Source organism: Vulpes vulpes, chromosome 15 (genome assembly GCF_048418805.1).
Source record: "Vulpes vulpes isolate BD-2025 chromosome 15, VulVul3, whole genome shotgun sequence".
Classification (NCBI taxonomy): Eukaryota; Metazoa; Chordata; class Mammalia; order Carnivora; family Canidae; genus Vulpes; species Vulpes vulpes.
The window spans coordinates 7688384-7976741 of NC_132794.1; the positions used below are offsets into that span (position 1 = coordinate 7688384).

The 288358-nt window shown below is 40.9% G+C and overlaps 2 protein-coding genes, 3 non-coding genes and 1 pseudogene across 22 annotated transcripts; 5 read left to right on the forward strand and 1 right to left on the reverse strand.

Moving 5' to 3' along the window:
- Nucleotides 1–283: 283 nt before the first annotated feature.
- DYRK1A (dual specificity tyrosine phosphorylation regulated kinase 1A) lies at nt 284–146673 on the reverse strand. 17 transcript variants are annotated; one of them, XM_072740575.1, is made up of 13 exons: nt 146168–146520; nt 92690–92775; nt 91240–91332; nt 39722–39918; nt 35277–35369; nt 33080–33268; nt 28607–28754; nt 23813–24099; nt 21152–21298; nt 19106–19246; nt 9567–9873; nt 8941–9065; nt 284–3561 (listed from the first exon to the last, which is right to left on the reverse strand). In XM_072740575.1, the coding sequence occupies exons 4-13, from the start codon at nt 39839–39841 to the stop codon at nt 2941–2943; spliced, it is 2178 nt and encodes a 725-aa protein (XP_072596676.1). In that variant the 5' UTR covers nt 39842–39918; nt 91240–91332; nt 92690–92775; nt 146168–146520; the 3' UTR covers nt 284–2940. The 17 variants fall into 17 exon arrangements, with proteins under 17 accessions (XP_072596676.1, XP_072596677.1, XP_072596679.1 ...); XM_072740576.1 differs by lacking the exon at nt 146168–146520 and adding an exon at nt 145535–145568; XM_072740578.1 differs by lacking the exon at nt 146168–146520 and adding an exon at nt 145393–145464.
- LOC112911379 (small ribosomal subunit protein eS24 pseudogene) lies at nt 13063–13472 on the forward strand (annotated as a pseudogene).
- A 2311-nt stretch (nt 146674–148984) lies between the features above and the next one.
- Nucleotides 148985–149088, forward strand: LOC112911384 (U6 spliceosomal RNA). Its single transcript, XR_003233366.2, has one exon. It is a non-coding gene; the product is annotated as a U6 spliceosomal RNA (small nuclear RNA).
- Nucleotides 149089–199749: 50661 nt separating this feature from the next.
- On the forward strand, nt 199750–199857 carry LOC112911385 (U6 spliceosomal RNA). The gene has a single exon (XR_003233367.1). It is a non-coding gene; the product is annotated as a U6 spliceosomal RNA (small nuclear RNA).
- A 3000-nt stretch (nt 199858–202857) lies between these two features.
- On the forward strand, nt 202858–203047 carry LOC112911382 (U2 spliceosomal RNA). The gene has a single exon (XR_003233364.2). It is a non-coding gene; the product is annotated as a U2 spliceosomal RNA (small nuclear RNA).
- A 23174-nt stretch (nt 203048–226221) lies between these two features.
- VPS26C (VPS26 endosomal protein sorting factor C) lies at nt 226222–272039 on the forward strand. 2 transcript variants are annotated; one of them, XM_072740556.1, is made up of 8 exons: nt 226222–226532; nt 252720–252863; nt 254489–254638; nt 261509–261589; nt 264547–264621; nt 268694–268844; nt 269049–269201; nt 270859–272039. In XM_072740556.1, exons 1-8 carry the CDS (start codon nt 226476–226478, stop codon nt 270939–270941), a joined length of 894 nt encoding a protein of 297 aa, XP_072596657.1. In that variant the 5' UTR covers nt 226222–226475; the 3' UTR covers nt 270942–272039. The 2 variants fall into 2 exon arrangements, with proteins under 2 accessions (XP_072596657.1, XP_072596658.1); XM_072740557.1 differs by lacking the exons at nt 252720–252863; nt 254489–254638 and having other exon boundaries at nt 226394–226532.
- The last annotated feature ends 16319 nt before the right edge of the window (nt 272040–288358 follow it).

Genomic DNA, 288358 nt, shown 5'->3' on the forward strand with positions numbered 1-288358 from the left:
TATTAGCCCCGAGTCTCAGAGGGAAACTGAATATAGTTAATCATTCATAAGAGAGACTCCGTCTTAAAAATCAAAGTAATCAAAACCAAAACCTCCAATTTTTCTATCCCGAGATCTGGGACGCTGCTGAGGTCAACGTCAATACCATTTTCCTTTTCACACGTTTGACCAAACTTACGCTCAATATACCTACCAGACCATTACCTGGACCAGGTTAATTGCATAGGAAGATTTTTACTATGTTTACATTTTTCTTAATTTTAAAAAAGCATAGTAAAGAGTCTGAGGACAAATTATTCAACTGTTTATCATACATAAGACCGCATGACTATGATACAAAGGGGGGTTCTTTTTCATTTAACGTTACAATATACACAGCAAGTCCGGACCAGATCTTACAATCTGCACACAGGTATTTAACCTTTTCCATGCTGTTTATGTTTTACAATGCACAGAAGTCCTGTAACCAAACCGTGTAGTAAAGCACACAAAACTGGACTGTAACCTCACACCGTATGCAGAAGCACTGGACTTTATGACTTCCTTTATGTAAATAGCGGTTCAGAAACTGCTTTTGTTTTTTTTTTGGTGCTTGCTAAGATGTGGCAACCAGCACAGAAAAAAATGACCTGACCCATATATCTTCCCCTTACATTCCTAAACAGCAGTAACTACTGATTTCTTTTGATATTGCTCTACTCAAGATGATATCCTTTTATTCACTGTAAACCTTTATGAACTACCAAGTTCAAAAATCATCCACAGGCTTGACATTTAATTACAAAATAAATATGGATTTCCTGATTAACAACAAAAAAAATTTTGTGGATTATAAAAACGGGTATTTCCAAGTTTCCATTCACATTCACATAGTTTTAAGCCTTTCTTTTGTCACTGTTTACATATAAAAACCTGCTTTTGTTCAGAAAAAATTGACCTAGTCAGCCACATGGAATTGACCAATAAAAAGTAATGTGGTGTTCTGCTGAGTTGTTTTGAACAGGGTTATCGGCAGAGGTAGATTACTGCTTCTTTCCTAGGCTTCTTTTGATCCTGGACAGATAAATTACTTATCTTCATTCTCCCAATTCAACCGCTCAAAAGTATAACACCCTAAAATTGGTCAATTTAAAATGGGAACACAAATTTAGCAACTGCCAGACTGTGTTACATTAAGGCAGCATAATCTCAAAACTAGGCACCTGCTAAACACCAGCCTGTTCGCTTCAGGTCATGCATGAGAGTTCTGCTTTACTCGTGCTTGTATTTTGGACCTGTTGGTGCAATCAAGGTCTTGCTTTCAAGTTTACAAGTAGGTTAATCAGGAATACAAGAATCAGCTGCTGGTTCCATAGCTTCTGGATCCAGTGTCCCTTGACCTTCAGAAGCCTGAACACACTTAGGATGTAACAGATGTTGTAATCTTGAATTAGATGTCAATCTATTATGCTCAGTACACAGATTGCTGTAGATGTATTGGCTATGGATTCAACAACAGTTCCAGTTTTGTTTAAGCAATAGTACAGCCATAATTTTCAACTGACATTTAAAAATGGTCTAGTTACACCTTGTGTCAAAGTGCAGAACTGCTACATTATTGGTTACAGACATCTATGTGCTATAAAAACAGCTTTGGTACAATAAATTATCAAAAAAGAAAATAAATTTTTGTAAAATTCACAGCATAATTGTGAGGCAAAAAAGCAGTCACATAAAATTCTGCATTTTTTTAAAAATGTTCAGGATGAACAGAAGACATCTTTGTGCAGAAGAAATGGTGGAGATACCACGTGCCGAGAAAAAAAAAAAAGCAAAAAAAAAAAAGTAAAAAGCAGGAAGGGACACAGCTGTAGCTATTTCCATCAAAGCAAACCACTACTTCTGTGACCTTCAACCAATAAGGAAGTCAACTTTATGACACACGCAAAGTGACCTTGCAATACCTTACAATTAGTGGGTCACAAAAGTCTATTTTAAAAGAAAGGCCTCTTGAATTACCCATTCTCTGTGTTTTCAGCATTAAGGACTGTCTGCAAAAGCATGTCCAAAAGTGATTGCATCTGAAATGGTAGGCTCTTCTAATTTCGAGTCCAAATCCATAAGGCCAAAGGTTATCCCAAAGACCACCACTCAGACCTCCCCAGGACTGGCCACGACTGACCCGTTGATTGCTTCTCAGTGCACCTTGGTTAGGAGACCGGTCATGTTCCATTACTATCTTACTGTGGCCTCTACAACAGGAGACCCACAGGATCCCATGTTAATTGCTGCTTTGCTCCTCAGTAGGTTCAGACAGGAGAGTTCTGATCCCCGCCACTTAGCATGCTTACTGTGCCTTACAAACTCCAATACAACCGTCCCTTCCACACAGCTGAAGGTGATTTTGTGTAAGCTGGAGGTCCCTCTTCCTTACAGTACTGCATTTCCGTGCCCAAGTGTGTTTAGAGGACTTAAAAACCCAAATTTCCCACCCCCCAACCCAAAACAAAACAAACGAGACGGGGGGGAAAAAAGAAAAAGGAAAAAACAAAAAGAAAAAAACACCCTCGTGGGGCCCTTTATGCAAATTATGTGCAGTGCCTTTTTATTTTAAAATTAGTTGGCAAATGACCAAGACCAACATCTGAACATTAACTTTTGTGGAACAGAAAGACAAAAAAACCCACTATGACTTGGGGTGTGGCAAGTTAAAATGGGGGAGGCAAAAAGAGGACACCTCTGCGCTATCCACGACGATGGGTTTGGACATGGCTCTTTTAAAAACTTCATTGTCCCTTTGCAATCTTTTCAAGTTAAAAAAAAAAAAAGTCAGCTTTGCCCTCTTGTAGCGGTTCAGTGTGTTAATCTCCTTCTGATGCAAGCAGCTTTGCACTTTGTTTTTTGGAAAAAAACACCACTTCTATAAAAACACACAAGAAACAAACTCAAGTTTCAATTTAGTCACGAGCTAGCTACAGAACTCTGTTGCACACAAACTCCTGTCATGGGGGACTCTTCTCTATCAGCCCCTTGCCTCATTGTCAGATGTCCTTCAGTCATGTAATGTGTAGGACCTGTATTAGCAGAAAATTGGTATGTTGGATGTCCAGCTATGCCAGTCTCTTGGCGGGGATTGGAGTAGACGGTTAAATTAACGTCCATAGCTCCATTCTGTCCAAAGTCCAAGGTATTAGCAGCCACTGGGCGATTCTGGTAGGCTTGATTGCCTTGATTACCAGTAGAGGAGGAAGATGTAGAGGAAGAAGTAGTTGAGGAAGACAGGGATGTCATGGAGTGGTGACTATGGCCAACCTCCATAGAATCCTGGGTAGAGGAGCTATTCGTTGGAGAATTGTAGACCCTTGGCCTGGTCCGGTTACCCAAGGCTTGTTGTCCATGGTGGTGGTGGTGGTGGTGGTGGTGGTGGTGGTGATGGGAACTGTTTCCATGGTGATGATGCAATGCATTCTGTTGAGGGGCTACATGAAAGGTGGTTTCTTGAACAGGATGAGTTTCAACAGTGACCTGTGTAGGAGCTTCCGTGCCTGACCAACCGAGGGGAGCAGGAAATTGCTGACGCACCTGTAAGAAGAGTTTTCAAGGATTTATTCCAAGCACTGTTTCCAAGCTTTTATTCATCCTCAATCAAAAGCTATGACACTAGCATTTATGGTAATTAGAGAGAGGGGATTTTGAAACTTTTAATGTGTTAGTTCTATAATGCAAAATTCCAAATATATTTGAGGAATAAAATACTTTACTGTGAAAGCTGCAATTTTTAGCAAGCTATACCCATAAATAGGCTCATATATTTCACTAACCACTTTCTTTCCTTGGGAGCTTTGTTTTATGTCAGGGATCGGCAAACTTTTTCTGGAAAGGGTCAGATAGTAAATATTCCTGACAGGTTCAAAATGAATTCTTTATTTTCCCTATAATGCCCCTCCTCTCTCCATCTTTCCTGTTTTAGTAAGAACACCCTTTCCACCAGCTGCTCAGCAATTCCTCTTTCCAAACCATCAGCAGCTACCACTGAGTCGGCCTTCAAAACAGAGCCCCAATTTGACCTCCTCCCTCCACATCCACCACCATCCCTCTTCTCCCAGGGCTCCTACCATCTATTTCTTGCCTGCATTGGTAGAGTAGCCCCCTAAATCAGCTCCCCAGCTTCCATCCTTGTGCCTTTTTCTAATCCATTCTCCATAGTGAAGAATAATCTTTTTAAAAACACAGATCCAATCACCTTCCTATTTAAAATCCTTTAATGATCTCTCCATGCTCTTTAGAAAAGCAAAATAATCCAAACTCCATACAGCGATATGCCTCATCTGGCCAGTGTTCATTTCGCCAAGCTTCTCCTCCTCTGTCCTTCCTCTTTCTACCTAGGTTCCAATCACACCAGCCTTTCCTTCTATTCCTCTACCTGGTAGTCAATATCTTTCAAATGTCTCAGGGCATTTGTGCCTACTGTTCCTTTCTGCCTAAAGTGCTTTGATTTTTAATTTCTGCTTGGATGCTTCCTTCTCATTTCAGTTCGAGTCTTCTCTGACAACTCTGGATAATGCTGTCCCAACTCCTATGGCAAAAGCTACTAGCTGCCTATGGCTGCACTATATTTCCTAGCCTCCCCTGTACTTAGGTATGACTACGTGACTAAATTTTAGTCAGTGGAACATGAATGAAAATTTCCATGTCATTGGCAGACCTGGACTCCAAATACCTCCCACATCCTGCCTGGTGGATGCAGCAGACAAGTAGGCCCTAAGGGATGGAGGAGCCCAGGGCATGGGAGAGAACCTCAACACCCACCCAGGACTGTTACATAAAAAACAAAGAGGGGGATCCTTGGGTGGCTCAGCGGTTCAGCGCCTGCCTTTGGCCCAGGGCATGAACCTGGAGTCCCGGGATCGAGTCCTGCGTTGGGCTCCCTGCATGGGGCCTGCTTCTCCCTCTGCCTGTGTCTCTGCCTCTCTCTCTCTCTCTCTGTCTATCATGAATAAATAAAATCTGGAAGGAAGGAAGGAAGGAAGGAAGGAAGGAAGGAAGGAAGGAAGGAAGGAAGGAAGGAAGGAAGGAAGGAAAAGAAAGAAAGAAAAAGAAAGAAAGAAAAAAGAAAGAGAGAAAGAGACTCTGTGCTCTTTAAGCTACCATATTTGGGGGATCTGTTACCCATTTGGCCTACTCAAATCATAATACATCCCACCCAAAAAACAGCCATTCCATATCACATTATCCTGTCTTGTGTTGTTTTGATTCATTTTTATTGTTTTGATTCATTGTGTTTATTTACTGTGGCATATAAGCTTAAAGAAGGCAAAGCCTATGTCGTTTTTACCAGGAGCTAACATAAATCATGAAGTATTTACTCAACAGGGGTAGTCTAAGAACCAAACTTCAGGAAACATCACTGCAAACAATCCAGTAGAAAAACAGGCAGAAAGTTCTCAGAAAATACTAATGGTTCTTAAACTATGAAGCTACTCAAATTCATGTATAAAAAGAAATAAGCAAAATAAAAATATCCTCTGCCCAATACCAGTTTTCATTTCAGACTGATCAAAGGGGATCACACCAACTGTTTCTCCAAAGTCTTGTTAGTGGAAGGCTTTGCTGGCAAAACTAAATGGAAAGCAATTTGGCAGCGGCTATAAAAATCACAGTTCACATCACTCTCCGACCCGTGATTTCACATCAAGGGGTTTCTATCACAGTTACACTGCCTGTGTGTGAGTGGTATGTGTGTGGCATTCCAGCAGCATCTGTAATAGTAAAAAAGACTTGAAATTAACTAACTGTCCATTAACAGGGGCCTGGGGAAATGACTTATGGAATATCTAAACAGTAGAGTACTGTATGACTGTAAAGAAGAAAGAAGAAGGGAGAAAAAGTTCCCCATGTACTGATATAGAAAGAGCTCCAAATATATATTAAAAATACATGAAAAATGTGTTAAAAAAAACAAAAACAAAATACTCAAGATGTGAACAGATACATGGCATGCTACTATTTGTATATAAAGATTAAGAATATATATCTATATGCGGATATACATAAAACAGCACAAAAAGGATACAAAAACCAGTAATATTAGAGAGTGGGTGGCCAGAGGATATGGAAGGGAAGTCTTGAATCCCCTTTTATATTTACTTATTTTTTTAACCACATATCATCTATTCAAAAATTAAATTAAAAAGGGCTTATAAGGCAATAAGGAAAAATAATGACTTCTGCTAAACACAGGTGGGAGGTACACAAGCGTCTCATGTCACTCCTGGCCCAGGCTTATGTTTTTGCAGTATTTCATGTATCTGGAGGGCAGAAGAAAGGTCATTCTAAAGAATCTGGTATTTAAGTGAAGATCTGAAGTATAAACGGTAGTGACTACAGCAAAGAGAAAAGTGCGCCCCGCTGAGCACAGCACGTGTGAGAAACATGGAAGAACATGGGGTCTTCCAAAAAAAGAAAGAAAAGAGAAAGAAAGAAAAGAAAGAAAAGAAAAGAAAAGAAAAGAAAAGAAAAGAAAAGAAAAGAAAAGAAAAGAAAAGAAAAGAAAAGAAAAGAAAAAAGAACCCAGTAAGACCAGAGCAAATCAGGAGGAGAAAGAACACCCTGAACAGAGGCCAGACCATGGTGGTCACAGAGACGCTTATAAGTTTAAGTACAAAGGAAAACCGAACATGGTTTAAAGCACAGAAAGGCCACATCAGACAGCTTCACTGTGTGTTCATGGGCCTGTAGAGGAGACACTGGCGTTGACTGCTGAATGGAATGAGGTGCCCAAGGACCAGTTAGAATATTCTTTACAGTAAGAGAGGCTGGAGACGGCTGCAGCAATGGGGCGAAGTGAAGAGATAAAAAGCATATTTAGGATATTTAGAATCCATACAATTTACTATTTGATTCAACTGTGGGACAAGGGAAAGACAAGTCAAAAGTTAGCTCCTAGCCCCCAGTGTACGGCTGGAACAAACAGATGAGTCTAGGGCCATCTCGATGAAGAACCCACAAGGGTGGCGAGGTGTGATGGGTACAAATATAGTTAACATGACACGTCTGCAGTGCCTTGCTGCAGAGACTTTAGAAGTGATGGTTAGAGTAAACAGAAATAAAGGTCCTGGGCTCAGGAGTGAGGTCTGGGTGAGAAACAAAGCTGCAAGAGTGACCTGCATCAGGATGGAACTGCAGTCAGGGCAGCTGGGTGTTTTCATCAGTCGAGTATCCGACTGTATCCGACTGTTGGTTTCCACTCTAGTCACAATCTTGGGGTCAAGGGATCAAGCCCTGTGTCAGGCTCCATGCTCCGGGCAGAGTCTGCTTGTCCCTCTCCCCATTGCTCTGCCCATCCCCTGCTCAGCACACACGTGTGTGCACTCTTTGGAATGAATAATGAATGAAGTTTAAGAAAAGAAAAAGATGGTACTGCAGTCATCAGTAAGGGTGGGCAGAAGAGAATCCAGAAGAGACAAGAAGGAAAGGCCAGAGAAGTGGGGGAAAGTCAGGAGATACCCTGTCAAAGCAAAAAGGAGGAGAGCACTTCAGAGGGCAAGGAGGAGCTAACACGGTAAATGTGGGGGAGGAATAAAAAAAGGCAAGCGTCTGGATGCCCACTGGCCTCCTCAGCAGCGATCACAGCTGACGCTGCAGGAATGGCAACCTGGGCTCGTAGGCAGCCTGGATGGAGCAGACCAAAGAGTTCCTCGGGGGTAGAACAGAGCCCCTACAACCCTGCCCCAACCGACTAGCAGAATGTAGGGCCAGACAGATATAGGCCAGGGAAAGGTTCGGCTCCAGGTGGGAGAGACTTGGGGAGGACCACATGCTGACAGGAAGAAAAATCAAGCAGAAGAAGAGAAGCTGTAAGCCGAAGGAGCCAGAGGCTGAGCAAGTAGGAGGAGCAAACAGGAGGGGGGAGGGGGGGGCTGGCCTTGGCCAGCCTCGGCCAGGAAGGAAGACTCTGCTTCTGAGGAGAGAAAAGCTCAGAGAGGTGAACAAGCACACACATAGGCTGGATGAGGTGCTTCTGACTGAAGACTCTCCTCATGCAGCAAGGAGCGAGGGCAGAGAAGAGGAGGTCAACGGTTTCTCCAAAGAGTAGAAGCAGCAACTGAAACAACGATTAAAGAGAACGAGAAAGACAAGAGGTGATGAGGAATGGGAAGCCTGCTGGGAGGGCGCAGGGGAATACTAATTAACAGTGGTACCAAGAGTGGTTTTCTCCTGCAGCATTCAGGAGCCCCAGCCACAAGAATGGGGGATGACAGTCAGCAACCTCAGTTTTACCTCATTCATCAAGTAATACACTGACTGGCCTCTCATTATAAAACACCATAATGTAATACCTAGTATCAACTCACTTATTACTTAACAGGGTATTTAATAAATATTTTTACGACCACCATCTGTTTCACCCCATTTAAAAAAAAAAAAAAACTTTACTCAATTACAGCCTCTTCTTTAACAAATTTAGAAAACAAAGGAACAAACAAAAAACCCTCAAAAACAAAAAGACAACAACAAAAACAACAATAAAAATCCCAAACCCAAACCAAACCAACATGGAGGTTAAACTCAAGCCACATACTGACTCTGAATCAAGGACCATTAGTGATGAAAGATCATGGAAGCAGCCAGAGCACAGTAATCAAGATCACAAGCCAGGAAAAGTGATTTAACCCATCAAGTGCAGTTCTCAATGTAAAAGAAAAACTCGAACAGTGTAAGGCTCAAAATGCTGCTGGGGAAAAACAACTGGAACAGTGGCTGGGACACACCCAAGAAATATTAGCTATTTCTAAATAACGAAGGAGAAAATTGCACAGATATGTTTCTTTAGTCACAAACAGGTGAGAATTCCCTGTGAGGAAGCTTCCATGAGCCTCTGGGGGAAATGGCACAACCAACCACCACTGTGCTGCCTGGCCACGGCAGGGGACGGATAACGGGAGCGGCGAGCAAGCTCACCTGGGGGCTGTGGGTCTCACAGTCCATGGCCTGGACGGCAGCTGTGAAGTGCCCGCCGCTGTGCCGATGTTGGTGCGTTGGATCCGACCTGGCTCTCCCGCTGTTGCTCGTCCCCGATGATCCACCTTCAGGATCATAACACAGTACAACTTGTAAGTTTGAAGTTAATTATGCTCAAGTATAGATTCTAGGACTGGAACACTAAAACTGAAAGTACATCACACACAAAAAGCTCTATTAACCTGAAAGTGTATCAGAAAATTATCCAATCCTCTAAGTTCTTTCACATCAGCCACTGAGCTGATACACGATCGTTTGGTTTTGGTTGAATTAGGGGAAAATTCAAGTGTGTGAACAAAGTATTTCTATTTACAAAGCAATTAAAATTTTGGGTTAATCAAGAGTTTTGGTTCCCACTGCCCAGCACAATTTATTACTCATAGTTAAGTATTGGGGCTTTGGGGCAGTGATTTTTTTACTAACTACAGAGAGCAGATTTAGGTAAAGTAATTCCTCCCTATCCCGATCAACGAATTTTTAGAAGACTTTACAATAACCGCCCCGCCCCCCTTCGTAAAGAAAACAGTCGAGACTTCCAAGTGGAACGTAGAGTTAGCAGAACTGACCTGAGCTTGAAGATGTACTCGAGGTGGTGCCCGAGGACTGTGACTGCTCCATCGCGGGGCTGGTGGACACACTATTACTTGTATTGGTGCCTTCGTCAGCTGTTTTCTTGAAAAAACTGTGCTGCAGGGCATAGTAAGGTTGAATTCGAGTTTTGGGGTCATAATCAAGCATCCTTAAAATGAGGTCTTTGAACTTCAAGTAGTCAGCTACAGTATGACCCGATTCCCCAGCACGACGCCCACCAGGTCCTCCTGTTTCTACTCCGAGAATATTATGAAGTTTACGGGTTCCTGGTGGTTTATACTCCTAAAGAGAAGAAAGATAAAAGGCTTCTCTAAATTTGATGGAATGTGTAAAGGCCAACATAACTTTAAATATGCTCAAATCTATTATATAGAGACCCTTATTTAAGAGACCGCTTTCTAGTTAGATCCTCTGTATTTTCACATATTACTACTGCAAGCGCACTTGTAGTTAGAGAAATTCAAAATAATTTTGAGACCAAAAATGACTTTAAAGATGTTGCCCAGGCCTCAGCAAACAATGGCTTGGCTTAGGGGTGTTTTGTACAGCCTCAGCCATAAATGGTTTTTATACTTTGGGAGGTTATAAAAACAAACAAAACCAAGTAAGATGCAATGGAAGCCTACAAAGCCTAAACCTTTTACTATCTGGTTCTTCAAATGGTTCTGAGCAGCTTTTCTGCCTGATGCACCAGTGACCGTGGGTGCACTTTCTTTCATAATGGTGGCTCTCCAAGATGGTGGTAATCACTCCAACTAGGCTCCAAGTTAAGATCCACTGATTTAACCCTGCCCACTCATTTTAAAAAATTTTATGTACTTAAGTAATCTCTACATCCAATGTGGGGCTTAAACTCACAATCCCAAGATCAAGAGTCGAGTGCTCCTCTAAGTCAGGGAGGTGCCCCCTGCCACTCATATTTAGATAAACTGAAAACAAATTATGCCTCCCTTTAGAATATGGAGATATAACATGTGTTGAGACTTTCAGAAAATTCATTTTTAAACAGATGATAGTATAACCCTTAAAATCCTTATTTAGTGACAAATGGAAACATTTTCAAGATACCATTGCTCTCACTATGAGCAAGAACAAGCCAGGCAGGTAGGCCACAAAATCATCTCATTTAAAAAACCCATTAAGAGTATCATGGACCAAATGAACCAGAACTAACTAAACCCTGAAAATGAGAAGCCCTTCTTGGGAAAGAAGAGATGTAAGGTGGGAGGAGAAACAAATGACAGAGGTCTGGGTAAGAAGAATCCAACCCAACTCTGAACCGATTTGTGGTGGTGTGCATGGACACAAGGCGGGGGGGGGGGGGGGGCGCGGCAGACAGACACAGCCCAGACGGGAGGCCCCACGGCCCTGCAAGACTGGAGACAGAGCACCGGATGGGGAGAGACAGCCTGAGGCACAGACAGGAACAGGCTATTAGCTGAGCAATAAGGCATCCAGAATGCTCAGGTCTCCACACACACTGCTTAAAACCTATGAAGACAGTGAAGAGCAGAATCTAAGTTGAGCAGACAAACAAAGCCAAGTCCAGATTCAGCTTAACTACAAAGGAGACTGACTCAGTCCCATACTACTGCCAGACAGAAGAAGAGGTGAGTCTCTTTCTGGAGGGAAGTAAGATTTACTTCCGTCTCAACTATTCTTAAATACAAAGTCTGGCATACACTTAAAAAAAATCCAGACTCAAGAAATTTTTAAAAGATGGGTCCATAATCAAGTAAAAAAATTAAAAGACTCATGTAAATAAATGACCCAGATGTTGAAACTGGCAGACAGGCATTATTAGTAACTAGGATAAATAGGTTAAAAAAGTTAGTTCAGAAAGGTGGACATGTTTGAATAGAAGGGGGATTTCAGGAGACAAAATGAAAACTATATTAAAAAAAGAGAGAGAGAGAAGAGGGGTTCCTAGGTGGAACAGCAGGTTGAGCACGTGAGTCTTGGTTATGGCTGAGGTCATGATCCCAAGGTCCTAAGACCTAGCCCATGTTGGGCTCTGCACCCAACGTGGAGCATGCTTAAGATTCTCCCTCCCTCTGCCCCTCTGCCTGCACCCCCACGTGTTTTCTCTATACATACATACATAAAGAAAAGTGGAAATGTTCGAACTAAAATACGCAATGTCGGAAATAAAGAATTCACTTAATAATTGTAACCTAAGACTGGGCTCAGCAGAAGAAAAAACTAAGTGAATCAAAAGTCAGAGTAAATAAACTATACGAACTGAAACACAAAAAGAAAACAGGATGAATAAACCAGAGACCTTGGAGATAATGTTGTGCACCGTAACATACATTTAAGTAGAGATTTATAGAAGATGACAGAAACAGAATATTTTAAAAGATAACGTCTGAGGATATTCAAAAACTGATGAAAGAGATCAACCCACTGACCCAAGAACTCAGCATATTCTAAGGAAAATACATATGAAGAAAACTAAACCCAGGGACACAAGAGTCGACTTATTGAAGAACTGAAAATAAAGAGAACATCAAAATCAGCTGGAGAGGGAAAAACATTACATACAGAATGCTTAGAAAAACTACTGGCTTCTCTGCAGAAACAACGGAATACCAAAAACAATGTCATTAACATCTTTAAACAATGTCATATTATCTTTTTTTCTTTTGCTCAAATATCAACCTAGAATTCTGTATCCATGGACATTTCCATATCTTCCTTAAGAAGGTAAAGATATTTTCAGATAAATAACTGCTGAAAGAAATCACCACCAAAAGTTATTCACTGTAAAATCAAAAAGTTAGAGGAAGTTGTGTTCTGAAGGAAAAATAATACCAGCTGGAAGGCAGGAACTGCAAAAAGGGATCAAGAACTTCAGAGGTGAACAGAAGAGATCATCTTATTATCTTTACTTTTTGTGTGTTTTAAAATGTCTTTAAAAGTCATTTTTTATTTAAAGCAGTCCAGTTGTTTGTTGTGAGGGCTGTAACACATGCAAAAGTGATATATGATGGCAAGTGCATAGGAGGTGTAGAGTTAGGCAAAAGCACACAGTTAATTACATGGTTTATCAAGTGATATTAGATGAATGCCAAGTGATCAGTTAAAGATGCATATAACACTAAAAATTACACACAGGGGTGCCAAGGTGGCTGAGTCAGTTAAGCATCTGCCTTTGGCTCAGGTTATGATCCTGGGGTCCTGGGATCAAGCCCCATGTCAGGCTCCCTGCTCAGTGGGGAGTCTGCTTTTCCCCTTTCTCCCTTGCTCGCTCATGCTCCCTCTCCCATTCAAATAAACAAACAAATCTTTTTTAAAAAATTAAAAAATAAAAATTATAGAGTAATAGCTAAAAAGTCAATAGAGGAAATAAAATATAGAAAGTATTCCATGAACCCAAAAGAAGACAGGAAAGAAGGAATGGGAGGAAAGGAGGTAAGACAGAGTACAAATAAGACAACAGTTTAAAACTTAAACTCTGCGGCTGCCATCATGAATGACACAGTAACTATCTGGACCAGGAAGTTCATGACCAACCAACTGCTTCAGCGGAAACAGATGGTCATTGATGTTCTTCACCCCGGGAAGGCAACAGTACCTAAGACAGAAATTCGGGAAAAACTAGCCAAAATGTACAAGACCACACCAGATGTCATATTTGTATTTGGATTCAGAACCCATTTTGGTGGTGGCAAGACAACTGGCTTTGGCATGATTTATGATTCCTTGGATTATGCAAAGAAAAATGAACCCGAACATAGATTTGCAAGACATGGCCTGTATGAGAAGAAAAAGACTTCAAGAAAACAGTGCAAAGAATTCAAAAACAGAATGAAGAAAGTCAGGGGGGGAGTGCAACAGCCAACGTTGGTGCTGGCAAAAAGTGAGCTGGAGATTGGACAACATAAGGAGTAAAGATTCTGCAGTGGCTTTATCTGTGGTGATTGTGCAGATTTTTCATGAGAGGATTAATAAACTAAGAACGCTAAAAAAATAAATAAATAAAACCTAAACTCTAGGCTTTTTAATGAATAATTAAATAGGTTCAAAATGCATCATGAAAGAAAGAGACTAACTGGATTAAAAGACATGACCAATTTATGTTGCACACAAGAGGCATACTTCATATGCAAAAGTATACGCAGACTTGAAGTTAAAGGGGAGGAAAAATATAGACTATGAGAATGTGAATAAGAAAGTCGATACAGATATAGTAATATTGGACAAATCAGACTTCAAGATAAAAATATTACCAGAGATAAAGAGGGACATTTCACCATAATAAAAAAGTGAGTTTATCACAAAGTCACAACAACACTTGGGTACACCGACCCAAGGGTACAACAATGAGTACACCTACAAAGAGAGCTTCAAAACACATAAAGCAACTAAAGGGAGAGTAAGAAAAATCCAGAATTATCACTAAAGATTAACATTCCTGTCACAGAGAGACAAAGGATGTAAAAGATATCAAAAAAAAAAAAAAAAAGAAAAGAAAAGGAAAGGAAAGGAAAGGAAAGGAAAGGAAAGGAAAGAAAAAAAAGAAAAGAAAAGAAAGAAAAGAAAAGAAAAGAAAACAAACAACCTGACCCATACTGACATTTGTAGACCCTACACCAGGATCCCTGGGTGGCACAGTGGTTTGGCGCCTGCCTTTGGCCCAGGGCGCGATCCTGGAGACCCGGGATCGAGTCCCATGTCGGGCTCCCGGTGCATGGAGCCTGCTTCTCCCTCTGCCTATGTCTCTGCCTCTCTCTCTCTCTCTCTCTCTCTCTATCATAAATAAATAAAAATTTTAAAAAAAATGTAGACCCTACACCAAATAAATGAATAAAATACAATTCCTTGCAGGTGCACACAGAACATTCACTGAGAGATTACCTGCTATATTATAAAATAAATGTGAATGAATTTAAAGGAGTGAAATAATTTTTTTTTTTTTTTTTTTACCATGATGCTACTGTATTAGAGATCAGTTAACAATAAGATTATCTGGAAAATCCTCAAATATTTTGAAATTATATAACAACATTCTAAATAACAATGAAGCAACAAAAAAAATCTCAAGGGAAATTAGAAATGTTTTAAAATCATTGAGAGTTAAAACAGATCAAAAGTTGCTACATGCAGCTAAAACAGTGATTAGAGGGAAATTTATGACATTAAATGCAATGAGAAAAAAGTTTTTTTTTTTTTTGAGAAAAAAGTTTTAAATAAATGATCTAAGCTTCTACCTTCAGAAACTAGAAAAAGCAAATTTAACCTAAAGCAAGGAGAAGAAATAATAAAGAATCAATGAAATAGAAACAAGACTGTAAACAACAGTAAAAACGAAACAAAAAACTGGTTGTTTGGAAAGATAAGTTTGCCAAACCAATAGCAATAGAGGGGAAAAAAGGAGAAAACAGAATGACCAACATTAGGAGCAAAAGAGACACTACCACTGTAGATCCTCTAGAAATTACACAAATAATAATGAAATATTATGGGTAATTTTATGCTAACAAAGCCAACAACTTAGATAAAGACAAGTTTCTTGAAATACATACCTACCAAAATTGACTCAAAAAGAAAATCTGAATAGCCACATATTTATAAAAAAAATACATGAGCTACAATTAATAACTTTCTATCAAACACCCCCACTCATTATAGCTTCATAGATGAACTCTATTAAACATTTACAAAAGAAATAATGACAATCTTATACAAATTCTTTCAGAAAAATCAAGAAAGAATACTTCCCAAAAGTTTTATGAGATCAGCATAATCCTGAGATCAATACCCAATGAAGGTATTATATATAAAATTTTAGACAAATATCCATTTAATGACAAAATTCCTACCAATATAGACTAACAAACTGAACCCACTAATACAAAAGAAGATAGTTTATCAATTGAGGCCAAGTATGGCTTATCATAGGTTGAGCTCAATATTCTGAAAGTTCATATATTTTACTACGTAACAAGAGAAAAACCATATGATCATATCTATAGGTGCAGAAAGCATGTGACAACTTTCAAAACCCACTCATGATTTAGAAAAACAAACAAGCAACACAAGTCTCTAAAAACACAGAAACTACTCCTTCAACTCATAGAGAGCTACAAGAAATATAGCACCATATTTAAAAATATTGAATAAATGTATGCTTTTCCCACAGGATTGAGAAAATGGGAAGATGTCTGGTCTCACCATGACTACTCAACATACAGAGGCTCCAGCCAGTATAAAAAAACAACAAACAAAGCACATAGATTGAAAGAATAAAACTGTTCATTTGCGGAGGATATAATTAAATAGAAAGCCCTACAGAATATAAAAACAAAAAACTAGAATAGGTAAATTTAGCAACGTCTTAGGATACAGAGTTAACATACAGAGAAATAAAACTCAGTTCTATTTCCACATATCTGCAATGAGAAATTAGAAAATGATACTTTAAACACAATACCTAAATAGCATCAAAAAATTAAAAATTAACAAAATATGCCTGAGACTTCTGTACAAAACACTACAAAATACCACTGAAAAAAATTAAAGACTAAATGGAGAAAACCAGGTTCACAGACTGGAAAACCAATACTGTTAAAATGTCCATTCTCCTGCATGGAATCTCAAATGCAAGTGAAATAGAAATTCCAGCAAGATTTTGGGTACAAATTTATAAGCGGATTCTAAAATTTGTAGGTAAATAAAATGGACCTGTAGGAAAAAAAAAAAACAATTGAAACAAAAAAAGAGCTGATGGATTTACACTACTTGAATGTGAAAGACTCACCATACAGCTACAAAATTGGCACTGTGGTACTGGTTCAGCACTGATAAACCAAAGCAACAAAATAGGGTGCAAATATAGACCCACACATGAGAGAGAAATTTGCTTTGGACAAAAGCTCCCAGATCAATAGGGAAAGGAAACAGCCCAACAAATGATGCTGCAACTCCTTAGGTAAGCATCTGGAAATGTGAACATCCACTCCTACACCTCATTCCATATTCAAGACTTAATTCAAGATGAACCACAGAACTCTAATCATAAAAACTAGGATAAAAAAATCTTTTGAAGAAAGCACAGAATACCCTCACAAACTTGAGGGAAGCAAAGATGTCTTAGTATACAAAAACAACTACTATTCGTAAAATACAGTTGATAAATTTAATTTCATTGACATTATATTTTCCCCCTCATGAAGAGATATCACTAAATATCAAGAAATAGGTAAACCATAGTCTAGGAAAAAATACTGACACATGTGACACATGTGACAAAGGACTTATATCCATTATATGTACAAAACTCCTATATCTCAATAATTAAACTCAATAATAAATGGGTAAAAGACTAGAAAGATATCACCAAAAATATATGAATGGTTAATAAGCACATATTGTTAATCATGGAGAAATACAAGTATAATGACTATACAAATCCATCATGGCTAATTTCAAAAAGACCAACCATATCAAACAGTGAGGATGTCCTACAACTAGAACCCTCCTCATACACTGTAGGGATGTAGAATGATGAAAATTTAGAGAACTGTATTTTCTCATGAAGGTAAACACACATATATCCTATGATCTGGCAACTCTACCTCTAGGTAATGACCCCAAAGAAATGAAAACACATGTGCACAAAAGATTTAAACAGTACCCACTACCCTCATTCATAATAGGTCCAAATCGGAAACAACTTAATGTCCACTGATAAACTAATATAGATAACACATGCAACTCAATTTATACTTATGCTTAAATTCCCTAGTGCATCCTTTATAATGTAAACATTTGGTTATAGATTTGATGTTTCTGTCATCGCAAAATTTACTTCTATTCAAAAACAAAATAGTTATTTTATATTTTAAAAATTAAGTTTCTTAAGTCAGTTGCTAATTGCAGCTAAGGGAAATCTCATAAAACCTATAGTTAATATGTATTAAATGCAGGTTATGATACTTTCGATTTTAAAAAGGGAAAAGATTTCTCTTTTCATTTCTGAAATGCCTCCCCGAATAATTTTTTATAATACTCATAGCTCAATTTGGGAGAAATGAAAGGTTACAGCCCATAGTGGCTTAACTGTGGTTTTATAAGACAGGGATATGAATGGGATGGAATGAATGTTTTATTTAGAAAAAAGAAACAACAGGCACAAGGAAAAAAAAAAAAAACACTTCAAAATGGAGAAAGTAGCAGCCTGTATTGCACAGAGATAAGAACTATAAAGGAGGTTTCATATCCTCCACCCTAATTCCAATCAACTGGTAGGAGCTACTTTAAATGCTGGGGAAACTAAGAAGGATTCCGAGGAGGCTGTGTTTTGGTTGAAGGGGAAAGGGGCCAGGCCTGAGAAGCTACCGATGTGGATAAAGGCAAAAGGACTCAGGAGGCCTGCATGGCATTACCCACCCCTTTCTTAAGGGGAGTGGGCACAATTCAGCTGCCAGATACTCCATTACCTGGAACTTTAATAAATAAAGCAGAATGCAGTAGGTTACAAATCAGCTGGGAAACCCTTAATTACAGATATATTTTTAAATATTCTAAAGAAAATCATTCGATAATGAAAGTTGAGACTCCACAGCTACATGAAGGTGAATTAAAGCAAACAACCATCATCTTCAGTTCACTGGAAATGACACCTGGTGGCAGCATCGCTAAAATGCAAGGGCAAAATAAAACTTGGAGCAAAAATAAAATCTCCTAAATATTAAGAATGCAAAACTAGAATCACAAGGTGTCTGGTATACATATCACATACAATCAGATATTTATATATGACATTCATTTTATACTAGAAATAAGCTAGATCACAACATACGATTATTTTCAGATATATAAAAAGTAAATCAAGATGCAAAATTGATATCATTTACTCAAACTGACATCGCTTAAGGATCTGAAAAAACTTCTCAGCTAAAAGAAGATTACTAAAACAAACTTAGTGATTTGAAAACCTCACTTTGAGCATTTTGGAGATTTGACATTCCTGCTATCCATGCCACTGACCTAAGAATAAGAATCTCCAGGAATCTATCCAATGACTAAGTCAGTTCATATTCTTGTCACAAATTGCCTAAGTCAAAAATCCTTCCCCCCCCCACAACTGAAATTTAAAAAAAAAAAAAAAAAAAGGCAATTTACTGCAATTATGACCTCTGTTGCTCACAGCTGCAGTACTGTTAACTGGGACTTCATCACAGACCCACACTGTGAGGAAAAAAAGGTCAAACTGACTGATTCTACTGCCGCAATGAGGCATGGGGGTTTGATTGGCTGTCTCACAAAGCAGACACAGACATTTAAGGCTAAATGAAGCCTTAACTCTGACCATGAAACAAACACTGGTCCAAACAGACACATCAGGTCAAACTACACCCACCATCTAAAGAAGCTTACACCAACGTTATTAATCAAACTGTTAACTGAAAACACAGATTTCAAGTAATGCAAGATGAGCTACAGAAAGAAAGATAGCTCTCGTAAAATAAGTAACAAAGACTCAAAAAACAAAGTTTCCCTATTTTACCCGTTTTCCATCTTTGGTCTTCTTTAAGTTCCAAGTGCCATCTGGCAACTTCTCAAAGAACTTTCTTGCTTTTGGTGCTTGGTCAAGAATATGAGCAGGTGGGATACTCAGAACTTCCACTATTTTATTCATCTGATCTACCTGTATTGAAAATAAAAATTAAAAAGCCTGTAACTTCCACTGTAGTACATCCTAATTCTGTTCATCCATCCATCCATTCATTCCTGAATTATAAACAAACAGAGTACCTCCCGAGTGTCAGGCACACCTCCAGGCACTGAGCATACAATCATGAACAAAAGAGAAACTCCCTGTCGCCCTGCAGTCCCCTCATGCCATACAGGACAGGGCAGACAATTAAACACATAAAATCAAATAACCATCAAAAAAAAAAAAAAAATCCCAGAGGCTTAATAAAGTGTGGACCAAATAAAGTATATTTTTAAGTGCAGATTCATTCGCTCAAATACAAGTGTCTACTACATGCTAGAAACCACACACAGAGCAATAAATAAAACGGATAAAAATCCCTGCCAAAAAGTTGGTATCATAGGGGGAAGAGATCACTAATAGACAAATACACAGTTAAATATATTTTGTCCATGACAACTAAGACCTATGGAGGAAGGAAAAGGGATGGAGAGTGACAGGGGGCACATCCACTGGTACTAGAGGATCACGGAGAAGACGGAGGAGCCGAAGATCTGTGGCCAGGAGGGAAGGAGCCACATGCCCCCTGGGGAAGGGCCTCTAAGGCACAGGGAAGAACTAATGCAAAGGCCTCAGTTAGTCTGGGCCTGTGGCTACTGTTTCCAAGGGACCACAGAGTAAGGCTGTGTGCTGGCAGAGAAAGTAAGGGAGGCAACACTGCACAGAGGAGGCAGGAGGTAGAGGGAGTGGGGGGATTTTTGAGCCACTCAAAGGACTTGGATTTTACAATGAATAAAATGGAAGCCACTGAAGTTTCAGGTGATTTAAGAGAACATAATTGTATTTTATAACAAAACATTATCAAACACACACTATGCCAGTTACTGCCCATGAGTGGCTCACAACCTATAGTTCGAGTGAATTAGCAAGATGGAAGGGACAGGTTTCTGATACGATACTAACAGCTATATAACCCAGTATAAGTAAGTCATTAAATTTCATTGGCCATTCTCTCTTATTTATAAATGCATGGACTGATCAAGATCTGTAATGCGTAACTTTTCTTTAAAAAATGAAAACTTCACAAGGTTTTAAACCAATGAAAGGCCAATTCCTCTGACTGCCAGAGAGTATGACTCTCCCATGCCCTCCTAGGCACTGGCTCTGATCTCCAAACATCTTCTAAGAACATAGACTGAAAACCCATGAATTAGAATAATTACACATAGTGTGTAGCTCTAAAATTTTATAATCTTAATTCACCCTCAATTATTCAAATACCCAATTAAGGCTACTGGTCATCACTTCTTTATTCCAAATCATATTCTCAAAATTTACACAGTGATGTTTACATTGTTTTCAGAGTGTCCCTCAGGCCTTTTATCATTATTTTTGTTATACTGAAAATCTGTAAAATCTAAATCAAAAGGCTTAACACGGGATCCCTGGGTGGCGCAGCAGTTTGGCGCCTGCCTTTGGCCCGGGGCGCGATCCTGGAGACCCGGGATCGAATCCCACGTCGGGCTCCCTGCATGGAGCCTGCTTCTCCCTCTGCCTGTGTCTCTGCCTCTCTCTGTGTGACTATCATGAATAAATAAATAAAATCTTAAAAAAAAAAAAAAAAAAAAAAAAGGCTTAACATTTCCTAAACTAACTTACTGTTCTTACCAGCAAATTAAAAAACCTCACCCATCTCAAAATCCTAAATTCCCCATTAGGATAATTGAAAAAATTTAAAAATGGATAAATGCAAATTCAAAACTGACCCAGCATTTGAATATTTAAATTGGTAAGTAGGCATCTTTTTCTAAAAAACAATTTTCAGATTACACTGTCACAGATTACAATCAAAAACAAACTGTGAAAAAAGAGTTTTGAAAGCAATCCATTATATACCTCATTGGCTCCACTGAACAGAGGTTCTCCAGTGTGCATTTCAACCAAAATACACCCAAGGGACCACATATCGATAGCAAGGTCGTAAGGCATTCCCAGCAGCACCTCTGGAGACCGGTAAAAGCGACTCTGAATGTACTGGTATATCTGAAATACATGTCAGTATCATGTTAATTCCAGCATAAGTTTTGTTTAATTATGCTCAACGCTGAAGTACATCTATCTAATATTACCAGAAAAAGTAACCACCTATCCCCTGAATTTAGGTTCTGTTGACAGATTTCAACTTGCTACTACAAATAGTGTTTAAATAACTAAACACTTCAAGAGAGCAGTTACTCTTGACTGTGAAATGCAAAACACACACAATTCAGGTCCTTCCATTTATTCCAATCCTAACTGGTAATCAAAATACACACCTTAAAACAAATAATTATGCCTTATCAGAAAAAAGATTATTATTGAAAACAGTTTGTTTCCCTATTAATTCTTCTTTCCTGCTCCGGCTGGTATTTGGTTAACCATAAATTTAAGGCCTCAATTGTATCTAAATTAACCTAAAGAATGTTTTTTAGCATTAAGTCAAATAGACTCAGTACAACGTAAATGAAAATTCAGATGTACTAACCACACAGATAAATTGGAAAAACAACTGGGAGTCGTTTCTGACCAATCACTTCTTCCCTATACTGTCCCCTTCCACCTCAATCTAAGACCTCTTAGAAAAAGAAAATCTTGAAATGGATAATTTTCAATGAAGTAATCGAGAATATCTTGAAAGACCAATTCATCTTCCCTTAGCCCCTGTAAATTTGTATCTAGAAATATCATGAAAGCAAAGAAAGTTTTATTTAAAAAGAGAAAGAAACAAACAAAATCCTAATTAAACATCCTCACTTAACACTCAAACTAGGCAGCCATCAATCAGCATGGTGCTGCTTTCTCATGAATACTTTTGTGGCTCCCATCTAAAACTCCAGCCAAATCTCCAAGAGTAATCTGATGCCCCCATAAGCTGGTCACTTCAACCTTAATGCTGTATCAGAGTGAAGAAACTGAAATTCAAAAGGGCCAGGAGGAAGTTACTACATTTCCAAGTATCTATAGGCCAACAGCATTGGTAAAGCCCCAAAGACTCCCTACTACTGAGATCGTCTTATTGCACAGCTTCTGCAAGAAGTTTGTTTCTCACCTATTCCGTCTGGTTATCTCCAACGCTGTGCACCTAAATCCCCTGAAATACACCAGCCCTGCCACCTTCTGAGACTGAGTCTGTAGATCTAGGGTAAGGCCACCACATGTGTATTTTAGAAAGGATCTCTCATTCTAATCTGATAAACCCACATTTAAACCTCACTGAGCTAAAGGGTTAATTGTCTTAGTTTGGCTGGTGAGACATAATAGTACTTGGTATTAGTACAGAACATATGATTTTATTTAAAAGGGGGGGAAATTTTTCCAAATCCAAATCCATTCAAAGGACTCTCAAGATGGGCATGTGTTTTCCATTCACGATATACTTTACCCACATGAACAACTACGCACATCTTCTGATTTTCAGGGGCATCTGAAACTGCAAACTTTGCTTTCTAATCCTTCAATTTATCTCAGTGATCTACAGAACACTGCTACCATGAGTAAGTTGCAGAAAAAAACAAGCCAGATAACCCTGTGAGCTGACTATAAATCTTCATGATTAAAATAACCAGCCATATTTAAAACATGGGGAAAAAACTGCACAGGACAAGACTCTCACTAATTTGGAAAAAAGAAAACTAGAAAGCCTACTGGCTATTCTAGAAAGCCATAATAGTATCTGAATGTTAGTTGTGGTTTTTCATGTTTTTCCCCCAAGAAATGCAGTTTCAGCACTTTCAAGTAAACAGGAACAGGGTTTAAAAATGAGTAAAATATTATTAAATGATTTTAATTCCTTTCAAGAAAAGAGCAACCTATCACTTCTGTTTTATATGTGCAACACTGTTAAGAGTAGCTTTCCTAACTAGAAAGAATAGCAGGAAAAATCTGGTTTCTTAGCTAAACCTGAATCTATTTATTGCTACAGATAGGTCTGTTTTTAGCAGTCTGAGGAAAACCAGTTAGGACACGTGTCAAAATTTATATAGGGAAAAAGAGACTTACACTTATTTATCAAAACAAGTATGTCTAACCAACTGTGTAATTTCTGTACTATATCACCATGTGTAATACAAAATTACCTATACTGTAACACATCAGTTTTTAAAGAAAACATTTATTTTGATCTACCTTTCAAGAAGTATTTCACAGCACAGATTCAGTGTTCTAGTACTGGAAAATCCCCAAATTCATACTAAACCCGTTACTTACAGAATATAGCTACAAATCACCTAATATTTAATTCACTCATCTCCTATTCTCTCTCCCTTTTAGGCATACATATGATTTTTTTTTTCAAATCCACTTTTAAAAAACTAATACCTCCTAATTCAGAATCTTATATTTGCATTTTAAGAGAGATTTCCCTCACAATAGGCTTAACACAATGTGATTCAAGTGGCACATTTTAAATATAACCATCCTGAAATTATTTCCAAATTAGATATAAATAATAACACTTCAATATCTAACAACACTATTTTATTTAATTGTCTTAATTCCCAAGTCCTAAAATATACTTACCCTCTGCCCCAACTGACAAGAACTGCCAAAGTCAACGATCTTGATTGCACTGCGTTTGGGGTTACAAAGAAGGATGTTCTCAGGTTTTAAGTCACAGTGAATGATACTAAGTTCTGGAGTCGCGAGGAAAAGCAGTGCAGTGCACATCTGCTGTGCAAACTTTCGTGTTAGGTTCAAAGAGACACCTCGAAAATTGGTGTTCCTCAACAAGTCATAGAGGTTGTAGGACAGCATTTCAAAAACTAAACAGAGATGGTTTCGAAACATAAAGTGGCGTTTCAAATGCACTGAAAGAGAAAAAAAAGTTTCATTTTAAATTATACACACCAATAAAATGAGACTAATGTATGCACTAACTCTCAAACAATCTACAACATTTCAATGTCAAATGAAAATCAAGTTAAAATTTGGAGATCGGCATTCTGCAGTAATAGCACAATCTATAATCAGTCAGGAATATCTAAATTGTTCGTCTGCTGAATTAAACAGGTGTGGTGTCTGCCAATAAGCAATATAATGTTAGAAGTACCACCAAAATGTTTTGTTTAAAAAAAAAAAAATGAAGTCAGATCTGGAAACACAAGTAGCAAAGTGACAAACAGAACTGAGAATACTTCAGTAACTTTATGCTCACTTCTACAAGAACGCATTTTTTACTTCCTGAGAGCCCAACCTCAAAACTTCATCTAAGCTCCACCCACGGGGATCTCCAGGTTGTGACAGTGCCGTACTTGGCAGCTCTCTCTGGGAAGGCTTTCCGGCTCTGATACATATCCACATTCCGCTGTGCTGAGCCTTACATCTCACTAGTAATTTCCTGCAACAATTGTCAAAAGACATAGATCTTTTTTTCTTTTAGGCAAATACAGCAAATATTTGAAAAGCATGCTTTACAAGATATTAGAGTTCATAATCAAGGCATCTGATTATGTTCATCAAGCTGGTATATGGGATATCTTGTGCAAAACAGAAGGTCTGGGGAAACTTGAAAATGAAGCTCAATCACAAGAATAAATTATAAGACTTATGAATGAAAAAAGAGTGTAAGAAGCCATTACATGCTATGACTGCTGACCCTCTAAAAAGGCTTAATACTCACTAAATTGCTTCAAAGATCGTGCTTTTAGTACTAACACTGACTGCACATCAGATGAGGTCATTCAATAAAGTAAAGTGCTGCCCTTCCCTGTAAAATTCTTATATATACCAAACTGAACCCTTGTAACTCAATTGGAATGACATAAAACCACCATCTGTCAAGGTTACCTTCATTTTGGTCTTTTAGTTTCATAAAAACAAAAGTTTCTCTACAGATCTATCTGGAACTAACTATGGTGGTATTCGATGTCTGGTCCCTGAGAAAGGGGGGATACACTGTGTTGTCCTGGACTGCCTTCACCTCGGAGTAGTGCAGCAGTGCATGATTGTTTTTACATCATTCTTGATACATATGATCCAAAGTTAGGATAAAGAACAATACAAATACTAAATGACTCTACAGGAGTCTACAGTACAACTCAACACTCAACAAATAAAAAGAATCTTTAAAGGTTACATAAGAATGTATAATATCTGCTCTTAATAATCACTGAGGTTCACAGGTTTAATATTAAAAACAGCTCCACATGCAATAAAGACCCCCCAGAGGGGATCCCTGGGTGGCTCAGCGGTTTGGCACCTGCCTTCAGCCCAGGACATGATCCTGGAGTCACGGGATCGAGTTCCGCCTGCTTCTCCCTCTGCCTGTGTCTCTGTTTCTCTCTCTGTGTCTCTTATGAATAAATAAATAAAATCTTAAAAAAAAAAAAAAAAAGACCCCCGAGACATGGTCAAGAGTTTTAATTTGATTAGATAGTAGCCACAAAAAGAATGCAAAAAGTAACTGATGTCAGAATTCCAATGTAATTATAAAAATTCTTTTAAGAAGCTCTGTGATTAGGGGCACCTGAGTGGCTTTGTGGTTGAAGTGTCTGCCTTTAGAACAAGTCATGATCCCAGAGTTCTGGGATTGAGTCCCACATGGGGAGCCTGCTTCTCCCTCTGCCTATGTCTCTGCCTGTCTCTCTCTCTCCGTGTCTCTCATTGATAAACAAATAAAATCTTTAAAAAATAAAAATAAAAAAGAAGCAGCAGCAGCTCTGTGATTAGAAAGTTCTACAATGGGGGTGCCTGGCTAGCACAGTCAGTAAAGCACCCAACTCTTGATCTCAGGGTCACGAGTTCAAACCCCACATTGGGCATGGAGCCTACTCAAAAAAAGAAAGTTCTTCCAATGGAAGATCAATCTACTTGGTTCCACTTGACTTCCCAATTCATTATTCATTTACTGAGTATCTACAACGTGTTGAGCTAAAGACACTGTCAAAGAAATTTCAAGCACAAATATATTTATATTTACTGATCTTTTTTTTTTTAATTTTTATTTTTATTTATTTATGATAGTCACACAGAGAGAGAGAGAGAGGCAGAGACACAGGCAGAGGGAGAAGCAGGCTCCATGCACCGGGAGCCCGACGTGGGATTTGATCCCGGGTCTCCAAGATCGCGCCCTGGGCCAAAGGCAGGCGCCAAACCACTGCGCCACCCAGGGATCCCTATTTACTGATCTTTTTAACTGAACTTTGGGGATAATGGAGGGTCAGCAAGACTCTGTTCTAGGCGTAAACTGAATTTTCTTTTAACTAGATCACGGCAGGTATCAATAATCCAGGTGAGAAATTATGCTCATGGTAAAGCAGTAGACTTTTTTAAAAGTTTCAACGACTTAAGATTACAAAACTCATTCAAATGAATTATATTTCTCAATTACTTCAAAACAAAAGTTATTTAATCATAAAATAATAATATGACTCTGTGACATCTTAAATTTAAGTATCAACTCTCCCAGCAAGGCTAGGTCTAAATCTAAAGTTCTTGTTTGTTTTCCAATACAGAATCTCAGTTTCTTGAGACATTGTGCATTGACCACCTGCCTATATAAGAACTTAGAAAAATAACTCACCCCAAAAAATACCTATCATGATTAATCCAACAAATCATCATTAAAGTCAGTTTATTAAAAACAAAAATGACAGGTATTATTATATACAAATGAGTGGCTAACATTTATTGAATACTTACTATATATGTGCCATGTTTTCTTTCAATAAAGCTGAATTAAAATGTTACAATAATGCTATCAAAGTTTTCTCTACTACTTAAGCACTCAAAATACAACACACAAGAATGAGGAGGAAAAACTGGGGAGGCATGTCCAGAGATTACTTTTTAAGTCAAGTATCCTTCAAATGTCCTTCTTGTGCTTCTAAAGTCCCTTGAATGGAAACAGGCTCAAACTCACACTAAGTTATGACTGTTGTAACACTTACTGTTCAGTGACTATGAAAAGGTTTTAAATACAAATGTTATTACTAGGGATTATATCTTAACTGCAGAGAACAAACTAAGCAAGAAAAATTAATACTGTAAGTTCATTTTATGGTAACACTGGGGAATGAAGGGTGTTCATAAATGAAATCTAATCTTGGTATCTGAACCTTACACTTTTAAACACTCATTTTTTTGTTTGTTTGTTTCCACTATTTGGGACAGACTCAAGTACCATAATGCCCTACTTATTCGTAAAAAGGCATTTGTTAAATAAAATTTAGCCTCATGTTTATCAGGCAGAGTTGCTATGTACACATGCCTACAGGAACTTCTATAGTTAGTTGATTCTAAGGGTCTCGATACTAAAATTGATGGCATCTTATATTTATACTCAGCAACAATTTGTTTCCTAGTGGCACACAGAATAATGTGGTCTTACAATCACTGGCATCATAGATTTGACTGAGAATGGTACTAAAGAAGATAGAATTATTGATGTTATGCCCAAATATCAACTGATCCTAGACTTCACTATATATATATTTAAGATTTTACTTATTTGAGAGACAGAGAAAGAGAGTGCATGAGGAAGGGCAGAGGGAGAGAAAGGAGCAGGCTTGCCACTGAGCAGGCAGGGAGCCAGGCTGAATCCCAGGACCCTGAGATCACCCTGAGCTGAAGGCTGATGCTTAATCCACTGAGCCACCCTAAGTGCCCCTAGACTTTACTGTTTTCATAATTGATACAATTATGAAAACAGTAAAGTCTCCTTTTTGTTTTCAGGAAGGCAATGAAACACAGAGTCTAGATTTAGGCACAAGTTAGGTTCAGATGCTGCAGGGCCTTAGGAACTTGGGTATAAACTGTCTATGATATAAGGATTCCCCCACTTTCCTTACAGGACCGCTGTGACTATTACAGATGATGGAGAAAAGCACAAGGAATAGAATAGGAGTTTATTTAATAGTGGCTATTACCTCTCTTCTGTTGTAGTAAGTCTTAACAGCTTCTAATGCTGCCAAACTGACAAAGCCTGGGGAGGAGCCTGAGATCGTGGCTCAGACATTCCAAAACGGGTTAATAGGTTAGCTTACCTCTAATTTCTAAGCTATATTAGAAACGGCTGAAGTTACCCAAAAGAGGATTCCTGGATAAAAGTACATCATTATAGGAAACAAATGGCACTAGTAAGTTGCAAAATATGACACTATTCTTGTTTCTAAATTATAGACCACTTGGAATGCACATTCCCCAAGATTTAGATTACTGCCACATCAAGTAACTTATGCTCCAAAAGAAATAAACAGTTGAATTTTTAATCTATCGCTTTAAGATAATTTCAACATATTTTCATATAAAAATAACCATTAACTTAAACTTCTGGTCCATGTGAGGGCACATGGCTTTGTTTGTCTGTTTGTTTACCTATGTAGTATTTCATTTCAGTGTCATGTTTGTTCATGAGCTCAAGAAGTCGCACTTCTATCTGGGCTTGATTCAGAAAAGCCTTCTTGTTCTTTATTATTTTAATGGCAACCCATTCTTGCTCCACACGATCATATGCCTTTACAACCTAAAAGAGAAAAAAGACGAATAATTCTCTATTTCATTAATGGTGACAATTTCACAACATTTTACAATTAATCTACCTATTTATTTATAGACTGATTTATTTATTCATGAGAGACACAGAGAAAGAGGCAGAGACACAGGCAGACGGAGAAGCAGGCTCTCTGAGGGGAGCCCGATGCGGAACTCGATCCCAGATCCCGGGATCACACCCTGAGCCAAAGGCAGACGCTCAACTACTGAGCTACCCAGGCGTCCCTTACAATTAACTTTAATTATATATTTATCCAATTCTTATTTTTCTGACCTCCGTAAGTAGAGGATGACCTATTCCTTTCCATTCAATATCATCCACTTACTACTTTAATAGTCAATTTTAAGTCAATCTATTCTTTTTTTTTTTTTTTTAAGATTTTATTTATTTGAGAGAGAGAGCACACACGCATGAGCATGAGTAGGGGGAAGCACAGAGGGAAAGGGAGAAACAGACTCCCTGCTGAGCAGGGAATGACTGGCACTCAGGGCCAATAAGAGGATGCCAAGATCACGACCTGAGCTGAAGGCAGATGCTTAACCAATTTAGCTACCCAGACGCCCCAAAGTCAGTCTTTTCAATTAAATTTCTTTTGTGTCCTTACAGTATTTCTAAATATCCAATATTGTTTTCTTTTAACAAAAGCTAGACTAACTCTTTTCCTACAGAAATAAGTTATAAATCTTGACAAGTGCTTTGGTTTCTTACCTTACTGAATAACAGTGTAAAACAATTCTAATTGTTCTTTTAATGGGAGAAAAAAGGTAGTTTAAATCTCAAGTATACGTGTAAAATATTTAAAAGGTTCTAAATAATTTGAAAAATGTGGATAACTTGCTAACCTTAAATTAGATTTTCATAAATTAAAACACAGGTATATAACAAAAGACAAATCTAACACAAATGACCAGGAAAGTTCCATGATATATGTTAAAAGCCATAATTACTTGGTCTTGACAGTTACAGAATCAATGTCAAGGAAACTGGAGTGCTCATGAGCATATTACCTTGTACACCTCTCATTTTAATTTTACTCATTTAAAGGAGTTTCATATTATTTACAAAGAAATTTGCAAAAAAATCAGAAAGATCAATGCATAGATAAAACTATCCACAAATCACAACCACTATAACTAATCAAATGTTAATTTATATTAATATATGTAGTCTCAATAGGCAATAGTTTTATCCACTTTCTAGCACATTCAGAAAGTGTGGAGATGTAGGCAGAACTCCAAGTGATTTCAATGTGTTTGCTGAGTCCCACTAGAGAAGAAAAGAATGGAATGCATGTTCCAAGATTTATATCAGTCAAGGTTAGATATATGGTCAATGACAGATTATAAATGGTTCAGTTAAAAATCAAATTAGAATGAAAAATGCAGGGCAGCCCCAGTGGCGCAGTGGTTTAGCGCCGCCTGCAGCCCAGGGTGTGATCCTGGAGACCCGGGATCGAGTCCCATGTGGGCCTCCCTGCATGGAGTCTGCTTCTCCCTCTGCCTGTGTCTCTGCCCCTCTCTCTCTCTCTTTCTTTCTCTCTCTCAGTCTCTCATGAATAAATAAATAAAATCTTAAAAAAAAAAAAGAATGAAAAATGCAATTATTTCTGGTTTCACCCAATTTCAAAAAATACTATCTATTGTCTTTAAAATCAGAGATTACCCATGTAAACATCTGACCAAGTGGTTTTGATATTCTTCTGTTTCACTGACTATATTGACAGCGCCAAGAGTTGCAGTTCTATGTCCAGATCCCAATGGTCTCCAGGACAAAGGCCACTAACAGGGGCCCAGCTATTTACTGACTTAGCAAATAGTTAACTGGTTAAATGCTAAAGCAATGGTTTTCGACCCTGAATCACACATTCAACAGGCAGTTTGAAAAAATACAAATGCCCAGGATCCAGTCACAGAGATTCTGATTTAATTGGTTTAGAGCTTAGGCACCATTCCTCTCCGCTACCACCACGCCCACCCCCGAAAGCTCCCTGGGAAATTTCAATGTGCAATCAGGACTGGTAACAACCACTGGCTAAAGAAATGAAGGGGCCTCTTATTTGACAAAGGGTCTGGCGAAGATTTGAGAGGAAGTCTGACCAAGACAGAATGGAAGACATTACTCTGAGTGACAGGTCCAGAATGTGAACCCCCCTCAGCCTAAGGAAGGCATGAGTCTGACCTGATGAAATAGGGTGCGATTTCAAATAGGCCTCTATCTTCAAAGGCCTAAATATTCTCACTTGCTTTTTGGAATTAAAGTATAAGAAAATTAGAGTGAAAGGGAAGAGAAAAACATCATTCTGAACTCAAAGACTAAATAATAGGGAAAACTGAAAAAAGGAACACAAAATTTAGAGAGTCAGCAATATGGCCACAACTTTCATGGTGGACAACACAAAAGTTGAAAAATGTCCTGTTGAAGGCAATTGCCTCAATGGGTGGTGTAACTTTCAAGATGGAGACAGCAATCCCTCTATGTAGGGTGCTTACCACCTTACTAAAAGCTGGGCCTCAGAAATGCCTCTCCTTAAGAGTCTCTGATAGAGAAGCAGAAGCTATTTCTGACAAAAAAGTATTATTTCATAAAGAAGGACTCCCAAAATACTGAGAAACGCTGACTCAAAGAAAAAGAGCTTACTAATCAAGAAAAAGTTTCCCAAGTTATATAAAATTACTGAAATTCCTTGAACTCATTGAAAGAGGCAGGTATTTTATGCAGGTGACAATGAGGCTTGTAGAACCACACCAGAATTACTGAGGCCTCCTAGCAACCTTTTATCTCCTTATAAGTTGAAGAGCTGCGATTTTTCTGGGTCTACACCTGTGGCTACTAACAACCTATAATATACTTTTTGTCCCAAGTATGATCAGACTGACACACGAAGAATTTTCCCTCATAGTATGAAAAAATGCGTATTTTGCTTTCTCTCAGGGCAGAAACAGGTAAATAAGAACATGCAGGTTCCATACTTTTAAAAATTCCAAAACAAATAAAAAAAAGGTAGTTTGGGAAAAGTCATTTTGAACCCCATTCTATCCTCACCACTGAGAAGTCAGAAGTGTTTGGACTCCAGGCAAACAATGGACTCACAGCACAAAGTTGGCAAGGCAAAGGAGACTGAGATCAACAGTAAATCACACTTCACACCAAACAGAGCTCAGTGACTTGAGATAGGACTGACAAGGGGGAGCAGCTGGGGGGTCCCCAGCCAGGGAAAAGTTTCTTAAAGGTGCAAGGAGAGGGATCCCTGGGTGGCGCAGCGGTTTGGCGCCTGCCTTTGGCCCAGGGCGCGATCCTGGAGACCTGGGATCGAATCCCACATCGGGCTCCTGGTGCATGGAGCCTGCTTCTCCCTCTGCCTGTGTCTCTGCCTCTCTCTGTGTGTGTGACTATCATAAATAAAAAAAAATTAAAAAAAAAAAAAAAGGTGCAAGGAGAACCAAAAAAAAAAAAAAAAAAAAAAAAACAAACCACACAAAACAAGGAGGTGTGATGCCTCTCTGGTCTGAGCACAGCTGATGCAAGAGATGGATGTATTTACGGTTTTGTGCTGTGTAGTGAGCCTGGGTGGGCAAGTGAAGAAGAGAGAGCTATGAGTGGAGAGGCAGCCAGGAATGGAGGGAAAGACCAGGCCTCTCGGAGAGTCCTTCCTTGCTCTTCTCGCTAGAAGCTGCTGAATGAGTCTTTCCATCACAGACAACCCCATCCCAGTATCAGCCATGCTGGTGCTATGAGAAGAGGAAGAGGAAATCCTAAAGACCATCTGCCCACTTCAAAGCCTGACAATAGGAGATAAGTTGAAAGAAAAACCCAGGGCACAGCTCCCTGGGTTTCCCAGCCTCCAAAAAAGTGACAGGGCACCTGCTGTGCCAAGTAAACTCTCTTCTTTTTGAAGAGGAGTATCAGATAGGAAGGTAAATATTTCTAGCATTCACAACCAAGAATCGTCCCCAGACTACAAAAGGGGCAAAGCCACCTATTAGTGATTACAATCTACCATTCAGTCATTAGTTTTTTGGTTTTTTTTTTTTTTTTTTTTTTTTACCATTCAGTCATTAGTAAGGTAAGTACTAGATAGCTCTAGAAAGTAAACATGGACAAGAAGAGTCTCATGGAGCTTTTAGAGCTGATGTAGTTTTACTAGCTTTAAAGAACTATGATAATCCAAATACTCATGTATCCATTGTTTACATATATTTACAAACACTGAAAGCGTACTACTGAGGGAAAGGTGTAAAAACACAATTCACTAGGAAGTTCTAATTTAGGAAATTCAGCATTTTTCATTAAATTACCTGTCCAAAGGAACCTTTGCCAATCAAGGAGTCAATTTCGTAACGATCCATCCACTTCTCTCCGTTTTTTACAATATAATCATAGTTATCATCATCATAACCATCGTTGTAAACCTTCCGCTCCTTCTTATGACTAGAATCGTCTCCCTGGCCCTGTTGGTGTCTTCGCTTCTTTTTTGCATAGTAAACCTAAAAGGAGAGTATAGAGTGTTAACTGTATAATTTAAATCTTTGGGGGTTAATGGGAGGCGTATATGTATGTGTCTGTGTGTGTTTATACACATACACACACATATAGACACACACACACAACACAGATCGAGTGAGACAAGTCTACCATCAGAAAGAAACTGATGAATTTTTATTCTTTATAACAAATACAAAAAATGAAAAAGAATTTTCTATAGTTGCTATTTAAATTACATAATAACGGTGATAAAAAACCAACGAAAAATGTTTCCACTGAAATTCACTTTTAAATTATACTATTTGTACATTTTATAAATAGATGTTATGTGACTAGTGCAAAGTAGCCCATTCAAGACTTAACAGGGCTTGATTTACATTTAGTTCTTAAACTAGGGTATAATTTGTGTACAATGAGGTGGCAAAGCTCTTAAGAGTGTAATATGAGGGATTTCCCGGGGGTGGGGGATGGTGGGTGGGGAATAGATGCTGATGTAACCAGCAAATGCCAAATCAAATAAAGAGCATTTTTATCCTCCTCATATCAATATCCTGCATACCCTCTGCCCGTCCATCTCTATTCTAAAGGCAAAAAGTTTTAAGAATTCAAAGTTTAGATACATATGAACTGTATTAATACAAAAGGCTCTCGGAGACATGCCTGGTTTTTAAGCCTATAAACAAAGTAAGAATGAAAATCATCCACTCCCTCCCTTTTCCCACACAAAGGCCATAAATTCTGTGGTTGATCAGTTATTTTCCTCCTATCTGTTTTTCTTACAAAATTGTTTCTAAGACCAGTAAAAAATAACTGGTAGATTAGGCAATCATCCAAGTAATTGGTAACTAACAGGAAATTATAAAGTTTATTCGGCAGAGAATAACATCAGAAAAACTCTAGATTACAAGGTAGCAAAACAGTTAAAAACAAGCTTCAACAAAGCTACCGTTAAACTCTTATTTCACCACAGCTTAACAATACCTTTGTTAACAATTTACCAGATATTAACAAACTGATATGAATAAACTGTTAATAATTTATCAGATTTTTCAGGTAATCAAAAGCTAGTTTGGCACACTTTTCTAACAAATCAGTTGTGTACAAAATCCAACTCGGAAATGTTCCTCACTGAGTTCATTTTAATCTTATCTTGCCACATTGCTACAGTAATATTAACGATACTGGCATTAAGCAGCATCAAACTGCGGTAGAATTTACATATACATAGGAACATCCTTTTAAACCAGCTCTAGAGCTGATAGATCATAAGCCTTTAGTAGGATAGAGTGTATGAATCCCATGGAGAGGAAAGGAAGCAAAGGTACGTCCACTCTTCTCCAGAAAAGCCCATTTCATAATTAATTACAGAGCTACAGCTGAGCCTAGAAGCAAATGGCAATCAAGCCAAAGGTCTAAGACACCAGAAAAAAATTTATGGAAGGGAAGAGCCAAATTGGAATGGGAGTAATTCAAAGTGCTATGTTTTTTACTCTATCTACATTCACCAAAAAGGTTTTCGAATCTCTTACAATAAAAGAACACACATAAAAATTAGATATATCAAATAAACTATGCCAAATGCTTGTTAACTTGGGTATTAAACAGATCTCTGAGCTTCTGACATCCATGGCAAAAACAGAAACAGAAAATAAAATTTGCTTAAATATAAAAATTTAACCAAAACTCTAACATGCATAATTTTACAGTGTATTTATTCTCTCCCTTCTTTTGGAGAGGAGTTATTACATAAATAATATCTTAGCATATATTACATGCAACTTTAAGAAAAGGGAGAAGTTATCCACAATTTTCCTAATTTTTGGCAGTCCCTGTTAATGTGTCTTTTTTCCTTTACAGGATTATAATTACGTATAAATCATTAACTTACCAATAATCATCAATCTCACAATCACTGGGAATAAAGTTTAATATGTTTAAAAAGGCCACAAAATAACTTCTCTTTCCTGCTCTACTTTAAGATACACTATTAAAACAAATCAATAGTCTTACCTCATTAATATGCTTATATGTTTTGATCAAGTCAACAGAAAGTTTTCTCAGGGGAGCAGTTGCTGGATCACGGAAGGTTTGGGGCATCCGCCTCTGTAACATGACAATATCAGGCATCACCTTAAATAGACAGAAAAGACTAGCACTTTAACTATACTGCACTGGTATAAATCCCCTGTCTTCTGTAACCTGTGTATATGTATTAAAAAAAAAAAAAGACATCTATATTAGAGGATTATACATTTTCTCTCCGTTCTCTCTTTCAACTGGATTCCAATGAAGACAACCACTGGAACAAATACATGAAATTAGAAGATAATGCACCAGCTGCCCAAGGCTTTCGATCTTGTTCCTCAGATTAAACAGGGGGATCACAGACATACCTCTGAAGCCAAGTGACACACATGATACTGCCCAATGAAGGCTTCTCCACCGTACAAAAAAAAATTTCTGAATTATTCCTAAAGCCTGATCTGGTTGACAACAGGCAAGACAAAAACAAACCCAATACTCAGCTTCCTAGGACAGGATTTCAGGACCCACTTGGCACCATGAAGCAAGGTGGCCATGAAGCAGAAATGGAGCAGTCAAAACACCAAAATCACACAATTAAGACAACAATTTTGAATATAGAGGACATATAAGAAATTGGATAAGAAGGTAATTTTTACTGAGTAACAATGGTTTTCCTGTGCTCAATAGGAGTATGTGCTATGTGCTTAGCATTTTATAAAATATCAGTAATCTCTTCCAAAGTTGGCCAACGCTGCCTATGAGGCCAAACTGATGAGCTAATTCTGAGTACCTTACTTTTCTTATATACCTCTCACAAGAGAAATTACTATTTCAGGAGCATCTGTATATAGAAAACAGATGTATTCTGCCCACAAACAATTGGCCTTTCCACCAGACTACATTCCATTGTTTCAAATGCACCTTGTACAGAGCAAGTGCTCAAACTATATGAGAAGAACAAACTAAATTCTACAAACTAAGCAACATTCCCTTTGCTAACTTTCACTGTGATTTCATGTTAGGTATCCAAAAAGCTTCTGTATTTCAATACTATACTGCTATAAGCACAAATTCACAATTAGGAAATAACTTTTTTAAACAGTGGCTGGCCCCTAAGCTTAAGTTTAACATCTTCTCCGTTTCCTGCTTGTCATCATAAAGGCAGGAAAATGTAGAGGAACAGAGCAAGCTCCCTTCTTCCCTTCCACAGCAGGAAGAAAACCTGTGGTATTGAAGAAAACCCAGGAAGGAGTTCCTCAGGCTGCTGGGGGCAAGGCCCCTCCTCTGCTCCTCCGGCTCCCCAAGTGTCCTCAAAGCAAAATGGCAAGCTGATGAGCCATCCTCCTGCTGCCTCAGCTATCTGGCTCTGGGGCTAGAAAAACCCACATCCTCAATGCTCACAGTTCTTGGACTGTTCTGGGTGAAGACACAGATCACAAAATGAAGAAAAGCATAGTCTGCATCCTCTGCTTAATAAATCAGTTATGAGAGCTAAAACAAATCTTTTATTTTCTTGAAAAGATTCCATAGTGTAACCTTCAGAACTTACACTAGATTTTAGATTTAAAAACTGTTTTCTAGCTTAATAATACCTACCCTATCCATTTTATATATATATATCTATCTCATATTTTCATATATAATGAAGAATGAACAACACTATATTCTGCCTTTCTTGCTACTTTAAGAGCTACTGATACAGCTGAAAACCACAGACAGCACACATCCAGAGTATTGGATCTAAGAACTATAGAAGGTACTGTGAAAATGGACTTAGTATTCCTAATATCAAGCATACTTTTCTACAATTACTTCTACTACATTTCTTTTGCTTCCTCAATTTATCTTTTGAACAAGACTGTGCTTAAAAACTTGTATGAGGGATGCCTGGGTGGCTCAGCGGTTTAGTATCTGCTTTTGGCTCAGGGTGTGGCCACGGAGTCCCAGGATTGAGTCCTGCATCGGACTCCCCTCAAGAAGCCTCTGCCTGTGTCTCTGCGTCTCTCATGAATAAAATCTTTAAAAAAAAAAAAAAACTTTTATGAAACACATCACTAATATAACCAGAAATAAAATGTTAAAGTTATTAGCTCATTTCAATTACTTGTTCAATAAACCTTTTCTAAAAAATACTGATAGGGCAATTAATAAGAAACCATTGAAATCAAATAATAAAATTATAGAAGTTTACAACTAGACTTAGGTTTAGAGACGTTTAGGATTGGGCAAGGGGTTATAGTCTAAGGCCCCAGTCTTACATTCGAGGAACAGAGAGAAGAATGGCCCATGTGACCTGACTCACCTCATACAACTACACCATGAGTCAAGACCTTGGGCCCATGTCTTATGACTCGTAGACCATGCCACATCAGCACACAGTTTTAGTGTTTTACTTCAGTTATAAGAAAAACTTCTTCTAATTTGCCTCATTAGGTTCAGAAACTTCTGGGGCTGATAGAAATATCTCGCTGAATACTGTTACTTAAAAGACATTCTTTTTACATCATATGAGTCTTTAAAAATATTTTATAACTTAAAATGGAAATACTAAATGAATTATTTTAAAATTACCCACCAAATAAGACACTAGTTGTATCTAAAAACAGGCACTGTGCTGACTTACCTACTACAATAATAGAACCACAAAATAACTATAAAGGACTGGACTTTTTTCTAGCCCTCCTCAGACACCAGGTGTTATAGAAGAGCACTGTCTAAAAAGAAAGAACCTGGGCTGGATCCCCAAGTCTATTTGCTTCAATACTTGTAGAAGTCACAGATGGGAGCTTAGTCCATTTAGCTGTAAAATATTAAAAACAGGTACCCTGCCTGATAGGTTGCTTTTTGAACAACTGAGAAAATGAATTCAAACATATTGTCACTTAAAAGTACAGGTGACTCTTGAACAATGAGAGAGTTAGGAACACCAATGCTTGGCCTTGTGCAATTGAAAATCCATGCGTTAACTTCTGACTCTCCAAAAACTTAGTTACTAATAGCTTACTACTGACCAGAAGCCTTGCCAATAAACAGCTGATTAACACATATTGTGTATAATATACACTTTATTCTTACAATAAAGTAAGCTAGAGAATGGAAACTATTAACTAAGAAAAGCATAAGGAAGAAAAATACAGTACAGCAATAAGTGGGTTGGCTCAATTCAAACTCATGTTGTTCAAGGGTCAACTGCAGAATGCAAATGATTCATTATGCTATTATTACTTTTTGTATGTCCAAAGAACTTTCTTCTGATACACGCATTCTTGCTTTGAACATTCGGATCAACTGCTCCAATTCTCAAACATACAACTTCCCAATTTACTACATAAAACAAATTCTTAAAATCTTGCCATAATTCATCTTACTATTAACTATGAATGTTATTCACACACACTACATACATTTTATAAATCGTAAAGCCAGCCCAACTATTGACAAAAATCTTATTATAATATATACAAGGGTGCCCTCAATCATGTTCCTTTACTAGAGCCAACTGCTCATTAAAACCACATACTATTGAATTAGAAATAAAAGACCTTATAAAAAAGACCTTTCCTTCAAATAATCCAGCATAAGAAATACATTGAAGTTTTCCAAGTTTATGATCATCACTTAATACATTAAATGACCTAAAGAAAACAGTGGCAACCCCAATTCCTAAGTGCATGGAAAAAATCCTTAGTGTTCATCATACCCTCGTTATTTCACTGGGGAAAGAAATTATATTACAACTACAGTTAGTTTTTAAAAAAAAAAAAATCTCTCAAACCACGAATCAATGTAGCAAATGCTGTTAATTCATGAAATATCATGAATGCACATGTACACATACACACATGCATATATGTATGCATAGTGACAAATTTGTGAATTTATTCTGCCAACTATCCACTTTTTAAAAAAACAGTTGAATCTCTAACCTGAATATTAAAATGACCAGCAAAGTTAATCTGCATTACAATTTTTTCTTTTTCATTTTAAGAAGCTTCATACTATGATAAATGTGCACTAAAATAGTTTATAACATCATAAAATCAGCTCTGTAAGTTTGTGATAATGGAATCTGACTTGTTTTCCTAGAACTTACATTTTTCTACTTACTCACTTTTCCATAAAAATAAGCTTTCAGTTTCTTTATTTTAACTAATATTCTTTTAAAAATAACTTCTCCCCTCCCTATTACAGAATGAGAGAATGTTATGGTTTATGAGTGTTTTTAATTAAGTGGGACACACATAGAAAAAAGAAAAAGCCAACAAACTTTTAATGCATACTTCTTAACATCATCTCTCATCAATCTAGAATCTCATGTGGCATGTAAAATTAAAAACCATTCAACGATTTTTGACTATTTACTGTTCTCTCATTTTAAGGAAGAAACTACCACTCCAACAAAAATCATCTCTGATACAGCGTGAGCTTACCTGGTTAGTTAGAGGTTGTTGAATCTGGTCAGAATAAGATAAGGCAGAAACCTGTTGGTCATTTATGTTTGGCTGGCGACGGTCACTGTACTGATGTGAATGGGGCATCTGTCCAGCCATCTGAAGGCCAGCAGCATGGAATGAAAATGACGGTGCAAGCCGAACAGATGAAGGTTTGCATGCTGAAGTCTCTCCTCCTACAAGATAACAAGTGAGGTTGAAAGGATGTATTTATATCTTAACGCCTGCATCTTTTGACCTGATAGTTCCCTCCATAAGGACCTTAGGATGTTCGATAACATTAAAAACTTTTAAAACTACAAAGTGCAAACAAGAAACCACACTTGGCACAACAGTTCTATGTTAAATGGTAAAAAATATAGATTTGAGCGTCCATACATCTGTAGTAAGAGGAAATCTTAAGTAAATCTTTTTGTAAACCAATAGGAATAACAATCATCAACAATACTTATTTTCACATGAGATTTTCGTCAATTGAGAACTATAAGTTGCACAAATAATCTTTGATTTCTTGAGAAGGGCCTCTTCAATAGATCAGCTCCTTAGAAACCCATTCAGAGGAACACTGCTGAGATGCTGCTTTGCACCTGCCAGGTGTATGCAATCAATATTCCAGCAGCCCTCAAACCAAGTAAAAGATGTGTCCTAACAGTGCTCACCAATGACAACGGTACATAAAAGTTGAGCATACAAACACACAGACACAAATTCACAGGATTCTGTATTCCTCCAAACTCTTCTGACGCAGAGCACCCAGACCTGGCAAGCTCGCCGAAAGTGTATTGAACAGACAATAAATATTCCATTGGGAGGCTGGGACCACAGTCATGATTTTCACTGTATAGACATGGAAAATCAACCACTGGATCCATAGAAGTTTTTGATAATTAATAAAAGTTAATTCTTCCATTAAAAAGGTAAGAAAAAAGACCTTTCTTCTTAAATTTAATGATACTTATAATCACAGACTAAACCCAAAGACAAAGGGCCAAACCCTAGCCAATGAACTGGGGACCCAGAATTCTTGTGCTTGTCTTCCTGAATAAACCAGCTGACTCCAAACATGCAACAGATCATACTGTTCAGCACCAGGGTACTTTTACTAAAGTACTATTTCTGAGACATCAAGAATCATGGCCCAACAGACAGATGCTCAGTCAGACTGCTGTAGTTTGAAATTTCAGCTCCACACTTACCAACTGCATGACCTTGCATACTTAGTTTCCTAAAAAGTGATAGTAATGTCTACCTCAAGAGCCCATGGTGAAAGTTAAGTACTTTCATATGTGTAAAATACTTAGAATAGCTCTGGCAATTAATAAATGGCCCAACACTGGCTGCAATTACTGTATTGTGATGTACAGTAAAGGATGATGGGGATAGTATTCATTTTTGTGGAGCAAACAATCTCTCCTTGAATGCCACATAGACTCTCCAAACTGAAGAGAACAAAGCTCAATTCTCTCAAAAATACAAAGTCCACTTCTATTTTCCACCACAAAAAATGATACCATCTTCCAACCCAGTCAACCAGAATCGAAGCTCCTGGAGTCAAGTGAGAGTTCTTTTCCTTCATAGACTAATCTCATGCAAACAGCTGCCCAATCTTGTGGGTTCCACCTCCTACAGAACACTCAAATACAACCTCTTTCCATCTCCACTAACCCATCTCACTTAGAGGACTAAAACAGATTCCTAATAGCTCTTTTTGTCTTTATTCTGCCCATTTGCAACTCTGATTTCTTCAAGAAGACCAGAATGACTTTTCTAAAGTGCACATCTCAAAGCCTCCACCTCTATAGAAACATGAATATAACCTGCCTTGGCACTGCCTTCAGACTTAGCTTCTGTCTCCCTCCATTACAGCACCAAGTCCTGAATGGACCCACAGTACAGGATTAAGAAATACTTGCTAAGTAAAAGGACAGTGTACTATCATGATAGATGGGGTAATTTTCTAAACATTACATTACTCATACTAAAAAAGTACAGTTTATTCAATTATATAGAACAAGTTTTTGTTCAGTTTAAAAAAAAACCGGGAGTTTATCATAAGGATATAATCGAGGACATGCACAAAGACAATCAGGGAAGAGTGTTTATTCTGGTATTGTCTTTACATTTAAATGTTAAACGCACACACACACACACACACACACACACACCCGGGAAGGTATATTAATAAATAAATTTAGACATATACAAAACCGATTGAGTTCTTTGACACATAAATAGGTCCTATAAACAAACAATAAAAACACTAAGGCCCTGAATGGCAAATTACTTAACCACTTTATGTCTTGGTTTCCCTATCTATGAAGCAGAGTTATTATCACACTAACCCATCCCTTGGGTTTATTATGATTTTTTTTAAATAAGACACTATATGTAAGCCATGAATAATGGATCCTGGTATTTTCAATCGATACCCAAATCCTCTACCCCAAAGGGGTATCTTGACCTCCAAAACCAGATCAGTTATAACTTTATATAAATGGGTCTGTTCACTTCATGTTATGTTTATAAGCTGTGGTCTATTCATTATCTTTATGGTATCCCATCATGTGAACATGTGATGATTTACTTATCTTTTCGACTTTTGATTGACATTTGTATTATTTCCTAGTTTAGAGCTATTATAAATAATGCCACTAGGAAGACTCTTACTGTCTTTTGGTATACCAGAGATGCTGTTCAGCTGGGGTTTTTTTCTGGTTTATTTTTTAATTGCTGTTTTTCCCCTAGCAGTTTATGAAGTCTCCTCTGCTCCATTCCTTCACTAACTTGGAATCATCAGTCTTTCTAATTTTCAGTCATTACCAGAGGTATGTAATGGTACTTCACTAAGAGCTGAACTTGTATTTTCCTGGCAACTATAAGCATCTTTTCATTTATTTAAGGCCAGTTAAACATCCACCTCTGTGAGATGCCCATTCAGGTTGCTTTTCCATTTTTCTATCAATAAAGTCTTTTTCTTACACATCTAGGAAACTTCAAACATTCTATTTGTAACATATTTGGGGTATAAACCCTTTATTGGTTGTAAGTGGTTTGTGCTGTCACTCCCTTAATGGTGTTTTTTAATGAGCACAATCTCTTAATTTTATTACCTTTTATTTTAGAATTAGTATTTTTGGTGTCCGTTTAAGAAATGTTCCCTTATACCAAAGTCATAAGAAATTCTCCCTTAGCTTCTAGAAGCTGAGTTTCACCATTCACATCTAGATAGGCAATTCCCTTGGATTTGATTTCTGTGTATGTGTACTAGAGGACAAGTTCCACCCACCCCCAACCCTAAATGGACATTCGACTGAGGACCAATTATTAAAAAGACAAACTTTCCGTGATGCTTTTATCATAAATGACATGCCTATATCTGCTTGGATCTGGTTTTGGATTCTTTATTCTGTTCTAATGGGCACAGGCCTACCTAGATTTCTTAGAACTTTGTTTAAGAACCAGCTTTACAAGTTTTAATTAACATCCAGTAGAGAATTCTGTACTTCCCCAAGAATGGTTTGGTTATTCTTAACCCTTTCCATGTCCATGTATGTTTTAGAATTAGCTCATCAAAATCACAAAACAAATAAACCTATGTTGGCACTATGATCAATACTGTACGCTGTCAGGGTGCTTGGGCAGATCGGTGGCTGAATGTCTGCCTTGGCTCAGACTGAGATCCTGGGATTGGGTTGCAAGTCAGGCTCCCTGAAGGGAGTCTGCTTCTCCCTCTGCCTATGTCTCTCTACCTTTTCTCTGTGTCTTTCATGAATAAAGAAATAAAATCTTTTTTAAAAATAATGAAATTGCAACAGAATTTTTTGCAATGATGAATTTATCAGCATTGTCTAATAAGTAGGTAATAGCGCTGCTGGGCATTTGGAAGTTTTTTTTTTTCCTTCCTAATCCTTATTCTTCTTCTCACCTTATTCTACTACTTGCTGCTGTCCCTCTAAAACAGAAATGATCAGAAGAGGAGACACAGGTACCACTGTCTTACTCCCAACCTCAGAAAGTAAGCTTTCAACACTTCTCTAATATTGTGGTTGCTATAGGTTTTTAACTGATAATCATTATCATATGAATCCAGTTCCTTTCTAGTCCTAGTCTGCTAAAACCTTTTCCTCACAAATGGATGCAGAATTTTATTAAATGCTTTTTCTGCATCCAGTGAAACGGCATCAGTTTTCTCATCTATTCTGTTAACATGGTGAAAACACACTGACTGATTGTTGAATGTTAAATCAACTTTGCATTTCCTGCAACACAGTTGGGTCATGATTATCCTTTTGTGATAGATTCACTGATGAAATCATCTGGTCTTGGAATTTTCTTTGAGGGTAGTTAAAAATTAATAATTAATTAAAAAGTGATCTTTAATAGAACTACTCAAATTTGTATTTCCTGGTGTGTCTGTTTTGATAAGCTGTATTTTTCTAATAGTGTGTCTCCATCTACACTTCAAACGCACTGGCATCAAGCTCTTCATTATACCCTCTAAGCTTCCCTATCAATGTAGGTGTAATTGTAGTGATATCCCTTCAATTCAGCTCTGGTTAATGAGGCCTTCTCCTACCTTGTGATCAGTTTAATCAAAGGTTTACTAATTTTATTAAATATCCTCTCTTATGTGGGTTTTCTATTTCTGCTCTCATCTTGTTCTGTCAGTTAGCAAGAGAGGTGTCTGAAAAATATTCTATTTAAGTATGTTATCAGATTATATAGAGTTGTTCTACCTTCTTGAGGTAGAACATAACAGCCCTTCTTTATTCCTAATAATGCTTCCCCTTGTCTGATAGTAGTATGATCACACCATGCTTTCTCTACTTTGTGTGGTATATCTTTTGTCCACCCTTACTGTCAACTCCCCGTTCCCTTATATTTCAGGTTTGTCTCTTGTAAGCAGTATGTAGTTGGGTTTAATTTACAAATGTACACTAATAACCATTCTATTTATTCCAACTGTTTCATGTTTCTTTCTTACATTCTGCTGGGCTGAAATGTCTATACCTCCCCAACACACAAATTATTTTATTTATTGTATACATTACAATATAATTATCTTTGACTCATCAAAATGTAATTATTGTATATTACTATACTATTACTGACTTGGGTATGTACACATACACACAAACACATGCAATCACAAGACATCAACTAATCATGTAGCATAGATAGATTTAGACTCAAGGAAACATGTGGAGGAAGGGAGGGATAATTTTGTGATATCTAGATAGCTACGAAAGAAATACAAAAAAATGGCTAGCTGCTGCTTTTTATTGTGCTAACTATCCTCCTAAAATATGTGTTTCATTTTCTGAATCTAGATGCAATTACATGCATTAAATTCAACTCAACCTCTCAAGCACTGAGAGGTTACTATGGCATTGTTTGGAGGTGACAATGCCACCCATGATCTGTAATAGTACCTCAAACTTTAATGTGCTTACAAATTGCCTCTGAATCCTGTTAAAAATGCAGATTCTGATTCAATACATTGAGGATAGGGCCTGAGAGTCTACGTTTCTAACAAGTCACCAGCTCATGCCAATGTTGCTTCAAATAGCATCTAAAAAACATTGTAATTATTTACCTTAATAAAAGAAAGCTATTTTCCAACTAATCCAAGTGCCAGATGATCCAAACGTAAGCTTTAATTCTGACTACCCAATACGCCACAGGGCAGTTTTCTCCCCAATAGATTTGCCTTCCTAGTTAGATATTTTGGGTTTTTTATTATTATTAAAACATTAATATACATTCCTGTGCAGAAGGGTGGTATGTTAGGTGACAAAGATCCAATATTCCTCTTAAATTTTACTGTAGGTAATGTGAAGGCAAATTAACAAGAAATAACTTTGGTTTCTGCTTGTGAAACTTTTTTACAGCTATTTACTATACCATCTATCACAACCCCTTAGTGACATTACCAGTTGTGGGGTTGTATACAGGTGTGTTTGCCACATGCTGTCTCCTTCCTCAGCTCAACTGCTGTTTGTGAAATGCAGAAAGATACTCAAGTTTAATTTCCTCCCACAAAGCCAAGAAGTTTTTAAATTATCCATTCATTCATTCCTTCCTATGGTAAAACTCTAGTATGAGAGGCAACCAGTATGAGAATTTCTTGTCAGCCCAATTTTATCTTAGGCCCATCACCAAAGCTTTTATTTCTAATGTTTCCATCTTCCCTTTCAGTTCAAATGATATTAAGAACAAGGACTCAGTTCATCCTATGATGTTAATAAAGTACTAGGTTGAACTGTAGGAAACTGCTAATATTAGACCTCCTTTGACCTACAAAACAGCAATCTCGGGCAGCCCCGGTGGCTCAGCGGTTTAGCACCACCTTCAGCCCAGCGTGTGATCCTGGAGACCCAGGATCGAGTCCCACGTCGGGCTCTCTGCATGGAGCCTGCTTCTCCCTCTGCCTGTGTCTCTGCCTCTCTCTTTCTCTCTCTTTCTCTCTGCGTGTCTCTCATGAATAAATAAACAATCTTAAAAAAAAAAAAACAGCAATTTCATATCGTTTAACCTGACATCTACACCATACTGTATATAATCTTTGTCCAACTTAAACTAAAATTTAGCTCTAATATTTTAGCTCAAAAATGCATCAATATACATGCTGCAATATCAAGTCTTATAATTTAATGATCATCTTATAACATTTAATTCAAAAGTATCTTCATAATCATTATTTGGAGTTCACTACCAAAATAATAGTTTAAATGGCTGCCAAATAGTGTAAAAGACAAAGTATGCAAGTAGGTTCCTATGTGCATTTTTTTAATATCCTTCTAAACGATCTGGATCTTTTTTTTTTTTTTTTACCATGAACATGTTTCTAAAATCTCAAAAATTTTGTCGACAAATAGTTTACAAAAAAAGAAAAAAAGAAACAATGAAGTTGCTTTCACATTCCACTCAAGTTACAATGTTTCGGCAGAAACCTGTAATAACCAGTGACCATCATAACACTAGTAAAGATTAGCAAGTGATTCTACAGAGAAGCACTCCACGAACAGATCTGAGACTGGGAGATGGCAAGAGTCAAAAGGCAGAGGTAGACAGAGAGCAAAAACATCAAGCAGAAAAGCCTGAGAGCAGACCCTGAGTGGAAAAAAAATAGCCATTTATTTAATCTCTGATGTAAGATCTACAAGTAACTCTATTTGTAGCTAACTTAAATTTCGCTTGTTATTATGTTGAGAGAACCATCCTTGCAGTATTTTAATCCACATTTGATTTCAAACAGAAAGAACAATATTAAAGAGCACAAATTAATTAATTAAAATACTTTAATTAAAACTCTACCATCCAAAAGGTGTTATTAGGAAGCCACACTTCTGAGACAAACTCCCCTAAGAAAGGAAGGGAAGGGAAAAAAAAAAAAAAGGAAGGAAGGGAGGGCAACCAAGACTGTGGGGACAAATACAAATGTGCAATGTCACTAGCAACAAGACATGTCCGTAACAAAGGAGAAAATCGTCAAAGAATAGCCAAATGCACTTTAAATGAGGTTGGGAATACAGGCACAGGATTAAGGGGGTAACTGAATATAAATCCCTGAAAAAAGTTATGTTCACCAAGATATCATCAGTACCAAGAACAGTGCCTGGCACGTGGCCTGCATTCAATAAATATTTGTTCGATGAAACAATGAACTGAATACATCAGGAATATTTAGAATATGAAGAAATGGTTGAGAAAGGGAGGGAGAGAGCTAAATGGGATAAAGATGAAAAGTATTTTTACAATGAGGGGCACATAAGTCAGAAATAAAGAACAGTCTAATCATAGCACAAGCTAGAGGTACTGCTTGACAGTCAATTTCTCTTACTCATTTTTATATCCAAAGCACACAGCACACTACATGGCTCCACAGCAGGTGTTAAATAAATACAGATTAAAGTCAAACTATATTAGGGCTCTGTCAATTATCTAACGATAAGGACAAATAAATTGATTTCTTATTATCCTCTCAAGTTAGTGGCCAGTCTTTGTCATGACAGAATGTGCGTATGCACACAGTTTGTTTTAACCAACTAGCCAAGACAACATATTCAGTTGTCTACAAACACAATGAAATTGCTCATGTAAGATCTAAATAAATATCCAGGTTTTTCAGTCTGAAACATTTTAATTAAATTTGTACATTAAAATTTGAATAACAACAGTGGGACAGGGATAAAAACATCTCTCTTTAAAAGCCTCTAACATCAGACTTCCACTTCTGAGTGCCTTGTCACTGAACAACCTCACTCACCATGAACAGCTATAAAACTGGTCAGATGTTAAGAAATGACTGTTTTCAGACACTGGGCAACAGGCAGTGCAGAGCTGTGATCACTGAGAAGAAGGAAACAAACCTGGTGAGGCCTGGCTTTCTATCTGAGGACAATTTCCAAGGTACAACGGAGGGAGCTGGAGCCCAAATACAACAGTAGTGGTCTTGCTAAGTGAGGTAGACGGAAATCCGAATTCAAGGCTATGGAGCTGACAGGAATTTCTGAGACAGGTCACAGAAAGAAGGGAGCTCTACAGAGAAGGAGCTCCACTGATCTACATCTAGAAATCTCCTAGATTCTGTGGCCAATCACTCAGCTGCCCAAGCGCCAGGTGCAGGTGTGTTAGACAAAGTAGAAACAACTGCCAAGGAGCTAGGAGGTGAGCAGCTACTAGAACTCGCACACGACTGGGAAACTGTAAGCATTCCTATCAGCTGGAGTGGAAAAACCATGAAAACACCACAGACATTCAACATAGACCCCAAAAAATCCAGAGAGCAGGAGCAGAGCTGTCCTGGCCCTACAATAAAGGCTGCCTTCTGCCTGTCCCAACAGACACTGAAACATACCTCAAAGGATCAAGATGATGTGCAGTCTGCCAAAACAAAATTCAACACTTTTCAAAGGACAACAAAACCCAGATGCTCAACTACCTCGCATTCCTAATGTATCCAATCAAAAATCACTAGGCATGGGCACCTGACTGGCTCCATTGGTACAGCGTACGACTCAATCTCAGGGTCATGAGTTCAAGACCCATGTTGAGCATGGAGCCTACTTTAAAACAAAAAACACTAGGCACACAAAGCAGGAAAATGTTGCTTATATTCAGGAGGGAAAGAAATCCATCTAAAGATCCAGAAATGATAGAAATTATGAAGTTAGCAGAGAAAAAATAGGCATTGCAAGGTTTTAAAATATAAAAAAAACAAAATAAGAAAAAACAGTGTAACTTTTTTTTTTAAATTTATTTAAGTAATCTCTATACCCAACAGGGGTTCCAACTCACAACCCCAAGTTCAAGAATCACATGCTCCTCCAACTGAGCCAGCCAGGTGCCCCAAAATAGCAAATCTTAACAGATAAATAAAAACTACAAAGAAACTAAATGGTAATTCTAGAAATGAAAATAACTGAAAATAGGGGTATCTGGCTGGCTCAGTCGGTGGAGCAAGCAACTCTTGATCTCTGGGTCAGGAGTTCAGGCCCCATGTTGGGTTCAGAGAGGGAGAGAGCAGGAGGGAGGGAGGGGAGGGGAGAGAGAGAGAGAGAGAGATAGAGAGCAAGCTGAAATGAAAAATTCACTGAATGGATCAAATAGCAGATTAAACAGCAGAAGAAAAGACCAGTGAATGTAAGAACGCACTATAAATTAATCAAACTGAAAACAAGTATAAAATATAATGGGAAAAAATATAAACAAAGCCTCCAAAACCTTCATAACAAAATCAAGCTAAAATTCCTTTTTAGAAAAGGCATCAAAGGGAAGAAGAGAGAAACTAGAGAAGGAAAATTTTCCAAATTCAACAAAAAGTATCAACCCACAGATCCAAACTCCATCAACCCAAGCAGTGTAATAATACACACACACACACACACACACACACACACACACCTGTTAAAAAACACGATGAAGGCAAAAACTGTAAAAGCAGCCAGAAAGAGGGAAAAATACACATTTACATACAGGAGCACCACTGATTTATCAAAAGCCACATACTCCAGGAAAAAAAAAAAAAAAAGCAACATCTTAAAATGATGAAAGAAAGACCTTTAACCCACAATTCTATATTCACTGAAACAAAACTTCAAAATGAAGGCAAAACACTTTCAAACAAATGAAAGTGAAAAATAAGGGAAATGATTCCAGACAGAAACTGAGATCTCTACAAAGGAATAAAGACCAACAGAAACGGTAGAAATGTAGATAAAGACCTTTCTCATTAGTACTTTAAAGAGATAACCCATAATTTAAAGCAAAAATAACAGCATATTGTAAAGTTTATAACACATACAAAGTCATACAGATGACAACCACATCACCAGGGACAGGAGGGAGGGAGAAAATGGAAGCACACAACTGCATAACTTAATTAAAGTTGCGTGTGGTAAGCCCGCAAGCAACCACTAAGAAAGACCAGATGGATAGACAGAACTAGAATACAGAAAATCTTACTTAATCCTACAGTAAATGGGTCCTTAACACTTTCAATTACAAAAAGCAAACCAAATTCTTACAGCTGAAATAAGAGGTTGACAACTTATTTTTAGTAATAGCATCTGGAACACAAAAGATTAAAATAATCACCCACGGTATAGCTGTTGCATTCCATAAATTATAATGTACACAAAGGATACATGTAATAGGATAACATGTAATATGGTTATATTTTTATGCCCCCCAACATTTTAAAATTATAAAGCATTTTTAAATAGTAAAAAATAAATAGGCAAAAATAAATAAAATCTTTTATAAAATAAAAGATTATACCACTTGGTATCTTACAGGTTATCAGTAGTCATAAAATTCCAGGTAGAGAAATATTTTTTTCTTAGAGTATTCATAATATAAAAATGTTTCATGGGGATCCCTGGGTGGCGCAGCAGTTTGGCGCCTGCGCGATCCTGGAGACCCGGGATCGAGTCCCACGTCGGGCTCCCGGTGCATGGAGCCTGCTTCTGCTTCTCCCTCTGCCTGTGTCTCTGCCTCTCTCTCTCTCTCTGTGTGTGACTATCATAAATTAGATAAATAAATAAATAAAAAATAAAAATGTTTCATCAGTAGTAAACCCATTTATTATTTTTTTAATTTTTATTTATTTATGATAGTCACACAGAGAGAGAGAGAGAGAGGCAGAGACACAGGCAGAGGGAGAAGCAGGCTCCATGCACCGGGAGCCTGACGTGGGACTCGATCCCGGACCTCCAGGATCGCGCCCTGGGCCAAAGGCAGGCGCTAAACCGCTGCGCCACCCAGGGATCCCCCAATAAACCCATTTAAATAGAAATTTTCCCCACTTCGTAGAAAACAAGGTGCAAGCAACCTTGATCCTTTAATTTCTAGGAAGGGCGGGGGTGCATGAAACAAAAGACAGATATACAAAGATATACAGTATCTCCAGAGATACTTTAGAGGTGAGATTAAACTTTTTAAGAAATCAAGTCCAACCTCTTGAAGAAAATGAAGGATCAGTGATTCTCTAACTTGGCCTGGTAGCTAGTTAGTGGCTGGTGGTGGATTAGAAACCAAAGTTTACCTCCTAGTGCAATGACCCCGTGAATGAATCCTAAACCCCAACAGGGCCTCTCCTTTCATGCTTTGTTCACTACTGAATTTCCAGGACTTAGAACAGTTAGTACTAGGCACACAGTAGAAGCTCTGTAACTGTTGCCGGACTAAATGAGTAGTATATGATGAGCAGAGACATTCAACAACTTATAAATGTGAACCTGCCATTTGTAAAGTGAATCTGTCATTAGAAGATTCAGAAATGCCGACACAAAACGGAAGATTATTAATATACTGCAATAAATTAGACATACAAGCTTCTGAATCTTAGGTACGATTACCTGATAAGAGATTGTAAATAATTGCGATAAAACTTCTGAAAAACTGAAAACAAGTACTTTAATAGAAAAAGCATAAATGAAAGAAAGCACTGTATTTATTAATACAACAACTAAAATAATCGTCACTTGTACAAAGTGTTCACAAACTTGCTTTTGAGGCAAATACAATAAAAACGTTTTTTTAAAAAATGTTTAACTTCATGATTGTAGTCGCATGATCTACATCTACTGGCTTATAATGGTCTTAAATTTATATATTCTCTAACCCTACACACACACACACACACACACCAGTCTTTGGGGGGACAAAAAAAGCACATTTGCTCCTAATAGAAGTTTAATTTTAGATGTTGTTTTACCGGACAGACCTGCAGAGGGGCAGAAAACGATGCCTTACATTCCAGCAGATTCCAGAGAACAGCAGATGAGCCAGGACCTGCTGAAGCAGTCTTTTCATATCAGTGTCTTAATACAAAAAGTGTATTGGTCACAGACACAGGACTTGACCTGCATGAGTTTCTTTCTAGCAGAGTATTAAAATAACATCATTTACTCAAGAGATAACTAACCAGGCTAAACGGAGACCAAGCCCCTAAGGAAAACATCTACAACCACAGTGAGAATAACTAGAAGATCCACACAGGATGCAATGGTTGCTCCACCAGGCATCCAGATGAAGACCACAGAAAGTGACCAGTTAAGTGGCCTCTCAACTAGCCCATGTGTCCGAACGCCAGCCACTTCTCTAAGGAGAGGAGGTGCCCTCTGACGGCAGCCACTCAGCCTTCAGCAAGTAGGAAGTCTAACTGTCATAAAAACAAGATTTCAAAAGTTTTACAAAAATGACATGTTATTCAAATAGATCAATCAGATTAGTTGTAATCAAGGAACTAATTCTTTCAAGCAAGCGAAGAAATCATCACTCAGATTACATGGTATGCCAGGTCCTGAGATTCCAGTGTCTTTCAACAAGAGAAATGAGGACAGCAACCATACAGCTCAACACTATCAGTCTTGATTTCAAAGCTGTCTCTTATACAAGTACCCGTCAGATGATGTCTCCTTATTTGTGGCTTAGCAAATCCAGTCACCTGAGATAGGATTAGCAGTAGCCAGCCTAACTGGCAGTAGCATGACAAGAGCATTCAAATGAATGCCACTTCCTGCTTTCAATCAGAAGGTGGGGTTTCCATTCACTTCTTCCCCCAAGTCAGTCATCTGTGAGACAGTTAAGGGAAAGCACTGGAACAATCTAGACAGGATAAGTGCAGGTTTCAAGCTGTTCATAATCACCTTTGTGAAACTGTATGGTCCTAGGCCCTGCTTTCTGTATCCCTACAGATTCCCTTCATAACATGCAAATAGCAAATTCATTTATAATACGGGAAAAACAAGAAATACATCTCAAACATTCAGCTTGCTGTACAGAAAAACATTAGACCAGGATGTAAGATCTCTCACTTGCCTTAGCACAAGCATTAAGTGCAGCATGGTGACAAATAAGTCCGTTTCCTCATACATGAAATGAGATGATTCATCATTTTATCCAATCACATAAATCTAAAGCATTCCCTCTCTTGTACAATGCCATGGATCTGAAATATTACACAGTTCGTTGCGAAAGGAAAGACTGTGCTCAAAAATCTGTTTAGAGACTGTTTAGAGCATAAAAGACACATTTTAAAGAATGTTGGTTATATTCTAACTCAATTCCTTTAAAAAAAAAACTATACAAAAGCGTAGTAAAATGCCACTTTTCTTAAAAAATGTTAAAATGTCATGTATACACACATACACACATGTATACAAATATATGCATATATATGTGCATATACATAAAACTTGAATTACCCAAAGAGATGCCCTCTCCCACCCTGTTCCAAGAGTTTTCTTCAGATCTCCTGACCGTAACTTTGTCAAAGCCTATATATGCACACTAAAGTTGACTTCCAAAAACCTGGAAGTACAGAAAGAAATTATATATTGTAACAGACCTAGAAGATGAAATATCATGAAACCAGTAAAAAGCTGAACACACCCTGCTTAGCTGCCTTCCCCTCAAGGGGAGAAAGATTCGAACACAGAAAGAAAGCAGCAGCTAAGAAAGACAACACAGGCAGAAATGTCACCTACCATAGACCGCCAATCACCTTCAACTATGCCACAACCATGGCATTTTAAGAAATATCTGAAGATGCACATAAGGTTTCTTTGGAAAGAAAGCTGCCTCAAACCTCCCCTGATCTTTACCTCTGCTTTCTTCCAAAGCAGGCAGAGCAATAGCAGCTGAGAGGGGAAAAGAACAAAGCAAAACAACTCAACTCAACACCTTAAAAAAAACTTCTCCCCTCTCCTGTCCCAAGCAGAAAAGAGAACCATACACATACTCCCCACTCTTTTTTAGTTCTAGCTAAACAGCTGTAACATATGAGATATTTTTAAATCTAGTTAAGTACTTGGGTACCTATATTGAATTGCAGCATAATACTTAAAATTATCCAATGAGGCAATCATTTGGCTTTGTGATTCCAATTAAAACACTGTAAATTTACAAGGATTTTCCATTACAAAATGCCTAAAAGGCAAGATATTCATCTGACCAAAGACATTTTAGAAGTTAAGCACTGAGCAAATTGTCAACTGTTCAACAGAGGTTATAAAATTTAATAATATAAAAAAGTAACCCTTCATTAAAAGTATATTTATGTAGCAAATAAACACATCATTTTAGAGCTCATAATTAGTTTTCCTTCTTCCATGTCTACTGTGCAAAATTGCTTAAAACTTGTACCTGAGTTCTATGCCAAATGGAAATAGCATGGAACACCTTACTGTCCAAAGTATTATACAATATCCTTAATACATAAGAAACCTCTCTACCAATACAAGTAAAAACACCAAGGTAGGCCCCTCCCTTCAGGAAAAAAAAAACTGGCAAAAGATGCATTTCTCACAAACCAGTAATAAGTATGGAAGAAAACTTTTAAACTCACTAGAACTCAAAAAGTCAGTCAATAAGCAAGCAAAATTTTTCAGTAGTCTCAATAATAACTGTATAAAGTAGGTTTCCATGACCTTTTACTAGTATACTTTGAGTAGTCACAATTAAAAGTAATCAAAGTAAAATTAATAATATTCACTGAACTTTTATTCCATGCCAAATATGGTCCTAGTACACCCTTGTACCCCTCAAGAGCTCTGTAAATGAGGTAGGTAGCATTAGTACAGCATCTGTTGTGTTTTACACAGAGAGATGCCCAAGTCAAGCAGCCAGAAAAGGGCCCCAAACTCGGTGGCCCCATGTTCCCAAGTTCATATAGCTGCTAAGTGGTTAGGAAAACCAGACTGGCCAGCTCCAAAGAAAACTCTTCCCCACTCTAAGCTGGGCCTCAAAGCCAGGAATGAGCGGGAGAGTGCTCAAGAGACATGAGAGACCCACGCTAAATAAAAGTTGAGGCGGCACAAACCCTGCAAAGGAGTAAAGATAAACTGAAGGAGCAAAGGAAAGAGACAGGGGCTAGGAAACAGCACCCAGCTTGAGAGCGCCCCTTCCCAAATACACCCTACACCAATTCAGGTGAAAACGGACCAGCTGTGGCAGAAGAGAGGGGGATTTAAAAAGAAGCCTAGGAAAAACGAGTAAACTTCACATCAAATTTTACAAAGAAGAAAAAGCAAGTTCTCTAAGTATCCATGACTTTTGTGAAGAGCTCATGCAAATGTCCTGTGGGAGAAGACAAGAGTAGGAAGTGGGCCACAATCTGGGCCCGACCTCAATTTGCAGCTTCATCTTGCGAAATTCCGTCTTCCTGAGCTCCAAGTTCTTGGAGGTGCCCCCATACTCTCAAGCACACTCCCTGTTCTGCTTCAGACATTACTGCCTTATTGCTGCACTTGATCATCTCACTTCTCTTCCCTGTAGCAGTTCAAAGTCCCCTCAAGTCTGGCTGGAGGACACAGAGGAGTAGGTTAAGGACAGAATGGCAAGCTGGGCCCAAGAGTCTTATTGGTAAACTAAGGAATTTGAGTTTTATAAAATACAGGGAAGGTGTGCCAGGAGTGACAGCTGTGGTTCAGCTTTAGTTCTAGCAACTAACACTTTAGAGTGTCTAGATTGAATTTTGCCATTTACTACTTAGCTACTATGTGACTTTGGATAGGTTAATAAAATCTGTGTGTCCCTTTCTATCTGCAGAACGGGTTAGTGATAGTATTTGCACCTCCAGATTATTATGAAAATTAAAGTTAACATTTAAAGTGGTATCTAGGACACAGTAAATGCTCAATAAATGCCCTATATTTAGGCTTATCATAATAGAAGTGATGTGTAATATGGATTGGAAAAGGGAGAGACGATGAGCAGAAATCAATCAGGGGCTTATTTCAATAGTTCAAGCAAAGGACAAAGATATTCTTTAGGAGGGCACCGTTAGAAAAGGAAGACACATAAGAACAGACATTGTGAAGTACAAGTAACTGGACCTGACCTCTTATCCAAATATGGAAGAGAGGACACAGCCTGATTCAAATATGACTCAGAGGTTTTGAGCCTAGGTGACTTGGAAAACGATGGTGACACTTAGAAAGTCAGGCAAGGGGACTAAGTTAATGAGGATATCTCCTTAAATGTATTATGATCTGAACTTCAAAGACTGACTTCTAGTATATCTCACCTTATCAAGCATATGACAGTTTCAAAAACTTTATTTAAAAGAGAAAGGAGGGAAGAATCCCTGGGTGGCTCAGTGGTTTAGCGCCTGCCTTTGGCCCAGGGCATGACCCTGGAGTCCCCGGATCGAGTTCCGTGTCGGGCTCCCAGAGTGAAGCCTGTTTCTCCCTCCTCCTGTGTCTCTGCCTCTCTTTCTCTCTCTCTCTCTCATGAATAAATAAAATCTTTTAAAAATAAAGAAAGAAAGAAAGAAAGAAAGAAAGAAAGAAAGAAAGAAAGAAAGAATAAGAAAGGAGGGACACGTGGGTGGCTCAGCAGTTGAGCATCTGCCTTTGCAAATTCCCGGGATCAAGTCCCACATCAGGTTCCTTCCATGAAGCCTGCTTCTCCTCCCTCTGCCTGTGTCTCTGCCTCTCTGTGTCTCTCATGAATAAATAAAATCTTAAAGAGAGAGAGAGAGAGAGAGAGAGAGAGAGAAAGGAGAAAAAGTACAAAAGTCTTGAAGGAGAAGGAAAAGAGTAAGACAGAGAAAAAGAAAATTGGCCCTGGGCGCAGGCTGGGGTGCTGACCCAAGCTAGGAGCGCAGAGCCATGACAGCGGGGGTGGGGTGGGGGGTAGGGGTGTGTTTGTGTATGTAACACCCCACATGCGACAGGCCCTCTCCATTCCTTCCAGCGGAGATAGCTCCAAAGCACACACCACTCTTTTCCTTCCCAGTCTCCAAAGTGTCCTGGGAGCCTCTCTTTCCAACAGAAGTGACTGACCTAACCTGCTCCAGATACCTGGGCAGGAAAAAAGGTCTAACATCCCTGAATGCCCATCCCCACAGTCATTTCCAGCTCTGACATTACCATATATGCCCAAGTATCCCACCATCAGGAGTTTGTAAAGGAATCTCCCCTGTGCCCAATGACAATCACATTACCTATCTATATACAAAGTGAGAAGCACCCATCTCAGTACGGGCAAGTCTACCTCTATCCTCAATACCAGTAACTTTGTGGTCACTGGATTTTCTTTCAAATCGTCTAGGTTCTAAGTTGTTTTGGATACCACATTTTTGAAACCCTCTAAGATGCTGTACAGGGACACTCTAACACTGACATAAAATATTTTTAATAATTAGAACTGATATTTTCTGTTAATCCTATGTGTATGTTCTTAATTTCTACCTATTACAATACTGTTAAAAATCATCATTAAAAGTCTTAAAACATCACACCTGAAAACATTGAGGTCATACCTCAAAAGTTGGTGTTATATTGCTCTGCCTCACTTGGTACAGATTCAATATAGCCAGTACCTCATAAGTACCTAAAACTACTATTCAAAGAGGTCCCACCATGCCTATGTCTCCTCAAACAGAAGTTTACCTCACATGAACAGCACATCCCATAACATTAGAGATTATGTTTAAAAAAAAAAGAGAGAGAGAAACTGTTTAAGAACTCAAAATATGCTAAGGATTGTGGGATAATTTGGGGGAAATAACTTCTTTATATTCAGACACGTACAGTACATAATTTTATAGTGCCAAATACCATCAAAATACTAAATATTAGACTTGGTTAATTTTAAATAGACTATCTTTTTCTAGTTGAATGACACCAAAGTAAAAATGTTTATACATGCCAATAACACTTCTCCCCCTTCCCATCTAAAATATTTTTTCTTTTTAAAATTTTTTTCTAATTGATATATAAATGACATATTAGTTTCAGATGCACAATATAATGATTCGATCTTTTCTCTTTTGTAAGTCACTATGGAAACCACTTTTGAAACTTTTAAGATAACCCTCAACCATCTAATACCTATAATGAGGAAAAGGAATAGTATAACACAATTCAATTATAAGTTTACAGTAAACAAACTGGATTTGCGTCTTTTAAGATACAATCAAAGAATATACCTCCTCTTCAAAGGAGGTGAGACAGCAAGACAACGTTCATACCCTACCTGGCCTACAGAATCCACTCCCAACCACCTCCTTGGAGGCCTTCCTCCACCAATTAACCCTTATGTCTTCTCTTACCTTCCACTTCTCTCTCCCAGGTCTGTCAAACACAGAAATATGCTCTATTTCCTCACTGTAGAAACAAAAGCCTTCCTGCATTCTACATGCTCCTTTAACAACCAATCTATCTTCTTCTAACTCATTCATTCAACAAATATTTACTGGGCCCCTGCTGTGCTCTAGACCTGAGTTCTCCAATACAGTAGCCACTGGTCACGGGTGGCTAATGGAGCACCTGAAATGAGGCTAGCAGGAATTGAGATGTAAGTGTAAAACACACACAGGATTTCAAGGACTGAGTACAAAAACAAACAAACAAAAACCAGACTGTAAAATATCTCATTAATAATTTTTAATTCTGAAATAATGTATTTTAAATATATTGGGAGAAATAACTAAAATTAATGTTACTGTCTGTATTTACTGTTTTTTAAACTGTGATTCCTAAAAACTTTTAAATTACATAAGTGGTTTATGTTGTATTTCTCTTGCACAGTGTGGTCCTCGGCAAAGTTCACAGCATTAAAGACATACATATGAAGACAACGAGCAAAATCTCTGGCCTCCTGGTACTTTATTGCCAGTGATGGGGGGGGGGGGACCCTCAGACAATAAATAAGCAAATCTGATAATATAAGAAAATGTTTAGGAGGAACCCCAGAGCACTGTGTGCCTCCTCCCCACGCCCTCCCTCCCTCACAACAGAGCTGGCAACTCGGCTTCCCCTCAAGTACAACTCGCCAGACTGGCAGTGACTGACCGGGACACGCGCTATTCCAGATCCCTCAGCTGGAAGGCACAGCACGCTCTATTAGCCATGGCTGCCCAGGCTGGAGAGCAGGCACGAATGCCAAGTGCAACCCTCTTCTACAAATGGGGTCTCCTCCTCCATCCACTCAAGCTAGAAACCTCAGTCTTATTTACTCTCTCATTTCCACCTTCCTACACACAAACACACACACACACTCTCTCTCTCTCTCTCTCACTCACCATCTAACCACATTCTATATCTCCAGCCTCAGGAACGTCTCCCTAATCTGTTCACTTTCATACCCTGTCAAGGTCCTAATTCAGAAGAAAGTGATGAGGGAACTCTATAGTAACTGCTCCTTCTCTGGTCTCCACGCCTTCAGTTAATTCTCCCCAATGCTGTCAAATCTACTTCCTTTAAAAGTTTCAAAGTCATCAACACTAAAATACCAGAGCTTGCGGCCATCATCCTCTCCATCTAGCTCCTCCACACACAGCCTCTCTCTTGGGTGCACTTACAGTGCTAGCTCACAACTATCCCTGCCTGGAACAGTGTTCCTGTTCTCCTTTATTCTGATCCTAGAATACCTGAACTCAAACTTCAAGACCCAGATCTAATGTCATCTTCTCTATCCAGGATCCCAGAGTGAATTACTCCCCTGCTTCATCCTTCCTTCCTCACTCTCCTGCTGTAAACACAGCAAGCATGCTTTGTGCTCAGGTACTCACTATGCCCTCACCATCAGTACCTGTGAGCAAAGGACAGGTCTGAACTGTGGATTCTCCTAACTACAACAATGCAAAGGCTTCACACCAGACACAATTAAATGAATGGGTACATAGTGCAAACAGTGACCTCTGAATCCCCTGCCCAACAACACTCACCCCCCCTTGTCTGGAGGAAGCACTCTTCGTGAGCTACCCTACCATCCTAGGCTGGGCTATTCAGAGCACTTCACCCACTATATTAGAATGATTTAACTGAACTATGGGAAGGCTAAGATATCTTACATCTATTATGCCTGCAAGTAAAGGCACTCAGTAAATGTTTCTTTAATGAGTGAATAAATAGATACTATTAGATATCAATTTCCCCACCTCAGTTACAGCAGGGGCACTTGTTACCCAGGAAGGTTTAATGATTTGCCCAAAAAGGTGGCAAAAATCAAGACTAGAACACAGTCTCCTAACTTATACCACAACGTGGGACCTTTACTCCTGATGAAAAGGCCCCTGAAGTGTTTGGTCATTCTTTGGTCACTCATTAACAGGGCACATCCCAGTTTGTGGGTACCACAAAAAAAAAAAAAGCCATGCCTTCTACTATAAAAACCAAACAGTAACAAGAATTCACTCTTCCTTACACCTCGGTAACCAAGGCTTGCTAGTAGCCGAAGTTTGAACAGTCAAATGTTCCTGCTCAGAGTTTAGGAACTTGAGGGATCAGTCCTGGAAGGGGCAGGAACAGTAAGAGGATACATACACATATTCACTGCAAAATGCCAAGAGTGGCACCCTAACTAGACAGGCCTATGGCTCAACACTGGCTGTGTCCTCTACTGTTTGCCTCTTTGGTTCCTACTTATTTTTCTAGCATAGTCTCCAGCTTTCCAATCATTCTGTGACAAACTTATAACCCTCCATTAAATTCATTTTCTTCTACCCAAGTTAGCCAAGGATGAGTGTCTGTTGTCTGCATTCAAGAACCTTGACTACTGGGACACCTGGGTGGCTCAGCAGTTGAGCATCTGCCTTTGGCTCAGGTGCGATCCTGGGATCCTGAGATCAAGTCCCACATCAGGATCCCTGCAGGGAGCCTGCTTCTCCCTCTGCCTGTGTCTCTGCCTCTCTCTCTGTTTCTCATGAATAAATAAATAAAATAAAATCTTTTCTTTTTTTTTTAATTTTTTAAAATTTTTATTTATGATAGTCACAGAGAGAGAGAGAGAGGCAGAGACACAGGCAGAGGGAGAAGCAGGCTCCATGCACCGGGAGCCTGATGTGGGATTCGATCCTGGGTCTCCAGGATTGCGCCCTGGGTCAAAGGCAGGCGCCAAACCGCTGCGCCACCCAGGGACCCCAATAAAATAAAATCTTAAAAAAAAAAAAAAGAACCTTAACTATCAGACATAAATGAACAATAAGGACTATCACGCTCACTACCTGCTAAAAGATCATGGATTGAGGGGGTGGTTATTTAGCTGAAACCTGGGAGAATGAGTAAAGTAACAACGAAAGTAGTAACTACGTAAAATAAATCAGTGTAACTTGACAATCAAGTTTATGGTGGTTGTATTTGCCGTATGGACTAGATTAGCTCTTCAATAACCAAAGGCATTTCTTTTTCCTAACTGATGCAAATAGCTTCTGCTTCCCTTGGAGCTAGTTTCCTTTGCAGGTAACATGGCCCTGTGGCTAAGATCTAGCCAACGGACTATCAACTTAAGTGTTTTGTGGTGCTACCAGGCCTAACTCAAAAAAACCTCCCATGCAGGGGTGCCTCAGTCAGTTAATCATCCAGCTCTTGATTTTGGCTCAGGTCACGAGCTCAAGCCCAGTCTCTGGCTCTTCACTCAGTAAGGGAGACTTGTCCCTCTTCCTTTCTTCCTCCTCCTCCCCCCTCTCTCAAATAAAAAAAAAATTTGAAAAAGAAAAAAGTTTTCCATGTATACATGCTTTTTCCCAATCTGATGACTGGAAGCTAAAACCCAGGGTGATGGGGCAGCCCGGGGGGGGGGGCGCGCTCAGCGGTTTAGCGCTGCCTTCAGCCCAGAGCCCCAGGGCCCCAGGGCCCGATCCTGGAGACCTGGGATGGAGTCCCACATCAGGCTCCCTGCATGGAATGGAGCCTGCTTCTCTCTCTGCCTGTGTCTCTGCCTCTCTCTCTCTCTCTCTCATGAATAAATAAATAAAATCTTTAAAATAAAAAAAAAAAAAACCAGGATGATGACCTCTGGGCACTACATGCATATAACATAGTAAAAACGCCTACCATTCCTGAGTAACTGTATAGAAAAGGGCAGTTATTCCGTGATTTAGATGTCAATGGGCTGTTTCATGAGCAAGAAATAAACTACTGATTTAAACCACTGATATGTTGGATAGGTTTGTTACCTGTTAGCCAACCAAAATGAATACAGGTATTAGTATTTACCTAGAAAGGTTAGTAAATACTTAAATGTTACTTCCAAGTCTGAAAACACTGATCAAATGTAGGCCACTTATCTTTAAGTAAGGATCTGTGCTAATACAAAGTTACCTCCCATAAATTAAGGACATGCTGTTTTGGTTTTGCGAGGGTAGACTTTTTCTTGGAGACTAGGTACAAAAGCAGAGGGTAAGAGGAAAAAAACTGGTATGACTATTAAAACCAAATTAGGGACAGCCCGCGTGGCTCAGCGGTTTAGCACCGCCTTCAGCCCAGGACCTGATCCTGGAGACCTGGAATCAGTCCCACATCGGGCTCCCTGCAGGGAGCTTGCTTCTCCCTCTACCTGTGTCTCTACCTCTCTCTGTGTGTCGCTCATGAATAAATAAATAAAATCTTTTAAATAAATAAATAATTAAATAATCCTGTTTTATAGCTATATTTCTCTCTTCTGTTCAATATCTAAATTAAAAAAAAAAACTCAATATACAAAATTTTTTTCCAGAAGAAATCATGACTTATACTAGAAGCATATTTTCCTACAAATTTTATTTTCCTACAAATTTAATGAAAACACAGTTATATTATAAAAAGTGCTACCTTCTCAACAGCTCACTTGGGGAGCTTTTAAAAATACGGAAGACACCCCCCCCCCCCAACCTCTAACAATTTGGAATCCATTAAGTGTCAAATAGAGACCAGACATCAGTATTTTCCAAATACTTCCCAGGTGATCTGGGAAGGAGGCCCCTCCACTAGAACAAGAATTTTGATTAAAATATGTAAGATTTAAAATAGTGATGACATCATACAAGTACTTTAATATTTGGTATAAGGATAATTTAAAAAATCTACAGTGTCAACTCATCAATGGACAGAAAGGTTTCTATTAAAAGCCTTTCTAAAATATTTTACATTAATATTATAAGTAACAAATAATCAACTGTACAACTATTACTCTTTGCATTTTGAGGAAACAAGTCAACCAAGAAGTCACAATGTGAAGAAATATCAGAAACAGATTTTTAAAAATTATTTAAAAGGTAATATTTAGACAGAAAAATCCACCTCTTAACGGCTCTTAATAACACTTAACAATACTTCTGAAGAGTAGGACTCTAGGAAAACAAGAGCAAGTTCTATTATCTGTTTTATACATACTTTTATCACTGTATCATTTTAATGCACTGTTTTTAAATCACCGTACACAATTCACATTCAACAGAAAACACAAACAATAAATGTTCTTTGAAAGCATAACAGGCACCCCACCTCAAAGCAAAATTAGTCTCCTTCACCTCTTGATTTACCACAGTGATCCATCCCACACTCAGGGGATGGAAACTACCTCTAAACCCCAAAGTTCCAACCATCTGTCATCACTGTTGGCTACTCAGATCAATTTTTATTTTTTAGCTTTGAAGTTAAACCATACCTCCAAGTACAATGGCTGTCAAGGTCTTAAGCAGGAGTCGACCAACTTTTTCTTAAAGCCGATGTGTGAATATTTTAAACTTTGTGAAGCACATATTCTCTGTTGCAATTAACCAACTCTGCCCTTGTAGCACAAAGGCAGCCACACACAAACATAAACTGGGGAGTGTGGCTGTGTATTTATCAAAAAGAGCAGGCTGGCTTTGAGGTCTTGAGGCATCAGAAGCAGCAAGGTTAGTATGAGGCACTCTGAAATTACCATTCATATACACATGCATATACAGACACACATGCTTATATTTATGTATTACACAGTTCTAAATAAAATATGAAATATTATTTATATATATATTTCTATAGTATATGTGTTTGTGTTATTATCTTTCACTCCAACTATAAAACAAGGTCCTTAAGGATGGAACTGCTGCTTCATTCACTGACAAATCTTTGGTGAATGAGCATATAATGGCACTTAAAAATTATTATTGCCTGACTCAACTAACTCAGCCTCATGAGACTTAGACACAGATTGAGGAGGGGGATACAAAAGAACCAATTTCTATTAGGAGAGTAGGGAGATTATTATACAGAAAGCTGTGCTCCTCCTCCCCTCCCAAGCCATCACTGTCACTGACAAGGAGGACAAGTGCTAACAATGAGGAATGGTCCCCAACACTAATATCAACCGGTAGAACAGTGAGTCTTATCAAAAACTGCATGCACCAGAATTACAGGGAAAACAACAGCGGAGCAGGAACTCCTTCTGCCTATCGGGGTACTGTGCTTTAACAGCAGGAAGTAGGGATGCCAGCCAGGCCTTGCTAGTTTTAATGGCTCTAACGCCTATGGCATACAAGAGGCACTGAGTAAACATTGCATTAAAAGCATAAACAAATTCTAGCCTCAGTTCTACTAACTTAAAGACATTCTAAAGGCTTACTTGTCCCTTCTGCAAAGTGGGGATGACAAATCATTCCAACATCTAGAAGAGGGTCACATCAGCTCACATATGTGAACATACTTTATAAACTCTAAGCCACCACACAAATTCAAGACTGAAGGATTTGAAAGCTGCTCTCATGTTATGAATTCTCAAATGTCAAGTTGGTAAAATATTTTAATCGCTGGAAAGTAGCACCAATTTTCTCATTAACTACTTAATGACAATTAAAATGAAAAAGAAATTCTCCCCTTGGACCTGAATACGCGGTTTTCTTTTTGAATTTCTGAAAAACATAGCTTGTTAGCTGAGTTGCACTTGCTGCAGTGACCATTTAATAGTAGTGCACGCAGTTCAATGTATTTTAGAAAAGTTAATCTGCCTTTGTTTTCAGAGATACTACAACACTTAGGAAATAGATAAAATGAGGGCAGTGTAATCTATTTTATGCAAAATAAGTAAACTGAGAGACCTAGTGCTGAAGAAAACTTTTTCCAACTTTCAGTTACAAAATATTCTTCCCACATTAACTGTTGAGAAAAATGAACAGTAGGTGTGGGTCACTGGCAAGGATTTTCACCAACTACATTTTCCTGCATATTACTACTTTCTTTTCCTAATGTCTAAGGCATTTCTGGTAGCAAAATCTACTCAATGTTTTAAAAGTAGATAAGCCCTTCCCCTCAAATGAACAATAATAAGAATGTTAAGACTGTCAATATTGAGTAGAACAGGTCCCTAAATTCCCACCTCTTCCTTGGCTTTGTGACAAAATGGACAGCAATTACAAATCACTATTTTCTTATCTAGAGCTTCCTGGGCTTTTATATGGACAGCTGTCCATATAAACCTCCTCTACTCCAATTGGAAAAGAAGTGTTGTTGTTCTGGATACAAGAATTGATTACTGGAAAAAAAAAAAAAAAAGAATTGATTACTGGGACATCTGGGTGGCTCAGTGGTTGAGCCGTCTACCTTTGGCTCAGGGCATGATCGGAGGGTTCTGGAATCAAGTCTCACATCAGGCTCCCCACAGGGAGCCTGTTTCTCCCTCTGCCTTTCTCTCTCTGTCTCTCATGAATAAATAAAATCTTTAAAAAAATAGATTTTCAAGATCTTATGCATGACTGTGATTGTCAGTATAAACTGAAATAACCCACAGACACATATTCATCTGATACAAGTCAAATGAATTGGAAGTAAAGCACTCCCATGTAAGCTTCATGAAAGCAAGGACTCTGTCTTATCCACTTAGTATATACCCAGCACCAGGACAAATGCTTGGCACAATAAATGCTCAATATTTGATCCTTATATCACACACCATTTCTTGATCTTAAACCACCTGACATCTACCAGAATATTCCTTAGTTACTAACAGATCATAAATAGTTACCATTATTTTCAGGTATACATTCTGTACATTGTATGAACTGAAGAGAACTACTTTGGCAGAGGGAGAAGCAGGCTCCATGCAGGGAGCCCAATGTGGGACTCGATCCCGAGACTCCAGGATCACGCCCCGGGCCAAAGGTAGGTAGGCACTAAACCGCTGAGCCACCCAGGGATCCCACATTCCAGTTTCTTTATAAAAGAAACTTAACATATTAAATGAGTAGCTTTAAAGAAAAATATTAGAGACAAGCACAGAGTACAGCCTAAAAGCATAGAACTAAAAACACCGACTGCCCAGATTTGAATTCTAGCTCCATCACTTACAACCTATGTCCTGGAGCATCCTTCTTAGTTTTCTGTGCCCCAGATTCCTCATCAGTGAAATAGAAAGGATCATCCCAGTAACCCCCTCCCACGTCTCCAGCCCTTTCACTCCTCCTTCAAACATTTTTACGATATCACCTACCCAGGAAGCCCTGCTCTTAACTCTATCGTCAGTCCCTCCACCCGATTTGCTCATGCACTTTCATGGGAAAGCAAGATCAATATTTACCAATTCACCATTCATTTCTGATTTTTCTGCAATATGGAATTTTTACTCAGTTTCTCCTTATTTAATCTATCTCTTCCTCCCCTAAAAGAGAATGCCTTGACCTGACTTCCCATTTCTACTAGTACTCTCCCACTCTCAAGCCAGACTTGATATGCTGCTTCTTTGACTCTTCTTCATTCTCTACCCTGAATGACTAATCATTCTTTAAGTTTTGTCTAGGGTTCCTTACGAAATTCTTTTGTATGTATCTTCTCTGTTCCCTTGCCTCATAACTCTTCATCGGCAGTAAATTCCGTAAGAATAGGAGGCAGACTCTTAATATTTTCATAGGTCTATCTATTCTTAACACCTGTTAAAGGATTCTGTACTTAATGAGCATAATGAGTACTTATTTAATAAATTCATGTATGCCTGGCTTACTATGATGACCTCCTAAGTGGCTTCCCTAACTCCAGATTCTTGAGCCTCCAAACCCTCCTAAATGTTTCCAAATGTTTCACTCGTACAACTTGTTTACTTAGACACAATCCTCAAGTAACCACTAGTTATAAAGTACCACAGGTGGTACTAGGGTAGGAGCAAAAAACTATGACACAATGACAAAAATAAGTCCTCTCCAGTTCTTCAAAAATATTACAAGTCCGGATGCCTGGGTGGCTCAATGGTGGAGCCTCTGCCTTTGGCTCAGGACCTGATCCTGGAGTCCCAGGATCGAGTCCCACATCGGGCTCCCAGCATGGAACCTGCCTCTACCTCTGTCTATGTCTCTGCCTCTCTCCTCTGTCTCTCATGAATAAATAAAATCTTTAAAAAAAAATTACAAGTCTGTGCAACTAATATCCATGTAAATACTTATAATAAAAGGCACAATAAAAATGCCTTCTAAATACAGATTAATTGGGCATCTGCCTTTGACTCAGGTGGTGATCTCAGGGTCCTGGAATCAAGCCCCACATCATACTCCCTGCACAAAGCTGCTTCTCTCTCTGCCTATGTTTCTGCCTCTCATGAATAAGTAAAATCTTCACATACATACATACATACATAAGTACAGATTGACTATGACTAATAGGGTGAATTTTAAGTAAAATACACAGAGGAGAGGAAAATGGGTAGCCCAAGAGGAGGAAAGAACAAAAGTAAGACTCTAAGAGCATAAAAGTGGTATGTCGGGGATGTTACAGCTTTGTGTCCCTTCAAAACACATGTTGAAGTACCAGCCCCAAGTACCTCAGAATATGACCTTATTTGGACATAGGGACATTGCAGATATAATTAGTGAAGATAAGGTCATTAGGGAGGGCCTTAATCTGACTGATGCCCTTATGAGAAGCAATTTGGACACAGAGACATACAAATAGGGAGTACATCATGTGAAGATTAAGGCAGAGATAAGGATAATGCAGCAGAAGCCAAGGAATACCACAGATTGCCAGCAAACTATGAGAAGCTAAGCAACAAACTGGCTGGCTGGCTCAGCTGATACAATATGCAACTCTTGCTCTCTGGGTTGTGAGTTCGAGCCCTACGATGGGTGTTAAGATTATTTAAAAATAGAATTTTAACGGAAAAATCAAAACACCCTAAAACCACCAGACCGGAAAGCATCAAGAAACATTATACTGGGTAGTATCTTCTCAGGCGTGAGGACTATTTAAATACTTGCTGGTCTCACCTACAAAATCTCAAAAGTCTAACTCAAAGATCAAATTATTTTCAAATAACCTGTACCAGGGGAAAAATAAGTCAAGAAAATTTATAAAAATGTAAAAATACTCAACAAAGTAAAAATTCACAAATGTCTGTCACACAAACAAAATTATTCAGACTTGGAAAAAAAATGGTGAGAGGACAAAAACAAAATCAACATAGCATAGAATTAGCAGGTAAAGACATTAAAACAAGTATTATAACCATATTCCACATATTCAAATAGTTAAGGGAAATGATAGTATTTTTTTATTTTTTTTTAGTAAATGTTTTTTAAAAGACACAAACTGAACTTGTACAAATGAAACTACCATGTATAAAATTAAAAACATACTAGATGAGATTAACAGATTAGACAGTGAAGAAGAATAGTTTGGTGAACTTGAAGGGATAGCAATAAAAAGTACTGCAGAATTCCAATTGACTACTCAACATCTAAATCAGCTGTCAAAACAGAAAGAAATTGAATAAAAGATTAAGGGGCACCCAGGTAACTCAGTTGATTGAGTATCCGACTCTTGGTTTCAGCTCAGGTCATAATCTCGGGGTTGTGGGATCAAGTCCTGAGTGAGGCTCCTGCCCTCAGCACGGAGTCTGCTGGAGATTATCTCCCTCTCCCTCTCCTTCTGCTTCTCCCCCTGTTGAACACTCTCTCTCTCTAAAATAAATCAATAAAATCTTAAAAAAAAAATTGAAAGTAAGTTTAACAGACATTGTTCAAGTTCTGGCACAACCTCAAATACCCTAACATATATGTAACTAAATTTCCTGATATAAGAAGGTAAACAGAAAAAAAACGGTGAAACAATAACAGCCAAAATTTTCCAATTTTGATAAAAACTACAAGTCCATAGATCCGATATTCATCAAATCCCAAGATCCAGAAACATAAAGAAAGCTACAGCAAGATACATCATAATCAAATTGCTTAAAACTGATGATAAAAAGAAAATCTTAAAAGCCGCAGGGGGCAAAAAAAAAAAAAAAAAAAAAAAGACATGTATATAGAAAAGAACAAAAATAAGGATGAAAGAACTCTTAAAATAAACAATGCAAATAGAGCAAAACCTTTAAATTCCTTAAAATCCATCTAGAATTTTTATACCCAGTGAAAATATCTGTCAAAAACAAAAGTGATATAAAAACATTTTCAGATATACAAAAGTTGAAGGAATGTTTCACTAGTAGGCCTATACTACAAAACATGTTAAAGGAAGTACTTAGGATGAAGGAAAATGAACTCAGATGGAAAGAGAACCTAAATAAAAGAATGAAGAACATCAGAAAAGGTAACTAGATGGGTAAATGCATAACAATTTTTCTAATTAGTTAAGTTTCATTAAAAGAGAAACATTTAAACAAATATAATAATAATATAGTGTGGGGTTTATAACATACATACAAATAAAATCTGTGTAAAAACAACTAAAAGCCCAGGTGAATATAAATCAAAGTACCCTATAGTGAGGCCAATACACTATATATGAGTGATGTAACATCACTAGAAGGTAGATGTGATAGGAGAAAAGGCAATCATTAAGTTTAAAAAAAAAAAAGTTAAAATGAATAACCCAACAGAGGAAAAAAATCAAATCATAAAAAAAAATTTCAATTAATCCAAAGAAGGCAGAAAGAGGAAGTGGGAATAAAGAACAGATGGGCCAAATAGAAAATAGCATCATTTAAACTAAAACAAGCCTTATCAAGGACTTGCATTCTACCTTAACAGAAAAAATGCAAATGAAATCCAAAGGGAAAAAAGTCTATGAAACCCCAATTAATTTTCATGAACATAAGATGCAAAAATTCTTAACGGAATTTTAGTAAACAGAATCTACAATCTAAAAAAAGGGACAATACATCATTACCAAGTGGCCTCTATTTCAGAAATACAATGTCAGTTTAGCATTCAGAAATCAATTTTATCAAATTAACTTTTAAAAACCCACATGATAGTATCAATAGATGTAGAAAAAATATGTCACGAAATCCAAAATCCAATCTTGATTAAAAAAGAAAAAAAGATTTTGAATAAACTTGGACTAGAAGGGATCTTCCTCAATCTGATAAAGGACAATAAACAACAAAGACTCCACAGCTAACATCACTTAGTGGTGGTGACTGAGTATCTCCCTCTCTAAAATAAGGAAAACAACAAGGAAGTCCTCTTTCATCTCTCAATTCAATATTGTATTCTGTTTTATATTATATATATAGAGAGAGAATATATATATATATATATGTATATATATATATATATATATTCTATATTCTATATTCCATGAAATTCCAGCCAGTGCAGAAAGGCAAGAAAAAGAATTACAAGATAGCCAAACTGGATAGGAAGAAGCGAAGCTGTCTCTCATCACAGCCACCAAAAGAATCATCCACACAGAAAATCTGATGGAATCCACCAAAAAACTATTGGGAGTTAATAAGTGATTCATAGCAAAGTTGCAGAAAACAAGGTCAATATATACAAAAATCAGTTGTAGTCCTATGTACTAACAACTACAATAAAAAACTTATTTAAAAACCATTTATAATAGGGGCACCTGGATGGCTCAGTCAGTTAAGCATCTGACTTGATCTCAGCTTAGGTTCTCGATGAAGGTCATGAGTTTGAGCTGTGTTGGGCTCCATGCTGGGCATAGAGCCTACTTAAAAAAACATTTTTTTATAATAATATAAAAAACATGAAATACTTAGGTATAAATAGGATAAATGGTAAAGATGGCACCCTAAAAATTAGGAAAATTAAAGAAAAATCTAATTAGAGGAAAAGTTATAGCATGTGCATAAATCTGAATAATCTACATTGTTAGGATATCAATTGTTCCCCCAAATTATCTAGGATTCAACACAATCCTAATCAACACACTAATAGGCTTCTTTATAGAAAGTCACAAAATGATTTCACAGTTCATATGGGAATGCAAAGGGCACAGAGTAGTCATAATTTTTAAAAAGAAGAAAATCTGATGTCAATACATTATTATGTGACTATAGTAATAGACAATACAGCATTGGCAGCAAGACACACCAACAGATTAATGGGACAGAACAGAAAGAGACCCACAACTGATTTTTTTAAAAAAGAACAGTCCTTTTGCCAAATGAGTAACTGGATATCCATTTACCCAAAAAAAAAGTGATATTTTAGCTACCCCTTGCAGGATCATTTACAAATACTAACTCCAAATGGATCATAGTTAAATATAAAACCCAAAACTATAAAATCTGTAGGGGAGAACAAAAAAAAAAGGAAACGTTTTAGATCTTGGGACAATTAGGCAAATGTTTTCCAAAGCACGATCCATAAAAGATTAAATCAATAAATTATACTTCATAAAAACTTAAACCATCTGCTTTTCAAAAGGCATTTTTTTTAAGACAATGAATAGATAAGCCACGGACTATAAGAAAATCTTTGTAAGAAGTCACATATGTGATAAAGGACTTGTATTCAAAATAAAGAATTCACAAAGCTCCACAGTAAGAAGAAAAGTGATACAAAGATTTGAACAAACACTTCATTAAAGACGACATGTAGAGAGCAAATAAGCACATGCAAAGATGTTCAACATCATTAATGACCGGGAAACACAAGGAGATATCACTACACACCTATTAGAATGGCTAAAATTAAAGACTGGCCACACCAAATATGACAAGATGTGGAAGAATGAAACTCTTATACACTGCTGGTAGGAATACAAAATGGCATAATCCCTCTGGAAAACAGTTTAGCAGTTTTCTTAGGTGAAGCATACACCTGCCGGATGATCCAGTCATTCCATAATTAGGTTTTTATCCAAAACAAATAAAAACCTGACCATGCAAAGACCTGTACATTAATATTCATAGCAACTTTATCTGGAACAACCAAAAACTGTAAAAAACAAAACAAAAAAACAAAAAAAAACTCCAATGTCCTTTCAACAAGCAAATGGATAAATTGTGATATATCCACACAATGACTACTCAATAATAAAAGAAATGAGCTACTGACATGGTAAGTACCATGGATGGACCTCAAAATGACTGTGCTGAGTGAAAATAACCAGACAAAAAAGGACAACACAGTGTATGATTCCATTTACCCCAATTCTAGAAAAAAATGAAGTAATGTATAGTAACAGAAAACAGATTGGGAGTCAACTAGGGATTGAGGGGGAAGAAAGGAGGGGAGGAAGAAGAAAGAATAACAAAGAAGTACAAGGAGACCTTTGAAGGAGGGATAGGTATGTTAATTATCCTGGTTGGGGTAAAAGTTTCATGGATAATACATATTAAAATTAATCAAATCATATACTTAAAATAGGGAGTTTATTATAGAAATTTATTTTATGTCAATTATAATGTTAAAAAAGCTATTAAAATTGCAACCCATCCTAAACATGACTTTTTAAAATAGGTATACACCCCTCAAATCTGCTTCTCCTATAGCATATCCTGTCTCATGTGATGGCAACTTAAACCTTCCAGTCGCTTAGACCAAACACCTTGAAATTACTCAATATCATATTTTAGTGTTTTAAAATCAAGGAAAGGTCTATTTTAAAATTATAAACATTCATAGAAGACATGTTTTAGTAAAAGTGAAATTCTGCTAAAAGAATTTTAAGATCTCCCACCCTTTATAAGAGAAACTCCAAAGTCTATGCTGTCTGTCCTTCATGGCCCTCAACAGTCTCTTTATCAGCAACCTTAGTCAACTAAACAGGCCTCCACCTTGAACTAGATAGCATCCTCCATACCCTGTAGACTTAAACCATCACTTGCTAAAATCCTATCCATTCCCTAAGACCATGGAAAATACCACCTCCACCACAAATCTTTTCCTCATCCCAATCCAAAAAGGATCAGTCCCACTTCTGAGTTTCCATTTCTCTTATAGTGTGGATACTCTACCACATGACACAGTTGTTTGAAGACATATCTCAACCATCTTCATTAGATTTGTAAATTTCCTGAGTCCAAGAGTCTATGTTCCTTTGACTATGTAGGTAAATCAAGTATATATGCCTAGGGAAAGATTTTAAAAATCAGGTGATCCCGGAGTGGCTCAGCGGTTTGGCGCCTGCCTTTGGCCCAGGGCATGATCCTGGTGTCTTGGGATCCAGTTCCACATAGGGCTCCCTGCATGGAGTCTGCTTCTCCCTCTGCCTGTGTCTCTGCTTCTATCTCTCTCTGTGTCTCTCATGAATAAAATATTTTTATAAATAAATAAATAAATAAATGTTAATTTTTAATTGTTTCTAACCTTTGCAAGGCTGTAAGACTGTCCAATTAACTTGTCTAATTTAACTTGGCTCTTGAATAAAAGAACAATTAAAGGGGTAAAGTTTATAGACCTGATAGCGACATCTAAATTCACCTGAAATTTTTTTTTTTTAAAGATTTTATTTATTTATTCATGAGAGACACAGAGAGAGAAAGAAAGAGAGAGAAACAGGCAGAGACACAGGCAGAGGAAGAAGCAAGCTCCATGCAGGGAGCCCGATGTGGGACTCCTTCCCAGGAACCCAGGATTACACCCTGGGCCAAAGGCAGGTGCTAAACCTCTGAGCCACCCAAGGATCCACCACATGAATTATTTTTGATGCCATCTTGTATTTCACTGCTTTAGGGCCAGAGGGGAGGGTTGAAAGAAAGTTAAGTAGGAAGTCCTATGCTTTAACCAACAGACACAAAAAGGGAAAAACACTGGCTGCCTCAAAACAAAATGAAAAAAAAAAGTCAAAGAATATGAGAACTATAACAATAAACCTGCAGCTCTTATTTTAAGGGAATGATAACCAGTCTGACTGGAAGCCTGGGCACTGAAACAGCTAAAATATTGGAGGCCTTGATCAATCAATGTGACTACTTACATTAGACAAATGATAAGATCAGAAAGATTATTTTTATCCAACTGCTATCTAGTCCTCACACTAAAATGTTCTTCTTTCCCATTACTCTCCAGCTATTTGAATCCTAAGCCATATTTAAAACCTTAACACAAGTTCTATGGACTTCTTCTTTAAGCCTTTCCCAGATTACTCAACCCATTTCCTATGTCCCTGTCCTTAAAATGCCTGATTTTCCCCCTATACTCCTCTAGATAAATCCTTATGCCGCTTTTTGTATAAATATCCTGTACTTTCACCTAACTTTGCAAGTATTTATTCTTTACCTTTCATATTTCATGAACAAAAGCACTGAGTTTTTTTATTTCTTACAAAATCTCCCAAACATTACCCAATAAAGATTTCATGTAAACCAAAAATAATATAGTATAAGCAATAGTTAAAATATCTGACTTAAATTAAAAAGGTAGCAATAGCAGGAGGTGGTGAATAACACCTGATCTTCCATCTGAACAGAACATGAACCAGAATCTCAAGTTTATGCTCCTATTTGCCAGATTACATGTGCAGTACAAGATAAACGGTGCCCAAAGGCTTGCACCTATTTATTAAAAATAAATATGTACCTTTATAAAAGGTCCAAAGTATGAGAAAAATCAAATATGCTATTAGTGAAACGGTACTATTTCTAATTTGGAAAAAAAATGATCAATTTTACTGAACAGGGTTTTAGAAAACCTGTGCATAGTGCTGTTACTTGAGTTATATTTTAAGAGACAAAGCTAAAATATTTCCCTTTTATATTCTAAAGTATATAATTAGATAAAGACTTTATACAACTTAACTTCGGTAATATAATACACATATTTTGGTTACAGGTATTTAACAGAGCAATTAAATCCTTATTTCCACTTCTGTTCTAAAATCCGCCTGCCCGCAGTGAGTGGGAACTGCTGCAGATCATTAAACACTCATTTATCAATGTCTCTCACCAGGCAACACAATGCAGCAGAACAGCACACGGAAACCATCCTGAACCCCAGCAACAGCGGCTAATTAGCATAGCCTACCACTAAACCGACACCATATGATTGGAAGTGTTAGTCGGAATGCTAGCCAATCAAACTAGGTTATGCAAATAGCCTATTTTAGTTGCCAGGGCAGAGCTACTTCAATTGTCCAATAGGAAAACAAGCAATAAACAAGAAATGAAATTGAGCTTTGTCACATTTTCAAGTTGCTGTTAACACTTTCAGGTTTAGAGCAAAATTAGCAGCAATTGAAAAGGATTAAAATCATATTTTACCTTCGACTCCAAAAGCTATCCAATGGTAATACACCCACAATACAGTTAAAGTAGTGTGTTTTGTTGTAATTTTAACTTTTTACTATATAGATATGAGTTTTTCTAACAGAAGCTGTGATCAACATTTCAACTTCTTCCCCACCTACTCAAAAGCAAGCATTATGTAAATATCTTTCCATACATTCTCAAACATTAGATTTTAGAGGAATCCTACAAAGCATATTTTTTCTATTTTGGAAAGACTAAATAAAAGGTGGGCATACCAGAACACAGGGGTTGCTGGCAGTGTTAAGCTTTGTCAGAATGAAGAGAAATAACATTTTGTTTCCAATTATCACACTTTACCATATAACTTCAAAAATAATTTTAAAACAGGGCAGCCCGGGTGGCTCAGCGGTTTAGTGCTGCCTTCAGCTCAGGGCCTGATCCTGGAGACCCAGGATCAAGTCCCACATGTCGGGCTCCTTGCATGGAGCCTGCTTCTCCCTCTGCCTGTGTCTCTGCCCCTCTCTTTCTCTCTCTGTGTGTCTCTCATGAATAAATAAATAAAATTTTAAAAAATAATAATTTTAAAACAATAAAACCTAAATTAAGTATTAACCTATAGGGCTTATGCAAATTGAGATCAACTAAGACTCATCTCGGAACCAAGTTCAACTAAGATATAAGAATAATATAAACATTATATTCATATGTAAATTTGCTAATGAATAAAACATTAAAGAAAACCTCTGTCAGTATATACTAACAGCTATAAAGATAGTCTTAAAGAACATCAGTGTTCAGACAATTCTTAGTGGTTGAGAGAATTTCTTTAATCTCACATATTCAGAGAAATGCTTTGAAACATGTCAAGGAGACACAGTTCCCATTTGTGCCTTATAATTCTATCTTCATAAAAGATACAATTTTATTTTAAAATAGATCAACTTGTCCCACCTATCCTAGCAATTATCTAAATGCTAGAAATTATTCTAAATGGGAGTACTCATCCCACACCGAGAATTTAGCGATTTTTTAAATGTTTTTCCACCCAATGTTTGTAAATGTCTCTAGAAAGACTTCCAGCATTTGTAAAATATACTGAATTAAGAAACACAGCAGATTCTGAGATCAGACTGAAAGAAAACAGCATGTTGGTCCTCTTTCACTGCAAATTATCTTCCCCTTTAAGAAAACTGAAGCCACTTTTCCACCATCTTCAAGCACCCACTACCCACACACCTGTCTCCTAATTTCTTCTCATGTTTTCTCTACTGAAGGGTTCTGGATGAAAACCACTTAAAGTCCAAAGAAACCAAACCAGAGTCAGCTTCTTAGAGGAGAAGAGGGATCAATAACTGAACTTTAAAGCTGGAAGAAACCTTAAAAATCATCTAATACTATTAAAAAAGAAACCATACTTTTAGAAAAATAATGCATAAAAAGATCCAACAGAGAAAATCAAAATCCTCTCAAACTACCTCCAAACAGTATCTATGAATAATCAATACATCAGTAAGGTATCAATAAGCATCTTGGTTTATTGTACCAACTACATTTAAATATGCTTTCAAAAAAGATTAGCTTGGAATCATTCTCCATGCCATCACCTACAAGCATCTACTAATCAAGACTTAAAGAAGGCCTGCAAATCACTTTAACCCAAAGCATTTAATCCATTCCCTGAAAGACTCAATCTCCATTTACTTAAAACTTTAGGTATCATTTGGTGTGTTTTTTAACTACTTAGAATGCTTACGAACCTCCTTTAAAACTAAGGATAGGCAGCCCCAGTGGCGCAGTGGTTTAGCGCCGCCTGCAGCCCGGGTCGTGATCCTGGGGACCCGGGATTGAGTCCCGCATCGGACTCCCTGCATGGTGCCTGCTTCTCTCTCTGCCTGTGTCTCTGCCTCTCTCTCTCTAGCTGTGTCGCTATGAATAAATAAATAAAACCTTAAAAAAAAAAAAACTAAGGATAAAGGCAAGAAGAGAAACAAAAAGGAAAGATTTTTAAATCAATTTAATTCACATTCTTATCACCGGGTTTCTACTATTCTAGCTAGGTCTCCCAAGTTCAGGCTTCTCTTATTCACCCCATATTGATAAAGCAATCTTAAGCTTGTCTTCCAAACAACAGCAGTAAATAAGGCATTTTTCCATGTAAGGAAGGACTGTTTCCTGGTCCACCTCTTAAACATTCTTCATATCACAAAATATTCCCGTCCTTGGAAGGGGAAAAAATTAAAATCTTGGCACTCTTATTTTCCTTAGGGACCTAGACGCACAAGGAAACATCATCTGCTTGGTGACCGGTGCTCCAGGATAAAACATCCTGAATTCAAATGTTTAGTTTCTCATCAATTCTTTTTAAAGCTGCTTATATTGTGGCGTTTAGGAAAGGGTCAGTGAGTATCACTATTAAAATCTGAAATTAAACACTTAAAATGTTTAAAAATAATTAACTTGAGGGCAGCCTCAAGCTTAGCAGTTTAGCGCCGCCTTCAGCCCAGGGCGTGATCCTGGAGACCCAGGATCGAGTCCCACATTGGGCTCCCTGTGTGGAGCCTGCTTCTCCCTCTGCCTGTGGCTCTGCCTCTCTCTCTGTCTCTCATGAATAAATAAATAAAATCCTTAAAAATAGTAATAATAATTAACTCACTAAATAAATCTTCACTACCTAACATTTATATCTTAGAATTCCTCGTAAATCAGTTTTCTAAGTATATAAGTAAATCATTAATTTCTTAAATATAGTAATCCCAATTACATTCTTCCTTATATTGTAAAGAAGAAAAATATTTAGAATGAATAACTGATAACCTCTCAGCTGCAGTTAATGATGCTCTCTCTCTCTCTCTCTCTCTCTCTCTCTCTATATATATATATATATATATATATAAAAACAGCCTCTACCCTCTCAGTGTCTAACAGTCCATTATTATGTCAAGTAATAAATCATCCAAGATTATCTGAAATGACAAATCATACTATACTGATTTTGTATTTTATGGAGATACACAATGTAGCTTCCTAGTTTTGAAAAATGGCAAGTAGAAAAAAACATGTTTTCATTTTCTTTAAAGCCATGTAATCTGGAAAATATTCAAAAAATTTTAAGAAACTACTTCGGTCAAGTTTGTAAAACCAAATTCCATTAAAATAAGCCTGCCACCATTTTGTTTTGCTCACCATCTTTTACAAAAGATTAATAAGCGCAGTAGGTTATCTGTACTCTCCAATTTAAGATTAGCAATCCTGCTTTCCCCTCCCCCTCCTTCTCAGAAATCTGCTTATAAAAACCGAGGGAAACTGTTATTTAAATCTGTATTACAGACATAAATTTTTAAATCTTGGACTGTTCTTTACTTTTGTGGATCAACTAATTCAATGTGGGGTATGGTCCCATCTTCTTCCTCGAAGAAGCAGAAACAAAAAAGACATCTAGAACATTATCAATACTCACTGTTGTACATTAAATATATTTTTGGTCCCTCATCCAGGTATTGTAGATATATAAAAGTTGATCAAGGCTTTATTTAGCTGTTATCATAATTAATGCACATTGCATTAATTAAAAAAATATTCTTGCAAATGAACTTGGGGCTTAAAAACCCCTTGCTTGTGCTTATCAAGGCAATAAACTGAAAGTTCCATCGTTCTGAAGTGCTTTCACCTTAAACTGAATTAACTATTTGCTTGTCAATTTCCATCTCCTATGAAAACAAAAGGACAGATTAACACATTTGGGGAATATATTTAATCTGACTTAAGAAACAAACAATAGGAAAAATTCACTTTTTTAAAGTTTATTTTTAATAATGTCTATACCCAATGTGGAGTTTAAACTCAAGATCCAAAATCAAGAGCTATATGCTCTTCCAAGCCAGCCAGGTGCCCCTGAAAAGAGCCCTTGGGTGGGAAGCACCTCAAAGAGATAAGGAGCCCTCCTCCAAAAATCAAGGTAACAAGAGGTTATGTGGCTGTCCATGTGGAGGTAAAACATGTAGACAGGTCACGGACAGAGAAAAAAACTTCTGAATAGAGCCCAAACCAAAAGTCACAAAAGCAGAGACTGAAGTTCAAGTGTTGACTCTCAAAAACGCTGCTTCTCATATGGGTAACTTTTAAGTGCTACACTTAAAGTATACCACTTAAAGCAGGATAAGTTTTACTGAGACCAAAAAGGCCACCTACCTAATATATACAGCTGACCTCTGAACAACACGGATTTGAACTGCAGGAGTACATTTATGTAGGGTTCTTTTTTCAATAAATACAGTAGAGTAGTGTAGATGTAATTTTTCTTAGGATTTTCTTAGTAACATTTTTTTCTAGCTAATTTTAAAAATATAGTATATAAAACATACAACATAGAAAATATGTGGCAATCTACTATTTATGGTATCTGTAAGACTCCTGGTCAACAGAGGGCTATTAAGTTAACTTCTTAGGGAGTCCAAAATTATGCTTGGATTTTCCACTGCTTCATTCAAGGGTCAACTGTGTTACCAGAATTCACAAGTAAACAGAGAATCAAGAACAGACATAATTGGAGTAGTGCTTGAAAAAACCCTTTTAGACCACCGGCAAGAGAAGGAACCAACGCCACACCTTGAAGCTCAGTTTCCTGAGGTGGGAGAAGAGGGTGCTTTTAGAGCACTAGAATATTTAGAGGACTAAATAGACTAAGCATATTTGTTCGTATCATCCATAATACCCGAAAATAACAGTAAACAGTCACAAAACTAAAATCAACTAAATAAAGCATAGGATAGGGACTTAAGAGTGAACCAAAGATTCTGACAGATGTCTTCAAGACAAAAGGCCAATGCAATTTGGTCAATAATCAAAGGAATGCCACACCTATAGTTGAAAGCTGGCACCAAAAACCACGGCAGAAATGACAAGTACCATTCTAGGGGAGAAAGGAAAAGGAGTAGAAGAGAGAGAAGTTGGCTAGACAACTATCTGCTACATGGTCAGTCCTCTCCTGATGGCTGTAAGAAGTACTCCCTGCAGTCAACACACAGCTCCAGCCACTGAAACACAGTCACCCCCAGGCCAAATCCAGAGAAATGCCCCGTGAGGATGCTAAGCCACATGCCTAGAAGGGCTAGACAGGCAACAGCAGCAGTCCCTACTGCCAGGACCCAACCCACACTCACTACACTGAGGCATACCAGTCCAACAGCTCACCACAAACACCAAATCCCTCAGCAGTCCCCTTCACTTGGGAGAGAAGCTAATAGTGGCAGAGGAAGTTCAGGCTCTTGAGTTGGGCAACAGGGGCTCAGAGGTATTTATTATTAGAATACTGTAATAAAAGGATCATGCACAGACCAAAGGTGACAAGCGTCATAAAGAGTAACTCTCATCTGAGACTTTAAAAAAAACTTTCTTGTGAAAGTTGAATGTATACCAACTCATACAGTATCACACAATTAAGTCATTTCTCGAAATCAACCATCAAATTGCAACACTACACTGAGTCCAGGGTTAACATTTCTCCTATGAGTGGAAGAAACTTAATGACACAGTATTACATCTCCCTCTCTATAAGTCCTAATAGACCATGTGTTTTTCCAGTAGTTTTTTTTTTCAATATTCAAGAGAATCTCAAAACAAAAAGTGGAACTCATATTAGTTAAGGAAAGGTGTATAACTACATACATATATTTATATACATACAACATAAAAGAAAATGTCTGTAAGGTCAAGTCTGAGGTTGGAAGAAATATAAAAGGTACTAAAAAACCCTCACTGCATAACTTGGGAAATTAAGAGAAACTGTCTGAAAGTGATGGGTCAAAAAGAGGGGTTTAAATCAATTTTATAAAATTGTAATAAGAATCTACAGAAAAAAACTTTAAAAGAGGAACAGAAATTGGCAAGAAGTGAAGTAGTGTAGAGAGCTATTTGATTTCATCTTTTTGGGAGGACAGTTTTTTAAATAATAAAACAAAGTTATAAATATATTACTATATTTAAAGCGACAAAGGTAAACAAAGGAAGAATTTTTAAATTTTAGATTAAAAGCAATTTTAGGAGTGACTGGTGGGTAGCTCAGTCAGTTAAGCATCTGGCTCTTGATTTCAGCTCAGTTCATGATCTCAGGGTTGTGAGATCCAACCTGAAGTGGGGCTCCACAGGGGAGGTGGAGCCTGCTTCAGATTCTCCTCTACCCCTCCCCCATGTGTTCATGGAGCACACACTCTCAAAAAAAAAAAGGCGATTTTACCAAGGAGATAATAAAGTAAGTTTTACTAACATACACAATCGAGTAATTAATGCTTTATATGGAAGAAAAGTACAAATATGAATTTATCATGTTTGCAGAACACAGCCTGAAAAATACTACTTCTAGTAGAAGGAAAGAAGGCTGGTTGCAACGAGCAGATTAAACAGCAAGCACCCAACATTTTTTTTTTTTTTTAGTTTTTATAACTTTATACAAAGCATAGGTTTGTATTAGCAAGATATTTACATTTTCAAGGGTCTACTTTTTGAGTACTTGATTCCATTTAGTATATTCTGTGTAAAATTTGTTTCTCACTAACCTCTAACACAGATTCATTTAATGATACAAATCGCTACACTTTTTAAAAAGACGGGAACTATACACAGGTATTGACCAAACTAAAGAAAGACCACAAAGTAGCCTGATGTCAATCTCTAAAAGATAAGGGGGGGGGGGGGGGGGGAGCTAGAAAGAAGTAATACCTTAAATTACACCTTTGAAGGAACTGATCTACACTATCCAAACCTTAAACAGTAGTAACTTTTTACTTCAGCTTTCTTAGTTGGGGCTTTCCTTTTCAACGATTTTATATCTTAAAGCAAATCAAAACTTACTGCTTAAAAATATTTTGAAACAGGGATCCCTGGGTGGCGCAGTGGTTTGGCGCCTGCCTTTGACCCAGGGCGCGATCCTGGAGACCCGGGATCGAATCCCACATCAGGCTCCCGGTGCATGGAGCCTGCTTCTCCCTCCGCCTGTGTCTCTGCCTCTCTCTCTCTCTGTGACTATCATAAATAAATAAAAATTAAAAAAAAAAATATTTTGAAACAATAGCCAAACATGCCCATTTTTTAAAACTACAAAAACCAAACTCCATCAAATTATTCCTAGAACCAGAGGCACCTGGGAGGCTCAGCAGTTAAGCGTCTGCCTTTGGCTCAGGGCATGATCCCAGGGTCCTGGGATCAAGTCCCACATAGCGCTCCCCTCAGCAGGGAGCCTGCTTCTCCCTCTGCCTATGACTCTGCCTTTGTGTCTCTCATGAATAAATAAAATCTTTTTTTTTTTAAAGTATTCCTACAACTAAAACACGTGTTTTATTTCACTTGAATCTGTAATTCAAGTCACTGTCAATAATACACATTCTCCACAACTCATACTTAAGAACACATTCCTTTTTAAAACAGCAGTTACTTCCAAAGACTTCCCAGAAATGCTAATACAGATAAGCTTATTTTATCAAAACCAAAGAATAAATTATTTATGAAGCCCTTGGGAACCCCCTTAAAAGAGGAAGTATAATACAGAAATTAAAAGGTCACCACCATCAATAGGTTATTAACAGGTTTATTATCATTTGTTCAACAAACATTTGAGACTCTCTTATGTCCCAGGTGTTAAACTAATTTAAAAAAGACCTAGTTTCTCCATACAGAAACTTTAAAATCCTGTATAAAATGACACTGTGACAAAAAGTTTAATTGAAAATTAAAACGCAGGGCAGCCCGGGTGGCTCAGCGGCTTAGTGCCGCCATCAGTCCAGGGCATGATCCTGGGGAACCGGGATTGAGTCCTGCGTCGGGCTCCCTGCATGGAGCCTGTTTCTCCCTCTGCCTGTGTCTCTGCCTCTGTCTCTCATGAGTAAATAAATTAAAAAATCTTTAAAAAAGAAAGAAAGAAAGAAAATTAAAACGCAAACTGGAAAATGTATTATTAGCAAAAAGTAAGCAGGAACATACTGGTTAAGAGTCTGGAATCACGCCCCTGGTTTGCATTCTAGTTCCATCCATACTAGGTTTGTGACCTGGGCAGGTGACCTCCTCTCTGACTGGGCCAATCATCGTGCCTATCTCAAAGTTACCATGAAGAGTAAAAGAGCTGGCATTATAGTAAGGATTTCAATAAGGAACTCTTATAAATTAAAAAACAAAACAAAACAAAAAAACCCTGAAAGAAATACCAGCAAAGAATAGTAAAAGGAATTCACAGGACAAATGAATAACATAAAACATATTCAGTTTAATACTCAAACAAATACAAATTAAATATTAAGTTGTGTCTATCAAACTGGCAAACATTTTTAAATACTCAGAATTTTAGAGTATGGGAAAATTCTGATGTGTAGCAAGTAGAAGCATAAATTGTACTTTAAAAAGATACCTGAAAACATGTATTAAAAATCTTTAAAAATGTATGTATCCTTTAATCCAACAACTGCAACTTTGAAGAACTGGAACTAAGGCAATAAATCAAAGAGGAACACAAAGCCTACACAATAATGTTCACTTAAACATTATTTATGAACTAATTAGAAATAAGAGGGAATAGGTTAAATAGTAATTGATTTGTAGAATACTAATTAGCCATTAAAAATGATGCTATAAACGAATATTAATGATGGAGAAATGTTTAAATTTTGAAAGATTATAAGAAGTAAAATATGATCCCAATTTTGTTTCTTAAATATGGTAGGAAGGAGCCATATGCATATAAAGCAATAGGCAATATATACATATACCAAAAAATTATAATTATTATGTGAATGTTACAGAATTACTGGGGATTTTCATTTTCTTCTGAACTTGAATTATTTTTAAGTAAAACTAGGTAAACTGGATTGTAGTGGTGATACTTAAACAACTGTGTGAGTTCAATAAAAAATCAAATTTACTCATAAAAATAGTAAATTTTACAGTGTGTAAATTATATTTCATAAAATAATTATGCACACACAAAGCTTATAAAAAAGATGAGGGACTGGAAAAAGTCCCTGCTCTCAAAGAAAGAAAAACATTACAAACATGTCACTTAATGAGGAAACAGCTTAACTATCTCAGGCATCTTTCAATAACAGATCTGTTATTGAAGGTATCTTTCTACTATATACAAATAAAAATGGATGTTATACAATCATTTCATTAAATATAAAAAAGCAAAATGTTCATTTTGAGCTAACTTGGTTGCCAGAAAAAAACCTTTTCCCCTCACATTTTTTTATATCTACTAACCTGCTCCTCGAAATGCTTTCTAATTCCAGAGTCCAAATCATTGGCCACAAAGTGGCATAATCCTAATGTCTAACAAATAAAACAGCCATTCAACACAAGTTTTAAATTATGTAAGTGAGATACAAATTTGAATGGAATGTACCTGATAATAGAAGCATAATAATAAAATCTGAGACAACATGCCAATTTCTCAAATACAAGAGAAATTTAAGAAAATGCAAGTCCCAAATATGCATAAATAGTACAGTAATAATTGGATGGGGAATTATAGTAATAAAAATAAAAGCACAAAAAAATAAAAATAAAAAAGCACATCTCTTGGGCAAGTGCAATGTATGCATCCTGCACTCCAGGTATTAGGAGGTATTATTACCATCATTATGCTTCTTAATCTCCAGAGGAAGAAACTGGTATTAGGAGCTTATACTTTGTTCTGATGGTTAGTTCTATATTAATTATCATACCCCCAAATCTCTTCTATTTTCCGTTCTTTTCATTACATGTCTTGAAGTGAGAAAGTATGCCCTGATTCCCCTACTTAAAAAACACGACAGAAATTTAATTAGTAACTTCTCCCTCCTACTTTTCCTCTTCTCAAAGCATCTGTTTTGAATATCCTTTCACTCCCCATTAATAACTGTGAAATAAACAGCAACTTTCTTCTACTTTTATTTTTCTGGTTATTGGTACTGCATCTTCACTGCAGAGTACAGGCATTACAGATTACATTTGCACATACCAACACTTTAAGTTCCACCAGCATCTGTGTAATGCTTCCCTGCATCTTCCTGGTTGCCAAAGTTGACTCTCCAGTAGATTCCTCAAGAAGTACTCAAAGAAACAGAAGTTCTCCAAACTCATACTTGTGTTCATAATACTTTGTGTTTATGCTTTAGTCAATTTAGCTGGATATAAAACTCCAGGCTCTCTTGTTTTCCTTGAGAATACTAGGAATTACTCCACTGCATCTGGCATAAAGTGTTGCTCTCAAAATCGGATAATCCAATTTTCTTTCCCCTTAATAATGACTTGACCAAGTCTTTGCCTAAATATCTTAAGAATCTTCTTTTCTTTCAAGTTCAGTAATTTTTAAAGAATACATCTGCATGTTGATCATTTCTGGATTTATTTACACAAGTATCTATTTGCCCTTTGCAAATTTTTTATTTCAGGAAAATTTACTTCGATTATAATTATTGGTAGTTATTAAATTTCTTTGCTTTGGTTCTCCCTCAGAATCTATTATTCTACATTGAAACCTTACTGTCTTTAATAACTCTCGCCATTTTCTAGACAATTCTTTTCTTTTTTAATTTTTTTCTATTTCTCTTCAGTTTCTCTAAAGAAATTATTGTGCTTTTTTCACTGTTGTATTCCTTCTAGATTAGGTTTCATTTTATTGGTTACTTTTAATTTCTCTTTCTTCAGTCATCCCTACATTTCTAAGACTTCCCTATCCAGAGTTATGTTGCCCTCTCATATTTGTATCATATTCTAAATTTGCTAGAGTTTGTTCTGAAACATTAGGTTACAGTTTTCACTAGTTTCAGGGACATTTCTTTCTAGCATGCCTTCATTGTCCGCATGAGTATCATTCTGTTCCTTATTCCTTTCTTCTTACAAAAGCTCGGTGGGAAATTTGACTGTGATCCTTGCCTGTTGCTCATTTTCATATAAAATAAAAAAACTTTTAGGAAACTAGAGCAGGTTTTCTGGCTTTGGTAACAGGCCTTTTCTGTTTCTATGAAGGGTAATGAAATGAGATCTTCTGTGTGTTTGCCTTCTCTCACTTCATCAGACTTTTTTCCCTTTGCCTACACTGCCTCCATCCTGCTTGATGCGAATTCTATTCCCAGCAGTGTCTCCTGAAGAGTGGGGCTTTAGCCAGAAAGGGAGCTTCAAGTGGCTTTGAAAGTTCATAGCGAAACCAGGCAGCTCTGACTCCAAAGCTCCTGTGCACCTCTTGTAACTTGTGAACTGAAAAACACCTTAGTCTCTGCTACTGTTCTCAAGCTTGCTTGACACACTTTTCAGGGAGGTTTAGAACCTTGATGTTCTCCTGTTCTCAGGCCTTTCAGATAGCCTGCTTCTGCATCCTTCCTTCTGCATCCTTCTTTACAAATGCTGACATCACACCAGTCCTGTAGTTATTGGGAGATTTGCCCCCAACCGCTTGTATCAGAGTTTGCAGGGATACCATTTCACCTGGTCTTGTAAAGTTGGCTGAACATGAGTTTTTGGTTTTGCTGTTCTAGTTACTGTTTCCAGAGAAAACTGGAGATTCAAAAAACTATGCCCTGCTGTCTTCTCAGAACTCAAACCTTCTTTTGGAGGTACATTTAGTAAGTATCCATAAGATCTAAAATTAACAAATACGATTTTATTTGCTTTCACTTTGGAATAAAGGCACGGAGGACTAAGAAATGCAACTTTGCAATGTGGAAAATTTTGGATTTCCCGTCATATCCAAACAGACTATATGCTCTTTTAGATGATATGTACATGATGTCATCATTAATTGCTTCCACTTAGAAATTAGAAATTGAAATAATAAAAATATGAAATATAAAAGGAAAATGAAAGAGGAAATAACATGGAAATCTTAAAACTATTTTAAGAAATGTATTAAAGCAGACATTTACATGAAGATATTTTTAGGGATTGGGATGGCAAGAATTATTCTTCTTTGCAAGGATTCATTGCAAATCCACTTTTATGTCCCAGGAACCCTGCTACATCGACATGGGACACACAAAGAAGGTGAGCTACAGCCCTGTAATCTTGAGGAGCTGTCAAAAACTGGTCAGCAAATCTGTGCAAAGGCCATATAGGCATTAACTAAAAATGATTTGCTAAAAAGAAATAACCCTGGAAGGAGAGTATCTACCAAACTATTAGGTTTGTTGCTTACTTTATACATTTTAACGCATTTCTTTTTTTTTTTTTTTTTTTAAAAGTTTAGGTAATCTCTATACCTGACATGGGGTTCAAATTCACCACCCGAGATCAAGAATCACATGTTCTTCCGACTGTGCCAGCCAGGCGCCCTTACTTCATTATACATTTTAGAAGCACTTGGAACTTTTTCCTCCACAGAGTATACACTATTACTTTGTATTTCCTAAAATAGGAGATTCTTCTTTTTGCCAGCCGAATTAGAGTTATTTTTAACTATAATACTCAATGCTCACAAAGATTTATTAAAAGACACACATTCATGTAATGCTAGGAAGTATAAACTGGTACTTATAACCAAATAGCTTTTTGAAAAGCTGTATCAAGGGCCTTAAGATTTTCCGAACTCTATAACCCAATACTTACACTCCTAGGAATCAATTATAAGAAAGTAATTTAACACAGAACCAAACATTTATGCACAGATGTTAGTGCTTTAAATAAAATGGAAAAGAAATTTTTAAAAAATAACTTAATGTCTAATATGAGATATCTCACTTACTTAACTAGGAAATCTTTAGTATGAAATAGTCTCAAATCAGTATACTTTATTTTTTTTTAATTTTTTTTTTTATTTATTTATGATAGTCACAGAGAGAGAGAGAGAGAGAGAGAGAGAGAGAGAGAGACACAGGCGGAGGGAGAAGCAGGCTCCATGCACCGGGAGCCTGATGTGGGATTCGATCCCGGGTCTCCAGGATCGCGCCCTGGGCCAAAGGCAGGCGCCAAACCACTGCGCCACCCAGGGATCCCCTCAAATCAGTATACTTTAAAATGAATTTCTAAAAGTAATTCACCCTCAAGACAGTTACAGTTCTCAATGCTCTAGATTTGCTTCAAGTTTAAAATGATAGCAGATCACTAGAGTCAAGTTTTTGATGACAAAGGGAAATATTTATGATAGAATACTAAGCCAAAAAAAAAGATATAAATAATATAAAATACATCCTAACCCAAGCATACCATCCTGAATGTCAAAAATGGCACAGAAAACAAAAAACTGAAAGAGAATGTGCCAGAGTGAAATGGAGAGAACTGTGGGCATATTTCCTTCTACTTCTCTATATTCTTTAAAAATTACCAAATTTTTTCAGTGATTGTGTATTACTTAATAAACAGGGAGAAAAAAGTAAAAACCTGAGAGCAAAAATAAATCCATTGGTTTTACCATTCACCAAAAACAATAAATCTGCTGAATTATTAGGAGTGGAATCTGATAGCCCAGGGTTAAGAAATGAGTAGGAGCTACAGAAGGGAAAACACATAAAGACCAGACACACAGGACTGTGTGAAGAACAATTCCAAAAGAAGGCAAATTGGCAATATGTGCCAAATACCAAAATGTACAAAACCCAATGCACCCTGCAGCTGAGTGAGATTTAAAAGTTTTTTTTAATTTACAGAGCTGAGGGATCCCTGGGTGGCGCAGCAGTTTGGCACCTGCCTTTGGCCCAGGGCGCGATCCTGGAGACCCGGGATCGAGTCCCGCGTCGGGCTCCTGGTGCGTGGAGCCTGCTTTTCCCTCTGCCTCTCTCTCTCTGTGTGTGACTATCATAAATTAAAAAAAAAAAAAAAAAATTACAGATCTGATTTCTAATTGTTCTATAATAGTATGTCATACTCCTATGATAGCTGAAGTATGCAAACCTTGCCCTACAAAACTCACATTTAAAAAAAACTTAGAGGGGATCCCTGGGTGGCGCAGCGGTTTAGCGCCTGCCTTTGGCCCAGGGCGCGATCCTGGAGACCCGGGATCGAATCCCATGTCGGGCTCCCAGTGCATGGAGCCTGCTTCTCCCTCTGCCTGTGTCTCTGCCTCTCTCTCTCTCTGTGTGTGACTATCATAAATAAATAAAAATAAAAAAAATAAAATAAAATAAAAAAAACTTAGACAACCTAAAATTTTAAATTCTGCCCCGTTTGTTTTAAGTCCTTAAATTCATACATTTAAATAAGTATGACAACAACCCTATGAACAAATCACAGCACAATTTAAAATAAATTTCCAAGGCATTCCTCCTAAAAAAGTTGTAGTTCTGTATTTTCTAGAACTGTTTCAAGATTTAATGTGACTAGCCTATCCCTACTTTTCAAAGACAATTTTAATTGTTAAAGAAGCCCATGTCAATAAAGAATGGCATCAAATGCTATATCAAACAGCTTTTTAGAAATTACGCTCCATTCGATGCTAATGAGGAAAATAACAAAAGGGTGGGAGGTCTTTCATCACATACACTGAAAAAAATGTAAGAGCTTTTATGTTAATGTACACAGTAATCTCTGAGGAAGTGTATTTTACAAATGCAATCTCAGAAGTAAGTGATTCTACATCCTTCAAATAAATGCAATTTGGTTACCTCTTAATTCAAAAGGGTAAAGAATGCTCCTAGGTTCCCAGGATAATGGTGTGCTTGGATAGAATGTCACTCATCTCTAATGAGAATGAACGGGAGTGAAGGGCTGTGTACAGAAGAGACATCCAGGAGGCAGCCGCATGAGTCTGAAACTCAGGAGAAAGAAGTGGAACACAAATGTAGATTCTGATAACGCCGGCATGTGGATGTCAGGTGAGGCCAGTATTGTGAATTCTATTAACCAAAGAGTGTTTTCTGTTTTTACTCTAGATGCCTTGAATTCAATATGTAAGTCTTAAAAACTTATCATATCCACTGCATCATTTCTTACATATATGCCCTCTCCTCCAACTGAACTCAGTGCTCCTGGATTCCTAAGCACAGTGATCCTTGTGAGCAGAGTGCCTATTACAGTACATTACAGTACCTGGTACAAAGCAAATGTTAACCAAAGTTAATCCAATATTGGTCACAATTTTTCATCCAAAAATTTAAAAATAACCCAATTTTACTTCATTTATACCCTCATTTCCATGTATACAAAAAGACCCTCAAGTTAAATACAAGAGTATCTATATACACGAGTACTAGAGATGCATCAAAGTTGGACTCTGGCTTGGTGTTCAGTAAAAATCTATTATTAAAGCCTTTGCTTTTGAAAGATGTATCATCAGTCAACACCTACCTCAACATCCTTTCTAGCATCAATGAAATGGTTATTAGAGAGTAGGGTATCACCACATCTAACCAACATAAAGTCAGTACCATGAAAGCCTAGGGAAACAGAGTATTCACTTTCAAGTATGCATAAGCATTCTAGAAATAACTTTCACTGAAAAACTCCTTATGAGCTTTTATGGGTTAAAGTTCTACCAGTTGAAGTATAATAAAATGTGTGCACAGTAATACAAGAGCAAACTGCTACATTAATTAATGATGATTAGGACAGCTGTTAATTATGTTCAAAAACAATTATTAACTTTCAAATTGTTAAAAGGGAAATACATCAACAGCTAATACATATGTTAGACAAAGCCAGATCTTCCTTCTTGAGTTTTTTCCCTTCATCAGCCAATAAATGTTGACAAATTTTTAAAAATACATTGCCAAAGGAGAGAGACTGGACTATATCATAAATCTAATCTTTGTAGGTTTTATCTTCTAGCATTCATAAAATTAACTAGATATTTCATTTCATCCATAAGTCTTTCGAGTAAAAGAGCAACTTTGCCACCTCAAAATTTCATTAGGGAAAATCTCCAAAATCATTAATATTCTTGGATAAATCTATGAGATACCCCAAAAATACTTTGTTCCTCTACTGACCTCAGTTGAAAGTGAGCATCTACTTGGTATAGCCAATGTGCAGTATAGTGCCCAACGAGCAATCCGGGAGCTGACAGTGCTGAGAAACTGTTCCTGCACCAAAAGGTCAAACTTATAAAATCTGACAACAAAGTTTTCATAAAATTCTAAAATTTTTTCTGTCAATATTCCTATTCATTTCTAAGACGGTAATATTCAGCTTCAGCATCATGACTTTATCAGCCACTCAGCCATAATGTGTACGTGGCGCACCGCTAGTTTGTACAGACAGACGCATACATGTGCACGTCTGAGAGTGAGATTACAGAGAGGATTACTCAGTTACCTTTTACTTAAAAAACAATTAACATCAGATTCTTTGAATCCCTCATGAATGTAAAATATGATTTGATCTACAATTTAAAAATATATTCAAACACATTTCTTCATTAAAAATAGACATTTTTTAAAATCCCATTTCAAAGTCAAAAAGGTCATTTTTTCCTTTCGAAAACAAAGATCACCAAAACAAAAACCAATCACAAAAACTTAAGAGCTATACCAATAATGTAATTAAAATATCTATATGAGGCTTTTTGCAGTTTCTTCTTTCCCAGTTAAAGACCACATTTTCAAACAGTTTGTGAATATGATCCAATAATACTACCCTGACAAAGCCTATCAATAGAAGCCCTTTGGTTCAACAAAACACCTCACAATCAGCCTGATTTAAAGAATATACAAGTTTAAGTTAACACTTTATCCATTAGCTACACTGTATTTTCAAGAGTCTGAACATAGGCATAGATGGCCTAGCCTCCAATTTTCCATTTGCCATCAATAAGATCACATCAATAATAAAGCAATCTAAAATATTCTTTCAAAAATGCCCTTATAGTGCTTCTCCTATATAAATACAAATAAAAGGATGAAAGGGAAGGAGGAAGGGAAGAGAGAGAGAGAGGAATGGAGGAAAAGGAAGAAAAAACAAAATCCCAAACCATATTTTTCCAAGGGATCATACATATGGGTATAATATCCTTAATTATCAGAGTCTTATTTTAGACACTACTAACACCTACTCCGTATGTCTTTAAAAGATTTGCTCTATTCTAATGGGGATCTGAAGGAAACATGCACTCAACCATAAAGGTGAATATTAGTGAATATTTTTAACAGAAACACTTAAATTCTCACCAGAGTATTAGTCAATCAACCACTTTCAAAAAGGTCAAGTATTAGCAATCACTATACTATACTTGAATTAATACCATACTATAAGTCACTAATTATCAAACGGAATCCCAAAGTCAAGTTATTAAATATCCCAACTACCTTTGTATTTATCCACCTAAATACAATTCCCCCACTAATGCTGTTTATCAGAAAGCTCCCCCATTCAGAATACAGCACCAGTTCCCACATTCGCTCAGACAGCCATAGCTTTACTGTATTTCAAAACTTGAGTCACCTGTATGCATCGTCTTCTTTCAAGTCTCATATCATCCTGATGGGGTGGGGGGAGGGAGGGAAGAGTCCAGCAGCAAAACTATAACACTGTGTGAAGAAAAACAGATTATGATAAGAGATAAGGATGCAAGACAATTACCCCTACTGAGGAACATCTAAAGTAACTACAATCCCCAAAACAGAGATAAAATTACTGCAAATTCATTTACTGACATTTATTAATGCTTACTTGAAAATAATTTTCATTAATGAAAATCAATTATATATATAAAATGTAAAGTACCCAATTGTCAGGGAGAAAAAATGTCAAAATCTGCCTACTACCAATGAAAACTTCAGGCGTTTCTAGGTATGAAATAAACAGCCAATATTCCACTATTCTATATAATTATCTGAGGAAAAATTCACATTTTGTAATATCCATCAATTCACAAATCAGTATGAATGTGAATTCACTTCTCTTCGTGGCTTACTATCAGAGGAAAGGAGAGGTAATGCAAGTTGCTTTACAAGAACGATAACATGTCAATCTACCAATGTTATTTGTAAATTGAGACACTGCTCACAAATGCTCCCCTAAGCCCACAAGCCCTCTTTTGCTCTCCAAGTGGCTTCTCTTACATCACTGTAAGTCTTTCACTATGCTACTTCCTACCTACTGCTTCCACTGGTATTTCACAAATGACTAGCAAAATTTATAATGACTAACAGGAAAGCAAAAGCAACCTCAATGAAGTTATCAACTAGAGTACAGAAGAAATGATGACAAGCACAGGCTAGAACCTAACTTATAAATGAGTTCAGTCTAAAAATTTACTTTTTAAATTGATACTGCAGAATTCAATGAATATGACTAATGAAACAATGTTGCTTATGTGTTAGCCAAGTTCCCAAGCCAGCCAAAAGAAACTTACTGATACCAAAATATATTATTGATCATGGGCACTGGGGACCCCTGAGAATACAGAAAGATATCCAATGCTAGAGCCTCTGTTTATACAAACAAAGTCTAAAATAAAATAGGCTGCTTCCCTTTGTTAGCACTCTCTCAACTCCTGATGTCTCTAATTCTCTAAATTTTATCATAGGGATTCCCAATCATCCTGCTTCCTAACCCTTTCCCCTAAGCTGTCCTGTGTTCCTAAATTACCATCAAAAACTCCTATTACTTCTCAGTGTGGTTCATTTCAGGTATGGAATAGAAAGAAATCAACTGGACTGAAATAATTCACTTTCGTATTTGCAATTTTCAACAAAGATGCTAGTTAGTCCAAATGAACCCCTAACTGGTAGAATTCTAATCATATTACAAAATAAGGTTAAAAATGACCAAGGTAGTCTGAAGAAAAACGTCTTTAGGCAAACGGTCATTATATAGATTTGAATGTGTATTTATTGCCCCCAAATATTTCTGCTTTTCATTCGTTTCTCCACCTATTTTTGAACTCCCAAGTTCTTTAAAAGCTCAATGTTTGTACTCCAAATAGCAACTGCAAGAGCATCTTCAGGGACAGGGGTGTAAGTATATGACTTATCTGTAACCTAGGAACTGCTTGTGTCTAAAATCATTACCTATATTCCAGGTTCCAAGAACCATGTTTCTAGTTTAGATGCTATGGTATAACCTTAGACATGGGAGCAACTGGTACCCATTTGGCCGGCGGGGTGGGGGGGATCAATGGATAGATGAACATTAAAGTACTACATCAAAGGTTTTACTCCAAAAGAATGGTATTTGAATCTTCAAGAGTAAGGATTTTTACTTTAAACACAGTTTTCTAACAATTTTTCTCTCATAAATGGTCTTTACCATTCTAGCATGGACCATGGGGACAGGAAATGTGATTTAAATCTCTAGCTACGAATTATATATTATTAAATATTTTAGGTTCTCAACATCCCATTCTTCACCTATAAAATGTTACTTACAATGCTATCTACACTTTAACAACTTCAATGGTTTCAACAGGATAGATACTGCAGATATGAAAAGACTCATAAGAAAAAAAGCAGAATGTAGTAAGATATTAGCATTCTTTTTATTCTATTAAAAGGAGTTAGAAATAAGCAGATTATCCCATTACTATTATTAGATATCTAAAGGTAAGAAATATGGGTGGACCAGTGGCAAGAACAGTATCACATCTGGCTCAGGATCAGAAGAAGCATACATCAAGACCCAGAACAAGTATCTTTTAGAACAAATATCAACCATTAATCACTACTCATTTGAAAAGTAGCCTTTAGCAAAGTGTAAAGCATCTCTACAAGTTACAAAACTTGCTACCAACACATGCAGCAACTAAACCATCATCTACTAAGCAATGCTGAAACCCCTTAAGTCTTGATGGCGGACTGTTCTAAATTAAGATTCTAGTGATAATTCCATATATCCTTCAGGCTTGTCACTTTTCAAAACAGAAAACTGGTTTATTATTAGGTCAGGGTTTTATGACAATAAGTAGGTAACAGCAAACACCAAATATACTTTGCAAACTATAAATCCAATTTTCTTTCCAAAGAAGCTTAAAAAATCCAGTCGTATATTAAATTTTTCTGAGTAAAACCTACAGTGAATTTTTCACCTCTCCCCTCACAAATGGAGTCATTAACGATTATAAAGCTAAATTAGATACTAATGAAAAACATCCTTACCACAGGAACCTCCTAGGCAAAAAAAAAAAACAAAAACAAAAACAAAACTAACAACTCTGAGTAAGCACTAAAGAAAAGGTTCACAAACTAAGAGCTTAAGGGATTCAATAAATGTTGCCCCAAATTTTTGCTCCTTTAAGGAAGGACTAAGCTACTTGGCCTCTCTAGGACTACATCTGGGCTCAAATGCAACAAAATCAGGCACTATTTGTATAAAACAATAAATACAGGAAAACAGGAGGGAAATGCGCCATATGCATATTATCTGTAACATAAATGCATTGCTAAGTATCATTTTTTAAAACTGGAGGGATGGGAACCCTGGGTGGCTCAGAGTGTGATCTCTGAGTCTCTGGATGGAATCCTGCATCGGGCTCCCCACATAGAGCCTGCTTCTCCCTCTGCCTATGTCTCTGCCTCTCTCTCATGAATAAATAAAATCTTTAAAAAAAAATAAAAAATAAAACTTGGAAGGGTAAGACGAGAAAGTTAGGGGTAAGCTATGATCAGTAAGTGTAAAGTATGGATATCCTGTCACAAATTCAAAATATGTCAACCACCAAAATATGTATATGTATTTCTTTTGTATTTTAAGTTCCTCAAACATAAATTCTCAGACCACAGAACATTTTAGGAACCTAGCTCCCACTATTATAGAGTGACTACTACATAAAATAGATACTAAGAAATACAACATAGTGAACCTAAGTTCCAGAAGGCTCATTTCTAAGACAGTTAGGTGAAAGTCAACACTAATCACTATTTTAGTTACATGTGGAACTAAACACTTTTCTTAAAAAAAAAAAAAAAAAAAAAACAGGAAATTACCAAGACGTATAGTTTTTTTTTTTTTTTAAGATTTTATTTATTCATGAGAGAGACAGAGAGGAAGAGGCATATGCAGAGGGAGAAACAGGCTCCCTACAAAGAGCCCAATGCTAGACTCAATCCCAGGATTCTAGGATCACGCCCTGAGCCAAAGGCAGATGCTCAACCACTGAGCCACCCAGGTGTCCCCTAAACAGACTTTTAAAAGCTGGCTTGGCCCACCTCTGTAGAGTTCCAGGCCCACATTTCCACGGACCCAGTGAAGAACTGAGCATTGTTTCCCAGTTTTACTGAAGAAAGGTCTTATATTTTTATTAAAAAAAAAAATATTTCTTTCTTTATTCATGAAAGACACAGAGAGAGGCAGAGACATAGGCTGAGGGAGAAGCTAGCTCCCCACAGGTAGCCTGATGTGGGACTCAATCCTGGATCCCAGGATCACGCCCTGAGTCGAAGACAGACACTCAACTACTGAGCCACCCAGGCACCCCAGAAATGTTTTCTCTTTAATGGATACATATTTTCCTTTAATTCACTTAATTCCCATAAGCAATTACATAAGGCAAGTAGTACTATTATCCCCATTTCACAGGTGAGGAAACCAAAGCCGAGAGAAGTGAAATTGTCCCAAGTTGCACATGACTAATGGTAAAGAGAGAAAATTCAAATCAACCAAAAGGACTCCAAAACCAATGCTCTCAGGCACATGTTAAATTGAATTTACTATCTCCTTATCCTTCTCCCTTATCAAAAAAAGGGAGGAAAGACCAGGCAGGACAGGAAAGAAAATTCACTTCTCCTTCCTGTATTCCCAGTCTTGGGTGACGGGTGTCACCATCACACCCATCTCCCAAGGAGAAGTCTCACCTGGGGCCTCTTCCCCACTGCTTACACCTCATCCACTCGGCAAATTTTTATGTTGGATTCACCTCAGAAAGGTCTTCCCAAATGGTCACATTGCTCCAACTCTGATATGTTTGCCTCAATCAAGGCTCTCCTGTCCCATCTGCACTCCCTGCTCAAATCTAGCCATACAACCCACTTTCATCTAAACTGCAGGCCTCAAAACACACGCTGTCTCCATTCCAGCCCAATCATGTGCCATCAGGCTGGAATTGAACGATGGTCTTCTCTCCATTTAAAATAGAAAACCTCAAGTTTTTCCCCTATCATTTATCTGAAATAGACTGCATTCTGATGATAACACCTTACACACTCCGTATTTTTTAAAAAGTAAGAAGAAACTGAATAGGGTGCACCTAGGTGACTCAGTGGATGAGCATCTGCCTTTGGCTCAGGTCATGATACCAGAGTCCTGGGATTTAATCCTACATTATGCTCCCCACAGGGAGCCTGCTTCTCCCTCTGCCTAGGTCTATGCTTCTCTATCTTTCATGAATAAATAAAATCTTAAAAAAAAAAAATGAACTGAATAGGAATAAAGAACCAAAGTCACACAAAATCCCAACACCCCAAGGAATCTCTGCTCTTGTTTATTTCCTATCTTTACAGCAACACTTTTTATATTTGTACCACCTTTCATGGTTGTACAGTACCCCACTGCACACAGCTAAGTTGATTTGAAACAAAGACCTATTGGGGGGTATCTGGCTTGTTTCCAACGTCTCACTACCATAAATTCTGAACTTGGGAGCCTGCTTTTACCCATTTGCTAATAGGAATTAAAAGCAAAGTAATATAAACAAGATTTTTTCAATCTCTGTTGATGTGCTTACTTACAGATATATCACCTACACATAATGTACTCAAACTTCCTATTATCCAATCAATCCTAGCTCATAAAAGGAATTAAAAATTAAATGACTTCTAGGTACTCTGAGATACACACCAGAGCGAGATCCAATGTGTTATCCCCAGTTACATTTCCCTCCTGAACCTGAACATCTGGATTGAGCTCATTCATTTATATGTTCCTATCAGAGGATGCTTAGGACAAGTATGTTCAATCAATAGTCTGCAAGTCCTTCTCATAACTAGTTTTTTAAACATGCATTGGAAAACCACTCTGCATTCTTCTTTCTGATAGCACTAACTTTTCTAGAGTGGTCATATATATTTATACACACATATAATTTTACTTATAAAATATACATTATGTATAATTAATTTACATAAGTGCATGCACACATATAGTCAGTTGTATGTACTTTTATACATATATAATTATATATAATTTTAAAAACCACTGCTTTTAATTATCCTTGCATTTCAAAAACACAGAAAAATAACCAGGCCCAGAAATAATAAAAAACACTCTGTTAGCAGCTTATGTCTTCCTCCAACAAGCTAAGAGTTGTAAATGAGTTTAGTTTTACTTATTTTTCCCAACTACACTTTTGAAAAATACAAAAATTTTTAAAAATGTGTGTGGCCTTGTATCTCAGAGCACCCAGTTATCCTCCAAATATCCCATGTCTCTTTCACTTGCAGCCACAACCTCAGGTATTCCATCTAGTCCCATCCCGCGGCCCCTCCACTTATTTCTCTATCCATCTTTCCCTCCAAAGGAAACATTTCAAAGTTTTACTCTGAATAATGCTGAACTCTTTTCTCTACACTAACCTGTAACTCAGCATCCAGTCCAATGAGCTGCACCCTATGGTTCCTTTATTACCTCAACTCTCCAAACCTGAACACATCCTCACCTCCCTCCTCACAGAACTCACCTTCCCATCTTTATCCCCAGTGCCACCATTCTTCCAGCGACTTCCCTAGAAACTGCTGACTTCTTTACTCAGAATGGTCTCACTAAATCCTGTCAACTCTCAAAATGCCTCCTGCCTTAATTCTTGGTCTAGGTCCTTATTTCATACTTGGTATTACAGATCCCCCTAGAGCCAAGCATCTCCTGGGCCTGGTGGTTATGTGAGAAACACCACAGGAGGTTCTCAAAACTAGACTGCAGACTCCACACCCAAAGATACTGACTGATTCAGGAAGCACGTAAAAGAACCCAATAATTTTTTTCTTTCCTCCTGGTGACTTTATTTTTTTTTAATTTTTTTTTTTTATTTATTTATGACAGTCAGAGAGAGAGAGAGAGAGAGGCAGAGGGAGAAGCAGGCTCCATGCACCGGGAGCCCGACGTGGGATTCGATCCCGGATCTCCAGGATCGCGCCCTGGGCCAAAGGCAGGCGCCAAACCGCTGCGCCACCCAGGGATCCCAGCCTCCTGGTGACTTTAGAGCACAGTTCAGTGTGGAAACTACTTAACTTAAAGGCAGTTTACTCCCTGTCTCAATTCATCTGACATATACCTGCTACACAGATGTTCCTGAAGCACATGACTTGCATCCTCGTTTGAATTCACCCTCTGCAACTGAAGAAAATTTGATCAAATCTTACTGCCCTGAATGGAGAGTTTAGCATGGCATTCTACAAAATGCAATTTAACCTCGTTCTGCCCCAAGGTTCAAATGATTTCCCCTACTTAAAGCTTGCCATTTCTATGCCTAACCTTTTACCTAAATCCTACCCTTCCTTCAAGACCACCTCAATTCCCCCTCATCCAGCTTTATACACTCGTCTCTCTCTGAATTTGCATTTAATGATCTACCACTATATTTTGTTAATTATTTATGTTATATTCTTATTCCAATGACATTATCTCCTGCTTCATTAGCTTCCTATTTCTATTTCATCACAGGAGATGTGCAATGAACACATCAGCATAGTGAGTAACTTAGAAAATACTGTTCTGTGTAGAAAAAGAAAAAGTTATAAAGCAGTATGCAGACACCATGTGATTGCGTTTGTTTTTTAAAAGGAGAGAAAAACAGTTGTGTGCATTAAAAACAACAACAAGTGACAGGTTAGCCAGAAAACGTAAAGAGTAGTTATCTCTAGAGAAAGGAACTGAAGGAAATTGTTATTCTTATCTTTTGTATTTTCTAAATTTTAAAAGGAATGTGCATTTTGTAATAAGATCATATCTTCCTAGAATATTAAACCTTAAAATCTTAACCTAGAATTTCTGTGATCAATTGGAAGTCCTGTAAAAATGACTGGCATGGGTATTAGCAGTCACACTCACAATCCTGATACTCAGGACTTCTTGCAAATGTTAACATTTCCCAATCTCCACCTCAAATTCCACTGGCCTCACTAGGTGGATGTTCAACTAGGGACCCTGTTCACATCTCTGCAAATCAATTTTATATATGAGTATGCGACTTCTCTAGCTGTCCAGAAGTGAAGTTTTGTTTGTTTATTCTTTTGGTTTGTCCTTTCTATCAAAACCACAAATCTTAACATAGTATTATTGTTCTTATTTCTACATAAGACCAGGAGACATACAATAAGTGAGAAAACTGATATTAATATCAGAATAAATCTTATGAATAAAGGTCTGGAAAAACCTTTAAAATACCATTTAAGGGGGCAGCCTGGGGGGCTCAGCGGTTTGGCACCGCCTTCGGCCCAGGGCCTGATCCTGGCAGCCTGGGATTGAGTCCCACGTCAGGCTCCCTACATGGAGCCTGCTTCTCCCTCTGCCTGTGTCTCTGCCTCTATCTCTCATGAATAAATAAATAAAATCTTTAAAAAATAATAATAATAAATAAAAATAATAATAATAAAAATACCATCTTAAGCATACCTTCCTTCATATGCAGAAAAAAGTTCTAAATACAGTAAAAATCTACCCATTTCAAAGATTAATTCATAATAAACTACTGCAAAAAAGTTTAATCCTTAGTTACAAATTCTATGCTAAATTCCTCTATACCAACTTTAAGTTCATGATGTTCCTCATGCACACTGAAGAAACAGAAAATAGCTACACCCAGCCTACAAAACACTCTTCATATCCACAGTCCCCAGCTTTTCCCCAACTGCGCACCCAAACACTCAATGTGTCTTCTCAAACTGAATTAGCCAGCCTCTGTCATTTTTTCCTGCTCAAATTTGTTTTCTTAATTTATGATCTCCAAATTTGTATACAGTATTACTTAAACATGAGCCTTGCAACACTAAGTATTGTTCCTATAAGAGATCCTTTCTTCATGTAGCACTCACTGACTCATGGTCCATTTGTGGTTTATTATACCTCATGCTCAATCTCTTTTAGAAATCGTTTTCATGACAGAAAATACAAAATTTATATATAAAAGTGTATCATTAAAAATATTTTAAAAATCAGGAATAAAAGTTTTCAATATTAAAAAGGTGACATACATTATGGTACACTGACATGACAAAACATTATATAATCCTTTAAGTTCTTATGATAACTGCATGATACGAAGGAAAAAGTCATACATCGTATCAGAAAGAACTCAAAAACCTTTCCCAAAGCAAAATCTCAGGAAAGTAAAACAAATACACTGAAAAATTCTGGGGGAACATATGTAAGGTTATTAATAATGAATATCTTCAGCTACAAAAATTGAGTGGTTTTTATATTTTCCTCTTTACACGTTTCAGTACATTACAACTTTTATAAATAGCCATATTTCATAATTAGGAAAAAATGGCCCCAGAAATTCAACCTCCATATGAAACATAAAGTCAGGGCAGGGATCCCTGAGTGGCGCAGCAGTTTGGCGCCTGCCTTTGGCCCAGGGTGCGATCCTGGAGACCCGGGATCGAATCCCACGTTGGGCTCCCGGTGCATGGAGCCTGCTTCTCCCTCTGCCTGTGTCTCTGCCTCTCTCTCTCTCTCTCTCTGTGACTATCATAAATAAATAAAAATTAAAAAAAAAATAAAATAAAATAAATAAAGTCAGGGCAGCCCGGGTGGCTCAGCGGTATAGCGGTGCCTTTAGCCTAGGGCGTGATCCTGGAGACCTGGGATTGAGTCCCACACGTCAGGCTCCCTGCATGGAGCCTGCTTCTCCCTCAGCCTGTTGTCTCTGCTTTTCTCTCTCTCTCTCTGTCTCTCATAAATAAATAAATAAAATCTTAAAAGAAAAAAAAAAAACCATAAAGTCACCAAGGTATCTGGCTAACAGCCACAACTACAAGAACAACCTCTGTGCATCCAATTTTTAAAACTCCAATATACGTAAAAAAGCTCATGATAATAAACTATTGAAGACCTCTGTTTAAAAAAATCAGCTAAGGGGTGCCTGTGGTGCCTTGGCCAAGCATCCGACTCTTGGTTTCAGCTCAGGTTATGATCTCGGGGTTGTGCCATCAAGCCCATGTGGGGCTCTGCGCTCAGCGCAGAGTAGGCTTGAGATTGTCTCTCTCCCTCTGCCCCTCCCGCTCATACTCTCTCTGTAATGAATAAATAAATCTTTAAAAAAAAGATCAGTTACTATACTGCTAGATCACTGTCCACAGTAAGACCAAAAAAGTACTTAGTGTTGCTTAACCCAATACTCAAGGCTCTACAGCCATCAGGCTCCCAAGTCATCCTGCCCTGGTTTAACTCCTGGCTCCACGGCTCAATGGGTAGACTCACACAAGGTTCTAAACTCCCAAATGACTAACTGTCCTCATCTACAAAGTGAGGATAATCCCATAAAACTGTTATATTATCAATGACATACATAAAGCATGTATAGCACTGTAGTTAGTGTTCAATACGCATTCAATTGTCTACACCAGTGTATTTTATGCTATCATTACCTTCACCTTTCCAGTCTTATCTCCTACCATAGAAACTTTCCCCAAATTGACACTACAGCCACAATGGACAAATGCCATTTTTGCTCGTGCTACTTAATGAACGACTTTCCTTATCCTTCTCTGTCTACACCAAGCTCCAAGCCTAACACCAACCAGTACTGTCTTCCACAGAATACTCCAATCAGCACCGCCTATACACACCATCCCTCAGAATTCTGCACAGCAGTGTTTACACCAGGACCATAGCCCTCACACAACTCGCCTTGGATGGTAGCTACCTAACTGTATGCATGCCAGCATCCAGCCCCAGAAAATGGTGAGAGAGCCTTGTTTGGCTTGCCCTCGAGGGAGGCCAGCTTCCCCAACTACAGCACTCTCAATGAAGGAGAAAACCAAAATCATCAAACCACATCATCACCTAAAACATCTTTGGGTTGCTTTGTTGAAACAAGTGAGTTACAATTCTTCAATATCTGGAGCACCTGCCTGGGTGGCTCAGTTGGTTGAACATCAGACTCTTGGTTTTGGCTGAGGTCTTGATCTCAGGGTTATGGGATGGAACCCTGCTCAACGGGCTCTGCATTCACCAAAGAGTCTGCTTGTCCCTCTCCCCCTGCTCCCCACTCCTCTGCCCCCTCAAGCTCATGAGCTCACTCTCTCTAAATAAAATCTTTTTAAAAACTCTTCAATATTTAAGACAAGTTAGTAAGTACAGTTAAGTCATATCTGCAACCTACTAGTGGAGCAACTGAGTTTGCCATAGTTTAGTTCTAGAACTCATTTCAGTGCCAAAGGCATAAAATCTAGTGGTTTTGCTACAGAGAATGTTATCTAAGAAATATTTTATGTAGTATCAACCCCATTTAAATAGCCATAATCAGATAACATTTGAGTATAGTTGAAGGGCTTTATTCCTGTTAAATACCTAGCCTCTTTTTTTAAAAAGAAGAATTTTAACCATGGTATTACTTATACTGAAAATGCTTAAAAAGAAAAAAAAAAAGTGAGCAAAATACAACTGTGAAAGCAAAGGATGATGGGGACAGAAGGGCTCATTATGTTACTCTCTCTACTTCTGTGTATATCTGAGGTTTTCCATAATTAAGTTTCTTCTAAAAATAAAAATGGTGGGATCCCTGGGTGGCGCAGCGGTTTGGCGCCTGCCTTTGGCCCAGGGCGCGATCCTGGAGACCCGGGATCGAATCCCACATTGGGCTCCTGGTGCATGGAGCTGCTTCTCCCTCTGCCTATGTCTCTGCCTCTCTCTCTCTCTCTCTCTCTCTGTGACTATCATAAATAAATAAATAAATTTTAAAAAATTAAAAATAAAAATGGTGATACAGGAAAAAAGTATTAGAAATACAATTCCTTAAACCATAAACTAAGTGAGCTACTTGACAAAAGAAGCTACCTAAAAGAAATGCAAAGTAACATTTTACGACAAGGGAATTTAAAAACAAATCATGACTGAGCACAATTTGCTCTTTTTATTCTTTTATTTCTTTTTGGGGGAGGAGAAAGGGGTTGAAGTAACTTGGGAAACTATTTTCCATTAAATATTTTTAAATAAATCACTAACAAAGATTTACCTATCTAAGTTTTGGTTTCTATACAATTCTTCCAAAAGCATTCATTATGTTACTAGTCCAGCTATGATGTGAAGATCCAGGGAGTTGGGTGAAATTCCCTTTAGGACATCATCAGCTAGCATGGCAGGATCAATAAAGTGCAAACTCCCTAACACCAAAGGGAGATGATTCCACTACTAGTTTCAGTAGCAACATACTCTTGGAGACAAAAACTGAACATTTTAATTTTAACTTACCCCAAAATTTCCTCTTGCTACCCAAAGTCATATTTGATTTTTACCTTCCTCTTTTTTATATTATACAGATAGCACATGTTTCATGGTATCTAATATAGATGACTTAAACAGTAACATTAAAATTATCAGACTGAGAGTTAAGAGGACTTCAATTTCACTTAATTCAAATCAATCCTTCAGCAGATATGGAAACTGACATCTAGAGGTTATGTGCCTTACTTGTAAGTATCTGAAAGTAAACACTGAAACGACTGGATTATCAAACCAATGATAAAAGCAAAATAATGCTTAATTGACATTTTAACCGAGATTTAAATTCCACTGCTACACATAAGTATGTACAAATATGTTATATATATATAACAACATAAGCACCCTTACATAAAAATGAAAATGCACAGGAAAATGTTCAGAAAGATTAACTGCAAAACTTTACGGGCAGTATATGCAATTGTGACAAGGAGACTGGAAAGGTGGTGGGACAGAAGTGAAAGAGACATTCATACATCTGTACACACTACACAAGTGCTATCATTTACACTAAGTGAAACAAATGAAAAATAACATTAAATAACGGCATATGGACAAATAATAGCCTAAAAATCAGATGAAGTCTTGACATAAGTAAGAGTTTCAAATTCATCATTTATTTCTTCAACAAATTTGTGCTGAATACTGGAGATATAAGGGCAAGATTTACTGTTATTATGCCTGCCTTCAGGGAACTCACGATCCAACGTGGGAAAGAGACAAAAATCATAGTAATATTAGACTATAAGCTATGTTACGAGGGAAAATATGAATTACTAAGAAAATATAACAAGGGGCACCAATCTAGATTTGAGAAAGGAGTATCAGAAATATTCTTTCCAAGAATTTGACAGGTAAGATCTAAATTTGTAGTCTCTATGTCTGTACAGCTTGTGAAGCTCACAATTCTTTTAATTTCTATTATCCACATAACAAGGGGCAATGAGACAACCCAAACTTCTGAGAAAATAATAGGTGGATGGGGATCTGGAAGTACGGAGGCTAATCAGCCAAGACAGTGGAAGTCTAGAGGAATAGTAAATAGATGCCTTCAAATAATTAAGCAAGTCTCACATATATGGAATCAATTAACTAGCTTCCTATATTTCAAAAACATAGGACTCAAACCAGAAATAAGAATAATGTTACAGGAGAACATGTAGAGAACAAATAAAAGAATGAAGGCATAAACCCTCGTGTGTTTGCATCGGGGGGAAAAAAAAAAAAGAATGAAGGCATCCAATAATGGGACGGTTGCTCCATGAATGGCAGCCCTTGATCACTGCATGTTCCTAAAGGGCCTCGGACATGTAACATCTGCTTCAGCCATGATTCTAACATGGAGCAGTTAGAGTGGAGTTGAGTTACTCCGGAGCCCAACCCTCTGGCCCACAGGCCCAAAGGCCCCACATCACTACATTATTTAAAAATCTGTCTGTTCCATGAAATATAATCAGGGGAATAGCCAGTATTTTCTAAGAAAATTGTCTCTTCCACTGAGCCTATGTTTTCACCCTGGTTGTCTAAGAACAACTTCTCAACATTGTGGAGGGAGCTAGAGTCCAAGCAAAGCAAGATGGTCATACTGAAATGTGAAGTAAAGATCAGAGTTCTAAACAGCTGAAGCAGGGGCAGCCCGGGTGGTTCAGCGGTTTAGCGCCAACTTCGGCCTGCGGTGTGATCCTGGGGACCCGGGATCGAGTCCCATGTCGGGCTCCCTGTATGGAGCCTGCTTCTCCCTCTGCCTGTGTCTGTGTCTCTGCCTCTCTCTCTCTCTGTGTCTGTCATGAAGGAATAAATAAAATCTTTAAAAAATTAAATAAATAAATGAATAAACAGCTGAAGCAGCTGGAATCTTTGGGAGACAAGGCAAGAGAGAGAAGAAAGCTGTGCAAAAGGGGGTCTCCAGGAGTCTGTGTGGGGGACCCAAGAGGACTAGAATGCACATGCATAGAGTGAGACTACCCACCGCTTAGCAGTGACTGCTAAACGATTGAGAGTAGAAGTGATAGAGAATGGGGACTTTGGAAGTCCCTGCCCAGGCACAGTGGAAAGATCTCAAAGATTCATTTAATGTGTCAACTTGCTTGGCCCATGGGGAATCCAGACGTTTGATCAAACACTTCTCTGGGTATGTAGTGACGGAACTTCCAGAATTCATGTTTGAATCAATCGACTTCCCCGTAACGTGGGTGGGCTTCATCTAGTAAGCTGAGGGCCCCGGACAGAAAAAAAGGCTGACCCTCCCATAATAAGAACTCTTATCTGACTGCATTAAGCTGGGACATCAACCTTTTTCCTGCCTTTGGACTCAAATTGAAACACTGGCTCTTCCTGAGTCTCGAGTCTGCTGGTTTTCATACTGGAACTTGAGTCATCAGCTCTTATGGTCCCCAGGCCTCTGGACTGCAACTAAAACTATACCATCAGCTCTCCTGGGTCTCCAACCTGCCAACTGCAGATCTTGGGATTTCTCAGCCTTGATAATCACATGAGCCAATTCCTTCCTAGGAGATCCATGCATCTCCTATTGGGTCTGTTTCACTAGAGAACCACGACAAACACACACTTTAACTTTCTCCGTTTCAAGACTAAGGACCATATCTTAGCATATGAACCAGTACTAATAATGCCTAAAACCAAATTCAGGACAAGATCTAAAGGAAGACTCGGTTTGGCAGTCATGTCCCATATTAAAGGGGCTGCATTCATCTTGAGCTTTCCATAGATCTTGCATGATAAAGTATAAAATCAAACACATATAAATTCAAAGTAACCAACCAGCCTTCCAGAAATTAACATTAACATTCTTAAGAAGAAAGAAAAACAATATTCAAATATTAGTAAACAAGAAAGAAAAAAATGTGATCAATAATCAAGGGGGAAAATAAGGAATCAACAGAACACCAACCCCAGGATGGACCAGATGTTAAATTTAGCAAACAAAGACTTTAAAGCAGCTATTTTACACAAAGAATTAGAAGAAAATACATTTAAAACTTTAAAGAACACATGCTCTGTAATGTGTGAACAGAAAGAATATCTGAACAGCAGAAAAATTAAATCTACAAAAAACGAACAAAAAGGAGTTCTGCAGTGAAAAATGTAACTACGTGAAAACTGTGTTGGGCAGATTTAACAGCACATTGAAGATGGCAGGAAAAAAAAAATCACTAACTTGACAGATCAATAAAAATTATCCAGAATCTAGGGGCATGTGGCTGGCTCAGCTGGTGCAGCATGCAAAACCCTTGATCTCAGGGTTGTGAGTTTGATCCCCATGCTGGGAGTGACGATTACTTTAAAATTTAAAAAAATTTTAAAAGAAAGAAAGAAGATTGATTATTCAATCTAGAGGGAAAAAAGACGGAAGAAAAATAAAGAGACCCCCAAACCTGCAGAACATAAAATGTTCTAATACATTCTAAAATGTTCTAATGTTCATGAAATTACAGAAGACTCTGAAAAATGAAGTGAGGATATCATGGCTAAACAAGCTCTCAAATTAAAACCAGACCCAAGCATATCATGGGCAAACAGCTTTTATAAAGAGAAAAACCCGAAGCAGCCAGAGCTCAAAAAGACACTACAGATACAGAATATAGCAAAATCAACAACATCTCATCAGAAACAATGGAACCCAGGAAACAGTGGACCACCACCATTAATGTGCTGAATGATCAAAACTATCAATCTGGATTTCAATATGCAGTGAAAATAACCTTCAATCGCAAAGATAAAATAAAGACATTTGCAAGATTTTTAAAAATCTAAAAGCGGGCAGCCCAGGTGGCTCAGCGGTTTAGTGCTGCCTTCAGTCCAGGGTATGGTCCTAGAAACCAGGGATCAAGTCCCACATCAGGCTCCCTGCATGGAATGGAGCCTGCTTCTCCCTCTGCCTGCCTGTCTCTCTCTCTCTCTCTCTCTCTCTCTCTCATGAATAAATTAAATCTTTTTTTAAAAATCTAGAAGAATTCTCTGCCAGCAAACCTACAATATGAAAAACGCTGAAGAATTTCTTTAGACTGAGGGGACGTAGGAGTGGATGGAAATACAAGTCTATGCAAAGGAACAAAAAGTGCCCCAAAAGGTAAATAAGTAGTTATATTTTCATAAATGTACTTTCCTTCTCATAATGTAATTAAGACTATTGATTGTTTAAAACAAAAATTTTAAGTTGGGAGTTTAAAACATACTTACAGCAAAAATCGTAAAATTGTAAGCTGGAGTTTGTAGCGTACAATGTAACAAACATGCAGAAGTAAAAAACCACAGCCAAGTGGGAGTCAGGTAAAGAAACCGATAATGTTTATGGTTATCACATCTGGGAAATGGGGACAAAGAAGTGGAAAGTCAATGACTTTAACATTTGTTTTTTTGTTTTTTTAGACTTATTTTTATTTATTTATGATAGAGAGAGAGAGAGAGAGAGTGAGGCAGAGACACAGGCAGAGGGAGAAGCAGGCTCCATGCCGGGAGCCCAAGGCAGGACTCGATCCCGGGACTCCACGATCGCGCCCTGGGCCAAAGGCAGGCAGGAAACCGCTGAGCCACCCAGGGATCCCCGACTTTAACATTTGAAAAGAGAGATGCACTACCCTCAAAATACAGAACACCTTCAGAAAGTGCTGTGAAGATCTCACACACAGCAATTACAACACAGAAAAAACCCTCCATCACAAGAGAAATCCAACAGATAACCCAAGAAACTAGAAGTAACAGTATTCTCTGAAAAGATCTTTAAAATATGTATATTGAAATGTTTAGAGAAATAAGAGAGTCTATTTTTTTAAAGGGTGACAAAAATTAAGCAGGTTCAAGAAAGAACCAAGTATTAAAATTAATACACATACACACACACACACACACTAACGTTTATGTTCATGACTAGCTCACTACTTCAGAAATCCTCGACTGGTACCTTCTGATATTCTAAGTGTGAACATTCTTTTAACAATGTTTAATGTGTATGTTCATATCTTATCCAAAATGAGCCATAGTTGTCCAAAATTAGCTAAAATATAGCATAATAAAAAAACACAGTCCAACTAGAACACATTTTCAAGTGTGATACAACCACGTAACTAGAAAAAGTATAATCATAGTATATTTTTCACTACTATCCTGCTATCTGCACCTTCTCATAGTCATTAAAATTCTTAGATTGCTAAAATGAGTGCCAATAGTTTAGATCATTTTCCTAATTTAGAATTCATTTTTAACAAACGTTTGACAAAAATTACCACTGTCAGCTTGAGCCAGCCCTAAAAGAGCCTCCGTTATTTAGAGACAAGTTGCTTAAAACCATTATTATAAATGACATGTAAGGTGGTGAAATTTGGGGTGAAGTCTCCCAATTTGGATAAAAAGACTGGATCAAGCTAACATTGAAAAGTTACAAGATATGCTATGAATTCTTACTGTAATGGGAAGATACATCTAAAAGTTACTCTTTCAAAAGCTACCTTCCTACTCTTCCAAATAATTTATAGAAGTTGAAAATGTCACTTCCCCACCCAAAAAAAAATCTGCATTCTTATCCCTGAAACCTACAGATGTTATCCTATTTGGAAAAGGGTCTTTGCAAATGTGATGATGATTAAATGAAAGATCTTGAGATGACATATCAGGTGGACTCTAAATGCCATCACAATGGCCTTGAAAGAGAGGGGAGGGGGCAGGAGGAGATTTGACCCATAAGAGAAAGTGATATGACCACGGAGGGAAGAACTGGAGTGATGATGTGGCCACATGTCAAGGAATGCTGCAGCTACCAGAAACTGGAAGAGGCAAAGAGATGGTCTCCTAGAGACTCCTGCCTGAAGAAGCATAGCCATAGCACTCCAGACAATGATTTCAGCTCAATGGTTTGGATTTTCAGACTTTTGGCCTCCAGAACTGTGAGAAAATAAATTTCCATTGTTTTAAGCCACTTAACTTTGTGGTGATTTGTTATAGCAGCCAGAGCTAACTAATAAAAGAAAAAATATTTTCAAGTTTTCTTAAAATACGTACATTCCATAGACATCACCTATGAAAAACTTTCCAATCTGTATTTGTATTGTTGGATGATGTAAAAAAGTGTTAATTTATATCAACATCTCATTTGGGATGAGTTGCAATCTTACTGCTTTTTGAAGAGTTTCTTCAAGCTTTTAAGACATACCCATTAGGAGACAGAGTGTAAAATCCACAGTCCCCCAACTCATATTCATTAAAACCCAATTCTGAGCTACCCAATCTGGAACAGTTCAAGAAGTGCTCACATTATTGAACACAAACAGGAAATGCTAAAATGCTGTCTATCACATGAAGGCACCAACCGTTATTTCTCTTTTTCACTACTTTAACCCTAACATTTGGAACATTATTTGTCAAATAAATAAACTTTCCTATTTCCTGTAAAGATTCACTGCTACCAAATGTCGCAATGTTTTCCATACCATTCAACCTCTTGATATACCCTGCAGCTTCACAATGAACCCACAGATCTCTAGCCATAATACCATAATAGGTTAGTCGCAATCATGCCCTTGTCAAAACCAAGGCAAATCTAACAAGCTGAAAGGAAGGAAAGGTCTGATATGTCCTGTGAAGTTATTTCACCAGGAAAAGCCACTTTTTGATTACTGTGCACAAGCCAGGTCTGGCTCCAACACTACCAAGTGCTTCTAGGTTTTAAAATTCTATGTTCTTTCCACTAACCAACACTGCCTCTCTCAACTCACAGAACTATTGGAGCTGAGTAAGGTGACATACCTAAAGCCTAGCACATAGTCTATACCATCGAATTCAGTTCTGCTTCCCTTTACTTCAGGGAAGAGGACATAACCTTCACCTGTGTAAGCTTCTCTATCATCTTACCCACACACCTAGCAACTACAGTAGGGGAGAGAGAAGAGTCCTCCTAGTACCTGGCAGAGGCTGGTGTCTCTCAAAGAAAAGGGGAAGCCACTCCTGTCTTAAGCTATGCTCTTCACCTCATGTGACTTCTCCCTTCCTCTGAAAACAAACATCATATTCAGCACCTGCCCTATTATGGCTGTAGTATTCATTCTTTAAAAAGAAAATGTTCTTAAGAACATTATCATGAGAGGCACCTGGGTGGCTCAGTCAGTTAAGTGCCTGCCTTCAGCCTAGGTCATGGTCCTGGGGTCCTGGAATCGAGCCCCTCCATCAGGTTCCCCGGTCGGGGGGAAGCCTGCCTCTCCGTCCCCTGCTCCCCTGCTTGTGCTCTGTAAAATAAATAAAATCTTTTTAAAAAAAGAAGACTATTTTGATTTGTTTTGTAATCTTTACTAGGTAGTAACTTCCCTATGGGCAAAGACTAGGTCATAGTCAGGCTGACACTGCCAAAGTGCAAAGCACAAAGTTTCCCACACAGATGACACTCAAGTCATCAAGTTGACACACGGTATCTTAATCATGTGAAAACATAAGTAAGTCAATTATTTGGCTTCTTCTGCTATTGGTAGTTATGATGGACAGATAACTTTTTCTGAATCCCTGTTCAATTATGCAACATCAAGAAACCTAGATTTCTACCTTATAGTTGTTTCCCAGTTTTCTTCTAAATGAAGAGATCAGCACTCACCCTTCAGGACCATGGTGCAAATAAATTAGCTCGATACCTGGTCCAGACTTGACTTACAACACCACCTAAAATCTTGATGGTACTTTTTAGTGATGAAGTAATTACAAATACAACTCACTTAATGCTCTCTGAACCCTATGAAGCCAGGCAAGTATAATTCTGCACTTCACACGTGAGGCAATCGAGGTGTAGACTATCCAAAGCAGTGGTTCCCAGACTCCTGACAGCTTCATCAGAATCACCCTGAGGGGCTTGTTAAAAATTCAGATTCAGAAACATAACCATCAGCCCCTCCGAAGGGTAGGACCTGAACATGTACTGTGAACAAGGGCCCCAAAATTTTGACATATGGCCAAATTTAGGAACCAAGGATAAGAATTCAAAGCCCAAAAGGCCTAATGATATTTAAGAAGCATCATCTTCTTATTGGATTAGGTTACCAAAATGAACTATGGGCTAACTCCACTAGAACACAGAGCCATTGCCTGAGACTAAATGTGTACCGAATGTTAAACCCTAAGGACTCTTACACCAAGCTTACGTTGAGGAGACAAGGGTATCATCAGAGCTACTGGCTACTTTCATATTTCTAATTAATAGTAAAACTTATCTTTTGATATGTTCCACTTAGCATTTTAATCCATCACTTGTCTAAATTTACTATCTCTTTATATTAATATTTAACATAATCTTCTAAAAAATAAAAACATTAAGTAAAAAAGCTTCCCCCAAAAGGATATTAAGAAAATTAAACGGCTTCACCTGTACTGTTTGTGGCAGAGACAGTCATCTCCTTCTTCCATAATCATAGCCCAACATGTGACTGCCCAGAGAGATTACACTTCCCAGCCTGCCCTTCCCTGGGGTATGCCCACAGGAAGTTCTCATGGACAAAATGAAAGTGAAAAAAAAAGTGTGGTGTGACACTTTCGGGCTTTAAGACATGGAGTGAACACTTCTGTCTCTTTGTTTGCTGGGGCTGAGACAACACAGAACCATACCTTAGGGTATGGTGGAAAACAAAAAAGAAAAAACCCTGCGTCTCTGAATGACCACCTGAGGTCGTACCCCTCCAACAACCAGGCCATTCACCACCAAACAATTCTGTTCTTAGAGGCATCCATTAGCTGGCTCTCAGCCACACCAGCTTAACTGTGCACCCTAACATACTGCTATTTGTGTGACAACAGGAACTGACTCCCTCTCACAATGGTATCAGCTGAGGATATTTCTAATGCTGTCACAGTATTTAGTAATAAAATTCTGGACCCTGAAGGGCCCTTAAGTGATCATCTACCAGGGGAGGCTGGGTGCTCCACTGGTTATGTGTCCAACTCTAGATCTCAGGGTCATGCGCTCAAGCCCCTGGTTGGGCTCCACTATGGGCCCTCCACTTTAAAAAAACGTCATCCATAAAATACCTCAGAAGTTTGTAGACAAGGATACTGAAATCTAAGGAGATTAAAAACATGGCAGTAGGAAGGACATCAGACCCCAGCACTCCTAACTTCCCAGTTCATTTTTCCTTCAACACTACATTACAGACTGGATTCTAAAAATCACAGAAAAGAGAACTACATTTTTCAAAAGAACTCTTGGATTAATTTCATTCTTTGATCCAACAAATAATCTACCCCGGGGATCCCTGAGCAGCTCAGCGGTTTAGCGCCTGCCTTCAGCCCAGGGTGTGATCCTGGAGTCCAGGGATCGAGTCGCACATCGGGCTCCCTGCATGGAACCTGCTTCTCCCTCTGCCTATGTCTCTGCCTCTCTCTCTCTCTCTGTCTCTCATAAATAAATAAAATAGAATTTAAAAAACAATAATAATGATCTACCCCAACACCCTGTCAGCTGCCAACCAGTATCTTTTCAAGTAAATGCAGATGTTAGAGGCCTTCAGTTTTCTGGTTGTATCATGCCTTTAACTCTCCTGAGCCTGCGACACCTGGGTGGCTCAGCAGTTTAGTGCTGCCTTCAGCCCAGGGCGTGATCCTGGAGACCCAGGATTGAGTCCCAAGTCGGGCTCCCTGCATGGAGCCTGCTTCTCCCTCTGCCTGTGTCTCTGCCTCTCTCTCTCTCTTTGATGAATAAATAAAATCTTTAAAAAAAAAAAAAAAACTCTCCTGAGCCTGAACAAATTAAAAAGAAAATAAAACAAGTACACATAATGTTAACACTATAGTAAAGGACCTAGAAATACCCAAATCAAAATGTGTAAGTTTTCTTTATAGACGGCAATGAATTAGAAATTTCTCTTCTACTTCTACTACTACTTCTACTTCTCCCACTACTATTCTCTCATAACTCCCATCCTGAAAAAGCATTTTCTTCTTTAAGACTTTTTTTAAAGTAATCTCTATACCCAAAGTGGGGCTCGAACTCACAACCCTAAGGTCAAGAGTTGCATGCACTCTTGCGTGCACAGGTGGAGCTAGCAGGCACCCCCCAAAAATGTATTTTCATTTGTACCCACCCCAAAGCAAAGGGAAAAGCCAGCAGAGTCAGGAAGCAGTATTATTCCTATATTCGTTCTCCTTCTCAGTGAACAGGGGCACTGAAGGGCCTGGCTTCCAGCCCTCAAAACCACCCCCATGGTCTACACCACACACAAGGCAGAAACAGCAAGAGTCCTTGCTCCCAGGAGAGACAGAACACCTCCTTTTCCTATGGCATACGAGAGATCCTGGTGAGTTTAATGTTAACAAGCTAAAGAACATGAAGAGTTTTTGCTAATATAAAGCTAGAAGGTTTCTAAACCCCAGAACAGAGTCCATTCTAGCAGCACTTTGTTCATAAAGATAAAAATCAATCTGCTTGGATGCAAAATGCCATAGAGTAAAATGTTTTCACCCTCTAGACATTTTAAAAGAAACTCCATTTAATGTCAATGTAAAAATCTTAGTATTAAAAAAAATTAATTAAGTCACATACTACAGCTTCCCGGGATGGATGGGGTGTCAAGGGTCCTGTGGGGCAGGTATGATGTCAGAATAATTCCTATAGGACAATGTTTCTCAACCGTTTAAAAATTATTCCCATTCCTGGGGAGAAAAAACTTAAATTTCTTCTTAACAAGAAAAAAATACTAATATTTTGTCAAGTACAGTTGACTTTCAGAGGGCCACAAACCATTGCAATAATACATGATCTTTTTCACTCCTCCACACCCAAAAACAATTTTTACCCTTGTGAAGTGATATTACCCCCATGGAGAATGCATGCTATAAGGCCTAAAAATATTGCTCCTCAAACTTTAGACCACCCAGATCCCTTCTAAGCTTTTGGATATGTTAAAAGTCTGGGGTCAGCCCCTAAAATCTGCATCTCATACTAAGCTTTCCGAAGTATTCTGATTATATAGTCTATAAGACACAACACTTCTGACATGTTTCCACTGTCACACCCAATACTTAGTAACAGAATGACCTCAAAATGGAATCAAGATGAGAACCATTTAAATTAAATAAAACACTATCACATCTAGGGCATTAAAAAAGAGATCTCTTTGGGAGCAAAACAGTTCCAAGTATGGAAGATCTGAGATTGTCTCTCTTCTTTCCCCCATACATGGGATAACCTCAGGATTACTGGGGGGGGAAAAAAAAAAAACTTGAGACATTTTATGGACTGTAAGATATGACCCAAAAGGAGGTTTACATCACTTATTTCACAAAGAATATTCAGGGTTTCTTTTTTTTCTTTTTCTTTTTTTTCCTAAGATTTATTTATTTATTTATTTGAGAGAGAGGTCATGAGCAGGGGGGAAGGGCAGAAGGAGAAGCAGACTCCCTGCTGAGTAGGGAGCCCAATGTGGTACTCGATCCCAGGACCGTGGAATTATGACCTGAGCCAAAGGCAGAAGCTGCACCAACAGAGCCACCCAAGAGCCGTATTTGGAGTTTCTATGTAGTACTTTGCTTGGATATAAATTGGAGCCGAGCATCCTATAAAGGACTCATTATCTTTTCTTCCCCATCTCCAAATCTATATTATGAACCCTATCAACACATGATGTAATGAATTTGACAAATTATATTAATACTATACAACTATCCAAACAGAGTTCTAGCAAAAACTGCATTATAAAGTGATTAAGCCAGTAAGATTAGACAACAAAAACAAAAGGAACAGAAAAGCCATCTTTTTTCCTTTTTTTCCCTTCAGAAAGATACTTGGTTCGTTGTGTGGTGGAGGGTTCCTTGGTGGCCCCAATACACCACTCTTGCTAGGGTCCATACCTTGTACAGTCTCCTCTGCTTCAATCGGGACTAGCCTATGACTCATTTTGGGCCTAAAGGATCTGGTGAAGATGATACTGTGCCAGCTGCAGGCATAAGTGGCCCAGCAGCTTCGGCAGTTGGCACCTCTAAAATCCGGTCACCACCTCTAAAATCTAGTCAACTACATATAAAGTCCAACTATCCCAAGATTATGCTGTGAGAAAGCCCATACCAGTCAGGTGCAGCCACATGGAGGAAGATGCACTAGACACCGTATGTGTGAAGGAGTAAGTTATCTCAGACCTTCCAGTCCCAGCAGATACCATGTGGAATGGAGGAAAAAGCCCTGCCCAAATTGGAGAATTGTGAACAAAGAAATAAGTATTGTTATTTAAACCACCAAGTCTTGTCTTGGTTTGTTAAATAGCTATAGATAACCTCAACATTTTGTATGCAAGCAGACTTGAAGGAAAATTACAATGTACCTGTTTGCAAAATATTTGAAGGTAAATATTCTACATCTTCTGAAATAATTTATTCTTGAACTTGAAAAAAGGCTGATACATTCTGACACACTGTATGAGCACACTTCTTTGACAAGTAACTCAAGAGTTTCTACCAGATAGTTAATATTGGAGAAGGGGGTCAAGATTCCATCTCCAAACTAGAATCCTCCAGACATACCCACAAACAAAATAGCTTATTTATTAAATTTCACTAAAAACCTACCTGTAGATGACCTCTTTCAGAGTATGTCCACCTAAGAACATAGAGTGGAGGTTCTGAAACTGATTTGTATACTTACATAGAGGCAGTAAAGTGAAAGGAAGATCCTACTACCTGCTGTTAGTAAATGACAATCAGGGGTAAATGTAAACTTCACTAATGAGTTAAGAGACTCACGAACAATATTATACACTATGCCAAGCATCCTGGATACCCAAAAGAAAAAAAAAAGTCCTGCCCATAGCAGTTCAATTAAGCAAAGGCCCCCAAACTAAATAATGATTTTATGAATACTTTCTAGAATAAAGTATGCACAAAATAAACACAAAAAGGAACCAATGAGAACACAGAAGATGGAGCTATTCTTTTTACCCATCCACCTCTTTCCAAGATGGTTAGGAAAAACTCAAGGGGAGAACACCTGAGATGAGTAACTGAGGTTATGGAGACCTCCCCTGAAACTGATCCCAAAGGGTTGGATTTTAAACATTCTAATATGGATTCTTTCCATTAGGGCATATTTGTCTGCTTTGTTCCCCAAGAGTTTCTAGTATCTAAATCAGTACGACACATAAACATTTATTAAATTTATTATGACCTTGGGCAATTCATTCAGCATCATTTATAAAAGATGAATAGAGCAGCCCCGGTGGCGCGGTGGTTTAGCGCCGCCTGCAGCCCGGGGTGTGATCCTGGAGACCCGAGATCGAGTCCGTCAGCCTCCCTGCATGGAGCCTGCCCTCTGTGTCTCTGCACCTCTCTCTCTCTCTCTCTCTCTGAATGAATGAATGAATGAATGAATGAATGAATAAATAAATAAATAAATAAATAAATAAAATCTTAAAAAAATGATGAATAGCGGTATACAGAGTTACTCTGAAAATTAAAGATATCATATGATAGTATTAGGAAATGATAACAGGCAAAAATAGTCTGGGTGGCATTATTTTAGGGGAAGTATTATTTGTTTATTTAATGAATGCATCAAACACCTACTACATGCCAGGATCTGTGCTCTATAGAAATGTTGTAAAAGAAGTACAATGTACTCCAAAGGAAAGCTTAGAGAAAAGGAGAAGAATATAACACATGTGGGGAAACATAAGCTACTTAAATAGTCCTATATGCAACAAATATAAGAGGGTTGAAGAAAAAGAGATCCAAAAAGTAAGCAGAGGTACGACTATAAAGAGAACCTAAATACTTTAATAAATTGTGTCTTTATTCCATGGAAATGAGAATCACAGAAGGTTACAGGCTGTGGAATAGCACAATCAGGGTGGAAAGAGAAAGAGTAACATTACAAAAAAATAATCAAAGACAAAACTGATTTGAAAGGGGAATATTCCAGCTTCAATAAATACACATTCAACACAGAATCTAATCCATCCATTTACCTCTGTTCTCTAACAAAACTCCACTGAAAATAAAATCTACCTAAAATCAGTAAAGAATAATAAAACAAGAAAGGAGACAGTGATGGAAACACACGTTTTTATATAATTCAAAGAACATGGACCACGGTAGCAGACTCAGGAAAATGAAGGAAGCCACAGAGTAAGCGTTGTCACTTGGAGGTCCCAAGAAAACTAGCTAATGTACACCAAAACCTGGAGAGACTCAGGACACACACATGCTCTTCACTGAGAGAGCCTGGGAACATGCACACCATAACAACAATGAGCATACCTAATGCTCACATCTTGGTTGCTAAGTGCCATTTCCACGAGAAAGAACTAGAGTAGGCAGAGTTCTTATACTTACCACCAAATGCACGAACCATGAAAGAAAAATTTATAAACTGAACTTCAGGGGTGCCTGCCTGGGTGGCTCAGTCTGTTAAGCATCCAATTCTTGATTTCAGTTCAGATTATGATCTCAGGGTCATGAGATCAAGTCCCACAATGGGATCCACACTCAGCTTGGAGTCTGCTGGAGATTCTCTCTCCCTCTCCCTGTGCCACTCCACTCACGCAGGTGTGCTCTCTCTCTAAAATAAATAAACCTGGGACACGTGGGAGGATCAGCAGTTGAGCATCTGCCTTTGGCACGGGGTGTGATCCTGGAGGACCACTCCTCACAGGGAGCCTGCTTCTTCCTCTGCTAAGTCCCTCCCTCTGTGTGTCTCCCATGAATAAATAAATAAAATCTTAAAAAAATAATCATAAAATTAAATTTTAAAATCTTTTTTAAAAATTAACAAACCGAACTTGATTAAAATTCAAAATTTTTGCTCTGAAAAAAACTGCTAGGAGGATGAAGCAACAAGCTACAGACTGGGAGAGACCATGTGCAGACCACATACTCAATAAACACCTTGCATCTAGAATATATAAACAACTTTCATAACTTAACAGCAGAAAAAAAACAATCCAATCAGAAAATGGCCAAAAGACATGCATAGATATTTCACCAAAGAGGAGATAGCAAATAAGCACAAGAAAAGATATCCAGTATCATTTGTCATTAGGGAAATGCTAATTAAAACCACCAGTAGAGAGGGCACCCAGGTGGCTTAGTGGTGGAGTGTCCCTCTGCCTTCAGCCCAGGGCATGATCCTGGAGACATGGGATCGAGCCCCCCATCGGGCTCCCTGCATGGAGCCTGCTTCTCCCTCTGCCTGTGTCTCTGCCTCTCTCTCTCTGTGTCTCTCATGAATAAATAAATAAATAATCTTAAAAAGAAAATGAATAAAATGTTAAAAAAAAACACCATTAAGATATCACTACACCTAATGTAACAGCTAAATGACAAAGAATAATAACACCACACAGTTAGAATGATAGAGAAATGGGATCCCTCATACATTGCTGGTGGGAACAGAAAGTGGTAAAGACATTGGAAAACAGTCTGACGGCTGCTTACAAAACTAAACATGCATTTACCATATGACCCAGGATTCACACTCTCAGGCATCTACCAGAAAATGGAAAACTTAGGTTTATACACAAAAACCTGTACTTAAAAGTTCAAAATGGTTTTGTTCATATTATTACACAAAATATGGGAAAACAACCTAAATGTCCTGCTATAGCTGAATGGTTGAACAAACCTGGTCCATCCATAAGATGGAATACCACTTAGCCATAAAAAGTAATTACTGATATGCTCAATACTAAATGGACCTCAAGGGCATTATGCTTAGTTAAAAAAAGGTTGATCTCAAAAGGTTATATACTTCCATTCATAACATAGGGAAATGACAAGACCACAGATACAAAGAATAAACTAATGGTTGTGGAAGTGTTGGGGATATAAACGGGTTGCGTAGCAAAAGAGAGCTCTTTTAAAGTGATAGAACAGCGGTGCTATCTTGATTGTGGCGGTAGGTACGCAAATCTATACATGGTATAAAGTTATGGAACTACATGTGCGTGCATGCACACTCTCACACTCACACACACACACATAAATGCAGGCTTAAAGAACAATAAAGGGGCACCTGGATGGCTCAGCTGGTTGAGCGTCTGCCTTTGGCTCAGATCATGATCCCAGGGTCCTGGGATCTAGTCCCACATCAGGCTCCCCAGAGGGAGCCTGCTTCTCCCCCTGCCCATGTCTCTGCCTCTCTGTGTCTCTCATGAATAAATAAATAAAATCTTTTTTAAAAAATAATAAAAACTGAATAAGGTCTATTGTCCAGTTAACAGGAATGCACCTAATGTATTAATTTCGATTTCTTTTTTAAGATTTTATTTATTTATTCATGACAGACACAGAGAAAGAGGGGCAGAGACACAGGCAGAGTTGGAGAAGCAGGCTCCATGCAGGGAGTCTGACGTGGGACTCGATCCCGGGACTCCAGAATCACGTGCCCTGGGCCGAAGGCAGGCACTAAACCGCTGAGCCACCCAGGGATCCCCAATTTCCTGATTTTTATATACTCCTAGGGCAACATAAAACTCATCAATGAGAGAAGTTAGGTAAAGAAGGTACACGTGACTTTATACCATTTTTGCAACTTCCTGTGAGTTTATTTCAAAATAAAGCATTATTTAAAAACAAAAACAGGGCTCCTTGGAAAATGGCCAATTCCAATCCCAAGGCTGAGACAGAAATTCAAGGTAAGCCTGGAAAGTGTTCAAAATATGACAGGAGAGATCCCAAAAGGACACAGACATCAACTTGAAGGAGCTTCTACTAACAAAATCCTGGACAACCAGAGCACTCAAGTTAATAATCACCAATATGAATTATCACTCAATGCATAAAACAGGAAATCAGGTGCCCACAGTGATAATAAAATAAATGAATAAATTAGAAGTCTGATTACTAATGGAATATTTACATAGTCTCAAAGCACCTCTACACAAAACATACATTAATTACAAAGGAGGTGGGATCCCTGGGTGGCTCAGCGGTTTAGCGCCTGCCTTTGGCCCAGGGCGCGATCCTGGAGACCCGGGATCGAATCCCACTTCAGGTTCCCGGTGCATGGAGCCTGCTTGTCCCTCTGCCTGTGTCTCTGCCTCTCTCTCTCTCTCTCTCTCTCTCTCTGTGTGACTATCATAAATAAATTTAAAAAAAAATTAAAAAAAAAAAAGTCTTAACAGTGGACTCCAGTTCCCTTCCCCAGTTCTGCTTGCAGGACACCACCAAAGCAACAGAAATATACAGTCCTTTTTCCCCAGATATGGAATTTAGTTTCAATCAGTCAACATCCAGAGCCCTTAAGTGAAAGCACTGTGGATACTCACATTCTCAGGTTCCTCAATCTTCTACACTAATTAGCCTTCAGTGAACAAGCAAGCCTCATCCCTCACAAAGAGCTTCCATCAGCTTTATCACTCCCTTAAGTCAATGCCACTAGCCTCAAAATGGCCAAATATTTGACAAAAGGTGCCAACACTTAAAGGCAGAAATCCAAACAAGCAGGAAAACCGGAATCCAGAGGAAATGGAGACAATGCCATGGGGAGGGAGGGGGGAGTGGTAAACTTTAAACTATATTATCAATGTGCTTGAATCAGTAAAAGAATACACGTACCCATGAAGTAAACACAAAATGCTAAAAAAAAAAAAAAAAAAGGCAAAGAACAAAAGATAACCCTGATGGAAGATAAAAGTTGAAAAATATCTCTACTAGAAAAAGACAAGATAACAAAACTGTATGTCACTTGAGAACACCAAAAAAGGAACTTTCCCAGATACAAAGAATATGTACCTACAGAGTAAAAGGACGAGTCCAGTGCAAAAAAAACACCCATGCCAAAGCACAGCACTGCAAAATTTCAGAACACCAGAGTAAAGAACAGATCCTTAAAACTTCCAGAGAGAGAACAAGAACAAAAAAAGGTGGGAGAGGTGTCACATAAAAAGGACCAAAATTTACTAATGGATGCATGCAATATTTAATGGCTGCTAACATCAGAAAGTCAGATAGTGTGCCTCCAAAAGGAAAGATATCATCCATGTAATGTAGTACTTTCCCCCACTTACCACTCCTCTCCCCAAAAAAAAGAGAGACAAAGACTTACAAATAGAATTCAGCAAGCCTCTAGATCTTACCACCAAGTATCAGAAAATGGAAAGGGAAAAGGAAAGGGAAGATGTCAGTGACACCATTGGGACTCACTCAACAACACCCAGACTATAGGAAAGACAAGACAGAGGACACTTTCCTCAACAAATAAAGCTAAGGAGGAAAAAAAGATGCAGATGGGCAGCCAACAGATTAAGAGAGACTTAAGAGATCAATCAATCAAAGACAAGTTATGGACCTTACTTAGATTCTGATTTGAATAAAATGTTTAAAAAAATATATAATTATGAGGCAATCAAGGCCATCTGAACTCTTACTGGGTACATGAAGAATTACTGTTAATCTTTTTAAGGTATGATAATGGTACTGGGATTACTGATTAGAAATCAGTCATTTTTCAGAGATACATACTGAAACATTCATGAGTGAAATTATATACCTGGGTTTTTGTAAAAACTCAAACAGAAGGGGGGGGGGGGGGAGACAGGAATACAGTTGTTGTTGTTTTTTCTGAAAGTGGCCATGAGTTGATAAATGTTGATGCTGAGTGACGGATATATAGAAGCTCACTATGTTCTCCAACTTTTCCATACTTTTGGCTTTAACAGAATCCAGAATACAAATGAAGCTAGACGATCATGAAGTAATACATTAGGAGTTCCCGATAAAAAAAAAAAAAAAAGGAGTTCCCGATAAAAACTATATTCAAACTGCAATTCCGTAATGAGCCAAAACTTTTCATCAACAGGGAAAGCAGATGAAAGATACTTTCAGACAACATCTCAAAAAATTAGCCTCTCATGCACCCTTTCAAAAGAAGTACTGAAAGATGTACTCCAGCTAAATGAAAGATAAAAACAGCAAAGATAAGGGTCAGAGAACCAGGAAACAGAGACTCATACCTGTTGGAGATTTGCAAAAGGAACACTATTAGGCCCACAGAGCAAGAATTTCATACAAGTGAGGCTTGATGAAGAGGCCTCTAAGAAGATTCCCAGGTGGAGAGGATATGAGTAGGAGACAGGACAACTAGTTATCTGATATATCTGCACAGAAGACTATATTGAGAGGCTATTGGAATGTATGGGAAAACTTCAGTCACAAGACATAGAAAACAAAGCAAACGGAAATTCTAGACTATTGTTAATTCCAGGAAAAACAAAATTATACGAGGGAAATGTAATCATAGTATACAATATAGCTCCATGGTGAACATAATCATAATTAAACACTGAATATGTTTAATGAAAAAATTTTTAACTACAGTGGGTATATGGAAGAAGAAAAGTGTAAGGCAGGTGGCTTAAAGTTAAATATTCACCTACCTTAATTGGAAGTCAGTAAATAATAATCCAAAAAAAAAAAACAATTTTTTTTTAATAATCCAAAATTTTAAGTTAAATACAAAACTAGGGTCAGGGTTAACTACTCAGCCTCTAATCTCCCCCCTTCCTTTGTAAAAGAAGCCGATTTTGTTCAGGACTCATTTGCACACCATCCCTGTCAGGTGTGTGGTTCAGGGAAAGTGTGGCCAGCTCCACGATGATGCCCAGTTCATCTAAACATAATCCCAGGGTCAGTGTTTCAGAAATAATCATAACCCAGGGGACAAGTCTGCCAAAGAATTTCAAGGCAAAATTTCCATATTTTCATATAGCTACAAGAAAAAGTTTTCTCTTCTTTCTCTGGACACTGCTGTATCTGGATACAACTCCTCAAACCACTGTAGACTTATTACTCTGCGCATGTAGCCAGCCAATTACTTGGGGGGAGATGGAAAAACTGGATACCTGAAGATGTTACTGTACCACCAAATCAATTAGCCCTAGAGCCTGTCCTACCTCTAGATGTCCAACTGCGAGTTAATTTTTCTTATTTGAAGCCAGTTTGGGTCAGCGCCTCTGTACCTGCATCCAAAAGCATCCTAAGGGGTACAATAGCATTTTAGAGGGGAAAATACAAGAGCGAGCTCAGAGCTGAGGTAAAAGAGCTTACCAACTAGTGGGCAGGGCACACAATGCCATAAATGTTTCAGAAGTGCTGAGATCCCCTAAAGACCTAAGGACACCCAGGCAGCCTCTCTTATCCTACCATGTCTGTGCAGACCCTGGGGTGTCAAAGTTTGGCAAGACCTGCTCTGGGGACCAGAAGAGAAACTACTGAGGGTGTGCCTGGGGACAGTTTTCTTCATTAGAAATCTTTCAGTAGTATTCGATGCATGCCAAACTGGAAATTCTTAAGAAAACTAATGCAGTAAGCAGAAAAGAGGCAAAAGATCTGATCTGTGGAAGGTCATTAACAATAACATGAAGAAAGAACTTAATTGAAAACTATTTGAGAAAAAAGAGGGCTGGGTAACAGAGTAAATTCAAAAGTGACAGGAGAGGCACAAAGACAACAGAGATGTTTCTTCTGCGGGACAGAACTCTACTTAACCACACAAAGTGAAAGCATAAGATTACTTTTCATTGTGCATTACATTGTTTGGATTTCACTAGCTGCTATCTACCAAACTCTCAAGTTCTACAACTATAGTTGACCCTTGAACAACGGGGGTTTTGACCTGCATGGGTCTACCTGTATGAGGATTTTTTTTTTCCAATATATTGTAAAAAGTCTTAAGAGATTTGCAACAATTTGAAAAAACAGATGAACTACACAGGCCAGAAAACACTGAAAAAAAAAAAGAAATAGGTATTATTGTAAAAATATATATAATATACATAATATGCAAAGTATCTGTTCATCAACTATTCATATTTCAGATAAGGCTTCTAATCAACAGTAGTTAAGTTTTGGGGGAGTCAAGAGGTTCATGTGGATTTTCAACTGTACAAGGGGTGAGCACCCTCAATCCCCACACAGTTCAAAAGTCAACTGTAATTCAACCTGGGAAGCAGAGACGAATAAAATACCAGAATCCCAACATTCAGCCATGTATTAAGCAAGATTCTAGTCCTAGTCACAAAATGCACAAAATATACATGGTTCCTGCTCTCACGAAATTAATCTAGTATTTGCTAAAACACACTCCACAGAAGCAATATAGAATAACTCAGAGGGTTGAGCCCGGTTTGAATCCTATCTCACCAACCACTAGGAAAAATTACTTCACCTCTAAGCCTAAATTTTATCATCTGTTAAATAAAAATAATACTTACTGAGTTGTGGTATGCGTATGTTTATACTGTGCAGAGCAAGCTTAATAAAGACCACCCTTCCTATAGTAACAGGGGAGAAGGGAGTTCACCATAACATGCTAATGTGCATGGTAAAGCTTCAAGAAGGTGATTGTCTCCAAACTTATTTCCTCCACACCACACCATCTGAAGGAGTGGTCTGCAGAGCACATTCACAGAGAAGAGAAGCTCCCTACCATGTTTTCTGCTTCTGACCCACTAGGACTGATTTTTATTAACGTCCTCATCCTTCAGCCTCTAAGTTTTTTTTGTGTGTGTGTGTGTGTGTGTGTATGTGTGTGGGTGTGTGTTAACTACTATTTAGTGTCCACTCTGTAAACCCTTACAATCAGTTTTAAGACTATTATGCCTTGGTCTCCACCACTAGACCCTAACAGTCTTGCAAACAAGAGGGAATCTCTTTTAGATTGACCGCTCCGGAACCTGGGAGAACACAGTATGGGGACATTAAAAATGCACTCTCAAAGAAATACATGCATTTTAACCTCATTCTTTGTCACTGAGCAAATATTTAGAGTTTTCTGTGTGCCAACCCCTGAAGATACAGCCGTGAACAAAACAGACGCAACTCTTGCTCTCAAGCAGTTTGTCTAAATCTAAAGGAAGCAGATACTAAATAAATAAAAAAATCACCTCACAGCTATAAAATTCAGGTGGAACACGTGTGGAAGGATGAGAAAAGAAAAAGTTGAGGGCATTTTAAACCTAACCTAGACAGGAGGGAAGGAGGAGTCAGAGGAGTCAGGGAAGGCTTCCCTTCCCTAACTATGTGACATCTAGATTGAGACTGACAAGAGGAATAGGAGTTAGGAGGACAAAGTCCTAACCTTGTTATATGCATTCACTTACTCTTCACAATAGTATAAATAGCAGGTACCTATTATCCTGACTACAGAGACGGGGAAACTGAGGCTCAGGAGTTCACGCAGCTGGGAAAAGACAGGGCTAAGATTCAAAGCCAGGCATCTAAATGAGGCTCCACAGAACACACTATTCACCACTCCTCAGTACTGTCTGTGACAGATTCTGAGATGGCTCCCAAGACGTGGCCTCCTGCTGCAGACCCTTCCCCTTGAACCAGGACCTGTGACTTGCTTTTCAGCAAGAGTATACAGGGGAAAGGATGTCACTTCTGCAGGTAGGATATGTAAGATTGCACACCTATCCTGTAAGGAGACACTCTCCTTCACTGCTTTTGATAAAGAAAGTGGGCATGTTGGAAAGGACCAGACAGCAGGAAACTAAGGACGGCCACCTGCTAACAGGCGGGAACAAATTGAGGCCCTGGATCCAAGAGTGGACAAGAAACTGAATTCTACCAACTACCAAGTGAGCTTAAAAGAGGTCTCTCCCTAGTCATACCTCACGTGCTACCACAGACCAGGTCAACCTCTTGACCATGCCGAGACCCTAAACCAGAGGACCCAGCTAGGTCGTACACAGGAACCTGACCCCAAAAACTGTGGGATCATAAATGTATGTTTAAGTGTGTAACTTTGTGGGAATACTGTTACATATCAAAAATTAACTGTTGCATGATAAAGTTCTTCCATCATATCCCTGTGCTTTACTGAAATGGTGATTATCAACTATACTTAACTACACATTAAGCCAAATTCAGGTAGCAGTCACAATCATTCTTTTAAAGCAAAACTCACTTGTGAAGATGCCAACATTTTTTTTTTAATTTTTTTTTTTTTTTTATGATAGTCACAGAGAGAGAGAGGCAGAGACACAGGCGGAGGGAGAAGCAGGCTCCATGCACCGGGAGCCTGATGTGGGATTCGATCCCGGGTCTCCAGGATCGTGCCCTGGGCCAAAGGCAGGCGCCAAACCGCTGCGCCACCCAGGGATCCCCCATTTTTTTTTTTTTATGATAGTCACAGAGAGAGAGAGAAAGAGGCAGAGACATAGGCAGAGGGAGAAGCAGGCTCCATGCACCGGGAGCCCGACGTGGGATTCGATCCCGGGTCCGCAAGATCGCGCCCTGGGCCAAAGGCAAGCGCTAAACCACTGCGCCACCCAGGGATCCCTGAAGATGCCAACATTAACCACAATCTGACCCTGCATTTTTTGGCAGTCATTTGAACAACCCTGTCTGCTACTTCCATTATCTGTCATTTCTTCCTGTTTCTGTATTTTCTAGGTCTTCAAATCACTATTCTTTTTCTTCTTAATATCTAATCTGCCATTAATACCAACCAGTGTATTTTTCATCTCACATATAGTTCTCATCTCTACAAGCTGTATTTGGGTCTCTTTTTTACCTTTCCCAGCTCTACCTTCTTGAACATAGACTGAATACAGTTCTGTTTTAGTGTCTTTGCCTGTCAATTCTAACACCTGTCAGTTCTGGGTTGGTTTCAACTGACTGACAGCCTAACTATAACTCACATTAACCTTTTACACATATTTAGTAATTTTTGATTGAATGCCAGACATTTTAAACTGTTAAGTGTTAGATTTTGTTATATTTATTTAAAGAGTATTGGACTTTGCAGGAAATCACATTACTTTCCAATTAGTTTGCTCCTTTCAAGGCTTGTTTTCAAGAATTTTCCAGCCATGTCTAGAAAAGCCTTTATTTTAAGACTAATTTAGACCCACTACTAAGCCATGATCCTTTTGGAGTCTCAATGAACACAGAATTTAAGGAGTTCTACTCTGGCTCTAAGGCACTCAAATATATCCCAGACTTATGTGAGCTCTGAGAATTGTTCTGCTTAGTTTCCCAGTGGATTTCTTCCCCAGGAACTGTTTCTTTATGAAACTGCATCCTACATGTGCACAGCAGATTAATGTACAGTCAAAACATTTAAGAGAACCACTAGGAAGACTTATGGAACTCTTTTCACTGCATAGTTCCCTTGTCTCCAGAAGCCTTCTCCTCAAAACAGAACCATCCTGGCCTCCTCCAGCTCCAATCTTTGCTTCCTCAACTCAATGAGGCCAAGTGGCTCTATTTGGGATCTCCCTCCCTGCCCAGAGATCTGAAAATTCTTCTCTAGAAGAAAGCTGGGCCATCAAAGAGCTCAACTTGTTTGCTCCCCCTCTGTCAGGGATCACGGATCTGCAGTGCCTATTGTTCAAATATCTGAAAATACTTGTTTCATGTATTTTGTCCAGTTTCCTATCTGGTTATGGTTGGTTGGTAAATTCAGAATGTTACTGCCTCATAGTCAAAAACCTAAGTCATGATTCCTGACAATTAAATGTTTTATAAGATACAGCCCATAAACACACACACACACACACACACACACACAATTATCGATTAAGTTATCCCATCTTTATTTTTATCATGGCATTTATCACTCTTTGTCGTCGTTGCTTGCTTTCTTGCTTATTCTACATTTAAAACAGAATGTAAGCTCTGTGAGAGTACAGGGATCTTGTCTATCTTGTCACTCCTATATCCCCAATACTTAAAATATATCCTGGCCTAGAATAGGCACTCAAATCAGCAAATCCATTAAATCAATAGGCAAACTACATGTATCTATTTCATTTAATACACACTATGAACTCTTCCCATTAATAAATTCTAATCTAGATGCAGGTAACCCCAACCCTGGAGAGTTCCTCAGAATTGTCAATTACCTTAATTAATTAGCATCATCTAAGTAAAGGTTTAGCTACCAACAAAAGAAACTAACTCTGACTTTGTTGAAACTGAAAAGGAAGTTATTAAAGCATATTAGGCAACTCACAGAAAACCCCAGGAGGGCCAGGCTGAAGGCTACATAATCAAGAACACCCAAAATTCAAACCACAGATCTGGTCCAGTGGAGACAACATAGGATTCAGTCACTGCAGCTTGTACAGACAATAGTGACACCAGGAACTAAATGGTACAGGTAAATCTTTGTCACTGCCCACCTCTGGAAAACAGATGTAGCTGCCATCCCCCTCGCACTGCAGAACACAGATTCCACAAAGTGCCTGCTTCTGCAAATCACTAGCTTCTGAGGTGATGGAGTGGTGACTCCAGGTCACATGATTGCATCCCAACTCCAAAAGTTGCAGAGAAAGTGAACAACTAGCTCTCAAAATTGAAGATTTCTACTTACCCCCCAAATCCTTAAGGTAAAGAACTCCCCCAAACATAGATAGCTTTTGGATATTTTTATTATCTGAAAAAATAATGCACCAGTACCACATGACATCAATCCCAGTATACCAGAACTTTTATCTATTTCTTCAATTAATGGATTATAGAAGCTCTATGTTTCTCTTTCTTTTCTATGTTTAACTTTAGGACACTTAACTGTTCATTGGGTTTTTTATTACCTGGAAACAGCACATGCAATCTGCTGTGATTATCCTTCCTTAAGCAAATTTACTTCCCTGTGTGTATCTCAGCTTATAAAACAGAGATACTACCAACCACCTTACAGAGTTGCTGAGAATATTAATAATAAATATGTACAGTATTGGGCTCATAGCAGGCAATCAATAATAGCTATTGTTACTATTATTATTTAATAGTAGCTTATTTTTTAAGAGGATGAACCCATTGATTTACATAAACTTTTTTTAAAAATCTGCCAACAGTTGAAGATCCAAGTTTCTATTTTACATAGTATTATAAATGTTCTCCCCTTTAACTCCTATGTTATCAAAAATAAAGCAACAAGTAGCTTAAAGTAGTCTAACATGTTGCCACCAAAACTAAGTTCAAAACATAAACCAAACAAACAAAACGAAGGAACAAATGAACAAATTGCTCACCCTGAACATAAGCCTGGTTTCCTTTACATTTCTCTCCAGTGAGCTCCTGACTGAAAAACTTCATGATGGCAAAGACCCTGTATGCCCATGGGACTCACTATGTCCCAAGGGCCTAACACAGGGCCAGGCTCAGAGAGCAGAGCTTCACTACCCACTCAATATTTCTGAATGTTATTCCAAATACTTACTATAGAAACTAGTTACTGAGAAAGGTTTCAAAACTATTTTAACAAAGCCCTTAAAAGCTTTTCAAAAGCTCGTTCATCTGACAAGATGGACAGCTTCAGTAACTTTTAACTACAAGACTCATTCTTTTGAAAATCCATCCATAAAATGAACTTCCCCAATCATTTTCATTCTGTTGTCCAAACTTGAAAAAGTTAAAGCCAGGGAATCTCTGGGTGGCTCAGCAGTTTAGCACCTGCCTTCCACCCAGGGCGTGATCCTGGAGTTCCAGGATTAAATCCCACATCAGGTTCCTTGCATGGAGCCTGCTTCTCCCTCTGCATGTGTCTCTGCTTCTCTCTCTGTCTCTCATGAATAAATAAAATCTTAAAAAAAAAAAAAAAGTTAAAGCCAAAATGCATCCAAACAAACCACTTTCTTCACTTTGTTGTCACTTTTTAGATAAAGTCAAAGCTAGAGCTTATTTTAAATTTTTTAGATTTTGTTTATTTATTCATGAGAGACATAGAGAGAGAGGCAGAGGCACAGAGGGAGAAGCAGGCCCCATGCAGGGAGCCCCATTTGGGGCTGGATCCCGAACTCTGGGATTGCATCCTGAGCCAAAGGCAGATGCTCAACCGCTGAGCCACGCAGGCATCCCAAGAGCTTATTTTAAATGTGAACCTAACAGCTACTACAAATGCTGGACTGACATCCTAGAGGTCACTGTTTTGTTTTTTGTGGGGTTTTTTTTTTTTAAGATTTTATTTATTTATTCATGAGAGACACAGAGAAAGAGGCAGAGACACAGGTAGAGGGAGAAGCAGGCTCCCTCCATGCAGGGAACCCGACGTGGGACTCTATCCTAGGTTTCCAGGATCACACCCTGGGTGGAAGGTGGCGCTAAACCGCTGAGCTACCCAGGCTGCCCTAGAGGTCACTGCTGAATGGACCTCACTTTGTTGGCTAAGAATCCTGAAAGATATCCAGGCCGATTCTCTCCACAATTTAAAACTCCAGATGAACACTAAGGAATGTGTCTATTTCAGTAAACTACTAAAATGATGTGCTCTTTTATTAAAAAAGGTACAATCTAACTAATACAACATTATCAACTATACTTTCTAAAAAAAAAAAAAAAAAACCTAAAAAGACACAATGTTTCTACTCCATATTCCTAACACCTGGCTTCTCCCACACAGTAGGTACTTCATATGCATTTGTGAAATTATTCCATGAGTAAATAACTTTTTCCTGCCTATAAAGTTTTCCATTCCTATCTTTAAAAAGATAATTCTTGAGGGCACCTGGAGGGCACAGGTGGTTAAGCATCTTGCCTTCGGCTCAAGTCATGATCCTGGGGTCCTGGGATGAAACCCAGCCATCTCAGCATCGGGCTCCCTGCTCAGCAGGGAGTTTGCTTCTTCCACTGCCCCCCCACCCCCACCCAGGGCTTGTGCTTTCTCTCCTGTGCTTGTACTTACTTGCTCACTGTCTCTCAAATAAATAAAACTAAAAAAGAATAGTCCTCTGGGGGGACTTGGATGGTTCAGCTGGTCCAAACTCTTGATTATGGCTCAGACTATGATCTCAGGGTTCTGAGATGGAGCCCCTGAGTCAGGCTCTGAACTGCTTGGGATTCTACATGACCCCCCCACCCCCACCCCATGCCTCTCCCCCAGGCTCAGGTGCTCTCTCAAGTAAATAAATAAATAAATAAAATTTTAAAAGATAGTCCTTTGGTCCCTGACACCAACTAGTAAAGATCAAAACATGTAGTTCATTGATTCATTCAACAAATGTTTACTCAGTGCTTACTATGGTGCCAAGCCTCTGCTGATGCCACCCACTGCCCTACTCTCTCAAAAACATTAAATTAAATAAGCATTAAAAAATTATCAACTGTAGGGGGCGTGTGGGTGGCTCAGGTTAATTGTTCAACTCTTGATTTCAGCTTAGATCCTGATCTCAGAGTTGTGAGACAGAGCTCCATGTTCACCATGGAGTCTGCTGGAGACTCTCTCCCTCCCTCCACTGCACTACCCTGCCCCCCACCCCTCACTCTCTCTAAATAAATAAAAATCTTTTTAAAAAAGTATCAACTATAATAAGCACTATGGAGGAAAAGTACAAGAAGACATGAGACATTAAAAAAGAAGTGATGGGGGGGGGGGATTACTTTCCCTGAGAAAATAAAATCTAGGCTGTATGTGCTGGAGGAAACGAGGTTCACTCACTCCAAGGAAGGAGATGGCTGCTGGCTGAAGCAGCAGCACAGGAGAAGATAGAATCCAGAGCCTAGGAAGGTAAGACTGTCTAAGTGAGTGGAGGCCATATCATTCAGGTACCGGGTCCTGTATGTGACTAGTTTGGTCTTTACTCTAGAAGTCACAGTGTATTATTAAAGAAGTTTTTTTTTTTTTTTTAAAGACAAAGAATTCTTATTCATTTGCTCAAATCGCTCTTCCATTCCTATTCCTATCCATCCCACTGAATTTTCCTTACTCTTGACTTTCCTTATATGCCTACATCCTTTACCTTCGATGTCTGGATCTTTGTCTTACTCAGCAAGAAGGCTTCCTCCAAGCTGTCTCTCACGAATCCTAAGACTCTCATCTTCAATTTCTTCCCTCTGCATAGCTGATTCTAATACTGCTGAGTAACTGTGGGCCTTCAGGCCAATTCTTAGGTAAATTCACCTAGCTTCACTGACGTTTCGAACTATACCACAGAATGATTATAGAGAAATTCAAAAAGTGAAATTAGATTCTCGTGCAAATGAGATCCTAATAATTTTCCTACCATTGCTATTTTGAAAAAACTTTTACAAAAGCTTTTGTACTACGGAAGTAATGTCATTCAGTAATGAATGTGTTTGATGTAAAGATGAAGTTAAAAAAGAAAAAAAACCACTACTGAGATGACAGTTGTACTTTTCAAGGGGAAATGATCAAACCAGAACAAATGTTTCAGCACACAGTAATTGTCTTAAAGACTGGAGTCCTATTTATATACCCAAATAAACTTTCACTCAAAATTAACTGTCAAAAGGACTCTAAAATGAGACAAAAATTTGACCTTCAAAAAGCAACATCAAAAATTACTCAATTTAGGGGCACCTGGAGGGCTCAGGTCATGGTCCCAGGATTGAGTCCTGCACCAGGCTCCCTGCTCAGTGGGGAGCCTGCTTCTCCTTCTCCCCCTCCCCCACTCATTCTCATTCTCTCTCAAATAAAATCTTTAATAAAAAAAATTACTCAGTTTCATGGGCTCTGTGTTCCCTTCAATGAAAATGTATCTCTACTCTAGATGAAGTCAGTAAGCCTACTCTAGGGATTACTAAAGATTTTCCCCAAACAGATCATAACTTCTGTGATGGCACAGTTTAGGCTTTGCTGGAGAACTGATTCCCAGGCCCTATACTTCCATGTCTGGCATTGGTAGGTCCTCAAAAAATAATTCTAAACACCTCAAGAGATAAACGCTTTTTAAATTATCGGTCTCCTGGTAAGAATACATGTGGAAATAGAGAGAATACGGTATTATTTAGGAAAATACTAAGACACTCAGAATAAACTTAACTCTCTCCCATGTTCCACTACTCTGTATTTTTCAAACCATGTATCATGATACATCTTTTTCTTTCCGGATTCACATCTTCTAACACTGCCTTCTCCCACTGTCCCATTTTTAAGCTCATCTTTAATGGTGCTCCAAATGGCTTCCACTTGTCCCTCATGGAAGTCTCAACTACAGCAGTAATTCCATCTTCTGTTCAACAGTTTTTGCAGGCCCTCAGGAGGAAATTCACTCAATTGTTCCATTAAACAAATCATTCCCATACTATACTGCTACCAATGTTTAATTCTCTCCTTTCTAGGTCCAAAAATTTGGCCACACTGCTGTTTGAACCCAGAAATATTCACTTGTTCTTTGAAAATTAAATCACTGAGAATTTTTTAAGGCACTCCTGACGTGGCTGTCCCATCTGACTTCTACTTTTTACCTCTTCTTATTCTTTCATGCCTATACACCTAGAATGAGCCTGCTTTCCAGGCCCTTCTCCTCACCGTGTTCATCTCCCTAACCCAGACTTGTCACCACAGCCCTGGTGAGAAACACCTTCAATGGCCCCAAACACCTAATAAATTTAAGACCCACCACACTCATTTCTCAGTGTCATCGTCCCTCTCCCTCCCCCAGAACCTCTCACACATGCCCTCTGATACTCTGGGCCCTGTGGCCCATGAATCTGTCATTCTCCTGAGGCCCCCCCATCCTTCCCCTGCCACCCAGGACCCTCTCTCTCTAGCAGACTATCAAATACCTAGGTTCTACCAAGACTCAAGTCCCTTCTCTTCTAGGCATGCTCAAATCCCCAGCATTCCTTACAGCTTTCTTCTAGTTCTTTCAATGTCAATACCTCTTACTGTTAGCAGTCATGGTCTTACCTATGGTGATGGCACCTGGACACACATCTCAACGCTAACAGCACAGGTAAGCAAATTTTACTTTTGTAGTCAAAACTTCTACCACCACAATGCACATACCTCATACATAAGACTGAAGGAAAATAAGAATTCCCTTATACAATTTATCAACGCATTTACAACTGCAAGCATCTACAAAGTTATCAAAACATCAGTTTTTCATTCAACAGAATAAAAACTACAGGAAAATCAGAAAATATTTTTAATCATATATCTGACAAAGAATATTTCGTTATTAAAGTACAAGACTTAGAGTACAACTAAAAATCTTCCAACTCCCTCATAATTAAAGAAATGCAAATCCAAACAACTAGACATCATTTTCACCTATTAAACTGACAAAGATTTAAAACTCTGGTAACACCAGTGTTGGTGAGATCTGGGAAACTATGAACTCTCAAACACTGCTGACTGAAATATAAATTGGTACTATTGATTTGGCAAGGCATATCCAAATATGCATTTATTTGGCAAACCAGCAATTTCCCTTAGAAATATATATCATGTGGCTAAGCCTCGCAGGACACAGCTGTATGTACAAGGATGCACACTGCAGCATTGTTTAAAACAAAAATACAAAACAATTTGAATGTTCTTTAATGGAGATTGATTAAGCTGTGCTACATCCGTAACATGGAATACTTTCTAACCATTAAGAACACCAGAGAAGCTATCAGCTGATACTAAGGTATTTCTAAAACAGACCAAGATGCTTAAGATGCAAATCTATGTATTTAGCATCATCCAGTTTAAGCATGATCCATGTTTAGCATGACCCAGTTTGCAGGTAAGGGCACAGACCCTGTACATACACACACATCTATCACAATGTCTAGGCACTTTAAAAAAACTAATAGGATCAGTGACACAAGCCCTGGCTTGGCTCAGTGACTCCTGATCTTGGAAGCTGTGAGTTCCAGGGCCATATTGGAGTTAGTGTTTCTTAAAATATATATATATATATTAATTTTTAAAAATAGGATCATACTAAACACAAATATAATAAATGTTTAATATATATCCTTGCACATATACACACAGGACACTGCTGGTAGGAGAAATAAGAACTATTACCTATGGAGCACGAGGCGGGGGGTTGATATGACAGCATTCTATATGGCCTGAGCTTTTTTTTTCTCCCTACCATGAAGAGATATTATTTGGTGATCTTTTAAAAACTAAAATTCCCAAGGTGGTAAGAATGATTCCTTATATATTTGATATGGTGTCAGACCCCTCAAATAGAAATGATGAACGCTAAGAAAAAAAGCCTTCTACTCCAATACTCACTCAATCAAGTGGCACAAAATTATCCACGGTCCCATTACCAATACTCTTAGTGACAGAAGGCCAGAAGTCCAGTCTAATACTCCCAGCCTCTGGCCACCAGAGGAACCTTTCCAGGACTCTATACCACAAGCTGACATTTCTCAAACATGCCCTTCATCTTCCTCCAGCAAGGACACACACACCGATTCTTCCCTCCCCTTCCCACAAAGCTCTCTTATTAGCATAGGTGCTATTTCCAATGTTTAAAATGATAGCCAGGGCAGCCCGGGTGGCTCAGAGGTTTGGCGCCGCCTTCAGCCCAGGGCATAATCCTGGAGACCTGGGATCCAGTCCCAGGTCAGGCTCCCTGCATGGAGCCTGCTCCTCCCTCTGCCTGTGTCTCTGCCTTTCTCTCTCTGTCTTCCATGAATAAATAAATAAAATATTTAAAATAAAAAATAAAAAAAAAATATTTAAAATAAAATAAAATGACAGCCAGGGCAGCCCGGTGGCTCAGTGGTTTAGCACCACCTTCAACCCAGAGCCTGGTCCTGGAGACCCGGGATCGAGTCCCACATCGAGCTCCCTGCATGGAGCCTGCTTCTCCCTCTGCCTGTGTCTCTGCCTCTCTCTCTCTCCCTCTTTCTCATGAATAAATAAATTAAAAATCTTTTTAAAAAAATAAAATAAAAAAATGACAGCCAGCTAATTCATAAAAATAAAGTGTTAACCTGATACACAGATAAAGGGCATTCCTCTGGGAATATTTCCAGTTCAAATTAGGGAATCCAACTCTTAGTTTAATCTAAAGAAATGAATTCCACAGTGAAAACTGCAAATGAAAAAGAAAGTAGTAATTTGGAGACCTACCTTGGTTCCTTCTAATCATGCCAGACTAGCACCTACCTATCATCTACCCTAATGCTGTAGGTAAACTACCCTATCCACTACAGCACTGACATGAACAATACCTTTAAAACCTCAACTTCCCATCCTTACATACTCATTTGACTATTTGCTAAAAGGACAATTAAGTGATCCATTCACTACCAATGAGCTCACACATAAAAAACTATTTGAGAATGACCAATATCCTTATAAAATACCAATACAACTGGTACTTGGTCCACTTTTACGTTCATATTAAGAACGAAGAACCAGGAGTCAGAAAAACATACACTAGTCCTCAAGTGGCTCCCTCCGGGGTACTGGTTAGTCATTTAGTTTCTTCGCACCTACTTCCTTCTCTAAAGTGAAAGAGATGAACTAATATCAATGTTTTTCTAAGTGTTTCTACTGTACCAGGTTACTCAGAGTCCTAATTAAGAAAGTAGATTCCAGAGCATCACCCCAACCCTGTAGATGGAGAAGTATCTGAGTTGGGGAGTCTCACAACTTTGAGAAGTTCTCCAGAAGCCTGTTTGAGAACCATTAGTTTCTCAGGTCTCCGCCTAGATCGAATAACACTCTAGTTCCAAATAATCCTAGATCTTCCACTTTATTCCAATCCACAAAACTTAAGAGGAACATACTTGGATAGTAAATGTCTTTTTTTTTTTTTTTTAATTTTTATTTATTTATCATAGTCACAGAGAGAGAGAGAGAGGCAGAGACACAGGCAGAGGGAGAAGCAGGCTCCATGCACCGGGAGCCCGACGTGGGATTCGATCCCGGGTCTCCAGGATCGCGCCCTGGGCCAAAGGCAGGCGCTAAACCGCTGCGCCACCCAGGGATCCCAGTAAATGTATTTCTAAGCATCACTGCTATCGTCCTCCTTGCAACTTCAGTGACTCAAGCAGTTACTGAAAACCTGACAAGATGCAAGTGTCATTCCGGTATTGTTTGCTGAGAGTATGGGTATGAATACACACAGCAGGATTACATTCTAGAAAACTGTTAAAATCCAAAAGCTTAGATTTCAAATAGTTTACATACAATATAGTCACAGCAATCAAGAACCATATATCTAACAAAAAAATCAGTAAAATGTGTTACAGCCAAAATTCATTCACTTCTAAAAGTTTAGCTACATTTTTTCTAATCGGACTATATATATATATATATATATATATATATATATATATATATATATATATATATAGCAGATACTGAATAGTGATCTATTTAAATTTGCACACCACGGTTCTGAAGATTAATAACCAGATATGGAAAATAAATCTTATTAATTAGTGCAATAAGTTGTCTTTCCAAGGTTTCTTTCTGTATATTTCTTCCAAAAGATTTAAAAGTGTGACAGGAAATGTTTCATCATTCCCCATTCTCCTCTTCTTCAGCAGAAACAGATTTTTAACCAAACAGCCCCCCTGCCAGAGACCACATACCCCAGCCTCCTTTGCAGCTAACTGTGGCCACCTGACCAAGTTTTGACCAACACCTGTGAACAAAGTCGTGGAATGTGCTTTCCCCACACCTGTTCCTAGATGGTAGATATGGTGGGGAGCGGTCTTGTACCACACAGAAAGTGGTGTCTACCTAAAAGAGGAAAACAGCAAGACAGAAGGAACCAAAGTCCCCTTTACCATGGAGCCACTACATCAGCCTGAAATCACTTACATGAGAGAGAAATAAACTTGTTGAAGCTATTGTATTTAATCAGAACAAAGGCCCAATCTTGGTTTAAATTTACAACAAATATTAAGTAATACCTACTTACTAATTCAGTAAAGTTGAAACTCTAATTATAAATTCTTGGGTAACCCCACTACTGAAATTATTGCTACTGTACCAACTTATATTTATATGGCATTTTAAACTTTTGCAAAGCACTTCATAATCATATCTCATTCCACATTCTCAAAATCCTGGGCAGGGCAGCTGGTGCTGTGCACATTTGGCATATAAAACACTGAAGCTCAGAGAAGCTACTTTGCCCAAGATTGCACAATTACAGAGTGGTACTAGGACAGGATTCAGCATATAGGTTCTTCATTCCATCCTCTGTATACGTATACGTTTATATACCTCTGCTGTACTGGAAGCGTGATCAAAAAAAAGAATTATTCCCGTCCAGATGGACCTTACAATCTAGTGGAGAGAGGAAGAGACAGACATTAAATAAGTAAGTATATCTGTGAATATGTATGAATAATAATTACACAGCTAATTTGCAGTAAGAGCTACAAAGAAAGCAGATTCCTACAAGAATGCATGTCTAAGGAACCCTACCTAGACTGGGGCATTGGGGAAAGCCTCTTTCTAGAGAATCAGCATTCATCCTGGGACCTCAAGGATGAGTACAAATGGAAAGGAGGAGGCTATTAAGAAATGTGTTTGTGTTGGACAGCCTGGGTGGCTCAGCAGTTTAGCGCCTGCCTTCGGCCCAGGGCGTGATCCTGGGGACCCCGGATTGAGTCCCGCTTCGGGCTCCCTGCTTGGAGTCAGTTTCTCCCTCTGCCTGTGTCTCTGCCCCTCTCTCTGTGTCTCGTGAATAAATAAATAAAGTCCTTAAAAAAAAATGCATATGTGTTGCCTCAATCTGCACAAGAGCTCTACAGTAAGTACCACCAACGCCATGTTACAGATGAAGAAACCAATGCTTAGCAAAATCACACTGCCAGTGAGATTCCAGATCGGCCTGACTCTGGAGCCTCTACCCAGCACCATCTCACAGGCCCATACTCTCTCCACTGCATCACACTACCTCAACTGCCATCTATAACTAGATATTATGCAGATTTTGGATGGGTGACAGAGCAGCTTCTTACCAAAACACATATGCTAGGATGCCAACTCTAGCCACAGATATCCATAAAACTTAAAAAAAGAAAAAGATTCAAATCTTGTCACTGGAAATCTGATATACTTAGAAAAATTGCAGGGTTATTTAATGAACAGAGATGTTATGTAAAATAGAGGTGATGTTGAAAACCAGATTCATTCCATGTTAAACCAGTTCCCTAAGCTCCTCCCCATTGATTTATACAACCATTTTAATTATGGGAACATAAAACTCACAACAATTCATCAAGAGTAAAAATCCATTTTAGGCTATCATGATTCATATATTAGATACAAGCATATGTCCCTGAAACAAAAAAATATCTTGTCAAAACTTTAATAGTACCACGTAAACTTTTGAAAATCTCATTCTAGAACAGAGGACGTGTAGCTCTGGTAGAAGGATCAACTGTCAAGAAGCCCAAGTGGCTCTACATTAGCAAAGAGTATGCCCACAAGGAACCAAATCATTTTATATATCCAAAGTACCGAAAGTTATCATCTCCAATAGAAAATTTTAATTTGTAATACAACTCTGAAAGCCTGATTTCAAAGCAAAAGTGTACCTTTTGAAAACCACTTAGCTGGTCTATCCAATGCAACACCTCCAAACAATGTCGTTTCCATATGACAAAAAAAAAAAAAAAAAAGAAAGAAAGAAAAAGGAAACTAAGGCTGCCTGTAGCCACCAAGTGAGGAAACAAGACTTATCTTTAATTACTTAATATGAATCTGAGATTATTTTCATCCTGTGAACCTAGTATCTCATTCTCACGTCACCAACAATAAATTTTATAGCTCTAGCTTAACATTGCAAGATTTCAAAAGATTTCTTCATTTAGGGGCAACTGAGAAGTTTTAGGTAACTTAAAACAATTTGACGGGTTTTTTTTCCCCAAGTAATTAAAAAATTTTAACCTCCTCCCCCAAATATTTAATCTAAAATTGTACAAGCCACGGGTTAGGAGTTTCCACAGTTTCTCTAACCATCAGAACATTGCCCAACAGTTACAATGACATATAGTAAGAAATCTTTTAAAAGACTATCACTATGCACACATAAGGTGCTCCTGCACACGTCGGTCACACAATACCTTCTGACAGGGCAAACTGTGTTAGTACTAAGTTTCAAGAGACCATATTTGATAATTCCAAGTAATACCTTTACTTCCAAATAGAAAACATGTAAAACCATCAAAACACTCAACAGAAAGTAGAGCTTCCTAGCTCACAGTTGAAACTACGGACAAGGAATACGACAAAATTGTGAAAATAATAAAATCTTGTCAGGGAAGAAATAAGTTCATTATAAAGACTCTTCCTGGAAGTTTTTGGGATTTGCTGGGTTCAGATGGTTCATTCTTTCTTGGAGGAATGAGAGAGATTGCTTGGGGGTGTGGGTGTAAGAAATGTGAAAGTTCTTTGTAGTAAGAGAGAAGATAACGCTAAAGCAAAAACATTGAAACCTTTATCACAAACACCAAGGAAGTCACAAATGAAGCCCCCCTCTTCTATGAATCTTACTTTCAGTCTCACATATAAGACAATTCCCTTCACGCTCATAATAAAGTTACTTCTTTCCAAATTTTCTTCCCAAAACCAGATACTTGCCAACCATAAACACACATGTGAAAACATCCCTGACTAATCTAACCTAGTTCTTACTTAAAAAAAAAAAGTTTTCAAGCAGTACCCAAGATATGATACAAATTAGCATTTTCTTTCTTTGTATTTTAGTTTCATAACAAAATGCATACCAAAGGTCATTGTACACTTGTGGGATAAGCCATCCTGAATTTTGCGTTTGCAGATAAATACTCCTAGCACTATAAAAACCTATATATGTAAATTCTTTAAATACCAGTCCCTGAATTTACCACTCCCTACCTACTCCCTATCTTTAAGTCATAATAAACACAGTAATTCCCCATAAATAAAACTAACGGGACAAACATCTGACAACATTCTACAGGGGGGAAAAAATTCTAATCCAGGGTCTTTTTCACTATACAAGTTCCCAAACAAAACACTGCATTAAAATGGAATATTTTCATTTATTTTGAATGTTCCCCTAAAGACTGGGCTAACTGGTTAATTTTGGAGGGCAAGCACACAGTAATTCTCTCTTAAATTTCTAATAGGTCCCACGAAAAGGTCTTTAAAATACGGTTAAGAGGCTATCTTACACCTTTATCCCAAATTCCTAAAAACAAAGATCTCACTAGATCATTTAGTCCATTTCCCAACCCTACCAATAATGACCATCCATTCATTGAAGTCTATTCCTTCAAATCAAAACTTTTAAAGTGTGCCTTCAACTTACACAGGGGTAACCTAGAATAATTAATATCTGAGCTTATTCCTCTTATCAACTTTTTATACTGTTTTACAATTGAACTTCGTACACATGTTAACAGGAGTCCTTAACTTTCTGATAAGGTTTGAACTCTAAAAGAATTTGGACAGCCAATAAAAGCACCAGGGCTATTTCAAGACCAATCCTCCAAAAGCACTGGGGTACTTTAAGAGTAAGTCATGTGCATATTAAAAATCTTAACTGTAACTGAGTAAACTTTCTCTTAACTGCTGTTTCTTTGAGACTATCATCTTCAGCTTAAAATCTTAGCACATGAAATTTTAGTTTTGTTCTCACATTTATAACCTATCTGAAAAGATTTCTCTCAAATAATCAAGAGGTGAGAAATTGAGAAAATAAAAAAAGGTCACGCCACTGAATTATCAAAACTCAGAATCAAAATATTAAATATATCCATCCTTAAACACTTTGTATATGTAAGGTGCAAGGGGGTCATACAGGAAATCCAAGTATTCAAAAATTTTTAAATGCCTAAAAATAACTTTTACACAGAACTTTGCTATGACTCATCAATACTTAAATGATGCCTACAATTAAAATTAATTGTGAAGAACAAAACGCACCAAAATATATCTTTTTAAGTCTTTCCATTCAATAACTGTCTACATAGTGTGGGGGAGGGCAGGGCCCGAGAGGGGGAAACGGGAAGGGGGAGAGACTAACAAGTTTCATCAAGAGGGTCTCTTTTCCATCTTTCCACTTCCGCAAAGGATAAAGTTAATTCCACGCTCAACACTGTCAGGGGCGCAATCTCTAGGTTAGAACCCCGAGTCATTACAGGCGGATCGCTGCAAAATCTGCCAGTGTCTCTAATAATCGGTTATAAGCTAGTGATTACGAGCCCAGGCCGGCTAGGGGCTCCAGCTCCTGGAGTCCCAGCTGTGTGACCTTGGGTGAGTCACCGCTCAGTTTCCTCATCTGTGAAATGGGCTAACAGTTCCCACCAGTGGGAAAAGCGAGTGCATACACGTAAAGCCCTGCGACGACTGCCTGGCTGGCTCTCTGTTCATCCTAATCTTTTTTTAAAAAAAAAAAAAAATCAGTGTGAAAACGATGCTATCCGGGGTATTTTCTGACAACTCGGGCCGAATTCCAGAAACCAAATGGTGCTGGCATCCGCGGGCTGCGCCTAGATTACAAGGTCCGTGTAATCTAGGGTTGGACGCAGAAGGCACGGGCCAGCCAGTCGGGATCCGCTCGCTCGCTCGCTCGCTCGCTCCTTGAGCCATTTTTAACTATTTCAGGCTAGGGAGGGGCCTCTCGCCGGGCGAGGCGTCGGGCTCCTCGGCAGCGGCGGCGGGTCGGCGCGAGAGCGGGTGGGGGCCTGCGGATAAGACTTGGAAGTTTTGTTGCCGCGGCCGGGTACGCCCGTCGTGGTCCACGCACTCCCGGGCCCCGGCGGCCGCTCGGCTGCTCGGCTGCTCGGCTGCTCGGCCGCTCGGCTGCCGGCCGGGTCGTCGCCGCACCTCGGGCGGGCGGGCGGGCGGGCGGGCCGGCGGCCTCCCCCGCGCTCCCGGCGCAACTTGGGAGCACACGCCCCGGAGCGCCTCCCCGGGCGCCGCGCCTCGCCCCGCGGCCGCCCCGATCCCGCGGCCCGGGCATTGTCCTTGCGGAGAGCCCCGGCGGGTTCCCACGCTGCTGGGGGCACCGAGAGGAGGGCCGAGGGAGGAGCTGGGGGGAGAGGGTGAGGAGGAAGAGGAGGAGGAGGAGGAGGAGGAAGACAACCTCCTCCCCTCCGCCCGGGCGACCAGTGAAGGTCTGGCGCTTCCCGGCCCCCCCCGCCCGCCGGCCCCGGCTCCGGCCCCGGGAGGCCGCGGCCCCGGCTCCCGCCCGCCGCAACTTTGCCCTCCGCTCGCCCGCGCCCGCCTCTCCTCCGGGACCGGGCCTGCCGGGCTCCCTCCCCCGGCGACCGGCCGCGGGCCGCGGGGCGCGGGCGCCTCCTCCTAAAATGGCAGGTCCCTCCCTCCGCCCGGCCGGCCTCGGCGCGGGCCCGGCTGCAGGCCGCGGGGGGGGGGGGGGGGAGCCGGGCGCCGGGCCGGACACTCACCGGGACGATGGCGGGGCGCTCGCGCCGCTCCCTCCGGTGAGTCTCAGCCTCGGGCTCCCGCCGCTGCGCTCCCGCCGCGGCCTCCGCAGCCAGCGCCGCCCCGGCCGCCTGTCTCTCCGCCCCCGGCGCTCCCGGCGCTGCCGGCGCTCCCGGCCGAGCCGCAGCCTTCGCAGTCCGTGTCCGGCTCCGCGGTTCCAGCGGCGCCCGGGGCCGGGGAGGCGGCAGCCCCCTCCCCGGCAAATACCGCAGTCCCCGGACCCCGGCTCCCGGCGGCGGGGCCGCGCGGCCCGGCCCGGCGCGGAGGGCGGCGGCGAGGCCGGGCGCCGAGTGGCGGCCGCTCCCGGCGGCTTCTTCCCGACGAGGATTTTTGTAAATCGCACAAAATGGCGCGCGCTCCAAACCTGCGCAGCCAGAAGCGCCGGGGCCCGAGCGGCGGCGGCGGCGGCGGCGGCTCCTCCGCCAGGAGAGCCCGAACCGCCCGCCCCCGAGTCCCCGCACAGACAGACAGACACACACTCACACACACGCACGCACGCACACGCTCACTCACACACACACTCTCACACTCACACCGGTCCCGCCCGCTCGCCGGCGGCGGCGGCGGCGGCGGCGGCGGCGGCGGCGGCAGCGGCACCAACAGCAGCAGCAGGAACAGCAGCAGCAGAAGCGGCGGCGGCGGCGGCGGCGGCGGCGCCCGCACCCCCCGCTCGAGGTGTCCGCTCCCTGAGCCCGACCTGGGCCGCGATCAGCAGCAGCGACGGCAGCAGTCTCCCCGGATCCCCCCGCCGCTCTTGCCGCCGCCACCCCCGCCTCACTCCAATGGGGCTTTTTATTATTATTCGGGCGGGAAGCGAAAGGGTTTAAAAAAAAACCAACCAACAAAATGGCGACGGACCGACCCGGTCGCTATAGCAACTGTCAATCAAAACGCAAAACCCCGGCTGACGTGCTGACGTCCTCCTCCCGCCCCCCCGGCCCCAAGCCGGCGGGCGGGGCCTGTTGCTCGGGCAACGGCAGATTCCGTTCCCTCCTTTCCCTCTCCCCCGACGTCCCTAACCAACCACCCAACCCCCTCAGGTCACGTGAAGGATAAATTCGGAGCTCGGGCCCGCTACGAGTGTCAGAGGAGGGCGCGTGATTCGCTCGGGGGAGGGGAGAAGAGGGGGACGGCCGGGCCGAGGGAGGGAAGGGAAGGGAAGGGAAGGGGAAGGGGGGGGCGAGGCGGCGGCCCGGCCTGTGCGCGAGCGCCCGCCGCCTCCCCGGCCTCCCGGCCGCGCCCCGCCCCGCGCCCGCGCCCGCGCCCGCGCCGACTGCGGCCCGGGGAGCGCGCGCGGCCTCCGCGCCGCCGCCCCCGGAACCCCGCGCTTCCGCGTCGTGCGCCCGCAGCCCCGCCCGCGCCGGGGGTGGGGGTGGGGGAGGGGAGGGAGCGCGGGGGGCGCGGGCTCTGCGGCCGCGCGGGGACCCGGGCCGCCCGCCCACCCGCCCGCGCCGCGGCCCCGGGGCTCTCACCTTGGTCCCCGGGGAGCGCGCCGGCCGCGGGAGGGCGGCCCGGGGGCGCACGGCCGCGCGTCTCAGCTGTTCTTCGAAGGGCTCGCGTGCCCCCCTCGCCGGAAAATGCCCACGGAGGCCGCGGCGGGGGTGGGGGAGCGGCCGCCTCCGCGTTTCAGACATCTCAGGAATTCCGGACGCTTCGCCCGAATCCGGGATGCCCCTGCGGCTGACACCTTGATTAAACCCTGCCTCTCGGTTGGTGCAGCAGCCAATGCCGGCGATCACATATTATGCACGCAAGCATCATACAAACTTTCTTGAGGCTGTGCACGCTCTCCCAGGCTCTGCCACCTATCTCAGACCCCTCCCCACCTTTCTGGGTGCAGGCTTTCCTTTGCGGATCGGAATGCCCCTGACATTAATCCTCTTGAGCTAGGACTGTATCCTTGCTGCCCCGCTCCCTGGTTTTTCTCTTGGATGCACCATCTCAGCTTCCCCATTCTTAATTCGCCCACCACTCTATTAATATGCTGGGCTCCCCCCCTCCCTTTATTTTTATTTTTTTATTTTTTTATTATTTTTTTTTAATCCATTCCTTCTGCGTGACTGAATGTCGCTAGGTGTGCTTCCCAGGCGCTGAAATCTAGGTATGCTCGTAGCCATGCCGTGCTGGCTACTTTGTAATTAGTAGACAGCCACTGGCTGAGAATTGTATTCTGTACCAATGCTAATAAAATGGCACTTAGCAAATGTTACGCCGAAAGGGTACTGTAATTTTTTTTCTACACCAAGTCACTAATTTATTGATTGACGTCTAAGCTCATTTTCCCGTCCTACAGTAGTGTTCCTACCAGTTTTGTTTTGTTTTAAGGTGCTCACAAACATATTAGCAACAGTTAGGATCTTATGAGTGTAAAGCAAAGCCCCCCACACCCCGGAATAAATACTGCTCTCTATGGTGTAAGACTCAAGGAAAGGCACTTGCTTTAAATGATTTACAAGAAATGTTTCCCTCCTAAAGCTATTAGACCACTGATTAAGGGAACAATTCAAATTAGCACGGCCCTAAATCAGACTAGACCTAAAATAAATTAGCTAAAAGGGAGGCAGGCAAATAGCTTACTTCAAACTGTCCATGTTATCAAAAGTTCCTTTGGGGGATCCCCGGGTGGCTCAATGGTTTGGCGCCTGCCTTTGGCCCAGGGCATGATCCTGGAATCCCAGGCCCAGGGCATGATCCTGGAATCCCAAGATCGAGATCGAGATCGAGTCCCACATTGGGCTCCCAGCATGGACCCTGCTTCTCCCTCTGCCTGTGTCTTTGCCCCTCTCTCTCTCTCATGAATAAATAAATAAAATCTTAAAAAAAAAAAAAAAGTTCCTTTGGATTAGGGTCCCTCAAAACACCCCAGTAATGCAATTAAAATCCATTCTCAACTTGTTTTTGAAAGGAGTGGCCAAGGGTGGCCCTATTAAGGCAAGAGATCCTACCTTGACTCCTCCCAAGCTCACACTTTCATTTGCACAACTTACACAATCAACTCCTTCCTGGATGGCTCCTCTGTCCCTGCTCCCCAACACCCCACCCCATTCACCAGGTTCAGGTCTATCTGAACACTTCAGCATTTGCAGCCTGTAACCCTAGATTGGAGTCAAATTTTTGCTGCTGGTAATGAAAGAGATTTCCATAATTAAACTTTAGGTAACCTGGGGAAAAAAAATGTCTCAGGAAATATGCCCTTGTCTTTAGTCAAACCAATCTGGAAGATCAGGTTGAGGCAGAATCATGAGCTAATAACCATGCATCATAGAAGACATTGCTGGTCTTCATATCTAGAAGGCTGTACCCCTCCTCCCCAACACCTCCCTCCCCAGCCTGACAGCCTCACACAGCATTGATCAATATACTATTATGGCCAGGTTGGAATGCTGTAAAATAGTTTTATATAGGCTTCACCTAAAAAAGTAACCTGTAGGGACACCTGGGTGGCTCAGAGGTTGAGCGTCTGCCTTCAGCCCAGGATGTGATCCTGGAGTCCTGCGTTGGACTTCCTGCATGGAGCCTGCTTCTCCCTCTGCCTCTCTCTCTGTGTCTCTCGTGAATAAATAAATAAAATATTTTAAAAATAAAAAAAAATCAAATTAAATTAAAAAGTAACCTGTAAATTGTACAGGCTCCAACAAGTGAACACAGGTAGGCAGGAAGCATGCTGGTAGAAAAGCCAGTTTAGTGTTCCCTGGGTTCACCAATGCCACCTGAGATTCTCCCTATCAGACCCAGTGGCAGATGTAGCTATTCATAAAAGTGAACCTCTAAAAGCAAAGACACCCCCCCTTAACTCACAAATATTAACAGCTTCCATTTGCTCAGTAATTCTAGGGTTTCTCTAATCTCATAGCAATATTACATGCCCATCGTACAGATGAGAAAGTAAGTCCTGAGAAACTTTGCCGAGGTCATACCATCGGTAAGTGGTAAAGTCAAAATTTAAATCCAGGTGTAATTGCAAAGCCTATGGTCTTTCTACCACGCCAAGATGGTTCAAGAGTATTTGGGAAAATAAATAAATAAATAAATAAATAAATAAATAAATAAATAAATAAATAGTATTTGGAGCCATGGTCATATTTTATTAGACCCTAACAAAATATGACTTATGTCCTTATAAAAAAGGGGAAATTTGAACAGAGACAGAAGTACACACATGGAAGACAAAGGCAAGAGAGAGTGCCTTCTACAAGCCAAGGAACACCTGCAAAAACTAAGAGAGAAGTTTGGAACAGATTATCACTCACAACCTTCAGAGGGAACCAAACTTCCAACACTTTGATCTGGTGCTCGCTTCGGCAGCACATATACTAAAATTGGAACGATACAGAGAAGATTAGCATGGCCCCTGCGCAAGGATGACACGCCCAACACTTTGATCTGGACTTGTAGCCTCCAGAACTATGAGACAGTAAATTTGTTGTTGAAGCCCCAGGTTGTGGTAGTTGGTTTTTGGCAACCCTAGCAAACTAATACACAGATCCAAGCCAAGATGCCAGGTCTTTTTTATTGATTTCACAGGTGTTAATGACCAGTCCTGTTGGTGGCTATACTAAGCCCAAAAGTTCAGTACCTGGAGCCCTGCTGGGAATTATAACCCAAACATACTAAGGACAAACAAACAAATGCTCCTATCTCTGCCCTTCACACCAGGTGAGAAGGTGAACAGTTGACAATCATCCCTGGATGGTGGTGTAGCTGGAAGGTGACGCCCTTGCTCTTCTTACGGACTTCTGGGAGAAGGTCCTTCATTGATCCCTTTATACAAGTTTCGTTTTTTTTTGTTCTGAATTTAGCAGTAATTCATGTATATCAAACAGATTTTTTTTTTAAATTTTTTATTTATTTATGATAGTCACAGAGAGAGAGAGAGAGAGGCAGAGACACAGGCAGAGGGAGAAGCAGGCTCCATGCACCGGGAGCCCGATGTGGGATTCGATCCCGGGTCTCCAGGATCGCGCCCTGGGCCAAAGGCAGGCGCCAAACCGCTGCGCCACCCAGGGATCCCTCAAACAGATTTTAAAAAAGCAAAATAGGGTGCCTGGGTGGCTCCGGCAGTTAAGTGACTCTTGGTTTTGGGTGCACATTATGATCTCGGGATCCTGGGATGGAGCCCCGGGCCGGGAAGGATTCAATGGGGAGTCTACTGGGCCCTTTTGACCTCCCTCTGCCCCCCTCCCTGTGCCCCTCCCCCACCTCGGGTTCTCTCTGCCTCTCTCTCAAATAAACAAAATCCTTGAAAAAAAATTTTTTTTAATCCTTAAAAAATTAAACAAGAGAGGGACATTATTTAAACTGACAATGGTATTATGTTGTGAACCAAGAAGTTAATAGAGTTGACCCTTGATCCATACAGAGACAGGGGTGCTGACACCCTCTTCCCCTTTATAATCAAAAATTGCATTTAACTTTTGACTCCCCCAAAATTTAACTTTTAATAGTCTACTGTTCACCAGAAGCCTTACCAATAACATAAATAGACAATTAACAAATATTTTATATGTCATATGTATTATATACTATATTCCTAGAATAAAGTAAGCTGGAGAAAGAAAGTCTTTTTAAAAATCAGAAGAAAACACTATGCATTTAGAGTACTAAACTATATTTATCAAAAAAAAAAAATCCACATCTAAGTGGACTCATGCAGTTCAAACCCACGTTGTTCAAGGGTCAACTGTACTCAGTTCTCTATCCCTGAAGTCAAAAAAAAAAAAAAAAGTAATTGCAAACAGTTTCACAATACGGAAAACAATGAAGAAGTACAGATTATTCATAGATATCACCCAGAGATAAATCTTTTTAATATCTTCATATTGGCACATATCCTCCCAGACTTTCTTATGGACACATGAGTGCATACACACACATACAAACATAGAGGTACATTTTATGCTCCTTTACTTACAATCATATTATGAACACACTTTTCTGTTAATCAAGTAAATTTTAGGTAATTTTTTTTTAAGATTTATTTATTTATTCATGAGACAGAGAGAGAGGCAGAGACATAGGCAGACGGAGAAGCAGGCTCCTCTCGGGGAGCCTGATGCGTGACTGGATCCTCAGACTTGGGATCACGCCCTGAGCCCAAGGCAAAAGCTCAACGGCTGAGCCACCCAGGTGTCCCTTAGTTCTCCCTTTTTTAATTATAGACAAACTTGCATAAACATCTCATGTATATAGTTTACTCATCTGTCCAGCTACTCGTTAGGGTAAGGTAAGGGCATGCATCCTTAAGAAGCTTTGATTCATTCTCATTGCCAAAATAGCCCTCAGAAGTGATTTCACCAATTTGCAGTCCTAAAACTAATATGCAAGAATGACTTTTTCCCACACCCGACCACTGTCTTGTTTTAATTTGCAGTTCTTTGATGACTTAATGTTTCCTGTTTCGATATATGTTTATTGGCTATGTATGCCGTACCTGTGTATATTCCATGCTTATCTGGGAGAGAAGTGGGATTTTTATTGATTTTCTTTTACTTGAATTTTTATTTTTATTTTTATCTTTAATTTTGATTGTTTAAACATTTTGCTGCAAAAAAAGAAAAACGGAACAAAGAAAAGAAAACTGGATTTTATTTTACTTTAATTTTTTTTATTTTTAATTTTGATTGTTTAAAAATTTTACTGCAAAAAAAAAAAAAAAGAAAGAAAAAAGAAACAAAGAAAAGAAAACTGCTCCATGCAGTTGTCAGGCTAGTATACAATATCAACACCAGACACCGTGCATCGCCCTGAGTTATCTGTGGCGGTCTCTGTTCCTAACTATCTCCTAAGTAGATCTACCCCTGCTTCAGCCTCTGCCCTCATGCTCTTACCTCCTCTCCACCAGGCACCTGACCGAGTGCTCTGTCTTCCTTCTCCTACCATCATGAGGTTGCTTACGAGGTTGTTTTATGCCAGGGTGCAGGGTCCTTCTAAGGACAACATTCACCTCATTCCTACCATGTAAGAATGTTTGGGAATATTATATCATGAATTATAGTTAACATTTTGTTTACCCATGACATCAAGATAAAGGTTAGATAGAAAATGTGAAAGGTTAAACAGAAAATGTAATGGTATATATTTTGCACTGTTTTGGAATAGCTTGAAACGGTATTTTGCAACATTTTGGCAAGACTTGAAAAGAAATACACTTTAATATATTGATTCATACCTATATAATAGCTTCCTCGAAATTAGCAGGTTGGGAGAAAATATCCCAATGAAACTGTGAAAAACAATTAAGTACATGGAATTAAATATTAGGTAGAAGGCACAGAAACCTACAAAGGTCACTTACTTCGATGGTTCATTAGTTCAACAGTTCCTGCGTTTTGGCTTATTTTCGTGGCTTTTTAATATAGGTATGTAATGGGCATCATTTAATATTCCCACAGTGTTTATTGATATGTGCATTTTCTGCTACTGTCTTCAACATTTTTGCTATTGTGCTTCGATTCAATTCGCAAGACCTCTGGGTGCTTGTAGCAGTGGTGTTACTTTATTGTACTGTATTTGCATGCTTATTTCTTAACCATCAGTACTCTGAGGGCAAGGATCCTGTATTTTCATGCTAGCACCATATCTGGCTCACCGTAAATACTATTTTGCTTTGTATTTCTTAAATGAGTGATGAGATCCTGCTATTCGCTTCCTCTGTTTTCCTCCAACCCATACGACGTTTTAGGCAATCATAAAACTTTAGGGGAAACTGTCCAGTGATTTGTATAGAAGCAGGAAATGTTCTCTTCTGATCTTAAAATGGATGACATTTCTCTACCACCAGAGGAAAGATTGTTGCAGTCAGCAAAGCCAGAAGAAAATTCAATGGAAGACATACAATATTGGTTTAGTGATTGCCATGTAGCTGGTTAATTCTACCTCTGGAGTATTTCTCAAACCAGTGTTCTTGTACAATCTGCAGTTCACCCCAGGTATCTCCAGTTTACGAAACTATAGCTTTGGGCATTCTCATTGGACAGAGGTTTAAGGAGGCCCTCTGGTTGCTAAGTCTTTTAACTTCGTGGGTGAGAGAGAGAGAAAGAGAGTGTGTGTTTTCTGATTTTATTTTTTTTAATCAACATACAGTAAAATTTATTTATTTTTCTATATGTATATTTATTTATTTATTTATTTTATTTATTTTTCTATATGTATAATTCCATAAATTTTAAAACATGTATAAATTCATGCAACCACCACCAGGATCAAGATACAGAACAGATCCATCACCACAATAGACTGTCTTATGTTATCCCTTTGCCCTTACTGTCTTCCCCAACCCCTAATCTCTAAAAGATCACTAATCATTTGTCTGTTGTCCTTGAGGATCTTGATGAGTCTGTTAACCTCTATAACCCCAAAGTAAAAAATAATAGCTGCATGCACTGTTAGCTGCTTAAGGGCAGGGCCAGTCAAAAGTCCATTTATGAAAAAAAAAATGTCCATTCCTACATCTGAATTTACCTCCAGACTTTTATTTTTTTATTTTTTAAAGGTCTTATTTATCTATTTATTCATGAGAGACACACAGAGAGAGGCAGAGACATAGGCAGAGGGAGAAGCAGTCTCCCTGTGGGGAGTCCCATGCATAACTGGACCCCAGAACTCTGGGATCACGCCCTGAGCCAAAGGTGCATTCTCAACCACTGAGCCACCCCGGTGCCCATTTCCAGACTTTTAAAAGCAAAAATTATTTATTGCATCTTCTTCTTAAGCATAGAATATCAAGAGTATAGAGGCTAAGACAAAAGGAGCCAGTAATCCCATTGCCCAGATGATGAATGTTTAATTTTTACAATAAAAACAATTCAAGGGCACCCCGGCTGGCTCAGCGGTTTAGTGCTGCCTTCAGCCCAGGGTGTGATCCTGGAGACCTGGGATCGAGTCCCATGTTGGGCTCCCTGCATGGGGCCTGCTTCTCCCTCTGCCTGTGTCTCTGCCTCTCTCTCTCTCTCTCTCTCTCTCTCTCTCTCTGTCATGAATAAATAAATGAAATCTTAAAAAAAAAAAAAAAACATTTCAAGTATATAGTTTGAAAATCCAAATAGATAAAATAAAGAGTAAAAACCCCCTTCTCTTTGTCCTGTCTCCTTTCTCTGTCACAGTCCTCCTTGGGGCTTTGGGGACTTTCTCTCAGTGCAGTATCACAACATTGCGGGCTGAACAACCTGAAGGACTCCCATTGCTTTGGGGATAAAACATTCCTACTTGTTAGTTTGCCACCCAATAACTTCACGATCTGACCCCTTAGTCCTTCTGGACCTGCTGGGACCCCAGAACATGACTGGTTCTTTCCTATGGCTCCTCTCTCCCCTAGAAGGCCTTATTCCCTGGTCAAAGGTTTTATCTCCCTGCATTTTCACTGAAAGCTCCCTTTCCATTAGCCAGGAAAGAAGGAAGCTCTTCAAGGGCAGAGACCCAACCAACTTGGCTTTTTTATTTTTACCCCCAATTCTTGGCATAGACTGGGTACCAAATAAATGTTTTGGTAAGAAAAAAGCCACTATAGGGATGCCTGGGTGGCTCAGTGGTTGAGCATCTGCTTTTGGCTCAGGTCGTGAGCCGGGGATCCTGGGATCAAGTCCCACATGGGCTCTCCAAAGGAAGCCTGCTTCTCCCACTGTTTATGTCTTTGCTTCTCTCTGTGTCTCTCATGAATAAATAAATAAAATCTTTAAAAAAGAAAAAAACCATCATAGAATTGCCAAACAGCAAGAGCTGGTTTCAGTTGGCAGGCAGCTAACGCCAGGAAATGGTTAAAAGCAAGAGGAATATAGTTGACTCTGAGCTTGAAAGGGGGTGGCCATCTGCTTCCGGGCTTTCCTCTCCCTCCCACAGTGGATGCTCACTTCCTGAAGGTGGAGAGGCTGGCTGGGGGGGTTGTAAGGCCAGAGGAAGGGCTGCAGTGGCTTTAGTGGAGCACTGAATGAGGGTGACTTGGCCAGGGCATGGGGATGGAGGGGGTGGGGAGGGGGTGGGATGTCACTGTCACAGGCCCCTCTGACTTGCTCTGGTGGTCAGGGGAGAGGGCATGAGGTCTGGAGTGCAGCAGGGAGCTGGTCATCCTTACATGATGCCAAAATGGGACCTTGACGTTTCTTTCTAAACTGTCTAGCCCGAAAAGGACTGGGGTGAAGGCAAGAATTCAGAGTAGAAGCAGAAAACAGGAATAAATCCCTGGGCTATGTGCTTTGCAACTGGACAGGAAAGTGGAGGGTGGAAGCCCACCGTTCCAGGATTCTGAGTTGAAAGGATCCAACATACTCAAGGTACATTAATTCAGACTGCTAAGGTCCTGAGCAGAAGGCACCTGAGACATAAACTCATAGGCTGTTAGAGACAGAAGGACTCCGCCCTTACCTGTCAAAACCCTAATCGTGAAGTGGCTCAATGAGGTTGGAATGACACACAGGAGACCTTATCTGTTAACCGTACGGTGACATTCCATTCACATTAGTCACTGAGATTTTCATTTTCTTTCAGTAAAGCTGGGCATAGGCAATGTCCTGTGAATCTGGACTATGTAGAAGGGATTGGTGACCTTAAAAGTCACAATAGCAACCGGGAAAAAGTGGTTGCAGGGACGGAGAATGTGGGGATCTAGTCTAGTGTCAACCACATCCAAGCTCTAAGGTCTTGGTGGTTTACTGAGTCTCTCTGAATCTGTTTCCTCATTTTAAAAGGGGATTCTTTATCGTCTTTATGAGCCGTCAATCATGATGCAAATATTGGGCCCTGATGTAAATAATAAGAGGATTGGATTCAGATTTTCACTTTTGAAGTCTTTCCCAAGATGTCATCTCTTTCCAAAAAAAATGGTAAATAAGTGACTTATTCCATACTCTCAAACACTCAGATCTCTCTACTATGAATGTAATTAAAGCATTATATTCACACAAGTGATCTAAGCCTGTTTGAGCATCTTCTTGAGCTGGAAACTCACTACCTCCTGAAACTGCCCAGACCTTCTCTGGCTGCCTTCCACCGCAGAAAATCCATCTTTACACACCATAAATCACACACTTTCTACCCACCTTTCTAACTCTTCCCTTTTGGGATGACACAGACTGAGTCATACTCCTCTTAGAAACATCAACCTTCCGGGCACCTGGCTGGCTGGGTCAGTGGAGTCTACAACTATTGATCTCGACATTGTGAGTTTGAAACCCCACATTGGATGTTGAGATTATTTAAAAATAATATCTTGGGGGTGCCTGGGTGGCTCCGTGGTTGAGCGTCTGCCTTTGGCTCAGGTTGTGATCCTGGGGTCCTAGGATCAAGTCCCGCCTCAGGCTTCCCACAGGGAGCCTGCTTCTCCCTCTGCCTGTGTCTCTGCCTCTCTCTGTGTCTCTCATGAATAAATAAATAAAATCTTTAAAAATAAAATATTTGAGGAAAAAAGGCCAACCTCCAAATATTTGAAGAAAATTCTGACTTCCCTACCTGGATCTAATCTCCTTATCTTTCAACACTTGCTCATCTGATAGATTTCCCCAGGCCAAGCCCCCACCCCTCAAGTGACTCCCTTCAAGGACATCCTCAAGTTAAAACACTGGAAACAACCTAAATGTCCAGCAGTGGAGCCTCAATTTAAAATTGTAGTCAAAATAGAACACATAATAAAATAATTTTTCATGACCTGAGAAAAATGATCACAGTCTAATAGAAGATAAAGGAAGCTATAAAACTGTAGTAAAACAGTAGTATTTAATTTTGTAATAAAAAGTGCATATATTAAAATAAATTTTGTATGTTTATCACTGGGTAGTAAAATCACAAGTGATATTTTTCTTTTCTGTGCCTTTTTTTCAAAATTTTTACAATTGATTATTGGTAATCAGGAGACAAAATAGGTCCTATGTCGCTATAGGTTTTACATATTGGTCCAGGTTTTAAATCTTTGGAATATCATGAAGTAGGCTTCTTCCCACTTATCATTTCTAAAGAAAAAAAAAAAAAAAAAAGCAAAACATGTAACAGTGAGCCCAGAATACCAGGAGCCTAGTGGACATCCAACAATTACTGGTTTCCTTGCTTCCTTCCCTAGATTCTTAAGGATCACTCTCATATCATCCCTTCTTATTAAACTTTCTCTCATCTGCTTTCTATGACTTCATTTCAATTTTACATGTGACATTTGCTATGCATCTCCAACCTTGTCCAAGCTATTGATTGGAGGTCCCTTATAGACACTGGCTCCAACAACAAAAACCAGACACATCTCTCTATAAGGTAGAAAAGTATAAAAGAAATGTTAGCTCCAGCATTTTGTAGTAATCTTAAGCCAGAAAAAAACCCCAGGATGTATTAAAGCCAGCCAGGAGTTAATGATTCCATCATACCCATAATGTTGAATTAGAATACAATCTACTTTCTGATCACTGGATCTCCAAAAGGACTGGAATCATTTACACTGGAATGACAAAGGAAGTATATACACCATTCACAACTTCGTATATTAAAATTTTGTCAAGAAGGAAGTCCAGATGGTGAGTGGTTAAATATAAGTAAATGGAACAAGAAACTGAGGAGGTCTCAACTTGTCAAGCCAGAACTTACCTTTCTCCTACATTGCCCTCTTAGATGATACATCCGCAGATACAGTCGCCATTTTTTTTTACAAATTGAGTTATCAGTTCCCTACAGTGAAGTGAGTAACTGTTCATTGACTCCACTGTATGTTGAATGTCTACACTGTGACAGATAGCCTGATCATGCTGGAGATACAAAGATGAATTATTTTGGGGCCCCAAATCTGAAGGAGTCTGAGATCAGTGGGGAAGGCCAACGATGCAACATAGAAACTATAGCATGATAAATTCTGGGGGAAGCAGGAGTCGGGGAGCAGATGAATCTTGTCTTGGGGAATCCCAGGTCTAGGATCTGAAGCTTTCATCTCCATGTACTTTTTTTTTTTTAAGATTTTATTTATTTATTCATGAGAGACAGAGAGAGAGGCAGAGGGAGAAGCAGTTCTCCATGCAGGGAGCCCGACACGTTGGACTCAATCCTGGGTCTTCAGGATCAGGCCCTGGGCTGAAGACGGGGCTAAACCCCTGAGCCACCTGGGCTGCCCTCCATGGGCTCCCCACTGATTCTCCACCCCACTCCCCTACACCCTGCTTTTAAGGATGCAATCTGGAATGCTTTGCAGAGAGTGAGGATGACAACTGGAAGAGGAGGAGTTTATATAAAGACTGTTTCTCATGAAGAATTTCAGGACATGCCACCCCAACATGGGCCCTTTGGGTACATTGATTATTTCAAGCTGAAGGCACTGAAAAAAGCAGATGAAGGGTGAGGTTCTCTCTGAACCCCATCATCTGCCTGAAGACAGATCCAACAAAAGGACCTTGGTCATCATCAATCTCCTCCCAGGAGTGTCTTCAGAAGGGAACAGGACTCTCATCACAGGAGATGAGACCAGAAGTTGGCACCCCACCCAAACATACTCTGCCCAGAACTGTCAGACATCCCTCCCTCCCCTTAAGGCTTCTGAGGGCCCCTTGTGCTTTTCTACAACAATTTGCTCTCCCCTAAGTCGGCTACATCCCTCCCCTTCCCCTATGAAGACACATATAAGCTTTCAAATCTCACCCCCTGAGACACATGGGTGGCTCAGTGGTTGAGCGTCTGCCTTTGGCTCAGGGCTTGATCCCGGGGTCTTGAGATCAGTCCAGCATCAGACTCTCTGCTCCTCCCTCTACCTGTGTCTCTGCTTTTGTGTCTCTCATGGATAAATAAAATCTTCAAACAAATAAATCTCACCCATTTTGGTGTACCCTCTTTTCTCCCTAAGATGCCCCTGAGTGCATAGTATTCTTTTTTAAGATTTTATTTTTACTTATTCATGAGAGACACAGAGACAGCGAGAGAGGCAGAGGGAGAAGCAGGCTCCCTGGGCGGAGCCCGATGTGGGACTCGATCCCAGGTCTCCAGGATCACGCCCCAGGCTGAAGGCGGCGCCAAACCGCTGAGCCACCTGGGCTGCCCCAGCTGCGGAGCCTGGGAGGGTAGAGGAAAGTCGCTCCTCCCCTCCAGCTTCATGACTGGCGGTGATATCAGGTTACCTTCATGGCCTGCGTTATTGCCTTCAAAATGCTGCAGACACTTTGTAAATTCTCTCTCATACCCACCAGAAGGAAGGCAGAAGAGTGGGCGGCACCCTGGGCTAGGCATCAGGTGCTCTGTGTCACCACCGCCTCTGCAGTTAACTGGTTCTTTGGGCCAATCTCCTAGCCCCACCAGGCCACCATTGCTCCTCTGTGAGAAGGATGGAGGTGGGGCTGGGGGAGGACCTGAGTCCTCTCTCAGATGCTTTACTGCTCAAAACCCTCAGTGAGCCAGTTCCTGAAACTTGGGGGGAAGCAAGAGAACAGACCTGTTGCGCCATTTGTACTATGACGTCATACTGAGTAGCTGGCTGGATACCTCCTGAGTTGGTGTTTGCCCATCTCCCTTTCCTTAAATGGTCTGCCCTCTAATTGCTTTTCCTCTTTTAAGTGGGTATTGAGGAAATAGCTGATTTTTGCTTCCTTGGCTTACAGCCATGGCTTCTTGTCCCAGAGTCTTCTGAGCCTGTGACTAATTAATGATCTGGTTTATTACCCTGAAGGTAATAACATAGGTTGCTCCCCATCCAGTTTTGCTTATACTTTCCCATGCAAAGTTCTTTCTGTCTGGAACACTCTGGAATGAGAACATCACCAACAATACTACTTTAAATGTACATAGAAACGTTTGCTAGTGTGTCTTTCCTGTTCCATCAGTGATCAGTGCAGGCTTTAGTAAGGAGTGAGGAAAATCCATATCCTCAGTAATGTTGAAAGGACTCTTTAAAACAGTTTTCTCAAAAAAAGATAAAAATAAAAAATAAAAAATAAAAAGTTTTCTCAAAAAATATAAATAAATAAATAAATAAATAAATAAATAAATAAAACCGTTTTCTCACTTTTTACATTTCATTTTCTTTTTTTTTTTTTTTTTGTGGCTAATATAAAGAAACAATTTATTTTTGTATGTCGACCACATAGCCCACAGTTTTGCTATATTTACCGATTAGTTCTAACACATTGTGTATAAATTTCTTTGGATCTTCTATGTACATAATCATGTGTAAATAACACTTTTACTTCTTCATTTTCAAACTATATGCTTCTTTGTCTCTTTCTCTTTTCCCTGTTGCATTGACTTGAACCTCCAGGGTTATGTTCAATATAAGTGGTGACAGTAAGCATTTTTTTCTTCTCCAATCCCAGGGTGGAAAAGCATTTGCTACTTCACAATTCAGAATTTTGTATATTAGCCATAGGCCTTCGTAGATACTTTCACAAACTTGAGAAATATCCTTCTCTTCCTACTTTATAGAGTGTTTTTGTGATGAATATATATTGAATTTCACTGAATGACTTTTCTGCATCTATTGAGACAATTTTTTGTGTTTTCTCCCTTATTTTCCTAGTGATTTTTGGTTAATAATCACTTTTCAAATGTTAAACATACTTGGTAATGATGTGTTAACCCTTTTACAAATTGTTGGATTTAATTTGCTAATATTTTGTTTAGAATCTTAGCATTCATCAGGGATATTGGTCTGTAACTTTCTTTCTTTATAATATTTTTGTCAGGTTCTGCTATCAAAGTTATACTGGCCTCATAAAATGAGTTAGCAATATCTCCTTTTCCTCATTTCTTTGAATAAGTCATGTGAGATTAGTATCATTTCTTCCTTAAATTTTTGAAAGAATCTGCCAATGAAGTCACCTGAGCCTGGAGTTCTTATAGAGGGGCTATTTTTAGTAACAGATTCCATTTCTTTAAAAGATATGAGAATATTTAGATATTACATTTCTTCTTGTATCAATTTTGATAAATGAATTTTTTCAAAAATTTCTCCATTTAATCCAACCTGTCAAGTTAATTTTGTTTTGAATTTCCTTCTATTATATTCTCATATCTGTAGGATCTGTGCTAATACCTCCATTTTCATGACAGATATTGATAATTTGTGTTTTCTTTCTTCTTTACTCATCAGTCTGTTAAATGTTATATTTTTAAAATCTTTTTAATAGGACAACTTCTGGTCTTGTTGATTTTTGACTACTGTCAGTCTTTTTTTCTATCTTACTGATTTCTGTTCCTAAGTATTTCTTTCCCTCTACTTTCTTTGGGTTAAATTTTTTCATATTTTTCTAATTTTTTCAGATAGAGGTATAAATAGTTGATTTTCAGTGTTTCTTCTAATTTATGCACTAAAGCAAGAAATTATCTTCAATTTTTTTTTTTAAGTAGACTCTGTGCCCAACATGGGGCTCGTACTCACCAAAAGTCATATGTTTTACCAACTGAGCCATCCAGATATTCCAATAAATTCTCTTCTAAGCACTGCTCTAGCTATATCCTCCACATTTTGCAAGATTGCATTAGTAATTATTATTTGAATTAAAAATAGATCTAATTCTCATTCTGCTTTTTGTTTGATTCATGGTTTAGTTAGGAATGTGTTGCTTAATATTCAGATATTACTGGTTAGTTTTTGTTATTGATTTCGACTTTAATGTCACTATAGTTAGAAAATTTTCTCTGTGTGACTTCAGTCGTTTGAGACTTGTTAAGACATGCACATCACTATATGGCTCAGTATATGGTTTATTTTTGCAACCATTTTATGTGTGTTGGAAATAGTGTTATTAGAGGTGATTGGGTGGCTGAGCCAGTTAAGCCGAAATCGAACTCTTGATTTCAGCTCAGGTAATGATCTCAGAGTGGTGAGATTGAGCCCTGCATTGGGTTCCATGCTGAGCGTGGAGCCTACTTAAGATTCTCTCTCTCCCTCTCCCTCTGCCCCTCTCCCCCACCCCTTACCCCACCCCATCCCTGCTTGCATGAGCCCACACCCTGTTTCTTCCTCCCTCAGAAAAAAAGAAAGAAAGAAAGAAAGAAAGAAAGAAAGAAAGAAAGAAAGAAAGCAGTTTGGGATGAAATGATTCATGAATGCCAATTGGGTCGATTTGGCTATTAAAGCTATTCAAATCTTTGGTGTCCTTACTGATTGTTCCTATTTGTTTTTATCAGTTATTTAGATCAGTAATTGTGAATTTGTTTAATTCTCTTTAATTTCTGCCAAATTTTGTTTTTCATATTTTTGCTTTTCGATATACACATACATTTATGATTCTCCTGTCCTCCTGTTGTATTCACCCTTCCAGTATTATAAAATATACTCCCCAAAATGTCCCTCTTTATCACTGGTAGTATTTCTTGCCCTTCCACTTATTTTTTATTTATTTTTAACTTTTAAAGATTGTATTTATTAATGAGAGACAGAGAGAGAGAGAGAGAGAGAGGCAGAGACACAGGCAGAGGGAGGAGCAGGCTCCATGTAAGGAGCCTAATATGGGACTTGATCCTGGGACTCCAGGATCACGCCCTGAGCAGAAGGCAAACACTTAACTGCTGAGCCACCCAGGCGTCCCTCCATTTATTTTTTTTTGTGATATTAATTTGCCAGACCAATGTGATATTGCTGGTGTTTATATAATATGTAATTTTCCATCTTTATAGCTCTGCCTTTGTACTTAAAGTGTGACTCTGTGAAATAGTATGTAATTGGATATTTTCTTACTGAGCCTGACAATCTTTGCCTGTAAGTTATAATTTGGTACCTTTCATTTTCACTTAATTTCTGAAGTGACTGAACTTAAGCCTCCATGTTGCAATTTGTTACTTATTCCATCTATTTTTTGTCCCTTTGTGTTTTTCTTTAGTCCTTTCTTTTGGATAAATCAAATAAATTTCTAATTCCACTGTATTTACTGTAGTATTTTTTTTTCCAACCTTATCTTTTTCTAACTTTAATAGTTTAAATGGGGGTCCCTGGGTAGCTCAGTCAGTGAACTATCTGGCTTTGGCTCAGGTCATGGTCCCAAGGTCCTGGGATTAAGCACTGTATTGGGCTCCCTGCTCATGGGGGTCTGCTTCTCTCTCTCCCTCTGCTCCTCCCACCCTGCTTGTGCTCTTTCTCTCTGTCAAACACAGAGAGAAAATGTTTTTTTTTAAGTTTAAAAGGACACAGATTCTTAATTGGCAAGGAATATGGTATTGAATAAAAATCACAGGGAAAAGCCATATTTGCAGGAGGAGCATCTTGTTGGTGAGAAAAGGCAGAGCAGAGAGACTGACCATTAGGAACAGCACTGCAGAGCCGATCTTTGATGCCTGAAAGAAATGAAGGCAGTAAGAGTGCACTCAGGGACACTATGCCATATTCAGGAACAGAACCCTGGCCCCTCCTTCATCTGAACCTTCTGAAATCTGCTTGTCCATAAAATACTTAGTTTACTTATGCAAAATTCTTAATTTAAAAGTGAATTAAAATAGAATTGATATAATTATATTGTCAGAAGTACACAATGAAAGGGAAAAAATGACAAATGAACAAATGGTGAACATTAACTAGAAAAATAGTGCCATAAAGAAGATAAAAATTATGACAGAGTAGATGAAAACTGAACAGATAACACGGAATCACAAAAGCCTGATAGGCTTGTTTTCCTAACAATGCAAAACCACAGAGATACAAGAGGCCAGGAAAAATGCCCAGACAACCCCCAAAAATGAAAGCTTCAAATGGAAACTGAAAAAAAAAATCTTAGAAATGAATGTCAAACTGAAAGCAGCATGAAGAAGAAAAAACATTGTGGAGAACAATGGAAATGGAGTGCTGGAAAGAGAAAAGCAAGAAAAAATAAAATAAATATGAATAAATATTTTAATGAGTTAGAGAGAATAGGTTTTGTGTATGGAAGACCAATGAGATTCAACATGCATAATCTTCATCCCATTTGAAGAAAACAACAACAAAAAAACCCAGGGTGGAGACCAGAGGAGTATAGGAAAAAATATTTAAAGATACAATTCAAGAAAACTTTCCAAAAATTAAAGAGGATTTTAGTTTACAAGTTATAAGAAAATAACTTGTTCCAGAAAATAAAACTCACAGATATGGATAAACATTGTTATTATCTCAAAGTTTCTATTCTTCAAAGATACTTCTTTAGGCATCCTATAAAAATATCAAGTTATCCAAAAAAGCAAGATGCCCATATAATTTGTTGTTTTAACTGGAAAAATTGAGAAAGTGAGAGTGGGTATTATTAGTCATTACATTAGTATAATGGCATAAACTGGGATTGTCCTCAGCAACCAGATGAATAAATGTATAGTCATTCCTTCTTCTGTAAGGAGGATGAAGTCAGGCTAACCCCAGACTTTCCAACAACAGTAATTAATGAGTATTCCTGGCATCCTTAAGGAAAGTGTGTATAACTTCAGAATTTCCCACCTGGACTACAGTTCTCATGGATTCTTCCTATTTTGTAATTTAAAAAAAATTTTTTTTTACCTTTTAAAGTTTTTATTTAGTTATTTCTATGTAGACTCTGTGCCCAGTGCAAAGCCCAATTTGGGGATTGCACTCACAACCCTGAGATGGAGCCCTGAGCTGAGGTCAAGAGCCAGGCAATTAACCAACTAAGCCCCCCAGGTACTCCCTCGTGAAATCTTTTTAGATAAATTACTACAGAATGCAATTAAGCCAGCTAAGCTAGTGTAACCACATGTGAAGCACTGATGAGCCTTAAATGCATTTAACTGTATGATAAATAGGGAGACTGTGATTACCAACCAGAATAATAACACTAAAACCCCTAAGAATGTAAAACTGAAATAACTCAGAAAAACTGAGGGCAATGTGGAAAGAGGGTGGAAAATACTTCTTTTCCTTTTTATAATCACAAATAAAAAGATATCATGGAAAGCCAAAAAATGACATGTAAGCATAAGGTTATAAAGGTAAACTTCAAAAGAAAACTTTACAATTAAGCAGAATTGCATGGTAGAAGGGAAAGGGAAAGTGGGGGTGACGTGGAAGTATATTAATTCCAAAATTGCTTATGGTGGGGAGTCAAAATATGATATCCAAAGGGAAAGAAAAATCATCTCATTTTGGATCACTGAGCCAAAGGAGAAACATCCAAAACATTGTGACTCAGCAAAATTTAACTGTTCATTAATAAGTATTTATTGTCCTACTATGTCCCACGTGTATAGTAGGTGCTGGCAAAATACCCATGAACCAAAGTGACAAAGCTCCTATCCTAAAAATGCTTCATTGTAGGTGAAGGAGACGGATAGTAAAGAAAGAATATATGGTGTGTCAGTGGCGAGGAGTCCTACAGAGAAAAATAAAGCTGATAAAGAAGTGCTAGCCAGCAGGTGGGAGGATTGAGAAGGGCTATTAAAAAGAGGGTGGTCAGGGAAAGCCTGGCCACATAGGACTCAGCAGGTCATCAAAAAGACTGTGCTCACTCTCTTGGTGAGACGGAACACTCTGGAGGGTTTTACACAGTGATCACAAATCAAAGGATCAATGAAGGAATATGAGGTGAGTACTAAAGAAATATAGCAGGTGTCATGATTTTTATATCACACATTGGTCAATTCAGGACAAGAAGAGACAAAAAAGAACATTTTAAAGAAATTATTAGCACTCACAAAACAAAAACTACTAGAAACATAAGGAATGAGACAGAAAACTCTCTGTCCATGACAGGTCAAATTAATAAAAATGAATAAATATGTAAAAGACCTAAACAACATAAGTATTGAGGGAGATGAAAATGATACATGTACTATATTCTTAAAATAAAGCTTTTTAAGTGTTCACAGAACATTCACAAAAAGTAGTAACATATTAGATTACAAATAACATCTCAATTATCTCCATATTACCAGTAATTCCCCAAAATAGCAATAGCACACACACACACAAAAACAGTTCCTTTTTTTTTTTTTTAATGAAACTTTATTTTATTTATTTATTTTTTTATTTATGATAGTCACACACACACACACAGAGAGAGGCAGAGACATAGGCAGAGGGAGAAGCAGGCTCCATGCACTGGGAGCCCAACGTGGGATTCGATCCTGCGTCTCCAGGATTGCGCCCTGGGCCAAAGGCAGGCGCTAAACTGCTGCGCCACCCAGAGCAAAAACAGTTCCTAATCACAATGCGATATCACTAGATATAAATAATACACTAAAACCCAAAAAGCTTCTACTTCCTGGAAGTTGAGAAGCACTGTCATAAACAAGAGTTGGATATAGGAGACACAACAATCTAAGTTGTGTATCTGGAGAAAGAATCACAATTAAAAAACTAAGTCAGAACTTCTGAGCTGCAGGTAAAGCATCAATCACAGGAAAAGCATAACTTTAAATACATTGCTTAACTCTATGCAAAAGCATAGAAAAGCAGAATGAAATAGATACTTTTCATGGAAAATATAAATTACCAAATTTGACCCCACGAGAAACAGGAAACCAAAATGATAAAGCCTCTCAAAAAAAAAAAAAAAAAAAAAAAAAAAGCCAGGTGGTTTCACCATACAATTGGACCCAATCTTTAAGAGTTAGATAACTTTAGTGCTATTTAAGAAAATGAAAGAGTGCGTCAATATCACAAAATCTGTTAAAAAAAACAATTCATAGTATTAAAATATTAAAAGAGGGGTCCCTGGGTGGCTCAGTCAGTTAAGCTTCTACATTTGACTCAGGTCATGATCTCAAGATCCTGGAATCAGAAGGGCATAGTATGGGGCTCCCTGCTCAGAGGGAGACTGCTTCTCTGTCTCCTGCTCCCCCTGCTTGTGCTCTCTTTCTCTGTCAAATAAATAAATAAATAAAATCTTTAAAAAATATATTAAAAGAGAAAAATTGTTTCTATTGACTACAAAAATGCATTTGACAACAACCACTTTTGGTTTTTAAAAACTATTCTTACTAAAAAGTAAGGGGTGCCTGGCCACCTCAGTTAGAAGAGCATGTGACTCTTGGTCTTGGGATCTTGAGTTCGAACCCCATGTTGGGTGTAGAGATTACTTAAATAAATAAAAAATAAATAGAAGTATTCTTCCTAAAAATAATAGATGGTTAAAAAAAAAGAAGTAGGGATGCCTGGGTGGCTCAGCAGTTTAGTGCCTGCCATCAGCCCAGAGCGTGATCCTGGAGTCCGGGGATGAGTCCCACATGGAGCTCTCTGCATGGAGCCTGCTTCTCCCTCTGCCTGTGTCTCTGCCTCTCTTTCTCTCTCTGTGTGTCTCTCATGAATAAGTAAATAAAATCTTAAAAAAAGAGAAAGAAATAAAAGTAGTAGATGGATATTTCCATTTATGATGAAATTAAATCTCAACCTAACAGCATTGGGCCTGATGGAGACTGCTCAAAGCATTATGATGTAAATCAGGAGAAAGGTAAAGACATTTCTTATCATAGCTATTACTTTCAGGCTTTCTGAGGGTACTTGTTTATGCAATTTTTACTTGCAGATAATAGAACTGTTTACCAAGAAAGCCCAAGAGAATCAAATAAAAAGATATTACAAAGAATAAGAGAATGCTGTGAGGTGACTGGTGAAAATTAATATAAAGAAATAAAAAAACTAACATGTTAGAAAAAAACCTCTTCACCCCTTCCTCAAATGCAACAACTAATGATAAAACTTATCAGGAAATGCGCAAGATTTATATAAATAAACTGTTTAAATGCCATTTAAAAGGTTATAATTTTAAAGTCAGCACCTGGCTGACTCAGTTGGAAGAGCATATGACTCTTGATCTTGAAGTAATGAGTTCAAGCCCCATTTTAGGTGTAGAGATTACTTGAATAAATAATTAATTAATTTAAAAATATTATGAAGCTATAATAACTGAAACACTATGATATTAGTGAATGAGTAGGTGGGCAGGATGGAATAGACTGAGTCCCGAACTATATACTTAGGACTTACTTATATCCAACAAGAAGACGTTTCAAACAGTAGGGAGAAGGTAGGTTCTTCCATAATGATGTCACTACAACAGAAAAGCCATCTGGATAAAAATGAGGTTGGATTTTACCAAAAAAAAAAACAACTTTAAACAGAAAAAATTGTAAATGAAAAATAAAACCTAATAAGTACTAGAAAAAATATGCAAATATTTACAATAAGTTTTCAATAGAGAAGGTCTTTCTAAGTATGACATAAATCATTAAAACCATGAAAGAAAAGATTGATGAATTTTATTATGTAAAATTTAATAATGTTTTTAAGGCCCAAAACACCATAAATATAGTCATACAGGTGTATAAAGTCTTCAGTGCAACTATATTCATTACAGCACTGTTTATAGCAGTAGAAGTTTGGAAACATCTAAACAGTGTTCTGATTACATTAATTTTGGTACACCCATAAAAGAACAATGCCGCCCATTAACTACAACAAGGCAGTGAAAGATTTCCAAGCTATATTAAATGAGAAGACAGCAAAGATTAATCTGTATAGTATGTTACATTTGCACAAACATTAATGAAAGAATATATATATGTGTATGCTTTTATTTCCATAGAATATCTCTAGAAGGCTGTACAAGAAGCCAGCAAGAGTAACTGCCTCTAGAAGTGGGAGGCTGAAGTGCGGGGATAAAAGGAAGATTTAACCTAGTTTTCATTTGTTGAATATTTCAAGTCTTGTGTCATGTGTTTGTATTGTCAATACAATCCCCCAAGAGTACTTTTAAAAAGAAAAGTGTGGATGTCATTAATAATAGTAGTTGAACTGGGGGAGAAACAAAAAACCATGGCAATTTGACTTGGAATATTGGCACTGGGAGAGAATTGGATGGATTCAAGAAACAAGAAATAATATAATATAATAACAAGAGGTACTGGGGCACCTGGATGGCTCAGTTGGTTAAGCATCTAACTTTTTATTTCAGCTCAGGTCTTGAACTCAGGGTCATGAGGTTGAGCCCCATGTTGGGCTCCATGGGTGCAGAGTCTGCTTGAGATTCTCTCTTCTCTCTTCCTCTGCTTCTCCCTCCACCCTCTCCCCACTTGCTCTTTCTCTCAAATAAGTAAATAAATAAAACCTTTAACAAATATATATATATATATATATATATATATATATATATATATATATAATGAGAAGTACAATGTTTTATAGGACTTGGTGATTGATTGCATTATGGAGGGGGAGCGGGAGGCATTGGAGGGAGATGTGAAGGAAAAATTGTCAAGGGTGATTTCCTAGTAGATGGTAGAGCCATTTCCTGAGCCAGGAAATACTGAAAGAGGTAGAGTTGGCAAGATCATTATTTTGAGTTCAGTTCAGGATCTCCTGAGTTTAGTCCAAATGGAGACGTTGCATAGATACAGTTGTATGTGCCCAAGTGAGCGCAGAAGAGTCGAGATAAACGTCTGAATTTCTCTGTTCAAATGGCTTGTGAAACCACCATGGATAAGAGAAGTGAGAAGAGAGAGAGCCCAAGGCAAGTCCTCAGAAATCCCAACATTTGAAGGTCCAAGGAGGGTGGGGAAGGGACTTGACAAAGGATACTGAGAGGTGGCATTAGACAGAGGAGGGGGACCAAAAGTGGGTGGAGACACGGAAGCCCAAAGATCAGATTATTTATTTATTTTTAAAGATTGATCGATTTGTTTATTTATTATTTTTTATTTGAGAGAGAGAGAGCATGCACGTGTGCACAATGCCCAAGCGGGTGGAGGGAGGGGCAGAGGGCGAAGAGAGAGAATCTTTTTTTTTTTAAAGATTTATTATTTATTTATGATAGACATAGAGAGAGAGAGAGAGAGGCAGAGACACAGGAGGAGGGAGAAGCAGGCCTCATGCCAGGAGCCTGACGTGGGACTCGATCCCGGGACTCCAGGATCGCGCCCTGGGCCAAAGGCAGGTGCTAAACCGCTGAGCCACTCAGGGATTCCCAAGAGAGAGAATCTTAAGCAGACTCTACACCCATGGAGCCCAACACGGGGCTCAATCTAAGAACGCGGAGATCGTGACCTGAGCCAAAATCAAGAGTCAGATGCTCAATCAAGTGAGCCACCCAGGCACCTCCAAAATCAGATTATTTAAACAAAAAATCAACTCTTAAATATTTCAAACATGTGCCACTTGAATTGTGTTGACTTGAGTTGAGCTGGATTGCTGGATTCACCGAAGATGAAAAGAGTCAGAAGTAGAGTGGTATTTCCAAAGGCGTGCTCCTGCTGGAGCTGAGTTTTCTTACACTCATCGCCCATCCCTGTGCCATCCAAGGTGAAAAGCACAACTGACTGTCCACTATGGTCTTTCTGGAGGACCTGGAGTGGGCCTCCCAGTCCTGCTCCATACACCACTCCAAGCAGTCACCACCAGCTAATCAGACTGGCACACAAGAGAACAGATCATACCAAACTATCCCTGTCACTTCTCACTCGGTTCTTCTCATCCCCATCAGTCATCCAGCGGTGCCCTTCATTTCGATAGGATCCACCTGGACTTGGCCCTGCCTCTCCCCTGGTACCGCTGCCACTAGGAGGCTGAGCTTTCCTCTCCTGACCACCTTATGCTTCCGGCTTGGTCTCCCTGCACTCCAAGCCTGTCTCTCTACCCAATTAATCCTGCAAACAGCACCCTTTGAGCAATCTTCTGTAAACATAAATAAATTTTTAATCATATTAAGCCAGTTCAGAAATCTTTGGTGGCTCCACACTGCAAACATGAGCCTGACATTGACAGCCAGCACCCACCTTTCAAGTCATGTCCCCTGTCCTCACCCCATGCAGCCTTCAGAGCTGGTCAGACCATGGACCACAGCCACATTCCCTATTTCTTGTTCACAGTGCTCTCTTCCTTGCTTTGAAGACTCCAAGCCCACTTGAGATTCTACCCATTTGTCAAGGTTAAGTTCAAACCCTAAATCATCTGTGAAAATGTTCCAAATCATCTCTGCTCTGCTATTTCTTCTGTGCTGTGTTAGCACTAACACTCGCTGGACTTACATCTGCATCATCTATCACCTACTGTAAGCATATTTTTTGGTAATTCCTAATCACACTGTAACTTATTCAGGACAGGACACCTGTTCCTTACTCCTTTGTAGGCTTCACATGAGGCAATACCACACCTTATTCATTGTAAGCTTCAACACTAAATAGCAAAACAATTTCCCTATAAAAGATTTAACATAAAACAGCAGTTTTGGGCACGTGGGTGGCTCAGTCAGTGAAGCATCTGCCTTTGGCTCAGATCATGATCCTGGGATCCTGGGATCAAGCCCTGTGTCAGGCACCCTGCTTAGTGGGGAGTCTGCTTCTCCCTCTCCCTCTACACCCCCCCCCTCATGTTCTCTCTCTCTCTCAAATAAATAAGTAAAATAAAACATTTTCTAGTACTTCCTAGACTCAGTGAATCAGTCCATATTCTAACTGTAGTTCCTAGTATGAAGAATCCAATATAATCTTGGTCAAATAATCTGAATTTTACTATTTCTACCAGGAGATCCCTTTTGGGAGGAAAAAGAGCTTTCAATTATTTAAATGTAAAGGTTACATTCTATTTGTCAGTTGGAAATTTTTTTTTTATCCTGCCAAGTTAGTGCTATTTGGCTCTACTATTGGATGTCAGCTTGTGGCCAAGCCCATTGGACTTAAATGCTTGTTTTGAAAGTTTTCATAATGGGGTAATGAACTTTATAATCAACATTCACAAAATACTCCATGCTCAAACTGGCAAATTTTCATTAATGAATCTTAAAGCAGGTTATTTTAATTTTCCTTTTTTTTTTTTAACTGAAGGAATGACTGATACATGGTCAGTGCACAAGTCTTAAGTGACTGGCTTGATGAATTTTCATGTGAGTACCCTGCTTGACCACCACTCAGATTAGCACATAGAGCATTTTCAGCACCCCCGAAGGCTCCCTTCTACCCTCTTACTTTTATTTTATTTTATTATAATTTTTTAAAAGATTTTATTCATTTATTCATGAGAGACAGAGAGAAAGGCAGAGACACAGGCAGAGGGAGTAGCAGGCTCCCCACAGAGATCCTGATGTGGGACTCAGTCCCAGGACCCCGGGATCATGCCCTGAGCCAAAGGCAGACGCTCAACCTCTGATCCACCTAGGCTCCCCTCTTCTGTCTTCTTCCAATCAGTATCTGGATAACCAGCCTGCTCCATTTTGTGTCATGTTGTTGAGCTTCACACAAATGGAATCATGCTATCTGTACTCTTTGTGTCTGACTTTTTTCACTCTGTGTTGTGTATTTCTGTAATTTGTTGTTTTATCATTGCTGTAAGTCATATTACTTTGGTTACTTTCTCCTTTTTTTAATTGACAAACTTATTTTTTTTTTTAAGATTTTATTTATTTATTCATGAGAGACAGAGAGAGAGAGGCAGAGACCCAGGCAGAGGGAGAAGCAGGTTCCATGTAGGGAGCCTGACGTGGGACTCAATCCCGGGTCTCCAGGATCACGTCCTGGGCCGAAGGCAGGCGCTAAACTGCTGAGCCACCAGGGCTGCCTGGACAAACTTATTTTTTAAAGTTTATTTAGTTATATATATTATATATAGATTGTATATATATATTTAGTAATCTCTACACCCAATGTGGGGCTCAAACTCACAACCTGGAGATCAAGAGTCACTCACTGAGCCAGCCAGGCATTCCTGTTACTGTGTACTTTTTTGCTGCAATCAATGATAAGTTGAATATATATTTATTTAACAAATACGTTGATATTTCCTTTTTATTTGCAACATTTAGCTAAATTTTATACATTTATTTGTCTATTTTTTTAAAGATTTAAAAAAATTTTTTAAAGATTTTATTTATTTATTTGAGAAAGAGACAGAGATAGTAAGAGAGATCCAGAGCAGAGAGGAGAGGGAGAAGCAGGCTCTCCACTGAGTAGGGAGCCTGATGTGGGGCTGGATCCCAGGACCCTGAGATCAATACCCAAGCCAAAGGCAGATGCTTAACCAACTAAGCCACCCAGGCAGCCCCTTAATTTTATATATTTAGATGTACTATATTTATGAGTTTTAAATTTCACATTTTACCTCCAGGTAACAGCAACTGATCAAATGGATGGCCAATAACAGTTATGAAAAACAAAATCTGGGAATATTTTAGAACAACATGATCAATGGTTTTTACCTCAATGAGCTAAGAAGAGACTTAATAATATTACTAATATGGTCTTTAATGTGTATTTTAGGAAATGTTGGTGAGTTTTGAGGATAGATTGTCTATAGGTGTTATCTTAATTTTTGATTGATTAGGTAACATAAAGCAAGTTTAAATATATAATTCACCATCTTTCTCACACTGCTTATGTTTGGCTAGGGGAATATAATATTTCTAGTGCTCTGAGCATCACAGAACACTCACCAAAAAATTCAAATTATCATCATATTTGTTGGCTTTCACTAAGTTATGCTATAGTGACAAACTACACATTGCTACAGGATCATTTTGTTGTGACAAATCTCAGCAGCTTGCTACAACTAATTTCTCCTTCATAATACATGTCTGTCTTATTTGGCTCTGTACCATATATTCTTTATTCCAGGACGTAGGCTAAAAGCAAGTCTCTACTGACACATGCCAGACTCCAGACAGAGGTGATGATTCTGAATGCTTCTTCTGTGTGACACATACTCCTTTGGCTGAAGCAAGTCTTATGGCCTAAAGGCATAAGAAGTGTGCTGTAAAAGGGAAAGGAAAATCTTCCTGTAGGATGAGCCCCATAAGAAAGATGATGAATACATTGACTAAGAGTTCAGTCTACCTCAGGTAGTATCATAGCATCACCATCACTATCACCACTGCCACACATGGTCTATGTCACGTGAGATTTCATGTGCTTATTCATCTGAAAGTCTGTGGAACTGTTTCATTAATGAAGACATCAGTCACCAACTCCCCACAAGAATGGATAATTTACAAATAACATGTGGAGAGACACATAGGTAGCTCAGTGGTTGAGTGTCTACCCTTGGTTCAGGTCATGATTCTGGGGTCCTGGGATCAAGTCCCACATAAGGCTCCCCACAGGGAGTCTGCTTCTCCCTCTGCCTATGTCTCTGCCTCTCTCTGTGTGTCTCTCATGAATAAATAAATAAAATCTTTAAAAAAAAAGTAACATGTGGATACCTCAATATCTAAAAACATTAATTCATTTTCTTAGCATTTGCCTTGTCATGCAGGTGTACAAATCTTGGGTAAGCAGCCATTGAGGAGGTCAATTCATACCCAAATCCACAACTAACATTAACAACTGGTCTTTACTGAACTTGAAATAGATTTGAACTAGCAGAGCTCCTGGGGCTCATGTATTACCTAGCTATGGATTCAAGAATAAATGAGCTGAATGAGTCAAAGTGATTGCCAAATAGCCTAGAATATGTTCCTGGTCAAATTGACACAAATCTGTCCCAATGGAGAGATATTTATGATGTTAATGTGTGGATCAATACTTATCCCACCTGTCCAAAGTGAAGTTTTGGAGAGAATGAACTCAAGATCACCTCATTGTTTGAGATTAGTTGGTCATTAGCTGTTATGTAGAACCGATGGGTAACCTTGCTTGACTTTGTCTTGCAGGACACCTAGGCTGATATGGATAATGGATGCCCTGTATTTGTCTAATTGCTAGGTTGACCCCATGTCTTGGCTTTTCCGATTGGAAGCTATATTGTCTAGAAGACGTAAAGAAGCACCTTCGAGAAATATTCAGAGATCCTAAGGTGTTGGCATTTGTTATAAATAGAGCAGAATGTACCTAGTCTTTTACCCAGTTATACTTTCCTTTTTTAAATAAACCTCAGGAAGAAAGAGAGAAAAAAGGTTGGTATAAAACCTATTTGGGTCTAAGATAGAGGTCAACAAATTTATCAGTGGAAGACTTGATAGTAAATATTTTTGGCTTTGGGAAACATCAAGGCTCAGTCTCAGGAATTCAGCTCTGCCTTTGGAGTATGAAAATAGTCAGAAAATGCATAAGTGAGAGGATGTGACTGTGTTAAACAAACTAACAAACAAAACATCTTATTTACAAAAAGAGGCAGCAGGCCAGATTTGGCCTAATGGTTGTAGTTTACCCACTCTTGGTATAAGATAACTTGTGGAGGGCCATCAATAGGCTAACCTTCAGATGACAAATTTTAGGCAGTCTAGAACTCTAGGGAGTAAAGGCATGGGAACTTTGCATCAAGTGAGGACGGTGATTATGCCTTAGTGCTGTGGTTCCATCAAGAACACAGTCCAGGGAATACTCCTAAAAGGGGGAATACCTTTTCCCCACTTCTGTTTTCCAAAATGAGAGATTTTCCCCTAACACTAAGGAGGTAGAGCCATTACCTTGATTAGCAAACTTAAGAAAATAACTTAGCATTCTTGGCTCAGCTCTGCCCTCTTTCTTCTTGGGAGGAAGTTGCTTATAAGAACCACTCTACTGTGCTCTAGTGCCTAGACAATAACCCCCTGTAGAGAGGCTTGATCCTATCCAGGACAGCCCAGTACTAGGTAAAAAAAAGTCTGTCTAATCTGAGATTTAACATTGCCAAGCTAACTTGTTGAACAAATCTTAAGCCTTGTTTGCTAGTGTGGCCTGCATTATTAATATAGATAACATTTTGGTCTTCATGGTTTTTCTTCCAACTATTTATAAGCTGAGTAGGGCAGGGTGGCACTTATTGGGTGCCAATTAAGAGGCCCCAATATATAAAAACAAAAATTTTAATTTAATATTTTCATTTGAGAGAGACAAATGAAATACTATAAGTCAGGTTGGGGACTACCAAGATATGAGGATGAACCAGAGGTGAACTGAATCTTACTGAATCTGCAACCAACCCTGATCCATCTCAACTCCTGACTGGATTGAGGTGATTAACTCCTCATGCTGTCCATTTCACATAGGGAAAATGAAGTCCTCTATGGTAAAAGATGATAACACTTGGAGAGTCTACAGTCCTTCTATATATAATGTCTGATATATAATTAAAAAAACAAATTTTCAGAGGCCTAATTCATAACCAATAAAAATATAAATAAACAATTGCAACAGACCAAAAAGTAGTCCCTGTATTATAATTAGCAGATAAGAGCTTTAGCTATAAATACTGTGTAAAAGTAAATGGAGGAGGGATGCCTGGGTGGCTCACCGGTTGAGCGTTTGCCTTTGGCTCAGGGTGTGATCCTGGGGTCCTAGGATGGAGTCCCACATCGGGGTCCTTGCAGGGAGTCTGCTCCTCCCTCTGCCCGTGTCTCTGCTTCTCTCTGTGTTTCTCATGAATAAATAAACAAAATTTTTTTAAAAAGTAAATAGAGGAAAAGATGGATGAAATGGGTGAAAAATGAATAAAAATTTCAGTGTAGAATTCATTGATAGATTGAAATCTATAAAAAGAAACATGGACCTTTTTGGACTGAAAAATATGACTGAAATTTGTAACTTATGAGAAGAATTTAACAGAAGACTGGACCTAGAAGACAGAAATAATGAAATTAAAGTGAGATCAGTAGAAAAAAATCCAAACTGAAACTCAGGGAGAAAAAAGCAATGGAACTTGACATAGAGACTTGTAGGACACAGCAAAAAAGTCTCACAAATATACAACTGGAGTCTCAGATGGAAAGGAGAGAGAGGATGGGACAGAAGCCATAGTGGAAGAGATCATGCTTGAGCATGAAAACATTTACCTACAGGTTCAAGAGGCTTGGAAAACTACAAGCACAATAAATACAAAGAATTCAAACTCAGTTACATTAGACCCAGACTATGAAAAACAAACCAAAGACAAAGAGAAAACACCAGTTAGAATTAAAAAAAGAAAAAGAAAAAAAATATATATATTATATGGATATAGAAATATGTATATCTTCCAGAATCTACAATTAGATGGACAGGTGATTTTTCAATGGAACTATAGAATCCATAAAAATAATGGAGCCACATCCTCAGAATGCTAAAAGAAGAAACCCTGACAGCAGACTTCTATACCTAGTGAAAATATCCCTTAGAAATGAAAGCAAGGTAAGATCATTTTCAAACAAAAATGGAGAGATTTTGTATTCAATGAAATGGCATAGGAACTTCTTGAAATTGAAGGAAAATGATCACTTAAAGGAGACTAGAATTGCCAGAAGCACTGAAGATTACTGAAATGGTTAAATAAAAGAAAATATAACAGGTTGATGACTGTAAATCAGTAATAATCCTATCTTACACAGGAGGACAGTACATGACCACAATAGCAACAAAGAGCAGAAAGTAGCACAAGAGTTTTTGTTTCTTTTTTCTTAAGGTTTTATTTATTTATTCATGGGAGACACAGATGGAGAGGCAGAGACACAGATAGAGGGAGAAGCAGGCTCCCTGCAGGGAGCCCAATGTGAGACTCCACCCCAGGACCCCGGGAACACGAGATGAACCAAAGGCAGATGCTCAACCACTGAGCCACCTAGGCGTCCCACACAAGAGTTAAGGTGTCACGAGGCTCTCACACTGTTCATAAATAGTAAAAGTATGCATTGAGACTCAATCGTAATAAGTCAAGGATGAATGATGTGATCTCTCCCTAAAAATTATATAACAATATCTAACTTAAAAGATAATAGAGGAGAAAAATGAAATATATGATGGAGATGATGAGTGGTTATTTCTGTGGGTAAAGGGGGTACAAGTTAGGCTTGGTATGCCAGAAATGTTTTATATTTTGATCTGGGCAGTAGTTATGAGGCTATAATTAAATATAAATGTATGGATATTATATATGATATACATACTTTATTCTACTGTAGCATATATAATTATATAAATTTTAAAGTCTGTTATAATCGTGAACATATATACGATATATGATATATACTATATATTGTATATAAAAATTTTAATAGGATATGATATTTAATAGTATCAATAGAATAAATTCATTGAGCAGTACTCTTATGGTTTATGTATTTTATTATGTGTCAATTAAATCTTAATAAAAATTTAAAAATATATCTGAAAAATAAGAGAAACCTTGTGTCCATGGAACAAGAATAGAATGCTAAAATGGAACAGATTGAAGAATAAAAATGAGTCTTTGAAAACTAAAAATATGATAGATATAAATATATAATAGCAAAAAAAAAAGAGTAAAAGAGCTGAAAGATTAAGTCTAAGATATCTCTCTGAAAGTAGAACAAAAAGAACATGTCCCACAAGAGAAAAAGGTAACAAAATTAGAAGCTCAATGTGGAAGCTGAAATATCTGGCTAACAGGAGTCCCAGAAAGACCAGAGAAAATAGGGAAAAAAAGGAAATTATTGAATATATAGTTCAATGAATTTTCCCAGAACCAAAGAACATGAGTCTCCAAATGAAAACTTCCACTGAGTGTCCAGCACAATGAATGGAAAAAGACCAACATCAAAGAACACCATGGTGCCATGTCAGGACATCAGATAGAAGAAAATATCCCAAGAATTTTTAAACAGTAAAAGAAGGTCATATACAAAAAAGTCATAAATTGGAATGGAATTCAACTCTTCAACAAAACACAGACAACTATAAGATACGGAAGCAAAAGAAAACACACGATCCAAAAATCTGGGGATCCAACGTAGGACAGACGCCCTGGGTATTCCCAAGTGTGGTGATGAAGGAAAGTCCCAGTTCATAATTGCATGCAGTATACACCAAACACAGGTGGTCAGAGAACTCCACACCAGGTGTCCTCACAAAGAAAATGCTACTGATAGAGATTACCTGGGGGAAAATGGCACTGAGTGGGATTTAGGTGAGAAAACACTTAATTGGGGTGCCTGGGTGGCTCAGTCAGTTAAGTGTCTGTCTTTGGCTCAGGTCATTATTCCAGAGTCCTGGGATTGAGCTCGGAGTTGGACTCCCTGCTTGTTGGGAAGTCTATTTCTCCCTCTGCCCTTCCCCCTGCTTGTGATCTTTCTCTCTCTAATAAATAAATAAATAAAATCTTTTAAAAACAACAACAAAAAACCCTACTTAATAGTTCCTAAAAAGCAAAGCAAATGAAGAAATAAAGCAATCAAGTCCAACAAAAAGGTAGTTTTTACAATACTAAAGAACTGTAACCATTAAATACTCTTTTGCTAATCGGCATATGGTCCTACATCATTTAGTTATGATAGTGAAAATGTTGAATAAGGTACCTAACCCAAAAGAGCTAACACTGTCACCTACTATACCAGAGAGTTATTAGGTCTAAAATTGTAGACTCAAGAAATAGCAATATCTGCATTTATTTTTAAATTGGGAGGTAAACACTAGAACTAGCAGCTAACTGCATTGAAAGCAGGTATCCCGGGAAACAAGAAGTGGGTAAAACAAGAAGACCACATTATTCACAATGAGACTTTTTACATTAACCTTTTTCATCTTTTATTTAGAAAATTTTCAAATCTATATAAAAGTTAAAGAATAGGACAAGGAATATCCAGATACTCTCAACCTGGATTCCACATTAGCTTTATATTTCCCTTATTTCTTTCTGAACCACTCGAAGTGAGTCGAAAACATCACAATGCTTCCTTCATAAATACTCTAACTTGTGTCTCCTGGGAGCAAGGATATTCTCCTCCACACTCTGAATATCATCATCACATCCAAGGAAATGAACACCCATCCCCTGTGATCACCTGTATGGATTGATATACAATCCACAGTCAAATATCCTCAGTAGTCCCCCGAATGCTGTTTATGTCTTTTTTTTCATCAGCATTTAATCAGATTTCACAATTTGCATTTTTTAAAATCTCTTCGAACTTTTATTTTTTTATTTTTAAAAGATTTTATTTATTTATTTGACAAAGAGAGAGAACACAAGCAAGGCAGAGCAGGCTCCCCACTGAGCAGAGAGCCAGACGTGGGGCTCCATCCCAGGATCCTGGCATCATGACCTGAGCTGAAGGCAGTTGCTTAACTGAGCACCCAGGTCCCCTCTTTGAACTCTTAAATTTTAGAATAGTCCCTACCTCCTCAGATCTTTCTTGTTTTTCATGACATTGAGTTTATTTTGAAGACAAAACGGGACTCTATTTGTCTTGTAGAATGGCTCACATGCTACATGCTTCCTCATGATTGGATTCAGCTTCCTATGGAACTATTCCCAGGCACATATATTACTGTGGTAAATAAAGTCCAATGGAAAAAACAGAGATGGTATTTGTTTACATTTATCAAGATGACTCTCTCTCTCTTGGGTCACCTTGGGCTGGAGTTGGTGCCTTCCGTGCGTTAAGTGGGTCAGCAGGTGCTTACTCTGTTCCCTAACACAAGTCATTCCAGGAAGCAGGTTAAACACCATTTCTCAGAGGGGCATCTATTTTCACAGCTTTTCATTTTAGATTTGTTCCCAGTGGAGATGTTTCCCCCTCATGTCCCCCAAGAAATTCTGTAACTGCAAATTTGTGTATCAGTTTATCTCAATCGCAAATGGAAGTGGTTTCTGCCCAAATCCCTCAGTGGCTGAACAGACTTAATTCTCCTATGCAATAAAGCAAGACCCAAAGACCAGGCTGCAGAGACACCCGTTAGGTGCTGGGACTGCCCTCGACACCTAGGGTGACCTTGAGGAAGCCCTCGGCCTCCCTAGGCTCCAGAGTCCTTATTTATAAGAAGAAGGGGAGCAGAACATGTTGATAATGAAAGGTACCTTTCAAAGTGTGATCCTGAATTGAACAGAGAGTTCGAGGACAGGTAGATTTGGTGATGGGCCAGTGGATGTCCCCTCTCTCTTTTTTTTTTTTTTTTAAGATTTTATTTATTTATTTATTTATTCATGAGAGACACACACACAGAGAGAGGCAGAGACACAGGCAGAGGGAGAAGCAGGCTCCCCATGGGGACCCCAATGCCGGACTCGATCCCAGAACCTTGGGATCATGAACTGAGCCAAAGGCAGATGCTCAACCGCTGAGCCACCCAGTGCCCTGGATGGTCCTTTTTACCCTCCTCCCACTCAGCTCGGCCACCCTCTGCACCCAAAAAGTTGTCCATGATAGGGAGACAAGTAGGTGGGGGATGGCACAAAGAAGAGCAAATCGGGGGCAGTGGTACAAATACCAGTGCTAGGGAGGATGGTGGAAAACGCCTTCCGGGGCAACCTATGTGCTGATAAACTGAGAGGCAGAAAAGTAGTCTGAGAAACAAGTCTAATGTAGAAACCTCAAAATATTCTTGAGACAGAGAAGTACTCAACAAACGCGTAATAGATGAAGTGGCAGAGGACCTCAGGACATGCCACCTCAAGGCGTGCCACTTTGATACATTGATTATTTTGAGCTGAAGGCACTGAGAAACAGCAGATGCGGGTGAGGTTCTCTCTGAACCCCATCCTCTGCCTGAAGACAGATCCTCCAAAAGGACTTGGTCATCAAAGTCCTCCCAGGAGTGTCTTCAGCAGGGAACATGGACTCGCATCACAGGAGACAAGACCACAAGTCGGGATCCCACCCAGACACACTCTGTCCCCAGCTGTCAGACCCCACCCCCCCATCAAGTCTTCCTGCTTTCCTATAACCATTTACTCTCCCCTAAGTTGGCTACACCCCGTCCCTTCCCCTATGAAGACATATATAAGCTTTCACATCTCACCCATTCTGGGGTCTTCTCTTTTCTCCCTAGGATGCCCCTGAGTGCATAGTATTACAAATGAATACTTTTGTCTCCTTCTCTGCTTTTAATGTGCCTGTTGTCTGTTTATTTTCTACACCAGCTGCGGAGCCTGGGAGGGTAGAGGAAAGTCGCTCCTCCCCTCCAGCTTCATGACTGGCGGTGATATCAGGTTACCTTCATGGCCTGCGTTATTGCCTTCAAAATGCTGCAGACACTTTGTAAATTCTCTCTCATACCCACCAGAAGGAAGGCAGAAGAGTGGGCGGCACCCTGGGCTAGGCATCAGGTGCTCTGTGTCACCACCGCCTCTGCAGTTAACTGGTTCTTTGGGCCAATCTCCTAGCCCCACCAGGCCACCATTGCTCCTCTGTGAGAAGGATGGAGGTGGGGCTGGGGGAGGACCTGAGTCCTCTCTCAGATGCTTTACTGCTCAAAACCCTCAGTGAGCCAGTTCCTGAAACTTGGGGGGAAGCAAGAGAACAGACCTGTTGCGCCATTTGTACTATGACGTCATACTGAGTAGCTGGCTGGATACCTCCTGAGTTGGTGTTTGCCCATCTCCCTTTCCTTAAATGGTCTGCCCTCTAATTGCTTTTCCTCTTTTAAGTGGGTATTGAGGAAATAGCTGATTTTTGCTTCCTTGGCTTACAGCCATGGCTTCTTGTCCCAGAGTCTTCTGAGCCTGTGACTAATTAATGATCTGGTTTATTACCCTGAAGGTAATAACATAGGTTGCTCCCCATCCAGTTTTGCTTATACTTTCCCATGCAAAGTTCTTTCTGTCTGGAACACTCTGGAATGAGAACATCACCAACAATACTACTTTAAATGTACATAAAAACGTTTGCTAGTGTGTCTTTCCTGTTCCATCAGTGATCAGTGCAGGCTTTAGTAAGGAGTGAGGAAAATCCATATCCTCAGTAATGTTGAAAGGACTCTTTAAAACAGATATCTCCTTTACTCCTAGGCCTTAAAGTTTTTCCTAGATCCTCAGAGCCATGAAAGCCTGAAGAAAATAGAAGAGGAAGGAACTCAGATATACAGCACTTTTTCAGGCAGAGGGTAAAATACTGAGTCAACGAGGTGGTCTCTGGTTCTAGGTCAGACCTACTAGAGGGTGAAGATTCAGGAGAGAGAGACCTATCAAGCCTGTGCCGCTAGATTTAAAGTCTTAAGAGATACCTAATCAATCACAGTGAATGGACCCTTTATTTGGATCCTGATTCAAACAACTTGTTTTAAAAATTACAAGATGATCAGGGGAATGGGGCACTGACTAGATTTTGGTGGAATTCGAAAATTATGTTTAAGATGCTCTCATGATACTGAGGTTCATGTTCTTTTTGAAAAGTATGCATCTTTTAGGATAATTCAAACTGAAGTGATAACTGAAATGATAATGATGTCTGGCGTTTGCTTCAAAAGAATTTGGGTTGGGGGATTGGGTGGTGTTATAGGTGGAAAAAGATGAGCCAAAAGCTAATGAGCATCGAAGCTGAGGCATGCGTCTAGGGAGTTCATGCTATGATTCTTCATTATCTGTTTGAAGTTTTCCATAACAATTTTTAAATAACTACCAGGAAAACACATCTTTTCACAACTGAACAATAAAAGAAGAAAGAGAAGTCAGATTTTGCATGTTCCATTTTACACTTGGCAGCCCCTTGGGGTTTTTTGGGTAGAAATAAACTCTTGCATTTTAAAGTAAATGTAAGGAATGGAAATGGAAGAAGGAAGAAGATGCTTTTATCTTCCCCAGTGATGCTAATGTCGCCAAACATTTTAATAATGTTTTACAGTCCCAAAGTACTTTATATGTCATTTGATCTTGGAAAAAGCCTGGTACGTGTATTTATTGTCATATGTGACATCCGATAAAATATCATCATTGTGTTGTTTTTGTGTTTATGTGGCTTTTTTAAAAAAATGATTTACTTTAAACCTCTGAAAATATTCCTATTCTTTTATTAGTTACTTAGTTGATACTTAAAGATTTATTTCCTGTTTGAGTTTTGCGTGGAAAACTCAGCCTCAATGTCTATTTACAATATTAGAATTCTTAAATGCTTCCCTATTGTGATTTGGAGAATTTTTATTTTTCTTTTTAGTTCCTATTTGGGGGAACATACAGGGAAAAAGCCATTTTCATTTCCTTTGAGTCCACCCAGCTGTTTTATTTTGTGTTCCCTTATTTCCCATGCTTCCAGCAGAAGTGTGAAGCCATCAGAAGTGTTCTGTTCTTTTTTATACTTTATCAGCTTTTCCTTTATTAGCCACATTATCCTTTATCTCTTTCCTGAGAAAGCTTTTAAAATACAAATTGATGGAGCTATGTCTTTTGTTATTTAAATATGATACACATCAACATTTACAAGTGCTTTACAAGAAGGTTTAAACACCGCATCCTACCCTAATTATGACAAACCCACACATTTTTAAAAATACGACTTTCCTTTTTCCTTTTTTTGTATACCTTGGGTTCCAGGATTCCACTCTCTTAGTGCATGAAATTACCAGAGGCTCTGGTATTAAAAATTCCAAACTGGTCACAGACCTCCAACAAGGTCAAGAGCAGTAAACGCCTTATCTTTATAAGGGCAACACATTCTTCAGTTAATACGAAAGACCTAGCCAGCATTGGTCTTTATGCAGTCACAGGACCACCATTTAAGGAGCGATGAATTCATATGCCATATGAAGATCAGCCTTTAAGGGTCTGTAAGCCCAGCACTGGTAGAGAAGGGATCCCTTGGGTGAAGGTTTCTCTGAGCTTCGACAGGAGTCACTCTATGACTCTGCAAATATTAAATATAGCTACATGAATCACACTACAAAATTCCAGTCCTGAAATCTGGTGTCAGGCATAACAATTTGTTCTCTCTCCTTGCTCATGAATAACAAAGAATCAGTTGAAATTTTGGTCTGTATAAAGAATACTCTGATGCTTTTTCCCCCTCCCTCTAGGAGACACATTCTGTATTTGGCGTGACATATGCTTCTCAAGTGTTTCTTTGTGTTTATTAATCTTTGAACTAAATTGTCAGTCCCTGTAACTAGAAAGACATTTCTCCTGAACCCTCCTGACTCATGCTAAAGGTACACAACAGCTGATAAACTCTAGTGACCTCTGAGGAGACAGATGCGCCGTGTGGCTTTCAACACCCACGTGGCCTTCTGGACCATGGATGACAGCATAACCCAGGTTAAAATGCTTGGCAAAAGCGCTCGGACCTTTTTCATATGTTATCAAGTCGATAGTAGGCGTTGCATTACCTGTTCTATTGTTCTATCAAATCTCTTCATTTCAACTTTCCTCACCACTTTTCTTTCTCATTTGCTTATGCCTGTATCTATTTCTCATTATAATTACAAAATAATGCAGTCTCATTACAAGAGTAACAACAGCTAACATTTACTGATTTCTTCTAAGGTGCCAGGCACTCTACTAAAAGCCTAAATATCTTCTTCACTTAATTTTAAACAACTCTATGGGATAAGTAGTGTTATGTCCATTTTACAGATTAAAAAAGGATGGACATAAAGGACTCATAAAGTTTATCGCCCATTCATCCTTCTCATTCATCCTTCAGGAAAAAAAACAAGGAATCCAAGAAAGAGAATAAAATTCAAAACTTGTAAAAGTGGTGAGAAAAATAAACTAGTAAAATTTATACTTAAATCTTAAGGTTAAGATTTTTTTAAAAAAAAAACTCTTTTTAAGATTTTATTTATTTGAGAGAGAAAGAGAGAGGAGAGAGAGAGAGAGAGAGAGAGAGAGAGAGAGAGAAAGCACAGGCAGGAGTGAGGGGCAGAAGCAGGCTCCCTGAGGGAGCCTGATACAGGATTTAATCTCAGGACCCCAATGTGACCCAAGTCAAAGGCAGACACTTAACTGACTGAGCCACTCAGGCACCCAAGTTAAGATGTTTAAGAAAGAGTTTTAGGGGCATCTGGGTGGCTCAGTGGTTGAGCATCTGCCTTCAGCTCAGGACATTCCCAGGGTCCTGGGATTGAGTTCCACATCAGGCTCCCCGCAGGGAGCCTGCTTCTCCCTCTGCCTATGTCTCTGCCTCTCTGTGTGTCTCTCATGAGTAAATAAAGAGAAATCTTTTTTTAAAGAGTTTTAAAAAAGATGAAACAGTAATATGAAAAGAACTCTAGTAATAAACTAGAACTAAAATTTCAGATCATTGCTACAAAACATAAGTTGCTTAAGATCATATCTTGTTCTCCCCCAAAAGTTACACTGACTCATTCTAAATGTTTGTAGAAAAGCAGGCTTAAAAGATTTTATTAAAATTAAGGGTCATCTCCAAAAATTGTCAAGGTCATCAAAAACAAGGAGAGATTGAGAAGTAGTTACAGCCAAGAGGAAACTAAGGACAACTGAGGAGCAGATAAAGAACATTTGAGAAAAGTTGAAGAAATACAAATAAAGTATAAACTTCATTTAACAAATTTGATATTGGATCATTAATTTTGACAGATGTGCCATGTTGAGTATACAGGAATTCTCGGTATTTTTTTTTTTTTTTTTTTTTTAGGAATTCTCGGTATTGTCTTTGCCATTTTTTTGTAAATCCAAAATTACTCTAAAATGAAAATTTTATTTAAAAAATAAAACCTACTTCATAAAATTGTTGTAAGGATTAAATGAGATAATCAAAACAAAAAGATCTGCACAGAGATTAGAATACAGTAACTATTCAATAAATATGAATTGTTAATAATGATTAAAAAATTAAGGGCTGTCAGTAGAAGAAAAGGAATAGTATGTAGTATACATACTATGGGAGGAGGAGGAGATTTAAGAAAAAGAAAATTCAATGTATCCAATAAAAAATAGAAAAGCTAAAGGGCAAAGAAAGCAATGTAAATAAAAAACATAAAATAAGACATAAAGAATCAGTAACTATATTAAATGTGAATGAGTTAAACTCATGATTAAAAAGTAAGTTTCCACACCCACTAGAATGGCTATTATCAAAAACCCCAGAAAATAAGAAGTATTGACAAATAAAGTGTTCTGTGCCCAGTTCCAGTGTGGGGCAAGTGGGGAGGGGTTCCATATAACCACCAAGCAATTAACTTGATTCTAACAGTACGTACCTGGTGATAGCATCAGATCCCACAGGATAAGGGTTTAGTCCCACAAGACTGGCATCTCCTCCTTCAGATGCCAATCACAAGACCACTTAAAGGATACAAATACAGTGATTTGAGGGGTATATGCACACGAAAATGTTTATAGCAGCAGTGAACACAATAGCCAAAATATGGAAAAAGCCCAGAAGTTCATCAACAGATAGATGAATGGATAAAGGTGTGAGATATATCTCTATATACCTACATATAATGCTATATATATATGAATATATATATAATGAAGTATTACTCAGCTATCAAAAAGAATGAAATCTTGCCATTTACAATGATGTAGACAGAACTAGAAGGTATTGGAGCACCTGAGTGGCTCAGTGGTTGAGTGTCTGCCTTTGGCTCAGGTTGTGATCCCAGGGTCCTGGGATGGAGTTCCATGTTGGGCTCCCCACAGGGGGCCTGCTTCTCCCTCTGCCTATGTCTCTGTTCTCTCTCTGTGACTCTCATGAATAAATAAATAAAATCTTAAAAAAAAAATAACCAGAGGGAATTATGCTAAGTGAAATAAATCAATCAGAGAAAGACAAATACCATATGATTTCACTCATATGTAGAATTTAAAAAACAAAACAGATGAACATGGAAGAAGGGAAGGAAAAATAAGATAAAAACAGAAAAGGAGGCAAACCATAAAAGACCCTTAATTATAGGAAACAACCTGAGGGTTGCTGGAGGGGAGGTGGGTGAAGCGATGGTGTAATTAGGTGATGAGCATTAAGGAGGGCAGTTGGAGTAATGAGCATTTTGTGTTATATGCAACTGATGAATCACTAAATTCTATCTCTGAAACTAATAATAAAGTATATGTTAATTAAATTGAATTTAAATAAAAAATGCTAAAAATAAAAACCAAAAAAAGAAGACTGTTGTATTATCCCACTTATACCATGTATCTAGAGTAGTCAAATTTATAGAACTAAAATAATGGTTGGCAGGGACTGTTGGGAAGGGGAATGGAGAATTGTTGTTTCATGGATATAGAGCTTTAGTTTTGCAAGATGAAAAATTTCTAGATAGTTTGTACAACAACGTGAATGTACTTAACATTTCTAGATTATATACTTAGAAATGGTTAAGATGGGGGGCACCGGGGTGACTCAGTTAAGTGTCTGACTCTTGATCTCAACTCAGGTCTTGACCTGACGGTTGTGAGTTCAAGCCCCACATCAGGATTCATGCTGGGCATGGAGCCTACTTAAAAAAAAAAAGTGGTTAAGATGGTAAATTTTGTTATGTGTATTTTCCCACAATTTAAAAATTTTTTAAAGAGAAAATTCTCAGACTGGTGAAACCTAAAAATCCATCAATAACATTCTATGCCACAAAAAAAAAAAAAAAAAAAAAAAAGGAAATTGAAACAACAGTGAGATACTGCTACATGTTTACTGGAATAGTGGAACCCCAGAACACTGACAACGCCAAATGCCAGTAGGGACATGGAGCATCAGGAATGCTCATTCACTGCCGGTGGGATTACAAAATGGTACAGCCACTTCGGAAGACACTTTGGCAGTTTCTCGAAAAACTAAACATACTCTTACCATACAATCCAAAACAATTGTGTTCCATGGTATCTACCCAAATTGAAAACATGTCCACAAAAAAATCTGTTCATATTTGCCAAAACTTGGAAGCAACCAAGATGTCCTCCAGGAGGCACCTGAATAAACTGAGGCACATTTCAACAATGGGATATTATTCAATGCTAAAAGAAGAGCTATTAACCATGAAGAGACATAGAGGAACCCCAAATGCATATTATTACTAAGTGAAAAAAAAAGCCAATCTAAAAAGGCTATTTATGATATGATCCAAATATATGGCACTCTGGAAAAGGCAAAACCATGGAGATAGTTAAAAAATCAGAGTGAGTGTGCCAGCAAACAAAGCAGAAATGAAGTCACCATTGAAGACCACCCCTGGAAGTCACACAGTAAAATTCTTCCATGCTCTATTGGTCAAAGCCATCCTAGACCCACTGGATTCAAAGGGAAGGATAGACCTTACCTCTCAATGGCAGTATTAGCCAGGTCATATTATAGAATATTCTGTGAGAAGGAAGATATTTTTGGAGCTATCTTTGGAAAATATAATACGTGACATAAATTAGAAATCCATAGTAGTAGAGACGATTTGAACAATGCAATTAAAATGATATAATTAACTGATGGAGATCGCTATTTATATGACTGTAAATATAAAATATCCACCTTCTGAAGTATTCATGTTATCTTTACCAAGTGATAATATGCTGAGCCATAAAACAAATCTCAACAAACTTCAAAGGATAATAATGATAATAGTTTTTAAAAGATTTTATTTATTTGTTCATGAGAGACACAGAGAGAGAGGCAGAGACACAGGTAGAGGAAGAAGCAGGCAACCTCAGGGAGCCCAGTGCGGGACTTGATCCCAGGACCCTGGAGTCAAGCCCTGAGCTGAAGGCAGATGCTCAACCACTGAACTACCTAGGCATCCTTGGAAAACACTTTTAAAGATTTTATATACATATGAATGTATGTATTTATTTATGAGATAGAGAGGGCACGAGAGAGAGCATGGAGTCAGGGAGAAGGTGAGGGAAGGACAGGGCAGGAGGGAGAGGAAGAGGGAAAGAATTCCAAGCAGACTCCTTGCCGAGCACAGAGCCTGATATGAGGGGCTGGATCTCATGACCCTGAGATCATGACCTGAGACCAAACCAGGAGTCGGATGCTTAACTGACTGAGCACCCAGGCACCCAGGAAGACACTTTTAATGTCTCAAAAGAAACCGTCAGTATAGAATTCTACATCTGGCCAAAATATCCAACAAAAAAGAAAGTGAAGTAAAACTTTCAGACAATTAAAACCTGACCAAACTTGTCACCAGTGCACCTGCACGAAACTACTAAAAAAAGAAAGCACTTCAGACTAAAGAGAAAATGATACCAGATGGAAATTGGGATCCACGGAAAGGAATAAAAAGCCCCAGAAATGGTAAATACGTGAGTATGAATCAAATATTTTCCTCTACATTTAAATTTTCATTACAAGGTAACTGCCTAGAGCAGTGATTCCCAACTTTTGCATCACCACCCTCCAATATTACCTTTTCAGGCATTTTGATCTGATCACCCCCATGACACTAATAATAACATGTTGTGGAGTTAACAATATGTGCAGGGGGCACATGGGTGGCTCAGGGGCTGAGCATCTGCCTTCGGCTCAGGTTGTGATCCCAGAGTCCTGGGATCGAGTTCCGCATTGGGCTCCCCACAGGGAGCCCACTTCTCCCTCTGCCTGTGCCCCTGCTTCATTCTCTGTGTCTCTCATGAATAAATAAATAACATCTTTTTTTAAAAAAATACATGCAGAAGTAAGATAAAGAACACTAAGAGCACCGGATGGGAAGAGGAAATGAAAGCTTATTTCTATAAGATTCTTACATTGTAGGTGAAGTGACATAGTATCAGTTGAAGATGGACTATGACAAGTTCAAGATAAAAGTAGCAACCTTCGGGGGTGCCTGACTGGCTCAGTTGGTAGAGTGTGTGACTCTTGATTTTCGGATTGTTTGAGCCACACATTGGGTATAGGAATTACTTACAAATAAATAAATAAACTTAAAAAAAAAGAAAAGAAAAAAATGACCTTCAATAATCCACTAAAAAGAATGTATACAGGGCAGCCTGGGTGGCTCAGCGGTTTAGTGCCGCCCTCAGCCCAAGGCCTGATCCTAGAGACCTGGGATCGAGTCCCACGTCAGGCTCCCTGTATGGAGCCTGCTTCTGCCTGTGTCTCTGCCTCTCTCTCTCTCTCTTTCTCTCTCTGTGTCTGTCATGAATAAATAAATAAAATCTTAAAAAAAAAATATTGCTTAAAGAAAAAAGAATGTATACATTATCCAGAAATACATAGAAAGGATAATGATAATACGTCATTGCTAGATTTTATCACACACAAATATTTTATCACAGTACATTCATGAGGCATAGAAGTAAAAATAGCCCTGAATTATATCTGGTGGTACTTTAAAATTTTTCATCTGCATGGACACACGATATAGGTCCACATGTGGGTGTTGTTTTTTGTGGGTTTTTTTGACTCTTCATTGGAATTACATATAAGCAACAGATAAGAAATATCTTACACTATTATAAGGACTCCTCCTATATAATCATGAAATAATATTCTAATAGTATTTCCCAAACTGCTCTACTTTATAGGCCAGTAAAATACACTGACCAAACATCGTATTGATTGGTATTTGGTTATTAATTTTTACCTTACCAAATATGATTTTTTTTTTTTTAGTAGGCTCCACACCCAGCACAGAGCCCAGCGTGAGGCCTGAACTCATAACCCTGACATCAAGACCTGAGCTGAGATCAGGAGTCAGATGCTTAACCAATTGAGTCACCCAGGCACCCTAGGGGTGACATTTTAAAAATAATAAGAATCACGAACTTCTCCAGCATCTCATTTTTAGAAAGTTATCTTTAAGATTTAAACCGCTCAGCGGTTTAGTGCCTGCCTTGGCCCAGGGCGCGATCCTGGAGTGCCAGGATCGAATCCCACATCAGGCTCCCTCCATGGAGCCAGCTTCTCCCTCTGCCTGTGTCTCTGCTTCTCTCTCTCTCTCTTTCTCTTTCTCTGTCTCTGTCTTTGTCTCTCATGAATAAATAAATAAAATCTTTAAAGAATTCCATTTTATATCTATATGCCAGATTTTCCCTCTCCATTCATCTATTGATGGACATTCGAGCTCTTCCATAATTTGGCCGTTGTAAATGATACTGCACTAAACATAGCAGTACATGAATCCCTTTGAATTAGTATTTTTGTCTTTTTGGGGGTAAATACCCAATAGTGCAATTGCTGGATTGTAGGGTAGTTCTTTTTTCAATTTTTTTGAGGAAACTCCATACTGTTTTCCATAGTAGCTGCAGCAGTTTGCATTTTTCCCAAAACTGTATGACGGTTCCTTTTTCTCCACATCCTCACCAGCCCTTGTTGTTTCTTGTGTTTTTTATTTTAGTGATTCTAAAGGTATGAGGTGGTATCTCATGGTAGTTTTGATTTGCCTTCCCCGATGTTGAGTGTCTTTTCATGTGTTTGTTGTCCATCTGGATGTCTTCTTTGGAGAAATGTCTCTTCATGTCTTCTGCCCACTTTTAAACTGGATTCTTTGGCGGGGGGGTTGGTGTTGAGTTGTGTAAGTTCTTTGTATATTTTGGCTACTAACCCTTTACCAGTCATGTCATTTGCAAATATGTTCTCCCATTCAGCAGGTTGTCTTTTAGTTTTGTTGATTGTTTCCTTCTCTGTGCAGAAGCTTTTTATTTTGATGAAATCTCAATAGTTTATTTTTGCTTTTATTTCCCTTGTCTCACGAGACACATTTAGAAAAATGTTGCTATGGACAAAGTCAGAGACATAACTGCCTGTGTTCTCCTCTAGGATTTGTATGGTTTCAGATCTTACCTTTAGGTCTTTTTTTTTAACCTTTAGGTCTTTAACCCATTTTGAGTTTATTTTTGTGTGTGGTGAAAAAAGGCATTTTTAACTTTAAAAAAATGTGTGTACAATTAAAGGGCATCCTTTTAATTGTCCTTTATGACAATTTCACTTCGGTGCACTGATTTTTCTCATTTTTTTGCTAATGGAGGAAAACTTTGGCAGAGACTAATAGTGGTTCACACCACTGCATTTGTTTCCTCTGCTTTTGACACTTCTCTTCCTACCAATAAGCTGGTTTATTAGCCAGAGGTGGCGCAAGTGCCCATTGAAATAGTCTGCTCCCATCCCACCAAACACCCACCGTCTTTGTAGATTGTCTGGTTGGTCTCCTCCTGCCTCTGAGCTTCACCTTTTCCTAGAGACCCACCTCACATTTGTTTTTCTATCTTTCACAATCTTTTCAAAAAGAGATGCATTTTAGAGAGTCTCTGCCCTAGTAAGCTATGATACTGTGTGTTCACCTGTCTGTCTCTCCGATCTTACAGCAGCAGTTTGGCCTGTTATCCTCATTTCTTACGGATCCAAGAAGAGCTGTTGATTTTTTTTTTTTTAGTCTGTTCAGCTTTTTTACTTATTAAGATGGAGTGGTGACTTCCAAACTTCTTACAAGCGGAACTGGGCACTGTTAAGTCCCATTCTTACATTTCTAATATTAGTAATGTGTATCTTTTATCTTTTTTTTTTTAATTTTTATTTATTTATGATAGTCACGCAGAGAGAGAGAGAGGCAGAGACATAGGCAGAGAGAGAAGCAGGCTCCATGCACCGGGAGCCCGATGTGGGATTCGATCCCGGGTCTCCAGGATTGTGCCCTGGGCCAAAGGCAGGCGCTAAACCGCTGCGCCACCCAGGGATCCCTATCTTTTCTCTTTTTTTCTTGGTTGGCTTGGCAAGAGGTTGATCAATTTTATTAATCTTTTCAAAGAATCAGCTTTTGGTACTGTTGATTCTAATGTTTACTTTTTTCAATTATATTGTATTCCGGTCTATTTTTTAATATTTCTCTTCTGCTTCCTTTAAGGTGGAAGCTTAGATTATTGATTTTAGATTTTTCTCTTTTTTAAAAAAGATTTTATTATTGATTCGAGAGAGAGAGTGTATGTGAGTGGGGGGTGGGAGAGGACAGAGGGAGAAGGAGAAACAGACAGACTCCCCCACTGAGCAGGGAGCCTGATTCAGAGCTTGATCCCAGGACCCCCACGATCACGACCTGAGCCAAAGGCAGATACTTAACTGACTGAGCCACCCAGGCGCACATAGATTTTTTTTTTATTTCTAGTATATATAATTCATACTATAAATTTCCTTGCAGTCCTCAAATTTTGGTAAGTTGCATTTTCATTTTTATTTAGTTTAAAATAGCTTAAATTTTCTCTTGGGACTTCCTCTTTAACTAATGTGTTATTTAGAAATGTGTTGTTTAATGCCCAAATATTTAAGTTACCTTTCTTTTTTGGGGGGGGGGTATTTATTTATTCATGAGAGACACAGACTGAGAGAGAGAGGCAGAGACACAGGCAGAGGGAGAAGCAGGCTCCATGCAGGGAGCCTGATGTGGGGCTCGATCCTGGGACCCCAGGATCACGCCCTGGGTCAAAGGCAGGCACTAAATCGCTGAGCCACCCAGGGATCCCAAGTTACCTTTCTTTTATTGATTTCTGCTTTAACTTCATTGTGGCCTAAGAGAACGCTTTGTATGATTTCTATTCTTTTAAATGGGCTGAGATCTGTTTTATGGCCCAGAACATAGTCTGTCTTAGTGAAAGTTCCATGTGAGCTTGAGAAGAATGTGTATTCTGCTATTGTTAGACGGAGCAGTTTATAGTGGGTTTAAAAATAAACCCAGGGCATCCCTGGGTGGCGCAACGGTTTAGCTCCTGCCTTTGGCCCAGGGCGCGATCCTGGAGACCCGGGATCGAATCCCACGTCAGGCTCCCGGTGCATGGAGCCTGCTTCTCCCTCTGCCTATGTCTCTGCCTCTCTCTCTCTCTCTCTCTCTCTCTCTCTCTCTCTCTCTCTCACTGTGTGCCTATCATAAATAAATTAAAAAAATAAAAAAATAAAAATAAACCCAAACATGTATGGTCAGTTGTAATAAGAGTGCAAAGATAATTTAATGAGGAAAGAATAGTGTTTTCAACAAATGGTGCAGGGACTCTAGACAGCTACATATAAAAAATTACTTTAGAGCCCTGACTTGAACCATACATAAAAATTAACCCAAAATGGATCAAAGACCTGAATGCACAAGCTAAATTATAAAACATCTAGAAGAAAACACAGGAGTAACTATTCAAGATCTTGGGTTTGGTAATGAATTCTTAGATATGATACCAAAAGCACAAGCAACAAAAGAAAAAACAGAGAAATTGGACTTCATCAAAATAAAAAGCTTTGGTGCTTCTAAGAACATCATTAAGAAATTCACAAGACAATCCAGAATGGGAAACATCCTTGCAAATCATACATCCAAAAGGGACATATACATAGAATATGTGAAGAACTCTTACAACTTAATAATAAGATAAATAATCCAATTTTTAGAATGGGAAAAGGACAGGGATCCTTGGGTAGCTCAGCGGTTTAGCACCGCCTTTGGCCCAGGGCGTGATCTTGGAGTCCTGGGATCGAGTCCCACATCGGGCTCCCTGCATGGAGCCTGCTTCTCCCTCTGCCTTTATCTCTGCCTCTCTCTCTTTGTGTCTCTCATGAATAAATAAATAAAATCTTTTCAAAAAATGGGGAAAGGGGATCCCTGGGTGGCGCAGTGGTTTGGCGCTTGCCTTTGGCCCAGGGCGCAATCCTGGAGATCCGGGATCGAATCCCACATCAGGCTCCCGGTGCATGGAGCCTGCTTCTCCCTCTGCCTATGTCTCTGCCTCTCTCACTCTCTCTCTGTGACTATCATAAATAAATAAAAATTAAAAAAAAATTTTAAAAATGGGGAAAGGACTTAAATAGACATTTCTCTAAAGAAGATGTGCAAATGACCTGTAAGCACACAAAAAGAGGCATGACATCACTAGTCATTAGGGAAATGCATTCCAAAACCACAATGAGATACCACTACACATCATTAAGATGGTTATAATAAAAAAGGCAGGTAATAACAAGTGTTAGCAAGGATGTGAAGAAACTGGAACCCTCATAATTTACTCACAGGGAATGTAAAATGCTGCGGTTGGTTTGGAAAACAGTCTGGTAATTCTTCAAAAAGTTCAATATAGAATTACCATATGACCTAGTAATTTCCTTCCTAGGTTTACACCCACCAGAAATTAAAACAATATGTCCACACAGAAATTTGTACACGAATGTTCACAAAAGCATTATTCATAATAGCTGAAAGGTGAAAACAATCTAAATGTCCATCAATTGTTGGGTGAAAATAGAAAAGTGGTATATCCATACAGTGGAATTATTACTCAGCCATAAAAAGGAATAAAGTACTGATACAAGCTACAGCATGGATGAATCTTGAAAACATGATAAGTAAAAAAGAGAAAAATATCGTATGATTCCATTTATATGAAATGGTCAGAATAGGCAAACACATAGAGACAGAAAACAGATTTGTGGTTGCCAGGAGCTGGAAGGAGAAGAGATTGGGGACTGACTGCTAATGGGTACAGAGTTTCTCTTTGGGGATGATGAAAATGTTCTGGAATTAGATCATTGCAATGGTTGCACAACTTTGTGGACATACACTGAACTTTATTTTATTTTGTTCTGTGTTTTTACTTTAAAAGGATGAATTTTATGGTATGTGTTAAAAATAAAATTTTTAGCTAGAAAATATACTGCTGGTAATTCTGTGTGCCTTATGGTGATCCTCACATGTATGGGACAGGAGTATGGAAAAGCAGGTGGTTTCTCTGAACTGTTTCTATGAGTCAGATTGTGCTTCAACAATCACATTCTGACAAGTGTCTCTTAAAATGTTTTAGGAAGTTGGGAAGAAGGGATGAAAAAGAGCCACAAGGAGGGACACCTAATTTGCTTAGTGGTTGAGTGTCTGCCTTTGGCTCAGGTCGTGATCCTGGGGTCCTGGGATCGAGTCCTGCATCGGGCTCCTTGTGAGGAGCCTGCTTCTCTCCTGTCTATGTCTCTGCCTCTGTGTGTGTGTGTCTCTCATGAATGAATAAATAAAATCTTAAAAAAAGAGAGCACAAGGAAATTTTGGGGAGTGTTGCATATGTTCATTATATTGATCATGTAATGGTTTCAATAGATATGTTCTCATACTAAAACAAATGCAATTTTATACTTTAAATATTTACAGTTTCATGTCTACCATTATATTTTTAATGCTGTGAGGGGGAAAAATAATGCAGTGAGGGAAAAGAAAGTTTAGAGGAGACCCTAAACAACCAAGTTCAACAAAATTACTCAGCTCGTTGATCTTACAGTCTTCGACACTGGTCACTCCAACTGGTATGATGATGTCTTAGTTCCAGCTGCTGTAACAAATTACCATCGGCTGAGTTCTTAAACAACAAAAAATTTACTTCTCTCTGTTCTGGAAGCCAAAAGTCCAAGATCAAGGCACTGGCATATCCAGTGTCTGGTGTGGACCATCTTCTTGCCAGGCCCTCTCATGGTAGAGAGGGAAAGCCCTCATATGTCTTTTCTTTTGAGGGCACTAATCCCATTCATAAGGCCTTCACCCTTATTACCTAATTACCTGTCAAAGGCTCCAAATACCATTACATAGGGGACTAGGCTTCAACATACGAATTCTGAGGATATATTCAGTCCATAGCAATGGACACGGAGTAAGAGAGCTGCTTGCACATATGGAGGCTACATGAGGGTTTGACAGCATATAATCCCACTTCTGAGGCCAGTCTGGCTATTGCCACCTCTAAATGTCCAACTGCCAGCAATAGAGGCCAATTCCTTCTTGAGAGCAGCCAATCTTTTAGGGCAAGCTGTCTACGCTGGGCCCTGTCCACCTGAATGACTCATCCTCACAGCACAGATTTTATCCTGGACATGATGGGTTCACATTTTCTGCTGACAGGCCCCAGCCTGCACCACTATCTGGGGATACAGTGGCTCCAACCAGGAACCCACTTACAGCAAAGGAGGTACAGTGTGGATTCATGAACACGGAGTCCAATGACATAATCATGAACCACACCATCCACAAGCAGTGGTCTGATAAAAATTGCGATGGTTTGTTGAAGGCACGACTGATTACCAGCTCAGAGGCAACCTCCTGTGAGACTGTTGAAAATGTAGCAACTCTCCTACACGGTATCTAGAAGGAATGTCAGTCACTTTACAGAGCAACTTGTAGGAAGAAATAGTAAAGCATACAATCCAGTCATTCTGCTGATGTGTGTACATCCCAGGAAAGTTTTAGATTAGGTACAGAATGAGACATGTACAAAAATATTTTTGCAACATTATTTTTAATAATAATATATTGTAAACAACTTAAAAGACCCATTACAGGAGAATGGATAATAAAGCAGGGAATATCCAGACAGTGGGATACCATAGCAGTTAAGTTGAATGAACTAGAGCATTATACCAGTATGGATAAATCTTAAAAACATAGTATTAGAGAAGAAGATAAGTTGTAGGATATGATAATAACATTTGCTTTAAACTCATGAACATGAAAAACTTAATGTTATATATAGTAATATATTTTTATATGCAGTATTGTTGTATGTGGATCCATACACTCATGGTAACTATATAAAAACATGTATGGGGACGATAATCACCAAATCCAGAATAGTCCTTGTCTCTGGGGTGGAGGCTGATAGATTAAACCAGGGAGGGGTACACAGGAGCCTTAAATTCTAGCTACAATATTTTAATTTAAAAAATAATCTAGGGACACTTGGGTTGCTGAGTGGTTGGCTCAGAGCATGATCCCGGGGTCCTGGGACGGAGTCCCACATCATGCTCCCTGTGGGGAGCCTGCTTCTCCCTCTGTCTATGTCTCTGCTTCTCTCTGTGTCTCTCAGGAAGAAATAAAGAAAATTAAAAAAAAAATTTAAAGCAGATGTGGTCGAATGTTAGAATTTTTCAAAGCATGCAGTGACTACATGGGTGTTTGTTATCACTAAAATTTCTATGTCATTATTTGTTAATAAAGCAATGTTTTCCAAACTGCACATCACTTTGCATAAGTGGTTTGTGAAGTCAGCCGTGTGGCTTATAACAAAATCTTTAAAAAGAGAGAGAGAGAGTGAGTAATAGAAAAGTATCAGAATATTTAGGTAAAAAGTTAAATAGTGTCTTGTATAATTTTCACTTCAGTGTTTACTGTATATTTATAAACTATATTTCCTTGTAAGAGTTCTAGACCAAAATATTCAAAAACCACTTATTTAGTATCTGAAGTTATTGTCTAAACATACTAAATAGGTGACAAAATTTTTCTTATGTCTGACCTTAAGCAATTTTACTGTGTTAAACACTTAAATTATGTAGAACTATATTAAACTTTGTTTCATAGCCAGTCACATCTACAGATATACAACCCATTGAAGAAATTTGGGTTTGAAAAGCCTTCCTATTTTTCTTTAAAATATTTACATTTCTTTATTAAATATTAAGATAAAATTTACATATTTAATATAGTCAAATATTTTACATATTTAAATTCCTTTGTTTTTTTCTTTTCCTTTTTTTTTCTTTTTTTTCATATTTAAGTTCCTTTGAAACATTACTTTAAGATCTGAAATTTGCAATTTAACTAAGGTTTAGTTTGGGTTGGGGATGACAAGTTGATGGGGGGACTGATCTAGGTTTTACTTCTTATTTATATTGCATTGTCTATAAGAAAATATGGCTCCATGGAAAAATGATGCCAAAAATTGATTGGTTTATTGACTCAGCTATATTCTTTGCTTTATTATTTTTTTTTTGTGGTGTAAGTATTTCATATTAACAAAAAGATTTTTAAATCCCATCCTTGTAATTCTAAAGCTTTCATTTCGTTGAATTCATGAACACCTGAAGATGAAATGAAAGGGGTCATTAGGTTCTCGAATGGAGAAGTTGTTTTGTTTTTAATCTTGATGCATTCTGATGAAAAAGATGTCCTTGCAATGACCTCTTGTTTCCATGAGGTAGAGGGTGGGTCTTTAGCCTTTGGAACCAACGGAGCCACAATTTAGACAGGAGCGTGCATTGTTTTGAGCACACATGTGTTATAAGAGCAAAAGCCTACCATGAAAAGACCCATTGGGAGTGGAGTTTTTCAAAAGTCCAATCAGAGCAAGCACCACCCTTGATCTGAGAAGTTGTGCTGTGGATGGAAAAAAGAAAGCGGGGCTGATGGAGCAAAGGGACACCACCAACGGTAAAGGAGGGAACACTCACATGCTGAAAGGGAAATTGGGGACTTCTGGTTTCAGACATGGGCCCCCAAATGTGTCCACAGTGAGAGAGCAACCATAAAATCAGGAGAGCAATGGGTCATGCAAGGAGCAGATGGTACCCTTGGGTCCTCTGCCAGAGAAAATACTTTGGCCTCCTTGAAAACAGGTTGGTTTGAGGGTGAAATGGACAACCATGCTTAAAAGGAAAACTAAATATTTCTCCTCACATCCACACCCCCCCAAAAGACACTCTTAACCGTAATGAATATATAAAGAATCATCAGCCGCTCTTGAATACTCAACAAGCAGCCTCCCTCTTCCTCCCTCCTACTCGCTCCTCTAAATAAGAAGGTATGCACAGATACAGTAGGCTTTTTGGAGACGTTGGAGAATTCTCAAGATGCTTTATTTTCTCGCACACATGCTTTCAACCTATTTGGAAAATGTTCTACTTTGAGCAAAGTTTCATACTCTTAAATTCACCAAATAATTTTTAATAAAATAAAAACTACTAAGTATATTGTGCTCGCTTTGGCAGCACAGAGACTAAAATTGGAAAGCTACAGAGAAGATGAGCATGGCCTCGGTGCAAGGAAAACATGCAAAACTACTGAGTATATAGTTAAATGTGGTTTGTTTAAACTTAAATCTATAGATCTTAGACTATTTTATTTTGGATGGCATCACCAGAGATGAGTCGAACACAAACTCCAAGATGCTGTTTTCATTCGAGGGAAGGGGGTCATACGCACCTGGCATGTCTTTATTCTCATACCAGCTACGTGCTGCCCGAGACCCACTCCTGCTATGGGTGACTGACTTTGGAGTCTTACTTTTAGATCGCTAATTTAAGAAGCTTCTTCTTACTTTTCAATGTTGATAGTTTCATGTTATTTCAGAGGTATTCCCCTGAAAAAATTTCCATCCTTATTTTTAGAGTTTCTTATTATGGAAAAATTTAATTATATGCAAAAGTAGACAGACTAGTATGATGAACTCGAGTCATCCAGATTCAACAATTATCAGCTCAAGGTCAATCTTGTTTTATCTATGCCCTCACTTACTCCCTGCCCTCCCGTATTATTTAGAAGCAAGTCCTGACATCATATAATTTCAAGCATAAGTATTTCAATATGTAACTCTAAAAGACAAATATTCAGATTCTATTTTATGTAATTTTGTAATTTTTATACCGAATGTGAGGCTCTAACTCACAACCCTAAGATCAAGAGTTGCATGCTCTTCTGACTGAGCCAGCCAAGTGCCCTGACAAGGATTTTTTATTTTATTTTATTTTACTTTTTTAAGATTTTATTTTTAGGAGTGCCTGGGTGGCTTAGACAGTTAAGCGCCTGCCTTCAGCTCAGGTCATGATCCCAGGGTCCTGGGATCAAGCCCCATGTTCGGCTCCCTACTCAGTGGGAAGCCTCCTTCTCCCTCTCCCTCTGCTCCTCCCCCTACTATGCTCTCTCTCTTTTTCAAATAAATAAATAAGTTCTTTAAAAAAAAAAGATTTTATTTTAAAGTGATCTCTACACCCAGCATGGGGCTCAAGCCTACAATCCTGAGATTAAGAGTTGTATGCTCTGCTGACTAAGCCAGCCAGGCACCCCAAGGTTGCTTTTTTTTTTTTTTAATTAAACAAATCCATAGTTCAATTTTGCGCCTAAAAATGAATAATAATTTTATAATTTCAAATACAGTCTAGTGAGGGCTCTGACGTCAGGTCAGAACTGGAATTAACAACCACAAAAGGACGCTTTATTTCAATGATATTGGAGAATCTGATGGACCAAAGTGCAGAAAGTCAGTGGGAGCTCCGAAGGGATCTGAACTGGGGAATGGGATGGAGTCACCCCAGGGGGACCCTCTCTATCATACAGCTCTCCTCTCCCTCACCTATATTCATTCCCCATGTGTGGGAAAAAGCTATGCTAACGCCCCTGAATTTCCTTGACTTCTCTGTATAAGAAACCAGCCAACACTGGGATGGGAGTATCTTAGAATTGCAAGTTGCCTGGAAAAGGGGCTCTGATTCGGCCAGTTGGGATCAAGTGTCCTCTCTTGGTCCAATCAGCAGGGACTGAGGGGCTGGGTCACATGTCACAGACACGGCTGTCAAAAGTTTACCCACGTGGTCTGGTGGCCAGGTAAAATCTTCCAGAGAAAGCCAAGGGCCATTGCTCAGGGACTGGGTTGTTGCCAAGGAAGGCTGAGAGCAGAAGCATTCCTGGAACTGAGGAACCAGGGGTGGATCACTGTGGGTAGGTCTCCCGGGCAGGACGGCGTTCCTCTCTCCCCAGGCCACAGTGGACAGGTGTCCTCACTAGGGTAGGGCTTCTCTTTTGGGCCGGGTTGTCAAGTTCAACCAACTCTGTGCTTCTCTCCCTGAGGGTTTTAGAACAGACTCCCCTGCAAGTTTTTCTCCTGTGATCCCAAAGTGAGGACCCCCCTAGAGGCCAGTGAGCGAGCTAGGGTTAGTCGCTGCTTCTAGCTGGGTCTTGTCCCATGGCAGGTAGGGGCTGGGAGGTTGCCAGAAAAAAACCCTTAAAACTAGGTCCCCCATGCATCACAGGACCTGAAAGCCAGACTGAAAGATGGGTAAAGACGAAGGCACAGTATGAGATGTGGACAGGAGACGAAGTTTGGAAAGAATCAAACACTAGCTTCAGCTGAAGTGCGTAAGGCAAGACCCGACTAGGTGTGTTCATCTTTATCCTCTTCACTGGACTCTCTTTATTCCTTGTTCTTTCTTTTCCTCTCTCCTTCTTGCTTTCTTCCTCCCTCTCTCCTTTCATTCCTTTTTTCTTCCACTTTCTTGCTCGCTTTCCTTCCCTCTCTCTCCTTTATTCCATGTTCCTCCATTTGTGCTTTGAGGAGCATCAGCAGAAATCACCTCGGAGGCTCCGTAAAGATGCAGGCTCTGGGCCTTGTTCCCAGACCTTCAGTTTGGCAGCCCCGGGGCCTGGCCTGGGAATCAGCCTTTTTTTTAACAAGTCAGGAGATTTTTATACACACCCAAGTTTGAGCACCACTTGCTGTGAACAGAAACATTAGTCAAGTTGACCCCAGAATGTTCCATTCATTCTTGTGCCTTTAAACAGGATGAGTTTTCCTAATATAATTTCCCTACATTTCTGTGGTGATGGAGATGTGTGTAGCCAGCATACCACAGTTGTTAGGGGAGGCATTTAAGTCTACACCCTAAATACCTCTTCTCCTGCTCCAGGAGCTGCCCTAACAGCTGCCTGGTTCAAGAAAAGCTCACGCAGCTCTCCTGGGCTCCCAGTCATAGGGAAGTGGTTTGTTAGCTTCCCTCGATATAATAACGTATTAACACTCTTGAACATGGCATTGGTACCGTGAGTTGGCTAACAAAATCATAATTATGTTTGTACAGCAATTGTAAATTCTAATTTTTGAAATGTCACCCAATCCTGGTTTGATATAACTGTAGCTAGATTCATATGTCAAAGTGCCCTGACTGGGGAGAGAGTCTTCCCTGTAGAAAGCGTAGTAGCTACCATGAAATTACAGGTGAGGCCACCTGGTTGTATAAAGTCGTGTTGGGCTGGTTTTGAAAGAACCATTTCTTTTCATTTCTTATTCTTTTTCTTTTTTAAGAAACAGCTTTATTCTTGGCCTTTGGCTAAGATCAAGCATAGTATCTGTTCTTATCAGTTTAATATCTGATATGCGCTCTATCCGATGACAATATATTAAATGGATTTTTGGAGCAGGGAGATGGAATAGGAGCTTGCTCTGTCCATCCTGTACATTAAACTGATCTTACAGTTCCTCCAGTAACTGTGTGCCCCCTTGGGGGCTTCAAACTTGTGGTGGCTGGACCAGTCAGTAGGGCATGGGATTCTTTCTTTCGAGGTCTTGAGTTCAAGCCCCATGTTGGGCATGGAGTCTTCTTAAAAAAATAATAATAGGGTGGTTCAGTTGGTTAAGCATCTGACTCTTGGTTTTGGCTCAGATCATGATCTTAGGGTCGTGAGATTGAATTCCCCGTCGGGCTCCATGCACAGTGCGGAGTCTGCTTGAATTTCTCTCTCCCTCTCTCTCTGCCCCTCTTGCTCGTGCTCTCTTTGTCTGAAATAAATAAATCTTTTAAAAGAATAATATAATAAATTTAAAAGATACATTAAAAACAGATTTACTGAGAAATAATTTACATACCTTAGGGGTGCCTGGCTGACTCAGTTGGTAGTGCGTGAGACTCTTGATCTCATGGTCGTCGTCATAAATTTGAGTCTCACACTGGGCATAGAGTTTACTTGAAAAAGCTTTACATACTATAAACTCACCCACTGCAAGGACACAGTAGATGTGTTTTAGCAAATCTCTGTATTTACATATGCGTTATGAATGAATCCAGTCTTTCAACACTTTCATCCATCCAAAAGGCTCCCCTTGCCCCTTGGCAGTCACTCCCTGTTCCCACCTGCAGCCCCAGGCAACTACTGATCTACTTTGTCTCCACAGTTTTGCCTTTTCTAGAAATTTTCTATAAATAGAATCGTAAACTATATATAGTCTTGTGTCTGACTACTTTCACAGAGCAAAATGCTTCTGAGGTTCATCCCAGGCTGTTGTGTAGGTCAGTAGTTCATTCATTTTCATTGCCAAGTAGTATTCCCTGGGGCAGATCATTTTAAGGGTTTAATTTAAAATGTTTTCATAGTGATATCATTGGAACTTCTGTATGACTAGAAACTCCGAACCTAGACAATTTTTTGCTGTCTCTGTGCTGTCAGGGGAGAGGAAACCTCCGGGTCATTTCAACCGTGTCAGCTGGCAGAGAACATGAGAGGATAGTTTTGGAAAGTTGCTTCAACACTCAACTTGTGTTCTCAGATTTCACCTGGTGACACCTAGTTTTCAGTGAAAAAGCATTGCATGTCTTTTACAGGACGTAATTGTTGAATGCAGGTTTTTTTTCTGAAACTTGCTAATATTGATCAGGTAAGATTTATAACATGCCTTATTATAATAAGCTTAATTATTATGAGCTTAATTACAATTTTATGTGTATTTTACTATATAGGAAGATCCATGTATAACTACATGATCTACTGCAAGCATACCAGTCTGGGGCACACTTGTTTTCTAATCACCTTAATTCTTGGGTTCACAGGGATGGGCTGCAGCTCCTAAATGAGATAAAAATGTGATATTCTGTGAATGTGCTCCACGCATCTATTTTGGAGTGCATAGCCTCTGGTTCAAATATCTTTGTGTGTATATTGTTTTGGAAATACTTTCTCAGCTTTGGAGGCATTCTCCAAACACTTTCTGACATAGCCCACATTCCGGGGTATTTGCTCTCCCCCCACGATCCATTTCCGGCTGCACAGCTGAGTGGCCCAAAGAGGAAAGAGTATGTAGTGGTTTGGAGAATTTAGTACAGTGGGTCCTGAAGGTCTTTATTTTTAACAGTATGATTAAACAATATTTCTGACAGCACAGGAAATTAGACACATGTTTATGAAGTGCTTCTTTTGAAAAAGGCACAGTGCCAGGGTATAAAGTAATGATGTACATACTTCATTCATTAAAAAGAAATATTAGCACAACTATGGGCTGGGTGCAGTGGGAGATATGAAGTTGAGTAATTCTCATCTTGAAGCAATGTGCCTCATCACAGGAGGAAATACGACTTTGGTGTTACTCTTCAGGTGATCTGTGTTTGCTGATGGGCTTTGGAAATCTATGTTCTTTCTCTGGTTTGTTCTGGCAGAAAAATGGTTTCTGAATTATTCTGGAGACAATCAGAATAATTGGGCATCACCCAAAGACAAGTTTCTTTCCTACTAGAAGAGCATACATTAAGTGGATCCAATGGTTTTGTGAAGGTGCATCTAAACATGTCTGCAGCTTACGAGATCTTTCATCTTAACCTTGATGATAGGAAACTTCTGTACCCATCATCGAGGGGACACGGTAGGTTCCGAAGGAGCCCTGACCCAGGAGCCAGAACACCCCGGGGATTCCTTTGGCTTTGATGCTAATTAACAGGGTGATTTTTGGCATCAATGTTGATTTCTCCAGGGTCTCAGTTGTTTCATCTAGAAAATGAGGACACTCATCACAGTAAGTTTTTAGGTTCCTTTCAGCAAGAAAATTCCATGAGGCCTTTTTCACTGAGGAAAACAAATCCCTGGCAAGCCCTTGTCTAATAATTACTGTTAGGTAACCCTCCAAAGGCTTTGTGACTTTTCCCATCTTCAGGTGGCACACATTTTTTTTTCCTTGAGTTTATAATGGAGCAAAGTTAAGAAACATGGCATTGATACATACTGAGGTTTGAAACCTTGATTTTTGCCTGAATAGTAATGAGAAAATTAACTTTGTGTTTCTTCTTCTTCTTCTTCTTCTTCTTCTTCTTCTTCTTCTTCTTCTTCTTCTTCTTCTTCTTCTTTCTTCTTCTTTTGGTTTAGGTTTATTGACCCAACCTCTTTTAAAGATAGATTGATTGATTTGAGGGAGGGGTGGGGTGGAGCAGAGGGAGAGTCTTACGCAGAGTCTGCACTGAGCGTGGAAGTCTGCACTGAGCGTGGAACCCTACAAGGGGCTCAATCCCATAACCCTGAGATCGCGACCTGAGCTGAAACTAAGTCGGATGCTTGATTGTCTGTGCCACCCAGACACCTCTAACTTTGGTGTTTCTGTAACATATGTATATGTATATATACACACACGTACCCTTTCAACCATGAAGATGAGACAATCAAGTCATTAACATAGGCAAATTAGAAGTGAGATTTTGGAGTTTTAGTCTTATTTCTCTCATCCTCCACCAACCTCCAATTCCAAGACTGATAAACCATGAAAATGGTGACAAAAGTTGTATGACATCCATGTCCCAATGTCCTGCTGTTCTTAAAGAAAGGATAAAATCCCCGTCTTTGTAATGTAAAAAGTAGCAATTGTTCATCTCTTAAGTTTTAATGATTATTTCTCAGCTATCTACAAAAGCTGTGATAAAGTCTTTATGAAGAACAAAGGATGTCAGAATACCAAAAACATAAAAATTAAAGTTTTACTGTTTATCTCCCTTCTGTATACATGATGCGAAGCAACTGGGCATAGGCAACCCTGGTACATTCTGATAAAATTCAGATCTCAGGTCTCAGAAAGCTCTGTAAGTCTTCATTCTTAAGAAACATATAATCTGTTCTTCAATTTTAAAAAGGTATATCAAGAAAATCTACCTCGAAGTGTAGATACAAAGTTTAGGGTTTAAGTCAAACCTCCAATTCGTTAGTCATGAAAAGCGTGATGATCGGGGATCCCTGGGTGGTGCAGCAGTTTGGCGCCTGCCTTTGGCCCAGGGCTCGATCCTGGAGACCCGGGATGGAATCCCACATCGGGCTCCCGGTGCATGGAGCCTGCTTCTCCCTCTGCCTGTGTCTCTGCCTCTCTCTCTCTCTCTCTTTGACTATCATAAATAAATAAAAATTAAAAAAAAAAAAGAAAAGCGTGATGATCATATAATCAGAAAACGCTTTCTTCCTGTCCTCAGCTGAAAATGGGAAATAAAGTGCCTGCGTGTGATACAGGCTTGGGACGAGAGGCCAGAGTGGCGGGGAGGCAGGAGCCAGCACAGACACAGGGAGGCAACGCCAGGAAAGATCTGATAGCACGTGGGTGGGTTAGATTAAAGATGAATCTGGTAACCAGGGGGCATAGAGGCTTCCAAAGCTAGATGTAAGCAATATAAAAGTAAGTTTTTTTTAAAAAGTAAGCTTTCAAGCAAATGCTGAAATTAGGTCCTGCAGCAAATGACAGAAAACCCAAAGTAACAGTGGCATGAACACGATTGAGATGTTTCTCTACACAGCTGTGTGAGGGTGCCCCAAACAACAGGAGCCCAGGTTCCTTCTACCTGGTTGCTCACATCCTGAACATGAAGCTTCTCCTCATGGCCCAAGACAGCTCTCAGTCCCCCTCTAGCAGCAGAATGAAAGAAGGGGGAGGAGAACAAGCTCCCGTTTTTGTTTTGTTTTGTTTTTTAAAAAATTTTATTTATTTATTTATTCATGAGAGACACACACACACACAGAGAGAGAGAGAGAGAGAGAGAGAGAGAGAGGCAGAGACACAGGCAGAGGGAGAAGCAGGCTCCATGCAAGGAGCCTGATGCAGAACTTGATCCCGGGACTCCAGGATCACGCCCCAAGCCAATGGCAGGCGCTAAACCGCTGAGCCACCCAGGGATCCCCCAAGCTCTTGTTTTTAAGGATACTTCCCAAAAATGGCAAATACCAGCTCCACTTACATCCCATTCCCTAGAATTTAGTCATATGGTCCCAACTAGGTGCATGGGAGGTTGGGATTCTGGCAGAGGTTGAGTTTCTTGATTCTGAGTACCTTGTGCTCAATTAAAAATTGGGGTTCTATTGTTGCAGAAGAGTGCAACTGTGTAGTACAGACTTTAACCTTGCCCAGAGAGCAGTCTGGCCCTTGCCTTCTGCTGCCGATTGGTTGTCAAGCTCTACTGGAGTGTGTAGATTGGGGCCTGCCATGTCAGAAAGTCCATGTGATTGAAGGTTATTTTGAATGGGATTTTTGGGTCATAAAGTATTACTTCAGCTCCAAGAGGGGTTTAGAACTGAGATCAGATATATGGGAAACCAGCATGACTGCATGATGGAGCCCCAACAAAACTCCAGTCTCAGGGTTTGGATGGGCTTTCCCGGTTGGCAGTGCTCCATGTGTGTTGTCACTCATCAATGCCAAGAGAGTACGCTGCCCATGACTCCACAGGGAGAGGACAATGAAAACTCCATTTTGGGTACTTTCCTGGACTCTGACCCCTGTACTTCTTCCCCTGGCTGATTTTGATCTGTATCCTTTTGTTCTAATTCACTCTAACTATGGGTTGGGTTCAACAGCTTCTAGTAAGTTCTGTGAGACTCTCTGGTGAACTAACTATTGAAACTGAGGATGGTTTTGGGAATCCCACAAACCTGTAATTGGTTTCAGAAGTGGGAATGGTTTTATGTGGACTGTGCTCACTCTACCTTCAGAGCATCCCAACAATTCCCTGGCAATGGCATAATGGAACCAAAGGGCAGGGCTGCTTCTGGCCGGAGGCTCTCCACGCTTCAGGCCCTACCTATCTGGCCTGACCATGAAGGTACTAATATCTGAATAAACTTATAATTCAGTCAGGACATCCCAGCACATTGCAATGAAAGGTATCTGCTTTAGAAGAAGGGGAGAATGTTGGAAGAGAAAAGCAAGCCACCACAGAATCAAACTTGCCCCTTCGGCCACCCAAATATCTACACACTCGTCTTCCCACATGGAGTACAGATTTATACCCTTTTCAAGAGCAACAACATCAGAGTTCCATTCAGGCACATCCTTCAGCTCAAAAGCCTATGTTTTGGACAGTGTCCAGAGCTCTCCATCAGGGCAGAGGGGGCTTCTTATGGCCTGGAAACCCATGAGCCTGAGGCAGAGTTCTGCTTCAAAATGAGTAATATACAATGGCACAGTAGGAAAAGTAGTTTTAGAAAAACTCCCATTTGGAAAGAGGAGTCATGGAGAACACTTAGCAGTCCTTGATCACAGCAGTGATCAACTCCTATGGGAACAGAAACAGTGAGGACACCCTCCTCTGGCAAGAGGGTAAATTATTTGGTCAACCCTTCTGAATACCGTTGGCTCTAGAACAATACTTCTCACCCAATATCCTCCTGGCCCTGCCCTGTGGGAGGACTTCCTTGTCCCTCATATTGGAAAGCCCCATAGGAAGTGAGCATTAGAGGGTATTTGCTGCCTGGGAGCTGAGCAGACAGGGGATCCTAGGAGTTGCTTTAGGGATTGCTCAGGCACCAGCAATGTTGGGCTAGTTTGCACTTTCTTTTCTTTTAAGATTTTATTTATTCATGAGAAACACAGAGATAGAGGCAGAGACAGTCAGAGGGAGAAACAGGCTCCCTGCAGGGAGCCTGATGTAAGACTCAATCCCAGGACCCCAGGATCACACCCTGAGCGAAAGGCAGATGCTCAACCACTGGGCCACCCAGGTGCCCCTAGTTTGCAGTTTTTTTTATCATATGATTAATACCCTCATCGACCTCGAGGGTTTCTGAGATGCTTGTTTCTGGTCCGTTCCACCTCAGGATTGCCAGATTTAGCAAATTCTAAGAAAATGCAGGATTCCCAGTTAGGCCTGAATTTCAGATAAAGAGTGAACGATACTTTGGAAGTTAAATATTTGAGACACACCTTTACCCTAAAAAATTATTTGCTGTGCTCTCCTATCCCCTTCTCTTCAATCTAATGATCGCTGCCTTCAGACCACAAGAAATGGTGCTTGGTGAGGAAGATAACACCCATACACTGCTGTTTGCCTCTGGACTGGCTCTTACCATCTGGCAGAAAAACTGAGATAGGAAGCTCTTTGCGAAACCATCAGGCCTCAGTAAAACTGCCTACCCAGTTGGGGTGTAGGAGCTTGGGTTTTTTTTAATTCAGCAAGACTCCAAATTATCAGTTTTTGAGTCAAATTACATTGTAGACTCCAGACAGAGAGGGCTTCTTTAGCAGAACAAATTTTTCATTCTGTTTCCAGGCTACCTGGCTTTTTCCTGAGTTCACCTCTCTTTTGGACTTTTCAGGAAGGGCCAGGAAGCAGCTGAATGTGCCCTAGATTCTGAAATTTTCCAATCCTTTTTTTATTTCCTAATGCTCTACCTTGGTCAGCACGCAGTATGCCTTCTAAGGCAGCAATGGGAACATGCCACCCGATGTCTCATGGCCACATACTAAAGCTCATCATTTTTCTTTTTTTAGAAAAAGATTTTATTTATTTATTCATGAGAGAGGCAAAGACCTAGGCAGAGGGAGAAACAGGGTCCCTGTGGGAAGCCCGATGCAGGATTAGATCCCAGGACCCCGGGATCATGAACTGAGCCAAAGGCAGATGCTCAACCACTGAGCCACCCAGACACCCCTCATCATTTTTCCTACCTGCCTACTGAGTCCTTGTCATTCAACTGCTTAATCAGTGCACCTTCCTAGGTTTTATTAGGATTGGAGTCAGCTGCGGGTGTCAAAAGTCACAAAATTCTAGTCATTGGAGTAGGTGTATTAGTTTCCTATTGTTACTATAACAAATTGCCACAAATTTAGTGGCTTAAAACAATGCATATTTATTCTCTTAAAGTTTTAGAGGCCCGACATGGGAAATGAAACTTCTGGAACCGAAGTCAAGGACCTGTAAAGCTGGTTGCTTCTGTAGCCTCCAGGGGAGACTCATTTTCCTTGCCTTTTCCAGTGCCTCAAGGCCACTCACGTTCCTTGGTTTATTATGTCCCTTCCTTCCATTTTCCAAATGGAATTCACCAACGGTGAATCCCTCCCACCTTTGCTGCTAATATTTCCTTCTGTCTCTGCCATTCCTACCTCCCTCTTACAAGCACCCCTTTGTTGACATGGGGCCCGCCCAGATAATCTCCTCTCTCACTGTTCTCAACTCCTCTACAAAGTCCCCTTTGTCAAGTAACATATTCACAGTTTCCAGGCATTAGGACATGAACATCCTTTTCTGGGGGGGGGGGGGGGGGTGTAGGGAAGGAGTATTATTCGGTCTACTACGACAAGGAAGAAGTTTATTTTTCTCTTAAATGAATGGAGGAAGTCAGGACCAGTATGGGGGAGGTGATGATCATAAGGAGCTTAGGCTCCTTCTACTTTGTCCTGCCTCCTTCCTCAGCAAGCAGCCTCTATCTCATGGTCCAAGAGGACTCCTCAAACTGTAGCCAGCGCACCCATATTCAACCAGCAGGACAAGGAAGGGGAAAAAGAAGGACTTGCAAGAAGGACTTGCACCCTCTTTTCAAAGATACTTTCTGATAATTGCACTCTCAAGAACATCTCTTTGGCCGGAGCTTGGTCATAGGGCCACAGCCAATAAGGGCCACCCCATAAGGGTGACTGAGAATAATGTAGACATTATTCTGGATAGACACACACCCAGTTAAAAAAAAAAAACTGGGGCTTCAGGGCACCTGGGTGGCTCAGTCGGTTAAGTATCTGACTCTTGGTTTCAGCTCAGGTCATGACCTCAGGGTTGTGAGATCGAGCCCTGCATGGGGCTCCACACTCAGCGGGGAGTCTGCTTGACTCTCTCTTCCTCTCCCTTTGCCCCTCCTCCCACTTGCTCTCTATCTCTCTAAAATAAATAAATAAAATATTTTTTAAAATTGGGTTTTCTACTGCTATAAGAGAAGAGGATGGTATCTTTTAGGGGACATCTAATAGTCCCTTTAGTCTTCTTTCTAAGATTATATGTATAAAATGTACATATAATCTTAGACAACAGACAATGAACAATGAATTTAGTGGACAATGAAATTCACAGGCAAGTGTGCTAAATTCCAGAAGGTAGACAGTTTTTACCTAACAACTACTAGTCTCATGTAGATCTTTGGAGTAAGGTAGCAAGGTCTTTGTGTAGTACTGAGACCAATGTTTCCTAAAAAAAAAAAAAAAAAAAGGAAGAAAGCAAGAGAAACATTTAATTCATACAAATACCTTCCAGGAAAGAAGAACATGAAATGAAAATTCAATGATTCCAGAAATAAGCAGAGGACTTTTTCCTCCAGAACTTAAGAGTGTTCTGTATTGATCTACTGATTACCAGTGAATGGGTAATTGGAGTTCTTAGGGAATGGGGGTGTGGTGCTGGAGGAGATGCATCTCAGAGTAGAAACGAGGCACCAGGGCATGTAGAAGCAGGAAGGGGGGACGTTTCCCTGCTCTAACCATAAGTTTCATGAAGGTCATATGGGCACACCTGTTGGGAATGGCGTTTGGGTGAGACCTCATTGGGGACCCTGCCCCCTCATCTACAGGTAGAAGCCCTCTCACTCTCCTAACTCATACCCCTTCAATAATCAAATCAGATCAGGGCTAGGCCCTGTGATGTCTTCTCTTGGCCTACTTCTCTCTTCCTAGATTATTGCCATGGTTATCGTCCTATCACTATTGTCTCTTGCTGAGATTTCTACAAACATCTCGTACCCGAGATGTTCAGTGAGATGCTCCCTCTCCAATACATTCTGCAAATTGCAGTCGGAAGGATTCTTTCTAGAATGCAAAGCTGATCATCTCGTGTTTAGTTTGAATTGTGTCCCTGCAAAAAAAAGATATGGAGGATCTCAGAATGCGACCCCAGGATCTCAGAATGCGGCCTTATTCACAGATAGGGTCTTTACAGAGGTGACCAAAGTAAGACAGGTGATTAGAGGCCCTATAATAATAACTTTTTTCTGGCTACATTTATTATAAAAAAATCTTTTTATAATAAATGTTTAAATGTAGCCATAATGTATGCAAAGCAACCCCCCCGCCAGAATGTATATTCTAGAATAAAGCTAATAGCACTGAAAAGACTAGAACAAGATGATGTCAGGGAGGAAATTACGGAAATTGACTTGGTTTCCTGCCATTGCTCAGGAATGCCCAGGAACACGTCAGGGATGGGGCTCGTGGAGGTTTAAACATGATGGTGGCCTGCTCCCCACTCTGTCTCCATTACCAGTTGCAAGAGTGTACCCCTGGATTTTCCTGGAATTCCAGGAGGCCCCGGTGGCAAGGAGTTATCAGATGCTACCACAGCCCCATAGGGAAGTTCCACATTCTTGGTTCCCCCCCCTGACCCTGACTGAGCAGGACAATGGCGGCATCCCCCTGATGAAGGCGTCACTTATGCATCCATTGGTTTGGCTTCTCTGTCATCAGAGAGCTCTTCTTGGTTTACCTGGGCAGTTTCTATATTAATCCAGAACAGTTTCTATATTAATCCTCAATATACACTTAATCTGAAAATAGGTAAGGATTCTAGAATAAAGGAAATGCTGGATAATGGTACAGAGCTCCACTTTTAAAATTCCAGTTATAAATCCACATGATCATAGCATCCACGTAAAGGACTAAGGGTCTCGCTTTCAGCAATATTTGTAGTCTGCTGTCCTAGGGATAGCTAGTAAGCTGAACAGGCATTTTGCCAGGGATGTGAGGGGCATCCTATGATTTGAAACTCACAATCAAATAAGAGAGATTGGTGGATGGATAAGTATGTGATAAAAAAAAAAAACATAGCCAAGCGTTATTTCTTCTAGAATTGTTCTACGTGTTTGCTATATGTCTGATCACTATATAATTTTTTTAAAGATTTTATTTATTTATCTGAGAGAGAGAAAGGGAGGGAGTGAGAGAGAGAGAGCATGAGCAGGGGGAGGGGCAGAGGGAGAGGGAGAAGCAGGCTCCCCGTGAAGTAGGGAATCCTATGTGGGGCTTGATCCCAGGACCATGGGATCATGACTTAGGCCAAAGGCAGATAATCAACTGCCTGAGCCACCCAGATGCCCCTAAAAAGTTTTTGTTTTTGTTTTTTTCTTTTTAGTGGATTTACACCTTAGAATTTTGAATGACTACAGTCCACAAAGTCTCAGGGCACGATGGCCCATCGTGGCTATGCTGTAGGAAGTGTACAGGTGGCACATGGGCAGAGTCTCCATGGTAAATGACACCTCACATCATGGCAGATAAATAGAAAGCAAACAACACAACCCAGGAAAAGACCCATGTGGCACCACATCTTCATTTTACACGAGTTGAATTATGGGAAGGCTGTGAAAATGAAATTAACGTAAGGGATAAAATATGTGGTTTTAACAAAGTTCTTTTCCGGCACTGCCTTTTAATGCCGAAAGTGCTTATAATGTAGTATTTATGGATTTGCCTATTTGAAAGAGATTTAAAATGTCTCCCCTACAAACGGTAAGGATCTCCTGGAAGGAAGAACATCCAGAAATGAGTCAATTAATTGTATAGAACTTAAAACAGCTCTGCCTTCGACTTCAGTTAGGAACACCAGTATATCCGTGGTTTGTTTCAGGTCATTTAAATTGGTTTCTGGCTCTTGCACTTGGAAGAATCCTGACTGGGCCCTTGTCAATTAATTGCTCTTCCCTCTTTTAAAATTGAATGGCAAATATATTTTTTAACTTTAATAGGAAATACTTTAAAGTTTTTTTTTAAATTTTTTTCAGTAATCTCTACACCCAACATGGGGTTTGACCTCATAATCCTGAGATCTAGAGTCTCACACTCCACTAACTGAGCTACCCAGCTGCCCCTTAACTTTAATGGTAAATACTTTATTTTTATTTTTTTTAAGATTTTATTTATTTATCATGAGAGACAGAGAGAGAGAGGCAGAGACACAGGCAGAGGGAGAAGCAGGCTCCATGCAGGGAGCCCGACGTGGGACTCGATCCCAGGTCTCCAGGATCACACCCTGGGCTGAAGGCAGTGCTAAACCGCTGAGCCACCCAGGCTGCCCAATAGTAAATACTTTAAATCTGATGGCAAATAATTTTGAAATCATGCATACCTGTGAGAAGAGCAAAGAACAAAAGGCACCCATGTCCTAAATATCCCAGTACAAGCACTGTTGATAGTTCAGGGGCATTTGTTTCTCTGCTAGGTTTTCTGTGCTTTTTGTTTGTTTAATTTAGAGACTTATGTTGCGTGTATTTTGTTTATTTGTTTGCCTGTTTTTCACAACAGTGATCATATGTATAAAATTCTGTTTTCTTTTTGAAGTTTGATTTTAACACAATCATTTTCTTTTTTTTAAATTTTATTTATTCATTTGAGAGAGATCACAGAGCGAGAGGGAGAGGCAAACTCCCTCCTGAGCAGGGAGCCTGATGGGGGGCCTGAGATCACGACTGGAGCCAAAGGTCTACAGATGCTTAACCAACTGAGCCATTCAGATGCCCCAACATAATCATTTTCTAATGTTAGAATATGATCTTCATAACTATACAATTTAGTTTTGAAATCAACTTATGGAAATATAATTTATATAAAAATATAATTTATAATTTTTATAGTAAAAGTATAATTTATATAAAATAAAACACTTCCAGGGTGCCTGGGTGGCACAGTCGTTTCAGTGTCCAATTCAGGTTATGATCTCAGGGTTGTGAGAACGAGCCCCACATTGGGCTCTGCGCTCAGCTCAGAGTTGGCTTAAGACTCCATCTCCCCCTGCCCCTCCACTCTGCTCTTTCTCTGACTCTCTCTCTCAAATAAATAAATAAAATATTTAAAAAAATAAATAAGAAAAATAAAACACATCCACTGTATATATAAATATAGTTTTGCATTTTAATGCATGGATAACCTGTATCCGTACCTCCCTAATCAAGACATGGATTTTTCTATCACCTTAAATGTACTCTCCAGACCCTTGGCAGTCAGCACTACCATAGCCCACCCCCCCCACTCCCCCCCAGCCACCTCTCAGACATCCATTCATCTGTTGTACATTATGATTGATTAGTTTTGGGCAGCCCGGGTGGCTCAGAGGTTTAGTGCTGCCTTCAGTCCAGGGTGTGATCCTGGAGACCTGGGATCGAGTCCCACGTCGGGCTCCCTGCATGGAGCCTGCTTCTCCCTCTGCCTGTGTCTCTGCCTCTCTCTCTCTCTCTGTGTCTTTCATGAATAAATAAATAAAATCTTTTAAAAATTGATTAGTTTTGCCTACTTGGAACCTACACACAGTATATGGTATTTTTATGGTTGGTTTCTTTTGCTCAGTGTGTCTTCAGGAGTCGTCCATGCTATTGTGTGTATCAGTAGCTTGTTCCTTCATTTTGATAAGTAGTGCTTTATTGTTTGGATATACTACAGTTTGTTTATTCATTCACCGCTTGGAATAAATGAATTTGTGTTGTTTTCAGTTTTTCTCTAGTGTAAATAATGCTACTTCGAACATGCAAGTAGAAGTCTTTGAGTGGACATATGTTTTTATTTTCTTGGGTAAACACTAGGAGTGAAAATGCTGAGCCATTTATTAATTGGGCTGTTTGTCTTATTATTGGGTTTTAAGAGTTTTTTATATATTATTATATGTGTACTTAGTCAGATATGTGTCCTGCTAATATTTTCCCCCATTGTGTTGTTAATGCCTTTTTGTTTTCTTAGTGGTGTGGTTTTGACAGCAGAAGTATAATTTACCATGCTTTTTTTCATAATTCAGGAGTTTTATGTCTAGTCTAAGACTTTTTTGTCTACCCCACTGTCGGGAAGATCATCCCTATGTGTTCTTTCAGAAACTTTATCCTTTTAGGTCTATGATCTATTCCAAGTTAATTTTTGTATAGGGTGTGAGGTAAGGGTTGAGGTTAATATTTTTTTCAGACCAATTCTTCATTATTTTGCAAATATCTAGTTGTTCCAAAACCATATGTTGAAGAGGTTTTCCTTTCCCCATCAAAATTACCATGGCACGTTTGCTGAAATTCATATGATTTGTTGACTACATATGTATGAGTTTATTTCTGGACTCCCTACTCTATTCCATTGATGTATTTCTTTATCTTTTTTTTAATTAATTAATTTATTTATGATAGTCACACACAGAGAGAGAGAGGCAGATACATAGACAGAGGGAGAAGCAGGCTCCATGCACCGGGAACCTGACGTGGGATTCGATCCCAGGTCTCCAGGATCGTGCCCTGGGCCAAAGGCAGGCGCTTAACTGCTGCGCCACCCAGGGATCCCTGTATTTCTTTATCTTTAAGACTTGATCATTGTTTTACATGAGGTCTTAAAGCCAAGCAGTGTAATTCCTCCAATTTTGTTCTTCTTTTTCAAAATTATATTTAGTATTCTAGGTCCTTTGTATTATCATATGGATTTTTTAATTAGTTTGCCCATCTTTAACAAAAAGCTACTGGAATTGTTGAATTAGGGTGGGAATGTTGCATTGGGTGGAAGAATGGACATCTTAATAATCTAGTGTTGTATTCCATCAATCCATAAATTCTTTTATTTCTTTCAGCATAGCCATGTTTTTACTGACACATAATATCTCACTAAATTGGAGTCATAGTTTACCAAACCATGCTCATTTTGTCAATTAGCTCATTTCTACTTTTTCATTATTAATAATTTCCTGTGAATATCATGGCCTTTAAAGTTGGGGTTTTTTTGTTTTGTTTTTCAAATTTTGGGGTTTCTTTTGGATTTTGTTTTTTTAAGATTTTATTTATTTATTCATGAAAGACACACAGAGAGAGGTAGAGACATAGGCAGAGAGAGAAGAAGGCTTCCTGTAGGGAGCCTGATGTGGGACTGCATCCAGGACCCCGGGATCACACCCTGAGCCAAAGGCAGACACTCAGCCACTGAGTCACCCAGGCATCCCTAGGGTTATTTTCTTGAGATAGATTTATAGCGGTTAAATTAGTGGGTCAAAGAATATAAATATTTTAAAGGCTTTGGTATGTATTACCAACTTTTTTCCTGTCTATAGTGTACCATTCGCATTGCTACCATCACTGAATGAATACCCAGCCAGTACTGAGTATCTTGCTAATTTAACCTGTGAAATAGAAGATTCTTACTAGAATTTCTTTGCTTTTTATTGAAGTGAAACATTTTTCCATACATCTGCTCACTTTTCAATTCTGTCTTTTGCAAATGTTATTCATGTCCTGTGTCTTAGAGTTCTTCTTATAGATTTGAATGTTATCCCTGCTGGTAGTCAGAATTCTGAGAATTACCCCCAATGACCTTCATCCTTGTATGATCCCCTCCATTTTGAGGGCGGGTGGAAGCTGTGTATATGATGAAATATCACTCCCGAGATTATGTTACTTTAAATGGCATGGCTAACTTTAAAATAGGGAGATTTTCCAGGTTGTCCTAGTCTAGTCTCATAGCCTTTTATTTATTTACTTATTTTTTAAAGAGTTTATTTACTTATTCATGAGAGACACAGAGAAAGAGGCAGAGACAGAGGCAGAGGGAGAAGCAGGCTCCCTGTGGGGAGCCGGATGCTCACAACCTGAACCAAAGGCACATGCTCAACCACTGAGCCACCCGAGTACCCCTGGTTCTTTCTTTTTTATTATGAGTTTTCTCCCTTCGTGTATAGTAAAAATGTATGTATATTGAATTTATTATTTGTTTTCCTTTGTGATATTATCCCATCAGTCAATCTCCAGTTAGAATGTCTTTCCAAATCTACCAGAAAAAAACCCCACAGAAGTTTTTAAAGTTAGATTACATTTTCTCGCTCTTTTAGGTGGTTTAATTTTTTAAATTGAAATGGCTTTTTATTTAATAAAACACATAATTCCAAAGTCAAAATCGTGTGGCATAGAACATTCAAGAAGTCTATCTTCCATCATTGCGTCCCATCCCACCCCTACCCCATTCTGTCTTTTCTTTTTAGGTAGATCATCTATTGCTGCATCACAAGCCATCACAAAACTTAGTGGCTTGAAACAATAGCCATTTTATTATTTCTCATAGTTCTGTTGGTTGATCGAAGCTCAGCTAAGTGATACTTTGTGGTACTTGCCTTGTGTCATTCATCTGATTGTGGTCAGATGGCAGGAGAGGTGGAATGTCTAGGATGGCTGCATTCATGTGACGGGTCCTTGGAGTGGTCAGCAAGAAGGCTGGTCTTAGTGGGAGGGAGGCTGACACTCTTTCCATCTGTATCATCCAAGGCCTTGCAGCCCCTCAACGCAGTCTCTCCACCAGGGTCTTAGGGTTCCTTACATGATTCTCAGAGATCCCAAAGTACAAAAAAATACAAAAGCATAAGTTGCCAGGCCTTTTGAATGCTCCCCATATGCTATTTGTTAAAGTGAGTCACATGTGCTAATATCTGTATAACATGGCCCAGGCCCCTCACCTCCCCAGTTGCTCATTTCTCGTTGGGATTCTTTTCCTGGTTATTCTCGCATATCTGTTTTTCCAAATAAACTATATAATTAACCTGCCTGGCTCTGGGACTAAAGAGAAGATGATATTCTTATTGGCATTGCTTTAAATTGATCAATTAAGTAGGGGAGAATGAACATTTTGGTGATGTTGAACCTTCTTTTCCAAGAACATGGTATGCTTTTCCTTCCTTTCAAAGTTGCTGTCCTGTCTTCCACAAGACTTCATAGTATTTCTCAACTTTTTCGCATTTCCCATCAAATCTATGTCTACATTGTTCCATTATGTCCTAAATTTTTTAATCTCAGTGGGTTTTCTGGGCTGTGGGGCATGGGGGTTTATGGTGTGACAGCAAAATCTAAATTAATTTTTCTTCTAAGTATCAATCAAGCCATTTAATCTAACATCACTTACTGAATAATCCTCTATTCTTTACATATTTATGATATATTTTACCATTTACTAAAATCTCATATACTAACAAGTTGGAATCTGTTCTGAGCTACTCCATCCAATTGATCTTATGCCAAAATGATGCTATTTTAACTATTTAGCTTTACTATGTTTTATGCCTACTAGAGCTCTTTTCCCTACAATTAACTTTTTAAAAGATATATCAATTCCATTATTTTCTTAAGAAAAATTTTCCCTACATTTCCTCATTAAAAATTACATATAGTTAAGCCTAAAAATTAATTTTGTAAGACTGGACATTTAAAAAATTTTAGATTTCCTGATTGGAAATACTGTACATCTCTCCATTTTTCATATTTTATATTTCTTAAGTCAGCCTTATAGTTTTATTCATGTAACTCGAACATATGTTACATTCAAACTGCTCTGAGTATTTCATATTTTTATTGCCATTGAACATACAATCCTTATTTTCATTTTATTTTCTAACCAGTTACTACTGTTAAATAGAAATGCCTGTTGATTTTCGTATATGTAGCTGTTTTAAAATCTACAGGCACAACACATAAATGGTCAGAAAAATAATAGTCTTCGTTTCTCTGTAGATTAATCCAATTTAGCTCTCTAGCAACCATTTCTGCTGGGGTGGGGGTGGGGGAATCAATGTTACTATTTAGTTGGAACTCAGTTGATAGTGTATTATATTCTCTTTTCACACGCCCATTCTCTTTCTTGCCTTCTCCCTGAAATATTCTATCTGGGTTGGGGAGAGGTATATGGTTTAAAAATGCCACATGTCTTGGCCAGTATCTCAGGTGGAGCAGTTTACAGTCCTGTCCCAGCTCAGCAACATCATGCTGGGGGTGAGGGTCACTAGATTAAGCCTGAGCTCTCCCCATTGCTGACTCAGCCCTCAACTCACTCTTGCAGGGTCTTCTAATCCTCTCCTTTTTCCCTCCGGCTCTCTGTTTTTTTTTTTCTGTCCTTTTCTATATCCTGGCTCATCCCCATCCACAACTGGGATGGTGACTCAAGAGGACAGGCAGCCAGACCCTACCCCAAGATGTACTTCACTCTGTTCTCTTTTTTGTGCCTTTTTCTCAAGATCAGACACATTTTGTGTCTTGGGCAAAGCGCTCTTTATCACACATTTTGCAATCTAGGGCATAAATTTGATGGAGGGAGAGTTGGGGAGATACCCGCTAGGAATTACAAAGGATAAAAAAAATACCTTGGCTAATATTTCAATAGTATTGTCTCCTATTACGGAATTGAAACATACAGAAAAGCACAGAGAGTAGTATAATAAAGTTCTGTGTCCTCATCACTCAACTTCAGGAATTATCAACATCTCTCACCTATGGCCCTGTCCCAACCACACCTTCTCTCTCTTTTTTTTCTTCCCTTCCTCCTGGAGTTAATTTAAAGCAAATTCAACACATCATGACATTTTACTGTGGCCGAATATTTAGTCTTTGCTAATAATTTTACAGAGGATTCTTTCTTTGCTGTATCCCACAGCCTTTGTATGAAGCATTCACATTTCCTTATTTTTAGTTGGTTACTGTATCTTTTTAAAAAGATCTTATTTATTTATTCATGAGAGATACACAGAGACAGGCAGAGGGAGAAGCTGGCTCCCTGCAGGAAGTCCAATGTGGGACTCGATCCCAGTACTCTGGTATCATGACCTGAGCCAAAGGCAGACGCTCAGCCACTGAGCTACCCAGGCATCCTGGTTACTGTATTTTTATTTGCTCCTTGATCTAATGTATTTGGGAGAGTTTGTCTAAATTTATAAATAGAAAAATTTGGGTGGTTAAAGGATCTGGACTGTACTTAACTAATTGAATATGAGATTTTCTTTGTGGCATAGAATGCAATCAATGCTTATAGATGCATATAGACACTTGAAAAGGTGAATCCCTTGTGATTCCATTATATGTAATTGTACCTCTTAATTACTTGGTTAAAATCCCTTATGCCTTTATTGCTTATGCATTCAATCTCTGACAGACTGTTTTGAGTTAAAATCTTCTACTAACTGCATCTACTGTGTATTTATCTAAATATTTTTGTCGTATATATAGATGATGGGTTAAACTGTGTCCCCACCAAGTTCATATGATGAAATCCTAACCCCCACTACCTCAGAATGTGACTGTAATTGGAAATAGGGTCTTTACAGAGGTAATCAAGTCAATATGAGCCCTACTCCAATATGACATGTCCTTAGAAAAAGGGAGCACTTGGGAGAGATGTCCATGCAGGGAGAACGTGATGTGATAATGAAGACACATGAAGGCAAAGAGAAGAGTTGCAGAAGATGACAGCCACCTGCAAGCCAAGGAGAGAGGATAGGAGCAGAAACGTCCCTCGTAGCCTTTGAGAGGAACTAACCCTACTGACATCTTGTTTTCAGACCTCAAAGTCTCCAGAACCAGACACGAGAGAACCATGTTTGTTCTCAGCTACTCTATTTGCAGTTCTTTGTGATGGCAGCTCCAGTAAGCTAATATACCATACAACTCTCCTATGGCTTTCACGGTGTGTCTTTGCTACCAGTTTCTATAAAATCGCCTTTGATTACAAGTTGTACACCTGTTCGATTTTTACATTTGATTGGCAGTGCTTTGCCCAGTCTTTTCATCGAGACCCCTGTGTTCCTTTGCATTAAGCCCAGACATTTGTTGTGTGCACATACGTAGCATGTGATTGGTGACTGGACACGTGAGCTCTGGATGAAAATGGGTGGCTGCCATTTAGTTGCTACATAGCTTTGGGTGGGTCCACTAATCCTTCTGTGCCTCAGTTTTTCCCTTTTGTAAGGTGAGGGAATTGTAATTCTCCTTATAAGGATCGAACAAATTACAATATTTAAAGTGCTTAGCACAGTGCCTGGTCCACGGCAAGTACATGACATATATGTGAGTCATCATGAGTCCTGTCAACTTTATAATGAAGGTACTGGGATCATTTTACAGAGGCTTAGAGAAGTTAAGTCAGGAAGCTGGTGTGACAGGATTGTTGAAGGCTGGGTTGCCAGGGGGCAGGCCCTGAGATGGAGATTAATGTGCAGGAAGTATATAAGGGGTACTCTCCAGATCAACAGGTGTGGGGATGGAGGTGAAGCAAGGAGGATTAGGTTGGGCAGTAGGAGAAGTTTACTCGTGATGCTATCACAGCAAAGGCTCCCAGCCAATGGGAATAAAGTGCTTTAAAATATGCCCACAAATTTTTGATGCTCAGTTCCAAAGGTTGGTCCAAATTCCCCTTCCCTTGAGTGTGGGCTGAAGTTAGTGATTCTCTTCTAACCAACAGAAGAAAAGTAAATGTGAGTTCAGAGCCTAGGTCATAGAAGGCTCTACAGCTCTGTTTGCTCTCCCTGTGGGACTGCCTGGCCTGGGAGAAGTTAGCTCTCAAGCAGCCTGTGAAGAGTCTCAAGCAGCCTGTGGACAGTGCATGTGGTAAGGAATCGAGGGCTCCAGCCCACAGCCACATAAGGGCTCCATTTTGGAAGTAGATCCTGCAGCCCAAGCCAGTCTTCAGATGACTGTGGCTTTGCCTAACATCTTGGCTGTGACCACCCGAGACCTTGAGCCAAAATGACCCAGTGAAGCTGCTCCTGAGTTCCTCACTCACATACACTATGAGATCAAAAATATTTGTTGTGTTAATTACTAATTGTTGAAGGTAATTTGTTATGCAGCTAATATAGGGAGCTGCCTTGTCCTTCAGAGTCATTCCAAGCTGAGGTGAGGAGAAGAGGTATTCGTATCCTAAATTGACTCATCATTGATATGGGCTGTCCCCCATATCTCCCCCACCCCTCTCGGAGGACCATAACTTTGGGCAAAGCAGTATTCAGCTAAGGGAAGGTTTTGAAGACTGAACTGGCAGCTCTTGAAAGCAATACTCTCGGCAGCTCAAGAACATGTCCCTCAGTCCTAAAAGGTCTGGGCTGAACATCACAGCCTCCACTGAAAGAAGTTTAGTGGGACCTCGCCTCCTGTCCCCGAATGGGCATTAGGCTCACAGCTGAACCATAGTGCCCTATCTTCTAGTGAAAGATGCCTACAATTGGAGCCAGACACTTTCCCCAGGGCTTGATAAAAAGCTGCAGATCAAGCTCTGCTTCCACCAAATACTTCCCCAGTCTTCTCTATCTCATTCTATATATGGAGGGAGAAGAAAGAATGAAAGGAGGTAGTTGGCCTTGTGGAGAGTGCAATGTTTCTGGAGGGAAGTGATATAAAGGGGGAGGCTGCAGGGTAATCTGTCCTTGGTATTGGTTGGGTCTACTGGAGGGCGAGGCTGTTCTTCCATTCACTCCTTGCAAATCTGTCTGGTCAGCATTCTTGCTGATTTATTCCTATTCTCTATTTCCGTCTCTATTTCCGGAAGGAGCAAGAAGACTGAAGAGAGACAGGAGGGTGGAGAGGAGAGACCTTGGGGCAGCTTCTAGTCCAGCCCTTTTGTGTGATATGGATGTGTGTTTCTCATGAGGCACGTGAACTCCGTGGAAGACAAATGGTCTTGAGCTGCCTTGATGAACCCTCCCAAGAGGCTGAGCGCCCTAGTGGGTGCTGGCAGGGGGGTGATGGAAAAGATTAAGCTGGAAATAGATCTCCCATGGAAATGTATGGAAGGGAGAAGGCCCACAAGGTCTTCTCATATGTACCCCCTTGAAAGGAGTTTCAAGCACAGGCCAGTTACCCAGACAAAAATGAATCAAGAGAGAATTTGGCAAGATAAGCGATGCTTGTCTCAACACAGAAACGAGGCCTGGAGAGGATGTTGAAGAAGTGTCGGAGAGCCAGAAAAGTGACTCCCATCTTCCCACCCCCCACTAAGGATCTGGTGTCCCACTCGGGTCATGAGACTGACACTTTGACATGATCTGATTTTTAGTAACTGAAATTGACCAGATAGTTAGGGGTATGGCCTCAGGTGCCACTTAGGGATGGCAAAGATTTAAAAGAGAACAATTGGTGGGGATCCCTGGACGGCTCAGCGGCTCAGCTGTTTAGTGCCTGCCTTTGGCCCAGGGCGCAGTCCTGGAGTCTCAGGATTGAATCCCACATCGGTCTCCCTGCATGGAACCTGCTTCTCCCTCTGCCTGTGTCTCTGCCTCTCTCATGAATAAATAAATAAAATCTTTAAAAAAAAAAGAGAGAGAGAGAGAACGATTGGAGAAAAATGGACTGCTTCATGTTTGGAAGCCGTCACACAGAGAGGGCAGATTAGTGATAATCGCTGCAGCTAAAGCTCTCTGCTCTACACCAATATTCCATAAAGATGGTGTACAACCCACAAAGATGAGAACCACAGGCCCTACCTGACCTCAAGGAACAAGAAATGCTCGGCTGTAAAATAAATATAAAGCAGGTTGGCTGAGCAAACGAGTCTAGAATGGGGATTCTTGTGTGAGATGTTTCTCTTCCTGCTTCCCTTCGTGGTCTACCGTGATTGGTATTTTACCAGTTGGAAATGATGGGGGAAGTCTGGTGGAGAGGGATTCATTTCCTGGAATTGCAAATAGACTAGACTGTGATTATTAAATCCCTGATGGATTGTTTTAGAATTGCCAGAGCTTGAGGTGCAGGAAGACATCCAAGGGAGACTGAAGCCCTGAGGGCAGAGAGGAGCTGAAACCCGAGACCTGAATATTGGGAAACACCACCTTGTAACACCCTTCGAGAGCAATTGTAGCTATAGCACCATCACTGTCGTCCTATCAGATGCCTTCAATTCTCAAGAGGGAGGCACCAGTGACAACTGATTCATGAAACTGTTTTATATGGGAAAAAAAATTTTTTTTAAAAGACTTTATTTATTCATGAGAGACACAGAGAGAGGGAGAAGCAAGGCTCCCTGCGGGGAGGCAGGTGGGAGACTCGATCCCCAGGACCCCGGGTCACGCCCGGAGCCGAAGGCAGATGCTCAACCACTGAGCCACCTGGGGTAGCCCCTTACAGCAAATATCCAATATAACCCTAAAAGGGATGCATTTTAAAAAACAGACATCAGAACTAAGGAATTTATTTTTTATTTTTTTTTAATTGGAGCTCAAGAACTAAGGAATTTAAAAACATAAAAGCACTTCCTCGCTGCACTACCGGTTACCAAAATTACGAAACGTCAGCCTTCTGCGTGGTGGCAAAGTCCCGGTTTAAAACCCCTACAAGGAGTCTGATGACGCTCGAGGCAGTGCGTTCCCTAACTGCACGGCGGCCCTGCCTGCAGGCACCTGCCCCCCGAGGCCAAGCCCCGACCGCGGGGAAGCACAAGGACACCGGGCAGCTCTGCGCGCCGCCGGCCTTCTGCGCCTGCGCGCCGCGCCTGCCCGCAGCCTGCGCTCCCTCATGAATATTCAGCACCCGCTCCGGGGCGCGCGCCGGGGGAGTACCCACAAGCCCCCGCGGCCCCGCCGCTCGGAGCCGGGCGAGGTCACCCGGCACTCCCCGAGTCCTGGGCCCTCGACCCGGCGGCGGCAGCGCGCGGCCCGGGGAGGGGACGCCGGCCCTCAGAAGCTCCGGAAGAGACTGGGGAGATGGCGAGAGGAAGGAGGGCTGGGCGGGAACGCGGCCCCCCAGTTCCCGCCGCCTCCTCGCCAACTCCTCCGCGCACTGCCTGACGGGAGCCTCCCCTTCCCGGCACAGGCAGGGCCCGCGCGCGACGCGGCTTCGGCCCCGCCCCCCGCCGCGGGGCACGCCGGGAGAGAGCCGTTTTCCGTCCCCCCCCCCTCAGTAAACTAGAAAGGGGAGGGTATTTCCGGTGTGAAGACCGTCTTCGCGGAAAGGGTGGGGCCGGCCTGGCCCCGCCCCTCACGCCCGGCAGGGGCGGGGCGAAGAGTGACAGCGTCTCGCTCCGCGCGAAGGCCCGCCCCGGCACCGGAAGAAGGAAGGCGGAGGGTGGGGGGGGCGCGAGGTCTCGAGAAACGGCTGCGGGCGGCGGGGAGGAGGAGGCGGGGCCCGGCTCGGAGGGGCGGGGCGAGTCGCCGTCCCCGCGGGTCACGCGCGGCCGGAAGTGGCGCCCGCCGCGGAGTGATCGAAATGGGCACGTCCCTGGACATTAAGATTAAGAGAGCGAACAAGGTGTATCACGCCGGGGTAAGTAGGGAGGGCGGGCCTGCAGGTGCGTCTTGGGGACACTCGTGGGGGGGGTCGGTGGGCGGGGCAGAGCGCTCCGCCAGGTGCGGCCGCGCCAGGTGCGCCCCGCCGCGCGGCCGAGGGAGGGCCGAGGGCCGAGGGGCGGGCGCCTGAGCCGCGCCGTCCACCGTCCGGCCCCTCGAGCCCCCGCCCGCCCCGGGCCCCCGGCCCGACTGTCCGCTGAGGGCGGAGGAGCGCGGCGCCCGCAAGCCCACCTCGGGCCTGACTGCCGAGGCCTCCGTGAACCCGCCTGGGCCCCGGTCAGCTGACACCACGCGAAACTTAACTCCTTCCTCCGGTTTTATTCTCTCGAGCGATCGACAGAAGGAATGCCGTATTAAAAAAAATGCAAGTACAAAAAAATAAAAATAAAAAATAGATAAAACTCTTAACGGCATCAGCAAGTTTTGGGCCCCTCGCCAGTCCGTTACCCTCCTCCGGCCTCAGTTTCCTTGTTTGCAAAACGAGGATGATTTGAGGTTCCTGTAGCTCAGCCCTACTGTGTGTCAGAATCAAGCACCCTGGGAATTTTAAAGCATGATTGCACACTGGGGAATAAAGCTGAGGGTGGTGGTTGGCCCCATAAATGCAGAACAGTGTCAAAAGGGATTGAATAGGGAGGGCAGACCGGGTGGCTCAGTGGTTTAGCGCCTGCCTTTGGCCGAGGGCGTGATCCTGGGGACCCTGGATCCAGTCCTGCATCGGGCTCCCTGCGTGGAGCCTGCTTCTCCCTCTGCCTGTGTCTCTGCCCCTCTCTCTCTGTGTCTATCCTGAATAAATAAAATCTTTTTTTTTTTTTTTTTTAAGGATACCAGGCAAAGATCATGAACAGATGCTAAACCCTTTTGAATGCAAAACTGGGGAATCCGGATATTTACACAGACTCAAACGGTCACCTCCCAGGTTATTAATTTCAGAAGGGAAAAAACGGCTGTTATAATGGAGGAATCAGGTCATCACCAGTCTAGCCACGACCAAACAGTTAGCATCACCTCACTGTCACTGCTCATGATGCTACTGACACCATGTTCTGGGTTGATCATAGAGCATCTGACCTGATGCGCCGAAAAGGGAGCAACTCTTCTATGTAGTATTTCCTACCAAAAAGGGTTCAACGTAGATCAGTTCATAAGGAAACACATTTCCAAAATGAGGAAGGCTCTGAAATAATTAGCCTGCATTTTTTTTTTAATTTTTATTTATTTATGATAGTCAAAGAGAGAGAGAGAGAGGCAGAGACACAGGCAGAGGGAGAAGCAGGCTCCATGCACCGGGAGCCCGATGTGGGATTCGATCCTGGGTCTCCAGGATCGCACCCTGGGCCAAAGGCAGGCGCCAAACCTCTGCACCACCCAGGGATCCCTAGCCTGCATTCTTAAAAAAAAAATGTGAATGTCATGAAAAAAAGAAAGGGAGTTTTTCTAGATTAAAACAAACTAAAGGGATATGACAGCCAAATGCAGCATATGATTTTTGATAAATAAGTTTGGGTGTGGATTATTTAAATAATAGTGTTGCGTTGGTGTTAAATTTCCCCAGTGTGATGTTTGTATTTTTGGCTCTGTGGGAGAATAGGCTCCATACTGAACATCCAGGAGTAAAGTATGGCAATAAATAAATTTTAAATAGTCCAAGCAAAGATTGTGTGCGTGCAAGCATGTGAGGAGCAGAGAGAGTAAATGGGGCGGAGTGTAATTGAGGGCTCTAATTGAAAGCTATAGGAGTCTACTTTTTTTTTTTTTAAAGATTTTATTTATTCATGAGAGACACAGAGGCAGAGACACAGGCAGAGAGAGAAGCAGGCTCTATGCAGGGAGCCCGGCGCGGGGCTCGATCCTGGGTCTCCAGGATCAGGCCCTGGGCTGAAGGCAGCGCTAAACTGCTGAGCCACCCTGGGCTGCCCTTTGTTTTGTTTTTTAATAAAGTTTTATTGATATTAATTCAGATACCATAAAATGTATGCATTTTAAGTGTAGAATTCAGTGGTTTTCATATATTCCCAGAGTTCCTCGAATAATCACTATTAATTTTAGAACAGCTTGATCCACCTAAAGAGAAACCTTGTAACCATTAGCAGATATTCTTCATCCTCCCCCTACCTCTTGGCCTCTGTCAATCACAGATCTACTTTCTGACTCCATGAATTTGCCTATTCTGGAAATTTCATATACGTGGCCTTTTGTGACTGACTTCTTTCACTTAGCATAATGTTTTCAGTGTTCATACCTGTAGCGTGTATTAGTTCCTGGTTCCTTCTTATGGCTAAGTAATATTCCATTGAATGGATAGACCCATGTTTCATTTACCCATTTGTCTGTTGATGGACAAATGAATTGTTTTCACTTTTTGGCTTATATGGATAAGGCTACTGTGAACCTTTTAGTGCAAGTTTTTGTGTGAACATAGGTTTTCATTTCTCTTGGATATATACAGAGGAATAGAATTGCTGGGTGATATACTTTTATGTTTAACTTTTTTTTTTTTTTTTTTGAGAGACAACACAGGTATAGGAGCTGGGGTGGGAGATGGGAAGGGCAAAGGGAGAGAGAGAATCTTAAGCAAGCTTCATGCCCAGTGCAGACAGCCTGACTTGGGGCTCTTTCTCACCACCCTGAGATCATGAACTGAGGTGAAATCAAGAGTCAGACACTTTACCAACTGAGTCACCTAGGCACCCCACTATGTTTAACTTTTTGAAGACCCACCAAACCGTTTTCCAAAGCACCTGCCCTGCTCTACATTCCACCAGCAGTGTACGAGGATTCTAGCTTCCTTTCTACTTTGTATTTTCCTAACTTTTTTATAGCTTGGACATTGAAAATAAGAATTGGGGGAGGCAGTGATAGGAGACTATGTACATTTTGCTTTAGTAATTATTTTTTTTTTTTTTAAGATTTTATTCATGAGAAACACAGAGGCAGAGACCCAGGCAGAGGGAGAAGCAGGCTCCATGCAGGGAGCCTGATGTGGGATTAGATCCCAGGACTCCAAGATCACGCCCTGGGCCAAAGGCAGGTCCTAAACCGCTGAGCCACCCAGGGATCCCTCCTTTTTTTTTTTTTTTTTTTTGTAAAGATTTTATTTATTTATTCATGAGAGACATGGAGAGAAGCAGAGACACAGGCAGAGGAAGAAGCAGGCTCCATGCTGGAACCTGATGTGGGACTCGATCCCGGAGACTCCAGGATCATGCCTAAAACTGCTGAGCCACCCAGGCATCCAAATAATTACTATTTCATCGAAAGGTCAACACGTTCCATTCAGAGATGTTCCAGCTGAGATGTTTTCTGTGGTTTTAAATAATTGGTACAAGGAATGAAAAGTACATTTAGAAAAGCTGCAAGATAAAAAAAAAAAAAAAAAGAAAAGAAAAGCTGCAAGAAGGGAAATGGAAATGGTAACATTGGCCCAGCTGGAAGTCCTACACATCGAAGACCAGTCCTCATGGTCTCATGGTCTCATGGTCGGCAGAGTTGAAGGTGCTGTCAACTTTGCCCAAGCAGTACACGTCCCTTGGTGCCATTAACGGGAACAGAATCTGCAGTTGCTGGCTTATGGCAGTGTTTCTTAATCTCGTGTTGGGAGACCTTAGGTGGTGATTATAAAAGAAAAATCAGGGTTACTTCTAAACAGATGGTTGCTATGTATTTTCTTTAGAAGCCAAAAAAAAAAAAAAAAAGTCACAAAACCAATAAGTAATCAACAAAATTATATATTTGGACATATATGCCTGTGACTCAGGTGTTAGTCTCTGATCTGTGATTCAGGATAGAGGGAGTAGGTGGCCAGCGCTGGCACAGTGACAGGACCCTTGCCATCCAGTTGCTTGATGGCTCAGTGCCCGTGGACGGAGTGTGTTTCAAGCATGGTTTGCACCATGGTTGTGCGAGGGGTGGCCTGTTTTTCCCAGTCTCCCCACTCTTACTGGCTGCGAGTGGAACTAATAACATACAAGTTAGCAGTTTTCTCTGTACATCTCAGCAGCATTGGTAAAGATTCCGTTACTGGGGACCTGACTTCTCAGTGGGTTGCCAGAGCGCAGGACCTGTAATTGTCATAGTTCGTTCAACGTGGGGCTGCCTCCCATGTTAGCCTGATCCTTGGTCACAAGTGAGTGTCGTTCACGCAAACATGTTTGCCTCTGTAGCCCCATAAAGCATCCTTTCTTGTGCTCAGAAGTACTTGGGAAGCACTGGGGTAGAGTTTCGTCAGCCAGGCTGCATCACTCCGTTGTACTAAAGAGAAACTGAGGCTTGAGCAGATTGTGGAATTTGCTCAAGGCTTCCCAACTCACGACTGCCTGGACTCCGGCTCCAGCTGGTCAGTTTTGCCCTTCCAACAGTCTGTTATACTGTGTCCCTAAGAATAGCCATTTTTGTGCAAAATGGAGGAATTTATAATGTAGAAATAGATATCAATTTCCTGGGAGTCCTGTCAATGGTACAGTAATAGTTTCATTTAAAAAACTATGACTTCGACTTGGAAAATGTCCTGACTCTGTTCCTGTGCTGTTCAGTGCTTGGTTTGTCATGAAAGCATTTCAAAGTGGTTTTGATTCTGTGCATACCAGAGAACCTGAGTTATAGTTGGGCTTAAAATTGGCATTTGGGTTTTTTCCCTAGGGGAAAAAAAGGTTTATTGACAAAATTATGGACTTAAAAAAAAAATCACTGTTGAGTCATTTAAAAAAATAGAAACGTAGTATAGTATATGCTGTATGAACGACTTAACATTTTACAGAAGGCTGGAAAGTGAAAAGTAATTCTTTTTCCCCCTTTTCTGTCCCTGGAGGTGGCTGCTGATAGTTCATGCACTTTCTAGGCATTTCCTGTGAGGAATGGTGTACATGTGCATGTGTGCACACACACACGCACACATGCGCACATACACACATCCACACAACTTGTCCTTTCTTCTTTTTTGTTTTTAATTTTTTAAAATTTATTTATGATAGTCACACACAGAGAGAGAAAGAGAGAGGCAGAGACATAGGCAGAGGGAGAAGCAGGCTCCATGCACCGGGAGCCCGACAAGGGATTCGATCCCGGGTCTCCAGGATCGTGCCCTGGGCCAAAGGCAGGTGCTAAACCGCTGCGCCACCCAGGGATCCCTTGTCCTTTCTTCTTAAAGTTGTCCTTCTTATCTTTATCTTGGACATTTGTCAATCTTTTTTAGGTTTTTATTAAATCCAAACAGATTTATGCAGCCAGTGTCTGTCGATCTCATGAGGCTTGCAGGTTGTAGAGAGAGACAGGTAAATACATAAACCAAAGGTGATCAAGCACTCCAATAGGAGCACCTATGATACCTGATGAGCACAAAGTAGGGCATTGACCTTTTGAGGGAGGGGGATAGTGATAGGGGTTACTGGAGCCTCAGTGAGTTGGCCATGCTTGAGCCTAGTTTTGAAATGTGAGTGTCAGTCTGGGGTCTCCCTCCCTTGCCACCAGATGCCAGAGATGCCCCTGTTCATTCCCATCCGGGGGAGCAGACAGTGCAGCAGAGTGAACGAGAACTCACGGATCTGTGCCAAGGAGTCCGAGTCCAGTGAAAAGTTTCGTTTCCTCTATTCTCCAAGCTTTACCAGTCGCTTCTACCGTCTGATTTGGCAGCAGTTTTTAAAAGGGGTTTCACTTTATCATCTTTCCAGAGATTTCTTCTCTTTTCCTTGAATTTATTTGGCTCTTTTCCTGTTGTTGTGTTCTGCCTTCCTAAGTTGGCCGTTTGGCTTATTCAATTGTAGCCTCCACTTAAAAAGGCAGGCATTTCCCTCTAAGGACTGCTTTAGTTGCATCCCACTGGTCTTTTGTTTATTACTGTAAAGCAGCACCCACATAACCCCACCCAGCTCCTGCCAGAGAGGGGGATGGCCAGGCGTGGGAGAGAGATGGGAAGATTAGAACCACTCTGCCTACCTGCTGCCGAGGATGCTGCTCCGAAGGACCCTGCTGTGGCTGCCTGGCGCGGCAACCTTCCACTCTGGACACAGGAAGACACCCAAATACCGCTCTACTGCTGTGTCCCACGAGATGTGATTTGTGGCATTTTTAGAATTGTACTAAAATATCTTCCAGGTCCGTGTGTTTTTTGTTTTTTGTTTTTTTTTGACACATGAGTTCTTTAGAAGTGTGTGTTTTCATTTCCGTTACAAAAACAACTCTTGGCTTCTGGGTGGCCCAGTCAGTAAAGCGACTGACTCTTGATCTGAGCTAGGTCATGATCCTCAGGGTGGTGAGATCGGGCCCCCTTCCCCCACAAGCCCAGCAGGGAGTCTGCCTGAGATTCTTTCTCTCCCTCTCCCCCAGCTTGTGCACTTGCTCTCTCACACATGCTTTCTCTCTCCCAAATAAGTAAATAAATCTTAAAAAAAATTAACAACTCTCACTCATAGACTTACAATAATCTGTAAATTTAAATTTTAGAAAATTCCTTATGAGAAGAGTACCTTGTACTGGAATGTGAAATCATGGTGGAGCAGAGAAGCAGCGGGTCCAGTGGTTAGGAATAGACTTAGTATCACGGAATGTTTTCAGTAATTTAGTAGTAACCTGTTATACGTTAGTAGTAACCTGTAATACATTTATATACCTCTGTCATTGCATTGATTAAACTTGTAATTAATTGGTTCTTTGAGTCAGCCTAACTAAAATACTATTTTGTTTATATTTATGTACCTAGGCCTGTCAGTACCTGCCCGCTTGGTAGGCACTCAAAAGCTTTATTAAATGATAGGTGAAGAGTTAAAACATTTACACAAAATTAATAAAGCTAGTAGTTTTATAAATACATTGATCAGGAGGGAAAGCTATGGTCTTATAGGTATACTGTAGATTTTCCTTTGTAAATACAAATAATATTCTAGGCATAAATTCCAGAGAGATGTTGGTGAGATTCTTATTTTGGCATAGCCCCAGAACTACACATGAACACATGAACACATGAACCTCCCATTACTTGTGTTTGCTCTGGGACATCATTTTTAAGAGAATGATCCAAATGCATATGAGAATGGGGACTTCCAATGGGGACTGTCAGTGTGATTCCCTTCAAATTCAGATATAGAAAATAATAGAAAACTGTCCAAAATTTGATTTCCTGGTATCTTCATCATAATTTACACAGCTCAGAGTGAATAGATCTTCCTCAGCTTGCAGCATCCTTGCCATTCCACTTCGAGAGTCCTCACTGAGTCTAGAAACTTGACTTGTGTTTCCAAAGCCCCATATATGGTACAAGATCATCAGGAATATATGATTAATAAAAAATCCCTAATTCCTTATTTCTAGTGAATGGTCTAATATCCCATGAGAGCACCTAGCTAATCCTGTTTTATAATAACATATACTAACTAGTATGGACCTTTCCAACTCATGGACTGCTGTAATTCCCACTAACACTGAAGGGTCATCTCACTTTATGGTTCAGAAGCCTGAGGATCAGGGAACTCAGTGACCTGCCAAGGGCACTGGTAAGAGTAAATATTTAAAATCATGCCTCTGTGTGCCTTCTCCAGGTCTTAATTTTTTGTCATCCATAGGATGGAGCTGATACTTGCTTGAAGGTTTTGTTGTGAGATTAAATAAGATAATGTTTTAAGACATTTTATTATGGGTTTTGACCCTTAGTAGAGGCTCATGGTAGGCTTGTTGGTGTAATGTCTGTTCACACAATTGCTGTGTCTGCCACGATGCTGATCATAGGGTTAGTACACCATCCAAGTGGCGTCCAGGTAAGTGCATATCAGATGCTTCTCAGATTGTCGGAGGTCTCTCCACGGTGGGCTTGGAGGAGGGAGAGCCAGTGCCCTAGGAGCCCTGCCTGAGAAGGAGCTCAGCGGGTTTTGGCACTGAAAGTTGAGTGTGGTTTGGGTTCCCGTATGCCGCTTGTGTGGTGCAGTAGAGGTGCCCCCGATTCAAAAATTTGACTCAGGGGATCCCTGGGTGGCTCAGTGGTTTAGCACCTGCCTTTGGCCCAGGGCGTGATCCTAGAGTCCTGGGATCAAGTCCCACATCGGGCTCCCCGCATGGACCCTGCTTCTCCCTCTGCCTGTGTCTCTGCCTCTCTCTGTCTCTCATGAATAAATAAAAATCGTTAAAAAAAAAAAAAAAGTTTGACTCAACTGCATTGTAAATGAGGCTATGCTTTCAGTGTATCGGAGGTGCTTATTGGTTGAGAGAACTCTGCAGTAAATCTTTTTGTAATATAAACATGATTCATTTGTTTGTACAAATTCGGAACGTTTTACATTCTAAAATCCTGGCACATGTACTCATGAAAGTGACACTGTTAAGGGTTGTGGTTGTGAAAAGCCTAAGTAAGAGCTTTGCTGTTCAGCATAACCAGGTTGCAGTGATAAGGGATCTTTGCACAGCGGGCTGGTTACCGTGACCACAAGAACCTCTAGATTTCCATTTTGTTTTATTTGGCTTGCATGTAATTTCCTGTTAAAAAAATTAAAGAGGAGGGGCGCCTGCATGGCTCAGTCGGTTAAACGGCTGCCTTCAGCTCAGGTCATGATCCCAGGGTCAAGCCCCACACCGGACTCCCCACTCAGCAGGGAGTCTGCTTCTCCTCCCCTCTGTGCCTCCCCCTGCTCACTCGCACTCTCTCTCTCTCTCAAATAAATAAAATCTTTAAAACAAATTTAAAGAGGTAAAATCCTATATGTAACAGTTCATTATTATGAAGAAAAGTTGTCAGACTAGAAAGGTATGGAATAAAAAGCATAACTGTTGTACTTTGTATTACCGGATTCTTGATACATGAATGGTCAGTCCTGGTGGATACGGTTGCAAGTACTTAGGGTACAGAAATGTAGATCGTTGAGCCAGGGGGGATCCCAAGATAACTTGGGGGAGCCATGAACCTCTCAGGAATCGCTGTCATCTAAACTTTGAGTGGATCTGTTCTCCCTTGAATAATCAGATGCCCCTGCAAAGCCCTGTCTCCTAAATCATAACCTAACCCTTGTGCAACGCAAGAGAGGCATTTTCACGATTCTCCAAGCCTGTTTGAAGCCCGGGTACAGTAAGATGATTCATGTCGCTCTCCGTTTGGTGTTTGTCACAGCAGGTCTTGTACTGGCCTGAGCATTAGTAAAGGCCGCCTGACCACTGCGGGTGTGCCGGTTTCTAGACCCTGCAGCAGGGGGACGGGGCTCAGCACCGCAGGGACACCCCTGACTTCCGGCAGGCTGCTCCGACTCCAGCGGGTGGTTGGGTTTCCTCTGCCTTCCTCTTGATGCCAGAGCGCAGCTAGGGCCTCCTGACCTCGCATCGTCCTGGGTTTGCTGGTGGAGTTTGCTGGTGGAGCCGTCACGCCCTCCCCGAGGGCTCAGCTGCTGCCAGTGGGCGATTGTCTCCCAGCGCTGACCTCCCCCAACGGTGCAGTTTCCAGTCTGGAGAGCCAGTGGCAGGGGCAGGTTTCGGGGGGATGGCCCCTCTCTCCTCTTGTTCCCCCTCGACCCCTTCCCCACTACTGCCCCACCCTGAGCTGGGCAGTGCCCCACTGGTCTGTTCTGCAGACTCCCAGCCGTGCTGACCCTCCATCTAGACTCCCCCTGCGTGTCTCCCTTACTCCGCCTCCTGGTCCCCCTGCTTCTGGGACCCGTGCGCCCCTAACTCCCTCAGCTGTGGGACTCCCTGGTTGTCCCTTCCCCCTGTCCTGGGCCCCCTCCTCCTTCCAGCGCTCTTCCTGCACCTCTGCCCACCCTGCTCGTTCTCTGCCCCCTTAGCACAGGCACCTCCTGGAGAAGTTGGGAGTTGGAGTCAGTTCCCCATTTCATTTCAGCTACACTTGGGCAGTTTTTAACACCCAGCTGAGTATCTCTTCATCTCTTTCCGTTTTCCTTTTAATCTAGTAGTTGTGATGTATAAATGGAATTCTTTTAGTAGACAAATGTATAACCTCACCCCCCACCCCCGGTTCGTTTTCTAGGCTTCCCCTTTTGTTCAGAAAACAGTCCCTCGTTGGCCATTGGGCAGGTGGGCTGACCTGTGTCGTCCCCTCCCCATAAGCAGACGAAGACGTGGACGTTTCCGAAGAGCATTATTAACAAATCAGCAAAACTGAGAGTATCATGCCCACAAGGAGAGCACAGTGTTCTGAAGCTCAGAAATAAACTTCGCCCCATCTGGATGGCTGGTTTAAGGAGAGGTCAGTTAACACAGCGGCTTGCTTCAGAGCTGCCGTGATTCCCACGTGTGGTTGCAGATCCAGGTGATGGGCTCTGTGGTGTGTTGGGCACGGCTGCTCTCTGGCCGTGGGGTTCCGGGTCCTTCGGATGCTTTCCGTACAGACACGAACAGCTAAAGATCCAACTATTGTAAATTACAGAATTCCTATCAATTTCAGTTGCTGTCCTCTACCTGCGCACAAGACTTTCTGGACACATTTATATGATGAGCAACTCTGAAAAAGACTGTTTTGGTCTTTTATTGTCTATATTGAAGAGAAAGTCTACTTTCTCACTCACAGGTAGAGGAAAATTCAGGCTCAGAGCAATGGTGCCTTTCTCAAGGTGATGGAAAATATATATTACCTTTCATCTCGAACACTCAAGTGAGTTTTTCCTTATAAACAACTCAAGAAGATGAACAGCGTTGTTCAGGATGAAGATCTTCCAAAGAAATTTAAGCAGTGAAACTTTTTTATTAAATGAAATCTTTTTTTTTTTTTTTTATTCGTGAGAGAGAGACAGAGACAGAGACATAGGCAGAGAGAGAAGCAACCTCCATGCAGGGAGCCTGGTGTGGGACTCAGTCCGGGGACTCCAGGATCACGCCCTGAGCCAAAGGCAGACACCCAACTGCTAAGCCACCCAGGCATCCCTATTAAATGAAATCTTATACAGATTTCTAAGATAGCAATTCTTGTAATACCTATTTAAAATAGTTTGCTTTATAAGCATATAAAATCAGAGCTTTTCCATGTGAAATGATTCCCCACCCCCCTTCCCAACTCATCTTCAAATCCCAAAGTGCCTGCTGAGGCATCTGCACAGGCCTGGGGCCCAGAGGCTCACAGTTGAAAAATACTGGTTGTATGATGTAGTCACCAGCCAGAGCCAACAAGGTTGAAGTTTTTCGTACCATCCCATTTTATTTTGTCTTATGCCAAAACTTAAGAGCTCTGTTAACTTTCAGATATCATGCAGTGCATGCCACCAGGCTGCAAACATTTTGCTTTTTTTTTCCCCCCACTTGAGGATTTAAATAAAAAAACATAGCCCTCTACTCCACGCAGATGACAGACCCACCAGTGTCAGTTCGTCTTCTTGGTTTCCTCCTTGACAACCTGCTCGCCTGGGGTTCTCTGGCCAGGAGTCCCAGCAGCAGCTGGTGGGGTGAGGCCACCTTCACTGTTGTTCTTCCTGGTGTTTAAATTTGCCCTGGGAAGGGCAGTGTAATTCCTTGTCTCCGGTCTGGGTCGAATGCAACTAGCAACCAAGTCACCAGGCTTCTGCTCACAGGAGTTTCATCTGGGCCTCAGCTCCTGGGAAGTGAAAGCCCAGCCACTCTTGTCATTTATAGGATTTGCAGAAAATTGAAATTGTCAGCGGCCTTTGGTTCTTGCTGGGAACCCGTACCTGTCCATTCTCTTCTGACCCTGGATGCTGATGCTCAACAAGAGTGTGCCTCTGAGAAACCGAGGGCTTACACCACTGTCCTCCTGGCTATTGGGCAAGATCTTCTGGTGTATGACGTTGGCACGTGTGCTTTCTGATGATGGCTGGGTTCCACTCATCCTCACCACCCTGTCTTCTGTGCTGACATTCTTCTTTATGCTCCTGGTTTTCTGTCATACGCCTGGCATGATGATAGCCAAAAATTGGCCTGCTCTTTGTTTTATTAGAAAAGATCGTTTAAGGGCCTGAGTGGCTCCTTGGTGGAGCATCTGCCTTTGGCTCAGGGCATGATCCGGGGGTCTTAGGATCATGTCCTGCATCAGGCGCCCCGCAGGGAGCCTACTTCCCCCTCTGCTTATGTCTCTGCCTTTCTGTGTCTCTCATGAATAAATAAATAAAATCTTTAAAAAAAAATAAAGTTAGGGCAGCCCAGGTGGCTCAGCGGTTTAGCGCCGCCTTCAGCCCAGGGCATGATCCTGGAGACCCAGGATCGAGTCCCACGTCAGGCTCCCTGTATGGAGCCTGCTTCTCCCTCTGCCTGTGTCTCTGCCTCTCTCTGTCTCTCATGAGTAAATAAATAAAATCTTAAAAAAAAAAAAAGTCAAAAAAATAAGAATCAAAAAAATAGTCAATCATACTTTTCAGATTTGTTCTGTAAACTTAAAAATTTTCCATGTTTTCACTCGCTAAGAAAATTCAAGTGATAGGAAGGCGAATCAAATGAGAAGTAACATTCCCCGTGCTCCTCCTTCACTGCTCCCGTAAGCACGCTGGAGAATCAGCACTTGACGTTGCCAGCCTCCCGCAGCGGGGTCCCACAGTCGCCGTGGGCAGGGTGTCCGGGAGCCCCTGGGCCACCTGGAGCAGAGGCTGCTGCCGTGCCAGGGAGCAGGTCGGCCCCGTGCTCTGTGGTCCCGCAGCGACCTGTCGGCGGCCCCGTGGGCCGTGCTCCGCTCAGCTCTGGCCCTCTGCTCCTGGGCCCAGGCCCTGCCTTGGATTTGATGCTACACTGTTCCCATTCACATGTGAGTTCGCTTTGACTGGGGTTCAGTTTGGTGGCCGTTGGAGTTGTTCATTATGTAACTCCAGGCATTTTCTTTGGCCAGCTCCCTGTATTCCACGGTCATTACTTTGGCACATAATTAGGCCAGCCCCCAGCCTCCTGAAATCGGAGCTCTCCGAAACTCTTGGCTTACAGGCTGCAGTCTTTACATTCACTTATGTCAGTAGCTCAAACAAATGTCAGCCTTCCAACCTCCCCACGAGAGTTTTACTGTTACTGAAATCTGAAATCCAGTAATCTCAATTAACTCATAATTTTGCTAATATGTAGTATTCAACCCCTGAAACCACACCGCCCACCAGGATTCTAATGTAACACTCCTGCACGGGAGACTCCCTATTTACTCACTTTTTAAATTTTTACCTTTTTGTGACTACTATCGGCAATCTTATTTTGCCCCTTCTGAACTTTTACTCAGGGGCTCAGATTTCTTTTCCAGACTCTCAGGAAAGTTTCAGAACTGGAAATGTCAGAGAGATCTCCACTGGACAAGTGCCGTGAGTTTTGTCAGCTCCTTTTACTTAGTATTTACACCCGTACTTCTACTGCACTGTACTGAGAAGAAACCTGGGGTGTTTCACCGTAGTCCTACAGCAGCAGAACGCAGTACTGAAATCTGAGCGCCTGGGGCCTCAAGCATCTGATTCTTGGTTTCAGTTCAGGTCATGATCTCAGGGTTGTGAGATTGAGCTCCACACTGAGCCTGGATCCTGCTTGGGATTCTCTCTCCCTCTCTCCCTCCCTCTGCCTGCCCTCCACCACTCACGCTCTCTCTCTCAAAAAAAATTAATTAAAAATAAATAAAATAAAATGTAAGGCCCTGAGAGCAGGGACTTTGTCTCTTCTGTCCCTTGCCCTGTCCTTAGTGCCTGGGACAGTGTCTGACTTATGGGAAGTGTGCCAAAAATATTTGTTGAATACATGATATTATTTCCATTATTTCTGCTGTTTTGGAAGTGTGTGTGTGTAAGTCAAACTAATTAGTACCTCAGTATTTTGTTGCAGTTCCATAGCTAGTGAACTGATTGTTTTTCATAGATTTTTTTGTTGTTGTTTTTCATAGATTTTTACTTAGCTATTAACCACTTTCAGACTATGACTCTGTTGTCAAGAAAGTAAGATGACTATTTCCTTCTATACTTTATTATCTCTGTGGGTTTCTTTTTTTTTTTTTTTTTTAAGACTTTATTTATTCATGAGACACAGAGAGAGAGGCAGAGACACAGGCAGAGGGAGAAGCAGGCTCCCTGCAGGGAGCCCAACGTGGGACTTGATCCCGGGACCCCAGGATCACGTCCTGGGCCGAAGGCAGATGCTCAACCACTGAGCCACCCAGGCGTCCCTCTCTGTGGGTTTGTCAGTTGAGGCTCTCACATACAGTAGATTACTCTCCAGCATAGAGTTCTTTCGAAACCATAACCACCACCACAGTCAAGCTGTGGGACAATTCTGTCACTTTCCAAAATTCCCTGTGTCCTCTGTAGTCCCCTCCTTTTGCCCTCACTGCCCCCGACAGGCCCACACAGCCCCAGGCAAGTTCTTTTTTTTGAAGATTTTATTTATTTATTCATGAGAGACTCAGAGAGAAAGGCAGAGACACAGGCAGAGAGAGAAGCAGGCTCCATGCAGGGAGCCCGACGTGGGACTCCAGGATCACACCCTGGGTTGGAGGCGGCGCCAAACTGCTGAGCCACCCGGGCTTCCCTCCAGGCAAGTTCTGATCCACTTTCATTCCCTCTGGTTGCCTTTTTCCAGAATATCCTGTAAGTGGCATAAGTGTGATGACATGATACGTAGCATTTTGAATCTGGCCTTATCACGTGGCATAATGCCTTTGAGACCCTTTCAGTTGTTGTGCGTATCAGTGGTTGGTTCCATTCTGTCGCTGCGTTGCCTTCCCTGGTGTGGATGCACCACTGTGTGTTCAGCCATGTGCCCACTGAAGGACTTTCGGGTGACTTGGAATAAAGATACTAGAAACATTTGTGCACAGATTTTCGTGTGGACATAAGCTTTCATTTCACTTGAGTACAGTCTAGGAATGGGATTGTTAAGGAGCATTATGGGTTTTAATGACAGATTAGAGATGACAGTCTCCTTTCTAGAACTTCAGTAAACACCACATAACATTGGCCATTACTGACTTTTTGGAGAAATATCTCGTGGTCATTTGTTCTCTTTTCCAAACAAGAAGGAAAACAGTTGTGATACAGAATCGTGGTGAAGGGGGTACCTAACAAGTTGAAATGTCCCTAATGTTTCTGATTTCTGTTTTCCAACCAAAATGGGTCTCTGAGTGCTACTAAGAAAGACAGTCAGTGGTTGTCCTAGCACTTAATTGTCTAACTTGTGTTTGCCCACCCAGCTCACTGGTTTACCTTGTGATTTTGTTGAGCGTTTGATTCTCTTTGTCAGAAGTGAAGGAGCAGCCCACTCTTGGCGTACACCATCTCCAGGCCACATGTGGCGGGAGGATCCCCGGTGGTTCTGAGCACTGTTAGGAAGGAAGGATGTGTTTGGGTATGCGGAGGACTCTCGGGAACAATGATGGCTCCTCATGCTGCTGGGACCATCAGAAAGGGAAGACATTGGAGAGAGGAGGGCGGAAGCATTAAGTAAGAGGCTTTGGCTTCTCTGGCAGTTGTGTTCAAGTCCAAAGCAAGAGATAATCCCCAGAACTGTGACTTTCTAGCACACAGCCTTTAGATCTTCTCCCCAGGCAAGCAGTGTGCCCTTGGGTTATGAGAATTTATTAAAGAGCTTAAATCTTTGTACATTTAGGTCCAGAGGCCACCCATTCTGGGATTGATCTTCCTTTAAAATTGATTTGTTTTTTATGTTAATAGTTAATCAATTCACATGGTTTAAAATTCATGAGTTTCAAGATGGACGCATCTACTCCTCATCATCCATCAGGGCTCTCAATTTCTTGTGATCCTGCCAAAGATATTTTATGCATATATAACTATATATGTACAAATGGCAATATTTTTTTTCTCACACTGGTGATGTATGTGGCCTTAAAAAAAAAAAACACATGTATCTATTAATGTGAATGATCTTCAGGATATTGTTCAAGGAAAAGACCACCATTTTCCTATTGTTGGAATTTAGATTGTTTACAGTCTTTTTTTAATATAAACAGTGTTGCCTTGAGGAACTATGTTCATAAGTCATTTCACTCATACCCGTGTATCTGAGGAAAATCCCTAAAATGGAATTGCCGGGCTCAGGTGTTTGAAGATATCTTTGGTATTGCCAGATGCTCTTTACGAGATCACACTATTCCAGACTCCCACCAGAAACGTCTAAGAGTACCCATTACTGCCTCCCCTAACACAGTGTGCTCAAATATTTTGGCCTTTGGTAATTTGATAGGTGGAAAATTGCACTTAGGATAGTTTTCATTGTTGTTTCTCATATTATTGTTGAGATTGGGCATATTTTCTTGGGCTCCAGAGCAATTTGCATTCTTTTTCTGCAAACTTTTTGTTTGTATCGTTTGCCCACATCTTAATTTTTCTGCTAAGTTGTTTATCTTTTCCATCTATTATTTAGGAGTTTTTTCGCTTTTTGGTTTTTGTTTTAGATTTTATTTATTTGAAGGAGGTGGTGAACACAAGTGAAAGGATGGGCAGGGGGAGAAGCAGCTCCCAGTTGAGTGGGGAGCCCAATGCTGGGTTCTGTCCCAGGACCCTGGGATCATGACCTGAGCCAAAGGCAGATGCTTCGCCGACTGAGCCACCCAGGCACCCTATTTTTTAGAAGTTCTTAATTAGAGAAATCAACCCTTTGCCTATTACCCTGAGTTGCATTATTTCCCTAGTTTATGATTTATGTAAGTGATACTGCTCCTAATTACTTACAAAACAAACTTTATTTTGGGTTGCATTCGTAGTGGTATTTATTCAGAGTTTTGAGTCACTTTAATTTGATAAAAATCATCCCGTATAGTTTCTTCTAACATTTTGGTGGTTTGCATTTTTACATTCAAGATGCATTGTGGACTTACCATGTATGAAGATTTACAGTATGGCTCCAAGTTAAAATTTTTTTTCCAGTTCTGTGGCCAGTTTTCTAGTGTCACATAGTGACTATTCCTTTTCTTCTGGATTTAAAATGCTACCTTTTTCATCTATTAAATTTCCCTACTATCTGGATCTATTTCTGGACTCCTCCATTATGTTCTACTGATCTCTCAGGCAGCACGTACCATGCATCACAGGTTGTAAATTATCATGGTGATGTAACATCTCATAGAACTAGTCTCCTTTTTCTTTTCTTCAACATCTGTTGACTATGCTATTAGAATTTCCAAATCTGCCTATCTGGTTTATGTCACCTCATCACACACCCCCAAAAGGAATTATTTTCTTTAGGATTCTGTTGTCTCTATAGACTTGACTTTGGGAAAGTAGACACATCGAGGGTGTTAAAACTTCGGGTCGCCTGGGTGGCTCAGTCAGTTAAATGTCTGCCTTTGGCTCAGGTCATGATCCCTGGGTCCAGGAATCAAGCCCCACATCAGGTTCCCTGCTCAGTGGGGAGCCTGTGTCTCACTCCCCCTCGCTGTGCTTTCTCATACTATCTCTCTCTCTCTCTCTCTCTCTCTCTCTCTCTCTCTCTCAAAATCTAAAACAGAAAAAACCCACTTTGTATCCAAAAACATGGTGTGGCTTTCCATTTGTTCTGTGCTCCTCAGCTGTGTTTTAAGTTTTTGTCTTATCAGTGTTTTGATCATTTCCTGTTAAATTGATTTATAACATTTTAACTTCTAGTTGCTTTTGAAAAGAAAGACTTTTCGTGGGACGCCCGGGTGGCTCAGTGGTTGAGCATCTGCCTTCGCCGTGATCCCAGGGTCCTGGGATCGATTCCTGCATTGGAATCCCTGCAGGGAACCTGCTTCTCCCTCTCCCTCTGCCTCTCTTTCTGTGTCTCATGAATAAATAAATCAACAAATATTTTTTTAAAAAGAAAGAAAGAAAAGACTTTTCTTCCAGCATATTTTCTCATTGGTTTTTGTTTTGTACATGATGCCTTACTAATTTCTGCACATTAATTTTGTATCCAACTGTCTTCCTGAAATTCTCTTCATGCTGCTAGTTTTCAGTGAATTGTCATGGATTCTTTCAGGCATACGGTCATATTATCTGCGAGTAATGACCGTTTTACTTTCTCCTTTTCAATTTTCATATTATTTCTCTAGTTTCATTACATTAACTAGTACTTTCAGCCCATTAATAGTGGTGGCTGTTTCATCCTTGCTTTATTCGTGATTTAAATGCAGTGTATCTCATTTCCCATCAAGTATGATGCTGGCTTTTGGGAAAGGTAGATCTATTTTGTCAAGTTGAGGAAGTATCCTTTTTTTTTTTTTTTTTAAGATTTTAATTATTTATTCATGAGAGACACACAGAGAGAGGCAGAGACGTAGACAGAGGGGCAGGCTCCTCACAGGGAACCCGATGCGGGACTCAATCCCGGGACTCGAAGATCACGACCTGAGCCAAGGCAGATGCTCAACCACTGAGCCATGCAGGCGTCCCAAGGAAGTAACCTTCTTATGTTACTAAGAATTTTACCATGAATGGATATTATATTTTAGGAAGTGACCTTTCAGCATCTCCAGAGATAAATATGATTTTTCTCTAGAGAGCTATCAATATAGTGAGTTGAATTAGTATTTTTTCTCAATAATTGAGCTATCCATTCATTCCCAGACTAAATACCATGGGATTATGGTGTAATATTCCTTTAAGTTGCTCCTGGATTGTATTTGCTAATATTTTATGTAGGACTTTTGCCCTGATACTTACAAGTGAGAAAAATCTAGTTTTCTGTGGAAATGGGTATATGCATGTGTTTTGGAGTAGTTTAATATTGGAATTTTCTGTTCTTTATACATTTGGGAATGATCTCTGAAACTCTCCGGGCCTGGTGCTTTGAGTGGGGGCTTATTTATAACTTTCTCTACTTTTCCTGCGGTGACCATTTTGCTTAGGCTTCATGTCTCCTTTATAGTTTGGGTTAATAATATTTTCTGAAAAGAATAACTCATTTTATCAGCTTTTCAAATTGACTCATATGCAGTTGAACAGTGTGTTCTCTTAGTATTCTTTTTATTACTTCTATATCTCTCATATTTTCCTCTCATTTTAGAAATTGTGTTTGCTTTCCTCTTTTTTTTCTTGATTAGTTGAATAATTTGATACAGATATTTTTTTCCCTAAAAAAAAGAACCGTTGAACTTATTTACGGGCCAGTTTTGTCAGTTTTTGTGAATGAACCATGAACACAACAAAGAGCATTGGCTCCGTGTCCAGGGTGCAGCGTTCCACATGTGCCGATTAGTCATACCTTATTGATGTATCACATAGCTCCTTTATGTCTTTTTTTCTTCTGGCCTTTTATCTGTCATGAGTGAAGGGGTGAATTAACAGGTCCAACACCTGATGTGTCCTCAGTTTCCCCTGTGTCCACCGTAGTTTCTGCATTAGGAGCAGATGCCGTGTTACCTGATCGCATAGCGTCCTGCCCCGGGTCCTCCCTGCGACCTGCGCGGCACCCACCTGCACAGGGTCCTCCTTTGTCCCATTCGGTCTTTGCCGCTCTGAGCTCAGCCTTGTCTGATGTGAAGATTACAGGCCCTGATTGATCTCTTCGCTCTTGCTTCATAGCCCTTTGCTTAGCCTTTCCTCCTCTTGTAGGTGCGTCCCTGTCATACAACAGAAAATTGGGTTTTGCTTTGAGATATAATCTGAGCGTCTGTTTTTAATAGACGTTAATTTAACCCATTTATTAACATGACATGTGTTTGGCATTAGTTCTGTCACTGCTGCTTTGGTGTCACTTGAGGGGATGGTTTTTTTAAGGGGCTTTTAAAACTTCTTCCTCTCTGCAGCCTCTTTGCTTTATGTTGTTTGCGTGATTTTTCTAATACTTGGGATTTTGTTTGTTATAATTGTTACCCTTGCAATTTTTTACTGTGCTCTACATCTGCTGTGTTTTAGCCATTATTTAATCATTCCGTCTTGTGAGCAATGATGAAAATACTGTATCTCCTCTTCTTTCCTTCCTCCTTTCTTCTACCAATTGGTCTCAGTTATTTACAGATCTCACCTTTACTAGTTGGCGTTTACCTTTGGGAAGCTTATTTGTACTCTGTGATTTGGTTTGTTAACTTGAGATCAGCACTGTCTACGAGAAATCGTGGTGATGTGCCTGTCCTGTCTGTCCCATCCATTATGACAGCCTCTGGCCATAAATTGGCTTATAAGCACTTGAATATGTGGTTTGACTGAGGGGCTGAACTGAAATTTTATTTAATATTAATCAGTATAAATTTGAGTTTCAGTAGCCACATATGGCTTGGGGCTGCTATCTTGGAGGAGCATTTTTTTTTTTAAGTGTATTTATTTATTTAAGTAATCTTTAGACCCAGCTTGGGGCTCAGACTCAAAACCCCAAGATTGAGAGTCACCTACTTTTCCAACTGAGCCAGCCAGGAGCCCCAGAGAGCATGGTTTTCATGAAGTATTTGTAAGCCCCAGCTGTGAGAGTCAGGGGCGGGAGAAGCGTGGACAGTATGCTTACCTCTCAGATTTTCGCTCCCTTCCTGTCCCAGCTGGTGTTACTTAAGTCACCTCTACACTGTCAGGTCTTGTATTTTGCATTCTGTCCATCTACCATCATCATCATTATCTTGTCTTACTAGAGTTAAATGGATTCAGTCTTCACAAACAGTTTTTTTGACTCAGTTTTTCTAGCCATCCTGTGGATGCTTGTATATGTAGTAAATTCCTCAAGGAGGATTTTCACACAGCACTCCTTGGGTTTTGTTGGTTTCTGCACATTTAAAACTCCTTTATACTGGAGTGACTGTTTAGGTGGGTATAAAATTCTGTATCACGCTTTGTTCTTGGAGCGCTGTAATAGACATGGCTGTACCTTTGTTTTGAATTGCATCTTGCTATGGAGAAGTCTGGTTTTTCTCCCCTCTTATGAGTGACTTGATCTTTCTGCCTGACTCCCGAAGGATTCTTTGTTTTTTAACGTAGAATAATTTTACTAAAATCTGTCCTTTTCTTGACTATTTCTGATTCATTTGCCCTTTCAGTATATTTATTAAGATCTTATTTGAGAGAAGAGAGAGCATGAGTTGGAGGGAGGGGCCGAGGGAGAAGGAGAAGCAGACTCCCCACTGAGCAGGGAGCCCCCACACAGGAGGCTGGATCCCAGGACCCCAAGATCATGACCTGAGCTGAAGGCATATGCTTCACCAACTTACATGCCCAGACTCTTCAGTATTTTTAAATGATATCAGTACCATTCCTTCAGTATTTTAAAATTTTATCAGGAAATATGTATTCTCTTCCATTCTTTCAGTTTACTCACTTGGGGATTTCATTATGCACGTGTTGGATTGGATGTTCCTCACTACCCCTCATTTTGTCACTTTTTTGTTGATTCTTTTTAATACTTAAATTTTTATTTAATTTGAATTTTCTCACTTCTGCCTATATGTACTTTTTGCCTCTTTGAGTTTCACCTCCCTTTCTGTAGTGTTTTTATTTTTTCTTCCACTTCTTTTCTGAGTTTTTCTTCTATTTTTCTTTCTGTGACCTCATCACTTCATCATTCCTGAGCTTTCACAGCTGTTTTGTGTCCATCTTTTATAGAAACAACTTAGGAAATTCATGGCAAAATGCATGTTGATGATTTTCATCTGCTTCATGATACTGTTTTTTTTTTCTGGTGAGTGGTCATTTATGAATATTGAATATTGTGTAATGAATATTCAGTAAGCATTCCTCAAGGGCCTGTTTTCACTTGCCCCTTGTGGAGTTTACACTCCAGGAGTACAGATAATAACTAAGGGATTATAACTTATGTATATACATATATTTTTTTAAGATTTTATTTATTTATTCATGAGACACACAGAGAGAGACATAGGCAAAGGGAGAAGTGGGACTGAATCCCAGGACTCAGGCATCATGCCCTGAGCTAAAGGCAGATGCTCAACCACTGAGCTACCTAGGGGTTCCACCTACGTATATTTTAGAAGGTGACAAGTGCTCCAGAGCAGAGTTGAGGGGGTGGTGGGGAGGGGGCAGTTTTAAATAGGATGGTCAGGGAAATCCTCACTAAAATGGTGTTATTTGCACAATGACTTGATGGAAATGAGGGAGTGTGAGTTAAAAATGATCTGTGATGCTTGTTAAAGACAATCAGGCAGGATTTTTCAAGGGGAACTGTCTTGGTGGGTGCGGGGACCCCTGCAGTGGAGCTTTGTGGTAGGAGAGAGAACAGACTCCACTCTGAGTACAGTGCGGCCAAGGAGCGGGGGCCTGGGACATCAGTGGATGGGAAATTACAGTAGACATCGGGGACAGAGTCTAAGAGTGGACTCTGGCTAAACCAACCTGACAGGATTCTTGCTGAAGGCAGGCCAGGGTTACCAAGCTTGTCTGGGGCGCTTGGGGAGGGTAAAACAAGCAAAGCAAAGGTCATCAGTTATGGGAGATGATGGCTAGAGCCATTAGGAGAATTCTTGCCGCTGTGACAATGCCCAGATGAACATGGAGGTCTGGACGTCGAGGCCTGGTTGAGAAGAGCTCTAGGAAGGCTGAGTAGAGTTTGGTCAAGGAGAGGATTTTAGTCACAAGCCATATGAGGAGCATCTGGGTGGTGCAAAGAACATGTGCAAATGCCCTGAGGCTAGAATTTGCAGGCACCTAAGACTAGCAAGGAGGCGGGGAGGGAAGAGTGAAGGGGGGGGTGACTGGGAGGGGGTGAGAGAGACCCCCCCTTTATAGGCCATCGAAATGACTTTGGCCTTTACCCCAAGTGAGATGGGGAGCTGCCACAAAGTTCCTTTAAGTAGAAGAGTGGCGTGATCCATCTAGTATTCATCACCTGCCACTTGGATTTCCCTCTTGTCCCTCTTTCCTTCATGTTTACATCGATTCTGTCTCTTTGCGGGAGGTGAGTGTCGCTAGGCCAGGCCGGCAGAGGGTGGATGTGTGAGCTCCTTTATCCTTTCCTCTTCTTCCACCTGGGGCAGCAGCAGGGGAGGTTTTCACGGCGGGGCTCCCAGGGTGTCCCCCACTGGAAGCACTGTCCCCCGACCCCAGGGCTTGGCTCCCAGGGTGCCCCCTGCTGGAAGCACTGTCCCCCGGCCCCGGGGCTTGGCTCCCATGGGTGCCCCCTGCTGGAAGCACTGCCCCCCGGCCCCGGGGCCTGGCTCCTGCCCCTTTGCATGGCGTGACCCCCGGCTCTTGCTCTTAGCGGCTCCATCGCGCCTTCCTGGCTCCCGCCTGTGTGCTCGCTGCACCACCAGCGGGGTCTGTGCCTTATTTCTCTTGTTCTTGTGGGTGATTTCCAGGAGGCGGGAGCGGGGATGCTCACCGGACCCCCCGGAGTCCAAATTGCGAGTTCAGTATTTAATTCTGGGGATCAAAAGAGGCAAAGGTGGTGGTGGGCGCGGTGGCTTTTACACTTCGAGAAGACCGAGGCTGTCGAGTGGACAGGGCGAGGCTTCCGCCTGAGACCCGGTGCGACCGGTACCTTCTCGGTGCTTCTTTCAGCCCGAGCTTGGCTGCGCGGCTGCCAGCGGCAGGGGGTGTCAGCTCCGGTGGCCCGGCCCGGAGTCCCCGCCAGGGATGGTGGCGCCGCAGCGGGTACCCCCGCCCCCCGAGTCTCCAGCGGGCAGGTGTGGGGCCTGCGTGGCTCTCGGTTGCACTTCTTGGCCTTGCGCAGCCCGGGGCCCCTGTGAGGCTGTGCCGGCCACCGCCCTTCCCCCGAAGATCACCGCCCGAGCCCGGGGCTTCTGTGCATCATTTCTGGGGTTTGCTCCCCTCCTTGAGTCCCTGAGTGACCTCTGCTTATGAGGTTGGCTGGCCTCCCAGCACCATCCAGAGCCACATCTTACCTCCTCCCTGCTGAGAATTCTGGACAAAAGTTGGTGAGGCCTTGAGTTTTCCCTTGGTTTTAGTTATTCAGGTTCATCTGTGCTCCTGGACCAGAATTACTCAAGCATCATCCGGAGTGACTAAAACTAGTGAGGTCTTACATGTCAGTTGTCTTGGAGTGAAAAAAAAAAAAAGATCTTCCAATGAAAAAGCAACAAAGGATTGGTTCCTCATTACCATGGGCCTTACCCATTTGTTGAACTGTCTTCTGTTTCTAAAGTTCTGTTTCTTAAAAATAAACAAGTCATAATAAAACATAAAATTCTGTTTCTTGGCTCCTTGGGCAACACTTGGACAAATTCTCTATCCCTCTCTCGTTGGTGTTGATTGAATAGACCTGCCAAATTTACCTACAAATATTTTATTAATTTTGTATTTCTCTCTACTATATTCTTTCTTTTTTCCTTTTTTTTTTAAGATTTTATTTATTCATGAGAGACAGAGAGAGAGAGAGAGGCAGAGACAGAGGCAGAAGGAGAAGCAGGCTCCCTGTGGGGAGCCCGATGTGGGACTTGATTCCAGGACCTTGGCATCACGACCTGAGCCAAAGGCAGAGATGCTCAACACTGAGCCACCCAAGTATTTCTATTTTTCTTTCTTTCTTTCTTCTTTCTTTCTATCTTTCTTTCTTTCTTTCTTTCTTTCTTTCTTTCTTTCTTTCTTTCTCTTTCTTAGATTTTATTTATTTATTGGACAGACAGAGAGCACAGGCAGGGGAAGGGGCAGGCAGAGGGAGAGGGAGAAGCTGGCTCCCTGCTGGGCAAGGAGCCCAGTGTGGGGCTGGATCCCAGGACCCTGAGATCATGACCAGAGCCACCCAGGCGCCCCTCTACTCTATTCTTTCTTAATTAAATCAAAGTGACAAAAGAGTCCCTTGGGTCATCAAATATTTACTCTGCTTCCTTCCAAGAACTTTACTTCCTTTTCCTTCTTGAGCTATAGGGATCAGGGAAGGAAAGGTTCTATTGGTGTCACGACTATAATATGCCAATCAGTGGTCAGTCCAGATCCTGTTCCCATGAGATTAACAGAAAATGTGATTAGATAGGAGCAGAATGTCCCAAGTGCTCCTGTATTATATTAAGTGACAAAGGTCATGCAATTAATTTTGGCTCACTTTATTTCTGAGACTCACTTGTCAAGTAAATTTTTAAAAATGTTCTTGTGGATTTAAACTTTTAAAAATTAGACTTCTTAATTTCAGTTGTACAAGAAGTAATAGAATTAATTTTAATTGAATTTAAATTATTTCAGAGGAATTTTCGTTTAAATTTGCTTATGCACTTTTTATGGGAAAGGAGGACACAAACACAAAATATTAGCACATTTAAGGGACATCAAATATTCCCTGCTCCCCAAATTTCTCATGCTCTGAGAACTTGGTAAAAGTTTTTTCACAGGATGACCAGAGGAAATAAGATTTAAACACCAGTAGGACAGATGGTTTTTAATGCTTTGATCTGCAGGCCCATTTTAATTTTGCTGGTTTTCCTCTCTGTAATTTTTTGCCATTGTATTACCATCGTATTAGCATTTGACAGCAGTCGTGCTACATTTTCTGCAGTCATATTACCATTTGACAGCAGTCGTGCTCCATTTCTGATGGTCGTTTCGCCAACATGTTGTTTGAATTTATTGTGGATCCTCTTTCCGCTCCAGTGGATGCTGTGTAATCTCCTGAACTTCCTTTTCCACACAAAACCCCCATAGCAAATTGAGACCGTCGGGTTCTTTGGTGACGGGAAGGAACTGCCATCCAGGAGAGAGTATAATGTCCATATTTTGTTACTCTGCAATTATCTTCAGATAGATGAATAGATGATCTGTTGTGAAATCTTTCTTAAATGATTTATGATCCAGGGAAATCTAGGCTCGAATGTCTACCGAGTGACCCGGGCAGGGGAGAGATTGGGGAAGACTTCGCAAAAGCAGTGAGGTGCCCCCTGTGTTCTGTGGATGAGCTCAAGACCCCTCCAGGCCAGTGGTTGTGTTAAATTGTGCATTTGAAAACGTGTAGTCATTTTAGCATAACTGAGAAAGAACCCAAAGCAAAGGGTTTTATCTTACCGTCTTTTTCCTGAAGAGGTTGTTTATACATGGTTGTGGGTAACGTGGCCATGAGCCTGCCCCTTGCCTCTGACCCTTCTCTTTGCCCTTTGGAGTCAGACATTTGTTGGGATTCTCCCAGCGGGGAGTGCGGAAGCATCTGGAAGGCTGTGATGGCCTGAGATCCGTTGCCCACTTCAGTGCTCCCAGCAGTGCTCCCAAGCACTGTGCATCGGCCCTGCCCCGTCATCCTTCCTGGCTCTCCAGCCCCTACCCAAGGCTTTGCCTTCTTCATCCCAGCATCCAGGTCTCTGGTCTGCAATAAGTGCTCACTGAATATCTTAGAACAAATTGATTGCTAAGGAGATCTACCTCTGCTAATAAATAAGGTGGATGCAAAGACATGTTAATGTGACTGGTGGCTGTCTCTGTTCTCCTAGGAAGTGCTCTCAGGCGTGGTGGTCATATCTGGTAAGGATTCAATCCAGCACCAGGGAGTGTCTTTGACAGTGGAAGGAAGCGTGAACCTCCAGCTCAGTGCCAAGAGTGTGGGTGTGTTTGAGGCTTTCTATAATTCCGTTAAGGTAAGAACGCTTAGGTTGCAGATTTTTAGTTCATTATCCCAATGTGTGTGGTGGTGGTTTTTTTTTTTTTTTTTTTTTTTAAGATTTTATTTATTTGAGAGAGAGAGCATGCGCACACAGCAGTGGGGATGGGCAAAGGGAGAGGGAGAAGCAGACCCCTCGCTGAGCAGGAAGCCCAATGGGATGCGAGACTGGATCCCAGACCCCTGAGATTGTGACCCGAGCCAAAGACAGGCAGACTGAGACTTAACCGATTGAGCCACCCAGGTGTCCCATGTGGTGGTTTTTAATTTGCTCTCTGGCTTTACTGTTGTTAACCTGTCGGTATTTTGCAAGGTATAGCAGTGGTCCTACTTTTAATACTTACTAATCAAACTGCAAAAGCATTCACATGTTTTGGTTCTGAATATATCCTGCTCTTGTAAGTCTGCCTGTTTTTATTCCAATAAGGTAGGATTAGGAGAAGTAGAAGTGCACTAAATTCAACTTTTAAAGAGACCAGAGCGGGGATCCCTGGGTGGCGCAGCGGTTTGGTGCCTGCCTTTGGCCCAGGGCGTGATCCTGGAGACCTGGGATCGAATCCCACGTCGGGCTCCCGGTGCATGGAGCCTGCTTCTCCCTCTGCCTATGTCTCTGCCTCTCTCTCTCTCTCTCTGTGACTATCATAAATAAATAATAAAAAAAATTAAAAAAAAAATAAAGAGACCAGAGCTCTTCTGAGAAGTGCCCGTGGCTTCTGGCACTTACCTTCCTCAAACAAAACTGTTATTTTGACTGTGTACACGGCAGCTCTTGGATTTGATACTCGGGTAAAATGCAGATTAGAACAATGGCCATTCTTACCTTTTTGTCATTTTGGGTAGAGGTGTACGTTCCAGAATATAAACTCCTTTTCTATACTTATAGTTTCCTTTTCCTGAAGGACATAATAAGGCTGAGTTTTGAGGGGGCAGGAGGTGAGAGGAAGGATGGGTTCTAGTTGGCCACATTCAGATCCAGGGCCTCCCTGTCATCTTCCACAATCTCCCCATTTTCCTCCAGAAGCACTTAAGAGACTCACTTCAAAAGTTGTAGATTTTCCAAGTGATACAAAACCAAAGCTTAGAATATGTGAACTAAGGAAGGTGTGGTGGCTGCCTTTGGGCAAGTCCCAGTGTAACGCTGCGGTTCGCAGGGCTGAGGACGGGCCTGCTCCTCCCCGCGCGGTGGGTGGTGGGAAGGCTCCCAGGAGGCTGGCGTCCAAGGCGGGCACAGGGTGGTGAGGAGCCATGGGTTCAGGTGGCAGCCCACTTGGCCCTCCTACCTTGACTGAAGGTAGGAATGCCTGTCAGGATGGTTGTTAGGACAGTTAACTGAGCTTTGGGGGGATAGGAGAGGAAATATGGCTTCAGATGTGCCCCCAGACATGGAAGCATCCAGAACTGTGGATGAACCATAATTGTGCCAGAGACTTGAGCCACCTGGCCACTCCCCTGCAGACACAGCAAGGTGCTGGCCAGGATGCAGGGAGGGTAGCCCCCGAGGGCTCAGGGCCTGAGGCTTTCAAGAGATCATTAACAGACACGGTAATTTGAAAGTGCATCCAAAAGTGCGCGTTGAGAGATTGGGTTGCTTTTCCTTTACAGCCTATCCAGATTATCAACAGTACCATCGAAATGGTGAAGCCAGGCAAGTTTCCCAGTGGCAAGACAGAAATTCCTTTTGAATTTCCTCTGCACGTGAAGGGCAACAAAGTTCTGTATGAGACTTACCACGGCGTGTTCGTCAACATTCAGGTGAGAGTTTCCTAATCCCGTGCAGGTGGCTTCCTGGCTTTTCTTCTGCAAAATGGCTCCGTCTTTCTTTCACTGAAAGTTACCAGATGGACCCAAGAGTTTAATACTGTAATCATGCCAAGACCACCCATCTATATTCTATTTTGATTTCTCATTTTGCTGTGCAGAACACATTTTATGTGTGGCCATGATTTTTGATAGGAATCCCGGAGAGACCCCTGCTCTAGCTTCTTTTTAAAAAATTCTGTTGTTTCTGTTGGGCCCTAATCAGGCCACATTGACACCATGAGGGGTGCTGGTAGTGTTTGGTGACAGATATGCCCTCCTCTCTGGCACCCGCACTAATTGTCTGTTCTATACGCATAAATATCTCTTTGTTGGATATCCAAAGGCTACTACTCTAACATAGGCTTGTATTCTTTATTGAACAAACCTTGTAAATGAGGGGAAGTGAATTTATGACTTCCTGTCTACCTCCGCTGGCCCAGGACGCCTTTCACAGCCACTATTGTCTCCGGCACAGTTCGGAGTCATGACTCAGAGCGAGCGGGTGAGAGAGAGCCTTTCCTTTATTCAGCGGAAAGAAAGGTACTTTTGTGATATCAGCCTTGCCGGGTTCCCCTTGCTACATGAGACAAAACCATTTTGTCTTGCATACGTGCAACAGGGCGGAAAGTTAGGAAGTTTCTTGATTTATTAAGTTGTAGCTGATAATTTGGTCTCGGTCAGAGACCATTCCCCTGCCTAAAACATACCACTTTAAAAATACAGATCCTCAAAACACTCGTGAGAGTGTGACCTCAAGGTTTGTCCGCGTGCGAGTTCGATGAAGTGCTCGAAAGATGGGTTGAGAAGCAGGTGCCAAGTGACATCCTGCCCTGCAGTCACTACCTTTCCGTCCAGAAAAACTGCGTCTCGTCCTTCATTATTGGTGCACCTGTTTCAGTGTGCAGTCTGTACACTAAAGGCTCTGGCCAGCCCATGGGAAGTGACCGTAATGACAGGGAAGTGTCCAGATTCACAGGAAGTTGGCTGTGTAGACGTGCGAATTGCCCGTGCACAGCAGTGCAAGCGCTCTGACCAGCTTCCTAGGTCGGGAGTCCTTTCACCGCCAAAGGCAGTCCATGCACGATGCCTTCTTAGCAAGACTGACAAAATCCCAAATGTGTCATTTGAACATCACAGTTATTCTCTTTCCAGAATCAGCGTTTCCTTGCTTGCTCGACAGAGTAGCTCTTTAACACTGTTGATTTAATAACATAAGCGCTCGTTCATGAGAAACCAAAGAGAATAACATTCAGGTTTCACTGGTCATGCTTCTTGTCACTTCCTCCTGTGTTCATTGTTCTTATTAGATTAGTTTGTTTAAAATCAAATCGGAGCGGTGCCTGGTGGCTCAGTCGACAGAGCATGTGACTCTTGATCTCTCGGGGTTGTGGGTTCAAGCCTCACGATGGGTGTAGAAATTACCATAAAAAATAAAGTCTTATAAAAAATCAAATTGGAAATCTCATCCTTTTCCAAATATTGCCAAGAAGGGCATGCAGATGTATATAGTTGACCTTTGAACAACATGGGTTTGAACCTTGTGGGTCCCCTTTACATGGATTTTTTTTTCCAGTAAATACAGTAGAGTGCAAATGTATTTTCTCTTCTTTATGGTTTTCTTTCTCTAGCTTAGTTTATTGTAAGAATACGGTATATGGTACATATAACTTACAAAATAACAGTTAACCAACTGTTGATGTTATTAGTGAGGCTTCTGGTCAACAGTAGGCTCTCAGTAGTTATGTTTTTGGGAAGTCACAAGTTATCCATGGAGTTTTGACTGTGCAGGGATTGGCACCCCTCAACCCTGCGTTGTTCAAAAGTCAACTGCATATAAAAATCTTGAGTATTTGTGTCCTGCATGGCTGTGTGTAAGTTGGAAACTCTTTAAAATACAATCGGAGGGGCAGCCCAGGTGGCTCAGCAGTTTAGGGCCTGGTCCTGGAGACCCAGGGTCGAGTCCCACGTCGGGCTCCCTGCATGGAGCCTGCTTCTCCCTCTGCCTGTGTCTCTGCCTCTCTCTCTGTGTCTCTCATGAATAAATAAATAAAATCTTTAAAATATATATATATAATAAAATAAAATGCAATTGGAGGAGGACGCCTGAGTGACTCAAAAGTTGAGTGTCTGCCTTTGGTTCAGGTCATGATCCCAGGGTCCTGGGATCGAGTCCTGCATCAGGCTCCCCACAGGGAACCTGCTTCTCCCTCTGCCTCTCTTTGTGTGTCTCTCTCATGAATAAATGAAATCCTTTTAAAAATGCAATTGGAGGATTAGTGTGTGGTGAATTCTTCAGTAAGGTGTATGGTCACCCTGACCCAATCTTTTTTCATCAGATTTTACCCCGTGAGGGTTAACTTCAGAATGCTACAACTTAGAATTCCCTACCTCCCCAAATATCTCACAGGTTTCTAAAAATGAGATTTCTTCTCATCCTAACAACCTCCAATGTAGAAGAGCTTATCACCTAGATTCAACATTTATTAGAATTTTGCCATTTTTGTTTCATCTGTGTTTATCTTTCCTGAGTCATTTCAAAGTTAGTTACAGAATCACGGACACTTCATCTTCAGCTACTTCAATATCCATCTCCAGAAAATAGGGACGCTCTCCTACATAATCACAGCCGGCATCTTCACACCTATCAAAATTAACAAAAATTCTCAAATATCTCTCATTCCCAATTCATACTCATTTTATTTTAAAGATTTTATTTATTTATTTGACAAAGAGAACAAACAGGAAAAACAATAGAGGGAAAGGGAGAAGCAGACTCCTCGCTGAGTAGGAAGCCTGATGGAAGACTCAATCCCAAGGTCCTGGGATCATGACTTGAGACAGACACTTAACTGACTGAGCCATCAAGGCGCCCCCTCAATTCATATCCAAATTTGTTATTGCTCCTTTTGAGAAAATATGCTGCTGCTTTTTTAAAGATTTTATTTTTAAGTCATCTCTACACCCAGCATGCAACTCGAACTCACAACCCTGAGACCAAGAATCGTGTGCTCCCCCGACTCAGCCAGCCCAGGCGCCCCTTGAGAATACACTTCTTGAGAGAAACTGGGATGTTGGGTTTTTTAAATCAGTTTTTCATTCATTGATCATTCATTCAGTTTCTAGAGGGGTCTTTTGTTAGCCTCTGTGTTTTATAGCAGAGCAAGCGCCACCCAGGGCAGATGGCTACCACTCGTGGGCACAGGGTTGGCCTCAGCATGGGTCCCATGGGGCCCCTCGCTTGCCGTGCTTACCCTGAAGATTTATAGGTGCATTCCTCTGGAAAGAAAGTGTTGTTGAACCTAGTAACATCCTCTCTCTCAAATGATGTGGGCGCAAAGGCATTTCACATTTAGAATTTGAATTGTGTTATGGTAACGTAATGTAAAAATAGTAAGAACCATAAGACAGAACAAAGGGTTTAAGGTGTAGCAAGTATTACATTTCCAGCTTGCAGGGTCCAGGTTTCCTCTTTACTCGGTCGACAGAGGCTGCTGGGTGGCGTTTGCCCTTGTTCCTCTCCTCAGGCAGGCTGGGTTCGTTCCTCCCCTTTGTGATCAGATCGTGCGTATGAGAACCTGTCCACTTTCCCCAGTTGTCCTTTGTGCAGCTGCCTTTTCTTTGGAAAGTCATGTAAATCACAGGCAAATTTTACTGTGTTTGTTCTACTCTCGTGGCTGTCCTAGCAAGGCTTTATGCTGTAGCCCAGCATCACGGCAGTACCAGCATGTCTGCAAAACTGTCATTCAGAATTAATTTATCCAGATGCTGGTCATCCTTTCTCACAGTTAAGAATATCCTTTCCAGGAGTCGGCCTCAAGTCATTTGACCCATGTCTTCTTTCTTCTTTCCTTTGGCCTCATGTTAACTGACGGTCATAGAAGATCCAATCTTGGGGGCACCCGGGTGGCTCAGCGGTTGAGCATCCTCCTTCGGTTCAGGTCGTGATCCCGGGGTCCTAGGATCGAGGTCTGCACCAGGCTACCTGCAGGGAGCCCGCTTCTCCCTCTGCCTGTGTCTCTGCCTCTCTCTGTGTCTCTCATGAATAAATAAATAAAACCTTAAAAAAAAAAAGAAGAAGAAGAAGATCCAGTCTTGGACCTCCTGGCACCCTGCTCGTGGTCTGACCGGCCTGACCCCCTCTGACCCGCAGTGGCTCCTACCACCTGGACCACTCCTTAGCAGTTGGGCAAGATCAGGATAAAGTAAAAAGATCTAGGGCTTCGCAGCAGACAGATCTGGGCTTGAGTCACAGCATTGCGTAAGGGTTCAGAGCATGGGTTTTGGCAACCGGCAGGTGTAAATTCAAATCCCACCTCTGTGACCCTGGGCAGCCTCCACGACCTCTCCTCCTAGGAGATTAATGAGGCCTTGGCACGAAGTGCTTAGTTAGCACAGGGCCGGGCACAGAGAATGCTCCAAGTACGTTTTTGCTGAGTGGCTGAATGAGGGAGTTATTTGGTGACTGTCCTTATAATCCACTGAGATGGTACATGTGAAAGAATCAACGTGATTCCCAGAACAGAACATCACCGTGTTCCTCTTTTCTCCACCTTTCTCCCCGCATGCACTTAGCAGCTGCCCCATGTTACTAATTATTGCTTTCATGCTTAAAAACATTTCGTGACCAGAAGTTGATGCCTGTTGTTCTGATTCCTTTGCAAGTTATAGAAATCCAGCTCGAACTGACTTAGCCTAGAAAGAGATATCATAGATCATCGAGCCGGCCGTTCCAGGGAAGCCAGCTGTGACTCGGCTTGGCCTTCCGCACACACCTCGTGCTCAGGCTCTTCCCTGGCCGTGGCCAGGCTGGTTGTTGGCAAGCGGCTGCAGCCTCCCATCTACTGGGTTGGCATCCCCGGCCAAAAGAATTCTTTCCAGCATTCCCAGTAGCAGCCCTGGCTTACCGGTCCCTTCTGCTCCCAGGAGGGCTGCGGGGAGGTCCGCCCCGCCAAACCCCTGAGACTAAAGATGGGAAAAGAATCCGAGCCAGCAGGCAAGCCTGAACAAAATGTTGCCCGTGCTAGACAGGGTGTGGGCTGTACAGGAGAAAGATGAAAACACATACAGGCATACACGTGTGCATAGATGTACGTGTGCATACACGTGCATGCACACACACCTATGTGAATCTGACAGCACCAGGCCTCTTGGAGCTTATCGGGTCGGGGAGACTAGATTGATATCTCAAAAGAATCTCATACATATATGTACCTGAAAAGGTCCTTCCTTGCAGACAAGGTTTTTTTTTTTTTTTAAGTGTTTTAATCTCCCAGTGTTACCTTAAATGTAGAGTAACTTCCTGTGTAATGTGGATAGAGCGTTCATAATGATGCAGCTTCTTGATTCACCCATGCACACAGTCCCAGTTATATAAATCATTTTTAACATGATCCTTAAGACAACAGCTAACTTTCTTCCGTATGGATTCTGTGATTTTGTTTTTTTTATTTTTATTTTTTAAAGATTTTTAAAATTTATTTATTTATGAGAGACACAGGCAGAGGGAGAAGCAGGCTCCATGCAGGGAACCCAATACAAGACTCGATCCCTGGACTCCGGGATCCTGCTCTGAGCCAAAGGCAGATCAACCGCTGAGCCACCCAGGTGCCCCCATTTTTTTTTTTTTTTTTTTTAATGAGCCTGAAGACAGGGATCATGTGTAGAACGCTGTAGAATGTTGTTACCGGTCAGCCTGTCAGCCCACAGACGGGTGTGAAGAAGCGGTCCCGGGTCGGAGCTCGTGGCTGGGGCACCAGCTGTGCAGAGGGGCTGGCTCTCCCTCGGGGAGAACAGGGCCTGTCCTGCAGGAGGTAACCGGCAGTGGCTGGTGCCGAAAAGTAGCAGAGGGACAGCAGAGGAACTGAACGCAGCCAAGAGCTAGAGCGATGCCCGCTGCCTCGCCTGTCCGCTTCGGTTGGCACACGGGGTCCGTGTGCAGGCAGCCGGGGAGAATGGTCAAGTGAGGCGAGCCGTGCATTGACCACTCTGGAAGCTGCCTCGTGGACGTGGGGGACGTCTCTCTTCTCTTTATTTTTGCATATGTTGGGATTTTCCAAAATAAACTTCTAAAAGGGGTTTCCTTTCTTTATTCCTCCGTAAGGTTAAAGTACGGAGAGCCGGTGTTGAGCTGCCCTGGGGTCCTGGCTCCTTGAGCACCGCTGCTCTTCCGTAACTGCAGGTCCTGCGTGGGGTCTCAGTCCGGCCCCCGGTGCAGTGACCGCCGCGCAGGTGCGCTCAGCCCTGTGTCCCTGGGTGCTCTGTGCCATGCGAGATGCTGTCTGGGGCTTCCAGGCCTTTCTGTGTGCTTCCCAATCCTTGCTTACAAAATAGCGGCCGTTGCACGGAGAGCTGCCCTATGCCTGACCGTATGCCAGTACCTTGCACACACACCCACACACCCACACCCACAGTCCCTCTGGGCTCTTGCTGCAAGCAGATCCTCATGCCCGTATTTCATGGAGCAGGAAGCCGAAGCTCAGAGCAGTTGTCTGACTGGCAGCGCTCACCCAGCAACGCGGACACCTGGATTTGAGTTAGCTCTTGCTTCGGAGTGCACGCTCTCTTCTGTCACCCTGGTCTTCCCCTGTCTTGCAGCTGAGCCCCTGTGCCTTGGGACGGCTGTGGGCATAGGCCGAGGAATTTTGTTTTGAGCGTTGGCTCCCCGTTTTGAGCGTTGGCTCCCCGTTAGGTATATTAATTTCAGATAACACAGTAATTGGACCCAGTTTCCCTAAGAATGTTGACTTGTCTCTTTGAATGTAATTCCACGATGAAAGTGAGTCACATGAACATAACCTTGTCTTCTCCGACTTCTCCCTCCAGTATACCCTGCGCTGTGACATGAGGCGGTCTCTGTTGGCCAAGGACTTGACAAAGACCTGCGAATTCATCGTTCACTCTGCTGTAAGCTATATTCGGGGGCCCCGGGCTTAATAGTGGGGACCCTCTGTAGGGTCTGGTGTTTTATCCCATTTGTAGGCTGGTAAGTCAGCCTGGTGCTGTGTCCTGGCTGCTGGGTCAGAGACAAGGGACTGGTTTCTCCTGGCAGGGTCAGAGCACCAACAGTGGCGTGTGCCCTCTTTGCTGGGGCCCAGAATCCCACAGGGCAATGCCATGGCCCAGATGCCACTGAGGTGCCCCTGAGGAGCACCAGGCTGGGAGCCCACCTGTGTTAGAGCAAGCAGTGAGCAAGGCCGTTTCGGAGAGAGACATCCTTCCCCGAGGTGGCTGCGGCGAACACAACCCAGAGAAATGGCCCGACCCAGATAAGGGATGGTCAGGGCCTTACATTCTTGGTCTGCCCAGCAAGGACACGTGGGGACACTCTGGGCCAGAGCGGCTTGCCTCTTCCAACACCTTCTGCTAATATTTTGCAGTGACGACACGTTCTTAAAACTTTCCTCTCAAGGGGATCCCTGGGTGGCTCAGCGGTTTGGTGCCTGCCATTGGCCCAGGGTGTGTGATCCTGGAGTCCCGGGATCAAGTCCTGCGTTGGGCTCCTGGCATGGAGCCTGCTTCTCCCTCTGCCTGTGTCTCTGACTCTCTCTCTCTCTCTCTCTCTCTCTGTCTATCATGAATAAATAAACAAAATCTTTTTTAAAAAAAACAAAACTTTCCTCTCACATGCCAACTTAGGGAACTGGAGCGCCCTCCCTTTGGCTGTAGGTGACTCTGGGTGACTTCAAAGCAGAGTCCTCTGCAGCCCATACGTGCTAGTCCTTGGTCATCATGCAACACTCAGGAGTGACTGACAGCGCCTCCATCTGCCTTTGCTTTTATTCTGAGCAGTTTAGGGAGAGGAGAGAGCCAGACCGGGGTTCCTAGAGGCGCCCAGGTGAACAGAGCCCAGCTGTGCGGGAGCACGTCTCTCTGGGCCACCTCGGAAACACCGCTTCTGAGCTCGCCAGGCTAGAAGAGACCCCTGCTTCTGAGGGCACGGACTCTTGGGGCTGCAGGCCACGTCGAGGGGCCACCCCACCTGGACAGACACTAGAGCCACGAGCCTTCCTTGGCTCATTCACCCAGCGCGTCCTATAGCTTCGTTGGCATGAGCGGGACTCCGCATTCTGGGGATCCCACACGTATCCCATGATCTTTGCCACGTGCCTTAGTAAATGGGGCTTCGATGGAGCTCCGAGGTGAGGCAGTTGGTGTTTGTGGAAAATTTGCGATTCCATCTCTTTTACACTGTTCGGAAATATCCACAGGTGTCTTTTAGTCATGGTTAAGCAAAAGTGTAATATTGTAAAATCTCCTGTATATAAGATTGGTAGTACTGATGTCCTTTATTTGCATCGTTCTTATAACTTTTTAAGACTTCTGACATTTATAGTTTCCCTCTTAATTTTAGTGGTTACTGTGTTTAACTGACTCTTCCAGTGAGAAGTGTGTTATAGAAAATATTTTAAATAGTTATTTTTTTAATATTTTATTTATTCATGAGAGACACACAGAGAGAGAGAAAGAGGCAGAGACACAGGCAGAGGGAGAAACAGGCTCCATGCAGGGAGCCCGATGACGCAGGACTCGATCCTGGGACCCTAGGACCACACCCCGGACCAAAGGCAGGCGCTAAACCACTGAGCCACCCAGGGATCCCCCAAATAGTTATCTTTTTTGGAAATGATGTGATTGAGATGTTTTCTTTTTTTCTATCAAACTGAAACAAAAAAAAAAAATTTTTTTTTAATGTGGTTTATTCCCTAAAAGAGACATATACCCTTTTATGTCTTCTGCAAAAAGAGCCTCCACCTTTGTGAAGGAGAATGAGCCCAAATTCAGTTCCCTGCCCAGAGCTGGGCTCCAGGCCAGGACCCCCTCGGCCCCCGACCCAGGGCCCACAGCCCGCTCATGGCTGCAGAGCCCCCACAGAGGCCAGCTCGGGACGGGCAGCGGGGGCTGAGCTCTCGGGGCCTCCTCTCTGCTCCCAGCAGTTTACCAGCTCACGGCCTCCAAAAAGCCTGCTCTTTGGGACTGATTTCACGAGGCCAGACCACATGTGATCTCTGGTTGACAAGCCTGTGAGGAAGAAGAATTTATTCACAAAAGAGTATGTTCACAAACGTATTAATAAGAGTAATTAATATTCCTTAGAATATTCCTTAGAATTCCAGTTCTGGAACTGACCGGAAGTCCGTTGTACTGCTTTGGCAGATGAGTAACCTTGGCAGGGTGGCTGGTGTCCCTCCTGCAGCACGGGGAGAAGCAGGCCAGGCCTGCCCTGACGCAGCCGGGCCATCCGGGCGCGTCCTGCGGTTGTGTGACGGGGAGATGACCGCCGTTAGTGATTGCGGTAACGTGCAGAGGTCGGAGGGAGTCTTCCAGGTGGCAGCCGAGTGGTCACGGCGCTGGCGTCGGAACCAGACCACCTGCGCTTGAATCTCGGCTCTGCCACTTGAAAAAGCTTGTGCGCGCGCTGTGCCTCAGTGTCCGCCTCTGTGAAGTGGGACAGTGACAGTAACAGCACCGCCTGGGGTCACCGTGCTGACTCAGGAGCACGTCGGTGGATATGATACGCGGTGTCAGCCCTCGTTCCGAGAGAGGTTTAAGATAAACACCTTCTAATGACACTACTCTCGGCTCGTAGGTCTAATTTTGTAATTTCTGGACCTGAGAGATTGAGAAAGCAGTTCCCTCGTTTTCCAGATGAGGAAACTGAGTCATGGGGGGGTGGAGAAATGTGACAAAGAACGGAGCACAGTGTCTTGGCAGAGTGTTTTTAGACCCCCTGCCTGCCTCGGAGTACCGAGTCCTCCCCGGTTCATTAGGCTGCCTTCGTTTCCTTGAAAGGGGAACGGGGACCGTGGCCTGCGGAACTCTTGGCTTCCAGCGGCTGATTCTGGTTTTACCTCCCGTTTTAGCCTCAGAAGGGGAAGCTGACCCCGAGTCCCGTGGACTTCACCATCACGCCTGAAACCTTGCAGAACGTCAAAGAGGTACGGCGCTCCTCACGCTTGCCAGCTGGGGTGTTTGCTTAGGGACCGCATCCCACGGACACGCTCTGTGTCTGTGTATCAAGTCGCAGCAAGACGAAATTTCTGATTATTGTCCGTACCCAGAACAGTCTGGATTTTCTTTGTTTCTTTGTTTTTTTAAAGATTTTATTAAAAAAAAAAAGATTTTATTCATGAGAGGCACAGAGAGAGAGAGGCAGAGACACAGACACAGACGGGGGAGAAGCAGGCTCCCTGCAGGGAGCCCAGTGCAGGATTTGATCCCAGGACCCCGGGGTCACACCCTGAGCCAAAGGCAGATGCTCGACCACTGAGCCACCCAGGGATCCCCAGACTGGATTTTCAATTTTGATTTCTTTTTCTTTTTTTTTTTTTTTTTTCTTTCTTTCTTTCTTTCTTTCTTTCTTTCTTTCTTTCTTTCTTTCTTTCTGTTTCTTTCTTTCTTTCTTTCTTTCTTTCTTTCTTTCTTTCTTTCTTTCTTTCTTTCTTTCTTTCTTTTTAAACTCAGTAAGTACTTAGAAGAATGCTTCATAAAAGCTGCTCGGGGGGCTGACTGCCCACTGTGCTCCCCTCGCCCCCTCTCCCCCCAGTCTACCTTGTAGGGCCCAGAGCCCCACTTCCCTGAGCCCCGGTCACCCCCTGACGCCCAGCCTGGGAGCCACACCCCTTTACTTCTTATTTGGCCACCTGCTCTCTGTCATCCAAGGGCATGGCTTTCCCCCCTGCTCTACTGCTGCTTTCTGCTCTGGATCCTGCTGATCAGCAAGTGTGGGAGGTCCGAGGCCCAGGAATCATTATCGGCCTTCCTGGGGAGGCCCCACTGAGGCAGGGGTGCATCCTGGGAGCCTCTCTGAAAATCCATTTACCATCTCTCCCCTCTCCAGTTTCTGGAGAGGACGAGTCCCCCATGGGCCCATCAGCTTGTTCCTTCAAAAGGATTTGACGTGATTGGGAGCATGCAGGGAGCATGGGTGGTCACCACAGGCCTCGGCTTGCTGGCTGGGATCTCGCTGCCCCGCTTGTCCCCAGCTTTGGCTGTTAGCCTGACAGCTACCCAGGAGCACCCTAGGTAGTGCCCGTGCTCTTAGGTGGGTTTGTGTTTCTTCCTGCCAAGAACCTAAATAACATAAAACTTAGTGATAGGACTGGAGTGAGGAAGAGGAGCAGAAGCCAGTGCGTCTTGTAAGGGGCTCCTGGCCGGATCTTGGGAAATAGTTTGTGGTGTTCCTTACATCGTGTCCTGTACTCTCTTCTTTGCTTTATTGCTTTTCTTTTTCTTTTTACTTGTCCTTACTCTCCTTGGTTAAGGTCATAAGGGTTGTTTTTGGGTTTTTTTTTTTTCTGTTTTTATACCGTTGCTTGCTCCTTTTTCCTCTAACATCCTATCTCTGTTTTCCTAATAGTCCACCCCCAAATGTTCAGACATACAGAGACAATCATGAGTTTAAGGAACAGCACTGAGAACAAGAACCTTCTGCCAGAGGGTTTGTAACATTTTTGCATTTTCCTCCCACATATACCCTTTATTTGTTGGAATGGTCAGAAATCCATGCTCCAGTTTATCTGTTTTATTTTTCCCAGTATTGAGCCTCTGTCGGCTAAGAAACCATTTCTAATAGTTGCCCGAAGTGTCACAGTGATGACTTAGCCGTCACTAATTACTGGAAGTTTCACCATGTCCTTGCTCACCACTGCTTCCTCTCAGCCTTTTCTTTCTTCAGTGTATTTTTTGTGCTGCTGGAGTACATCCTAGTGCTGTTCTTTCAGAAAGGGTAGGAGTGGACTTACATCCTTGAATGGAGGTCAGACACCTGACTTTGCTCTCACACTGACCTCTATTGTCTTGGTAGATGGAAGCTTCTGGCTTCAGTTTCATTTGCCCTTAAACTTGGAGAGTAGCTCCCTGGTTTTCTCGTGCCTGGTGATACTGATGATCTGGTCCCCAAATTCGTGTGAGCTCATCTGTTTCTCCTCCCTCTCCCTTTCCCCCAGCCCCGAGAACATCCAGCTTCTCCCCATCCTTAGTGTTCTGGAATTTCAAAGCCTTTGTTGGATTTTGGTGTTTAATTAGTCAGTCTGCCGGCTGCCTTTCCTTCAGCTCTGTGAACTTCTCTTGGATGTGTCATGGGAGAGTCGGCGCAGACTTTCAGCTCACTCATTTGCTCTTCGGTTGGTTTGTAGCCCAACTGTGATTCATCTCCAAGCCCGTTTCTTTTCCAAGATAGCCCCTTCTTCTACTGCAGGTTCACGGCCCTTCCCCTCTGTTTCCTAGTGGCTGGTCATTTCTGTTGAATGTGTGACTCTTTTTTTTTTGCTTTTATTTTCCTCAAAGGTTTGTTGATTCTTGGATGTCAGCTTATATTCATAGATGAGGATCAAATACATGTGGCCTTGTTAACGAGACTGTCCTCAACCCAAATGACAGTCTGTCCTTCTGGTTGTAAATGTGCATTCCAACAGAGGAGCTGCTGGGGGAAAGGCCTCCGGCCCTGTGGGCCCTCTGTTAGGGTGCACAGGTAGCTTGTCTTCTGGGGCGAGAGCCTCGTTGTCCTGCGTGGTGGCTGTAAATGACTAGGAACATTGCCCTGCCTCGCCCGGCCTGCTCTGGGAGCATGCTGGGTGGGAAGTCCCCCTCGAGGGAAGCTGTGGTGCCAGCCTGGGCACGTGCTGACTCCAGAGACCACTCATGGGCACCACCAACTACTCCCTCCCTGGGTGGGCACCGCCTCTGATCTCAGGGCTGCCAGGGGACGCTCACGTGCAGAGCTCTTGCTGGCAACCTCAGGACACGGCCCCCTGAGCTGTTGGGAGCCTCACTGGGCACTTCTAGGCACAGAAACACGTCACTGGGGTTGTGTCCACGTGGCGCTCCGCATAGCCTTTCTCGGGGTCGTTTATGTATGTTAACACCATGCCCCTCGGAAGAGAGGGTAAAACGAATGGTCAGCCAGGATCTTAGGCTGGATGTCGAGACCTTTTCTTTTCCATCAATTGTCTGAAAGAATTTTAATGTAGATTGCTGCTGCTTTTTATTTTTCTAAACAAATAGCTTCTTTACTTGTAGTTGTTTCTAGAGCTTTGGAATCAAGACTCTCCTCGAGCTCCGCACCTCCGGGGCTGTCGGCTTCCTGCGCTGTGCCGCGTGCCCCGTGAGCCCCAGCCAGTGACCACCAGCCCTGCAGGGGGCTGGTCGGCGCTGGGCTGCAGGGGGGAGGTGCTGGCTGGATTTCAAAGAGGAAAACACTATGAACGTCATTTTTTAATATTGATGATATGTGGAAGTGATATTTAGGGCATATTGGTTGATTTTAGCTGTTTCCTCTTTTTAACATAGAGCTACTAGAAAATTGTAAGTTACATACGTGGCTCACGTTTGCGGCTGCATTTCTGTTTCTGTGAGACGTGGTGTTCTAAACTCCGACTTAGCTCTAGAACCCGGGGCCAGTGAGGCGAAGCTGCTAGAACCGTTGCCTCTGACTCTTCAGATCCTCTTCCCACAAACACAGCGTCATCCACCCGTGACCAGGTCCTACCACTACAGGGAAAAGGTCCAGGAGATTTTATTTAGTCAAACATTGATGAAAACTGTTCTCTTCGTGTGTCCTTGCAATGAAACAAGTACCTTGGCTTTTCAAAGTTGCGTAATCGGGAGCATTTTCAGTTGATTCTCCTTTTAAAACCTTTTAGGGGAGCGTGACTGGTTCCCTGCAAACAGTCCTGGCAACTTCCTCAGGCGTTGTTACGTCGTGTTGCTTGGCGAGAAGGAGCCTTCCAGACCTGACCGAGGATCGGCCGACCCTGGTTGCGGCCGTTCTGTCCAGGCGGTGTCGGCCGCCGGGTGGCTGCAGGCCGTTGTTGAATAATTCAGCCTGTTAATGACCTTGACAGAAGAAGGAAGTAAAACAAAGCAGGGCCTCCCATTTGGAAAACAGGGTCCCTGCAGGTTTTATAGAAACGGTCCAACTCCGTTTTCAGTTTTTATTTGCACCAAGTGACTGACTGTGGAGCGATTTCCCTTGGCCCCTCCATCCCCATGTCTTCTGTTGTCTTCCAGAGAGCCTTGCTCCCCAAATTCCTCATCCGGGGACATCTCAACTCTACCAACTGCGTCATCACGCAGCCGCTGACAGGGGAGCTGGTGGTCGAGAGCTCGGAGGCCGCCATCAAGAGCATAGAGCTGCAGCTGGTCCGCGTGGAGACCTGCGGTAAGGGCCTCGCCGCCCCCGTTGCCCTCTGCCCAGCAGCTGGCCCGTGGGTGGAAGCGGAAGTGAGAGCGCCCCCCCCCCCCCCCGCCCTTACGAGAACTGCAGAGCCAGTGGCAGGGGTGCTGAGTGTGCGGACCCAGGCTCACGGAGTCCCCGAGGGTCGGTGGATCACTTGTTTCTGACCGCGCGGCGCCCTCCCCGCAGGGTGCGCCGAAGGATACGCCCGAGACGCCACCGAGATCCAGAACATCCAGATCGCCGACGGCGATGTTTGTCGGGGCCTCTCGGTCCCCATCCACATGGTCTTCCCGCGGCTGTTCACCTGCCCCACGCTGGAGACCACCAACTTCAAAGTGGGTAAGTGCACCAGCTCCCAGCCCCGGGGGCCTGCCCGAGTCCCCTGCGCAGGCTGGTTGGCCCCCACGGTGCGCCCATGGGTGTGGGCCCTGGGCAGGGATGGCAGGCGCGGGAGGGACGCCAGCAGGGAGCGTGGGGGGCCAGGGAGGCTCCTCTGACAGGTGGCATCTGAGCAGGGACCTGCCTGTGACAGCCCAGCATTAGCCTTCATCATCGCGGAGGCCTCCGCGCCCCCAGCTTGGGATGTCTTGGTCACTGCCCAGGATTAATATCTGGGGAGCCCCTTGAGGGCTTTTGTCGGCAGCGTGGTGGCCTAGCGAGCGCAGGAGGGGTCGGGACACTGCGTCCGGAGCAGAGAGGGTCACAGACTCAGCTGTTTGTCGAATACCGGCCAGGCTGGCCACCTGCCGCAAGACAGCCCGGGCTCAGGTGTGGCCCCAGCTAGGCTGCCAGGACTTCCCTCGGGACCTGCGAGCGTGGTTACTGTGGAACAGGTGGTATAAGCCTGTGGCACCGGGAGCGGGGCGCAGGGTGAGTGCCCTCAGCGTGCCCAGACCCCCAGCCCAGCGCCCCCGCCCACCCTGCCTCGTACCCTCCCGCAGGCGCGCTGCCGAGGTGTCTAGGTCAGAGTACTCTGAGTCCAAGCTAGAGGGCCGAGCTCATCTGTTCAGTCCTTAGTTCCTCCCGTAAACTTGAAGAGGCCTAAACTTCTTTCTCCTCCCTGCTGTACTCAAAGCACCTAAATTTTTGCCTGCTATGTCTGTCAGATTTAGGAGGCGTCCCTGTAACGTTCATGCGTGCCCTGGGATCCTTCCCCAGAATCTCGCCACCCGCCCCTCAGCCGGGGTGGCAGCGAGGCCCTTCGTGCCCGACGCCCAGTGTCGGCCTTCACCCTTGCTGGGCTGACCACACGGCCTTCAGCGGGAACCCGCTCCACGTGCAGGGCGCCTGGGCGGAACGTGAGCACAGAAGTGGGACGTGCTGCTGGCGCCCAGCTCCTGTCGTGGCTGATGCGTGGCAAAGGCCACCAGCCCCACGATGGGGACGTCATCCTTGGGACTCCAGCCTGGGGCCTCAGACGAGGCGACCACAGAGCCCCTTCCGTGGGGCCGAGCTGCTCGGTGCTCGGCCTCCTGCCTTTGGCACGAAGCTCCCTGCTCTCTTGGCAGCAAGAGGCGGCTCTTTAAACAGGTGCCTCGGGTGGGTTCACACCCTCCCCCCCAAGAACAGCAGTTAGGCTGTGCGCTGTCGCTGGACGCGGTCTGTTGGCTGGGCCGGTCTGCGCATGCTCCCTCCCATTAAGAACTGTCAGGAGTGTACAGATGAGCACGAGTGTGAGTGAACAGCAAGGACTATGGCAGGTTCCCTCTGGTAAAGACCGAGGACGAGGGCAGTGTGCTTGGGAAGCAGACACCGTCCCAGGGCGAGGGGACACTGACGTGGGGCAAGCGCGCCAGAGGCGGGCAGAGGCCGTGCAGCCGCCGTGGCCGCTTCTCCTGGAGGCTCGGGGCGACGTCCGTCCGTGGGACGCGGGTACAGAGCCCCCAGGGCACCCGGCTGCCCCCCCCCCCCACGAGCCTGCGAGCCTGCGGCGCGGTTGGCCTGTGGTTTCTGCCGTGGGGCCCGGTGAGCACCAAGCCCCTGTTTCTCTTCCCAGAATTTGAGGTGAACGTCGTCGTGCTGCTCCACGCGGATCACCTCATCACGGAGAACTTCCCGCTGAAGCTCTGCAGGACGTAGCGCGGGCGGGGAGGCCGCGGGCTCGTGTTCCTGAGGATTCTGTATCAGAAACGAACCCGACCGCTCAGATTACGGCCACTGCTGTCCCCCGTTTCCTTGAGGCGTCTGCGTCCAGGCGGCTCCTCTCATCAGACCTTTCCTGGAAAGTTCCGCAGGACTTGTCAACCGTTTTTGGCCACATCGTGCCGCGGCCAGCAGAAGTCCCTGGCTCCCGACCTCCCGGGCCGTTTCAGGGAGCAGCTTGGCCGGGCAGCGGGGTCCTGGGGGCGGCAGGGAACCCTCGCGGCCCGAGGTGGCCGAGCCCGCGGCAGCACAGCGGCCTCCGGGCCGCGCCCGGTGTTGGCAGGCCCCACCGACGGCCGCAGAGCGAGGGCCGCAGAGCGCAGCCGCTGGAGCCCTGGGGCGTTTTTGCCGCTCTGGTCTGTCCTTTTATAACACGCTTCATGATGACTTCAGAACTCGGAGGAACGGGAGCGAGGCGTCCCTGCTGTCACAGGAGGACCCAGCGGCCGTCGCACCTGTCGCCGTCGGATGGCCTGCACGGCGGGCGGCGGGGCCCGGGCAGGAGGTGGAGGCCCGCACCGGGTGGTGCCGGGAAGATGCCCGGACCTGACGCACTGGGCCTGTCAGGTGAAGCCCTGTGGTTCAGTGGATGGGAGCCTGCGGCAGCCGTTTCTGCGGGGCCACAGCTAACGAGGCGCGGCTCTGGCGGCCCCGCCTTCCCTGACAGCCCCTGCCCCTGGGCCGGCTGAGCCAGGCGCCCCCTGGCCCCGCTGCGCCGCCACCGTCCTGGGACAGCGCCCGGTGACGTGTGCCGCCCCCAGCCAACAGACCGACTCGGGCACGGCTCTATCCCGGGGCCTCGCCCCTGGACCGATACAGCTTATTCACCGAGTCGTTTCCAGTTTGGTTCCCGGAGACTGCATTTGTGGCTTAGGAACCTCCTCTTAGGTTCACACGACGTTAATAATGATCTGTCTTTGATAACGTGTTTAGACGTCGGGAAACAAAGAGGCCGTACTTTTCTGGGAGATTTCAAAGGTAGGAATCATTTTTAATGAAATAAAAAACAACACCTAAATGAGAATTTTGAGAAAAGGTTTGGGATGTCTATTGCTATATAATTTCTTCAGTAAACTGCTTTTGTGGATATAAATACGTCGAGTGCTCTTCTGCGGGAATAACCGAGGACCTGCCGGCACCCAGGCTGCCTTCATTTTCATTTCATCCGATCCTGAGCGGCCGACAAGGGCCCCAGGCTGGCCATTTCCTTCCGGGGAAGGAACACCTCCCACCCGTTAGGAAGGAGAGCCCGGCTGCCCTGCCTGGCCGGAGGTGGGGGTGTCCGCTGTGGAGGCCCGGGGTGTCAGATCCTCCCATTAGAGCAGGGGGAGGAGATGGGGAGGGGAGGGGAGGGGGGTGGGCAGAGGGAGGGAGGGGAGGGGAGGGGGGAGTCTGGACCGTGAGTCCCTAACAGTGTATTGTTTGGGAAATGCCCATATAGGCAGGAACACCTTTTGGCCGGCAGAGCTCCCCAGAAATGGGGCCTGGTTCCGTTCTCAGCCACCTAAGAGGTAAATCAGAAATAGGACGTGAGAGAGCCAACGCATTTGTGCCTGAATTCTCCAGTCGGTGTCCTGGTGGCTGGTGGGAGGTAGAGCCCTGGCGACGCTTCTGCCTCCGTCACTGGAGCCTCTGATTCCCGATCCCCGGGCCGAATTCTCCTAAGACTTTGGGGGACAGGATTACCTCCACGCGCGGGCAGAGGTTTGGGCTGCGGCAGATGGCTGCAATCTGGGATCCCACGGCCCCTTTCAGGTCCCCCCTTCCTTGTCCGGACCAAGGCTGCTGTGAAGCGTGGCCGCTGGCTGGGGTCTTCCTTCCGACTCCTTTGCTGCTGGGTGCGGTCGCGTGACCAGGACCCGGGCCCCTTCCCACAGCTGGGCTGGAACAGGCTTGCGACCCGGCCCAGCCCATGCCGGAGCTCGACGCCGTCGGGGAGGGCAGAGAAGGGGGACACCCGCCCCCAAATGTGTTGGCAGAAGGCTCACCTCCCCACCCCGTGTCACCGCAGGAGAGAGACAGGGAGGGACGCGTCTCCAGGGCACTGACTGCTGGGACCTTGGCAGCCCAGCACCCCAGAGCTCATGAGCAGGAGAGCAGGAGCCCCGGCCATGGCCTAGTGGCTTCCAGAGCCTGGCACATGCCCGAAGGACGGAAGTACTGCACCCACCTCCATGACCTCCTCTGAGCCGAGAGGTGACCTAGAGACACTCAGGTCCAGGACCTGGCTGGGGCCCACTGGGCCCGCACCAGGGCAGTGTGGCCTGGCGCTCCCTGCAGCCACCGCTGCCACCTGTGCAGCGGCCGCAGGACCCCGCTGGACCCAGCCCTACCCGGAATTCCCTACCTGAGAGGCCGGAAGATGGGCAGGTTTTCACTCTTCCTAGTCAGGCAGTTACGCAGATGCAAGTTCCCGGTGTCCCCAGAGGCAGGTACCCGTCCTAAATTCCTAGAAGACAGCTGCGGTGCCTCCCCCTCGGTCCCCCGTTGGCCGGGGACAGCTGCGCCGGGCTCGTGGGCCGTGCTCGGGGAGGGACGGGCCGCACGCTGCCCTGCCCGGGGGCCGCAGCCCTGGCGCTCCGAGGGGCCGCCTGTTAGGAGACACCAGCCCGGCTCCGGGGCAGGGAGAGCAAGGGCTCCTTACTCTGCTCCGGTGCTGCACCCCATAACCGGGAGTCCCACGAGGAGGGAGCCACTCCCCCCCTTCCCCTGAACCGGCTGTCGCCGATGGAAGGCATCTGTCCAGGTTTCCGCACACCTGCCCGCCTCCGGGGGGGCTCGCCTCACCTGGTCCAGGTTTCACTGGCCCCGAAGCCCAGGCCACCGTCGCCTCGCTTCATTTGGGCTTCTCTTACCGTGTCAACGACATGCTTTTCCTCCTGTTTCCTCCTGTTCCCCATCACGCGTGGGCCAGGCCGCCGTATCTGCTGGAGGAGCCGAGGGCTCTGCTGACCTTTGTTCACAGTGATTGCCTCGGTTTTGGCAAAGTGAATTAAAGGAAGATGAGATCAGGAGACAGGAAATCGGTTGCAGCTGGATGCAGCTTAGGGATGAGATGAGTGATGAAAGGCCCAAAAGTCCAAGGTAAATCACATTCTAATCCTGATTTCCTTTATAGGAAGTGAAAATATCAGAGAGTTCTAGACCACTCCCGACCACTATGATGTCCTTTAGTAATGACCTCACAACAGCCTTCCGAGGGGGGCGGTTATCCCCCTTTCACAGCTAAGCAAGCTGAGGCACAGAGGGGCTGGGACCTGCCCAAGCTGCCTCGCTCTGCCCATCTCCTGGCCCACATCCCCCCAAACAGCCCCAACTTCCCACACTAAGAGAGCATTAGAGTGGAGAGCCATTGCCGAAGGTGCAGGTGCTCTTGTTCCCGGGGGCAGCCATGCATTCTTCATGGACTGTTGCCATCAGAGCCACTTCGTCCTTCCCGCTGAGTGTCAGAGGTCGGAGAGCCATTTTCTGTGAAGAAATCCGTTTCCACGGTAAGGCTTCTCCAAGCTAATGGATAGGAGTGGAGGTGGGAAGTCGCAAAGCAGATCAGCTGCTCGGGAAATTGCTCTGTGTATAAACAATTCTGTAACCCCAAGGAAGTCAAAACTGGACCCGCGGGTGGGAGGTCTAAGGGGTGGAGGTGAGAATAAGTCTCCTGGGTCAGTGTCTTCTCCACTCTGTCCACCAAAAGCTTGTTTATATTCGAGACTGTCAGAGGGGCTGGGATATTCAGAGAATGTGACTTTACTAAGAAACCTAAGGCCACCCAATTTGGAGACCCAAGCTGATCCAACTACACTTAACACAAAATGCAGTCAAGTGATGGAGTAAAGGCAAAACAGAATGAAAACTGGGTGAGGACCCCTGATGCCCTACTATGCTTTCCTGTGAATGTCACTGGTAAAATGGGGACACCTTGCACCCCCGTCTGGGTAGGCAGGATTCTAAGTGCTGTGAGGTTTTTCATATCCAAACCGAGCCAGTCCCTCTGAAACCTTGCAGGTCACATATAAGACACATACTCTAGGTTTTAAGAAGTTAGAGAAGTACAAAGGTATAATTTGTGCCTGTGTCTGCAAGACCCTTGTCAGATTTAGGGGAGCACCTGCTTGATCAAGACCAGGGGGTAAAAAACACCAAAACGTTTGGTTTGCCTATAATCAATATCAACTGTCATTTCCCCCAGTGATGGGTTTGTTCGGCAAGGGCTCTGGGAAGTGTGATATGGTTACCTCCTTTCTTGGGGGTCGCCCATCTAGGGGACAAAGGCTAGAGCTTCAAAACCATCACCTTTGGGTCTTAAGTGACAGAATGGCATAGCTTTCCTGTTTCAGATTTTGGTTTTGAAGTAGTATGTATTAAAACCAAAATTTAAAACCCAATACACAAAAATATGTGTTTAAGAGATGAGCATTTACTTCCTTAAGTGTTTACCACCATCTTTCTTTATATCTTACAGAAAACACATGTATTTTTTGAATCCATGGAAAATTTGCAAAAATCAGTTATATATTCTTCCAAAAGAGAAAGATAATCTCAATAAAATTTAAAAAGTAGAAATTGCCCAAGGCTTATAGCCTATCATATTAAAATCAAATGAGAAGTTCATACCAAAGGGAAAATCCAATTCAGTATAACTACTTGTAAATGTGTAATGTTCTTCAAAAAGGAACCCAAAAGGGATCCCTGGGTGGCGCAGCGGTTTAGCGCCTGCCTTTGGTCCAGGGCACGATCCTGTGGAGACCCAGGATTGAATCCCATGTCGGGCTCCCGGTGCATGGAGCCTGCTTCTCCCTCTGCCTGTGTCTCTGCCTCTCTCTCTCTCTCTGTGACTATCATGAATAAATAAAAATTAAAAAAAAAAAAAGGAACCCAAAGCTTCATTTGTAGAACTTTTAAAATTTATTGAAAATAAATATACCATATGGCAAAGAGCTTTGTGCTCTGGCCAGTGCTGCAGCCAGAGGATAATTCATAGCCTTGCCTGTTTTCATTATTATACTGGAGAGAATGAAAACTAATGAGTTAAGTACTCAAAAGTCTAGAAAAGCAAGAACAACCTGAGAATAACAACAAAAGCAGGAATTAACTGATATGAAAGCCAAACGATTGGGAAATTTATTAATAAGTCCATGAGTTGGTACTTTGAAACGGCTGATTCAATTGGCACGTCTTTAATAGAACAAATGAAACACCCCCCCATAGAGACCTCTCTGTCTCTCGGTGTGTATCTCATAAACAAAATCTTTAAAAAATAAAGATTTTATTTATTCATGACAGAGAGAGAGAGAGAGGCAGAGACACAGGCAGAGGGAGAAGCAGGCTCCATGCAGGGAGCCCGACGTGGGACTCGATCCCACGTCCTGGGCCGAAGGAGGCACCAAACCACTGAGCCACCCGGGCTGCCCAGTTGGATGGCTTCTATAACAGCTTCAAGGGTCAAATAATTCCGCGATTTAAACAACTGCAGGCTGTAGAGAAAGTTGAAAACCTCCCAGTTTATTGTATGAAGTGAGTGTAGCCCTAATATCAAATCTGACCTATCAGGTGAGTGAGGCGGTCCCACGGTTGGAGTGACTTAAACAAGACTCACGTACACGTCCAGGGTAGGGAGTCCAGAGCCCGCACGTCAGCACAGAGCCACGATGGCCTCACGATCCAGGCTACTTCTGGTTCACACGTGCCACCTCGCCTTCACGGTGGAAGACAGTAACAGCTAGCTCCAGGCCTTACGCCTGTATGCCAGCAGGACGGTGGGCAAAGGCAAGGCCAGGTGCCAGCTCCATTGAGGATGGCTTCTAAAACCATATAGGACACTTCTGCCTAGATCTTATAATGGCCGCAGATAGCTGCAGAGAAGCAAGAAATAAACAGTATTCTGTGTGGTCATGTGCCGGACTGAAAAGTATCAGGTCTCACAAGGGACAACTGAACGCTGACAAAGCAGGAAAACCCCCATGAACCTATTGCACTTATCAATACAGATCCAAAGATCCTAAATAAAATACAAGTTGATTTTTCCATGTATTGAAAAACCAGTCTATCAGGACCAGAAAGCAGGGGTGTGTGTGTGTGTGTGTGTGTGTGTTGGGGGGGGGGTTCCGGTGCGAAGAGGCAGTTCAACCCTAGGAAATCTACCAGCATAATGTATCACATTAGTGTGTTGAAAGAAACCATCTTGATGGATCCCATAGGGTGTATATCCTTTTAACTTTTTATTTTGGAAGTTTCCAACATCTGCAAAAGGAGAGAATCCTATAGATTATGTCATATCCAAAAAATATGTATTCTTTTTGTTAATGTCCTTACTGAGCTAGGACTCGACCCGTTCACAGTGTACGGCCTCACAGTATACTTACTCCCAGAGTAGCGGAACCATCACGATTTAAATTTAGAACATTAAAAAAAAAAAATTTAGAACATTTCTTCACCCCAAACAGAAACCGCGAACCTATCAGTAGTCAGTCACTTCCTGTCTTCCACCCCGAGAAACCAGTCATTTCCTTTCTGTCTCCATACGCTTTGCCTGTCCTGGACGTTTCGTCCACACAGAAGCCTGGGTTATGTGGCCGTGTGTGACCTTTCTCTGCCTTGGCGTCCCATGTCTGAGGTTCACCCGCTTGACAGCGTGGATCGGGGGCTCGTTACTTTTTATGGCCAAGTAGCATTCCATCGCACAGCCATACCGTATGGCATTTATTCATCAGTTGACAGCCGTTGGAACCCCGCTTTCTGGCAATCGAGAGAAATGCTGCCACCAACACTCATAAACACACACGCTTTTATGTGGACATGTGTTTTTACTCTTCTTGGATCGTCTAGGGATTGAAGTTCAGGATCATAGGAGGCCGTTTAATCTTTTGAGGAACTGCCAGACTGTTTGCCAGAGCAGCTGCACCACCTTACGTTCCCGCCAGGAATCCAGCAGGGTCCGGTTTCTCCACGTCCTCCGCGCCACTTACCGTGGTCCATCTTCTGTTCCTGTAGCCGCCCCCGTGGGTGTGAAGTTGTATCTCATTGTGATTTGGGTTTTCGTCTCTCTGAAGACTAATGACACTGAGCATCTTTTCATCTGCTTATTGGCCATCTGTATGTCATCTTTGGAGCAATGTCTATTCAGATCCTTTGCCCATTACTTAATTGGATTATTTTCCTTTTCATTATTGAGTTATGAGAGTTCTTTGTACATTCTGTTTGCAAATCTCTTTTTGGATATATGATTTCCAAGTATTTTCCCCTATTCTGTGGGTTGCCTTTTCACCATCTTAATACATAATTTGCAGCATAAGTTTTAAAATTTGATGTAGTCCAGTTTTTTTCTTTTCTTGCTTGAGCTTCTGGTGTCATATCTAAGAACCTACTGCCTAATCCAAAATCCATGAAGATTTACTCTAATGGCTTTTTCCCCCAAGAGTCTTATAGTTTTAGCTGTTAGATTTATGTCTCTGAACAATTTTGAGTTAATTCTTTATATCATGTGAAGTAGAGATCTAACCTCATTCTTCTGCATCTGGATATATAGTTGTCCCAGCACCATTTGTCAAAATGCAATTTTTTCCTCAAGAATTGTCTTTGGCACCCTGGTAAAAAATCAGTTGACCATAAATGTATGGGTTTCTGGACCCTGGATTCTTTTCCATTAATCTATATCTCTATTTTTTATGTCAGTACCATACTGTCTTGGTTACTATAGCTTTGTAGTAAGTCTTGAAATTGTGAGGTGTTAGTTCTGTAACGTTTATTTTCATTTTTAAAATTGTTTAGGGTGTTTTGCATTTCCAAATGAATCTGAGGATCAGCTTGTCAATTTCTGCAAGAAAGTTACCTAGGGTTTTGATAAGAATTACGCTGAATTATAATTAAAAACTATAAAAATTATATTGCCAATAATCACCTCAAAAGGAAGTAAATTCCAGGGTATCCGTGGGTGGCTCAGCATGGTGAAGCATCTGCCTTCGGCTCAGGGCATGATCCTGGAGTCTCGGGATCGAGTCCCATGTCGGGCTCCCTGAGTGGAGCCTGCTTCTCCCTCTGCCTGTGTCTCTGCCTCTCTCTCTCTCTCTCTCTGTGTCTTTCATGAATAAATAAATAAAATCTTTAAAAAAAAAAAAGGAAGTAAATTCCAAAGGTATAAAAAATGTGAAAGTAAATAACGAAATAATAATACCAGAAGAGGATACTGTAAGTGAATAATCACCAAATTCCACACATGAAACTAATATCACCCTGTATGTTAACTAACTGGAATTTAAATAAAAACCTTTAAAAGAAGAAGATATAGATAATATATAACTTATAGGGTGAAACTTTTACAATATGACAGCAAAGACAAAAGTCATCAGGAAAAGTATTGATGGTAAAGACCTTCAGTACATAAAAGAGTTCTGTGAGTCAAGAAAGAAAAGACAGATTAGGAAAAACATTTATCATAATGACTTGAAAGGGATTAATGTCGTTAATATATAGGAATACTCTTACAGATCAGTAAGAAAAATAGGAGCACCCCAAAAGAAAACAGGTCAAGAAAGGAAAAGACAATTCATCAAAGGGAAAAAAGCGTGTAGCCAATAAACTCATGAAAACAAAGGGTCAACCTCATGAATTTCCTCATTTATGCAACATATTTATTAAGCAATACTATTTGTCAGCCGTTGTTCTAAGATACCTAGCGGAAGGGATAAAAAGCATGGTGTCTGTGAGAGCTAAAGGTTCATCAGTTCTCTGTATTAAGAGAAATGTGGGAACAAAATTATATTAGCCCTTTCTTTGATTCAGAAATGTACGAAATCAGATATGTGAGAATCTTCATTTAAAGAAAAGTGGTAATGCCAATCACATGGCCTAATAATCCTTGGCTGGTTCAGGCTCTGTGTTACAAATTTCTGTTCTTTCCTCACAATAGAAACTAAGTACAAAATATTTATGACTCAGGGAGATAAACAAAGACCTTGTTGTGATGAATCAGGTTGAAACAAGCAAGGAACACTAAATAAGCCTAAAGCCTGGCTTGGCTCCATCATAACTACATTTTCTGTGCTGTGCCTTTTTGCTAAGCAGTATTGCAAAATAATAAATGATCTTTAAACACCTGCCATGTATTCTTTAACCTCTTAGCTTAAATCAATTGCTTGATATATATATAGTATGGGTTTTTTTTTTTCAAATTTTAAATTTTAAAAAATGTAAGTAAGGTAGTGCTCATTCATGAATTATATGTTTGTTATTTTCCTTTTAAAAGATTTTATTTATTGAGAGGGAGAGCGGGAGAGAGACTGAGCAGGGGGGAGGGGGAGAGGGAGAGGGAGAAGCAGACTCTCCACGGAGCAGGGAGCCCAATATAGGGCTCCATCCCAGGACTCTGGGATCATGACCTGAGGGGAAGGCAGAGGCTTAACTGAGCACCCAGGTGCCCCTGTATGTCTGTCATTTTCACCTAAATTATGAATGAAATCACATCTTCTCTCTTGCTTTCTTTGTTCTCCATTAAGCTTCCATTTTTCTGTGATAGTTTCCATGATTTATTATCTCCCTTTTTCAAAAGTATAATAGACCTATTATAAAGAAATTAAAGTGTTTTAGGGGTGCCTCTGCCCCTCCCCCCAATCATGCTCTCTCTCTCTCTCTCTCTCAAATAATCTTTAAAAAAATTAAAGTGTTTTACACACTAAGCCTAAATATAGACCAGATCTTTGTTTAGAGATCAACATGTATGTCCTCATGGAGTTTATAATTACAGATAATGAAAGATGTGAATTTCTAAAATAGTGTTTAGGAACTTCTGCTTCTACACCATGAAGGGGCAACTGGTACCAAACTTACCTTCATTTCATAAAAGTTGGACAAAATATAGAAAACACCAGTGGTTAGACATTAGAATAGTCAGGGCAGGACTGAGATCCCTGAGAAATGAGAAACACACAAAGTGAGTCCTAGGAATACCGAGGCTTGGCACATGGAGGGGGGACCTGCAGATTTGAGGAGTTAGAGATCGGAGTTTGGGCAGACTGAAGTGGCAGGAATTCGAGATTCAGAATACTGGAGAGGAGAAAGATACATAGAGAAAAAACTTTAGAAATCCGAAAGGAATCCTCTTGAACCTGTTGCTTAAAATTTAGTCATATACACGTACAGTGAAACTCCAAAAGGCAAGGAAATACCAGGTATCTAGAAGTCAGAATGTTTCCAGAACTGACACAGTGCTGAGAGGCATTTGGATTCCAACTAGCCAGAGAGAAGATTCCAGAATGATCACACATAATTAGCAAGGTTACTCTAAATCCATCCCAAAAAAGCTTAAAAACAAGCCTTAATGGGCTCAAGCTAATCTTCAAGCAGTTTAACTATCAGGCAAAACAAACTCAGCACTCTCCAAAGGAAGCCACAGACTCCAGACCCTCAGTGGTATGACACACAATATCTAGTATCCAATCAAAATTACTGTAGACACTCCAAGAAGTGAAGAATGTGATCCATAAACAGGAGAAAATTCGGTCAAAATCCAGAGATCCAGAATTGGCAGAGAAAGCAAATTAGCAAACAAGGAATTTAAAATATTTATTTAAAACATGCTGAAGGATTTATGAAAAACCAGAGCATGATGAGAAAAGAAGCTGAAGACATAAAAAAGAATCAGATGCTGAGCACCTATTTCCTAGAAGGGATGCTACTGATTTGTGGATCATTGAATAAGGCCAATTAGATCTTCAGAAAAAAAAAAAAAAGAGAAAGGAAGAAACAGAGGGAAAGGAAATGAAGAAAGATCCTCATGACCTGTGGGATGATGTCAAGCGGTCTATCACTTATCCCGGAAGTTCTAGAAAAAAGTGTTGAGTGGAAGCAGAAATGTATTTATGTGAATAATGACTGAAAAATTTCCAAACTTGGTGAAAAGTGAAATAGTCAAATAGATTTTGTTACATCAACATTGATCTAATATAATACTTAGAGAGTTGCTAAATTGGATAAGGTAGATTTGTATGTATTTATATATGGAAAAATCATATATATTTAAAGAAAAGCAAAGTATACAATCATAGGTATAGAATCGTCCCATTTGTGTAACTTTGAAAAGGACTATCGTATATGAAATGAATGTAGGAGTATCCACACTAAACTTGTGGAAGTGGATTCCTTTGGAACAGGGGATCAGGGTAGAGGCACAGAACAGATTCGTATTTATTTTTAGTTTGCTTATTCTGTAGTATTTGAATGTTTCTCTTTTCCATATATTTTTTTAATTTTTAAAACAAACACGATTTAAAAATATAAAATCTATGACGCGTTCTCATGTACTGCTGGTGGGCCTGTAAATTGGTACATATATGTACACATGTATATACACAAATACAAATACATATGTGACACAGATTATGAAAAAATACAAAGAATTTACAAAGAAAATTTTAAGGTGAAGAGAGTATGCTACGATAATTTTCACATTACAGAGGACATCAAATCCTTGTCAACATACATAGTTCTTCCGGGGATATATATAAACCTGAAACACAAGAAAATGGATTAGAGGCACCTGGGTAGTGCTGTTAAAGTGTCTGACTCATGGTTTTGGCTCAGGTCATGATCTCAGGGTCGTGGGATCAAGCCCCGTGTCGGGCTTATTGGTCAGCATGGCATCTGCTTGTGCCTCTCCCTCTGCTCCTCCCCTGACTTGCACTTTCTTTGCTGAAAAATAATCTTAAAAAAGAAGAAAATAGAGCAAAGAGCTGGAGAAATGAGTGAGACCCAAGAAAAAATTATTCACCCCTGAGAGCCCTTGGTGGGGACTCCAGGATAGCCGTCCAGTGGCTAGGCCCCCGCCATTACACCTAAATCCGCAACCACTGGTCCAGTCCACACCAGGCAGGAGGGCCTATGTCCACATGAAGCCTCTCAGGGTAGCAGGGAGGACAGGTAAGGAGGGTTGTATCTTCTGCTTTGCTTGAAAGCGTCTGAAGGTAAGAGAGGTAGACTCTCTTGTCTTACTCATTGCCTATAACAAAACAGCTGACACTTATCTTGGCCTTACCACGTGCCAGGCACCATTCTAGGTGCCTCACATTAGTTCTTAATTCTCACAAACCTGTGAAGAGATTACTCTGTCTCCATCTTACAGATGAGGAAACAAGCATGGAGAGATCAGTGTAATTTGCCCAAGGTTACCCAGTGAGGAGTGTTGGAGCCGATACCCTCAGCCACTGCTATCCCCATTAGGGCCCTGACAGCAGGGTGGGAGGTAACGAGATCCCTTTCCAAAGGGAAGCTCTTCCCAGGCCCAACTGGCATATGATTGACTCAGTTGTCCAACTGGCTGACATCTGTAATTCCTTACCTCCAGGTACCCGGGTCTTCCACCTTGACTGCATCTTGGAAGTACCCGGATGGGGCTTTTAAGAGCCCCAGAGGCCACAGTTTGACTACTTATCCCAGTTACTGAGAAGAAAGCCCAAACTGTGACTCCCATGTGCAGCAGATGGAGGGCCACAGCTTCACTCACTGAGAACGGTGCTTTCCGAGAGCTCTGTAACCTCACCCTTCCTGAGGGAAACAAGATTTTCCTACCCTGCCCCTGGGCCCACCTCACACTGCAGAATATGGACAGCTTCTGTAAGCTTCCGGGGGTCTTGCTTGGAGCAGGTATGCAACAAATGTTGGTTGACTAAGGAAGGAGAATGCAAAGCAGGGCCTGGAGAAAAGCTGATGAGATCACCAACCTGCGGTTAGGACAGTTGAATCGGCCATTGTTTTGAAAAACAGATGAGGTTAAAACCTAAATTAGCTCAACCCATATTTAGTTAGTAATTGCATGTAAATCCCCAGGCCTGCCTCCGAAGCAAATAGAAAGATAAATCTTTCATCTGTAAAATATGGACAGTAACTCCTACTGTGAAGGATTCAAACACTTGGCACAGGGCCCGGCCCATAAAAAGAGCTGGGTAAATGTGGCCATTATTGTTCCCTCAAAATGTGCAATGAGGAGGCAGGTATGAATAGAGCAACTTCATCAGCAGTTTTGCATTCACTGGCTGTGGGCACGCCCTGTGCTGGGGGCTCCCTGGCCAAGCAGCCGGCGCCTGTCTTCACGGCCCATGAAATCAGCTCTGCAGTTAGACTAGAAATCAGGTTCAGGGCCTGAGAATTTTCTAATTTGTTGTTGTAATCCTAAAAATAAATCATTTTGTCCTGCTGGTTACTACACACATACTCACATGCGGTGTATTTTATGTTTACTGCCATTGAGAAAAAAGTAAAAGCATAAAATGTACTTTCCTATGCAGCGCCTAACGCAAGACTGGGTGGTTTTGTCGTAGAACTCGCTGGGTCTTCAGAGGAACCGCTGACAGCTCTGCCCAATGTTAAGAGCTCTAGAGGGAAGTTCTCAACAGAGGAAACTCATCAGATGTGGCGGATGTAATTAAATTAAGACCAGGAAATAGATTCCAAGATGAGAGGATGAAAGGAGGTCCTGATATTTTAAAGTAAACATATAACATGAAAAACTGGCATTTAAAAGGTCATTTTACATCACAGGAGATAATATTTTGGGGGAGAGCTTTACCTTATAAAATAATCTGAAGGCATCATCGAGTTTTCTATAATCAGAGAACTTTGGTGCGTGTTTCATATAAAAAAATGAATAAAGCAAATTATCAGTGCTTTTTTATCTATCCCTATAATTCATACCAGTTTTAGTTTCTGTTCTGCTTCTAGATGGAGAGAGATTTAAAGCCTACATCGGGGCCCCTTCTCTGCTACAGGGACCTAACATTCCTTTTGATAACTAGTATTTTTTATATTTGTATTTACAGCCAATATTTTCATGATTAGCAGTAGTTTAATATTAGTCAAATATGTTTAAATAGCTCCTATGGTAACCTGATAAGAAATATATACATATATGCTACTATACACATAATTTTTTAAAAAACCAATATAATGCTCAGATCTAATATAAAGAAGAAATAAAAGTGATATATTGTAAAATAATACATATTTCAACAAGTAGCTGCTTAGGTGCAGATAAAGAAGACACCTAGACAATACTGAAGTACTCAGTGCCCGTACGCACAGAATCACCATGAACGTGACAGCTACAAATGTGCTGTTCTGGGGACTTAACCACAGAATGGTGCCGTTGGAGGATATCACTTTCCAAAATGGTAAACAACTCTTGAAAAAATTCTGAGAAAAGAAAAATACAGTCAAACCTCAAACCTCTATTTGCACAGTAATTGCATTCCTAGCAAATTCAAGTACATTAAAATTCAAAAGTACATTAAAACACCAATACTTTCTGAAAACAAAATTTAAAAATAAAAACTAAAACACCAATGCTTGGTGTTCGTACACAAAGTTAGGGTCTCAATCTGTACTGTCCAACTCAGTGACCACAAGCCACTCGCTATGTGTGACTATGGGGCATTTGAAATGTGATTACTCTGGATATTGTAGACTACTAGACTTGGAATAATTTTTTTAAAAAAAGGGGGGTACCTGGGTGGTTCAATTAAGTAACTTTTGATTTCAGCTCGGGTCATGATCTCAGCATCATGCGATCAAACCCCACATCAGACTCTGCACTGGGCATGGAGCCTACTTAAGATTCTCTTTCTTCAGGGACGCCTGGGTGGCTCAGTGGTTGAGCTCTGCCCTTGTTTTGTTTTTTGGGTTTTTTTTTTTTAAGATTTCATTTATTTATTCATGAGAGAGAGAGAGAGAGAGAGAGAGAGAGGCAGAGATACAGGCAGAGGGAGAAGCAGGCTCCATGCAGGGAGCCCGATGTGGGACTCGATCCCAGGTCTCCAGGATCACATCCTGCGCCGAAGTGGCGCTATCCCGCTGAGCCACCCAGGCTGCCCGAGCATCTGCCTTTGGCTCAGGGTGTGATCCTAGGGTCGTGGGATCGAGTCCCACATCTGGCTCCCTGCAGGGAGCCTGCTTTTCCCTTTGCTTATGTCTCTGTGTCTCTCATACATAAATAAATAAAATCTTTTTTTAAAAAAAATAAATAATAATGTAATATATCTCCATGTTAATGTTTATATTGACTATATGTTAAAATAATATTTTGGATAAATGTAAAATTTTTAAAAATATACAATAAGATTAGTGCCAACATTAACTTTACTTGTTTCTTTTTACTTTTTTAAACATAGCTATTAGAACATTTAAAATATAATATGTGACTTGTAATATTGGACAGCAGCACTTTTGTGTAGACTGGGTTTGGTGGATCTTTGAAAAATCTTACTGGGAGAGGGGCCAATCCTCACTCTGTGGGATTATCTGGCTCACAGCACAATATCTCGCATTCCTGGCCCTCCCTACCTGACTTCTAGTCGTTGTGACAACCACACATATCTCCAAAATACTTACCTTGGGGCCACAGGGTGTGGACCACTCTCCCTACAGGATGAAGTTCCCAGCTACTCTCTCCAGGCTCCTCACACAGCTTTGGCCGCATACTCTATGCCTCAGCAGCCCCGAGCTCCATGGACACCCCAAGTTTGCTTCTAAATTCCATCTGGATAATATTTCAAATCGCTTGCTGGTCACACAGACTCAAGGCACCTAGTACATTTAAGTATAGTTAGTATGTTCACCGAGGTAATTCATAAACTGTGCCAATGAAACAAATCTCAAACTATTTTAAAGGATTCAAATAATATACAGTTATGTTTTCAGATCACAACAGTTGTGTTAGATCACAATAATTCAATATAATTATATTGAAGTAAGATATTTAGAAAAACTTCAAGTATTGGAATCTAAACACACTACGGCATAGTTCATGGATCAAACAAAGCATCATTGCGGAATTTAGAAGATACTTTGAGCTGAATGAAAAGGGAAACAACACATCACAATTTATAAGATGCAGCTAAAGCACTCTTTGGAGGGAAATTCATAATTCTATATGCATATAATAGAAAACACGGTACATTTAAAACCAATAATCTGGGCACCTGGATGGCTCAGTGGTTGAGCATCTGCCTTTGGCTCAGGTCGTGACCCCGGGGTCCTGGGATCGAGTCCCACGTCAGGTTCCCCGCAAGGAGCCTGCTTCTCCCTCTGCCTATGTCTCTGCCTCTCTCTGTGTGTCTCTCATGAATAAATGAAATCCAAAAAAAAAAAAAAAAAAAAAACCTTTTCCACAGAGAAAATTCCAAATTATTCAACATCTAACAGAGAAAGAGTACCCAAATTACACAAACTCTTTCAGAAACCAGAACACTCTGCCGTTCATTTCATGAGGTCAGCCCTGACACCACATCCTGAAGGAGACATTCCAAGTACAGATTTGCAAACTGATACGACCTCATAAACATAGAGGCAAAAATCTTCAGAGTATTATCCAATATAATGCAGCAATATAGAAATACATACCTCATGAATTAACAGGGTTTATCAGATATGATTCACCACATTAACAGAAGAGAAATCATGTGATCACTAAAAAAATGGACAAAAATTCTACATCTATTAATGATTTTTAAAACTGTCAACACCACCACCAACAACAACAAAAAATTCTTAACAAACTAGGAATATGGAGGAAATTTCCTTAACTGGATAAAGGGCATCTATGGAAAATCCATAGCTAACATCATACTTAATGATGAAAAACTAAATTTTTTCCTCCTAAAACTTGGAACAAAGAATGTTTTATACTGGAGGTCCTGGCCAATACAGTTTAAGTAAAAAACAATACAAAGCATAAGATTGGAAGGGAAAGAGTGAAAATGCCTCTATTTGCAGCCATAATTGTGTACACAAAAGATCTAAGGGGTAAAAAAAAAATACTATGAGAATTAATAAGATCATTAATCAAGGGGACAGAACACAAGGTCAATATACAGAAATTATACTTCTGTGCACCAGCAAAAATCTCCTGGAAAATGAAGTTTAGAAATGGCATTTCCAGAGGCACATCTGTGGCTCGGTCGTTGAAGCATCTGCCTTCAGCTCAGGTCATGATCTCAGGATCCTGGGATTGAACCCAGCCTAGGCGTAGGAATCTCTGCTCAGCAGGGAGCCTGCTTCTCCCTCTCCCTCTGCCTGCCACTCCCCCTGCTTGTGTTCTCTCTCTCTGTCAAATAAATAAAATCTTTTTTTAAAAATTGCATTTCCAGGGGTATCAAAATGTGCAGCATAGTTAGGAATGTATTTAATGAAAGATACGAAAGACCAGAGTGAAAACTATAAAACATTAATGAGAGAAAATTTAAAAGATCTAAATAAATGGAGAGATATATCATGTTTACAAGTTGGAATCATCAATGCTGTTAACGTATTCGTTCTTCAAAAATTGATCTGTAGATTCAGGGCAATCGCAAAACCCCCAGGAGGGCCTTATGTAT

Excerpts from the sequence above, each read along its gene's own strand:
- DYRK1A (XM_025987874.2), bottom strand. Across the intron at positions 28,755-33,079 it reads GCAAAGGTTCCTTTGGACAG|GTTGTAAAGGCATATGATCG; the intron begins GTAATTTAATGA and ends TTTCTCTTTTAG. Across the intron at positions 9,874-19,105 it reads AGACCAAAGATGGAAAACGG|GAGTATAAACCACCAGGAAC; the intron begins GTAAAATAGGGA and ends TCTTCTCTTTAG.
- VPS26C (XM_072740556.1), top strand. The coding sequence starts at position 226,476 with ATGGGCACGTCCCTGGACATTAAGATTAAGAGAGCGAACAAGGTGTAT. Across the intron at positions 226,533-252,719 it reads ACAAGGTGTATCACGCCGGG|GAAGTGCTCTCAGGCGTGGT; the intron begins GTAAGTAGGGAG and ends CTGTTCTCCTAG. Across the intron at positions 269,202-270,858 it reads GACCACCAACTTCAAAGTGG|AATTTGAGGTGAACGTCGTC; the intron begins GTAAGTGCACCA and ends TTCTCTTCCCAG.